Source organism: Oncorhynchus mykiss, chromosome 9 (assembly GCF_013265735.2).
Source record: "Oncorhynchus mykiss isolate Arlee chromosome 9, USDA_OmykA_1.1, whole genome shotgun sequence".
Taxonomy (NCBI): domain Eukaryota; kingdom Metazoa; phylum Chordata; class Actinopteri; order Salmoniformes; family Salmonidae; genus Oncorhynchus; species Oncorhynchus mykiss.
Window position 1 is genome coordinate 37,779,526 of NC_048573.1, and position 288,358 is coordinate 38,067,883.

General features: G+C 43.6%; 6 protein-coding genes and 2 pseudogenes across 20 annotated transcripts in view; 4 read left to right on the forward strand and 4 right to left on the reverse strand.

Moving 5' to 3' along the window:
• The first annotated feature begins 84,154 nt into the window (after positions 1 to 84,154).
• On the forward strand, positions 84,155 to 126,405 carry LOC110532006 (cadherin-like protein 26). Of its 2 annotated transcripts, XM_021615577.2 has the most exons (19): positions 84,160 to 84,406; positions 93,113 to 93,184; positions 93,281 to 93,373; positions 93,559 to 93,717; positions 93,804 to 93,951; positions 94,210 to 94,382; positions 94,537 to 94,665; positions 94,795 to 94,980; positions 95,300 to 95,580; positions 95,878 to 96,023; positions 97,770 to 97,997; positions 98,302 to 98,523; positions 98,903 to 99,033; positions 100,073 to 100,165; positions 103,541 to 103,609; positions 108,924 to 109,031; positions 124,899 to 124,937; positions 125,077 to 125,148; positions 125,703 to 126,405. In XM_021615577.2, the coding sequence occupies exons 1-19, from the start codon at positions 84,377 to 84,379 to the stop codon at positions 125,886 to 125,888; spliced, it is 2,565 nt and encodes an 854-aa protein (XP_021471252.1). In that variant the 5' UTR covers positions 84,160 to 84,376; the 3' UTR covers positions 125,889 to 126,405. The 2 variants fall into 2 exon arrangements, with proteins under 2 accessions (XP_021471253.1, XP_021471252.1); XM_021615578.2 differs by lacking the exon at positions 103,541 to 103,609 and having other exon boundaries at positions 84,155 to 84,406.
• A 17,941-nt stretch (positions 126,406 to 144,346) lies between these two features.
• On the forward strand, positions 144,347 to 169,437 carry LOC110532007 (cadherin-13). The gene is made up of 17 exons (XM_021615579.2): positions 144,347 to 144,493; positions 147,374 to 147,496; positions 147,703 to 147,852; positions 158,597 to 158,741; positions 159,457 to 159,632; positions 159,717 to 159,848; positions 159,990 to 160,175; positions 160,475 to 160,794; positions 161,143 to 161,285; positions 161,413 to 161,640; positions 166,231 to 166,452; positions 166,610 to 166,731; positions 166,812 to 166,889; positions 167,001 to 167,117; positions 167,226 to 167,267; positions 167,385 to 167,489; positions 167,693 to 169,437. Exons 1-17 carry the CDS (start codon positions 144,464 to 144,466, stop codon positions 167,900 to 167,902), a joined length of 2,529 nt encoding a protein of 842 aa, XP_021471254.1. The 5' UTR covers positions 144,347 to 144,463; the 3' UTR covers positions 167,903 to 169,437.
• Positions 169,215 to 173,685, reverse strand: LOC110531162 (annotated as a pseudogene).
• A 399-nt stretch (positions 173,686 to 174,084) lies between these two features.
• Positions 174,085 to 181,862, reverse strand: LOC110531163 (annotated as a pseudogene).
• On the reverse strand, positions 181,614 to 197,824 carry LOC110532008 (calcium-responsive transactivator). Of its 11 annotated transcripts, none has more exons than XM_036987926.1 (11): positions 197,640 to 197,824; positions 196,402 to 196,478; positions 196,131 to 196,215; positions 195,805 to 195,952; positions 194,903 to 195,133; positions 186,443 to 186,616; positions 184,918 to 185,019; positions 184,230 to 184,322; positions 183,865 to 183,984; positions 183,423 to 183,612; positions 181,614 to 183,268 (listed from the first exon to the last, which is right to left on the reverse strand). In XM_036987926.1, exons 1-11 carry the CDS (start codon positions 197,706 to 197,708, stop codon positions 183,142 to 183,144), a joined length of 1,416 nt encoding a protein of 471 aa, XP_036843821.1. In that variant the 5' UTR covers positions 197,709 to 197,824; the 3' UTR covers positions 181,614 to 183,141. The 11 variants fall into 11 exon arrangements, with proteins under 11 accessions (XP_036843821.1, XP_036843824.1, XP_036843826.1 ...); XM_036987929.1 differs by having other exon boundaries at positions 196,355 to 196,478; positions 197,640 to 197,657; XM_036987931.1 differs by lacking the exon at positions 197,640 to 197,824 and adding an exon at positions 197,509 to 197,632.
• Positions 197,825 to 197,898: 74 nt separating this feature from the next.
• On the forward strand, positions 197,899 to 200,304 carry LOC110532009 (proteasome subunit alpha type-7). Its single transcript, XM_021615591.2, has 7 exons — positions 197,899 to 198,365; positions 198,522 to 198,648; positions 198,941 to 199,065; positions 199,154 to 199,276; positions 199,430 to 199,549; positions 199,674 to 199,736; positions 199,842 to 200,304. Exons 1-7 carry the CDS (start codon positions 198,270 to 198,272, stop codon positions 199,926 to 199,928), a joined length of 741 nt encoding a protein of 246 aa, XP_021471266.1. The 5' UTR covers positions 197,899 to 198,269; the 3' UTR covers positions 199,929 to 200,304.
• A 41,851-nt stretch (positions 200,305 to 242,155) lies between these two features.
• Positions 242,156 to 253,698, forward strand: LOC110532011 (transcription initiation factor TFIID subunit 4). 3 transcript variants are annotated; one of them, XM_036987920.1, is made up of 16 exons: positions 242,157 to 242,412; positions 242,586 to 243,317; positions 244,103 to 244,251; positions 245,211 to 245,318; positions 245,440 to 245,577; positions 245,684 to 245,806; positions 245,908 to 245,997; positions 246,126 to 246,371; positions 246,667 to 246,802; positions 249,707 to 249,821; positions 249,945 to 250,114; positions 250,221 to 250,351; positions 251,010 to 251,135; positions 251,333 to 251,389; positions 251,536 to 251,655; positions 251,814 to 253,698. In XM_036987920.1, exons 1-16 carry the CDS (start codon positions 242,181 to 242,183, stop codon positions 251,976 to 251,978), a joined length of 2,838 nt encoding a protein of 945 aa, XP_036843815.1. In that variant the 5' UTR covers positions 242,157 to 242,180; the 3' UTR covers positions 251,979 to 253,698. The 3 variants fall into 3 exon arrangements, with proteins under 3 accessions (XP_036843816.1, XP_036843815.1, XP_036843818.1); XM_036987923.1 differs by lacking the exon at positions 242,157 to 242,412 and having other exon boundaries at positions 242,780 to 243,317; positions 244,122 to 244,251; XM_036987921.1 differs by lacking the exons at positions 251,010 to 251,135; positions 251,333 to 251,389; positions 251,536 to 251,655; positions 251,814 to 253,698 and adding an exon at positions 250,464 to 250,896 and having other exon boundaries at positions 242,156 to 242,412.
• A 19,491-nt stretch (positions 253,699 to 273,189) lies between these two features.
• Positions 273,190 to 288,358, reverse strand: part of LOC110532012 (cadherin-4) — a 388,116-nt gene continuing 372,947 nt past the window's right edge. For both annotated transcript variants that reach the window (XM_021615593.2, XM_036987924.1), the window contains 5 exons: positions 282,948 to 283,184; positions 279,064 to 279,297; positions 277,319 to 277,458; positions 276,884 to 277,048; positions 273,190 to 275,937 (listed from right to left, as the gene is read on the reverse strand). In XM_021615593.2, the coding sequence (XP_021471268.2) occupies positions 275,731 to 275,937; positions 276,884 to 277,048; positions 277,319 to 277,458; positions 279,064 to 279,297; positions 282,948 to 283,184 (983 nt within the window). In that variant the 3' untranslated portion in view covers positions 273,190 to 275,730. The remainder of the gene's footprint in view (positions 275,938 to 276,883; positions 277,049 to 277,318; positions 277,459 to 279,063; positions 279,298 to 282,947; positions 283,185 to 288,358) is intronic.

Below are 288,358 nucleotides of genomic sequence, written 5' to 3' on the forward strand. Positions count from 1 at the left end.
GTGGTTTGGTGGGCACCTAACATAATCGATTGTAGTGCTTTCGCTGAAAAGCATATTTGAAGTCGGAGACTTTGGTGGGATTAAAAACAAGATTACCTTTAAAATTATATAAGACACATGTATGTTTTAGGAATTGTAATTATGAGATTTCTGTGGTTTGAATTTGGCGTCCTCTATTTTCACTGGTAGTTGTCATATCGATCCCGTTAGCGGGATTGCAGCCATAACAAGTTTTTAAGGTAACATTTAGGAATTAACTCTGAATTTTAAGGTTAGGGTTAAGTTTAGGCATTAACGCCGAAATCTTACGGTTAGGCATTAACTCTGAAAGGTTAAATGGTTCAAAACAAAATCTCAAAAATAACTTTCTATCACTTGATTCTAACATGCAACCTTACATCCCAGATGTAGATGCTTATGCCAATCTGTCATCCCCTTCCACAACACCCTAGCAAAATTGAAACATACTTGAAGGTAACAGCGCTCTCTGTTGCCCCTAGTGGTCGGCTTCCATGCCATCTCCGGATGTCTTCAGACACGTAGAGCCGTCTAATACTGACTTGTAGCACAGGTGAACTGGCTGCATTTGCTACAAGCAGACTGGTACAGAGGTTACAGAGAAGAGATAGATGATCATTATCACACGCAGGCACTGCAATATTTTTCTTTAATGCAGGATACACAGCCCATTCAAATAAATGCAACCCTGGAGGGAGAGAGAGCGTGTCTTTATCTCTGAATATCTGTGTTTGTGGGGCACTCACTGAATGAGTGAGGCTTGAGAAATCCCCACGCTGCACTGCCAGAGAGTGAGAGAGCAAGAGGGAAAAATAGATACACTTCCTCCTCACCACAAAGTTTCCTGCACCTATGATTCATTCACTCTGCTCTTTGATACAGTGTGTGTGTGTGTGTGTGTGTGTGTGTGTGTGTGTGCATGCATACATTTGGGAGCTTGTTTTCGTTCATATTTAGTAATATTATTTTAAACTCTGCAAAAAAAGAAGCGTCCCTTATTCAGGACCCTGTCTTTCAAAGATAATTTGTAAAATCCCAAATAACTTCACAAATCTTCATTGTAAAAGGTTTAAACACTGTTTCCCATGATTGTTCAATGAACCATAAACAATTACTGAACATGGACCTGTGGAAGAGTCGTTAAGACACTAACAGCTTAGCCTACAGACGGTAGGCAATTAAGGTCATAGTTATGAAAACTTAGGACACTAAGAGGCCTTTCTACTGACTCTGAAAAACACCAAAAGAAAGATGCCCAGGGTCCCTGCTCATCTGCGTGAACGTGCCTTAGGCATGCTGCAATGAGGCATGAGGAGGGCAATAAATTGCCATGTCTGTACTGTGAAAGTGCTTTTCACTGACGAGTGATGGTTTTGTTTCACCAGGGGTGACAATCAGATTTTTGTTTATGGTCGAAGGAATGAGTGTTACACCGAGAGTTGTACTCTGGAGCGGGATCGATTTGGAGGTGGAGGGTCCGTCATGGTCTGGGGCGGTGTGTCACAGCATCATCGGACTGAGCTTGTTGTCATCCTGACATGACCCTCCAGCATAACAATGCCATCAGCCATACTGCTCGTTCTGTGCGTGATTTCCTGCACGACAGGAATGTCAGTGTTCTGTCATGGCCATCGAAGAGCCCAGATCTCAATCCAATTCAGCACGTCTGGGACCTGTTGGATCGGAGGGTGAGGGCTAGGGCCATTCCCCCCAGAAATTTCCAGGAACTTGCAGGTGCCTTGGTGGAAGAGTGGGATAACATCTCACAGCAAGAACGGGTAAATCTGGTGCAGTCCATGAGGAGGAGATGCACTGGTGGCTACACCAGATACTGACTGTTACTTTTGATTTTGAACCCCCCCTTTGTTCAGGGACACATTATTTCATTTCTGTTAGTCACATGTCCGTGGAACTTGTTCAGTTTATGTCTCAGTTGTTGAATCTTGTTATGTTCATACAAATATTTACACATGTTAAGTTTGCTGAAAATAAACGCAAATGACAGTGTGAAGACTTCTTTGTTTTCTGAGTTTATGTGTCTGCTCTGTCCTGAAATGTTGTGTGTGTGACATTTCTGTGAAAATGCTGAATGTGGAGAAGTGTATTCTGGTTTCAGAGCACTCTGAAAACCCACTGATTACTAGGCTGATTAGGAGATCAACATCAGTTAGAAGATCATACCCAGTTTCAGTATGACTGTGTTTGAGAACTAGTAAAGGGTAAACACCAAGATTACAAAGGTGAACCACGGTGAACCAGAAGTAATTCGTTTTTTTAAAGGCTAGGGGGCAGCATCCTGAATTCTCGATGACTGATGTGCCCAAAGTAAACTGCCTGTTACTCAGGTGAAGGAGCTAGGATATGCATATAATTGGTAGCATTGGATAGAAAAGACTCTGAAGTTTCGAAAACTGTTAAAATAACGTCTTTGAATATAACAAAACTGATATGGCAGGCAAAAACGCGAGGAGAATCCATCCAGATTTTTTTGTTTTGAGGTCACAGGCCATATCAATAGTAGCCTATGGGATATTCAAAATAATTCCTCCTAGATTGCAGTTCCTATGGCTTCCACTAGAAAGGGTTTTAGGCTTGTTTTTTGAAAAAATAACGAGTAGTTGTAGTTTTTCCATGGTGTCTCTCATTAGAAAAGTGGTGAATGAGGTGCGCGCTTTTTGTTATTTATCTTCCCTATTGAACATACTATTCGCCGTCTTAAATTTGATCATTTATTTAAATATTAGAGCACCTGAGGATTAATTAGAAACATTGTTTGACTTGTTTGGACGAACTGTACTGGTAACTTTCTGGATTTGTTTCTATGCATATTTAACGAGTGGATTACTGAATCAAGCGCGCAAAATAAACTGATGTTTTTGGAATATAAAAAAGGACTTTATCGAACAAAACAACCATTTGCTGGGACCCTTGGTATTGCAAACAGAGGATGATCTTCAAAGGTAAGTGATTTATTTTATCGCTACTTGGGATTTTGTGATGCCTGTGCTGGTTTGGAAAAGTATTTTGGTGTGGGGCGCTGTCCTCAGATAATCGCATGGTATGCTTTCGCCGTAAAGCCTTTTTGAAAACTGACAACACGGTTGGATTAACAAGAAGTTAAGCTTTTAAACGATGTAAGATATTTGTATTTTGAATTTCGCGCACTGCAATTTCACCGGATGATTTTCACTTTGGATGAATTGCGTGCCCATAGTGAACTGCATCCTACTCTGTCCTAGATTGCTAATATATGCATATTATTATTACTATTGGATAGAAAACACTCTGAAGTTTCTAAAACTGTTTAAATTGTGTCTATAACAGAACTCATAGGGCAGGCAATCTTCCAAACAAGAAGTGAAATTCTGAATGCGGGTCAACTTTGACGTCATCGCCCCCTCCTTTCCCAACACGATATGGATCTGGTAGCACTTCCTACGCCTTCCAATAGATGTACTCATTTAGTAGAAAGTGGAATGGAGCTTTTACTGTGAACTTTGACCGAATGGGAGGGGAAATAGTCACTGTCCCGACAGAATGCCATTTTCCTGTGGCGCATTTCTCTGTGGGTGCCACCGCCGTTCCATTTGGCTGCAGCTGAAAACGTATGATCCGGTTGGAACGTTATTGGATATATATGAAAATAACATCCTGAAGATTGATTCTCTACTTAGAAAGTCCAGTTTATTCGACCTGGAATATATCTTTTTGAAGTTTTTGTGCGAGTTGTCCTGGACCAGCAGTCAGTTTTTGGGCATGTGAGCTGAAAGTGGTAGCAAATTGCAGCTAATTGGACACTAGTATTGGACATTATGGAACAAAACAACGATTTATTGTGGAACTAGGACTCCTTGCACTACATTCTGATGAAAGATCATCAAAGGTAAGGGAATATTTATGATGTAATTTCGTATTTCTGTTGACTCCAACATGGCGGAGAAATACTTTTACGTCTGAGCGCTGTCTCAGATTATTGCATGGTAGGCTTTTTCCGTAGCTTTTAAAATAAATCTGACAGCGGTTGCATTAAGAACTAGTGTATCTTTAATTTTATGTAGAACATGTATCTTTAGTCAAAGTTTATGATGAGTATTTCTGTTATCTGGCGTAGCTTTCTATAATTCCTCCGGATATTTTGGAGTCAGTTCTGAACATGGCGTCAATGTAAACCGAGATTTGTAGATATAAATATGCATATTATCGAACAAAACATAAATGTATTGTGTAACATGTCATATGAGTGTCATCTGATGAAGATTTTCAAAAGGTCAGTGATTCATTTTATCTCTAATCCTGCTTTTGTGACTCTATCTTTGGCTGGAAAAAATGGCTGCGTTTTCCCTTTGATTTGGTGGTGGTCTAACATAAATATATGTTGTGTTTTCACTGTAAAACATTTTAAAAATCGGACATGATGGGTTGTTTATCAACAAGATGTTTATCTTTCATTTGAGGTATTGGACTTCTTAACCAGTTGCATCTCTAGGGGCGCTATTTCATTTTTGGATAAAAAACGTTCCCGTTTTAAGCGCGATATTTTGTCACGAAAAGATGCTCGACTATGCATATTCTTGACAGTTTTGGAAAGAAAACACTCTGAAGTTTCAGAATCTGCAAAGATTTTGTCTGTAAGTGCCCCAGAACTCATTCTACAGGCGAAACCAAGATGATACGTTAAACAGGAAATGAGCAGAATTTCTGAAGCTCTGTTTTCTAATGTCTCCTTATATGGCTGTGAATGCGACAGGAATAAGCTTAGACCTTCTGCCGTTTCCCCAAGATTTCGGCAGCATTGTGACGTATTTGTAGGCATATCATTGGAAGATTGGCCATAAGAGACTACATTTTCCAGGGGTCCGCCCGGTGTCCTTTGTCTAAATTTGTGAGTAATCTTCAGGTGCGGGCATTTTCTCCTGGGATTCAGGAGAGAAAGCACACTTCCACGAACGATATATCATCGAAGAGATATGTGAAAAACACCTTGAGGATTGATTCTAAACAACGTTTGCCATGTTTTCAGTCGATATTATGGAGTTAATTTGGAAAAAAGTTTGCGTTTTGAGGACTGAATTTTCGTTTTTTTTTGGTAGCCAAATGTGATGTACAAAACGGAGCTATTTCTAATACACAAAGAATCTTTTTGGAAAAACTGAGCATCTGCTATCTAACTGAGAGTCTCCTCATTGAAAACATCTGAAGTTCTTCAAAGGTAAATGATTTTATTTGAAGGCTTTTATGTTTTTGTTGAAATGTTGCGTGCTGGATGCTAACGCTAATGCTAACGCTAAATGCTAACGCTAAATGCTAACGCTAGCTAGCTACTTTTACACAAATGATTGTTTTCCTATGGTTGAGAAGCATATTTTGAAAATCTGAGATGACAGTGTTGTTTACAAAAGGCTAAGCTTGAGAGATGGCATATTTATTTCATTTCATTTGCGATTTTCATGAATAGTTAACGTTGTGTTATGCTAATGAGCTTGCTGATAGATTTACACAATCCTGGATACAGGGGTTTTTTCATAGCTAAACGTGACGCAGAAAACGGAGCGATTTGTCCTAAACAAATAATCTTTCAAGAAAAACTGAACATTTGCTATCTGAGAGTCTCCTCATTGAAAACATCTGAAGTTCTTCAAAGGTAAATTATTTTATTTGAATGCTTTTCTGTTTTTTTGTGTAAATGTTGCCAGCTGAATGCTAATGCTAAATGCTACGCTAAATGCTACGTTAGCCATCAATACTGTTACACAAATGCTTGTTTTGCAATGGTTGAGAAGCATATTTTGAAAATCTGAGATGACAGTGTTGTTAACAAAAGGCTAAGCTTGAGAGCTAGCATATTTATTTCATTTCATTTGCGATTTTCATGAATAGTTAACGTTGCGTTATGGTAATGAGCTTGAGTCTGTATTCACGATCCCGGATCCGGGATGGGGAGATCAGAAAGGTTAATAATGTGTGAAAGTTAAATATTTCTAAATAACATTTTTGAATTCCCGGCGCCACCTTTTCAGCTGAATGGGGGGGTGGAGTTCCCCTTAGGCACATTTGGGCACTCTTGACACAACATTTTTAACAGATATGCAATGGTTCATTGGATCAGTCTAAAACTTTGCACATATATTGCTGCCATCTAGCGGCCAAAATCTATATTGCTTCTGGGCTGGAATAATACACTGTGGCCTTTCTCTTGCATTTCAAAGATGATGGTAAAAAAAAATCATGTTTTTTCTTTGTATTATCTTTTACCAGATCTAATGTGTTATATTCTCCTGCATTAATTTCACATTTCCACAACCTTCAAAGTGTTTCCATTCAAATGGTATCACGAGTATGCATATCCTTGCTTCAGATCCTGAGCTACAGGCAGTTAGATTTTAGGCGAAAATTGAAAAAGGGTCCGATAATTTGTAACCATTTTGATTTTGTACATGCTCATACCTAGTTGTAACCAGTTATGCTAAATAACAAAAAATGTAAAACCATATATAATAGCAATATTCGAGTACATAAGGTGTACCATCTTTGCCGGAGAACTGTCTATCAGGTCAAGATCACTCCAACAGGTTCCCCTCCATCCTCTAAGGTTATATAACTTCATATTATGTCTCCTGAGAAACCTGGAATAAAATATATACTTTTTTAGATTTGCCCTACACTAATTTTCGGAGAATACATAGCTCCCCATCTGGTCAGAATCACTGACACAGGTCCTCCTCCACTGTCACGCCCTGACCTTAGTGAGCCGTTTTGTTTCTCTATTTGGTTAGGTGTAATTTGGGGTGGGCATTCTATGTTGTCTATTTCTTTGTTTTGGCCCGAGTATGGTTCCCAATCAGAGGCAGCTTTCTATCGTTGTCTCTGATTGGGAATCAAACTTAGGTAGCCTTTTTTCCACCTGTGTTTGTGGGTAGTTATTTTCTGTTTAGTCTCTGTTACCTGACAGAACTGTTCGCTTTCGTTTTGTTACTTTGTTCAAGTGTTTTTTTGATAATAAAATAAATCATGAACACTTTTCACGCTGTGCTTTAGTCCACTCCTTCTGACGACAGGCGAGACAGAACTACCCACCAAAATAGGACCAAGCAGCATGGCCAGGAGGAGCAGGGATCCTGGGCCCGGGAGAAAAGGGAGTAGAGGATATCCTGGACCTGGGAGGAGGTAATGGCAGGGGACAAGACCCTGCCATGGAAGCAGGCGGAGGCAGCGAAAGAGAAACCGCGATGATACGAGGAGTCAAGGCAATGACGGAAGCACGAGAGGCAGCCCCCCCAAAATGTTGGAGGAGGGGCACACGGGGAGATTGGCGGAGGTAGGGTTTAGACCTGAGCCAACTCCCCATGCTTACCGTGGGGAGTGTGTGACTGGTCAGGCACCGTGGGCATTCAGCCAGGACGGATTGTGCTGGCCCAGCGCTCCTGGTCTCCGGTGCGTCTCTTCGGTCCAGGATATCCTGCGCCAGCTCTACGCACGGTATCCCCAGTTCGCCAGCACAGCCCAGTGCGGCCTGTTCCATCTCCCCGCACTTGTCATGCTACAGGGGGGATTCAGCCAGGACGCGTAATCTGCGCTCCAGACCTCCAGTGCGCCTCCACGGCCCAGCATATCCTGCGCTGGCTCTACGCGCTATGCCTCCAGTGCGCCGTCATAGCCCAGTGCATCCTGTGCCAGCTCTCCACACTCACCGAGCTAGAGTGGGTATCCAGCGAGGATGTGTTGTGGCAGCTCCACTCACTAGGCCATTTTGTTTCTCTATTCGGTTAAGTCAGGGTGTGATTTGGGGTTGGCATTCTATGTTGTTTATTTCTTTGTTTTGGCCGAGTATGGTTCCCAATCAGAGGCAGCTGTCTATCGTTGTCTCTGATTGGGAATCACACGTAGGTAGCCTTCCACCTGTGTTTGTGGGTAATTATTTTCTGTTTAGTCTCTGTTACCTGACAGAACTGTTCGCTTTCGTTTATTATTTTTTTGATAATAAATAAATCATGAACACTTTTCAAGCTGCGCTTTGGTCCACTCCTTCCGACGACAGGCGTAACATCCACCCTCTGGTCGTATGGATAACTTATTATTATGTTTCCATAGAAACTATAGATTAAAATATAGGTCCTATCTATCAAAATACTCTAAGCAGCATTAGGTGTTTTTGGCTGGGGTCAAAACGACCCCAAAGGACTTATTGTTGAGATTTATTAAGTGACAAGTTGATTGACAAAGTCATGAAAAATGTAATGAATTGAATTAACCTTTGGGCTATGATCAAAAACATGAATGTGGTCAAAATGAACCCAGTCGGCAGTTTGAGGGTTTTTAAAGTTGTAATATTGTATAATATTACTAAGTCTAAAGCAGGGGTGTCAAAGTCAAATGGACGGAGGGCCAAATAAAAAAATCAGCTACAAGACGAGGGCCGGACTGTTCGAATGTTCATTGAAACATTTTTAAATGACGCATATAGTCTAGTGAACCTAATTGAACCTACTGAAAACCTAACAAATATATTACAATATGATCAGATAAATAAAGCAATATTTTCTTATGGCTCTGTCAGTAATCTTTAATTTTCAACAGACACAAAAGACAAATTTCCTTTATATAAATATCCCCATAACATGAACATTAAATGAAAGAAACCGGTATTCAAGGCACCATCAGTAGACTATATTTTCTATTTTAGCAAAAGTGGGCTAAATTTACTTCAAAGAAAAAACAATAATAGCAATTTTCTATCATCCACTCAACTGAAATATTTTTAAAATATAATTGGATTGAAATACAAAAAAATAAAGTGCAAAAATCTATTAATCAAAAACAACACTTTGTTTAAGGAGAAGTAACATGCAGTGAAAACAAATATTACATTTTAACTTTTAAACTTGAACTGAGTAAAAACTCTAAATATGTGATTGCACAGTAATGTTCACTTGTTTGAGGTTGAGGGTGATACTTGGTGGTGTCCCATCTTTTCCACAAGTTCATCAATGTTCGGGGTAAGGCTCTGAGCTGAAGAAATCCTCAGAATTGAGTGGAGGTGTTCAGCAGTAAGTCGACTTCTGTGTGATGTTTTGTTCAGGTTCATCAAAGAAAACAGTTGTTCACACAGGTATGTGCTGCCAAACATAGACAACGTTTGAGCAGCCTGGATGCGCAGCTGGGGCATTGTGCCGGGGAGGAAACGGGCGAACTCCGCAGCACCCACTGCCGCATATTTTGCCCTCAGTGCATCATTGCATTGGAGGTCAATCAACTCCATTTGGAGGTTTGGTGGTGAGCTTTCCACGTCAACAGCAAATGGGTTACCGAGCAGTTCCAACCTGCTTTTTTGTGCTTCAAAGTCAGCAAATCGGCGTCGAAAGTCAGCGGCAAGCATACCTATTTTATCAGCCAACTGTGTGCTCGGGAACGCACTGGTAGAGAGCTTCTCTTTCATGGTCTGGCAGCTGGGAAAGTGGCTCAAATTTTCTTTCCGCATCTGCGTCTCCCACAGAGTCAGTTTGGTTTTAAATGCCTTCACTGTACTGTACATATCAGAGATGACACGATCCCGACCCTGCAGCTGCAAGTTTATTGCATTCAGATGACTCGTAATGTCACACAGAAAAGCCATTTCACACAGAAACATTTCGTCTCGGAGTTGTGTTGTGTCTTTCCCTTTGCTGTCCAAGAACAGACAAATCTCCTCACGAAGCTCGAAACATCTTTGAAGCACCTTTCCCTGGCTTAGCCATCGCACCTCTGTGTGATAAGGCAAATCACCATGCTCCGTTTCTAACTCCGTCAGAAATGCCTTGAACTGGCGGTGATTCAAACCTTTGGCTCTGATAAAGTTAACTGTGCGCGTGATGATGCTCATTACATGCTCCATTTTCAAGGCTTTACCGCACAACGCTTCCTGGTGTATGATACAATGATAAGCTGTCAGCTCACCTGTCGCGTTTTCCTCTTGCATCTTTTCCCGTATCTTCGCCACCAGTCCGCTCCTGTGTCCACACATCGCAGGTGCTCCGTCGGTTGTCAAACCCACGAGTTTTTCCCAAGGCAGCTCCATCTCATTTACACATCTTGACACCTCTTCATACAAATCATGCCCCGTAGTTGTGCCATGCATAGGACGTAAAGCCAAAAACTCCTCTGTCACGCTTAGGTTGGAGTCCACTCCGCGGATGAAAATTGACAACTGGGCAATGTCAGAAATGTCGGTGCTCTCATCCACAGCCAAGGAATATGCAATAAAATCTTTTCCCTTTTTCACAAGCTGCTCTTTTAGATTGATGGACAACTGGTCTACTCTCTCGGCAATGGTGTTTCTGCTCAGACTCACATTTAAAAAGAGTTGCCTTTTTTCTGGGCAAACTTCGTCACAAACTTTAATCATGCAGTTTTTGATGAAATCCCCCTCCGTAAATGGCCGGGCTGATTTAGCGATCTCTTCTGCCAAAATAAAACTGGCCTTGACAGCAGCCTGGCCTTGTGATTTGGCTTTTTTGAACAGAGCCTGTCGAGATTTGAGGCCTCGTTTTAATTCCTCTGCCTTTTGTAGCCTTTGTTCCATGTCCATATTCTTGTTTTTGTCCGCGTGTTTCGTTTCATAATGTCGTCTCAGATTATACTCTTTCAGTACCGCCACACTTTCTCCACACAGAAGACACACAGGTTTTCCAGCTACCTTCGTGAACATATACTCCGACTCCCACCTTGTTTGAAACCCCCGGTTCTCAGTATCCACCTTCCGTTTTGCCATTTTTGATGGGTATCTGAAAGTTAATTTTACTGTGATGCTGACGACTGCTGTGCCAATAAATATTGAAATGAAGCAGCCTACTGCTCGGTGCGTCACCTTTGCATTGTGGGAAATGTAGTATTGGTGCGTGTAAAAGATCTGCGGGCTGCCGGCTTGCTGCGGGCCGGTTCTAATAATAAATCAAGATCATCCCAGGGGCCGTAAAAAACCTTCTTGCGGGCCGGATGTGGCCCGCGGGCCTTGACTCTGACATATGTGGTCTAAAGGAATTCATCTAAACTATTCAAATGTCAGCCATCATGTTATAACCACCTCCTGGTTTATTTCAAGCTATTACTGTCTAAGAGGAAAAACTCATATAGAGTAATATGTGCGTGTGTGCGTAAGTACGTGCGTGTGTGTACAGTCGATTTTTGTGTAGAGAGAAGAAGTGTGGTGCATGAATGTGGCTGTATAAGAGCAGTATTAAAGGCGTGTTTAACGCTGTGCTGGTTTCCCTTGGCTCAGTGCATGTTGTTTCTGTGTGGGCCTGTGTGTGCGTGTGAACACTGTTCTTTAAATGCTGCTGTAATATTCACTGACATGCTAAAACACTGCTGCGCACCGGGTGGGTTCTCCCTGTCACATCGCCTCATCCTCCTCCATCTTCCCCCTTTCTCTCTCTCTTTCTTTCTCACCCTCCCCTCTCCTTCTCTTCTCCCTCTTTCTCAATCGGTCTCACAGACACTCCCCCCTCTCTTTCTTTCTTTCTCTTTCTTTCTTTCTTTCTTTCTTTCTTTCTCCACCCACTGTCTCTCTCTCACCCCCCTCTTCTCTCTTCCTGCCCTCTCTCTCAACCCCCCCCCCTTCTCTCTGCCTGCCCTCTCTCTCATCTATAATTGAGCATTCCCACAGTACCAACTTAATTTGCTGCCTGTGAATAATGAATGAGACACTTTTTACCCTCCGCTAGTTTGATAACTGATTAGTAGTTTATCTGTGTTATCTGTGACCAGGCCTCGCGGTGCGGATATCACCCAGGCCTCGCGGTGCGGACATCACCCAGGTTTGGGGGTGCGGGCATCACCCACCATGTGCCACCAAGGGAGGGAGACTACCAGGCAGATTACGTGGATGGAATCGCCTTGGGAAAAAACAAAACGGGCCAAAAACGCATGTCTCCCTCTTTAACAGCATTATTAGGAAGACGAGACAGATTTACAGTACTCACATAGAAGCCCATCATATTGCTACGTTATACTGTATGTTATATTGCTTTGATTAATATTTAGTTAGGAGGCAGGGCAGAGAGCAGACATTCACTGTACGGAGTTCGAGATGGTGCACTCTTTATGAAGAGTGCATCTGACAAGGGCAATGAATACGTTAGTGCAGGTGAACTCTATAACTTTACAGCAGTTTTAAACCCTAGTCACCTTATTACCTTTGGCCTACCTTAATGCTGTTATACAGTATGAACATTGCACACACACATATACACACACACACACACACTCATACACACTCAGTCATAGCACACTACTGTGGAATTCTATTGAGGCAAAAACAACAAAAACAACAAAACCTTTTAGGCTTTAACACCTCTGATCTGCTCAATGGACTTTCAAGCTGTGCTCTACACACACGTTTGCACACACACACACACACACACACACACACACACACACACACACACACACACACACACACACACACACACACACACACACACACACACACACACACACACACACACACACACACACACACACACACTCACTCACTCACTCACTCACTCTCGCACAGGCACCATGCTTATTAATAGCATGTTTCAGCTCCACAACGCCACGGAGAAGTGCAAGCGAGGCGGTTTAGAGCCGGGGGACCATAGATGACGTTACTCCTCTTGGGGTAAAGTTACGTAAAGTAACAGCTGATCACCGCCCCTTCATTCGCAGAAGGCAAGTTGACATAAAGTGTAGTCAACTTTGTTCTGAGGGAAGAAAGAATCTGATTGGTTTACGGCAGCACAAATTGGTTTCTAAAAGGTCAATGGGCGGTGTTTAACAGATAGGGGTGGCAGGTAGCCTAGTGGTTAGAGCGTTGGGCCAGTAACCGAAAGCAACATGCTTAACTAATCAGAGCAAGCTATTGAGCTCAGCATTTAGCAACCTCTTAGCTACTCATGATAAATAAATAAATAAATATAGTTAGCTAGCTAGCTAGGTGTAAAATATAAAACCAAGTGAGCTAACAGTTCGTTTATTGAAATGTTAAGTTGAATAAGCCAATTGAATGTAAAAAACAAAACAAACAGGGCTTGACAGTTATGCTGCCCCAGGGACCGCAACGTATATTTCTACACTGAACACAAATTTAAATGCAACATGCAACAATTTCAAAGATGTTACTGATTTGTAGTTCATAAAAGGAAATTAGTCCATTTAAATAAATTTGCTGGGCCATCTAATCTATGGATTTCACATGACTGGGAATACAGATATGCATCAGAAAACCAGTCAGTGTCTACTGTGACCACCAGTGCAGCGCGACACATTTCCTTCACATAAGGTTGATCAGGCTGTTGATTGTGGCCTGTGGAATGTTGTCCCACTCCTCTTCAATAGGTGTGCGAAGTGGCCAAATATTGGCTGGAACTGGAACATATTGTCATACATGTCGATCCAGAGCATCCCAAACATGCTCAATGGGTGACATGTCTGGTGAGTATGCAGGCCATGGAATAATTGGGACATTTTCAGCTTCCAGGAATTGTGTACAGATCATTGTGACATGGGGCAGTGCATTATCATCCTGAAACAGGAGGTGATAGCAATGGATGAATGGCATGACAATGGGCCTCAGGATCTCGTCACGGTATCTCTTCGCATTCAAATTGCTATCGATGAAATGCAATTGTGTTCGTTGTCCCCAGCTTACCTTGCCCTGAGATTGTCGACTTTATTGTCCAGGGACTGAACATTAGCAAGTAATATATCCGGAAATGGTAGATGGTGTGCAGTCCTCCTGAGTCGGACTAAATGTCCACTCCAAATAGCTCTTCTCTGCAGGTGTCTTGGAGCAGCCTCTTGGATAAGTTTTAATCACCTTGGGGGGTACGAACAAAGGATCCAATTCAGAAAAGTCGTATTCCTGGTTGAAATGCTGGTGAGTTACCACCGCTCTTATATCCAAAAGTCCTTCCCTGCTGTTTGCAATAATGCAAACAACAAAAAATACTGTAAAGTTGCTTAGGAGCCAGAAACATAGCGGTCATGTCTATCAGCACCATTTTTACTATGTTAGATGGGTCAAATTAATCATATCTGATATTGAATATCCCATTGAGCACGGTGAAGTTATTAATTGCACTTTGGATGGCATCACCACAATGATACTGGGGAGTTAAGGACTGGGGTGTTTTTCAGGATAAAAATGTACGTAATGGAACTAAGCACAGCCAAAATCATAGAGGAAAACCTGGTTCCGTCTGCTTCCAACTCACACTCTCAAACACGTAGATCCCCTGAATGCAGCTCACTTTCCAGCCCACTTTCCAGCTCACAGGCTCAAACACATAGATCCCCTGAACGCAGCTCACTCTCAGGATCCCAATCAACTGAATTCTGATCACCTGTTCACACACCTGTATGTCATTATCACACACTATTTAGTTCAGTTCTTTGCACGCCATCATTGTGAGGTGTTGCTTGGTTTGTAACACATGGCTAGTCGGAGTGATGGGTTTCCTGTAATGTCATCATACCGTGTATGATAGTTTTGGCCTGCCTCACTAATGATGCCTTTTGCCTATTCCCTGCCTGTACTTTAGCCTATTGGATTTCCTGTTATCAACCTATTGCCTGATCTCCCGGATGACGTTACTAGTCTTTTCCCTGCCTGTACTGTTGCCTTTTTGGACCCCCTGTGTATGACCTTCTGCCTGCCCCTGGACCCAGCTACCTGCTTCCTCCGGTGTATGACCTTCTGCCTGCCCCTGGACCCAGCTACCTGCCTCTTCCGGTGGGCCTTAACAAATTAACACCTGCTGCTCCCTGCGCTTGAAACCAGCTCTCTGTCTCCCATCGGGTTCATTACACCACCAGGCACTGGGAGATGAATTCACCTTTCAGCAGGACAATAACCTAAAACACAAGTCCAAATCTACACTGCAGTTGTTTACCAAGTATATAGTGAATGTTTTGGAGTGGCCGAGTTATTTAAAAAAAAAAAAAAATCTACTTATAAAATATATGGCAAGACTTAAAAATGGTTGTCGAGCAAATGATCAACAACCAATTTAACAGAGATTGAAGAATTTGGAAAAGAATAATGGGCAAATGTTGCACAAACCAGGTGTGGAAAGATCTAAGAGACTTACTCAGAAAGACTCACAGCTGTAATCACTGCCAAAGGTGCTTCTACAAGGTATTGACTCAGTGGTATGAATGCTTATGTAAATGAGACATTTCTGTATTTCATTTTCAATAAATCTGCAAAAATGTAAAAAATTGTAGCAAACACACACGCGGGCACACACACACACATGTAGGCAGACACATGCACACAGACGCAGACACACACACACACACACCAGCAAAATAGCCACCACTCCCCACCACACTTGTCTGACAGCCTGGCCATTAAGGCCCAATATGGTGAGTCACTGTATAATGACACAGCAGCTGATCATCTCACTGGCTGTTGATGGATTGCCTGTCATTCTGTTTGTTTGCCTTTGTGTGTGTGTGCGCTAGATTGTGAGCGTGCTTGTGAGAATGTGAGCGTGCTTGTGTGTTTGCGCTTGCTTCCATTGTTGCATGTGTACATGATTAGCGCAATTATGGTGGGGATGATGATGGTGGTTATTGTTATTGCTCCCAGAAATGCACCGATGACTGCTCAATTCTTCCTTTACATTTTTTGTCCAGGGTAATCTTAAAATATACATATAGTTACGGAACAATTTCTATTGAGTGGAGCCCTCACAACCGTTTTTCAGGGTAAAACCTAAGTTATGTTGAACATAATGTATCCCTGAAAACCATAAATATCCCCTTTCTGCTGAACCCACGGCGAGTGCACCTCCAGAGACCTAGAGACGCACCCGAATCAATCCAATACAGCATGTCTGACAATGTCAGCAAACATTCACACAAAAACATTTTCTCTCTCTCTCTCTCTCTCTCGCTCTCTCTTTGTGTGTATCTCTCTATCAAATCCATTCTACCTCTGTTTCCCTTTATCTCTTTCTCTCTCTCCCTCAAAAACACACACACACACACACACACACACACACACACACACACCAAACCACACACACACACTTTATTTCTGAATCTAATATCCAATGTCAAGTCTGAGTCTGAATAAGTCTAAAGCTGCGGGGGCAGAGAGAGAGAGAGATAGAGGTGGAGGGAGAGATGGAGGGAGGGTGAGAGAGAGAGAGAGAGAGAGAGGAATAATAGAGAACATGCCTGCTGCTGCTGTTGAGTTCAGCGGGTTTACTAGTGGAGAAGAGAGCAGTGAGTGGAGAGAGAGGATGAGAGAGATGGGCATCAGAACTGAAAACCCAGCGGGAAAGACTTGGTGCGTGACTTACACGCACACACACACACACACACACACACACACACACACACACACACACACACACACACACACACACAAATAAGTTCAGGAGTAAAAACGTGCTTAACAAGTGACATAATAAATTGCATGGACTCAATCTGTGTGCAATAATAGTGTATAATGTGATTTTTGAATTACTACCTCATCTCTGTAACACAAACATACAATTATCTGTAAGATCACTCAGAGCATTGAAATTTAAACAGATTGCAACCACAAAGACCAGGGAGGTTTTCCAAAGCCTCGCAAAGAAGGGAACCTATTGGTAGATGACAAAAAAGCAGACATTCAATATCCCTTTGAGCATGGTGACGTCACTACAAAGATACAGGAGTCCTTCCTAACTCAGTGGCCGGAGAGAAAGGAAACTTTAAAACAGTTACCGAGTTTAACATTTTAGGGATAGGGGGCAGCATTTTCACTTTGGATGAATTGCGTGCCCATAGTGAACTGCCTCCTACGCTGTCCCAGATGCTAATATATGCATATTATTGTTACTATTAGATAGCAAACACTCTGAAGTTTCTAAAACTACTTGAATTATGTCTGTGAGTATAACAGAACTCATATGGCAGGCAAACTTCCAAACAGGAAGTGGAAATTCTGGGGCTGGTTGATTTTCAACTCATCGCCTATTCACATCCCAGTAAGACATGGATCTGTTCGCACTTCCTATGCCTTCCACTAGATGTCAACAGTCAGTAGAACGTGGACTGAAGCCTCTAGTGTGATGTGGGACCGGATGGCAGCTATTTGAGTCAGTGGTCTGGCAGAATGCCAGATCCTGGTCAGGCGCATTTCTCACGATATCGCCATGCGTTCCATTACTCAGTAGACAAAAACGAATGCTCCGGTTGGAACGTTATTGGATATATATGATAATAACATCCTGAAGATTGATTCTCTACTTAGTTTGACCAGTTTATTCGACCTGGAATATAACTTTTTGAAGTTTTCGTCCGAGTTCGCCTGGACCGGTGCCAGCTTTTGGACATGTGAACTAAACGTGCTAGCAAAAGTAGCTAATTGGACACTAGTAATGGACATTATCGAACAAAACAACGATTTATTGCGGAACTAGGATTCCTGGCACTGCATTCTGATGAAAGATCATCAAAGGTAAGGGAGTATTTATGATGTAATTTCGTATTTCTGTTGACTCCAACATGGCGGAAAAATGTTGTGTATTTCTGAGCGCGTCTCAGATTATTTCATGGTATGCTTTAAAAAAAATCTGACACAGCGGTTGCATTAAGAACAAGTGTATCTTTAATTATATGTAAAACATGTATCTTTCATCAAAGTTTATGATGAGGAATTTCTGAACGTGGCGCCAATGTAAACCGACATTTGTGGATATAAATATGCATATTATCGAACAAAACATAAATGTATTGTGTAACATGATGTCCTATGAGTGTCATCTGATGAAGATTATCAAAGGTTAGTGATTAATTTTATCTCTATTTCTGCTTTTGTGACTCTATCTTTGGCTGGGAAAAATGGCTGTGTGTTTTATTTTTATTTTTGTGGTGATCTAACATAAATATATGTTGTGTTTTCGTTGTAAAACATTTAAAAAATCGGACATGAAGGGTAGATTAACAAGATGTTTATCTTTAATTTGCTGTATTGGACTTGTTAATGTATGGAAGTTAAATATTTCCCCAAAATATTTTTGAATTTCCCGCACTGCCTTTTCAGCAGAATGTTGGGGGGGGGGGGGGGGGGGGGGGGGCTGTGTTAATGGCTGTGATAGAAAACTGAGGAGGGATGAACAACATTGTAGTTACTCCACAATACTAACCTAAATAGCAGAGTGAAAAGAAGGAATATTTTTCAAAACATGCATCCTGTTTGCAATAAGTATAACATCTGAAGTATACAATTTGGCAAAAATATGTACTTTATGTCCTGTATTCAAAGTGTTATGTTTGGGGCAAATCCACCACAACACCTTATTGAGTACCACTCTTCATATTTTAATGCATGGTGGTGGCTGGATCATGTTATGGGTATACTTGACATCGGCAAGGGCTAGGGAGTTATTCAGGATAAAAATAAACAGAATAGCGCTGATCACAGACAAAATAATTTTCAATTAATGTCAATTAATTAACATGTCTAAAAACATGTTTCAACTTTGTGGTCATAAGAAATTGTGTGTAGTTGGGTGAGATTTTTTATTTATTTAATCACTTTTGTTTTCAGGCTGTAACACAACAACATGTGGAATAAGTCAAGGGGTATGAATACATTCTGAAGGTACTGTACATGCACGCACTCTTACACTGCACACATGCACCTACACTACTGGTCAAACGTTTTAGAACACCTACTCATTCAAGAGTTTTTATTTATTTTTACTATTTTCTACATTGTGGAATAATAGTGAAGGCATCAAACCTATGAAATAACACATAACACACTCTCAACGATCTTCGTCTAGAATGCTTTTCCAACCGCCTTAAAGGAGTTCCCACATATGCCAAGCATTTGTTGGCTGCTTTTCCTTCACTCTGCGGTCTGACTCATCCCAAACCATCTCAATTTGGCTGAGGTCGGGGGATTGTGGAGGCCAGGTAATCTGATGCAGCACTCCATCTCTCTCCTTCTTTGTAAAATAGCCCTTACACAGCCTGAAGGTGTGTTGGGTCATTATCCTGTTGAAAAACAAATGATAGTCCCACTAAGCCTAAACCAGATGGGATGGTGTATTGTTGCAGAATGATGTGGTAGCCAGGCTGGTTAAGTGTGCCTTGTATTCTAAATAAATCACAGACAGTGTCACCAGCAAAGCACCCCCACACCATCACACCTCCTCCTCCATGCTTCACAGTGGGAAATACACATGCAGAGATCATCTGTTCACCCACAATGCTTCTCACAAAGACATGGCAGTTGGAATCAAAAATCTCAATTTTGGACTCCAGACCAAAGGACACATTTCCACCGGTCTCATGTCCATTGCTCGTGTTTCTTCGCCCAAGCAAGTATCTTCTTCTTATTGGTGTCCTTTAGTAGTGGTTTCTTTGCAGCAATTTGAGCATGAAGGCCTGATTCACACAGTCTCCTCTGAACATCTCCAATCCAAAGTTAAATCTAGAATTGGCTTCCTATTTCGCAACAAAGCATCCTTCACTTATGCTGCCAAACATACCAATGTAAAACTGACCATCCTACAGATCCTCGACTTTGGCGATGTCATTTACAAAATAGCCTCCAATACCCTAGTCAATAAATTGGATGCAGTCTATCACAGTGCCATCCATTTTGTCACCAAAGCCCCATATACTACCCACCACTGCGACCTGTACGCTCTCGTTGGCTGGCCCTCGCTTCATACTCGTCGCCAAACCCACTGGCTCCAGGTCATCTACAAGTCCCTGCTAGATAATGTCCCCTCTTATCTCAGCTCGCTGGTCACCATAGTAGCCCCCACCTGAAGCACGCGCTTCAGCAGGTATATCTCTCTGGTCACCCCCAAAACCAATTCTTCCTTTGGCCGCCTCTCCTTCCAGTTCTCAGCTGCCAATGACTGGCACAAACTACAAAAATCTCTGAAACTGGAAACACTTATATCCCTCACTAGCTTTAAGCACCAGCTGTCAGAGCAGCTCACAGATTACTGAACCTGTACATAGCCCATCTATAATTTAGCACAAACAACTACCTCGCCCCCTACTGTATTTATTTATTTATTTTGCTCCTTTGCACCCCATTATTTCTATCTCTACCTTGCACATTCTTCCACTGCAAATCTACCATCCCAGTGTTTCACTTGCTATATTGTATTTACTTCACCACCATGGCCTTTTTTGCCTTTACCTCCCTTCTCTCACCTCATTTGCTCACATTGTATATAGACTTGTTTTTCTACTATATTATTGACTGTATGTTTGTTTTACTCCATGTGTAACTCTGTGTTGTTGCATGTGTCGAACTGCTTTGCTTTATCTTGGCCAGGTCGCAATTGTAAATGAGAACTTGTTCTCAACTTGCCTACCTGGTTAAATAAAGGTGAAATAAATAAATAAATAAAAACAGTTGATGTTGAGATGTGTCTGTTGCTTGAACTCTGTTGAGCATTTATTTGGGCTGCAACTTCTGAGGCTGGTAACTCTAATGAACTTGTCCTCTGCGGCAGAGGTAACTCTGGGTCATACATTCCTGTGGCAGTCCTCATGAGAGCCAGTTTCATCATAGCGCTTGATGGTTTTTCAAACTGCACTTGAAGACACATTCAAAGTTCTTGAAATTGTATGGATCAACTGACCTTCATGTCTTAAAGTAATGATGGATTGTCATTTCTATTTTCTTATTTGAGCTGTTCTTGCCATAATATGGACTTTTAACAAATAGGACTATCTTCTGTATACCACCCCTACCATGTTACAACACAACTGATTGGCTCAAACGCATTAAGAAGGAAAGAAATTCCACAAATTAACTTTTAACAAGGCACACCTGTTAACTGAAATGCATTCCAGGTGACTACCTCATGAAGCTGGTTGAGAGAATGCCAAGAGTGTGCAAAGCTGTCATCAAGGCAAAGGGTGGCCACTTGAAGAATCTCAAATAAAAAATACATTTTGATTTGTTTAACACTTTTTTTTACATGATTACATATGTGTTATTTCGTAGTTTTAATGTCTTCACTATTATTCTACAATGTAAAAAATTATGAAAAACCCTTGAATGAGTAAGTGTTCTAAAACTTTTGACCGGTGGTGTATGTAAATACATACAAACACATAAAGTACACAGACTGTACACACATGAACAAATACAGTGTGGCAATACTGTGTTCCAATTCTTCTTGTACTTTCTTAAGTAATGCAGACATGACACAACTTATTTTCTGACTGAAAGATCAGAGCACATTACAACATTTCCCTCTTTAATCATATACGATTCTTAGCAAAGAATAGTCACACAGAAATCTACAGTTCTACACAATAAGAATCATCCTATTGTTATGCCTTCCATTGACAATTTCAACATGTTTTTTGGCAAATATGTTCTCCTACTGCATTTATTCTACTACAATGGGTGCTTTGACTCCATACCACTACTGTTTATCACAATTGCCAAGGACTAATTTCACTCACTGCGCTCATTGTGAGTAAATGTGACTCAGAATGCCCTCTAATTTCACTGAATTAAACCCTCACACACATGGGATAGATATAGTGAGACAAAGAGAAAGTAGGGTAGGGTAAGAATGAGAGACAGAGACAGAGACAAACCTTGGCCGCTGTAAGTTGTGTGTGTTTGTGACTGATATCTTTCACAGAAGAATATGAAGGTCGTTCGACTCTGCCCTGTTCGACAGGCAGAGTCAAACTGATACTGTTAGTCAGCCGGCCTCAACAGCTTGCACTCTCTCAATGACTCACCAACCCTCATTTAGACACAGGACACTGCCCGCCTTGCCAAATATCACCATCCCCGTCACAACACCTAGTTAACAGAGACAACCTAACCAGGGCCCTTAAAAATAAAGCTTGTCAGAGTAGCAGAGCTGATTTAGGATCAGTTTGGCCTTTTAGGTCACATGGGCAGGTGTGACCTGATCCTAGATCAGCACTAGTACTCTGAGATGCATGATACATACTGCCCCAGATCTCATACGACCACAGTGCCTTAGATACATACCGCCACAATGCATTATGTCAACCCTACAGAGACATAACCCTACAGATATATATTAGAAAACACTGGAGACCTGAACACAGATCCATCACACCTAACACAGTGGTCTCACCAGATCTCACTAGCCACGACAGAGAAGATTGTGATCACACAGAAGCCCAGACGCTCACAGAAGTGCACAGACAGACACAAATCTGACTTGCTTTGGTTAATTTGATGGCAGACCAAGCTATGGTTTCCTTGGAGAAAGTGTCAAATGGATGTTCAACCAGTTTCACGTGACGTGACAGGCTTTACTTACTTACTTACTTACAAGTAGTCTTTAGCCAACATATAAAAGGACAAGGAATACCTCTCTCTGCATTTTTCTCTCTCACTTCTTTCTCACTCCCACAGTAGGGAAGGTGAGGAATGTGCAGTGTCTTTTCACCATTCAGCAAGCACAATCCTCTCGACCTTCCAGCAACACAACAGCTAATTATCACCTTCTACAGAGCTGTAAGAGCCCTCTATAGAAACAAAGACAGCTAGGGCTGCTCTCACCTCACAGTCCTCACAGACCTAGCAGACAGGAATGAACAGATGTCTGTTACCGTGGTAACATCAAGAAGCATTTATTTTTTATTTTTTTTAAAGAGAAAGAGAAGAAATATATATACAGTACCAGTCAAAAGTTTGGACACACCTACTCATTCAAAGGTTTTTCTTTATTTATACTTTTTCTACATTGTAGAATAACAGTGAAGACATCAAAACTATCAAATAACACAGGGAATCATGTAGTAACCAAAAAAGTGTTGAACAAATCTAAATATATTTTAGATTCTTCAAAGTAGCTACCCTTTGCCATGATGATAGCTTGCACACTCTTGCCATTCTCTAAACCAGCTCCATGAGGAATGGTTTTCCAACAGTCTTGAAGGAGTTCCCACATATGCTGAGCACTTGTTGGCTGCTTTTCCTTCACTCTGCGGTCCAACTCATCCCAGTTGAGGTCAGGTGATTGTGGAGGACAGGTCATCTGATGCAGCACTCCATCACTCTCCTTGGTCAAAAAGCCTTTACTACATGATTCCACATGTGTTGTTTCACAGTTTTGATGGCTTCACTATTATTCTACAATGTAGAAAATAGTCCAAATGACGATAATCTCTTGAGTGAATAGGTGTGTCCAGACTTTTGATTGGCACTGTATATTGACTCTCAAAAGTCATGCAATAAAACAGAACTTCTGCCGTACTTGAAAAACAGCTGTCAGCAGGCTTGTGTTGTCTGATGTATTTACTGAAGTCCACTGTATTTATGTAGTGGTAGGAAGCCTAGCGGTTAAGATCAATAAGCCAGCAATCCCCGCTGGTTCGAATCCCAGAGCCGACTAGGTGAAAAATCTGTTGATATGCCCTTGAGCAAGCCACTTAAGTCTAATTGCTCCTATAAGTTACTCTGGATAAGAGCGTCTGCTAAATGACTCAAATGTGTATGTTTACCACAACATGACTCACAAGCCACATCTGAGATTATGTTGCAGCACATTGAGACAACTCCACAGTTTCATACAGGAAGCCAGCACTGATAGAGCCCAACAAGCACACACACACAATAGTGTGTGGAGCATGCATTTTGATTCTGATCATGGTGCAGTAAAAAAAATAAAAATCCCCCCAAAATATTATTTAGAACCTTTTTCAAATTGTATCAATTTATTAACACTTACAAAGTAATACCGGTTGTTATTCTCAGGAATGTGTTTTTGTTTGTGAATATGCAGGCCTAGCTTGAGAATTATCAGCAGGTAGCAGGTAGCCTAGCGCTTAAGACATAACCAAAAGGTTGCTGGATCAAATTCCCGAATAAACTAGGTGAAAAATCTGCGATGTGCCCTTGAGCAAGGCACGTAACCCTAATTGCTCTTGTAAGTCGATCTGGATAAGAGCATCTGCTGAATGACTAAAATGTAAATGTGGAATTGTTTCTGATGTGTAATACAAAATGACCACCACTAGGTGCCAATATACACCAGCAAAAACAACCAAAAGCTAAGGCAATCTGTAAGGTTGTAAAGTGAGTACAAGGATTCCAATAGTGTCAATGTGACATTGTGGTTGCTGGTACAGTCTCTGTGTATCACAACTGCAAACTGACTGGTTCATTTCGGATGCCATTGTAATGTAAACCAGTTTAATTCAGTGTTGACCAATCTGTCATCTCCTTAGCTTGGTACAGTATTTCTGTAACTCTCCCTGTGACTCTTTCTAAGCTTGTAACGGCTCTAGTTAATCATGGTGTGGACCTGTCTTAGTATGACTCCCTCTGGTGATTTCTCAGTTCCACCAGCTTCATCTGTGGCTGTTGTAAATGAGATTATTACATCTGATTAAAAACACTCTTTCACCCCACTGTCTCCTGCAATTCATTTTGCCACTGTCATTTCCCCCTCGCTCCTGATTCTCTATCGCTTCATCTCTTCTTCCCCCATGTCAGTATCCCTGCCCCTCTTTTCACTCTCTTCCCCTACTGTCCTTGTCTTATCAGACATACAGTATGTTATCCCAGTAGAAGGTACTCTAGTCTGTTAGATGATGTGTGAGTAGGCAGCTGGGAGAATACCATCCCCAGAACAGACATCACAGTAAAGATGAGACTGTGTCATACATCATAGCCCTATTCCCCTGTATAATTAGGATTGTACACAGTGCGCTACACAGTGAGTGGAAGTTTTAAGTGTTGGCGGTTCGCTGTAGAGCTGCCTCGTAATTTCCAGCTGCACATGTGTGATGTAATTGGCTGTTAGTAGCCCCTTATTACAGAGAGGGGAGTGAGGCCCTGTCAGAACCCCTCAGGCTCAACTTATTATCAACTCCCCAAGTGACCGTGTGTGTGTGTGTGTGTGTTTGTGCAACTCTTTATTTCAATTGTCTAAGGTGCAGCAGTCAAACTCACAATTACCATACAATGGAGCAGGCCACTTACAGTAAGAAACATGCTGTTTTAAAGACATACGTTGGATATTATGCACAGCATTGGACCCTTACATCATGCCCACTTCTGCTTTGCGCTGAGCCAGGCTGCTCAAGATCCACTTCAAAATCTGACGTCTGTCCAGGTACCCAGGATGTTGGGAAATGCCTTCAAATCCGGCCACTAAATGCAACGGTGAGCGCTATTACCATCAAGTAGGCTTGGGTTTTGCTAGGGCGTTGTGGACAGTGGTGTCGAATGGGCGTAAGCCCCAAGCTCTGGCTCCCAGGGTCGCATGATCAATCCCAATAATAGTAGTGCTGTGATGATACCAATATCGCAATATTTTTTCCATGTCAAAAATGAAAACACGAAGCAGACCAAACTCTTTGGTCCTTTAAAAACCTTCTGCATGTAAAATATTGTGTGCTATAAGCTTGAAAAATAAATGTGACTGGGTGACAACAGAATGATGTTTGTTTCCAGCATGCGGGCCTTTTTTCTAATTGAGTGAGATCCTCTTTGTGTTTTGTTGCTAAATATACTGTAGGAAACAATGTCAGCCGCAAACTCCCAGTCCCTGGGAGTCCCTGTTCGCAAGAAAGGCTACAGGAATGATGTATATTTCTGGAGGAATGGGCGGTGTGCAGAGATGCTGAATGTATTGGGTTAGAAGGTCAGAGCTGGTGACCGCTGAGTTCTGCCCATCCAGTCCTGTCCTGTCATTCACTGCCAGAACAGGAAAAATAAGTCAAAGGACATGGACAGAGGTGTAAACCAAATATGAGGATAATATAAAGCACTTCTTGGTAGAAAGTGTCTTTTTGGTTTTAACAATAGGAAAGACATTTTTAGGTCCATTTCCAATTTTCATTCACTACCATATTTTCCTTATCTATACTTTGTTAGATACACAACCTTCCATATTTTTCCCCCCACAATTGTCTCTTAGAAACATACAGACTTTTTTTCACACACAAAATACTTATATTTTCACACACTAACCCTGGAACATTCCTCCATATTATGTAAAAAGCACGGCTCAACCTTATCCTATCACATGCTGTCGCCCCTGTGGGTGTCAACTTGGTACAAGCCACAATGCCTTAACCCACACTCTCTCCCTCTGTCACTAAGCTGCAGCTCTGCACCGCTCTGCACTACCCTGTGAGTGAGTGAGTTAGTGAGTGAGTGAGTGAGTGAGAGAGAGAGCTGCTGAAAGAAATATTCAAAAAAGAACACAGAGAAAGGGAACTTCAGAAGCAAAGGAGGTGAGAGAGTAGAAAAGAGATGATAAACAAGAGGAGAAAAAGAAGAAGCGATTTTCTGAGGCATATCTTACATTTTCTTGGTTTTAACCGTTCTCAAAGGATCCGGAGAGGAGATGGACAGGCTTCACACACCCGTGTCCTGTCCTGGAGCTTTGACAGGAATGGACACAGGCACACACACACACTCTCATACACACACTCTCGCACACACAAACACTCTCTCTCTCACATACACACACTAAACTCAGCAAAAAAAGAAACGCCCTCTCATTGTCAACTGTGTTTATTTTCAGCAAATTTAACATGTGTAAATACTTGTATGAACATAACAAGATTCAACAACTGAGACATAAACTGAACAAGTTCCACAGACATGTGACTAACAGAAATTGAATAATGTGTCCCTGAACAAATTGGGGTCAAAATCAAAAGTAACAGTCAGTATCTGATGTGGCCACCAGCTGCATTAAGTACTGCATTACATCTCCTCCTCATGGATTACACCAGATTTGCCAGTTCTTGCTGTGAGATGTTAACCCACTCTTCCACCAAGGCACCTGCAAGTTCCGGGACATTTCTGGGGGGAATGGCGCTAGCCCTCACCCTCTGATCCAACAGGTCCCAGACGTGCTCAATGGGATTGAGATCCGGGATCTTCACTGGCCATGGTAGAACACTGACATTCCTGTGTTGCAGGAAATCATGCACAGAACGAGCAGTGTGGCTGGTGGCATTGTCATGCTGGAGGGTCATGTCAGGATGAGCCTGCAGGAAGGGTACCACATGAGGGAGGAGGATGTCTTCCCTATAACGTACAGTGTTACAGATTGCCTGCAATGACAATAAGCTCAGTCCGATGATGCTGCGACACATCGCCCCAGACCATGACGGACCCTCCACCTCGATCCCACTCCAGAGTACAGGCCTTAACATTAAAATACTCAATTACTTATATCTGATTACTTCCTTAGAACATATGCAAAAGTAATTGAGATATTTGAAATGGTATTTGAACACAGGTCTGGTAACCTACATACATAGAAAGGGGTTAACACTGTTACACAATTCTCTCACCAAGCCGGGAAGGACTGCCTAACAAACTCAGGTTAGACACTGTAGCGCGTGCAGTTGAAGTCGGAAGTTTACATACACCTTAGACAAATATATTTAATCTCAGTTTTTCATAATTCCTGACATTTAATCCTAGTAAAGACTCCCTGTTGTAGGTCAGTTAGGATCACCACTTAATGTTAAGAATGTGAAATGCCAGAATAATAGTAGAGAGAATGATTTATTTCAGCTTTTATTTCTTTCATCACATTCCCAGTGAGTCAGAAGTTTACATACACTCAATTAGTATTTGGTAGCATTGCCTTGAAATTGTTTAACCTGGGTCAAACATTTCGGGTAGCCTTCCACAAGCTTCACAGAATAAGTTGGCCCATTCCTCCTGACAGAACTGTTGGAGTCAGATTGCCCGCACACGCCTTTTCGGTTCTGCCCACAAATTCTCTATGGGATTGAGGTCAGGGCTTTATGATGGCCACTCCAATACCTTGACTTTGTTGTCCTTAAGCCATTTTGCAACAACTTTGGAAGTATGCTTGGGGTCATTGTCCATTTGGATGACCCATTTGCCACCAAGCTTTAACTTCCTGACTAATGTCTTGAGATGTTGCTTCAATATATCCACATAATTTTCCTGCCTCATGATGCCATGTATTTTGTGAAGTGCACCAGCTTGCAGCAAAGCACCCTCACAACATGATGCTGCCACCCCCATGCTACACGGTTGGGATGGTGTTCTTCGGCTTGCAAGCCGCCCCTTTTTCCTCCAAACATAACAATGGTCATTATGGCCAAACAGTTCTATTTTTGTTTCATCAGACCAGAGGACATTTCTCCAAAAAGTACGATCTTTGTCCCCATGTGAAGTTGTTGAGCGGCCTTTCAGGTTATGTCTGTCACGGCTGTTGAAAGGAGAGGACCAAGGTGCAGCGTGATGAGCATACATTTTTGTTTATTAATCAAAATGACACCGAACAAAACAAATAAAACCACAAAAACAAACCGTGAAGCACAAAGGCTATGTGCCCTAAACAAAGTCAACTTCCCACAAACACAGGTGGGAAAAAGGGCAGTCTAAGTCTGGTTCTCTATCAGAGACAACGATAGACAGCTGTCCCTGATTGAGAACCCTCTCCGGCCAAAACATAAACCTACCCAACTCACGCCCTGACCAAACCAAAATAGAGATATAAAAAGGATCTCTAAGTTCAGGGCGTGACAATGTCGATATAGGACTCGTTTTACCGTGGATATCGATTATTATCAGCATCTTTTCAAGGTCTGTTGTTCTGGAATTGATGTGCACTTTTCGCAAAAAAGTAAGTTCATCTCTAGGAGAGACAGAATGTCTCCTTCCTGAGCGGAATGACGGCTGCGTGGCCCCATGGTGTTTATACTTGCATACTATTGTTTGTACAGATGAACGTGGTACCTTAAGACGCTTGGAAATTGCTCCCAAGAATGAACTTGACTTGTGGATGTCTACAATGACGTCCAGCAAAGAGGCACTGAGTTTAAAGTTAGGCCTTGAAATACATCCACAGGTACACCTCCAATTGACTCAAATGAGGTCAATTAGCCTATCAGAAGCTTCTAAAGCCATAACATAATTTTCTGGAATTTTCCAAGCTGTTTAAAGTCACATTCAACTTTGTGTATGTAAACTTATGACCCACTGGAATTGTGATACAGTGAATTATAAGTGAAATAATATGTCTGTAAAACAATTGTTGGAAAAATGACTTGTGTCATGCACAAAGTAGATGTCCAAACCTACTTGCCAAAGCTATAGTTCGTTAACAATACATTTGTGGAGTGGTTGAAAAACAGGTTTTAATAACTCCAACCTAAGTGTATGCAAACTTCCGATTTCATCTGTAGCTACCTCCATGTAAACTATAGAAAAATATGTCTGGTTTAGCCACAGTATTTGCATGCTAACAGTAATCTGGGAGGTGTCAAGTGGAGACAAATTGGTTAAACAAGCTAAGTCCTCTAAAAGAGTACTGTTTTTTTTGCGTCATGAAGACAATATGCTACTGTTAGCTAGCAAAATTCCTAAGATGTGTTTTTAATGTGTTTGTGTGTAGGGTGGGGGATGGGGGGGGATAACTGGAGCTAACTCCAGACCATTTAATCTCTGGAGTTTTACTATCTCTATGCTAAGTGTCTGTGAAGTCTATGGAGACAGAGTTAGAGTCATGCTCTAAATTGAATTAAATGGACAGCCGTGTGAAGGGCTGAAGCCTCCAACATGCATTTACCCCTCACTGAAGTGCTTTAACAGCTCTGGGAATACAGGACTACAGGATAGACCAACGGTTTGCGAGTTGACCTCCCTCTTCAGGTCCAGGGAGAATAGAGTCAGGCACAGGAATCTGTTTTCAATAACTTCTCCTTGGAGAAATGGAGGGATGAGAAAGATTGACATATGGTGCATTCGGAAAGTATTCAGACCCCTTGACTTTTTCCACATTTTGTTACGTTACATCCTTATTCTAAAAAGGTAATAAAAAAAATACAAAAATCCTCATCAATATTAAACACAATACCCCATAATGACAAAGTAAAAACAGGTATTTTAACATTTTTGCAAATTTTGAAAAAAACAACCTGAAATTTAACATTTACATAAGTGTTCAGACCCTTTCCTCAGTACTTTGTTGAAACACCTTTGGCAGCGATTACAGCCTCGAATCTTCTTGGGTATGATGCTACAAGCTTGGCACAGATGTATTTGGAGAGTTTTTCCCAATCTTCTCTGCAGATCCTTTCAAGCTCTGTCAGGTTGGATGGGGAGCGTCACTGCAAAACTATTTTCAGGTCTCTCCAGAGATGTTCGATCAGGTTCATGTCCGGGTTCTGGCTGGGAAACTGAAGAACATTCAGAGGCTTGTCCTGAAGCCACTCCTGCATTGTCTTGGCTGTGTGCTTAGGGTTGTTGTCCTGTTAGAAGCTGAACCTTCACCCCAGTCTGAGGTATTGAGCACTCAGGAGCCGGTTTTCATCATGGATCTCTCTGTACATTGTTACGTTCATCTTTCCCTTAATCCCGACTAGTCTCCCCGTCCCTGGAGCTGAAAAACATCCCCACAGCATAATGCTTCCACCACCATGCTTCACCATAGAGATGGTGCCAGGTTTCCTCCTGTCGTGACGCTTGGCATTCAGGACAAATAGTTAATTCTTTGTTTCATCAGACAAGAGAATCTTATTTCTCATGGTCTGAGAGTCCTTTAGATGCTTTTTGGCAAACTCCAAGCGAGCTATCATGTGCCTTTTACTGAGGACTGGCTTCCATCTGGCCACTCTACCATAATGGCCTGATTGGTAGAGTGCTGCAGAGATGGTTGTCCTTCTGCAAGGTTCTCAGATGAACTCTGGAGCTCAGTCAGCGTGACCATCTGGTTCTTGGTCACCTCCCTGATTGCTCAGTTTGGCCAGGTGGCCAGCTCTAGGAAAAGTCTTGGTGGTTCCAAACTTCTTCCATTTAAGAATGACGGAGGCCACTGTGTTCTTGGGAACTTCAATGTTATATGCTTTTTATTTTATTGTTACCCTTCTGTAGATGTGCCTCAACACAAACTCTAAGGACAACTCCTTCGACCTCATGTCTTGGTTTTTGCTCTGAGATGCATTGTTAACTGTGGGATCTCATATAGACAGGGGTGTGCCTTCCCAAATCATGCCCAATCAATTGAATTTACCACAGGTAGGTGGACTCCAATCAAGTTGTAGAAACATCTCAAAGATGATCAATGGAAACGGGATGCACCCGAGCTCAATTTTAAATAAGGTATTTCTGTTTACATTTTTATACATTTGTAAACATTTCCAGAAACCTATTTTCACTTTGTCATTACGGGGTATTGTGTGTAGATTGATGAGTGGAATTAAAAAAAATACATTTTAGAATAAGGCTGGAACGTAACAAAACGTGGAAAAAGTGAAGTGGCCTGTATTCTTTCCGAATGCACTGTAGATGGACAGAGAGTTGGCTAGACGGAGGATGAATGACCGATCTCGTACAGTACCCTATGACCACTAAGATATGCCTAAAGGTAGTCTTCATAGCCTCATGATATACTGTATATACAAGTATGTCTCACATAACAACTTGTGGCGGGAGGTTGGTGTATTTAAAGTGCCCTAATGGTGATGGTGGTTGGGGCAAGGGCAATAGCAGCACTGACCATTATCACTCTACTCCCCTGTGTGAGTGTTGTACTAATGATCTATTTTTCACTGACCCTATGCACACTCATTAGACTATATATACACACTCACAAACACTACATTGACCCTCCCACACAAAACCCACACACATTCACTACATACACACATGCACACATAACACACACACGCATACCGACACAACACAAACACACACACATTACACACACACACACACACACACACACACACACACACACACACACACACACACACACACACACACACAAACACTTTAACAGTCATCATTTTCTGCTCCTACTATCAGTTTTTTTTTATTTGACTCTTATTATTATCTATCCTGATGCCTAATCACTTTATTCTGCCTTCATGTACATACAGTATCTACCTCTAATCCCTTGTAACTCTGCACATTATTATATTCCTATTGTGTTACTATTTCATTTTTGATTTGCATTATCATTTTCAAGCTCTGCATCATTGGGAAGGGCTCGTAAGCCAGTATTTTATGGTCAAGTCTACATCAGTTGATTTGATTCAAATGTGTGAAGGAGTAGGTAGCAGGCTGTTGTGGTGCTGCAGTGAGCTCACACTAATACATGATTTATCACTTGCCAGACTGCTGTGACTGAGGGGAGAGGGAGAGAGAGGGATTGGGTCTGTAAATAATGGCAGAAATATGTAGAGATGGTCCAGCTAGAGACCGTAAAGAGGGTGGGGGAGACTATCGCTGCATCCTCAGGGGAAGAGGAGTGGGTGTGAGCCGGCCATCAACTATCAGAGTGATAGAGAATCTCTACACTCTCTATTTCTCTCACTCTCAAACAAACACACACGCATGGACAAACACAAACACACACACACAGAGACACACACATATACATGCAAAAAGGATGACGAAGGATTCATTTTTCAAACAAGGGAAGCCAAATAAAAGACCATGTGTACTGCTTGGCCCTCACGAGATATGGTCAGAGAGACAAGCCCATTGAGCAGGGGAAGCCTAAAGGTAGGCAGTTTAGAGCCAGAGTTAGAGTGGAGAGGAGGCAGACAGGTATGACCACAAATGGATAACCATGGGGATGAGGGGTAATCATGTGGTCAGTCTCCCCTATTGGCCCTGGGCCTTTTAACCTGTACTCCCTCCCTCATCCCCCTCTCCTCTATCTCCTCCTCCTCTCTCCTCTACATGCTGGGGGAAATTAATGGAGAGACTGATCTGCTACCCAGAGAGAAAGAGGCAGAAAGCTGATATACAAAGGGGATGGAGAGAAAAAGCTAACGGGATAGAGAGAAATGACATCAGTCAAAAAGAGAGGGAGGAAACATTTTGAGATTTGGATGCAGCTCTATGGGAAAACAATTTGTTTCATGGCCTGCAGAGTTTTGTGCAGCAATCAAAGTGTTTCATTGTGCAGAGCACTTAACCTGCAAGATTCATAAATCCAAACACTCACCTCCTGGTTTTCTATTGCATTCTATTCAGTTCTAGTTGGTTCTATTCGGTTTTAGTTTTTTTCTCAGATAAATACTGTAGATTCTCTTCTGTGCTGAAATAATGACAAATATGTTCCACTGTAAAACTGTAAGTACAACTAATTACTGACTTTCTAGCATTCTTTTGGTTGACCTCAATATACTCAACGGCATTAAAATACATGAGATCATATGTTCGCCTGAGTGCTATTGGGTTAAGCACTAAAACACAGCTCACAAAGCCTTACAACGAATCGGTCAAATTACTAAAACATCAGGCATAATGCACAATAAGGCACAGACGCTTGGGTTGAGTAAAGTCCCTTTTCTTTAACTGACATGCACATACACACACACACACACACACACACACACACACACACACACACACAAATAAATAAACAAGCTAAAACCTAGCGCAGAAGGATTGTCTGTGTGCTATGTAAGGGACTAAGGGCTTTAAGGTAATGATGGACCAGTATTGGGTGAGACAGGAAGGAGAGGATTGGAGGTGGCAGAGGTCTTGTGTTGGATCAAAAGTGTTGGAGAATGACTAACTAATGTTAGCTCTGCGGATGGCTAAAGTTCGACTAATGGCCTACTACTATGGGCCCAGTTTCCCAAAATAATCTTAAAGCTAAGATAGAACCTTCATGGGAACATCGTTAAATAGTCATTTAATAGCGATTACCAACTGCCTCAGACCATTTTTAGAACAGCTAAGGGTGTGGTTAGATGCTTTTTTTGTCCTTTCCCGTCACTTCATGCATTGAAAATCTCTACGAAACACACAATCAATATGTTTATCCGTCTCAGATAACTTCAGAGCAAAGTTAAATACAAATGCAAGGTTGTTACAATCCAGCGACGGATACAAATACGCTTCAAATATAAACAGAGATTATTGCATTAATATACAGTGCCTTGCGAAAGTATTCGGCCCCCTTGAACTTTGCGACCTTTTGCCACATTTCAGGCTTCAAACATAAAGATATAAAACTGTATTTTTTTGTGAAGAATCAACAACAAGTGGGACACAATCATGAAGTGGAACGACATTTATTGGATATTTCAAACTTTTTTAACAAATCAAAAACTGAAAAATTGGGCGTGCAAAATTATTCAGCCCCCTTAAGTTAATACTTTGTAGCGCCACCTTTTGCTGCGATTACAGCTGTAAGTCGCTTGGGGTATGTCTCTATCCGTTTTGCACATCGAGAGACTGAAATTTTTTCCCATTCCTCCTTGCAAAACAGCTCGAGCTCAGTGAGGTTGGATGGAGAGCATTTGTGAACAGCAGTTTTCAGTTCTTTCCACAGATTCTCGATTGGATTCAGGTCTGGACTTTGACTTGGCCATTCTAACACCTGGATATGTTTATTTTTGAACCATTCCATTGTAGATTTTGCTTTATGTTTTGGATCATTGTCTTGTTGGAAGACAAATCTCCGTCCCAGTCTCAGGTCTTTTGCAGACTCCATCAGGTTTTCTTCCAGAATGGTCCTGTATTTGGCTCCATCCATCTTCCCATCAATTTTAACCATCTTCCCTGTCCCTGCTGAAGAAAAGCAGGCCCAAACCATGATGCTGCCACCACCATGTTTGACAGTGGGGATGGTGTGTTCAGCTGTGTTGCTTTTACGCAAACATAACGTTTTGCATTGTTGCCAAAAAGTTCAATTTTGGTTTCATCTGACCAGAGCACCTTCTTCCACATGTTTGGTGTGTCTCCCAGGTGGCTTGTGGCAAACTTTAAACAACACTTTTTATAGATATCTTTAAGAAATGGCTTTCTTCTTGCCACTCTTCCATAAAGGCCAGATTTGTGCAATATACAACTGATTGTTGTCCTATGGACAGAGTCTCCCACCTCAGCTGTAGATCTCTGCAGTTCATCCAGAGTGATCATGGGCCTCTTGGCTGCATCTCTGATCAGTCTTCTCCTTGTATGAGCTGAAAGTTTAGAGGGACGGCCAGGTCTTGGTAGATTTGCAGTGGTCTGATACTCCTTCCATTTCAATATTATCGCCTGCACAGTGCTCCTTGGGATGTTTAAAGCTTGGGAAATATTTTTGTATCCAAATCCGGCTTTAAACTTCTTCACAACAGTATCTCGGACTTGCCTGGTGTGTTCCTTGTTCTTCATGATGCTCTCTGCTCTTTTAACGGACCTCTGAGACTATCACAGTGCAGGTGCATTTATACGGAGACTTGATTACACACAGGTGGATTGTATTTATCATCATTAGTCATTTAGGTCAACATTGGATCATTCAGAGATCCTCACTGAACTTCTGGAGAGAGTTTGCTGCACTGAAAGTAAAGGGGCTGAATCATTTTGCACGCCCAATTTTTCAGTTTTTGATTTGTTAAAAAAGTTTGAAATATCCAATAAATGTCGTTCCACTTCATGATTGTGTCCCACTTGTTGTTGATTCTTCACAAAAAAAATACAGTATTATATCTCTATGTTTGAAGCCTGAAATGTGGCAAAAGGTCGCAAAGTTCAAGGGGGCCGAATACTTTCGCAAGGCACTGTATGTCAAAACCATCAATTATTAATTATTACCTCATCAGTCTCATTCTGAACGTAGCACAATTCGTGGATATCTGCACAAACACTAACCTAAGTGATGAATCAGTGATACACAAATTGGCTTAATTATTTATTTACTAACTAAATCATCACACAGAATATGTAAACACACACAACCTCTGTTATTGATTACATACATAATACAGTGAAAATAGGTCCTAGTGGACTAACAAAAGCATGACCGTTTGGTCACACAATGGAAGGGAGGGGTATGTAATGAGAGGGGAGACAAAGTGAGTCAACTTATCGTACATATATTTGGAAGCTACACTCATGGAAATATGAATAATCTGCACATGATCGACCACTCTTTCGGAAAATAAATGCAATGCACACTACCATTCAAAAGTTTGGGGTCACTTAGAAATGTCCTTGTTTTTGAAAGAAAAGCAAATTGTTTGTCCATTAAAATAGCATCAAATTGATCAGAAATACAGTTGTAAAGTATTTCAGTTGTAGACATTGTTAATGTTGTAAATGACTATTGTAGCTGGAAACTGCTGATTTTAAATGGAATACTTCTACACCTGCATTGCTTGCTGTTTGGGGTTTTAGGCTGGGTTTCTGTACAGCACTTTGAGATATCAGCTGATGTACGAAGGGCTATATAAATAAATTTGATTTGAATACATAGGCCCATTATCAATAACCATCACGCCTGTGTTCCAATTGCACATTGTGTTAGCTAATCCAAGTTTATTAGAAAACCCTTTTGCAATTATGTTAGCACAGCTGAAAACTGTTGTTCTGATTAAAGAAGAAATACAACTGACCTTCTTTAGACTAGTTGAGTCCACCAGCATTTGTGGGTTTGATTACAGGCTCAAAATGGCCAGAAACAAATACATCTTAGTGGCGCAGTGGTCTAATACACTGCATCTCAGTTTAAGATGTGTCACTACAGTCCCTGGTTCAAAGCCAGGCTATATCACATCTGGCTGTGATTGGGTGTTGCAAAATTGGCCCAGCGTCATCCGGGGTAGGCCGTCATTGTAATAAAGAATTTGTTCTTAACTCACATGCCTCGTTAAATATTTTGTACATTTTTTAAATCCCACCAGGACTTAATGTATAACCAAAATCAAATCAAATCAAATGTATTTAAATAGCCCTTCGTACATCAGCTGATATCTCAAAGTGCTGTACAGAAACCCAGCCTAAAACCCCAAACAGCAAGAAATGCAGGTGTAGAAGCACGGTGGCTAGGAAAAACTCCCTAGAAAGGCCAAAACCTAGGAATAAACCTAGAGAGGAACCAGGCTATGAGGGGTGGCCAGTCCTCTTCTGGCTGTGCCGGGTGGAGATTATAACAGAACATGGCCAAGATGTTCAAATGTTCATAAATGACCAGCATGGTCCAATAATAATAAGGCAGAACAGTTGAAACTGGAGCAGCAGCACGGCCAGGTGGACTGGGGACAGCAAGGAGTCATCATGTCAGGTAGTCCTGAGGCATGGTCCTAGGGCTCAGGTCCTCCGAGAGAGAAAGAAAGAGAGAAAGAGAGAATTAGAGAGAGCACACTTAAATTCACACAGGACACCGAATAGGACAGGAGAAGTACTCCAAATATAACAAACTGACCCTAGCCCCCCGACACATAAACTACTGCAGCATAAATACTGGAGGCTGAGACAGGAGGGGTCAGGGGCCATTGTGGCCCCATCCGAGGACACCCCCGGACAGGGCCAAACAGGAAGGATATAACCCCACCCACTTTGCCAAAGCACAGCTCCCACACCACTAGAGGGATATCTTCAACCACCAACTTACCATCCTGAGACAAGGCTGAGTATAGCCCACAAAGATCTCCGCCACGGCACAACCCAAGGGGGGGGGCGCCAACCCAGACAGGATGACCACATCAGTGACTCAACCCACTCAGGTGACGCACCCCTCCTAGGGACGGTATGAGAGAGCCCCAGTAAGCCAGTGACTCAGCCCCTGTAATAGGGTTAGAGGCAGAGAATCCCAGTGCAAAGAGGGGTACCGGCCAGGCAGAGACAGCAAGGGCGGTTCGTTGCTCCAGAGCCTTTCCGTTCACCTTCCCACTCCTGGGCCAGACAACACTCAATCATATGACCCACTGAAGAGATGAGTTCAGTAAAAGACTTAAAGGTTGAGACCGAGTTTGTGTCTCTGACATGGGTAGGCAGACCGTTCCATAAGAATGGAGCTCTATAGGAGAAAGCCCTGCCTCCAGCTGTTTGCTTAGATATTCTAGGGACAATTAAGAGGCCTGCGTCTTGTGACCGTAGCGTACGTGTAGGTATGTACGGCAGGACCAAATCAGAGAGATAGGTAGGAGCAAGCCCATGTAATGCTTTGTAGGTTAGCAGTAAACCTTGAAATCAGCCCTTGCTCTGACAGGAAGCCAGTGTAGGGAGGCTAGCACTGGAGTAATATGATCAAATTTTTTGGTTCTAGTCAGGATTCTAGCAGCCGTATTTAGCACTAACTGAAGTTTATTTAGTGCTTTATCCGGGTAGCCGGAAAGTAGAGCACTGCAGTAGTCTAACCTAGAAGTGACAAAAGCATGGATACATTTTTCTGCATCAGTTTTGGACAGAAAGTTTCTGATTTTTGCAATGTTATGTAGATGGAAAAAAGCTGTTCTTGAAATGGTCTTGATATGTTCTTCAAAAGAGAGATCAGGGTCCAGAGTAACGCCGAGGTCCTTCACAGTTTTATTTGAGACGAAGAAGATCTCTTTGTTTCTTTGGACCTAGAACAAGCATCTCTGTTTTGTCCGAATTTAAAAGTAGAAAGTTTGCAGCCATCCACTTCCTTATGTCTGAAACACATGCTTCTAGCGAGGGCAATTTTGGGGCTTCACCATGTTTCATTGAAATGTACAGCTGTGTGTCATCCGCATAGCAGTGAAAGTTAACATTATGTTTTCGAATGACATCCCCAAGAGGTAAAATATATAGTGAAAACAATAGTGGTCCTAAAACGGAACCTTGAGGATCACCGAAATTTACAGTTGATTTGTCAGAGGACATACCATTCACAGAGACAAACTGATATCTTTCCGACAGATAAGATCTAAACCAGCCCAGAACTTGTCCGTGTAGACCAATTTGGGTTTCCAATCTCTCCAAAAGAATGTGGTGATCGATGGTATCAAAAGCAGCACTACGGTCTAGGAGCACGAGGACAGATGCAGAGCCTCGGTCTGATGCCATTAAAAGGTAATTTACCACCTTCACAAGTGCAGTCTCAGTGCTATGATGGGGTCTAAAACCAGACTGAAGCATTTCGTATACATTGTTTGTCTTCAGGAAGGCAGTGAGTTGCTGCGCAACAGCATTTTCTAAAATTTTTGAGAGGAATGGAAGATTCGATATAGGCCGATAGTTTTTTATATTATCTGGGTCAAGGTTTGGCTTTTTCAAGAGAGGCTTTATTACTGCCACTTTTAGTGAGTTTGGTACACATCCGGTGGATAGAGAGCCATTTATTATTTTCAACATAGGAGGGCCAAGCACAGGAAACAGCTCTTTCAGTAGTTTAGTTGAAACAGGTTCCAGTATGCAGCTTGAAGGTTTAGAGGCCATGATTATTTTCATCATTGTGTCAAGAGATATAGTACTAAAACACTTGAGCGTCTCTCTTGATCCTAGGTCCTGGCAGAGTTGTGCAGACTCAGGACAACTGAGCTTTGAAGGAATACGCAGATTTAAAGAGGAGTCCGTAATTTGCTTTCTAATAATCATGATCTTTTCCTCAAAGAAGTTAATGAATTTATCACTGCTAAAGTGAAAGCCATCCTCTCTTGGGGAATGCTGCTTTTTAGTTAGCATTGCGACAATATCAAAAAGGAATTTCGGATTGTTCTTATTTTCCTCAATTAAGTTAGAAAAATAGGATGATCGAGCAGCAGTAAGGGCTCTTCGGTACTGCACGGTACTGTCTTTCCAAGCTAGTCGGAAGACTTCCAGTTTGGTGTGGCACCATTTCCGTTCCAATTTTCTGGAAGCTTGCTTCAGAGCTTGGGTATTTTCTGTGTACCAGGGAGCTAGTTTCTTATGAGAAATGATTTTAGTTTTTAGGGGTGCAACTGCATCTAGGGTATTGCGCAAGGTTAAATTGAGTTCCTCAGTTAGGTGGTTAACTGATTTTTGTCCTCTGGCGTCCTTGGGTAGACAGAGGGAATCTGGAAGGACATCAAGGAATCTTTGTGTTGTCTGTGAATTTATAGCACGACTTTTGATGTTCCTTGGTTGGGGTCTGAGCAGATTATTTGTTGAAATTGCAAACGTAATAAATTGGTGGTCCAATAGTCCAGGATTATGAGGAAAAACATTAAGATCCACAACATTTATTCCATGGGACAAAACTAGGTCCAGAGTATGACTGTGACAGTGAGTGGGTCCAGAGACATGTTGGACAAAACCCACTGAGTCGATGATGGCTCCGAAAGCCTTTTGGAGTGGGTCTGTGGACTTTTCCATGTGAATATTAGTCACCAAATATTAGAATATTATCAACTATGACTACAAGGTCCGATAGGAATTCAGGGAACTCAATGAGGAACGCTGTAAATGGCCCAGGAGGCCTGCTATATAAAGTGATTGAGTAGGCTGCATAGATTTCATGACTAGAAGCTCAAAAGACGAAAACTGCATTTTTTTTTTTGTAAATTGAAATTTGCTATCGTAAATGTTAGCAACATCTCCGCCTTTGCGGGATGCACGGGGGATATGGTCACTAGTGTAGCCAGAAGGTGAGGCCTCATTTAACACAGTAAATTCATCAGGCTTAAGCCATGTTTCAGTCAGGCCAATCACATCAAGATTATGATCAGTGATTAGTTCATTGACTATAATTGCCTTTGAAGTAAGGGATCTAACATTAAGTAGCCCTATTTTGAGATGTGAGGTATCATGATCTCCTACAATAATGACAGGAATGGAGGCGGTCTTTATCCTAGTGAGATTGCTAAGACGACTACCGCCATGTTTAGTTTTGCCCAACCTAGGTCGAGGCACAGACACGCTCTCAATGGTGATAGCTGAGCTGACTACACTGACTGTGCTAGTGGCAGACTCCACTATGCTGGCAGGCTGGCTAACAGCCTGCTGCCTGGCCTGCACCCTATTTCATTGTGTAGCTAGAGGAGTTAGAGCCCTGTCTATGTTGGTAGATAAGATGAGAGCACCCCTCCAGCTAGGATGGAGTCCGTCACTCCTCAGCAGGTCAGGCTTGGTCCTGTTTGTGGGTGAGCCCAAAAAGAGGGCCAATTATCTAAAAATTCTATCTTTTGGGAGGGGCAGAAAACAGTTTTCAACCAGCGATTGAGTTGTGAGACTCTGCTGTAGAGCTCATCACTCCCCCTAACTGGGAGGGGGCCATAGACAATTACTCGATGCCGACACATCTTTCTAGCTGATTTACACACAGAAGCTATGTTGCGCTTGGTGATCTCTGACTGTTTCATCCTAACATCGTTGGTGCCGACGTGTATAACAATATCTCTATACTCTCTACTCACCAGTTTTAGCTTTAGCCAGCACCATCTTCAGATTAGCCTTAACGTCGGTAGCCCTGCCCCCTGGTAAACAGTGTATGATCGCTGGATGATTCGTTTTAAGTCTAATACTGCGGGTAATGGAGTCGCCAATGACTAGAGTTTTCAATTTGTCAGAGCTAATGGTGGGAAGCTTCGGTGTCTCAGACCCCATAACGGGAGGAGTAGAAACAAGAGAAGGCTCGGCCTCTGACTCCAACTCGCTGTTTAATGGGGAAAACCGGTTGAAAGTTTCTGTTGGCTGAATGAGCGACACCGGTTGAGCATTCCTACAGCATTTCCTTCCAGAAACCATGAGAAAGTTGTCCGGCTGTGGGGACTGTGCCAGGGGATTTATACTACTATCTGTACTTACTGGTGGCACAGACGCTGTTTCATCCTTTCCTACACTGAAATTACCCTTGCCTAACGATTGCGTCTGAAGCTGGGCTTGTAGCACAGCTATCCTCGCCGTAAGGCGATCGTTCTCCTGTATATTATGAGTACAGCGACTGCAATTAGAAGGCATCATGTTAATGTTACTACTTAGCTTCGGCTGTTGGAGGTCCTGACGAACCATGTCCAGATAAAGCGCCCGGAGTGAAAAAGTTGAGGGAAAAAACAAAAATATAAACGGTAATTAAAAAGTAGAAGCCGTAAAGTTGTCAGGTAGCAAAATAGGTTGGCAACAAAACGCACAGCAACACGTAAACAAGTCTGCAAGTTGTCAGGCATGTGTTAGGGTTATTATTTTCGACAGTTGCATATGACAGCGAGTCAGAACTGCATCTCAGGACACGGATGCCGCGGGGCACTCCACCGCCACAAACAACCCACATCCTTCTTTCTCTCACTCTCTTTCTATTTTTTTCAACAGCCAATTGAAACCTGGTGTGTCAATTTAAGCTAGAGATGTCTGTTTTTTTGCATGAGCTGCGTCTCAATACACCGCATCCGCCTATGAGCTAGAGCGGTGTTTGTCAAACCATGAGACCATGTTTTCTGTTTTGCCCACTTGGAGTTTGCCAAAAGACACCTACAGACTCTCAGACCATCAGAAACAAGATTCTCTGGTCTAATGAAACAAATATTGAACTCTTTGGCCTGTATGCCAAGCATCACGTCTGGAGGAAACCTGGAACCATCCCTACAGGGGAAGCATGGTGGTGGCAGCATCATGCTGTGGGGATGTTTTTCAGCTCCAGGGATTGGGAGACTAGTCAGGATCAAGGGAAAGGTGAATGGATAAAAGTACAGAGAGATGCTTGATGAATACCTGCTCCAGAGAGCTCAGGTCCTCAGACTGGGGCGAAGGTGCGTCTTCCAAAAGGACAATGACCCTAAGCACACAGCCAAGACAATGCAGGAGTGGTTTCGGATCAAGTCTCTGAATGTCCTAGAGTGGCCCAGCCAGGGCCTGGACATGAACCCGATCAAACATCTCTGGAGAGACCTGAAAATAGCTGTTGAGCAACGCTCCCCATTCAACCTGACAGAGCTTGAGGATGATCTGCAGAGAAGAATGGGAAAAACACCCCAAATACAGGTATACCAAGCTTGTAGTGTCATACTTAAGAAGACTTGCCGCTGTAATCACTGCCAAAGGTGTTTCAACAAAGTATGGAGTTTAGGGTCTGAACACTTGTGTAAATGGGTTATTCCGTTTTTATGTTTTAATAAATTATCAAACTTTTTGCTTTGTCATTATGGGTTATTGTGTGTAGATGTAATGAGGGAAATGAGATTAGAATGAGGCTGTAACCTAACAAAATGGTGAAAAGGTCCAGGGGTCTGAATACTTTCCGAATGCACCGTATGTATGCAGTACCAGTCAAAAGTTTGGACTATTTATTTTATTTTAGTAATTTTTTATTTTACCTTTATTTAACCAGGTAGGCTAGTTGAGAACAAGTTTTAATTTGCAACTTCGACCTGGCCAAGATAAAGCAAAGCAATTCGACACATACAACACAGTTACACATGGAATAAACAAAACATACAGTCAAACACACAGTCAATAATACAGTTTTGTTCTACTAATACAGTAGAACAAAAGAAAACAGTTAAGGAGTTAAGGCAACAAATAGGCCATGGTGGCGAAGTAATTACAACATAGCAATTAAACACTGGAATGGTAGATGTGCAGAATATTAATGTGCAAGTAGGGATACTGGGGTGCAAAGGAGCAAGATAAATAAATAAATACAGTATGGGGATGAGGTAGGTAGATAGATGGGCTATTTACAGATGGGCTATGTACAGGTGCAAGTGATCCGTAAATTGCTCTGACAGCTGGTGCTTAAATCTAGTGAGGGAGATGTAAGTCTCCGGCTTCAAAGATTTTTGCAGTTCGTTCCAGTCATTGGCAACAGAGAACTGGAAGGAAAGACGACCAAAGGAGGAATTGGCTTTGGGGGTGACCAGTGAGATATACAGCAACAGTGTCTGAAAACCTTGTGAAGACTTACAGAAAACGTTTGACCTCTGTCATTGCCAACAAAGGGTATATAACAAAGTATTGAGATAAACTTTTGTTATTGACCAAATACTTATTTTCCACCATAATTTGCAAATAACTTCATTAAAAATCCTACAATGTGATTTTCTGGAATTTCTTTTCTCATTTTGTCTGTCATAGTTGAAGAGTACCTAAGATGAAAATTACAGGCCTCTCTAATCTTTTTAAGTGGGAGAACTTGCACAATTGGTGGCTGACTAAATACTTTTTTGCCCCACTGTACCCGCTGGAGCGTGTGCTACGAGTGGGTGCTGTTATGGTGACCAGTGAGCTGAGATAAGGTGGGGCTTTACCTAGCAGAGACTTGTAGATAACCTGTAGCCAGTGGGTTTGGCTACGAGTATGAAGCGAGGGCCAACCAACGAGAGCGTACAGGTCGCAGTGGTGGGTAATGTATGGGGCTTTGGTGACAAAACGGATGGCACTGTACCCACTTGAGAGAATGCCAAGTGTGCAAAGCTGTCATCAAGGCAAAGGGTGGCTACTAAGAATCTCAAATATACCATATTTCTGATTTGTTGAAAACTTTTTTGGTTACTACATGATTCCATATGTTGTATTTCATAGTTTTGATGTTTTCACTATTATTCTACAATGTAGAAAATAGTAATAAAATAAAGAAAACGCTGGAATGAGTAGGTGTGTCCAAACTGTTGACTGGTCCTGTATATAATCTGTTTCACCGGTCTTGTGCTTGTGTCCACCCCCCCCGCTAGGTGTCTCCCATTTCACCCCTTATCCTCTGTGTATTTATACCTGCGTTTTCTGTTTGTCTGTTGCCAGTTCGGTCTTGTTTTTGTCAGGTCTTACCTGCGTGTTTCCTGTTTTAAGTCGTTTTCTAGTCGTCCCAGTTCTGACCTTTCTGCCTGTCCTGACCCGGAGCCTGCCTGCAGTCCTGTACCTGCCTGATTCTGGCCTGGTTTACAAACCTCGGTCTGCCCTCTATCTGCCTTTTGCCTGCCCATTTGTTATATTAAATAGTCTGAGAGTCTAACTATCCGCCTCCTGCGTCTGCATCTCGGTCATATCCTGAGTCGTGATAATATATATTTCCGGAGCTTTCTTATATCTCAGAGATATAGGACAAGCACTTCAAAACCTTGTTCCTTGTGTTTTTTTTACTGTGTCTGATGAATGTGTTCTTCAATGTGTTTCTATGGGCTATAGTAGTAAAGGCCAAATTCAATATTTGATCAAATATTTTTTATATATTTTTGGGGGACACCTAAAGGGGTCGTAACATCCTAAATCAAATAGCTAAATGATCCATACTATAACCATCTTAAAACAATTCCATATGTCATTTTAGAACCCCCCCCCCCCCCCCCCCCATTGCTAATTAATCTTTCTCCCTCAATCTCATCCAGTCCTGCCCTTTTGAGGAGAGGCGTCAACAAACGCACATTGAAAACACATCTAAGAGCTTACATCGTTTAAAGCAGTTTCCCATACACTTCTGTGCATTACAAATCCCTGCGAAGTTGGGCACCGCATAGCTGATGAGTCTTAACATTTAATCATTGATGGTAAATTCAACAATTAGATCCCATACTAATGACTCAATCTAATTGCCCTGGAGTGAAATGTCCCTGAATATCAAGGCCAGGCTTTAAAGTTGCCCACATAGAGATTACACTGCGCTCATTATATGGGCCATTCCGCAGAATCGGTGCCTTTTCCACCCCCAGGACATTACATGCATAAATATGCATGAAATGTATATGTTTAGTACATTATATTTTCAAGCAAAGTGTCCTGCACTTTGTCCTAATTGCAATTTGAAGATACATCATATAAAACTGTCATGAAAACTACCTAGAACACTGAAAAATAGGATTTTAGCCCATCTCCACTCTCTACCACTACACTTCACCATGAAACATAATGATTAGAATCCTTCAGAAATCTTATTTTTTTGGTATTATTGTGTTTCCAATTAAGACATAAAATACATTTTCTCATTGGAAATTCATAATATGTTAGTTAAAATACACATTTTAGTCATGTCCCCAGGTTTTCACTCAACCCTGACACATTCCCCCCTCAAAAGATTTGGGACATTCCACAAGTCACATGATCAACAGGAAGTAGCATCATTTGAGTCTCCTAAAGGCGATGGGAAGACCAAAAGTAAGTTCTCTCACTTTTATTTTAATCCTATTGTAAGTATGACTGAAAGTCCATCTCAATGTACAGTCCTGTTACCTAAATTATTTCTTAGACGTTTTTTTTAAAGATAGTTTTGGTAAACCATTTGCAGGTGCTAAGTGTTCTCATGCTATTATTATCAAATCAAATTTATTTGATTTTATCAAATTTAATTTATTTACAATCCAAAATTCCTTTTTGATACTGTCGCAAAGCTAACTAAAAAGCAGCATTCCACAAGAGAGGATGACTTTCACTTTAGCAGTGATAAATTCATGAACTTCTTTGAGGAAAAGATTATGATTATTAGAAAGCAAATTTCGGACTCCTCCTTAAATCTGCATATTCCTTCAAAGCTCAGTTGTCCTGAATCTGCACAACTCTGCCAGGACCTAGGATCAAGAGAGACGCTCAAGTGTTTTAGTACTATATCTCTTGACACAATGATGAAAATAATCATGGCCTCTAAACCTTCAAGCTGCATACTGGACCCTATTCCAACTAAACTACTGAAAGAGCTGCTTCCTGTGCTTGGCCCTCCTATGTTGAACATAATAAACGGCTCTCTATCCACCGGATGTGTACCAAACTCACTAAAAGTGGCAGTAATAAAGCCTCTTGTAAGGGCGTTCGTCTGTAGGAGGAAGAGAAGCGGACCAAAGCGCAGCGTGGTGGTTATTCATGTTTTAATAAATCACTACACATGAACAAACTAACAAAAACAAGAAATGTGAAAACGCAAAACAGTCCTATCCTGTGACAACAAACACAGTGACAGGAACAATCACCCCCAAACACACAGTGAAACCCAGGCTACCTAAGTATGATTCTCAATCAGAGACAACTAATGACACCTGCCTCTGATTGAGAACCATACTAGGCCGAAAACATAGAAATGCCCCAAAACATAGAAAAACAAACATAGACTGCCCACCCAACTCACGCCCTGACCATACTAAATAAATACAAAACAACAGAAATAGAGGTCAGAACGTGACAGTACCCCCCCCCCAAAGGTGCGGACTCCGGCCGCAAAACCTTGACCTATAGGGGAGGGTCTGGGTGGGCGTCTGTCCGCGGTGGCGGCTCTGGCGCGGGACGCGGACCCCACTTCACCATTGTCTTAGTCCGCCTTATTGTCCGCCTCCCTGGCTTACTCACCATGACCACCCCTCTCAATGACCCCACTGGACAGAGGGGCTGCTCGGGACAGAGGGGCAGCTCGGGACAGAGGTGAAGCAGCTGCTCGGGACAGAGGGACAACTGCTCGGGACAGAGGGACAACTGCTCGGGACAGAGGGGCGATAGCAGCTCGGGACAGAGGGGCGATAGCAGCTCGGGACAGAGGGGCGATAGCAGCTCGGGACAGAGGGGCGATAGCAGCTCGGGACAGAGGGGCGATAGCAGCTCGGGACAGAGGGGCGATAGCAGCTCGGGACAGAGGGGCGGCAGCTGCTCGGGACAGAGGGGCGGCAGCAGCTTGGGACAGAGGGGCGACAGCTGCTCTGGACAGAGGGGCAGCTGCTCGGGCGGCCCCTGGCTGACTGACGGCACTGGCGGCCCCTGGCTTACTTGCGGCCCCTGGCTGACTGGCGGCACTGGCGGCCCCTGGCTTACTGGCGGCCCCTGGCTTACTGGCGGCACTGGCGGCCCCTGGCTGACTGGCGGCACTGGCGGCCCCTGGCTGACTGGCGGCACTGGCGGCCCCTGGCTGACTGGCGGCACTGGCGGCCCCTGGCTGACTGGCGGCACTGGCGGCCCCTGGCTGACTGGCGGCACTGGCGGCCCCTGGCTGACGGGCGGCACTGGCGGCCCCTGGCTGACGGGCGGCACTGGCGGCCCCTGGCTGACGGGCGGCACTGGCGGCTCCTGGCAGACGGGCGGCACTGGCGGCTCCGGGCAGACGGGCGGCGCTGGCGGCGCTGGGCAGACGGGCGGCGCTGGCGGCGCTGGGCAGACGGGCGGCGTTGGCGGCGCTGGGCAGACGGGAAGCTCAGCTGGCGCTGGGCAGACGGGAAGCTCAGCTGGCGCTGGGCAGACGGGAAGCTCAGCTGGCGCTGGGCAGACGGGAAGCTCCGGCAACGCTGGAGAAAAGGAAGGCCCTGGTAGCGCCGGAGAGGCGGGAGACTCCGGCAGCGGCGCCGGACAGGCGGGAGGCTCCGGCAGCGGCGCCGGACAGGCGGGAGGCTCCGGCAGCGGCGCCGGACAGGCGGGAGGCTCCGGCAGAGGCGCCGGACAGGCGGGAGGCTCCGGCAGAGGCGCCGGACAGGCGGGAGGCTCCGGCAGAGGCGCCGGACAGGCGGGAGGCTCCGGCAGCGGCGCCGGACAGGCGGGAGGCTCCGGCAGAGGCGCCGGACAGGCGGGAGGCTCCGGCAGAGGCGCCGGACAGGCGGGAGGCTCCGGCAGCGGCGCCGGACAGGCGGGAGGCTCCGGCAGAGGCGCCGGACAGGCGGGAGGCTCCGGCAGAGGCGCCGGACAGGCGGGAGGCTCCGACAGCGCTGGAGAGGAGGAAGCCCCTGTAAGGATGGGCCGGAGAGACAGCCTGGTACGGGGGGCTGCCACCGGAGGGCTGGTGCGTGGAGGTGGTGACGGATAGACCGGACCGTGAAGGCGTACTGGAGATCTTGAGGGCAGGGCTGGCACCAACCGCCCTGGCTGGATCTTCACCCTAGCCCGGCAGATGTGGGGAGCTGGGATGTAGCGCACTGGGCTAAGCACGCGTACTGGGGACACCGTGCGCACAACTGCATAACACGGTGCCTGACCAGCACCACGCCCGCCACAGTTAGCACTGCTAGGAGCACTGTAGTGCTGAGATGGCACAGGACGTGCAAGGCTAGGGAGATGCACAGGAGGCCTGGTGCGTGAGGCTGGCACAGTCTTCACCAGACCCCTCGCACGCACCTCAGGATGAGTATGGAGAGCTGACCCCGGTGCCATTAAATCCCTGACACGCTCCGTCGGGCGAATGTCGTGCCTCATGCACCAAACCAGCAAGTCCCTCATATCACTCTCCTCCAATTTCCCCATTAACTCCTTCACAGTCTCTGCTTCGCTCACCTCCAACACCAGCTCTGGTTCTGAGCTCCTCCCTGGCTCCTCACGATAAACGGGGGGAGTTGGCTCAGGTCTGACTCCTGACTCTGCCACACTCCCCCTGTGCCCCCCCCCAATAAATTTTTGGGGGTGACTCTCGGGCTTCCATCCGCTCTGCCGTGCTAGTTCCTCATAATGCCGCCTCTCTGCTTTTGCTGCCTCCAGCTCGGCCTTGGGGCGGCAATATTCTCCTGGCTCTGCCCAGGGTCCTTTCCCGTCTAGAATCTCCTCCCAAGTCCATCTCTCCAAGTAGTGCAGCCTCTCCCACTGCTGCTTCTGCTGCTGCTGCTGTTGCTCCTCCTGCTGCTGCCTTTGCTGCTGCTGCTGTTGCTCCTGCTGCACCAGTCGCTTCTCCTGCTGCTGCTGTTGCTCCTCCTGCTGCTGCCTTTGCTGCTGCTGCTGTTGCTCCTGCTGCACCAGTCGCTTCTCCTGCTGCTGCTGTTGCTGCAGCCTCTGTTTACCACGCCGCTTGGTCCTTTGGGGGGGGTGATTCTGTAAGGGCGTTCGTCTGTAGGAGGAAGAGAAGCGGACCAAAGCGCAGCGTGGTGGTTATTCATGTTTTAATAAATCACTACACATGAACAAACTAACAAAAACAAGAAATGTGAAAACGCAAAACAGTCCTATCCTGTGACAACAAACACAGTGACAGGAACAATCACCCCCAAACACACAGTGAAACCCAGGCTACCTAAGTATGATTCTCAATCAGAGACAACTAATGACACCTGCCTCTGATTGAGAACCATACTAGGCCGAAAACATAGAAATGCCCCAAAACATAGAAAAACAAACATAGACTGCCCACCCAACTCACGCCCTGACCATACTAAATAAATACAAAACAACAGAAATAGAGGTCAGAACGTGACACCTCTCTTGAAAAAGCCAAACCTTGACCCAGAAAATATAAAAAACTATCGGCCTATATCGAATCTTCCATTCCTCTCAAAAATGTTTGAAAAGGCTGTTGCGCAACAACTCACTGCCTTCCTGAAGACAAACAATGTATACGAAATGCTTCAGTCTGGTTTTAGACCCCATCATAGCACTGAGACGGCACTTGTGAAGGTGGTAAATTACATTTTAATGGCATCGGACCGAGGCTCTGCATCTGTCCTCGTGCTCCTAGACCTTAGTGCTGCTTTTGATACCATCGATCACCACATTCTTTTGGAGAGATTGGAAACCCAAATTGGTCTACATGGACAAGTTCTGGCCTGGTTTAGATCTTATCTGTCGGAAAGATATCAGTTTGTCTCTGTGAATGGTTTGTCCTCTGACAAATCAACTGTAAATTTCGGTGTTCCTCAAGGTTCCGTTTTAGGACCACTATTGTTTTCACTATATATTTTACCTCTTGGGGATGTTATTTGAAAACATAATGTTAACTTTCACTACTATGCGGATGACACACAGCTCTACATTTCAATGAAACATGGTGAAGCCCCAAAATTGCCCTTGCTAGAAGAATGTGTTTCAGACATAAGGAAGTGGATGGCTGCAAACTTTCTACTTTTAAACTCGGACAAAACAGAGATGCTTGTTCTAGGTCCCAAGAAACAAAGAGATCTTCTGTTGAATCTGACAATTAATCTTAATGGTTGTACAGTCGTCTCAAATAAAACTGTGAAGGACCTCGGCGTTACTCTGGACCCTGATCTCTCTTTTGAAGAACATATCAAGACCATTTCAAGGACAGCTTTTTTCCATCTACGTAACATTGCAAAAATCAGAAACTTTCTGTCCAAAAATGATGCAGAAAAATGTATCCATGCTTTTGTCACTTCTAGGTTAGACTACTGCAATGCTCTACTTTCCGGCTACCCGGATAAAGCACTAAATAAACTTCAGTTAGTGCTAAATACGGCTGCTAGAATCCTGACTAGAACCAAAACATTTGATCATATTACTCCAGTTCTAGCCTCTCTACACTGGCTTCCTGTCAAAGCAAGGGCTTATTTCAAGGTTTTACTGCTAACCTACAAAGCATTACATGGGCTTGCTCCTACCTATCTCTCTGATTTGGTCCTGCCGTACATACCTACACGTACGCTACGGTCACAAGACGCAGGCCTCCTAATTGTCCCTAGAATTTCTAAGCAAACAGCTGGAGGCAGGGCTTTCTCCTATAGAGCTCCATTTTTATGGAACGGTCTGCCTACCCATGTCAGAGACGCAAACTCGGTCTCAACCTTTAAGTCTCTACTGAAGACTCATCTCTTCAGTGGGTCATATGATTGAGTGTAGTCTGGCCCAGGAGTGGGAGGGTGAACGAAAAGACTCTGGAGCAACGAACCGCCCTTGCTGTCTCTGCCTGGCCGGTTCCCCTCTTTCCACTGGGATTCTCTGCCTCTAACATAGCCTGGTTCCTCTCTAGGTTTCTTCCTAGGTTTTGGCCTTTCTAGGGAGTTTTTCCTAGCCACCGTGCTTCTACACCTGCATTGCTTGCTGTTTGGGGTTTTAGGCTGGGTTTCTGTACAGCACTTTGAGATATCAGCTGATGTACGAAGGGCTATATAAATACATTTGATTTGATTTGATTTTGATTCGATTTCTAGAGTCTCAAACAGCGTTAACTACTTGCACTATGTACTTGAAATGTAATCTCAACTGCAATCCAGGTCATTTGGTTGTGCTATTAGAAGAAGCACAGTGATAACACATAAAGTCGTTAAATAAATACAAAATTGCTGACATTGTAATCCCATTTGAACTTTGTTGTGCTTTTAAATGGTTGAAAGTGCAGTAATAACACATTGGGAATTTAACAAACTTCTGTCTGTATTCTTGCGTGGGTGAATATAAGTTGAAATCTCATTAATCAGGGTCTCAACCAAATAGTACCTAAATGTCCACGTTGAAATGATGTTGTGTACCCTGTCGATATGGACTCTGAAGCAGGTAGAATTGACATTTTTGGCTGAACTGACAGCCAAATCCAAAGGTACAGCAAGAGACAGATATATCTGTGTGTTAACTGAATGTTTATGAACACAGGCTGTCTCCCTCTCCTTGTAAATCATCTCACATAATGATGATGACATGAGTCACAGTGTCAGGTCATTTGCATACATGTGGACACACAAACACACACACACACACACACACACACACACAGGGATGACATTGTAAGTATCAGCTCATTGAGCCCAGTGGAAGTTTGACTGGAGTGTGCTAAGGACAATCAAAACACAGCTGGTTAGACCAGGACAGGATAGGACAAGCCTAACTGGAGGTGTGCCTGGGGACATTCTTCCCATTCTCCTCGGTATAAATTATCATTTGTTAACTCAATTTCAGAATATCCCCAGAGAAATAGCTTACTGTATGTCCCTAAAATGCTATTTGTATTTTTCCTTCACGTCAGAAGTGCATTGTTATTGGTCTTCTCATTGTCATGAAATGACAAGAATCAGAGTATATCCAATGTGATTTAGATATATTGTTGCTAATGGATATTTATATAATCAATACATTCAAGACCAAATGCGTCCGATGGCATGGCTGAAAATGTTATTGTTTTATATCCCACTGTTGACCTGATGATGTACAGTGCCTTGCGAAAGTATTCGGCCTCCTTGAACTTTGCGACCTTTTGCCATATTTCAGGCTTCAAACATAAAGATATAAAACTGTATTTTTTTGTGAAGAATCAACAACAAGTGGGACACAATCATGAAGTGGAACGACATTTATTGGATATTTCAAACTTTTTTAACAAATAAAAAACTGAAAAATTGGGCGTGCAAAATTATTCAGCCCCTTTACTTTCAGTGCAGCAAACTCTCTCCAGAAGTTCAGTGAGGATCTCTGAATGATCCAATGTTGACCTAAATGACTAATGATGATAAATACAATCCACCTGTGTGTAATCAAGTCTCCGTATAAATGCACCTGCACTGTGATAGTCTCAGAGGTCCGTTAAAAGCGCAGAGAGCATCATGAAGAACAAGGAACACACCAGGCAGGTCCGAGATACTGTTGTGAAGAAGTTTAAAGCCGGATTTGGATACAAAAAGATTTCCCAAGCTTTAAACATCCCAAGGAGCACTGTGCAAGCGATAATATTGAAATGGAAGGAGTATCAGTCCACTGTAAATCTACCAAGACCTGGCCGTCCCTCTTAACTTTCAGCTCATACAAGGAGAAGACTGATCAGAGATGCAGCCAAGAGGCCCATGATCACTCTGGATGAACTGCAGAGATCTACAGCTGAGGTGGGAGACTCTGTCCATAGGACAACAATCAGTCGTATATTGCACAAATCTGGCCTTTATGGAAGAGTGGCAAGAAGAAAGCTATTTCTTAAAGATATCCATAAAAAGTGTTCTTTAAAGTTTGCCACAAGCCACCTGGGAGACACACCAAACATGTGGAAGAAGGTGCTCTGGTCAGATAAAACCAAAATTGAACTTTTTGGCAACAATACAAAACGTTGTTTGGCGTAAAAGCAACACAGCTCATCACCCTGAACACACCATACCCACTGTCAAACATGGTGGTGGCAGCATCATGGTTTGGGCCTGCTTTTCTTCAGCAGGGACAGGGAAGATGGTTAAAATTGATGGGAAGATGGATGGAGCCAAATACAGGACCATTCTGGAAGAAAACCTGATGGAGTCTGCAAAAGACCTGAGACTGGGACGGAGATTTGTCTTCCAACAAGACAATGATCCAAAACATAAAGCAAAATCTACAATGGAATGGTTCAAAAATAAACATATCCAGGTGTTAGAATGGCCAAGTCAAAGTCCAGACCTGAATCCAATCGAGAATCTGTGGAAAGAACTGAAAACTGCTGTTCACAAATGCTCTCCATCCAACCTCACTGAGCTCGAGCTGTTTTGCAAGGAGGAATGGGAAAAAATGTCAGTCTCTCGATGTGCAAAACTGATAGAGACATACCCCAAGCGACTTACAGCTGTAATCGCAGCAAAAGGTGGCGCTACAAAGTATTAACTTAAGGGGGCTGAATAATTTTGCACACCCAATTTTTCAGTTTTTGATTTGTTAAAAAAGTTTGAAATATCCAATAAATGTCGTTCCACTTCATGATTGTGTCCCACTTGTTGTTGATTCTTCACAAAAAAATACAGTTTTATATCTTTATGTTTGAAGCCTGAAATGTGGCAAAAGGTCGCAAAGTTCAAGGGGTCCGAATACTTTCGCAAGGCACTGTATGTTTGGTCCATCATTTAATAACTAAATAGAATCAATGTTGCTATCGAAGTCATTCCAAATGGGATTTTTAACAAAGCAAATGAAATGTAAGGATACTTCACATATCGTCAGTGATACTATTTAGGCCTATATAGCACTTGCGAAGTCATCAACAGCTGTTGTTTCAATTTGACCCAGGGTTTCAACTAAAAATAAACCAAGGCAGAAACTTTATTTAAAGTGCATTTAATGTTTGATATGATTTAGTCCTATTCTTTAGTGGACAAACACAATTAGTGGCACAAACACATTTAAAAAACAACCAAACACAATTCAATATCTATTTTTCAATATGGTAAATAGCCTATTAAACTATTAAGTTAACAAATTATTTGTTGGATTCACATCTCCAACTAAACATAAAATAAATGTTAAAGAATAGGATTAAGCCAGTGGCTCAAATGAAACTATCCAAGGATTAGATACAACTCATTTAAATGTTGATATTTGGTTGCAATCTAAACCAAACACAATTCAATAAGACTTTTGTAATATAGTAAATAGCCTAAAGTTAATTAAGGTTATCTTACAAATGAAGGTAACAGTTTTTATTCAACCTTAAAATGAATAACACATCCATGGCCACATTTAAGGTTACTGTAAATATAAATGTCTTCGTATGTATCCTAATCATAGATAGTGTACATGGTCAAGATAGCATGCATATTGTAATGTACCTTTATTTATCGAGGCAAGTCAGTTAAGAACAAATTCTTATTTACAATGGTGGCCTATACAATGGTGGCAAGTCCTGGACGACACTTGGCCAATTGTGCACCGCCCTATGGGACTCCCAATCACGGCCGGTTGTGATACAGCCTAGATTCAAACCAGGGTGTCTGTAGTGACGCCTCGAGCATTGAGATGCAGTGCCTTAGACCGCTGCACCACTCGGGAGCGGATGTCGGGGTCTGCGGAGATCTTTACAATTGCTAGACTCTGTGCAGAGTCTCAAACAGCGTTAACTACTTGCACTATGTACTTGAAATGTAATCTCAACTGCAATCCAGGTCATTTGGTTGTGCTATTAGAAGAAGCACAGTGATAACACATAAAGTCGTTAAATAAATACAAAATTGCTGACATTGTAATCCCATTTGAACTTTGTTGTGTTTTTAAATGGTTGAAAGTGCAGTAATAACACATTGGGAATTTAACAAACTTCTGTCTGTATTCTTGCGTGGGTGAATATAAGTTGAAATCTCATTAATCAGGGTCTCAACCAAATAGTACCTAAATGTCCACGTTGAAATTATGTTGTGTACCCTGTCGATATGGACTCTGAAGCAGGTAGAATTGACATTTTTGGCTGAACTGACAGCCAAATCCAAAAGGTACAGCAAGAGACAGATATATCTGTGTGTTGACTGAATGTTTATGAACACAGGCTGTCTCCCTCTCCTTGTAAATCATCTCACATAATGATGATGACATGAGTCACAGTGTCAGGTCATTTGCATACATGTGGACACACAAACACACACACACACACACACACACACACACACACACACACACACACAGGGATGACATTGTAAGTATCAGCTCATTGAGCCCAGTGGAAGTTTGACTGGAGTGTGCTAAGGACAACCAAAACACAGCTGGTTAGACCAGGACAGGATAGGACAAGCCTAACTGGAGGTGTGCCTGGGGACATTCTTCCCATTCTCCTCGGTATAAATTATCATTTGATAACTCAATTTCAGAATATCCCCAGAGAAATAGCTTACTGTATGTCCCTAAAATGCTATTTGTATTTTTCCTTCACGTCAGAAGTGCATTGTTATTGGTCTTCTCATTGTCATGAAATGACAAGAATCAGAGTATATCCAATGTGATTTAGATATATTGTTGCTAATGGATATTTATATAATCAATACATTCAAGACCAAATGCGTCCGATGGCATGGCTGAAAATGTTATTGTTTTATATCCCACTGTTGACCTGATGATGTACAGTGCCTTGCGAAAGTATTCGGCCTCCTTGAACTTTGCGACCTTTTGCCATATTTCAGGCTTCAAACATAAAGATATAAAACTGTATTTTTTTGTGAAGAATCAACAACAAGTGGGACACAATCATGAAGTGGAACGACATTTATTGGATATTTCAAACTTTTTTAACAAATAAAAAACTGAAAAATTGGGCGTGCAAAATTATTCAGCCCCTTTACTTTCAGTGCAGCAAACTCTCTCCAGAAGTTCAGTGAGGATCTCTGAATGATCCAATGTTGACCTAAATGACTAATGATGATAAATACAATCCACCTGTGTGTAATCAAGTCTCCGTATAAATGCACCTGCACTGTGATAGTCTCAGAGGTCCGTTAAAAGCGCAGAGAGCATCATGAAGAACAAGGAACACACCAGGCAGGTCCGAGATACTGCTGTGAAGAAGTTTAAAGCCGGATTTGGATACAAAAAGATTTCCCAAGCTTTAAACATCCCAAGGAGCACTGTGCAAGCAATAATATTGAAATGGAAGGAGTATCAGTCCACTGCAAATCTACCAAGACCTGGCCGTCCCTCTTAACTTTCAGCTCATACAAGGAGAAGACTGATCAGAGATGCAGCCAAGAGGCCCATGATCACTCTGGATGAACTGCAGAGATCTACAGCTGAGGTGGGAGACTCTGTCCATAGGACAACAATCAGTCGTATATTGCACAAATCTGGCCTTTATGGAAGAGTGGCAAGAAGAAAGCTATTTCTTAAAGATATCCATAAAAAGTGTTCTTTAAAGTTTGCCACAAGCCACCTGGGAGACACACCAAACATGTGGAAGAAGGTGCTCTGGTCAGATGAAACCAAAATTGAACTTTTTGGCAACAATACAAAACGTTGTTTGGCGTAAAAGCAACACAGCTCATCACCCTGAACACACCATACCCACTGTCAAACATGGTGGTGGCAGCATCATGGTTTGGGCCTGCTTTTCTTCAGCAGGGACAGGGAAGATGGTTAAAATTGATGGGAAGATGGATGGAGCCAAATACAGGACCATTCTGGAAGAAAACCTGATGGAGTCTGCAAAAGACCTGAGACTGGGACGGAGATTTGTCTTCCAACAAGACAATGATCCAAAACATAAAGCAAAATCTACAATGGAATGGTTCAAAAATAAACATATCCAGGTGTTAGAATGGCCAAGTCAAAGTCCAGACCTGAATCCAATCGAGAATCTGTGGAAAGAACTGAAAACTGCTGTTCACAAATGCTCTCCATCCAACCTCACTGAGCTCGAGCTGTTTTGCAAGGAGGAATGGGAAAAAATGTCAGTCTCTCGATGTGCAAAACTGATAGAGACATACCCCAAGCGACTTACAGCTGTAATCGCAGCAAAAGGTGGCGCTACAAAGTATTAACTTAAGGGGGCTGAATAATTTTGCACACCCAATTTTTCAGTTTTTGATTTGTTAAAAAAGTTTGAAATATCCAATAAATGTCGTTCCACTTCATGATTGTGTCCCACTTGTTGTTGATTCTTCACAAAAAAATACAGTTTTATATCTTTATGTTTGAAGCCTGAAATGTGGCAAAAGGTCGCAAAGTTCAAGGGGGCCGAATACTTTCGCAAGGCACTGTAAATGTCATCCTATACTACACATACAGTACAGAGAGAGGTCGTGAGGAGAAGACCCTGCCTCATGGCCACACAGTATAAGAGACAAAGGAATTTCTTCCACCTCACAGAACTTGAGGGCCAAACAAATTTCATGTTCCGGAGGAGGTATAAAAGATCGGTGAAGAATCCAGCTGCGAACTGGACCGTTTGTTACAACTTGGGGAAGCTCATGGGAGACGGTGTGGCCACATTAGCATAACGCTGTTTATATAATAACCTCAGATATGAGGTTTACATCTAATTGTTGTATAAGATGAATGAGTGAGTATCATACTGTTTGTAAAATTGTGTAGTGTGATTTTGGACTGTTTAATGAAGGAAACTCCAATTCCCTTTTGAGTTTAACTTAATCAGAGGACCGCCCATGAGACCAGTTAGGGTCAGGCATCCTGGGACACCCCCATTTCTGCAATTCCGAATAAAACCCAACTTTGAGAAATCCTCAAGCAAACCATGTTTCTCTCAATCACGGGAGTACAAAGGTTGCAGACCATTGCTGAATCTTTTAACCATACCACATGCTTAAACTCTTAGACTCTCGATACCGACAGAATAAGAACAAGTCTTTGATATTAATTACTAGTCTGCAGCTAGGAATTCGGTATCATTGAACGCGAAGAACGACAACCGCCGATACGTCCATTCCACAATGAAACGAATGAATGTCACTCTGAACGATCCTTACCACAGAGAGAGAGAGAGAGACGGACAATTCGACAAAAGAAGCAAACTTTTCAACAGAGATCAAGACGACACACTGAGCGTAACGATATATATATTGATTGCAATTGTTCCCGAATGAGTGAGTGTTCATGTGTAAAGGATTAGCATTTCAATTGTTATAATTATCCACTTTGTAGTTGACCCCCACTTCCCTTTTTGTCCACCAAGCCACGATACCGGTTTATCCCACTAGGGAAACTCCGTTATCATTTCCTTGTAACTATCTACTGTTTGTTTATGCATTTCTGTGAATTACTTAGTAAATAAATTATTTAAGACAATTGATGTATGGATGACTCATAGTGAAGACTAGGTTCGTGCAGAGACTAACTTAAGGTAAAGTAAATAATTCATTAATCAGAAGATTATTTGATCAGATATAAAATATCTGAAAAGTTATTTTAAGAAATGATAACTTTGTAATCTGAATATTTTCCTTGCTGCCCCGACTTCCTAGTTAATTACAGTTACATGATTAATCCATTTGATCGCGTAATACTAATTACAGAGAATCTTTGATAAAAACGAAGTATTCAATTTAATGATAGTAAAGACACGACACTGGCTAAGCACTTCTCTAAGCGAGAAAAGGGTATATTATATATTTCTATATAAGCTATTTGTGCTACCCTTTTATATCCTTGATCCTAATGATATAGGCCTAGGTGTAAAACAGCCGAGGTGATAGAGCAACGACTATGGAATAAAAAACAAAATTAGTATGGGTGGAGAGAGGATTGCTTTTACAGGTTTACTCACTCTGGATTGTCAGTACTGCATGTGTTCTTGGCTGTCGTGCCGTGGCTGTGTCGGAGTCGACTGTGAGTTGAACTTGGGTATGCCTTCCCATAGAGGGCTGCCTGGGTTTGGCTTGCAGTCGGTGCTGGAACAGCCACGGCACGATACAACAGGATATAATGTGAACCCTTAGACAAATCAAAATTTGACTTGCAGTCGTTAGCGGCCATTACAATCGATGTTCCTTTTTCCTTCTTTTTATACATATATTTGTTTTTTTCGGAATACAACAGGATATAATGAGGACTACATGAAATATGTCTTGCATGTAATGGATGATATATTTAGGTTGTTTTCTCTTCATTCTTTCAAAAATAATTAGAACAATTTAATCCAATGAAGTGAGCAGGCTGGGCTGACATGCTTATAGTCTTGCTAGGACTTTCTAATATGAGTATGCATTTATAGATTGTGTTGTTATTATTTATATTAATATTATCTATTATTGCTACTGTTTTTTTATTACATTTTTTTAATTGTTTTCCATGTTATTTAGTTAGTACTCTTAAGTATACTCATAGATATTTATGTTATCATGGGACTGCCCATATTTCCCTCTGTTTGTCGGCCAAGGGTTTGCCTTAGGACACAAAGGTGCGTCATTAGTCAGGGAGATGGTCTGATGGTCTTAGTGACAACAGACCTAGATACGGGGGGAGGTTTTAGTGGGTGGAATAGTAGGACAATTGGAGGTTTATAAAGTTGCAGCTTCAGTATGCTTAACAGTGCAAATTATTATGGTACAACTATATGGACACTTATTCATCATGGTGCTTTTTAATGGTAAGTTTACAAACTTTTGTTGTGGTAAGTATAATTGAAACTTGAGTATCATGGTAAGTGGGGAAATAAGTATAGCAAGTTATAATTGTAATGGCTTAGCAGATCATAAAAAAGAAGATTACATTTTTTACATGGCTAAAGTAATAGAATATCTATTGTTTACAGGAAACTCATTCTACAAATATAGATGAGGTTGGGTGGGAAAAAGGACGGAGGGAGAAATATATTTTTTTCATGGGCAAAGAAACTCAAAGGGGTTTTTATACTATTTAATACAAATGTTGATCTGATTGTGCAAACAGATCCAGAAGGAAGATGGATTATTTGAAATATGCTATTGGACCAAACACAGATTTGGATAATTAAATTATATGATCCACACTTTTTTGAAAATATATACAATAATCTATTGAGCTCACAAGCAATGACACAATCTATTATTATGGTGGAAGATTATAATACGGTACCTTAATGGATCGTAAAGGAAATCACTCTTCAAACTATCACCCTTAAGCACGTAAGGAGATCAAAGATCATGGATACATTAGAACTAGTGGATATATGGAGGTTGAAAAACCTTGGCCTTAGTGAGATATACACGGAGGAGGCTTAATCAAGCTAGCCGTCTTGACTACTTCCTAGTCTCGGTCTTGCTGGCATCAAAAGTATAACAAAAATATTAATTGGAGACCGAATGCGATCAGACCGCCATCTAATTGGCCTCCATAGAACTCTTACAGAATTCCCATGTGGACAAGGATAATGGAAATGTAACCAAAGCCTATTGGATGACAATTTGTTCTTAATTAACCAAGACAAAACAATTAATAATTTTTGTACAACATACAGCAGATCCCCTTATTGTACAGGACACTTTCAAATGTACTTTTAGAGGCCATTCAATACAATACTCAATCATTAAAACAAAAGCAGTTTAGGTCAAAAGAGATTAGACTAATAAAGGAAATAGAGGATGTCACATCTGCTCCTGCTATGTATGACCTCTGGTGGTCGTCCAGTGTCTCCTTGACCTACTGTTCTTTCCCTGTACTCTCTCTCTCCCTCTCTGTTTAATTGTGTGGTTGGAGACAGGTGTGCTGGAGTCGGAGCAAATCCCTACCAGCTGCAACTCATCCATAAATCAAGACCTCTACATATACCCATTCCTGTCACTTCCACTCTGTCAGATCGTAATCTCTGCTCAGTCAGTTATTATTCTAGCCTTTTGTCTTTTCTCAAGATCCTGTTGCTCTGCTGTGCTTGTTTCCCTGCCTTACACCATCTTTTGTCCTCTCCTTGCAGTACCGCTCTGTCTCTGGCTCCTGTTCCACATCTCACCACCAACCACCTTGCTCTTGATTTCACTCTTCGCTCCCTGTAACAGTACGATCTGGCCATACGATGAACTCAGCAGACTCTCCAACTCTTCACCAAATTCTTGTTGGTCAAGGCACCCTTCTGGCACCCTTGGCTGCATTTGGGGAGCAGCGCTCTCCTGGGCCATGTTTTTGCAAAAAAAAAAAAAAAAAAAAATATATATATATATATATATATATATATATATATTTCATAAAACGGCATTAGCACTTACCAGTCCAGAAGTACGTCCTGTCCTTGCAGAAACAGTTTGAATCATATCTGTGTTCACTCAAAGATTCCTCAAACAAAAAATCTGTCTCACTTTCCCGATCAGTCTCTTCTATAATCTGGTAAAAATCTGTATACTTAGACTTGGACTTTGCTTTTCCTGATTTATTTTTCATGATGTCTTCAATGAAATCGTTGAAAAAAACACTTTCCAAAATACTGCTTCCAAAATACTACTTTCCAAAACACTGCTGTGCGTAACAAGCATGACTGCAACTACGCGTGCGTTTACAAACAAGGGATGGTGGTCCAACCCATAACCATTACATACTGGCGTTTACCTCAGCTCATTGGCTATCTACCCAGCTAGATTTCAAGAAGACCAGTGATCATTGGGCAGAGATACAGTCAATCAATGAAGCTTCGCTAAAATTATTGGTGTCGTTGCTCGTTGTCTTCAAATCAGTTCACTTCGGTCAATACTCCCCGCAAAAAAAACAATCAACGTTTGGCTGTGTTGCAAGCATCCAGAGGATTGTAAAGAAACCAACTATGACTAGATAAACAATTGTTTAGTGTGTGTAATTACGTCGAATGCTCCGTAAAAGGTTGATAGAGATGGAATTCACGACACAAACGGTTTACAAAATGTTTCGTTTTAGGCTATAAAAATGGATTTTATCAAAGAAAACGGCACTTAATTTGATCACTGGGACCCTCAGGAAGAGAAAAAAGAGCAAAATATCAGAATGTAAGTCATAAATTTACGTTCAGATGTGAATGTGTCAAAACTGTCATGGCGGAAAATGTTTTTTGTTGTTGATCGCTCTTCTCAAACAAAAGCATGGTATTTGTTCTCTGTAATAGCTATTTTAAATTGGAAAACGTAGTTTGATTACCAAGATACTAATCTTTTGAAGGATGCAAGACACTTGCATTTTCAAGAATTTTTAAATTTTACGACGTTGTATTTCTAGTTAGTCACTCTGAAATTTCCCCCGATGTTGATCCCTGTACGGGGATCGCAGCCATAAGAGGTTTATAATTATTCAAGAACGATCAAGTGTAATGTATTACAAAAATTAAGCAAATTGAATCTTCAACATAGAAATTCTACCAAAAAGAATTTACAGAAACTCGTTACAAATGATGCAGTACCCGTGATTCACCAAAATATTTTAAGCATGTTTTCTTTCAGTCTCTTCCATTTCCACTGAATGATGTTAACGGTAAGGATTTCTTGCCTAATAATAATGTAAAATTAACACATTTACAGAAATACCTGTGTGAAGGCCAACTTACAGGAGAGAAACTTTGAGGCAATAAAATATTTTCAGTCTGGAAAAACACCAGGGCTTGACGGTATACCATCAGACCTTTTTTGATGTACTCACATATCCATTATTAGCATCTTTTAATTACTCTTATACAAATGGTAGTCTTTCAGGTACTCAACAAGGAGGTCTGATTTCATTACTGCTAAAACAGGACCCAGGTTTAAAAAACTGGAGGCCTCTAACACTTCAATGTTGCGATGGCGAAATGCATAGCACAGAATAAAGAAAGGTTTTACCAGATATTGTTCATCCTGATCAGGCATGTTTTTAACATGGATGACGTATTGGAGATATGAGAGCGAGATAGTAGCTGGTTGTGCCAGACAGCTATTTTTACCTGTCTGAGATTCGAGAGGGAAGGTATATGGCTAATTTAGCATGGAGGAATTTGTTAGGTACCTCTCGCCAAATGCCTCTTTGCCTAAGAGACATCAAAGTAAACCCTGATGAGTAGCATTTGGATTAATCCATTAATTCCCTCACTATCAAGACACTAAGAAGGTGGTCAGGTTAATTAACATTGAAAGTCAATATATATAAAAAAATATTGAAAAAAATAAAAAGAGTTCTTAACAGGGCGTGTTTTTTTTTACCCTCGCAGGTGTTCACTGTAGACCTACACTGTTATCTGTCCATGCAGGAAGTTGTAAATTAAACATTTATGTTAAATATTACATTGTAAATGGATGCCTTATCCGACAAGTGCACCTGGAAAAAAGCTATATGCCCCACCTATCACCAAGGGATTTAGCTCATCAGTTCATTCCACCTTTCCACCAGTTTATTTATTTAATTACAGCAACACTTTTAATCTCAAATGTCATGGCAGTGCAACTGAGGACATACTGTTGTTCACACAATACTGAGAAAATGATGAGGTACTGAGAAAGGATGGTAAACTCTAAATTATATTTCAATTGACCCCAACTAGGGCTGTCCGCTTGATACAAATTTCTATCAGTGGTAATTGTAGTCTTTTTCATTTTTACCTTGAACGTCACTGTCATGACGTTTGGTTCCTTTTTCTATTCCTTCCTACTCATCTCTCCTGTCTACTCCTCTCTTTCACATCAGAGGTAGACAATGAAGGGGGCGGAACCGACAATGTGGTCCAATCAGATGAAGAGGAGGTGCACGCCGACACCCTGCTGCTGGCCTCCGTGCCCCGAATGAAAGATGAAGAGACAGAAGAGAAAGAGAAGCCTGTCCACTCCATCTTAGAGACACAAGTCAATCAGCTGTTCTGACAAGGAAATGTAAACAGACTAACTCAGAGATCGATACATTTACAATGTATGTTCTGTATTGGTTTTATCATTCTGCAATAAATAAATACAAATCCCTGACATTTCAGATGACATTGTAGGGCTATCTATGCGTGAAACAAGAGTTGTGAGTACAAACAGAGCATCTTTCCTCCCTGTAGCCTCCTCCTGAGCTGAGTGTTGAGCATTGGATAATGTAAAGTATACACCAGCCACGTGGCTCACAAATTGGTTTACTCAGCTCTATGTTAATAAAAGGTGTGTATTATAGAAGGGAAAGGTTTGGGAATAATAATTGAAATGTAAATGTTTTTTAATAAACTTGTTAGGGCTAGGGTCCTTTTTTCTCAATTTCCGCCTGACTGACGTGCCCAAAGTAAACTGCCTGTTGCTCAGGACCTGAAGCAAGGATATGCATATAAATTGGTAAGATCATTTTTATGATTATTTCTTTGAGTTGTGCGCCCTCCAGTTTCACAGGAAGTTGTCCTAGCGGGACACCTAGCCTTTAAAGCCATGGAGTCGCTGAAAGAAGCACACAAGCATTCTACCAATTCGGCTCAAATATGGGAAGAATTGAGCAAACTGGATAATTTTGGGAGACATTTCCCTGCTGACGGAGAATTCAAATCAAATAAAGAATTCATGGAGACAATTATGACTTGGCACAATCACATAAAACCAGAATTAAAAGCTTAATATTCCAGTGTTTTGATGTCAGCATTCTATCAACAAAACATACAAACTGATAAACCCGGAAGTAGAATTACTCAGCCACAGAAAGACTGGGTATGAGATTGCCTTGATATAATTTGCACTTCTGCTTTGATGGCAGGTTTGAACCCTGTGATCAAAACTGTAATTAGGAGGGTAGTGGATGAAATAGAGCAGGATGTTTTGAGAGTGGAATATAACTCTGCTCACTTCGCAGACATGCGAGGGGTTAATAGGGCCACAGGGAAAGTCACTAATTATACTTTCAAGTGTTTTAGGTGTCGGGCTATTGATCATTGGAAAAGGGAGTGTATAAAGTGGGAATGGAACCTGCTGCATTCTAAGAAAATGCCGCTATAAATGTGTTTGCATCTTTTTCAAAAGAGCGGTAACGGAGAGGTAACGAGGAATTAGTAATGGGGTTACTAAACCTAAAATTAACTTTACATTTTTTTTTGTTAGTTCATGATCATTGTGGTGCGGTGGTTATAGAGAATAGTACATGCTAAATAAAAGATACATACATGTTGGTGGATTGAAACAATCATTTAATGATAGGAGAAAGGACAGTGGATTAGGTCAGTAAGTGATATTCAGCAGTTTTAAGTAAAAAAGTACCTGGATTAGGCCATAAACAGAGTTCCAGGTAAGTGAGGCCCGTTCATGTGTGTTCTGGACCTGTGGTTCACCAGCAGCAACACACAATTTACCGGTTACGTATAGGCGTTAGTGGTGTAGATACAGTGGGATTTATTTTTTCAATTCAGTTTTAAATTGGGTATGCAGAAGGATGGCATTTTTTGGAAAGTTTTGAAATGGTTTCTAAAGGACAGGGACTTTCCTTGTCAAAAGGGATAGGACATATTTAATGGTGTCAAATGCCCTGTATCCTGGCGAGGCCTGATCGATCTCACTAGAAATGATAGACACAGGTGGGAGTTATTTATAAAATGAATGAGAAACACCAGTCTCTATTCAAATTGTGCCATTACTTTATGAGATACTACTATTTCCTTAGGGAGTTATAAGGAGTTGTAAATTCTAAGTTGATTAGTTATTCAAATCTGTTTAGTTTTTGAATCATGTGGTAGAAGGGGAAAATTGCCTGTTCCCTGGGGTCATAGTCTTTGGGTGAATATGCTTTGTTCAGAAAAATATGTTAAATAAGGATGACAGTTACTCTAAATGCAGTGTGATATGTATTGCTGATTTCATTTTCATTTTTGTTTTGATTCAAATTGATCTGGTAACTCTTCCAAGAGGTCGCCAGTAAAATAAAAGGAGTATGAACTGATTTGGAAAATGGTTTTAGCAGTAACAATATGTTGTTATGCTCTTTGACTTTTGTCATAGAGATAATGCTATTAAGAAAAGGTCAATGTAATGATTTGTCATATAGTCAATGCTTGTCTGGATTTCCTGAAACAGAAATTAATTGAGCTAAACTGTTGTTCTGATCCGTGCTTTTTTGCGGTTATCATGGAATATGACGTCAGATCGTGTCTTAATGCATGGTAGGAACAAGTTGACCACAAACAGTGTATGTGAACCTCAGAACACTCCCTAACTGGCTGAAGAAAGAAGCAACAAAGGCGTTTAATGTGACAGTGACTTTTAGAGCTTCTATCTGAGTCTGAGACATTGAACTCCGGTATTTGGGAAATATTATTGACTGAATATTTCCACGACAGTAGTCATGGGGCTATAGCGGCGGGACAGCGCATCCGGCGTGACATTCTTGGATCCCGATTGGTACGAGAGGGAAAAGTTGAACCGTGTGAACAGCAGGGCCCACCCGGCTTGACTGGAGATGAGGCGCTTGGTGGTGCGGAGATACTCCAGGTTCTTGTGGTCAGTCAACCCAATGAACGGATGATTTGCATTCTCCAGCCAGTGTCTTCATTCCTCTAACGCCATCTTCACAGCGAGAAGCTCCCGTTTCCCCACATAGTAGTTCCTTTCCAAGGCGATGGGAGAAGAAGGTGCAGGGAAGTAGCTTGAGGTCAAGGACTTCCAAAGCATCGGCCTCAACCATGAACTGACGACACTCCCAGCAGAGATGATGGACACTCCCAGCAGAGATGATGTAACCCAGAAAGGGGATGGTGGAGCGATGGAACTCTAACTTCTCCGCCTTCACAAACAGCTGATTCTCCAAAAGGCATTGCTGGACATGGAGCACGTGTTCTTGAGGGGAGCAGGAGAAGACAAGGATGTCATCAATGTAGACGAAGACGAACCAGTTCAACATGTCAAAGAGAACATAATTTACAAGAGCCTGGAACACAGCAGGGGTGTTGGTGATGCCAAAGGTCATGACCAGATACTAGTAGTGGCCACTGGCCGTGTTGAAGGAGGTCTTCCATTGGTCCCCCTCTCGTATCCGCACCAGGTGGTAGGCGTTCCGTAGATCCAGCTTGGAAAACACAGTGGACCGCTGGAGCGGTCGAAGGCCGAGGTGATGAGTGGTAGCGGGTAACGGTTCAAAACCGTAATGAGTCCCCGGTAGTCAATGCACGGGCGCAGGGTCTTGTCCTTTTTCTCCATGAAGAAGAAGCCTGGGCCGGTGGGAGAGGAAGAGGGACGGATAAATCCAGCAGCTAGGGAGTCCTCATTGTATGTATCCATAGCCTTAGTCTCCAGGATCTGACAGAGAGTACAGACGTCCCCAGGGAGGCTTGGTGCTAGGGGGAAGGTCAATCCCGCAGTGATAGGGTCGTTGCAGTGGAAACGACGTGGCCCGAGCCTTGCTGAACACCTCCTGGAGGTCCTGGTACTCTGCGGGAATGGCAGAGAGGTCCGATGCACCTTCCGAGCCCCCAGGAAGACTTCCTGGGGCAGGTTATGCTGACTTCTGGGCGTGGAAGAACGGGCTCCAACCCCAATGGCACCAGTATACCAGTTAATGAGGGGATTGTATTGTTGGAACCAGGAGAATCTCAATACCACGGGAATCAGAGGGGACTTGTGAGCAGGAACTGGTTATAACCTCGCTGTGGTTCCCTGACACCAATAGGTGACTCGGCCTATAGAGCGCCCGTCCAGCGCTCTAACGTCCACGGGATTGGAGAGGGGCTAGGACGCCAGGGTAGCGTCCAAAAAACTCTCTTCGGCCCCAGAGTCAATGAGAACCTGGAGAGATTTGGACTGATCTCCCCACAGCAGAATGGCATGAAAGGGGGTGTGAGCAGGGGAAGCAGGAACATTGTCCATATTGCTCACCAGTGTCCTTTCTCCTACCTGTGAGCCTGGCTTCTTTAGGGGACAAGAGGACACGAAATGACCAAGAATCCCGTAATCCCATAAGACAGACAGCTCTTTGTGTTGACCCTGTATTGCTATTCCGCTGGCGACAGCCCAGCTTTGCCTAGTGGCATAGGCTCAGGAAGCGGTGATGTGGCCGTCTTCGGCAGCCCTCAGGGCAGGTCGGGAAGCCACGGGTCCTCTCGGCAAAGAGACCGTCGAAAGCTTCCGGGTTGACTTAGAGGCAAGGTGGGATCCCTGGGTGTGCGAGCAAAATCGAATTTCCTCTCTTTCTGTTGTTCCCGTAGTCGGCCATCGATTGATGAGCTTCTTTTGTTGGCACTCCAATATGTCCCATAAACATCACAAATGGTCCTTTTGTTCGATTAATTCCGTCGATATATATCCAAAATGTCCATTTATTTGGCAAGTTTGATCCAGAAAAACACAGCTTCCAATTTGCGCTACACAACAAAATATCTCAAAGGTTAGGTGTAAACTTCGCCAAAACATTTCAAACTACTTTTGTAATACAACTTTAGGTATTTTTAAATGTTAATAATCATTTAAATTGAAGACGGGACTATCTGTATTCAATACAGGAAGACAACAAACTGACGCTACTTTTCGTGTCATGCGCCTCGTTTCCCAATGAAAATCATTGAATAGACAGTGACCTCATAAAAAAAATCAGAATGGTTTGTCCTCGGGGTTTTGCCTGCTAAATAAGTTCTGTTATACTCACAGACATGATTCAAACGGTTTTAGAAACTTCAGAGTGTTTTATAATATGCAAATCTTATATTCTGGGGATGAGTAGCAGGAAGTTGAATTTGGGCACGCTATTTATCCAAAAGTGAAAATGCTGCCCCTATCCCGAAGAAGTTTTTAATGATAACAAACGTGGACTGAATACAAAAAAAGAGAAGCAACTAATAAGGAAACATAAACAATACTACCTGATGACTAACAGAAAAGAGTGCTAGATAAATGGTAAGTAATCAAGGTAGTAATGAAGTCCAGGTGTGACTGATGATGGGGTGCAGGTGTGCGTAATGATGGGTTGCCAGGACCAGTGGCTAGTAAACCAGCAATGTTGCACGCCGGAGCGGGAGTAGATGTGACATATTGACTCAAGACATTTTAGCTTTTAATTTTGTATTAATTTGTAAAATACTCTAAAAACATTATTCCACTTTGACATTATGGGATAGGCCAGTGACACACAACCTCAATTAATCCATTTTAAATTCAGGCTGTAACACAACAAAATGTGGAAAAAGTCATGGGTGTCAATACTGATCTACAAGAACCTGTGTACACAAAATAACCTGAGTACATTGAAAGACTACATCCTAGATACAATCCTATCCATTCGTTAACGCTGCTATTTAAACACTGAATTTAAACACTGAATTCTTATGTAATGTAATAATGGCGCCGGACAAGAAGGAAGACGTTTTTGTTCGTTGATTTGCATATTTTGTAACTTGTTTTTTTACTTATTTTGTACATAATGTTGCCGCTACCGTCTCTTATGTCCGAAAATAACTTCTGGACATCAGGACTGCGATTACTCACCATGGACTGGCAGAATCCTTTCTTTCCTTAAACGAATCTGATGAGCCCGACGCGAATTTCTCGGGAACAGGCCCAGATCCCCGTGATTTGCTTGAAGAGGAGCCGGAGAAAAAGGGGCCAAATGGCGGACTATCTTCTAAGGATTCGTAGGCGATCAAATAAACCCCTACTTCCTTCCATTCTGCAAGCAAACGTGCAATCTTTGGAGAATAAAATAGATGACCTACGCGCAAAATTAAACTCCCAATGGGACATTCAAAACTGTAATAACTTTTGCTTCACGGAGTCGTGGCTGAATGACGACACTATCAACATACAGCTGGCTGGTTATACGCTGTACCGGCAGGATAGAACAGCGGTGTCCGGTAAGACAAGGGGCGGTGGGCTATGTATTTTTGTAAATAACAACTGGTGCAAGATATCTAAGGAAGTCTCAAGCTATTGCTCGCCTGAGGTAGAGTATATCATGAAAAGCTGTAGTCCACACTATCTATCTAGTTTTCATCTGTATTTTTCATAGCTGTTTAACATACCACAACAGTCAAAGGCTGGCACTAAGAAAACATTGAATGAGCTGTATTTTTCCATAAGCAAACAAGAAAACGCTCACCCAGCCCCAAGTTCTATTTTACTATCCAGGTCTGTACCAAAACAATTTGAGCTGGAAATTCTTTAAAAGTGCCTTCCTCACCATCTTAAATAAGCATGCTCCATTCAAAAAAATTAGAACTAGGAATAGACATAGCCCTTGGTTCACTCCAGACTTGTCTGCCCTTGACCAGTACAAAACATCCTGTGGCATTCTGCACTAGCATCGAATAGCCCCTGTGATATGCAACTTTTCAGGGAAGTGAGGAACCAATATACACAGGCAGTTAGGAAAGCTTAGGCTAGCTTATTCAAACAGAAATGTGCATCCTGTAGTATAAACTAAAACGTTCTGGGACACTGTAAAGTCCATGGAGAATAAGAGCACCTCCTCCCAGCTGCCCACGGCACTGAGGCTAGGAAACACTGTCACTACCAATACATTTCAATAAGCATTTTTTACGGCTGGCCATGCTTTCCACCTGGCTACCCCTACACCGGTCAACAGCCCTAAGCTCCCCACAGCAACTCGCCCAAACCTCCACCACTTCTCCTTCACCCAAATCCAGATAGCTGATGTTCTGAAAGAGCTGCAAAATCTGGGCCCTTACAAATCAGCCGGGCTAGACAATCTGGACCCTCTCTTTCTACAATTATCTGCCGAAATTATTGCAACCCCTATTACTAGCCTGTTCAACCTCTCTTACATATTGTCTGAGATTCCCATAGATTGGAAAGCTGCCGCGGTCATCCCCCTCTTCAAAGGGGGAGACACACTAGACCCAAACTGCTACAGACCTATATCTATTCTACCCTGCCTTTCTAAGGTCTTTGAAAGCCAAGTTAACAAACAGATTACCGACCATTTAGAATCTCACCGTACCTTCTCCGCTATGCAATCTGGTTTCATAGCTGGTCATGGGTGCACCTCAGCCACGCTCAATGTCCTAAACGATATCATAACCGCCATCGATAAGAGACAATATTGTGCAGCCGTATTCATCGACCTGGCTAAGGCTTTCTACTCTGCCAATTACAACATTCTAATTGGCAGACTCAACAGCCTTGGTTTCTTAAATGATTGCCTCGCTTGGTTGACCAACTACTTCTCCGATATAGTTCATTATGTCAAATCACAGGGCCTGTTGTCCAGACCTCTGGCAGTCTCTATGGGGGTGCCACAGGGTTAAATTCTCGGTCCGACTCTCTTCTCTGTATAGATCAATGATGTCGCTCTCGCTGCTGGTGATTCTTTGATCCACCTCTACGCAGACGATACCATTCTGTATACCTCTGGCCCTTCGTTGGACACTGTGTTAACTAACCTCCAGATCAAATCAAATCAAATTTACTTATATAGCCCTTCGTACATCAGCTGATATCTCAAAGTGCTGTACAGAAACCCAGCCTAAAACCCTAAACAGCAAGCAATGCAGGTGTAGAAGCACGGTGGCTAGGAAAAACTCCCTAGAAAGGAACCAGGCTATGTGGGGTGGCCAGTCCTCTTCTGGCTGTGCCGGGTGGAGATTATAACAGAACATGGCCAAGATGTTCAAATGTTCATAAATTACCAGCATGGTCCAATAATAATAAGGCAGAACAGTTGAAATTGGAGCAGCAGCACGGCCAGGTGGACTGGGGACAGCAAGGAGTCATCATGTCAGGTAGTCCTGAGGCATGGTCCTAGGGCTCAGGTCCTCCGAGAGAGAGAAAGAAAGAGAGAAAGAGAGAATTAGAGAGAGCACACTCAAATTCACACAGGACACAGAATAGGACAGGAGAAGTACTCCAGATATAACAAACTGACCCTAGCCCCCCGACACATAAACTACTGCAGCATAAATACTGGAGGCTGAGACAGGAGGGGTCAGGAGACACTGTGACCCCATCCGAGGACACCCCCAGACAGGGCCAAACAGGAAGGATATAACCCCACCCACTTTGCCAAAGCACAGCCCTCACACCACTAGAGGCATATCTTTTACCACCAACTTACCATCCTGAGACAAGGCCGAGTATAGCCCACAAAGATCTCCGCCACGGCACAACCCAAAGGGGGGCGCCAACCCAGACAGGAAGATCACATCAGTGACTCAACCCACTCAAGTGACGCACCCCTCCTAGGGATGGTATGAAAGAGCCCCAGTAAGCCAGTGACTCAGCCCCTGTAATAGGGTTAGAGGCAGAGAATCCCAGTGGAAAGAGGGGAACCGGCCAGGCAGAGACAGCAAGGGCGGTTCGTTGCTCCAGAGCCTTTCCGTTCACCTTCCCACTCCTGGGCCAGACTACACTCAATCATATGACCCACTGAAGAGATGAGTCTTCAGTAAAGACTTAAAGGTTGAGACCGAGTTTGCGTCTCTTACATGGGTAGGCAGACCATTCCATAAAAATTGAGCTCTATAGGAGAAAGCCCAGATGAGCTTCAATGCCATACAACTCTCCTTCCGTGGCCTCCAACTGCTCTTATATGCAAGTAAAACTAAATGCATGCTCTTCAACTGATCGCTGCCTGCACCTGCCCTGTCCAGCATCACTACTCTGGACGGTTCTGACTTAGAATATGTGGACAACTACAAATACCTAGGTGTCTGGTTAGACTGTAAACTCTCCTTCCAGACGCACATTAAACATCTCCAATCCAAAATTAAATCTAGAATCGGCTTCCTATTTCGCAACAAAGCATCCTTCACTCATGCTGCCAAACATACCCTCGTAAAACTGACCATCCTACCGATCCTCGCCTTCGGCGATGTCATTTACAAAATAGCCTCCAACACTCTACTCAACAAATTGGATGCAGTCTATCACAGTGCCAACTGTTCTGTCACCAAAGCCCCATATACTACCCACCACTGCGACCTTCTGATCTCGTTGGCTGGCCCTCGCTTCATACTCGTCGCCAGACCCACTGACTCATGGGGGTCAAGTCTTTGCTAGGTAAAGCCTGCCTTATCTCAGCTCACTGGTCACCATAGCAGCACCCACCCGTAGCACACGCTCCATCAGGTATATCTCACTGGTCCTTCCAGTTCTCTGCTGCCAATGAAGTCATTCTAATTCTCCGGTTGGAAGTTTATTCAAGATATATGTAAACAACATTCTAAAGATTTATTCAGTACATCGTTTGACATGTTTCTACTGACTGTTACGGAACTTTTGGACATTTCATCACGTTATAGTGGACGCGCTTTGTGACTTTGGAATTAACCCAAAGTAGCTAATTGGACATAACTAACGGACATTTTCGAACAATACAAGCATTTATTGTGGACCTGGGATTTATTGGACTGCATTCTGATGAAGTTCATCAAAGGTAAGGAAACATTTATCATGTATTTTCTGGTTTCTGTTGACTCCAACACGGCGGCTAATTTGGTTAATGTTCTGAGCTCCGTCTCAGACTATTGCATGAGTTCCTTTTTCCGTAAACTTTTTTTGAAATCTGACACAGCGGTTGCAGCAAGGAGAGGTATATCTATAATTCCATGGGTGTAACTTTTATTATCATATACATTTATGATGAGTATTTCTGTTGAAATGATGTGGCTATGCAAAATCACTTGACGTTTTTGGAACTAGTGAATCTAACGCGCCAATGTAAACTCCGATTTTTTTTATATAGATATGAACTTCATCAAACAAAACATGCATGTATTGTGTAACATGAAGTCCTATGAGTGTCATCTGATGAAGATAATTCAAGGTTAGTGATTAATTTTATCTTTATTTCTGGTTTTTGTGGATGCTATATTTTGCTGGTAAATGGCTGTGCTTATTGTGGTTTGGTGGAGACCTAACATAATTGTTTGTAGTGCTTTCGCTGAAAAGCCTATTTGAAAATAGACACTTTGTTTGGATTAACAACGAGAATAGCTTTAAAATGATATAAGACACATGTATGTTTTAGGAATTGTCATTATGAGATTTCTGTGGTTTGAATTTGGCGCCCTCTATTTTCACTGGTAGTTGTCATATCGATCCCGATATCGGGATTGCAGCCATAACAGGTTAACTTCTTGGTAATTCAACCACGTTGTCAGATTTCAAAAAGGCTTCATCTGAGGACAGTGCCCCACACCAAAATACTTTTCCAACCCATATCAGGCGTCACAAATGTAACAAACAACGCTAAAATAATTAACTTACCTTTTGAAGATCTTCCTCTGTTTGCAATCCCAAGGGTCCCAGCTACACATGGAAATTGTTGTTTTGTTTGATAAAGTCCTTCTTTATATCCCAAAAAGATCAGTTTAGTTGGCGTGCTTGATTCAGTTATTCAGTCGTTCAACATGAATACAAACAAATCCAAAAAGTTAACAGTAAAGTTCGGCCAAACGATGTGTCTAATTAATCCTCAGGTACTCTAATATCTAAATAAATGATACAATTTAAGACGGAGAATGGTATGTTCAATAGTGAAGATAAATAACGAAGAGCGCGCACCACATTCACAAGCGGAACAACACTACATTTCTAATGAGAGACAGTGTTTTCTATCCAATGATAACAATTTTATGCACATCCTAGCTTCTGGGCCTGATTAACAGGCAGATTACTTTGTCATTCAGTCATTCATCCAAACTTCCCAACAATTCCCCCTAGCCCTGAGAGGTTAAAACTCATTTTTCAACCACCACAAATTTCTTTAGTAATTTTTCCAACAAGTAATTTTTCCAACAATTGTTTACAGAAATATTATTTCAGTGTATCAAAATTCCAGCGGGTCAGAAGTTTTGACTGACTTTAAACAGCTTGGAAAATTCCAGAAAATTATGTTATGGCTTTAGAAGCTTCTGATAGGCAAATTGACATAATTTGAGTCAATTGGAGGTGTACTTGTGGATGTATGTCAAGGCCTACCTTCAAACTCAGCGCCTCTTTGCTTGACATCATGCGAAAATCAAAAGAAATCAACCAAGACCTCAGAAACAAATTGTAGACCTCCACAAGTCTGGTTCATCCTTGCGAACAATTTCCAAATGCCTGAAGGTGCCACGTTCATCTGTACAAATAATAATACACAAGCTCAGGAAGGAGAAGCGTTGTCTCCTAGAGATGAACGTACTTTGGTGCGAAAAGTGCAAATCAATCCCAGAACAACAGCAAAGTATATTGTGAAGATGCTGGACGAAACAGGTACAAAAGCATCTATATCCACAGTAAAACGAGTCCTATATCAATATAACCTGAAAACCGCCATAAAAAAGCCAGACTACGGTTTAGAACTGCACATGGGGACAAGGAATTTACTTTTTGGAGAAATGTCCTCTGGCTGATGAAACAAAAATAGAACTGTTTGGCCATAATGACCATCGTTATGTTTTGAGGAAAAAGGGGGATGCTTGCAAGTCGAAGAACACCATCCAAACCGTGAAGCATGGGGGTGGCAGCATCATGTTGAGGGGGTGCTTTGCTGAAGTAGGGATGGGTGCACTTCAAAATAGATGGAAATTTATGTGGATATATTGAAGCAACATCTCAAGACATCAGTCAGGAAGTTAAAGCTTGGTCGCAAATGGGTCTTCCAAATGGACAATGACCCCAAGCATACATCCAAAGTTGTGGCAAAATGACTTAAGGACAATAAAGTCAAGGTATTGGATTGGCCATCACAAAGCCCTGACCTCAATCCCATAGAAAATGTGTGGGCAGAACTGAAAAAGCATATGCTAGCAAGGAGGCTTACTAATCTGACTCAGTTACACCAGCTCTGTTAGGAGGAATGGGAAGCTTGTCGTGGGAAGCTTGTGAAAGGCTACCCGAAACGTTTGACCCATGTTAAACAATTTAAAGGCAATCCTGCCAAATATTAATTGAGTGTATGTAAACTTCTGACACACTGGGAATGTGATGAAATAAATAAATGCTGAAATAAATAATTCTCTCTACTATTCTGACATTTCACATTCTTAAAATAAAGTGGTGATCCTAACTGACCTAAGACAGAGAATTTGTACTAGGATTAAATGGCAGGAATTGTGAAAAACTGAGTTTAAATGTATTTGGCTAAGGTGTATGTAAACATCCGACTTCAACTGTATGTGAGAATGCTGTTCATTGACTACAGCTCAGTGTTCAACACCACAGTGCCCTCGAAGCTCATCAATAAGCTAAGGGCCCTGGGAATAAACACTTTCCTTTGCAACTGGATCCTGGACTTCCTGACAGGCAACCCCCTGGTGGTAAGGGTAGGTAACAACACATCCGCCGCACTGATCCTCAACACAGGGGCCCTTCAGGGGTGCGTGCTCAGCCCCCACCTGTACTCCCTGTTCACTCATGACCGCACGGCCAGGAACAACTCCAACACTATCATTAAGTTTGCCGATGACACAACAGTGGGAGGCCTGATCACCGATAACGACGAGAAAGCCTAACAGGGAGGAGGTCAGAGACCTGGTAGTGTGGTACCAGGATAACAACATCTCCCTCAATGTGATCGAGACAAAGGAGATATTTGTGGAATACAGGAAAAAGAGGACTGTGCACGTCCCCATTCTCATCGACAGGGCTGCAGTGGAGCAGGTTGAGAGCTTCAAGTTCCTTGGATGTCCACATAACCAACAAACTAACATGGTCCAAGCACACCATGACAGTCGTGAAGAGGGCACGACAAAACCTTTTACCCCTCAGGAGACTAAAAAGATTTGGCATGGGTCCTCAGATCCTCAAAAGTTTCTACAGCTGCACCATCGAGAGCATCCTGAAAGGTATCATCACTGTCTGCTATGGCAACTTCTCATCCTCCGACCGCAAGGCACTACAGAGGACAGTGCAAACGACCTAGTAGATCACAGGGGCTAAGCTCCCTGCCATCCTGGACCTCTATAATTTTGCACGCCCAATTTTTCTGTTTTTGATTTGTTAAAAAAGTTTGAAATATCCAATAAATGTCGTTCCACTTCATGATTGTGTCCCACTTGTTGTTGATTCTTCACAAAAAAATACAGTTTTATATCTTTATGTTTGAAGCCTGAAATGTGGCAAAAGGTCGCAAAGTTCAAGGGGGCCGAATACTTTCGCAAGGCACTGTATTTCCTCAATTAACCGGTGCCCCCGCACATTGACTCTGTACCGGTACCCCCTTCTATATAGTCTTGCTATTGTTGTTTTACTGCTCCTCTTTAATTACTTGTTACTTTTTTTTCTTATTCTTTTTCTTGTTTATTCTTTTTTTAAACTGCATTGTTGGCTAGCGGCTCGTCAGTAAGCAGTTCACTGTAAGGTTGTATTCTTCGCATGTGACTGATAAAATTTGATTTGATTTGAATTCTAACACACTGATACATGATGAATCTCTTTGCTGCATGATTGGGATCAGTTAGTGGTAGTCATAAGCAGTTTGGTTTCATTTGTTCTCAGTCAAGTAATTTACTGTACCTCCCTTCATATGACAGTTGAAAGGGATCCAAAATGTAGCAACATAATACATCAGTCACTCACACTCTACATGTAGACTGGATTTTCTGATTTGGTTTCTGGTATTACTATTTCCTCCAGCTCAGCACACCTTAATCACACCAATTTTCTTTGAACTTGAGAGGGTGAGAAAGAGGGTGAGCAAGATCAAAGAGTGGTATTTCAACATTAAAAGAAACAACCCAGTGTGGCACTCTCCCAAGTAAATAGGCCTGAGTTAGGAATTCACCAAGTCAACACCTCACCAGAACAACACCTTGGTAAAGGCCTCTATATTGCTTTGATAATTCTGCAATGAAGTGCATCGTTTCCAGTGTTCTCCCGGATATTTCAGATTGCATTGTGGGCCAGGGTTTCCCAAACTTGTTCCTGCAACAAGGTTTCCCAAAACTCGGTCTGGGTTTTTGGTTTTTGCCTTAGCACTACACAGTTGGTTCAAACAATTAAAGCTTGATGATGAGTTAGTTATTTGAATCAGCTGTGTGGTGCTAGGGCTAAAACCCAAAACCCAGGACCGACTTTGGAAACCCAGTTGTAGGCTTATCTATGCATGAAACAAGAGTTGTGTGTACAAACGTGTTGGAACACTACCGTCATTCTTATCCACTAGGAAAATTGACTGATGTTGTTATAGGTTGAGGTTCATTCCATTGACTCCACATATGCCTCTGTTTGGTTAAGTTATCAAGTTTGGTTAAATTTGATGAAAACACCCATGGGGCCAGGGCAGTTTGAGGGTCCTCCTTCGAATACTGCTGCATGCATATAATGAAGATTACAGCCTAGGATTGTGCTTTCTCTGATCTCAAATCATTTCAACAGTCTGGGAATCACATTTGCCGCCCTGGATCCGGAGGTTCCTCCTTCGTCAATGGTGGCTTCCCAATCAAGATCGGATCCGGAGGTACCTGCGTCTTCGTCCTCGGCTCTGTCTCCCTCTCCGGTGGCTTCTACCTCAGGTTTAGATCCTCGGAGCTCCCAGCCTCACCAGACCGTGAGGCTGCATGAGAGACCGGCCCATTCAACATTAATCCAACACCTTCCCCATCTCTGCCATGAAATCCTCCAGATGACGACAAATGGCAAATTGTTGCACTCAAACTGCCGTAGCCCAGGAGAGCGCCCTTCCTGACATTAGTGTAATAATATACACTATCTTTGATAGGTCCGAAGGAAATGAAGATGGCTGTAGCTCAAAAATAAGGGAGCACTGAGAAAGAAAACCCCGGCAGGTACCAAGATCCCCAGAATATCGCTCCAGAGGTGGTAAGCAAGGTTCTCAGGGAGCCAGGGTAGCATGTACAAACTCACCGGTAAAAAGTTACTAGGTGGTTGGGGGTTCTCAGAGGTGGCAGGCTGCCTATGAGCTAACTCCCTGATTTGTTCCGTAATAGCAGCTCCTCATGCCTCCCAATGGTGGTTCCCGGCTTTGAAACAGTGTAGCTGAGCTGGTCCAAGTCTGCTGGGGCCGTCACACCCTGATCTGTTTCACCTGTCCTTGTTATTGTCTCCACCTCCTCCAGGTGTTGCTTGTTTTCCCCAGTGTATGTATCCTTGTGTTTCCTGTCTCTCTGTGCCAGTTTGTCTTGTACGTTTCCAAGTCAACCAGTGTTTTTTCCCATTCTCCTGCCTTTGCTATTCTCCTTTTACTAGTCCTCCCGGTTTTGACCTGTTTCTGGACTCTGTACCCGCCTGCCTGACCATTCTGCCTGCCTTGACCTTGAGACTGTCTGCCACTCTCTACCTACTGGACTCTGAACTGGTTTTGACCTTTGCCTGTCCACGAGTCTTGCCTACTCCTTTTGGATTATTAAACATCTTAAACTCCAACCATCTGCCTCCTGTGTCTGCATCTGGGTATCGCCTTGTGTCACGATAGTTCGCACTATAAGGGCACAAGGCGAGACCCAGATGCAGACATGGGAGGCAGATGGTTTGATTGGCAAATGTACTGCAAATTAAGAAATCATGTGACTAAACTAAATAAAAATAAGCTACACTATGAAACAAAGATAACTTATATAAAGAAGGATAGTAAAAAGCTTTGGGGCATCTTAAATTAAATTTTGGGAAAAAAGCCAGCTCGGCTCATTCATCACAAAGCCCACTAATATTGCAAACTACTTTAATGACTTTCATTGGCAAGATAAGGAAACTTAGGGATGACATGCCAGCAACAAACGCTGACACTACACATCCAAGTCTATCGGACCAAATTATGAAAGACAAGAATTGTACTTTTGAATTCTGAAAAGTCAATGTGGAAGAGGTGAATAAATTATTGTTGTCTATCAACTATGACAAGCCACCAGGTTCTGACAATCTAGATGGAAAATTACTGAGGATAATAACAGATGATATTGCCACTCTTCAATTTAAGTCTACTAGAGAGCGTGTGGTCTCAGGCCTGGAGGAAACTAAAGTTATTCCACTACCCAAGAATAGTAAAGCCCCCTTTACTGGCTCAAATAGCAGACCAATCAGCCTGTTACCAACCCTTAGTAAACATCTGGAAATTGTGTTTGACCAGATACAATGCTATTTTTTCAGTAAACAAATTGACAACAGAATTGGGAAGGACACTCAACAAGCATAGCACTTACACAAATGACTGATGATTGGCTGAGAGAAATTGATGAAACAATTATTGTGGGGGCTTTCTTGTTAGACTTTAGTGCAGCTTTTGATATTGTTGATCATAGTCTGCTGCTGGAAAAACATATGTGTTATTGCTTTACACCCCCTATAATGTGGATAAAGAGTTACTTGTCTAACAGAACACAGAGGGTGTTATTTAATGGAAGCCTATCAAATATAATCCAGATAGAATCAGGAATTACCCAGGGTAACGGTTTAGGCCCCTTGCTTTATTCCGTTTTTACTAACGGCATGCCAATGACTTTGAGTAAAGCCGGAGTGTCTATGTATGCGGATGACTCAACACAATACACATCAGCTACTACAGAGATTGAAATGACTGCAACACTCAACAAAGAGCTGCAGTTAGTTTCAGAGTGGGTGGCAAGGAATAAGTTAGCCCTAAATATTTCTAAAACTAAAAGCATTTGTATTTGGAGCAAAACACTCACCAAACCCAAAACCTCAACTAAATCTTGTAATAAATAAAGTGGAAATTGAGCGAGTTGAGATGACTAAACTGCTTGGAGTAACACTAGATTGTAAACTGTCATAGTCAAAACATATTGATGCAGAAGTAGCTAAGATGGGGAGAAGTATGTCTATAATAAAGTGATGCTCTGCCTTCTTAACAACACTAGGGTCCTACAGGCCCTAGTTTTTTCTCACCTTGACTACTGTTCAGTCGTGTGGTCAGGTGCCACAAAAAAAGGACTTTTGCAAGAAAATTGCAATTTGCTCAGAACAGGGCAGCACGGCTGGCCCTTGGATGTACATAGAGAGCTAATATTAATAATATGTATGTCAATCTCTCCTGGCTGAAAGTCCTTTTTTTTCAATACTTTTTTTTATGAGAGGTATTGACATGTTGAATGCTTAGAGCTGTCTGTCTAAACTACTGTCGCAGAGCTCGGACACCCATGCATACCCTACAGTGGGTAGAACAAGTTTTTGATAACCTGCAAAATCGGCAGTGTTTCCTACTTACAAAGCATGTAGAGGTCTGTAATTTTTAAATCCAGAAAATCACATTGTATGATTTTAAGTAATTAATTAGCATTTTATTGCATGACATAAGTATTTGATCACCTACCAACCAGTAAGAATTCCGGCTCTCACAGACCTGTTAGTTGTTCTTTAAGAAGCCCTCCTGTTCTCCACTCATTACCTGTATTAACTGCACCTGTTTGAACTCATTACCTGTATAAAAGACACCTGTCCACACACTCAATCAAACAGACTCCAACCTCTCCACAATGGCCAAGACCAGAGAGCTGTGTAAGGACATCAGGGTTAAAATTGTAGACCTGCACAAGGCTGGGGATGGGCTACGGGACAATAGGCAAGCAGCTTGGTGAGAAAGCAATAACTGTTGGCGCAATTATTAGAAAATGGAAGAAGTTCAAGATGACGATCAATCACCCTCGGTCTGGGGCTCCATGCAAGATCTCACCTCGTGGGGCATCAATGATCATGAGGAAGGTGAGGGTTCAGCCCAGAACTACACGGCAGGACCTGGTCAATGACCTGAAGAGAGCTGGGACCACAGTCTCAAAGAAAACCATTAGTAACACACTACGCCGTCATGGATTAAAATCCTGCAGCGCATGCAAGGTCGCCGTGCTCAAGCCAGCGCATGTCCAGGCCCATCTGAAGTTTGCCAATGACCATCTGGATGATCCAGAGGAGGAATAGAGCTTTTTGAAGACAAAAATAGAGCTTTTTGGTCTAAACTCCACTCACCGTGTTTGGAGGAAGAAGAAGGATGAGTACAACCCCGAGAACACCATCCCAACCAGACCTGAACCCAATAGAAAATCTTTGGAGGGAGCTGAAAGTCCATATTGCCCAGCGACAGCCCCGAAACCTGAAGGATCTGGAGAAGGTCTGTATGGAGGAGTGGGCCAAAATCCCTGCTGCAGTGTGTGCAAACCTGGTCAAGAACTACAGGAAACATATGATCTCTGTAATTGCAAACAAAGGTTTCTGTACCAAATATTAAGTTCTGCTTTTCTGATGTATCAAATACTTATGTCATGCAATAAAATGCTAATTAATTACTTAAAATCATACAATGTGATTTTCTAGATTTTTGTTTTAGATTCCGTCTCTCACAGTTGAAGTGTACCTATGATAAAAATTACAGACCTCTACATGCTTTGTAAGTAGGAAAACCTGCGAAATCAGCAGTGTATCAAATACTTGTTCTCCCCACTGTACGTGACATGCCACAAGAGTTCTCTTCACAGTCCCCAAGTCCAGAACAGACTATGGGAGGCACACAATATTACATAGAGACATGACTACATGGAACTCTATTCCACATCAAGTAACTGATGCAAGCAGTAAAATTAGATTTTTTTTAAACAGACTGGGACTGTGAAGCAACACAAACATTGGCACAGACACATGCATACACACAGACAGATACGATAACATACGCACTATACATACTGTACACATGGATTTAGTACTGTAGATATGTGGTAGTGGTGGCGTAGGGGCCTGAGGGCACACAGTGTGTTGTGAAATCTGTGAATGTATTGTAATGTTTTAAAATGTTATAAACTTCCTTAATTTTGCTGGACCCCAGGAAGAGTAGCCACTGCTTTGGCAGCAGCTAATTGGGATCCATGATAAATACAAACACATTCAAAAACAAAAAGAGCTATCCAGAGAACCAACCAATTTTCAGTTTGCATTCAACCTTCAGGAGTCTCTTCCTGGAATTGAGGTTGGGTGGAACATAGATTTGTTCATCACTGGTATGTTTTAAAGCCCAGAGGCACTAGTGGAGCTGATGATGAGAGCGAGATAGTAACTGGTTGTGCCAGACAGGTACTTTTACTCTCTCTTACATGGAAAAACAAGAAGGAAGGTTTTGGGGGAATTTAGCAGGGAGGAATGTGTTAAGTACCTCTCGCCAAATGACTCTTTGCCTAAGAGACGTCAAAGTAAACTTCATGAGTAGCATTTGGATTAATCCATTGATTCCCTCACTATCAAGACACTAAGAAGGTGGTCAGGTGTAAATGGATACCTTATCCGACAAGTGCTCCTGGAGAAAAAAGTATATGTCTCTGTCAGATGTAGTGCCAATGGAGATTCTAACAAGTGTGGTCTTGTCATCTAGCCATCTTAGTGTTGTCAGTCAACCATAGCAAAAAAATAAATGAAACATCTCTCTATGCCTAGAGCATAGAGCACTTTGTCGTAAATTCTGGCATCTTCTCACACCCCCAGGACACAAAGCAGATTACTGGGTTGTGTTCTGAGAAATTATTGCATTGCAAAGGGTTGGGGCATGAGGAGAGGGATAGGCTGGGATAATATTTGTTAGAATTGTGTTTATAATGTGCACTGTGTCAACCCTCTGCCATCTGCAATTCTGATTAAACCTGGACACACAACCTACTACACTTGATTGACCTAAACCTTGAATACAATACAAAATTCTTGTCTGCAGGCCTATAAAATCCTTCTGATTTAGACATAACCCTAGAAATCTGGGTAGTGCCGAGGATGAGTCATCTCGCCCTGTAGGACGAGCATCAATAAAATATGAGAACCTGAGACCGGCAGAGAGGGAGAGAGGGTCTTACTCTGACCTCGCAAACTACGCCCCTCACTAAAGCCCTGGGGACCTGAGATGTGTCACATAGCTGCAACAGGTTATTAGTGGCACACACAAACGCATGCACGCACACACAAACACACATGCACACACGTATATACTAAACAAAGTATAAACACCTACACTCACACACTCTCACACATACACAATCTCTCTTTCTCACGCACACACATACTTGGTGAGGACACATGTCTAGGACAAAGGAGGGGGGAAACGACTGTGTCAGATGCTCAGTGAGCCTAGAGGGATAGTGGGCCGTCCCTTACATGCTGCCTGTACCAAATGTCTCAAGTACCTCTGCCACATTTGAGTTCTTGACACTTACCCAAAGGATATCAAGAGGAACGGTCCAAAATGGCGAAGGTGTCCTGTCTTCTGCTGACGGTGAGTACAAAACCAGCCTCGGTAAACGGTAAACACACACATTTTTACCTTCTAGTAATTTAGCAGACGCTCTTATCTAGAGAATGTGAGTGCATACTTTAAAAAAAATACTTTGTCATACTATATGTTGTACTGAAATGTAGATCACGGAAGTGTCATGTGGGTGCAGTATATCATAATATTAGTATGACACTGAGTTTTTTTCTCTCTGAACACTGAAAGGTTATGAGTCCATCTAGCCTACCTTATAAACAATAGCACAAAATGGCTGCCAGGGGTTTTAATTATGTTTAGTCAGAAACGGTAGAGAAAGCTAAACAAGCCACTCCCTTTTTCTGATTGGGGCTGAGTCACTCTGGTCTTCTTAAGTATTGCCCCTGACCTGCAGAGGCATCTTAATGGCTATATTTTTTATTAAAGTAAAAAAATGAATTAAAGGGTGGCGCAGCAGTCTAAGGCACTGCATCGCAGTGCTTGAGGCGTCACTACAGACCCGGGTTCGATCCCAAACTGTGTCACAACTGGCCATGACCAGGAGTCCCACATTTGGCTCAGTGTTGTTAGGGTAGGGTTTGGCTGGGGGGGCTTTACTTGGCTCATCGGGCTCTTGTGGCAGGCCAGGCGCCTGCAGGCTGACTTCAGTCATCAGATGAACAATGTTTCCTCTGACACATTGATTCTGCTGGCTTCTGGGTTAAGCGGGCAGGTGTTAAGAAGTGTGGTTCGGCAGGTCATGTTTCGGAGGACGCATGACTCGACCTTTGCTTCTCCCGAGCATGTTGGGGAGTTGCAGTGATGAGACAAGAATATAATTGCATATCACGAAATTTGGGAGAAAAAAGTGGTAAAAATAAACTGGCTCATTTATTCAAAAATAATCCAATAATTATTAGCATTCCTTATAATTATTGCATCATTTATCGGGTATCATTGGTCTTCAAGCTTTTCTTCTTTTGTGGTCTCTAACAAATATATTTTTATGTATTATACATGTCAATTGGCTGCAGTGATCCCAACTCAATTGTTATAAACCTCACCTTGCGTTCAACAAAAACAGCTTTGGACTTAAATAAATGAATGATATGTACCCATTGATAACTTAACAATGTTGTACCCCATCTGAACTAAAAATATAAGCTTGTTTTACTCCAATGTTTGCAAACAAAGTAAGTGTAAAACAACCAAAACATAGTTAAAACTCTCATTTTTATATCATGGAGTCCTTGCATCCGTAGCTCTGTCTATGAATTTGAGAGTGGTTACATTTCTCCAGTCCCATCCCTCAGCTTTTTACCGAAACGGGCAGGAGAACGCTTTGTTATTTTTTTACTGCTGATAGCTGCTTTAAATCATCATAACACACACCCCATTGAGTTCTAAAGCCTGACTCTGAATAAACATACTTTAAGTTGTTCATTTGTGCTGCACATTTTCAATTTGACCATCCCTTTACCAAGTCTACCAACCCAAGGTGACTATCCCTTAGTGGGTCTTCAAGCTTTTATATATTTTTTTATTTGATGTCTATAAAAACATTTCTATGAAATGTTTGGTGTCCCATGACACATATGTATGGAATGCAGCTTTGCATGGCATATTTTCTGTGCTGTAAACAAAGTGAAGGTGTCTCGTGCCTTGTTGCTCTCTGTTTGCTGTGGTACACTGCCTGGAATCTAATAGGGTTCTTCGGCTGTCCCCATCGAAGAACCCTTTAAAGAACCCTTTTGGTTCCAGGTAGATCTCACAGAGGTTTCTACATGGAACCTAAAGTTGTTTTACCTGGAACCAAAAAGGGTTCTAATATTGAACCAAAAAGAGTTGTTGTATAGAGCCCCAAAGTTAAGGTATTATAATACCCATAAAAAAGGTTCCAATCGCTATATTCATTTTTCCCAAATTAGCTTTTAATTATTATTTTTTTTGGGGGGGGGGGGGTAAGTACAGGCAAATATATTGATAAAAGTCACCTTGTCCTAGAGCTAGTTACATGGTTATCAAAATGTCACGCCGGGGTAAGCCTACACGAAAACACATGTTTCTAAAAACTCCAATGGGAAAAATGTATGGTGGAAAAACAATTGGAACCATTTTCATGTTTGACTGCTAGGTTATATGGGTATTATGAATCATACTGTGGTACTCTATGGGGACAGCCAAAGAACCCTTTTGAAACCCTTTTATCCAAGAGTGTATAAGATAAAATGCATGTAGTTTCATTACCATTTGGCTGTTATGCCCTCACCCGTCTGTGTGGTCGGCTGTGAATAACCTCACCCACTATATACTTATAACTGATTGGTTTGGTTCTGCCCACTATAGTGCTGTCCGGTTAGAACATGATGTTGAGGCCCATACTGAACACTTGGTCAACACCACATGCTCACACACACACACACACACACACTCACACAGCTGTTTCTATTTGAGGATGTTTATATGATTGTGGTAATCTGAATGACTTGGAATCGTATTGCTGTTGTTCTGTAAGACAAAGATATGCACACATGTAAACAGTACTAGTTAAGGTTTATACAATATACATATACACTACCGTTCAAAAGTTTGGGTTCACTTAGGAATGTCCTTGTTTTTGAAAGAAAATCACATATTTTTGTCCATTAAAATAACATCAAATTGATCAGAAATACAGTGTAGACATTGTTAATACTGTATTTGGAAATGGCAGATTTTTTATGGAATATCTACATAGACGTACAGAGGCCCATTATCAGCAACCATCACTCATATGTTCCAATAACACGTTGTGTTAGCTAATCCAAGTTTGTCATTTTAAAAAGGCTAATTGATCATTGGAAAACCCAGCTGAAAACTGTTGTTCTGATTAAAGAAGCAATACAACTGGCCTTCTTTAGACTAGTTGAGTATCTGGAGCATCTATCAAGTATCCAAGGAAGACCCAAGTGCAGACCGTGTTGAAGTAACTATGTTTTTGCAGCAAACAAAGGCAAGGGTACAGGGCGGCAGGCAGGCTCAGGGTCAGGGGCAGGCAGAGTGGTCAGGAGGGCGGGTTCAGGGTCAGGACGGATAAGGGTAAAAAAAACAGGGGGACGAAAAAGAAAGGCTGGGAAAAGACAGGAGTTGACAGGACAAAGCACTGGTAAGCTTGACAAACAAGATGAACAGGCAACAGACAAACAAAAAACACAGGTGTCAGTACACAGGGGATAATGGGGAAGATGGGGGTGGTGGACACCTGGAGGTGGTGGACACAAGCACAAAGACCAGCGAAACAGATCAGGGCGTGACAGTACCCCCCCCCCCCCTTCCCCTCTAGGGGCGCCACCTGGCATCCTACCTGGGCGCATACCTGGTTGATAGGGGTTCCGGCAGAAGTCGGCGATGATGGCTGGGTCCAGGATGTACCTAGCGGGGACCCAGCACCTCTCCTCCTGGCCATAACCCTCCCAGTCAACCAGGTACTGAAAACCCCTGCCCTGTGGTCGAACCCTTAGGATGCGTCTCCGGATGGCCGGATGGCCACTGATGACACAGGGAGGAGGGGTGGGCCTGGAAATGGAAGACAAAGGACTGTGAGACACGGGCTTAATACAGGATACATGAAAGGTGGGGTATATACGAAGGTTACGGGGCAACAGAAGATGAACAGCAGAGGGACTAATAATTCTAGAGATGGGAAATGGGCCAATAAACCGGGTAGAGAGCTTGCGGGATTCCACCAGGAGGGGCAGATCTGCCCGTAACGATATGAGCCGAGATGTTACCGGCGATCCACTTGTCATCAATACCTGGAGGTGGTCTTGAGGAAGACTGACCAGGGCTCTCCTTCAGATATGACAACAGCGGCGGACAAACATCTGGGCAGAAGGTATGCCGACCTCCTCTTCCTGCTCAGGGAAGAGCGGGGGCTGATACACCAGGGAACACTCAAACAGTGATAGGCCCGTGGCAGAGCAGGAAAGGGTGTTGCGGGCGTATTCCACCGAGACCAGCTGCTGGCTCCAGATGGTGGGGTTGGCGGAGACCAGGCAGAGCAGGGAGGTTTCCAGGTCCTGGTCGGCTCACTCCGACTGGCCGTTGGACTGCTGGTGGAACCGAACTAGGGACCTTCTGCACACATCAACAGTCACCCTCAAAGCATCGTTACCCATCGCGCCACAAAAGCCGCGGCCCTTGCAGAGCAAGGGGAACTACTACTTCAAGGTCTCAGAACAAGTGACGTCACTGATTGAAACGCTATTTAGCGCCCACGCTAACTAAGCTAGCCGTTTCACATCCGTTACACTCACCCCCCTTTTGACCTTCCTCCTTTTTCCGCAGCAACCAGTAATCCGGGTCAACAGCATCAATGTAACAGTATAATTTTTAACCGTCCCCTCGCCCATACCCGGGCGCGAACCAGGGACCTTCTGCACACATCAACAACTGACGCCTACGAAGCGTCGTTACCCATCGCTCCACAAAAGCCGCGGCCCTTGCAGAGCAAGGGGAACTACTACTTCAAGGTCTCAGAACAAGTGACGTCACTGATTGAAACGCTATTTAGCGCCCACGCTAACTAAGCTAGCCGTTTCACATCCGTTACAGGTGCATAACTCCTTCCAGAACTGGTACGAGAACTGAGGACCCCGGTCGGAGACCATGTCCAGGGGCAGTCCATGGATCCGGAAGACGTGCTGCACCATGACCTGGGCCGTCTCCTTGGCAGAGGGTAGTTTGGGGAGAGGAATGAAGTGGGCGGCTTTTGAGAACTGATCCACCAAGGTCAGGATGGCGGTGTTGTCATCAGACGATGTTAGACCCGTGACAAAGTTCAGGGAGATGTGGGAACAGGGATGGTGGGGGACAAGCAGAGGTTGGAGGAGACCAGCCAGAGCTTGCCGATTAGTCTTGTTCTGTGCACAAACTGTGCAAGCGGCGACGAATGCAGAAACGTCCAGCATCATGGTAGGCCAGGGTCCAGGTCCGACGGGCGCCCAGGTGGCAGACCAGCCTGGAGGAGTGGGCCCACTCCAGGACCGCGGAGCGGACTGTGTCAGGAACCAACATCCGTTTTTTTACTGCGAATGCTGCGCCTCATGGACCTGCTTCCCTATTCCCCAGCTGAGTGCCGTCGCCAGGCAGGAGGTGGGAAGGATGGTCTCGGGTTCCGAGGTAGTAGTCTTGGGGCTGTAGCAGCGGAACAGGGTATCCGTCTTGACATTCTTGGATCCTGGCGGTACGAGAGGGAAAAGTTTAACCGTGTGAACAGCAGGGCTCATCTGGCTTGCCTGGAGTTGAGGCTCTTGGCAGTGCGGAGATACTCCAGGTACTTGTGGTCAGTCCACATGATGAACGGATGTTCTGCCCCCTCCAGCCAGTGCATCCATTCCTCCAACGCCATCTTTACCGTGAGAAGCTCCTCATTCCCCACATCGTAGTTTCTTTCCATGGAGTTGAGGCGATGGGAGAAGAAGGATCTTGAAGTCGAGGGCAGCCCCCACTCCGACGTCCGAAGCATCGGCTTCCACCAAGATGGGTCCGGATGAACCAGGATGGGAGATGTGGTGATGCGATGTTTGAGATCCCGGAATGCTGGAGACCACGTGAACGGAACATTGGGCGAGGTGGGTGCTGGCGGGGGAAGCCAGGGTGCTGTAACCCCACATAAAGCCTCGATAGAAATTAGCGAACCCCAGGAAACATTGCAGCTGCACCCTGGATGTAGGTTGAGGCCAATCCATCACAGCTCTTACCTTCCCGGGATCCATCTGGACACTCCCAGCCAAATTGATGTAACCCAGAAAGGAGATGGTGAAGCGATGGAACTCGCACTTCTCCCCTACACAAACAGCTGATTCTCCAGAAGGTGTTGAAGGACCTGCCGGACACGGAGCACGTGTTCTTGAGGGGAGCAGGAGAAGACAAGGACGTCATCAATGTAGATGAAGACGAACCAGTTCATCATGTCAAAGAGAACATCATTCACCAGAGCCTAGAAGACAGCAGGGTGTTGGTGAGGCCAAAGGGCATGACCAGATACTCGTAGTGGCCACTGGCCGTGTTGTCTTCCACTCATCCACCTCTCGTATCCACACCAGGTGGTAGGCATTCCGTAGATCCGAAGGCTAAGGAGATGAGTGGTAGAGGTACTAGCCTGTACCCCTGCACAATGACTCGGTACTGGTGCCCCCTGTTTATAGACTCGTCATTGTTATTCTTATTGTGTTAAGGGGATAATGGGAAAGATGGGTGACACCTGGAGGGGGGTGGAGACAAGCGCTGGCCTTCTAGGTAGAGTTGCAAAGAAAAGCCATATCTCAGACTGGCTAATAAAAATAAAATATTAAGATGGGCAAAATAACACAACCACTGGACACTGCCTAGAAGGCCAGCATCCCGGAGTCGCCGCTTCACTGTTGACGTTGAGACTGGTGTTTGCGGGTACTATTACATGAAGCTGCCAGTTGAGGACTTGTGAGGTGTCTGTCCTCTTTCTATTCTGGTTAGAGCCCATTTGTACTGTTCTGTGAAGGGAGTAGTACCCAGCGTTATACGAGATCCTCAGTTTCTTAGCAATTTCTCGAATGGAATAGCCTTCATGTCACGTTCGTCGTATTGATGAGACCAAGGCGCAGCGTTATATGAATACATACTTCTTTTAATAAAGAAGTAACACTAAACAAACTAACAAAACGACTGTTAAGCTATATAAACCGAGTGCTGACAGGCAACTACACGTAGACAATAATCCACAAAACCAAACTGGAAAATGGCAACCTAAATAGGATCCCCAATCAGAGACAACGATAAACAGCTGTCTCTGATTGGGAAGCAATTCAGGCCACCATAGACCTATAATAAACCTAGACTAACAAAAAAACCTAGACAGGACTAACAAGCATACCCACCCTCGTCACATCCTGACCTGACCAAAATAATACATAAAACATAGAAAACTAAGGTCAGGGCGTGACACTTCATTTCTCAGGACAAGAATAGACTGACGAGTCTCAGAAGGAAGTTCTTTGTTTCTGGCCATTTTGAGCCTGTAATAGAACCCACGAATGCTGATGCTCCAGATACTCAACTAGTCTTAACAAGGCCAGTTTTATTGCTTCTTTAATCAGAACAACAGTTTTCAGCTGTGCTAACATAATTGCAAAAGGGTTTTCTGATGATCAATTAGCCTTTTAAAATTCTAAACTTGGATTAGCTAACACAATGTGCCATCGGAACACAGGAGTGACGGTTGCTGATAATGGGCCTCTGTATGCATATGTAGATATTCCATTTAAAAAATCAGCTGTTTCCAGCTTCAATAGTCATTTACAACATTAACAATGTCTACACCGTATTTCTGATCAGTTTGATGTTATTTTAACGGACATAAATGTTGCTTTTCTTTAAAAAACAAGGACATTTCTAAGTGACCCCAAACTTTTGAACGATAGTGTATGTGCATGTATAAATGGCAAATGGCATTATATGTAAAACATGTCTTTAAAGGGTTATAAACATTAGCAACAATATAAACATACACTTAAACATTCAGTTCTTGGAGGGAGAGCGAAACTAATTACTTAGATTGACAAAGGGTCAAGATTTATTGCACCCTCTTCTCCAGCCTTGTGTGAGAATCTGCCAGGCTGAGACCATATCCGATCTGGCCTGGCGCCACAAGGTCGTAAATTAATCTGTGCATGCTAAAGAGCTGTCTGGGATGACTCTAGAAGCTTACGCATGGCAGCGCAATAAAACACCTTAATAAGGCCACTATGGAAAACGCTGTGTTAGCGTTTGCATGCAATACATCATTTACCAATACATCTAAATAAAAAATAAAACCACTTCTGCAAAAGTACTTGTGCAACCAATGCAATAATAACACTTATGTCAGTACGGAATAATACTACATACGATAAACAGTACGCAAAGCAGTATTGGCAACTCCAACATCAAAGAATACTAACAGCCATACAGTAGGACATATGGCTGAAACTTATCAAAGTAACATGAAGTGAATGACTTATTATTACACAGCATGTAAAATCCCCAATAAAATTCAGATATTTGTGTTACTGTCGACAATATTAAGTCCTCCGAAACATGCTCCTTCTCCCTTCGGACTACGATAACACTCTGACCTGAGTGGGCCGGTGCAGTGGGCGGGTGCAGTGTCCAGATGAGAATTTCCAAGTGTTCTGATTGGTTGGGAATGGCAGGGCTATGATCGGTGAGGAATAACTTAGATAGGTTAAATAAAGGTGAAATAAAATTACATTTAAAAAAAAAGTAGGCTGAGCAGCCAAACTAACGGGACGGGACTTAAGAGAAACTGAAGGGACCTTGAGGGGAAGTTAGGTAGAGGAAACGAGCAGGGTGGCCTTTTTTTACAATAATAGTTACAGTGTTCAGTTAATCGCGCAATGTGTTTGTATTGCAACTTTCTGGCATGTGAGACTAATACAGACAATACACAGAATGGCAATGTCCTCTATCTTACACGGCTCCATACAATCATCCCCTGCTGCATATAATGTACTTCCCACCATCAACATTACTCATCATGCACGCACACACACACGCACGCCACTATACAGTACATCCAAACTCTCCCACTATCATGATGGCTTCCACAGGTCTGTCACCTGCAATGATTCATACCTTCATCTTTATGTATTTTTTACTACACACACCTGTGAATATATCCTCTCTAATTGCATATTTGCACCCTTCTATCATCAGGTCTCCATGACGGTTGCATTAGCACTGGCACATGACACTGGCAACTATACACTGAACAAGCGGGAAAAGAGGGTATGTCATGGGTATTTCCAGAAATTAAAATACATTTGAGTTTAAAAACACAGGTACAATGACCCTCTTCCCCTCACCTTCTCTGATTTCCTGAAGGAGCTGCTGCTGCGTTCCAAAAGAAGGTGGGTCCTATCCACAATTGAGCTAGTGGAGGAGGACCCTGGACCTTTCCCTAAATTCGCCACACAGGTAAAATCATTCATACAGCAACAAACAAGACAAATCTGTCTACACATGCTACCTCAGTAAAGGTAGAAAACCACTGGGCTCATAAGTAGTATATAATCATTCAAGAGAAGAACAGTTCCAACAGAACTCTGTAGTGAGCTTTACTGTGAACCCTCTACCGCCCTGAAAATTGATCATCTTTCCAGATGTTCAACGATAAAACGGCTCTTTTCAAAAGTCATCAGTTCCGTTTATCTGGAACTGGAGTGACCGAGGAACCGGTGGACGTGTTCTCCATCGACGACGAGGATGGAGTGGTGTACGTACACAAGCCTATCGACAGGGAGACATACCCCTTCTTTCATGTAAGCATCAAAAGACAAAGACAGACGGATGGACAGACAGACAAACGGAATACCTTAACATAGCCGTAATATATTATTTCCCACAGATTATGTTTGACATCATTAACAAGGAGACTGGTGAGCTTGTGGACAAGACTCTGACGTTCGACGTGGCGATTACGGACATCAATGACAACGCCCCTTACTTTGAGCACCCTGTCATGAAAGCCAGTGTAAAAGAGAACATGCCAGAGGGTCAGTACACACAAAGGCTGTAAATCATGTGCCTGTATATAAGCCTCGTACAAAGTATTATTTAACTAGACTGCTCGCCCAAGAACCAAGCAGTTGTTGCGTTCGGCTGAGAAATCAAGTGGCAAGTGGCTGCTCTTTCTTGATCATAGAGAACATGTAAAGGGGAACTCATTTCCCCTCTTCTCCTCCTCCTATTCCTGTTTTTCCTTCTCACCTTTCACTCTCCTCCTTCCTTCCCTCCCCCCCTCCCTGTATCAGGGTATCTGCCAGTGCCTCTGACAGCCAGGGACATGGATCAGGTGAACACACAGAACTCCAACATCAGTGTAAGGGTGTTGTCTCAGGAGCCAGCCGAGCCCAAGATCAACCTGAAGCAGGTTGAGGGCACCAAGATGAGCCAGCTCACCTTCACCGGCTGCTTTGACTATGACGTAAGGCTCCACTATGACACACACATCATTACATACAGCATGTGCAAACACACACAATTGACGCACAAACTCTCTCACACACACACACACACACAGTCAATAACTTTATGTAAAATTGTGGATCAATATTTCATTTATGTTGTTGTTCACATAGAAAGTAAAGATGTATAAAGTGGTTGTTGAAGCTCGGGATCATGGGATACCAGCCCTGTCCTCAACTGCAGTGGTCAACCTCCACATAATGGACTCCAACACTCACCAGCCAGTGTTCAAAGACAAGACCGTAAGTTCCAAGTTGATTGATTGATTGACTGGTTGTTTGATTGGTTCATTGATTTGTTGATCGATTGATTGAAAAAGTCTTTATTGATTTTTGAAGCACAAATACTTACTTTACCGTCTTTCTTTGCAGTACAATACTCACATGATGGAGATGGAATCCAATAAAGAGATACTCCGAGTGGCTGTGACTGATGCAGACACCCCCAACACCCCCGCATGGCGAGCCGTTTACTCCATTGTGAAGGGGAACGAGGAAGGAAACTATAAGATTGAGACCGACCCCAAGACCAACGAGGGTATACTGACTGTCATCAAGGTGAGTCTGTTTGACCTTATGCCCTTACATGAGTAGGCCAACAATGTCCTGAGCATGAACATTACTTAGTCGGTCCCTCCAGGATTTCGCTTCGTTTTTTGTGATACGGAGTTGCATTCCAAAATGCTTGATTTTGCTGCTGCAATACATTTGAAAAAGGCCCGAAAATGTGCTGACAAGGGAAAACATTTTTGTTACTTGATTGATCCATTTTATATAACAAAAGCTCAGTAATTGGTTAGAATTGCGAGCCCTCTTTTTGTAGTGTTGTGATTGAACAGTTATTGTGATGATTTGACTGTTTGTGCATTTCTCTCAGGGGAAGGATTTTGAGAAGACAACGTTGACCAATGTGCAGATCGCCGTGGAGAACGAGGAGCCTTTGTTTGTGTGTAGCTCCGGCGGGGCCGTGTCCCATGGTAAAACCCTGACTGTGCCCCCCCAGACAGTCAACGTGACTGTGAAGGTGATTGACGTGAACGACCCCCCGGTGTTTGACAATAAAGTGACAAACGTGTATGGAATGGAAGAGCAGGAGGTGGGAAAGGTGCTGTACAAACCCAAAGTCACCGACGTTGACTCAGATGTGGAAAAAATCAGGTGGGTGGCATAACATGTTATGCCTCAGAAACATCATAATGATTCTTCATTCACCTAGGTTGTGATATTGATTCCCGCAACTTACAATATATATACAAAAGTTTGAGGACTTATTACTTAAAGTTTCACCATTATTACTTATGGCAGTAAGGAAAAGCCATGTGTTGACCTGTCTGCCTGTCTGCCTGCCTGCCTGTCTGTCTGTCTGTCTGTCCGTCCGTCCGTCCGTCCGTCCGTCCGTCCGTCCGTCCGTCCGTCTGTCTGTCTGTCTGTCTGTCCTCTCCATGTCCTGATCAGGTATGAGTTAGTTGAGGACCCAGCAGGCTGGTTCACCATAGACCCCAAGACCGGAGAGGTTACTACAGTGAAGAAGATGGACCGGGAGTCACCTTACGTCGACAAAGACAACATCTACACTATTCTAATCCAAGCCATAGACGACGGTTAGTGTGTAGTGTGTATGTGTGCATGTGTTTGTGTGTGTGCTTGCATGCAGCTGTGTGTATGTACAGTTGAAGTCGGAAGTTGACATACACTTAGGTTGGAGTCATTAAAACTCGTTTTTCAACCACTCTCTCGTTTTTCAACCACACAAACTATAGTTTTGGCAAGTCGGTTAGAACATCTACTTTGTGCTTGACACAAGTCATTTTTCCAACAATTGTTTACAGATCAGATTATTTCACTTATAAATCACTGTATCACAATTCTAGTGGGTCAGAAGTTTACATACACTAAGTTGACTGTGCCTTTAAACAGCTTGGAAGATTCCAGAAAATGATGTCATGGCTTTAGAAGATTCTGATAGGCTAATTGACATTATTTCAGTCAATTGGAGGTGTACCTGTGGATGTATTTCAAGGTCTACCTTCAAACTCAGTGCCTCTTTGCTTGACATCATGGGAAAATCAAAAGAAATCAGCCAAGACCTCAGATTGTAGACCTCTACAACTCTGGTTAATCCTTGGAAGCAATTTCCAAATGCCTGAAGGTACCACGTTCATCTGTACAAACAATAGTACGCAAGTGTAAAGAACATTTGACCACGCAGCCGTCATACCGCTCATGAAGAAGACGCGTTCTGTCTCCTAGAGATGAATGTACTTTGGAGCAAAAAGTGCAAAATCAATCCCAGAACAACAGCAAAGGTCCATGTGAATATGCTGGAGGAAACAGGTACAAAAGTATCTATATCCACAGTAAAATGAATCCTATATTGACATAACCTGAAAGGCCGCTCAGCAAGAAAGAAGCCACTGCTCCAAAACAGCCATAAAGAAGCCAGACTACGGTTTGCAACTGCACTTATGGACAAAGAAAGTACTTTTTGGAGAAATTTCCTCTGGTCTGATGAAACAGAAATAGAACTGTTTGGCCATAATGACCATCGTTATGTTTGGAGGAAAAAGAGGGGAGGCTTGCAAGCCGAAGAACTCCATCCCAACCGTAAAGCACGGGGGTGGCAGCATCATGTTGTGGGGGTGATTTTCTGCAGGAGGGACTAGTGCACTTCACAAAATAGATGGCATCATGAAGCAGGAAAATTGAAGCAGGAAAAACATCTCAAGACATCAGTCAGGAAGTGAAAGCTTGGTCGCAAATGGGTCTGCCAAATGGACAATGACCCCAAGCATACTTCCAAAGTTGTGGCAAAATTTCTTAAGGACAACAAAGTCAAGGTATTGGAGTGGCCATCACAAAGCCCTGACCTCAATCCCATAGAAAATGTGTGGGCAGAACTGAAGAAGCATGTGCAAGCAAGGAGGCCTACAAACCTGACTCAGTTACACCAGCTCTGTCAGGAGGAATGGGCCAAAATTCACACAATTTATTGTGGGAAGCTTGTGGAAGGCTACCTGAAATGTTTGACCCAAGTTAAACAATTTAAAGGAAATGCTACCAAATACTAATTGAGTGTATGTAAACTTCTGACCCACTGGGAATGTGATGAAAGAAATAAAAGCTGAAATAAATAATTCTCTGTACTATTATTCTGACATTTCACATTCTTAAAATAAAGTGGTGATCCTAACTGACCTTAAACAGGGAATTTTTACTAGGATTAAATGTCAGGAATTGTGGAAAAACTAAGTTTAAATATATTTTGCTAAACATCCCACTTCAACTGTGCATATGTGTATGGTATTGAGCATAATAAAGTATTCAAAGTCTCTGACTTCATTTCTCAGGGGAGCCCCCTGCCACGGCTACAGGCACCATTCTGGTCCACCTGGGGGATATCAATGACAACACGCCCTATGTGGTGGAGAAGAAGCTAGTGATGTGTGGTAACAAGGTTATTGTGCCGGTATCAGACAAGGACAACCATCCCTTTGGATGTCCCTGTTTCCTCTCCCTGGGAGCGGACAACGGAGACAAAGCACTGAAGAGCCGCTGGAAACTGGACCCTGCCACTGGTTAGCAGAATCACACACATCCATATACACACACACCAAAGCTCTGCATTTATCCTGATATATATTAATCTACTATTTCCGTACAGAGCTGAAGGGTTGTATAGCTGTCATAGACCTCTTACAAAGTCTATAAATACACATGGACATTTCAGCCAATCTCAACACAACCTGCTCACCTGGAAAAATACAAAAAAATACTGAGATGTCAGGTCCTTCAACGCTGCACAGCACTGAGTATAATTAACCCCCTACCTTCTTTTCCTCTCCTTCCACCCCTCTCTCTCTCTTTCTCCCTGGTGGTCAGGTGTGGAGGCGGGTCTGGTCAGTCTCAAGAGTCTGCCGTACGGTAACTACACAGTACCTCTGGTGATCCAGGACCAGCAAGGGATGGTTGTAAATGACACTGTCGAGGTTATGGTGTGTGACTGTGGGGGAGGGGACAAGTGTAGGGCCTCTCTACCCCGGACCTCCAGCCTGGGCTTGGCCGCTATAGGACTACTGCTGGCTGGACTGCTTCTCCTCTTACGTGAGTTCAAAGGGAATAGGTATGGAGTACTGTAGATAGAGATAAGGCATAGTTAGAGAGTAGGCGGACAATCAGTAAAGTCAGTTACTCAGACAGTCTTAGAACTAACCGTAGTGCTTATAGCCTGAAATCTGGAGTGGAGAAAGATTTGAAAGACACCAATTCAGTCTAATCCAAATCACATCTATCGAATTGAGATCAAACTTGTGATGCAATATTGCTAGAACATGTTGATCGGTAGCAGTAATATAGCAGTGACATGCTATGAAGTGTTATGCAACCATGACTTTAAACACCCGTGAGTTGTTTGTACTGTAAAATGCTATGTTATACGTTCGACTGTTAGCAGTGACACTGTGGTTGTGTGTCCCTCTTCCAGTGCTGCTGCTTTTCCTCCTGCTGTGTGAGTGTGGCGGTAAGACGTTCACACACCTCCCCCTCAATCTGCAAGACGAGGGAAACCAGACTCTTATCAACTACAATGAGGAGGGAGGGGGCTCCGCATGCAAGGTGTGTGGGGGTGTGTGCATGTGGGTTACGCGTGCAAGTGTGTGCGCGTGTGTGTGTGTGTGTGTGTGTGTGTGTGTGTGCAGTAATAATATAGGTTTATTAGCTATTTATTTGTACACAATGTGCAATGTTTGGGGTGTTCAGCACACAGACAGGAGCGTACAATACTATCCCTTACCGGGCTGTGATGTGCTTACATCATTGTGGTCATTGAGTCTGCGTGTGGCAGGTCTGGTACGTACTCATGGCAAGACAGGTGTTCTCCCTCTGTTTGTAATCTGACATGTTTCATGTTGTAATAACTTTTAATTGTTCTTGTCATTTCCTCTTTTAATGTTATCTTCTCTCCTCACCCCTTTTCTCCTTCTCGTTCCTCTACTGCTGTCCTATAAACTCCTCTTCTTTTCCAATCCAATCTGTTTACCTCTCCTGCCTCCACTCCTCCTCTCTCCTGCCTCCACTCCTCCTCTCTCCTGCCACCACTCCTCCTCTCTCCTGCCTCCACTCCTCCTCTCTCCTGCCTCCACTCCTCTCTCCTGCCTCCACTCCTCCTCTCTCCTGCCACCACTCCTCCTCTCTCCTGCCTCCACTCCTCCTCTCTCCTGCCTCCACTCCTCCTCTCTCCTGCCACCACTCCTCCTCTCTCCTGCCTCCACTCCTCCTCTCTCCTGCCTCCACTCCTCCTATCTCCTGCCTCCACTCCTCCTCTCTCCTGCCTCCACTCCTCCTCTCTCCGGCCTCCACTCCTCCTCTCTCCGGCCTCCACTCCTCCTCTCTCCGGCCTCCACTCCTCTCTCCGGCCTCCACTCCTCCTCTCTCCTGCCTCCACTCCTCCTCTCTCCTGCCTCCACTCCTCCTCTCTCCTGCCTCCACTCCTCCTCTCTCCTGCCTCCACTCCTCCTCTCTCCTGGCTCCACTCCTCCTCTCTTCTGCCACCACTCCTCTCTCCTGCGACCATTCCTCCTCTCCTCATCTCTCATGCCCCTATCCTCCTTATTTTCCCTCCTTCTCTCTCTCGCCTCCTGTCCCTCTCTCTTAGGGTGAGCCCATGTTGATCTTGGCTCGCACCACTTCCAACCATGTAGCCGTGGACGTGGTAGATGGAATGAAGCAGGCCACCACAGGCATAAAGGTAAACTGGCCACTATCCTTACTTTCCTCTCTTCTTCTTAATTTTGTCTTTAACATCTCTTTCTGCTTCACAACCCTTATTTATAAATGGTCTATGGTCACAACAGGGTTTGAGGTTTTTCAATGCTGTGTGTGTGTATGTGTGTGTGTGTGTGTGTGTGTGTGTGTGTGTGTGTGTGTGTGTGTGTGTGTGTGTGTGTGTGTGTGTGTGTGTTCTGCACGGTTAGGTGGAGTTGTGTGTGTGTGAGAGAGTGTATGAGATGTATCGTGATGGAGGAACAGAGTTAAGAGAAGTCATTAATGCAATGACAGTTACAGGTGACTCTGTGTAGGGTGTGTGTTTCCCTCTAATATGTACTATATAAGTATGGAAAGCACGAACTGAAGCAGGTTCTGTCACCACAAGCATCATTTATTTTCTATTGTACCAATAAAATAGCAGTAAAATAGCTCACATACATGATTTGGGTGTGACTTGTGACTCATGAGCACATGTGCCACATGCAAAGTGAGTAAGCCTACAACACTGACCACATTCTCCAAACCACACTTCCATGTCTAGTTTGACTGTGCAGGGAAGATGAACCAGTCTGCTAAAAGAATGTGTTGGTGGCCCCGGAAAAGGTGGCAGTTACACTTGCTTGTAAATACCTGTAGGCCTAGTTGATCGGCTTGGATGACTTGTCTTTTGTATTAAGTATAGAATACAGTACAGACAACGGCCTCCCGAGTGGCACAGCAGTCTAAGGCACTGCATCATGACCTGGAAACCCATGAAGCGGTGCACAATTGGCCCAGCGACTTCCAGGTTAGGGGAGGGTTTGGCCGGCTGGGATTTCCTTGTCGTGCTCTAGCGACTCCTTGTGGCAGGCCGGGAGCCTGCAAGCTGACCACGGTTGCCGGTTGGACGGTGTTGCGACTGACACATTGGTGCGTCTGGCTTCCGGGTTAAGCGAGCATTATATCAAGAAGCAGCGCGGCTTGGCAGGATCGTCTTTCAGGGGACGCATGGCTCTCAACCTTTGCCACTCCCAAGTCCGTCGGGGAGTTTCAGCGATGGGACAAGACTGTAACTACCAATTGGATATCACAAAATTGGGAAGAAAAAGGGGTAAAGTACAAAAAAAAGTAATATCATAGTAGTGTGTACTAGAGATGTATGGAGTGTACGGAATAAAATAGAGTGAAGTAATGTGAACTAAGATATTTAAAATAGTGGATTGTGTAGGGCACAGTGTGCACTAGAGGGCATAGTAAAGTATGATGGTGGGAGAACATTAGTGAGATTTAGAAGATTTATGAGGTGCGCTAAGTTATATAGTGCATAATCTTTTATGATGGTTTCCTAAACAGGATGGACTTGTTGGTACAAGCATGCCATCAGCTTGTCAAAGGAGATTGAGTTAGAGCCAAGTCTCTAAACTGTAAGATAGCCCTACTGTTGAACAGAGCTAGCTACTATCTACCTTTACCGCTCTATCTGCTACGCTACACCTCTTCATATAATCATGTTATTAACTCTTTCAACAACAACAAGAAGACTAGTCACTACATACAGATGTAGTAGCTAGCTTAATCTGAGCCAGTTTGCTTCTGCAGGGAAATAATCCTGCACCAACAGGAAATGTGAATTATTATGTGGATTATAATTCATGGACATTTTTGTAGGCGTTGATACATTTTCAGGTAGCACTTTATAAAAACGTCACATAATTCTAATTCTAATAAATCGTTTATTCACAAGTTAATAATCATTACTCACACATTTGTAAATGTTAGTAACCTCGTTACTCACACATTTGTAAACAACGTTTAACGTATTTAATAATGATTCGTAAGATCATTTATAAGACGTGTAATATAGATCCTTATAAACCATTAAATAATCATTACTTGTCTTTTTGCATGGCCTTGTCTAAAGTGTGGGCTATTTTTACTTTAGAAATACTTTAGAAATGTTTTGTGTGACCAGTGTAATTTGGACATGCCATTGGTAGACATTCTATCTGTTAAACCTGTACCGGGACGGTTGAGCTAACGCGCACTAATGTGACTAGCATGACATTGTAAGTAACAGCAAACTTTCCAGGACATAGACATGTCTTATTTCGGCAGAAAGGATACATTCTTGTTAATCTAACTGCACTGTCCAATTTACAGTAGCTATTACAGAGCATTTACAGTCTGTCCACGAGAGATTAAGAGCAGCCCATAGACTGCTTACGAGGTAAGGAAAGGAATATGGGAATATTTATTTTTGCTGAGCTATCCTATTACGTTTAAATAGTTACTACCTGCCCTTTAAAGGTCCAGCCAAGCAAAGCCTTGTGTGAAAAATTGTCTGCTGTTTAAAGAATGAAGCAATGGAAGCACATATCAGTAGCAAGGAAAGAATACAAACCCACTAGACAAAAACTGTCTGGTCCTGCCAGCTGTTGTGTGTAGAATGCCTTTCCCTGTTTTATGGTTAGTTCGCATTTGAAAGGTTGCAAAACATTAGCAAAAAAAACATTCCCATTACTCTTCCTCAAATCCTTGCAACATTTGTTTCACAATGTCACTCAAAACATTTATAAAGTATTTATAAAGTAGAAATAGCCCACACTTTAGATGAGGCCACGCAAAAAGACTTAACTAATGATTAGTAAATGGTTTATAAGGACCTATATTAAACATCTCATGACTGGAGTAACGATTCATAAATTCTGAATAAACTATTTACTATTCCATTATAAATAAATGCTTTGTAATTTGGAGGTATTATAAAGTGCTATCAGTTTTCGTAAGGGAAAATTAAGTCTGAAATGTAAAAGTGGAAATGACAAACTTCAGAAGCCTTTTTATACCTCAAATGCACTAAAAGTTTTACATTTCTTGCATTTCTACTGCAAAAGGGTGATCAAATTAAGATCCTACATCTATACTCCATCTTCCACCATTTCACTACAACACCGTGATCACGGTCTAAATCCCTGTTGTTTAAAGGAAATGCCTGAAACTAGATTCTTGTTCTGGAGAGCTACTGTCCTGTAGGTTTTCAATCCAACCGTAATCTAGCACACCTGATTCTAATTAGCTGGTTGATAAACTGAACCAGGTTAGTTAAATTTGGCGTTGGAGCAAAAATCTACAGGAAGGTAGCTCTCCAGGAACAGGGTTGGAGACCCTTGCTCTACATACTGGTCTTGACGAGAAGAAAAAAAAACTGTTGGGGGACGTTCTCTTCTGCACTGTTCAACAAATCCAGTAAAGTTAAGAGTGTCACCTTGGTTCAAAAGCTCTCTTTCGATATCCTCTGAAAACCGAAACATCCGGTTTTTGGGTACTCGGCAGAGGCTATTTATGCTGTGCTTGACTCTCTTCTCTGATCGGATAGCTTACTCAGGAGACCAATGAGATGACCCAAGAGACCAATGAGACATACAGAACCACAGGGAGGACCGTGGTAAGTGACAGCCTTGCTGACAAACCTGATTTTTCAAGCGTTGAAGTTCCAGCCTAAATTCAGCGAAACGGAAACAAGTATATGTTTTAAAACCTGTTGTGTTTTAAAATATCTTTGAACTACTTTTCCCTGGAGAGCTACTGTCCTGTTGGTTTTCACTCCAACCCAAAACAAGTGCACGTGATTATAACAATAAGCACGTTGATCAGCTGAATCAAGTCAGTTACAACTGGGGTTGGAGTGAAAACCTACAGGAGGGTAGTTATCCAAGAGCAGGGTTGAAGAGCCGTGCTCTAGCTCATTCTGAAGTTTGGGGAACTTTGTAAATTGCCAATGTTTTATCTACTACAGCTTGGACCAGTTGTACTATCCCCGACGGTTCGATTGCACTGAATAGCATTGTCTTTAACCCGTGTCATCTATTTATGAGAGATGTAATCAAAGAGCATTGCATGTTCCTTCTACCTGTCTCAGTGGTATACGTCTCATAGTTCTATGTTGAGTGGTCCTACATCACAGTGTGCAAAACACAATTTAACTCTTTATGGTCCTCAATTATAGTGTCATTTAGCACTTTGTGCATTTACACTATCACCCTGTCATTATCTAACATGTGCATCATGGCATTACTGTCTAAATCGCCGTGACCCCCAACCAACCTCTCCACTCACTGGACCCTTTTGATCACCCGACTGAGCATGCCTCTCCTTAATGTCAATATGCCTTGTCCATTGCTGTTCTGGTTAGTGTTTATTGGCTTATTTCACTCTAGAGCCTCTAGTCCTGCTCATTATACCTTTTCCAACCTATTAGTTCCACCACCCACACATGCAATGACATCTCCTGGTTTCAATGATGTTTCTAGAGACAATATCTCTCTCTTCATCACTCAATACCTAGGTTTACCTCCACTGTATTCACATCCTACCTTACCTTTGTCTGTACATTATACCTTGATGCTATTTTATCGCCCCCAGAAACCTCCTTTTACTCTCTGTTCCAGACGTTCTAAACGACCAATACTTATTGCTTTTAGCCGCACCCTTATTCTACTCCTACTCTGTTCCTCTGGCGATGTAGAGGTGAATCCAGGCCCTGCAGTGCCTAGCTCCACTCCTATTCCCCAGGCGCTCTCTTTTGACGACTTCTGTAACCGTAATAGCCTTGGTTTCATGCATGTTAACATTAGAAGCCTCCTCCCTAAGTTTGTTCTATTCACTGCTTTAGCACACTCTGCCAACCTGGATGTTCTAGCTGTGTCTGAATCCTGGCTTAGGAAGACCACCAAAAATTCAGACATTTTAATTCCAAACTACAACATTTTCAGACAAGATAGAACTGCCAAAGGGGGCGGTGTTGCAATCTACTGCAAAGATAGCCTACAGAGTTCTGTCCTACTATCCAGGTCTGTACCCAAACAATTTGAACTTCTACTTTTAAAAATCCACCTCTCTAAAAACAAGTCTCTCACCGTTGCCGCCTGCTGTAGACCACCCTCTGCCCCCAGCTGTGCTCTGGACACCATATGTGAACTGATTGCCCCCCATCTATCTTCAGAGCTTGTGCTGCTAGGCGACCTAAACTGGAACATGCTTAACACCCCAGCCATCCTACAATCTAAACTTGATGCCCTCAACCTCACACAAATTATCAATGAACCTACCAGGTACCTCCCCAAAGCCTTAAACACGGGCACCCTCATAGATATCATCCTAACCAACTTGCCCTCTAAATACACCTCTGCTGTTTTCAACCAAGATCTCAGCGATCACTGCCTCATTGCCTGCATCCGTAATGGGTCAGCGGTCAAACAACCTCCACTCATCACTGTAAAACGCTCCCTGAAACACTTCAGCGAGCAGGCCTTTCTAATCGACCTGGCCGGGGTATCCTGGAAGGATATTGATCTCATCCCGTCAGTAGAGGATGCCTGGATATTTTTTTTAAATGCCTTCCTAACCATCTTAAATAAACATGCCCCATTCAAGAAATGTAGAACCAGGAACAGATATAGCCCTTGGTTCTCCCCAGACCTGACTGCCCTTAACCAACACAAAAACATCCTATGGCGTTCTGCATTAGCATCGAACAGCCCCCGTGATATGCAGATGTTCAGGGAAGCTAGAAACCATTATACACAGGCAGTTAGAAAATCCAAGGCTAGCTTTTTCAAGCAGAAATTTGCTTCCTGCAACACTAACTCAAAAAAGTTCTGGGACACTGTAAAGTCCATGGAGAATAAGAACACCTCCTCCCAGCTGCCCACTGCACTGAAGATAGGAAACACTGTCACCACTGATAAATCCACCATAATTGAGAATTTCAATAAGCATTTTTCTACGGCTGGCCATGCTTTCCACCTGGCTACTCCTACCCCGGTCAACAGCACTGCACCCCCCACAACAACTCGCTCAAGCCTTCCCCATTTCTCCTTCTCCCAAATCTGCTCAGCTGATGTTCTGAATGAGCTGCAAAATCTGGACCCCTACAAATCAGCTGGGCTAGACAATCTGGACCCTTTCTTTCTAAAATTATCTGCCAAAATTGTTGCCACCCCTATTACTAGCCTGTTCAACCTCTCTTTCGTGTCGTCTGAGATTCCCAAAGATTGGAAAGCAGCTGTGGTCATCCCCCTCTTCAAAGGGGGTGACACTCTTGACCCAAACTGCTACAGACCTATATCTATCCTACCATGCCTTTCTAAGGTCTTCGAAAGCCAAGTCAACAAACAGATTACCGACCATTTCGAATCTCACCATACCTTCTCTGCTATGCAATCTGGTTTCAGAGCTGGTCATGGGTGCACCTCAGCCACGCTCAAGGTCCTAAATGATATCTTAACCGCCATCGATAACAAACATTACTGTGCAGCCGTATTCATTGATCTGGCCAAGGCTTTCGACTCTGTCAATCACCACATCCTCATCGGCAGACTCGACAGCCTTGGTTTCTCAAATGATTGCCTCGCCTGGTTCACCAACTACTTCTCTGATAGAGTTCAGTGTGTCAAATCGGAGGGTCTGCTGTCCGGACCTCTGGCAGTCTCTATGGGGGTGCCACAGGGTTCAATTCTTGGACCGACTCTCTTCTCTGTATACATCAATGAGGTCGCTCTTGCTGCTGGTGAGTCTCTGATCCACCTCTACGCAGACGACACCATTCTGTATACTTCTGGCCCTTCTTTGGACACTGTGTTAACAACCCCCCAGGCAAGCTTCAATGCCATACAACTCTCCTTCCGTGGCCTCCAATTGCTCTTAAATACAAGTAAAACTAAATGCATGCTCTTCAACCGATCGCTACCTGTACCTACCCGCCTGTCCAACATTACTACTCTGGACGGCTCTGACTTAGAATACGTGGACAACTACAAATACTTAGGTGTCTGGTTAGACTGTAAACTCTCCTTCCAGACCCATATCAAACATCTCCAATCCAAAGTTAAATCTAGAATTGGCTTCCTATTTCGCAACAAAGCATCCTTCACTCATGCTGCCAAACATACCCTTGTAAAACTGACCATCCTACCAATCCTCGACTTTGGCGATGTCATTTACAAAATAGCCTCCAATACCCTACTCAACAAATTGGATGCAGTCTATCACAGTGCAATCCGTTTTGTCACCAAAGCCCCATATACTACCCACCATTGCGACCTGTACGCTCTCGTTGGCTGGCCCTCGCTTCATACTCGTCGCCAAACCCACTGGCTCCATGTCATCTACAAGACCCTGCTAGGTAAAGTCCCCCCTTATCTCAGCTCGCTGGTCACCATTGCATCTCCCACCTGTAGCACACATTCCAGCAGGTATATCTCTCTAGTCACCCCCAAAACCAATTCTTTCTTTGGCCGCCTCTCCTTCCAGTTCTCAGCTGCCAATGACTGGAACGAACAACAAAAATCTCTGAAACTGGAAACACTTATCTCCCTCACTAGCTTTAAGCACCAACTGTCAGAGCAGCTCACAGATTACTGCACCTGTACATAGCCCACCTATAATTTAGCCCAAACAACTACCTCTTTCCCTACTGTATTTTATTTATTTATTTATTTTGCTCCTTTGCACCCCATTATTTTTATTTCTACTTTGCACATTCTCCCATTGCAAATCTACCATTCCAGTGTTTTACTTGCTATATTGTATTTACTTTGCCACCATGGCCTTTTTGCCTTTACCTCCCTTATCTCACCTCATTTGCTCACATCGTATATAGACTTGTTTATACTGTATTATTGACTGTATGTTTGTTTTACTCCATGTGTAACTCTGTGTCGTTGTATGTGTCGAACTGCTTTGCTTTATCTTGGCCAGGTCGCAATTGTAAATGAGAACTTGTTCTCAACTTGCCTACCTGGTTAAATAAAGGTGAAATAAAATAAAAAAATTACTTAGCTCAACAAAATAGTGGTGACAACAGTGGTACACAATTCTGATGGAGGATACACCAAGCTGATGGAGTAGGGCATCAGTGTACACTACATGACCAAAAGTATGTGGACGCCTGCTTGTCGAACATCTCATTTCAAGATCATGGCATGAATATGGAGTTGGTCCCCCCCATCTGCTACTATAACAGCCTCCACTCTTCTGGGAAGGCTTTCCACTAGATGTTCGAACATTGCTGCGGGGACTTGCTTCCATTCAGCCACGAGAGCATTAGTGACGTCAGGCTTTGGGCGATTAGGCCTGGCTCGCAGTCGGTGTTCCAATTCAGCCCAACGGTGTTTGACGGGGTTGAGGTCAGGGCTCTGTGCTGGCCGGTCATGGACCTCGCTTTGTGCAAGGGGGGATTGTCATTCTGAAACAGGAAAGGGCCTTCCCCAAACTGTTGCCACAATGTTGGAAGTACTACAGCATCGTCTAGAATGTTATTCATTATATACTGTAGCGTTAAGATTTCCCTTTACTGGAACTAAGGGGCTCCAGACCATTATTCTTCCAACACAGTTTACAGTTGGCACAATGCATTCGGGCAGGTAGCGTTATCCTGGCATCCACCAAACCCAGATTCGTCCGTCAGACTGCCAGATGGTGAAGTGTGATTCATCACTCCAGAGAACGTGAGGTGGCATCCTATAATGTCGCCATGATGAAAGTCACTGACCTCTTCAGTATGGCCATTCTACTGCCAATGTTTGTCTACGGAGATTGCATGGCTGTGTGCTTGATTTTATACACCTGTCAGCAACGGGTGTGGCTGAAATAGGCTAATCCAAATACTTTTGTGTATATATAGTGTACATTATAAGGTATATCATGTATAATGGCAGTTGTGCCCATTGTCTCAGTACTCATCCTCCATCTCTCCCCAGGTCACCAAGCTATCCTCCTCAGGAGGGGAAGGGATCTCAGGATGGGGAACATTCCAGAGAATGAGCGAAGCCAACGGAACTCTGAGAAGCCAGGATGGGCAAGGCAAGGTAAGTGACATCTGCTCCAGGCAGCCACAAGGGGGCAACATAACCCTCCTTTTTCTACCTTAGCGCTGCATACAGTGCCTTCTGAAAGTGTTCACACGTCACACCCCTTGACTTTTTCCACATTTGTTGTGTTACTACCGGAAATGATAATATTGACATTTTGTGTCACTGGCCTACACACAAAACCCCATAATGTCAAAGTGGAATTATGTTTGCAGAAATAATGTACAAGCTAATAAAAAAGGAAAAGCTGAAATGTCTTGAGCCAATACGTATTCAACTTATTGGTTCTCCTAATACTGTAAAGAAAGATAGCAGATCGGAAGGGACGGTGGTATGGCAAGTGCTGCTTCTCCTCCATATTCTGTTATTTTATCTAAAAGAGCAGGTGTATGCCAACCTGGTCTCAGAGCATTCCGTATTATTCTCTACGTAAATCTATCAGGTATGAAGGTAAGACCCAGATACAGCCCACATCGAATAAACAATAGTTTAATATTGGTTTAATAATAGACAGGTCAAGGCAGGCAGGGGTCAGTAAACCAGAGGTGGGGCAACGGTACCGGGTGGCAGGCAGGATCAGGATCAGGGAAAGGCAAAGTTTGGTAATCCAGAGGGGGGCAAAGGTACAGGTCGGCAGGCAGATTCAGGGTCGGGGGAAGGCAGAGTGGTCAGGCAGGTGGGCCCGGAGTCAGTACAGCCAATGGTCAAAACCAGGAGGGCGAGAAACTGGAAAAAGCAGGAGCTTGGACAAAACGCTGGTTGACTTGAACAAACAAGATGAACTGGCAACAGACAAACAGAGCACACAGGTATAAATACACAGGGGATAATGGGGAAGATGGGCGACACCTGGAGGGGGGGTGAAACAGATCAGGGTGTGACAAAATAGAAGACAAGCTTTTAGTTTGATACGAAACGTATGATATGTATTCATTTGTGGATGTTTATCACCCATTTTGTCTGATATATTACGAATTATAAATCATATTATATGTTGTGAATTTGCAAACCTACAAAATGTAAAGTCGCAAAACGTAATTACGAATTTGCTAAATATATGATATTTTAAGAATTATAGCTAGGTAGCTAATGTTAGATACAGTGCCTTGCGAAAGTATTCGGCCCCCTTGAACTTTGCGACCTTTTGCCACATTTCAGGCTTCAAACATAAAGATATAAAACTGTATTTTTTTGTGAAGAATCAACAACAAGTGGGACACAATCATGAAGTGGAACGACATTTATTGGATATTTCAAACCTTTTTAACAAATCAAAAACTGAAAAATTGGGCGTGCAAAATTATTCAGACCCCTTAAGTTAATACTTTTGTAGCGCCACCTTTTGCTGCGATTACAGCTGTAAGTCGCTTGGGGTATGTCTCTATCAGTTTTGCACATCGAGAGACTGACATTTTTCCCATTCCTCCTTGCAAAACAGCTCGAGCTCAGTGAGGTTGGATGGAGAGCATTTGTGAACAGCAGTTTTCAGTTCTTTCCACAGATTCTCGATTGGATTCAGGTCTGGACTTTGACTTATCCATTCTGACACCTAGATATGTTTATTTTTGAACCATTCCATTGTAGATTTTGCTTTATGTTTTGGATCATTGTCTTGTTGGAAGAGAAATCTCCGTCCCAGTCTCAGGTCTTTTGCAGACTCCATCAGGTTTTCTTCCAGAATGGTCCTGTATTTGGCTCCATCCATCTTCCCATCAATTGTAACCATCTTCCCTGTCCCTGCTGAAGAAAAGCAGGCCCAAACCATGATGCTGCCACCACCATGTTTGACAGTGGGGATGGTGTGTTCAGCAGTTTTGCTTTTACGCCAAACATAACGTTTTGCATTGTTGCCAAAAAGTTCAATTTTGGTTTCATCTGACCAGAGCACCTTCTTCCACATGTTTGGTGTGTCTCCCAGGTGGCTAGTGGCAAACTTTAAACAACACTTTTTATGGATATCTTTAAGAAATGGCTTTCTTCTTGCCACTCTTCCATAAAGGCCAGATTTGTGCAATATACGACTGATTGTTGTCCTATGGACAGAGTCTCCCACCTCAGCTGTAGATCTCTGCAGTTCATCCAGAGTGATCATGGGCCTCTTGGCTGCATCTCTGATCAGTCTTCTCCTTGTATGAGCTGAAAGTTTAGAGGGACGGCCAGGTGTTGGTAGATTTGCAGTGGTCTGATACTCCTTGCATTTCAATATTATCGCTTGCACAGTGCTCCTTGGGATGTTTAAAGCTTGAGAAATCTTTTTGTATCCAAATCCGGCTTTAAACTTCTTCACAACAGTATCTCGGACCTGCCTGGTGTGTTCCTTGTTCTTCATGATGCTCTCTGCGCTTTTAACGGACCTCTGAGACTATCACAGTGCAGGTGCATTTATACGGAGACTTGATTACACACAGGTGGATTGTATTTATCATCATTAGTCATTTAGGTCAACATTGGATCATTCAGAGATCCTCACTGAACTTCTGGAGAAAGTTTGCTGCACTGAAAGTAAAGGGGCTGAATAATTTTGCACGCCCAATTTTTCAGTTTTTGATTTGTTAAAAAAGTTTGAAATATCCAATAAATGTCGTTCCACTTCATGATTGTGTCCCACTTGTTGTTGATTCTTCACAAAAAAAATACAGTTTTATATCTTTATGTTTGAAGCCTGAAATATGGCAAAAAGTCGCAAAGTTCAAGGGGGCCGAATACTTTCGCAAGGCACTGTAGCTCACTAACATTAGCAAGGCTACGGGTTAGGGTTAGGGTTAAGTTTAGGAGTTCGGTTAAATGATTACGGTTCAGGGAAGGGTTAGCTAAAAGGGATAAGTAGTTGCAAAGTAGCTAAAAGTAGTAAGTAGTTGAAAAGTTGTTAATTACGCCCACTCCGACCAACTATCCACTCTAACCACAGTAGAGTGTCTCGGCTTTAGATACAGAATAATATGAAATACTCTGAGACCAGGTTGTGTACGCCGACCATAGCTAAATAACTCACAAAGATTTAAAGCGCAATTATGCGTTATAACTCTAGTAAAATTGTCAGCTATGTAGCTGTGTTCTCTTGATAATTTCAGTGCATCCTTGCTGAGATGACACAATGAATCTACTGTCGGGGAATGCCATCTCCGGACAGGACACAGCATGATGTCCTGATTAATGGCCAAGTCTACCTAACTTCCTACTCTACTGAAACACTTGGGAGTAACAAACAAGTCCTTCAACACCTATCGGAAACTGCTAAACTACCTGTTGACTACCCTCCTGCTCTCCAGGGACGGACACTTCAACCCTGGGCCTAACACCACCAAGCTATAAAAACTCACCAGAGTGGAAAGCAGTGGAGGGCAGTGGAGTGCTATGGTTCCATGATTTCTCTTGAGTCGTCCGTCTCCAAGACGAACTTTGACTGTCCAGACATAGTGTAAACAAGTCCCAATACGCGATTACCGACTCTGCTTCTGGCACGCAAGCTGTTTTAATTAGTTCCTTGCATCCAGTGCAAGCACGAGGGATAGTTAATTTCACTACCAAACTACCCCCAATCAAAACTAAACTGCCTAAACCCAGCAGTCAGAAAACACTGAAAATATATATTTCACTCTCGAGTCATCTGGGACCCACAAGCTAAACCCAAGGGATTACTAGAGGGGTACTTGAACATTTGCAGTGTCATTCCAAAAAGTTCTCGAATTCAACATCTATCCGGTGAAGTCCACAAAGCATATTGTGTGTAACAAACAGTTACATGACCTATAGCAAATCAAAATATATTTTAGAATCTTCAGATTAGCCACCCATTGCCTTGATGACAGCTTTGAACACTCTTGGCATTTTCTCAACCAACTTCACCTCAAATGCTTTTTCAACAGTCTTGAAGGAGTTCCCACATATGCTGAGCACTTGTTGGCTGCGTTTCCTTCACTTTGTGGTCCAAATCATCCCAAACCATCTCAACTGGGTTGAGGTCAGGTGATTGTGGAGGCCAGGTCATCTGATGCAGCACGCCATCACTCTCCTTCTTGGTAAAATAGCTCTTACACAGCCTGGAAGTGTGTTGGGTCATTGTCCTGTTGAAAAACAAATGATAGTCCCACTAAGCGCAAACCAGATGGGATGGCGTATCGCTGCAGAATGCTGTGGTAGCCATGCTGGTTAAGTGTGCCTTGAACTCTAAATAAATCACAGAAAGTGTCACTAGCAAAGCACCTCCACACCATCACACCTCCTCCTTGCTTCACGGTGGGAACCACACTTGCGAGATCATCCGTTCACTGACTCTGCGTCTCACAAAGACACAGTGGTTGGAACCAAAAATCTCAAATTTGGACTCATCAGACCAATGGACAGATTTCCACCAGTCTAATGTCCGTTGCTCGTGTTTCTTGGCCCAATCAAGTCTCTTCTTATTGGTGCTCTTTAGTAGTGGTTTCTTTGCAGCAATTCGACCATGAAGGCCTGATTCACACGGTCTCCTCTGAACAGTTGATGTTGAGATGTGTCTGTTACTTGAACTCGGTGAAGCATTTATTTGGGCTGCATTTTCTGAGGCTGGTAACTCTACTGAACTTATTGTCTGCTGCCTTGCCTAGTTAAATAAAGGTTACATAAAAGATAGACAAAAAAAAGAGGTAACTCTAGGTCTTCCTTTCCTGTGGCGGTCCTCATGATAGCCAATTTCATCATAGATCTTGAGGGTTTTTGCGACTGCACTTGGAAGTTCTTGACATTTTCAAATATTGACTGAGCTTCATGTCTTAAAGTAACGTGTCGTGGAAATGTCCTGTATTTACCAAATCATGAGAGCAAACCACACACAAGTCAGAGTTAGTTATCACAAAGTCCATCTTAAATTATATGAGCTCCATCACAACCCTGTGACTCTCAGATCAATTCAGTGTCTATAAATGAATTCTCTGAGAGTCCCTTATACATTGTAACTGAGATGCTTTATAGCAAAGACACACATAGCCAGACAGCATTAGCATAATTTATTGTTCAGCTTTGTCTCCTAAACTATGTTCTTTTCTCAAACTCAGAACCTAAACAAATCCTCCATATCAACAGGCATATATCAAATCCATCCTATCTTGACAAGATCACAGAGACACATTGACTGGCACACAGACATTGTGGAGCCAAGAGATACACGCTTGACCTCTCCCCTCTCTGCGGCCCAAGCAACTTAGTCTTGACAGAGAACAGATACTGCAACCCCGCCACAGTATTATACAAAAATAAACATTCTGATGAGAAGTAACTTACAAACATATGATGAATATAAAACATCTTACCTATGTTACCAACTAATTCTGATTATTCCCCAACAAACGACGGATTGTTTATCTTTGTTTACAGTGGCTTGCGAAAGTATTCACACCCCTTGGCATTTTTCTTATTTTGTGGCCTTACAACCTGGAATTAAAATAGATTTTTTTGGAGGGTATGTCTCATTTGATTTACACAGCATGCCTACGTCTTTGAAGATACAAAATATTTTGTATTGTGAAACAAACAAACAAACAAAAAATAGAACTTGCATAACATGCATAACTATTCCCCCCCCCCCCATTCCCCCCCCCCCAAAAGTCAATACTTTGTAGAGTCACCTTTTGCAGCAATTACAGCTGATGTCAGTCTCGTGGGGTATGTCGCTACAAGCTTGGCACATCTAGCAACTGGGCTTGTTGCCCATTCTTCAAGGAAAAACTGCTCCAGCTCCTTCAAGTTGGATGGGTTCTGCTGGTGTACATCAATCTTTAACTCACACCACAATCTTTAACTCACACCACAATCTTTAACTCACACCACAATCTTTAAACTTTCAATTGCATTGAGGTCTGGGCTTTGAGTAGGCTATTCCAAGACATTTAAATGTTTCCCCTTAAACCACTCTAGTGTTGATTTAGCAGTATGCTTAGGGTCATTGTCCTGCTGGAAGGTGAACCTCCATCCCAGTCTCAAATCTCTGGAAGACTGAAACAGGTTTCCCTCAAGAATTTCCGTGTATTTAGCACCATCCATCATTCCTTCAATTCTGACCAGTTTCCCAGTCCCTGCTGATTAAAAACATCCCCACAGCATGATGCTGCCACCACCATGCTTCACTGTGGGAATGGTATTCTCGGGTGATGAGGTGTCGGGTTGCGCCAGACATTGCATTTTCCTTGATGGCAAAAAAGTTCAAGTTTAGTCTTATCTGACCAGATTACCTTCTTCCATATGTTTGGGGAGACTCCCACATGCCTTTTTGCAAACACCAAACGTGTTTGCTTATTTTTTTTCTTTAAGCAATGCCTTTTTTCTGGCCACTCTTCACTCTGTGGAGTGTACGGCTTAAAGTGGTCCTATGAACAGATACTCCAATCTCCGCTGTGGAGCTTTGCAGCTCCTTCAGGGTTATCTTTGGTCTCTTTGTTGCCTCTGATTAATGCCCTCCTTGCCTGGTCCGTGAGTTTTGGTGGGCAGCCCTCTCTTGGCAGGTTTGTTGTGGTGCCATATTCTTTCCATTTAAAAATATATATTTATTGGTGCTGCGTAGGATGTTCAAAGTTTCAAATATTTTTTATAAACAAACCCTGATCTGTACTTCTCCAGAACTTTGTTTCTGACCCGTTTGGAGAGCTCCTTGGTCTTCATGGTGCCGCTTGCTTGGTGGTGCCCCTTGCTTTGTGGTGTTGCAGACTCTGGGGCCTTTCAGAACAGGTGTGATCATGTGACAGATCATATGACACTTAGATTGCATACAGGTGTACTTTATTTAACTAATTATGTGACTTCTGATTGTAATTGGTTGCACCAGATCTTATTTAGGGGTTTCATTGAAAAAGGGGTGAATATATATGCACACACCACTTTTCCATTTTTTGAATTTTTTAAACAAGTACTTTTTTTTTCATTTCACTTCACCAATTTAGACAATGTTGTGCATTTCCATTACATTAATTTAAATTACAGGTTGTAATGCAACAAAATAAAAAATAAATGCCAAAGGGGGTTGAATACCTTTGCAAGGCACCGCAAGCCTGATCAGCTCAGAATACCTAAGGGTGAGTTAAATGATTTTGAAAAAGCAATTACAGAAATTAACTGGAATCTTCTGTCCTGTAAAAATGTGGAAGCTGACAGTCAGGTTTTTCTATCCACAATCCAGCCCACAAATAGCTACAAGGAAATCAAAACCTGGCCAAAAGAGCCACTCAGCACTGAAAATGTTATAGTTTTTTATTTCACCAGGTAGGCCAGTTGAGAACAACTTCTCATTTACAACTGCGACCTGGCCAAGATAAAGCAAAGCAATGCGACCAAAAACAACACAGAGTTAAACATAGGATAAACAAAAGTACAGTCAATAACACAATAGAATAATCTATATACAGTGTGTGCAAACGGAGTAAGGAGGTAAGGCAATAAATAGGCCATAGTAGCAAAGAATTACAATTTAGCAAATCAACACTGAAGTGATAGATGTGCAGAGGATGATGTGCAAGTAGAAATACTGGTGTGCAAAAGAGCAAAAAAAGTAAATAAAAACAATATGGGGATGAGGTAGGTAATTGGGTGGGCTATTTACAGGTGGGCTATGTACAGCTGCAGCGATCGCTAAGCAGCTCAGACAGCTGATGTTAGTTAGCTGAAGTTAGTGAGGGAGATATGTCTCCAACTTCAGAGATTCGTTCCAGCAGAGAACTGGAAGGAAAGGCGGCCAAAGTGGATGTTAGCTTTGGGTATAACCAGTGAGATATACCTGCTGGAGTGCGTGACACGGGTGGGTGTTGTTATGGTGAACACGAGCTGAGATAAGGTGGAGCTTTACCTAGCAAAGAATTATAGATGACCTGGAGCCAGAGGGTCTGGCGACGAATATGTAGCGAGGGCCAGCCGACGAGAGCATACAGGTCACAGTGGTGGGTGGTATATGGGGCATCCAGTTTGCTGAGTAGAGTGTTGGAGGTTATTTTGTAAATGACATCGCCGAAGTCGAGGATCAGTAGGATAGTCAGTTTTACGAGGGTATGTTTGGCAGCGTGAGTGAAGGAGACTGTTGCGAAATAGGAAGCCGATTCTAGATTTAATTTTGGACTGGAGATGCTTAACATGAGACTGGAAGGAGAGTTTACAGTCTAGCCAGACACCTAGGTATTTGTAGTTGTCCACATGTTCTAAGTCAGAAGCGTCCAGAGTAGTGATGCTAGTCGGGCGGGCGGGTGCGTGCAGCGATCGGTTGAAGAGCATGCATTTAGTTTTAATAGCGTTTAAGAGCAGTTGGAGGCCGCGGAAGGAGTGTTGTATGGCATTGAAGCTCATTTGGAAGTTTGTTAACACAGTGTACAAAAACGGGCCAGATGTATACAGAATGGTGTCGTCTGCGTAGAGGTGGATCAAGGAATCACCTGCAGCGAGAGCGACATCATTGACATATACAGAGAAAAGAGTCAGCCTGAGAATTGAACCCTGTGGCACCCCCATAGAGACTGCCAGAGATCTGGACAACAGGCCCCCCGATGTGACACACTGAACTCTATCTGAGATGTAGTTGGTGAACCAGACGAGGCAGTCATTTGAGAAACTAAGGCTGTTGAGTCTGCCGATAAGAATAGTGTGATTGACAAAGTTGAAAGCCTTGGCCAGGTCGATGGAAACGGCTGCACAGTACTGTCTTTTATCGATGGTGGTTATGATATTGTTAGTACCTTGAGCGTGGCTGAGGTGCACCCGTGAACAGCTCAGAAACTGGATTGCACAGCGGAGAAGGTACGGTGGGATTCGAAATGGTCAGTGATCTGTTTGTTACCTTGGCTTTAGAAGACTTTAGAAAGGCAGGGCAGGATGGATATAGGTCTGTAACAGTTTGGGTCTAGAGTGTCACCCCCTTTGAAGAGGAGGATGACCGCGGCAGCTTTCCAATCTTTAGCAATCTCAGACGATACAAAAGAGAGTTGTAATAGGGGTTGCAACAACAAAATTGCGGCGGAAAACTTTAGAAAGAGAGGGTCCAGATTGTCTAGCCGAGCTGATTCATACGGGTCCAGGTTTTGCAGCTCTTTCAGAACATCTGCGATCTGGATTTGGGTGAAGGAGAAGCTGGGGAACCTTGGGCAAGTAGCTGTGGGGGGTGTGGAGCTGTTGGCTGGGGTTGGGGTAGCCAGTAGGAAAGAATGGCCAGCCGTAGAGAAATGCTTCTTGAAATTCTCGATTATCGTGGATTTATCGGTGGAGACAGTGTTTCCTAGCCTCAGTGCAGTGAGCAGCTGGGAGGAGGTGCTCTTATTCTCCATGGACTTTACAGTGTCCTAGAACTTTTTGGAGTTAGAGCTACAGGATGCAAATTTATTTTTGAAAAAGCTATCCTTTGCTTTCCTAACTGACTGTGTGTATTGGTTTCTGACTGCCCTGAAAAGTTGCATATCCCGAGGACTATTCGATGCTAGTGCAGTACGCCACAGGATGTTTTTGTGCTGGTCGAGGGCAGTCAGGTCTGGAGTGAACCAAGGGCTATATCTGCTCTTAGTTCTACATTTTTTGAAAGGGGCATGCTTATTTAAGATGGTGAGGAAATTACGTTTAAAGAACAACCAGGCATCCTCAACTGATGGGATGAGATCAATATCCTTACAGGATACCCGGGCCAGGTCAATTAGAAAAACCTGCTCGCAGAAGTGTTTTAGGGAGCGTTTGACAGTGATGAGGGGTGATCGTTTGACCGCGTGCCCATTACTGATGCAGGCAATGAAGCAGTGATCGCTGAGATCCTGATTGAAAACAGCAGAGGTGTATTTGGAGGGAAAGTTGGTCAGGATAATATCTATGAGGGTGCCCATGTTTACGGATTTAGGGTTGTACCTGGTGGGTTCCTTGATAATTTGTGTGAAAGAACGAGATCATGCACCAAAAACAGCCCTGAAGTCCAAATTAGAACATGATGGATGTAGGTTTACCATGTTGAGAGAAATAAGACAATGAAAGAAATCAGACAGGCCAGGGCAAACTTTTTTTATTAACATAATTGGTGAAGCTAAGGAAAATTCTAAATTGATCTGGGAGAATCTAATGAAGCTGACAGGGAAAGACAATAGTAACACTGTAAAAATACTAGAAATAAACGTGAATGTCAGTCTATCACAGGATGCAGTCAAAATAGCAACAGCCTTCAACTCATACTTTGTTGTCTCTGGCAAGGTACTCACACTTCTCCTCCACTGGTTTCTTGGGCTCAGTGCCAGTGAATGAGACTCAAGCTGTCTTCACCATAAAGGAGGTTTCTGAGTCAGAGGTGAACAAGGTGATTAGCTCCCTAAATAAATTTAATGATTTATGTGTTTTGGCTGGACTCTACCTTTCTTAAAACTACAAAAATTACTCACTGGCCCCATTACTCACTGGCCCCCCAACACATGTATTGGTCAGGGGGTGTTTGCAAGTGTCTGGAAGTCGGCCATAATAGCATCTTTAAATCAGGTGACTCTGCTGACGTGAGTAACTACAGGCCCATTAGTATACTACCTGTGGTGTTGAAGGTTACTGAAAAGTGTGTAGCAGAGCAACTGATTGCCCACCTCAACAAAATCCCCTTCACATTACACTCCATGCAGTTTGGCTTCAGAGCAAACCACTCCACAGAAACAGACAACTGTTTTCTTCTGCAAAATGTGAAGTCCAAGATGGACAAAGGGGGCGTTGCTGGGATTGTGTTCCTAGACCTAAGGAAAGCCTTTGATACTGTTATCCATGAGGTTCTCATCACAAAACTGTCCAAGTTCAACTTTTCCCCTGATGCCTTGAGAAGGATGAAATCTTACTGTACCTTGAAGGCTGAACTAAGCAATGAGATGTCGCCTTCCCTCAGCTATGATGTGGGTGTGCCCCAAGGGTCAATACTGAGGTCCCTCCTGTTCAGCCTGTAAATTAATGATCGGCCTTCTGTCTGTTCTGGGTCTGAAGTACAAATGAAGTACAAATGTATGGAGATTATACAGTGATATATGTGCATGCAAAGAGCAAACAACAAGCTTCAAAATAACTACTGTAATGGTCCAGTGACTCATGTTTGCATCTCAATGTGAAAAAACTGTCTGCATGTTCTTCACAAATAGGGCAACTGAAGCTACTGGGCCAGATGTATGTGTGTCAGGGGAGAAACTCCCGGTGGAAGCTTGGTATCATACTTGATTCCAATCTCTTTTAAAAAGCAGGTGAAAAGGTTTACTCAAATTACCAAATTCAACCTAGCTAATGTCCAAAACATTTTTAGAAATTGACCACGGAGGCAGAAAAACTGTAATTCAATGCTATGATACTCCCTACCTTAAACTGCTTGACAAGTTGGGCCCAAGCTTGCAGTACAACATTAAAAACCCATTCAGTCTGTAAACAGGCTCTCAAAATGCTTGGTCGAAAGCCCAATAGACATCACTGTCACATCCTCAGAAAGCATGAGCTCCTAATTTGGGAAAATCTTGAAGATCCTAAATGGCCTGGTCTGCCATGAAAGGTGACTGTATAGTCCCGTTAAGGAAAAGCACCAATATTCAAACTGCTTTCTCTGTAAGAGCTTCCCTTGTCTGGAACACACTGCCATCAGACATACATAACTGCACCACCTATTGCACCTTCACAAAGTAAAACATAAAGACATGGCTAAAGGACAATCAGACTTGTGAACAAAATCCCTAGTTGTGTATTGCCACTTACATGTTATCTGTTGTCTGTAGCTTGTGTGGTGTAGAAAACACTTTGTTGCTTCTATATATTTTGTATCAGGACTCAGGCGGATAATACAAGTCTGAGTTTATTATAGTACAAGGGGCAGGCAAAATGTAAGTCAAGGCAGGCAAAGAGTCGTAATCCAAATCCGAGTCAGGCAGGTACAGGACAGCGGGCAGGATCAGGGTCAGGACAGGCAGAAAGGTCAGAACTGGGAAGACTAAGAAAAATAAAAAGTAGAGCACAGGAAACATGGGAACATGCTGGTGGGACGTCACAGGACAAGAAGAAATGGCAACAAACAGAAAATACACCGGAGATAATGGGGACAAATGGGAGACACCTGGTGGGGGTGGAGACGAGCACAAGACAGGTGAAACAGAGCAGGGTCTGACATTTTGTTTTGTTGCTTTGCGTGTGCTCACTGCTCACTGTCTATCTGCACTGCTGTTGAAAATTAGCCAGGTTGCTAAAACCGGGCACTTTTACTGAAACGTTGATTAATATGCACTATCCCTTTAAAAATAAACCCTCTTTGATAAGACAAGCCTAAATAAGTTCAGGAGTAAAAATGTGCTTAAGTCAAATAATAAGTTGCGTTGACTCACTCTTTTTGCAATAATAGTGTTTAACATAATTTCTGAATGACAACGTCATCTCTGTACAGCACATACAATTAGCTGTAAATTGTTCTTGTCGCATACAAATATTGTGCAGATGTTATTGCGACATGCTTGTGTTCCTAGTTCCAACAGTGAAGTAGTATCGAACAATTCACAACAATACACATAAATCTAAAAGTAAAATAATGTAATTAAGAAATATATAAATATTAGGACAAGCAATGTCGGAGACCGGAGTGTGTATACGTACAGTTGAAGTTGGAAGTTTACATACACTTAGGTTGAAGTCATTAAAACTCGTTTTTCAACCACTCCACAAATTTCTGGTTAACAAACTATAGTTTTGGCAAGTCAGTTCGGACATCTACTTTGTGCATGACACACGTAATTTTCCAACAATTGTTTACAGACAGATTATTTCACTTATAATTCACTGCATCACAATTCCATTGAGTCAGAAGTTTACATACACTAAGTTGACTCTGCCTTTAAACAGCTTGAACAATTCCAGAAAATTATGTCATGGCTTTAGAAGCTTCTGATAGGCTAGTTGGCATAATTTGAGTCAATTGGAGGTGTACATCTGGATCTATTTCAAGGCCTACCTTCAAACTCAGTGCCTCTTTGTTTGACATCATGGGAAAATCAAAAGAAATCAGCCAAGACCTCAGAAAGAGGAGACCTCAGCCTGGTTCATCCTTGGGAGCATTTTCCAAATGCCTGAAGGTACCACGTTCATCTGTACAAACAATAGTACGTAAGTGTAAAGACCATTTTACCACGCAGCCGTCATACCGCTCATGAAGGAGATGCATACTGTCTCCTAAAGATGAACGTACTTTGGTGTGAAAAGTGCAAGTCAATCCCAGAACAACAGCAAAGGACCTTGTGAAGATGCCGGGGGAAACAGGCACAAAAGGGGGAGGGCTTGCAAGCAGAAGAACACCATCCCAACCGTGAAGCATGGGGGTGGCAGCATCATGTTGTGGGGGTGCTTTGCTGCAGGAGGGACTGGTGCACGTCATAAAATACATGGCATCATGAGGTAGGAAAATTATGCTGATATATTGAAGCAACATCTCTGGACATCAGTCAGGAAGTTAAAGCTTGGTCGCAAATGGGTCTTCCAAATGGACAATGACCCCAAGCATACTTCCAAAGTTGTGGCAGACCTGAAAAAGCGTGTGCAAGCAAGGAGGCTGACAAATCTGACTCAGTTACACCAGCTCTGTCAGGAGGAATGGGCCAAAATTCACCCAACCTATTGTGGGAAGCTTGTGGAAGGCTACCCAAAACGTTTCTCCAATCTTAAACAATTTAAAGTCAATGCTACCAAATACTAATTGACTGTATGTAAACTTCTGACCCGCTGGGAATGTGATGAAAGAAATAGAAGCTGAAATAAATCATTCTCTCTATTATTCTGACATTTCCCATTCTTAAAATAAAGTGGTGATTCTAACTGACCTAAGACAGGGAATTTGTACTAGGATTAAATGTCAGGAATTGTGAAAAACTGAGTTTAAATGTATTTGACTAAGGTGTATGTAAACTTCCGACTTCAATTGTATATACAGTACCAGTCAAATGTTTGGACACAGCTACTCATTCAAGGGTTTATCTTTATTTTTACTATTTTGTACATTATAGAATAACAGTGAAGATTTTAAAACTATGAAATCACACATTTGGAATCATGTAGTAACCAAAAAAGTTAATAAATCAAAATATATTTTATATTTGAGTCTTCAAAGTAGCCAGTCTTTGCCTTGATGACAGCTTTGTACACTCTTTGCAGTTTCTCAACCAGCTTCATGAGGTAGTCACCTGGAATGCGTTTCAATTATTAACAGGTGTGCTTTGTTAAAAATTAATTTGTGGAATTTCTTTCCTTCTTACTGAGTTTGAGCCAATCAGTTGTGTTGTGACAAGGTAGGGTTGGTATACAGAAGATAGACCTATTTGTAATATGCAGTATATACAGTACATATGAAATTAGTAAAACATTATGTAAAAAATTATTAAAGTGACTAGAGTTCCATTGCTAAAGTAACCAGTGATTCCATGTCTATGTACATAGGACAGCATCCTCTCAGGTGCAGGGTTGAGTAACTTGGGTGGTAGCTGGCTATTGATGACTATTTAACAGTCTGATGGCCTTTTTCAGTGTCTCAGTCCAAGCGTGGATGCACCTGTACTGACATCGCTTTCTGGACGATAGCGGGGTGGCTCGGGTAGTTGATGTCCTTAATTATCTTTTTGTCCTTCCTGTGACGTTCCTGTGAAGTCAGGTGCTATAGGTGTCCTGGAGGGCAGGCAGTGTTCCTTTGGTGAAGCGTTGGGCAGACTGCACCACCTTCTGGAGAGCCCTGCTCTCAATTGTGCATCTGTGAAGGTTTGTGAGGATCTTAAGGGCCTAGCCAAATTTCTTTAGCCTCCTAAAGAGGTGTTGTTGCACCTTCTTCACCACGCTGTCTGTGTGGATTGATCACTTCAGATTATTATTGATATGTACGAAGAGGAATTTGAAGCTTTTCACCTTCTCCAGTATGGTCCCGTCAATGTCGATGGGGGCGTGCTCCCTCTGCTCTCAGTCCACGATCAGCTCCTTTGTTTTGTTGATGTTGAGGGTGAGGTTATTTTCCTGGCTTCACACCGCCAGGGTCCTCACCTCCTCCCTGTAGGCTATCTCGTCATTGCTGTTAATCAGGCCTACTACTGTTGTGTCATCTGCAAACTTGATGACTGAGTTGGAGGCGTGTGTGGCCACGCAGTCATGGGTGGACAGGGAGTACAGGAGGAGGCTGAGCACGCACCCCTGTGTTGAGGAACAGCGTAGTGGAAGGGTTGTTTCCCACCTTCACCACCTGGGGGCGGCCCATCAAGAAGTCCAGGATCCAGTTGCACAGGGCAGGCTTCCGACCCAGGGCTCAGAGCTTAATGATGAGCTTGGAGTTTTCTATCAAGACGACATCGAATGTTCCTGAGTGGCCTAGTTACAGTTTTGACTTTAGTCTCCTTGAAGATCTATGGCAAGATTTGAAAATGGCTGTCTAGCAATGATCCACAACCAACTTGGTTGTTGGTTGTGCAAATATTATACAATCTAGGTGTGAAAGCTTAGAGACCCACAAAGACTCTCAGCTGTGATCGCTGCCAAAGGTGATTCTAGCATGGATTGACTCAGGGTGTGGATACTAATGTAATTGATATATTTCTGTATTTGATTTTCAATACATTTGCAAGAAATTCTAGATATGTTTTCACTTTGTCATTATGGGGTATTGACTGGTGAGAATGATATGTATATATTTGTAATCCGTTTTAAATTCAGGCTTGAACACAACAAAATGTGGAACATGTCAAGAGGTGTGAATACTTTCTGGAGGCCCTGTATGTGATTTGACAGTTGTATAGATGCAATTTATGACAGGTTATTACATATTAACTACAGGTTATCAAGGATTTATACAGTGAAGTGGGTGCGTTAATGCAGTCAATAATTCTCATATCAACAATGTGAATATGAATTTTCCAATTGCAGTACCAGGCGTGGACTGCAAGCAGGAACAATACCATGAGGGTAAGTGTTGCTGTGCACTAACTATCAGAATCGTGTCTACTTGACACCACACACTCCATTGATACATACACACTGCATGAAATTGTTGCCTTCATGTTTGTTTTCCTGTGTTTTCACGGCTCCTCTGCTCTCTCCTTAGAGTAACTCTTCGAAGTACTCACGCTCCTTCGGCATGCTGTCGGACCAGCACATTTCAGAGCACATAGACCGGGTAAGATACCTGTCCCCAAGCAACACAGCCATTACAGAACCGGTTGTGTGTACACTGGCCCAAGGGCATCAGAGAGGGATCTGTGGGTCCCAGAGGGGGAACCACCTCAGGCCAGCCCCTGTGTAATCACACAATGAGACCCGTAATCCTCACTAAGAGGCATTTTAGCACAACTCCTTTGTATTAGCGTGGTAGAGTACTGTGTAACACCAGGTGTTTGTACAGTACCAGGGTTTAAAACATCCGACCTGACACGTATGTGACATGTAGAAAATGTCACAAATAGCCTGTGCTGTGAAAACAAAGACGGACAATTATTTTGAGATGTGAATGATGCACCATGTGGTCTTGAAAACAGTAACTAACTATGGTGGTGATATTTGTCTTTTCGCTACTACATATATTCTTTATTGTAAGAAATATCCCTCAGTTGGATATATTATAAGTACTTCATTAGTTACTAGTATTGAGAGTTTTTTAAGATCTTGTAGAAATGTAATTATTGAAAAGTTTAATAGTTAACATCCTCTAACGTTGGCGTATTGGTTCCCCAGAGGCTGTATATGATTGGAGATGAGGTGGACTACCAACCCTACGAGTACAGATACGAGGGGAGAGGCAGCAAGTGCCAGTCGCTGGATGAGCTGTCGCTAAGTAACCAGGGGGATGACTTGAAGTTCCTAGGGGACCTGGGGTCAAAGTTCAACACCCTGGGGGGCATCTGTCGCCAGGACATGTAGGAGAGGAAAATTAGGGTGTAGACACACACACCTGGCTGGACTGGGAAATGGTGCTTCTTAGACATGTCTGTCATCGTCCCCTGTTTGAGGTGAATGGGGGGGGGTGACCTATCAGTTGAAGAAGACACAGCTACACCAAACTTCCTCCATTGTGATTTTGGATCAAGCTTTGCATTATCAACATCAGTGGGGCATTTTCTTACAGACCGAAACTGTTGTGGATTGGCTTTTATCCAGAAGAAGGACTGGGAGAGACTGCTGATATTTTTGTCTGACACAATGAATGATGAACTTACTGTACTGAATAAACCGTATCATGCTCGGATGGCTTTATGGACTTCGGTTTTGACAGGGCTGGGGTGTGTTTGTATGGCGTTTTGTTATGTTATGTGTTTTTTTATCATCGCCACGCTTCACAGTATTTTCAACAGAATCGTATAATCACTTGATCTACTGGTTATGCCGGAATGAGATTTACTTCAATGCTATGACTTCGATAGAAATTTCGAAATGTCAACACCACTTCTGTGGGAACATGAGAATTGTGTGAATCATACTTTTTATGGCCTTTTTTCTGCTTAGGATATGGATATGGATTTACCCAAGTTGCTTAAAATGTTTATTAAAAAAAGAACCTGGAATTAATGTGTACATTTGCCATCATGACAACCTTAACCTCCTTGCCATCCAAGTGAGAGGATAAACCCACCACAGAGTAGATGTAATATCTACATAAGTACAATGTAATTACTAGGTGTTACACAGGATTTAGCTAGTTAAAATGAAGTGTATCTTGAGGGGTACTTACTTGTACTTAATGTGTACTTATATAGTACATTACCCATCCTGACAACCTGGCCCTCAATTTAAAGCTTCCGGAGCGAGAAGTGAGAAAATAAACACATTAGTATACCACAGAGTACATGTAATGTCTGCATAAGTACTATGAATTAATAGGCGTTGCACAGGATTTAGCTAGTTTAAGTTAAGTGTATTTCAATGTAATTATCACGCCCTGGCCATAGAGAGGCTTTTTATTCTCTATTTTGGTTAGGTCAGGGTGTGACTAGGGTGGGCGTTCTATGTTATTTTTTCTATGTTTTTGTTCTACGTTTTGTATTTCTGGTTTTGGCCTGGTATGGTTCCCAATCATAGGCAGCTGTCAATCGTTGTCTCTGATTGAGAAACATATTTAGGCAGCCTGTTTTCCCACTATGGGTTGTGGGTAGTTATTTTCTGTTTAGTGTGTGTTGCACCTGACGGAGCTGTTTCGGTTGTGCCTTTTGTTACTTTGTATTTAGTGTTCAGTTATATTTAATAAAATGCTGAACACGTACCACGCTGCACCTTGGTCCTCACCTTCTTCCACCAACGACAATCATTACAGTAATTATTAATTAATTATTACTTACTACTCATTACGGAGTGAAACATAACATAAGATGAGCTTCTACTTTAGTCAACTTTATTGCAACATCTAAAAATATCTTACATTTCTTACCAAAAATTAAGGGTTTATATGGTTAATATATTGATTAATTAGATTAAACAAACATATAAGCCTCCTCAATAACATAAATATGTAGCCTACAGTTTGGTGAGTAGCTTAGATCATTGTTTTCCAACTCCAGTCCTGGACTATCCCCAACATTAAACATTTGTTGTAGCCCTGGACAAACCTGATTCAACTCATAAAGGGCTTGACGATTAGTTGACAAGTTGAATCAGGTTGTGTTTGCCTGGGGCTTCAATAAAAATGTGTACTGTTTGGGATACCCGAGGACTGGAGTTGGGTAACACTGACCTAGATAGTTAATTTCAAATCAAATCAAATCAAATTTAATTTGTCACATACACATGGTTAGCAGATGTTAATGCGAGTGTAGCGAAATGCTTGTGCCTCTAGTTCCGACAATGCAGTAATAACAAGTAATCTAACTAACAATTCCAAAACTACTGTCTTGTACACAGTGTAAGGGGATAAAGAATATGTACATAAGGATATATGAATGAGTGATGGTACAGAGCAGCATAGGCAAGATGAGTATGTAAACAAAGTGGCATAGTTTAAAGTGGCTAGTGATACATGTATTACATAAGGATACAGTCGATGACATAGAGTACAGTATATACGTATGCATATGAGATTAATAATGTAGGGTAAGTAACATTATATAAGGTAGCATTGTTTAAAGTGGCTAGTGATATATTTACATCATTTCCCATCAATTCCCATTATTAAAGTGGCTGGAGTTGAGTCAGTGTCAGTGTGAAGGGCAGCAGCCACTCAGTGTTAGTGGTGGCTGTTTAACAGTCTGATGGCCTTGAGATAGAAGCTGTTTTTCAGTCTCTCGGTCCCAGCTTTGATGCACCTGTACTGACCTCGCCTTCTGGATGATAGCGGGGTGAACAGGCAGTGGCTCGGGTGGTTGATGTCCTTGATGATCTTTATGGCCTTCCTGTGACATCGGGTGGTGTAGGTGTCCTGGAGGGCAGGTAGTTTGCCCCCGGTGATGCGTTGTGCAGACCTCACTACCCTCTGGAGAGCCTTACGGTTGAGGGCGGTGCAGTTGCCATACCAGGCGGTGATACAGCCCGCCAGGATGCTCTCGATTGTGCATCTGTAGAAGTTTGTGAGTGCTTTTGGTGACAAGCCAAATTTCTTCAGCCTCCTGAGGTTGAAGAGGCGCTGCTGCGCCTTCTTCACGATGCTGTCTGTGTGAGTGGACCAATTCAGTTTGTCTGTGATGTGTATGCCGAGGAACTTAAAACTTGCTACCCTCTCCACTACTGTTCCATCGATGTGGATAGGGGGGTGTTCCCTCTGCTGTTTCCTGAAGTCCACAATCATCTCCTTAGTTTTGTTGACGTTGAGTGTGAGGTTATTTTCCTGACAACACACTCCGAGGGCCCTCACCTCCTCCCTGTAGGCCGTCTCGTCGTTGTTGGTAATCAAGCCTACCACTGTTGTGTCGTCCGCAAACTTGATGATTGAGTTGGAGGCGTGGGTGGCCACGCAGTCGTGGGTGAACAGGGAGTACAGGAGAGGGCTCAGAACGCACCCTTGTGGGGCCCCAGTGTTGAGGATCAGCGGGGAGGAGATGTTGTTGCCTACCCTCACCACCTGAGGGCGGCCCGTCAGGAAATCCAGTACCCAGTTGCACAGGGCGGGGTCGAGACCCAGGGTCTCGAGCTTGATGACGAGCTTGGAGGGTACTATGGTGTTGAATGCCGAGCTGTAGTCGATGAACAGCATTCTCACATAGGTATTCCTCTTGTCCAGATGGGTTAGGGCAGTGTGCAGTGTGGTTGAGATTGCATCGTCTGTGGACCTATTTGGGCGGTAAGCAAATTGGAGTGGGTCTAGGGTGTCAGGTAGGGTGGAGGTGATATGGTCCTTGACTAGTCTCTCAAAGCACTTCATGATGACGGATGTGAGTGCTACGGGGCGGTAGTCGTTTAGCTCAGTTACCTTAGCTTTCTTGGGAACAGGAACAACGGTGGCCCTCTTGAAGCATGTGGGAACAGCAGACTGGTATAGGGATTGATTGAATATGTCCGTAAACACACCGGCCAGCTGGTCTGCGCATGCTCTGAGGGCGCGGCTGGGGATGCCGTCTGGGCCTGCAGCCTTGCGAGGGTTAACACGTTTAAATGTCTTACTCACCTCGGCTGCAGTGAAGGAGAGACCGCATGTTTTCGTTGCAGGCCGTGTCAGTGGCACTGTATTGTCCTCAAAGCGGGCAAAAAAGTTATTTAGTCTGCCTGGGAGCAAGACATCCTGGTCCGTGACTGGGCTGGATTTCTTCCTGTAGTCCGTGATTGACTGTAGACCCTGCCACATGCCTCTTGTGTCTGAGCCGTTGAATTGAGATTCTACTTTGTCTCTGTACTGGCGCTTAGCTTGTTTGATAGCCTTGCGGAGGGAATAGCTGCACTGTTTGTATTCGGTCATGTTACCAGACACCTTGCCCTGATTAAAAGCAATGGTTCGTGCTTTCAGTTTCACACGAATGCTGCCATCAATCCACGGTTTCTGGTTAGGGAATGTTTTGATCGTTGCTATGGGAACGACATCTTCAACGAACGTTCTAATGAACTCGCACACAGAATCAGCGTATTCGTCAATGTTGTTATCTGACGCAATACGAAACATCTCCCAGTCCACGTGATGGAAGCAGTCTTGGAGTGTGGAGTCAGCTTGCTCGGACCAGCGTTGGACAGACCTCAGCGTGGGAGCCTCTTGTTTTAGTTTCTGTCTGTAGGCAGGGATCAACAAAATGGAGTCGTGGTCAGCTTTTCCGAAAGGGGGGCGGGGTAGGGCCTTATATGCGTCGCGGAAGTTAGAGTAACAATGATCCAAGGTCTTTCCACCCCTGGTTGCGCAATCGATATGCTGATAAAATTTAGGGAGTCTTGTTTTCAGATTAGCCTTGTTAAAATCCCCAGCTACAATGAATGCAGCCTCCGGATAAATCGTTTCCAGTTTGCAGAGAGTTAAATAAAGTTTGTTCAGAGCCATCGATGTGTCTGCTTGGGGGGGGATATATACGGCTGTGATTATAATCGAAGAGAATTCTCTTGGTAGATAATGCGGTCTACATTTGATTGTGAGGAATTCTAAATCAGGTGAACAGAAGGATTTGAGTTCCTGTATGTTTCTTTCATCACACCATGTCACGTTGGCCATGAGGCATACGCCCCCGCCCCTCTTCTTACCAGAAAGATGTTTGTTTCTGTCAGCGCGATGCGTGGAGAAACCCGTTGGCTGCATCACTTCGGATAGAGTCTCTCCAGTGAGCCATGTTTCAGTGAAGCAAAGGACGTTACAGTCTCTGATGTCCCTCTGGAATGCTACCCTTGCTCGGATTTCATCAACCTTGTTGTCAAGAGACTGGACATTGGCAAGAAGAATGCTAGGGAGTGGTGCACGGTGTGCCCGTCTCCGGAGTCTGACCAGAAGACCGCCTCGTTTCCCTCTCTTTCGGAGTCGTTTTTTTGGGTCGCTGCATAGGATCCACTCCGTTGTCCTGTTTGTAAGGCAGAACACAGGGTCCGCGTCGCGAAAAACATATTCTTGGTCGTACTGATGGTGAGTTGACGCTGATCTTATATTCAGTAGTTCTTCTCGACTGTATGTAATGAAACCTAAGATGACCTGGGGTACTAATGTAAGAAATAACACGTAAAAAAACAAAAAACTGCATAGTTTCCTAGGAACGCGAAGCGAGGCGGCCATCTCTGTCGGCGCCGGAAGTGTACTTTAGAACAACATGCTTGTGTTTTTCTTAGCTTTTTAATAAGCCTTAAGAGTCTAAGGGGGGATGTCATACCAAGGATCATTTACGTAGTTATTTGATTTTGAATTTTAAGACCCCTTGATGTACCTGTAAATATAAATAAATACATTATTCCTTATTCCCATTGTGCTATCAGCCCATGCAAACTAATTGAATAGCAGATTCACTACATGGAACAACAGCTAGTCCCCCCCAAAAAAAAATCTAAATGATGTTTGTTCTGAAGTCTCTGTTCTATATCTGAGAATGATCAGGAAACATGAGTTATTTTTTTGTATCCAAGCAGTCTCCATATACAATATACTGTACTTCCCATTCATTTTTTTCAACTGGTACTGGGGAACCTTCAGACGAGTCTTGTTAGGCCTGTGGGCATCATAGAGCAAAGCATGTAAGTGTTTGTGAGAGTCTCACCTTTAAATAGATGGGTCATATTATTGTGTTGCCCAAACTGTTTCGGACGCTACAGACAGAAGTTGGCAGATTGACTTCAGAGTCCCAAGACGCCTGTGGAGGTGACCCTGTTCTTTGTGCACTGTCACATAGTGCAAAACGGAGGACACCGTCGCGTCTTATCTTCCCATAGAGGGGTAGTAATAGTTTGCAGACGCTACAGACGATTTGGGAGAAGACTGATTTTCGGGATGTCTCGTGGTCTAACAGACACTGCTTTAGCTTTGTTTCGCCGCAGACGAGGAAGTGTTACATAGGTGGGTGCGGTGGATTAAGACGCATCCCATGCAAATTTGAAATATCTTTAGGTTAAACTGACAGATATTTATGGGGATTTTTGCATTATGCAAATTCAATTTCAGCAGAAATTGATCTTACAAAATGGAAATCTACAACTGTTTCTGTCTTCATCTGTTTCTTTCTTGAATTTCCCCATCCTGGAGTCTGAGATCTTGTCGAAATCTGTGGTAGAGAAAAATTATATTTGACCATTTTTTCAGACACTCATCATCGTGATTTCTATAGTTTAGGCATACCTAGCTACCTAGCTAGTTGTTGTGTTATCCCACTAGCAATGATAGTGCTTACCTAGTGTTTAGCTACATTGAAAAGGAATGTTATGCATAGTGTGTTGACACAAGTAGCTAGCTAATGTTAACATGCTGGGTGTGTCTCACGTATAACCCTTGGGGTACAGATACCCTGTTAACAAGGTTCAGGGAAGATAAGACCATCGGGCCCAGTTAACGTTAGCTAGCTAGGCAGCTAGCTAGTAGTGACCATAGCATAATTGCCAGCATTAGGTAGCTTGTTAGCTAATCCCAAACAACTCAACAGATTGCATGGAAAGTATATTCTGTGGTTAGTAAACTAAACTAGCCTAGTTGGTAGGCAGATCAAAAATGCCAGCTAAAGTTTGCTAGCTAGCCACAGTTAACTGGCTAGCCAACACAGTAGGCTAGCTAGCTAGCAAATGCTAGCTAGCTAACTACCTATGCTAAATTGTCCAGCAGATGTATCCAAAAAAGCTCATCAAATTGCATGAAAAACATACTTTCTCTCTACTGTGTTGGCGTTTTTGACCTACAACACTTTGCACACTGATGTTCACAACCTTGTTCTTTGTGCACTGTCACATGACGTTAGTGTTAAGACTTGGGCACATTCGAGGTCGTCCTTATTTAGAGGGTGTTGTGCAGATCTTGACAAGATGCCTTACTTCCTGCTACAAGTAAATAATTGCCCCCAATGCATCCCATCCAAAAGTACAAATCTTCCTCAACAGTTAAAGCCTTCCAAGGTTACATGATGGAATAAGAGTTTGTCTCATCATTTTAAACCATTACTTAACCAAGCTTAATAGGCTGACAATTTGGCAAGCAGGAATGATTATCTCACAATTTTAACCATAACTGTTTATTAATGTGTAAAAAAATGTGTATTGCCGGTTAAAGTCATTGACCAATTGTCAAATGCACCGTTAAAATGTTTTTAACAATTGAAAGTATTTGTTTAAGTGAGCCGTTTGTAAACCCGTCTTTGCCATTAGACCTGTGCATCAGACTCCAGAGGCCTTTTTTGCAGAGTTATGTCAGTGAGGTGGTCAGTTTTCAATTGGCTAACACTAATCACAGTGGTTTGTGCAGTTTGAAATATGTTGTGGTCCGTGCTATTCAGATCCTAGAGACGTCCCTACCCCATTGAAGTTGACATTTTTAAATGGTTAATGTAAGAGTAAGGTTAGGGTTAGGTTGAGGTTAGGGTTAAGTTAGATAAGGGGTTAAGATTAGGGTTAGAATAGATTAGATAAGGGTTAGGTGAGGACATCCCAAGGATACCGAATAGCACTGACCAATAGCACTGGTGAGTTGTTGAGATCAGTGCCATTTAAGATGAGGGAGGATGATCACTATTTTTATGAACATGGCCTTATTTCTATTACAGCATATTGGATGACTGTCATTCATATTCCATTCATCCAGCTCAATGTAACATGGATATGTTTAGGCTCCTACATGATACTAACATTTTCCCTGTTCCCATCATGAGGTTGCTACAACCTAGCCTATGAAAGAAAGTTTACAATGTAGTTGCACAGGTCGAGAGACTTTTGAATAGTCAAGGTGACAGACAATGACACATTCAATACTCAATGCCGCCTTGCAGACTCTCACCTGCATCTAGCTAATCATAAAGCCAACATTTGCAAATGAGAGTTTCTATTGGACAAATTTAGGTATGTTCGTTCCCGTTTCGTTTGCTTTCGTTTAAGAAAATTTTTAACAGAATCGGCATAATGAATCCATGATCCATGAGCCTCCTAAGTCAATGTACCCAGAGGAGGACAGAAGCTAGCTGTCCTCCGGCTACACCATAGTGCCACTCTACAGAGTGCTGCTGAAGCTACTGTAGACCTGCATTGCAAAACAGAGTGTTTTAATCAATTATTTGGTGACATGAATATATTTAGTATAGTTTTTTTTATGTTTCACTATTTTTATTTGAATGAAATTCACTGAGGAGGATGGTTGACCTCTTCCTCTTCTGAGGAGCCTCCACTGGATGGGATGCTATTGTGAACTTTAACATTTGTAACAAGCATGGTATCAAGCATTCGTTGTAACATCTTTGTAATTACAGAATTAGGACCCCTTCAAATTAAGTGTTACCAAATTGCCTTTCCTTTTCAGCATCAGACCATCCTAATTCTCACTTGAAACATATTGTTTTGTGTTTAATAGGCCAAATTACACACTCTGTAAAAAAAAATGACCCCAGAAGGATTTGTTCTTGCAATTTGTAGTCTATGACATTTCAGATTTAGATATGATACGTTTTCACGAAGTACAGTAGCTTGGATGTAGTGAACTACTTTTTCAAAGTAGCTTTAGTTAAATAAACTGTATTTTTCTGAAGGTTAGATTTAGTGTAGCTTAACTTCTTCCAGTGTCAAGTAATTAGTAGTTTGGTAAACTGATTTCAGAGTAGCTTCCCCAACACTTGTATCCACCATCTACTGTAAATGACATGGGAGATGAATTCGCCTCCCATACAGTCAACAACCTTGTTGGTTTTGTTCATGAATGGAGAATGTGATTAAACTGATTGACTGAGGGGTGGGTCCTTCACTCCTTTTGTTAATAATGGATTAGAGCAATTGTACTGACATATACACTTTTTCCCATGTTATGGCAAGCTATGCAGTATAAAAAATGTTTAACTGCAGCGATAGAGACAAACAGCATGGGCTTAGCTTGGGCATTTATCACATCTTTCATTGTCTCCTTAGGGGCGTGGTAAAGAAGGAGGTTATGCTACTGTAACAGATTGGAATAGGGTTTCAGTACAGAAGATGATAGGGGTTAATGCTGGACATTTGAGACTGAAAGAGTTACGGATAAATAGGCAACAGGTAATTATAGACAAGATAACAGGAAATGCTTTACGTCAGTCAGTAACAACCAGCAAACTGCCATAGCTGCACCTGCTATGCTTCACTGCAAAATCAGAAGAGGTCCTCCCTCTCCAAAAATGCTGCTGTGTAACTTTGTTCATTTTGACCATTTCCAGTCTTACCCTCCCACATTTTCTGTTAGTAGCACCAACTTGGCATACTGTAGTATCTATCTATATTTGTTTTGTTCTTGAATGCTTGAACACAAGGATTTTGATTTGTTTTCTGGTTACTACATGATTCCATGTGTGTTATTTCATAGTTTTGATGTCTTTTAACTATTTAGAAAATAATAAAATAAAGAAAAATCCTGGAATGAGTAGGTGTGTCCAAACGTTTGACTTGTACTGTATATGGTAGTAGAGTAGTGGCCTGAGGGCACACAATGGGTTGTGAAATCTGTTGTAGATGGATTGTATTTTTTATTTTTTTATTGTACAACTGCCTTCATTTTGCTCCATTACCGAAATCTGTGATGTTTATTATTTTTTGACCTGTCAGGGTGTCACGACTTGCGCCGAAGTTGGTCCCTCTCCTTGTTCGTACTGCGGTCGACGTCACCGGTTTTCTAGTCACCACCGATCCACGTTTCATTTTCAATTTGTTTTGTCTTCATTGCACACACCTGGTTTCCATTCCATAATCATTGTTCCCTATTTAACCCTCTGGTTTCCCCCTTGGTTTTGTGCTTGTTTGTTATTGTCAAGTCGTCTCGTTTTGATACCTGGATTATTTGTCTCCTTCATGGAATATTGTTTTTGAGTAAAGTTACGGTTATTACTCATCTCTGTGTCCTGCGCCTGACTCCGCCTTACCCACACCACCTAGACTTTTGACACACGGACAGATAGTAACAAGACACTGCAATGACTACCCTTGTGTTTGCGTATCAGATCACCACTGATAAGCCCTGTAAATATGCAAATTATTCTCCACGGACACCTGCAGTGGAACACACGCTCACAGCCTGCTCTGGCCTTCTCGTTAAGCGTATGTCGACAGACGATGTTATACCGGTATACAAAAAAAGAGAGTGTGGATGTTGGATGGAGCAATGTGATTTGATCAACCGAACAACAGGACCGCATGTTAAAATGTTGTCCCAATCACTGCAATGAAAAGGGAGCCTTTTATGATGCATGTGTAGCGTTGTAGTCATAACCATTCTACGATCTGAATCCCATTTTGACGATTGTCCCAAAAAAAGTGTATCGCTTACTTAGTTAGTTGTCTTCATCCCGGGTGCAACATAAGGTCGCAACAATCTTCAGACACTGGAGTCTGTCTTTGGCATAGGCTTGTGCCCTGAGAGACCACGCCACCACTGTTTGTCACCATGCTGTTTTTGGCCTGCCTCGATGATGCATCTTCAGGACAGAACATGAGTGTATAAAAAAAAAAAGTGTATCGTTGTGTAAAATATGTGTTACTCTATGCCTTCTTAAATGGACAGCGCCTGTCTTGTCTTCCCAATCAAATATTATACCATCATATCCTCACCCTCCCTATCCAACCCACACATAATCATAGCACAATGGCTGAAATCAAAATCATGTCAAATGTTACAACCCTCTGGGTTCGAGGAAGTTCCTTTGTCATAACACGTCTGTTTTCTGATCTGATACTGACTTACAGTCGCTTTCTGTCTTAGTATTTGTTTAACAGATTGATGCTTCCTGTGTGATGGGAATGGGTATAGGTGGAGAAAGGTGTTGAAATTACTCCTGGCAAAGTATCAGACATATGCTCTGTATTGGCTCACATGGCTTTCATCGGAATACATTTGCAACGGTCATCAAAGATACTCCAAACTTTTAGATTTGTTATAATTGATCCAATATCGACTGAATTACAGCACAGAAAACATTTGACTGATATATTGACACATAAATTAAGAAAGATCCAGGTATTCAATTTCTTGTCAAATGTATCTTCTTAGAATGCACTCATATACCACTGAACAAAAATATAAACGCAACATGCAACACTTTCAAAGATTTTACTGAGTTACAGTTCATATGAGGAAATCAGTCAATTTAAATAAATTCATAAGGACATCATTTATGGATTTCACATGACTCGGAATACAGATGTGCATCTGTTGGTAAGGGGCCTGGATCAGAAAACCATTCAGCATCCGATGTGACCGCAATTTGCCTCAGGCAGCCTGACACATTTCCTTTGCACAGTGTTGATCAGGCTGTTGATTGTAGCCTGGGAATTTAGTTCCACTCCTCTTCAATGGCTGTGCAAACATGCTCAATGTGGGACATGTCTAGTGAGTATGCAGGCCAGCTCCTAGGAATGACTGTGTGTACAGATCCTTGCGACATGGGGCAGTACATTATCATGCTGAAACATGAGGTGTGAATGACGGATGAATGGTACGACAATGGGCCTCAGGATCTCGTCATGGTATCTCTCTGTGCATATTGCCATCGATAAAATGCAATTGTGTTCGTAGTCCATAGCTTATACCTGCCCATACCATAACCCCACCGCCACCATGAGACACGCTGATCACATCAACAAACTGCACACGCTGTCTGCCATCTGCCCGGTACAGTTGAAACCAGGATTCACACTTCTCCAGCGTGCCAGTGGCCATCGAAGGTCAGCCTTTGCCTACTGAAGTTGATTACGACGCTGAACTGCAGTCAGGTCAAGACCCTGGTGAGGACAATGAGCACACAGATGAATTTCTCTGAGACGGTTTCTGACATTTTCTTCAGAAATTCTTCAGTTGTGCAAACCCACAGTTTCATCAGCTGTCCGGGTGGTAGGTCTCAGACAATCCCGTAGGTGAAGAAGCCGGATGCAGAGGTCCTGGGCTGGCATGGTTAGACGTGGTCTGTGGTTCTGAGGCCGTTTGGATGTACTGGCAAATTCTCTAAAATGGCATTGGTAGAGAACATTAAATTCTCTGGCAACAGCTCTGTTGGACATTCCTACAGTCAACATGCAAATTGCATACTCCCTCAAAACATGAGACATCTGTGGCATTGTGTCGTGTTTAGAGTGGCATTTTAATGTCCCCAGCACAAGGTGCACCTGTGTAATGATCATGCTGTTTAATTAGCTTCTTGATATGCCACACCTGTCAGGTGGATGGATTATCTTTGCAAATGAGAAATGCTCACTAACAGGGATGTAAACAAATGTGTGCAAACATCTTTAGAGAAATAAGCTTTTCGTGCGTATGGCAAATTTCTGGGATCTTTTATTTCAGCTCATGAAACATGCAACCAATACTTCACATGTTGCGTTTGTGTTTTTTTTTTCAGTGTATGTGTTACAGTATTGTACGATTGTATTTTCTATCACCACACAGTCACAACAAGCATCCAGGCAGACACGTGGAATCTTTCTCAAGTCAACCAATATCCTTTTAATGTGTGTGGACCTTGCAGTAAAAAGCAGCAGACAGTCATTACACCATGCATTGTGCATGTTCACTGGTGTCTTACAGGAAAAACTTACATCACTGGGGATGAGCTCCCTGCCATCAAGGACCTCTATACCAGGCAGTGTCAGAGGGAGACCCCGACAATTGTCAAAGACTCCAGCCACCCAAGCCATAGACTGTTCTCTCTGCTACTGCAAGGAAAGTGATGCACTCTTCGGAAAAAAAAGGTTACAAAGGAGTTCTTTGCCTTATATATATATATATTATAAGCCTTATATTGTCATAAATAATTACATTTTAAATGCTAATAAGGCTGGTGGAACTGTGCATAGAGGGTTCTAGGACGAACCCTCCAAAGATAAAAGGGTTCTCGGTAAAACCCTTCATAGACGGTTCTAGGACGTTCTAGGAAGATCTTTCTAAAGATAAAAGGGTTCTCGGTAGAGCCCTTCATAGACGGTTCTAGGAAGGACCTATGGATGATAAAATGGTTCTTGGTAGAACCCTTCATGGATGGTTTTAGGCAGAACCATATACAGGGGGTTATTTGAAGAACCCTACATAGAGGGTTTTAGATAGAACCCTCTGCAAAGGGTTCTACCCAGCACCAAAAAGGGGTTCTGCTATAAGGACAAAGTGAAGAACCCTGGATGGTTTTACTTAACATCTTTTTTTCTAAGAGGGTACCAGTCCACCAAGTCTGGAACCAATAGGACCCTGAACAGTTTTTTCCCCCATAGCTACCTTAATTACTTTGTACCCCTGCACATCGACTCGCTACTGGTACTCCCTGTATATAGCCGTGTTATTACTGTGTGTGTCACTAGAGGCTCATTGTAATGTCTGGACTGGAATAAATGGAGTGGTATTGGAATGGAATGGAACACATCAAACATGTGTAAATGGTATGGAACACATCAAACATGTGTAAATGGTATGGAACACATCAAACATGTGTAAATGGTATGGAACACATCAAACATGTGTAAATGGTATGGAACACATCAAACATATGTAAACCACGTTTGACTCCGTTCCATTTAAGCAATTACAATGACCCCGTCTTCCTATAGCTCCTCCCACGAGCCTCACCTGGTGTGTGTGTGTGTGTGTGTGTGTGTGTGTGTGTGTGTGTGTGTGTGTGTGTGTGTGTGTGTGTGTGTGTGTGTGTGTGTGTGTGTGTGTGTGTGTGTGTGTTTATGCCCGTGCAGACGTACATGCAGTTGTAAGAGAAAGCAAGAGAGAGAGAGAAAGCAAGAGAGAGAGAGAAAGCAAGAGAGAGACAAAGCAAAAGAGAGAGAGAAAGCAAAAGTGAGTGATTGTATCAGAAATCCAAAAGCTTTTCGTGTAAACTAGCACACACGCAGCTGTCTTACCACACTTCTGAGGACCTTTTGGGGACCAACAATTTATTTCCATTCAAAATCATATTCTTCTTAACCCCTAAACCTAAACCTAAACCTGATACTTAACCTAACCCTAACCTTTAACCCCTAACCTGAAACCTAATCTTAATTATAACCCCAAGCCTAACCCCTAAGTCTAAAATATCCTTTTAACAAGTGAGTACTGACAAAATGTCCTCACTTCTCTGAATTTTAGTTGGTTTGTGAGGACTTCTGGACCTCACAAGTACAGTAAAATGTACACATGCAAGCACACACACACACACACACACACACACACACACACACACACACACAAACATACACTTTCTTGACATTCTCTCAACCATCTTCACCTTTTCCAACAGTCTTGAAGGAGTTCCCACATATGTTGAGTACTTGTTGGCTGCTTTTCCTTCACTTTGTGGTTCAACTCATCCCAAACCATCTCAATTGGCTTGAGGTTGGGTGATTCTGGAGGCCAGGTCATCTGATGCAGCAGTCCATCACTCTCCTTATTGGTCAAATAGCCCTTACACAGCCTGGAGGTGTGTTGGATCATTGTCCTGTTGAAAAACAAACGATAGTCCCACTAAGTGCAAACCAGATGTGTAACGGTTTTCTTGACTTGAAGGAGAGGCGGACCAAAATGCAGCGTGGTTTCTATTCATGGTTCTTTAATAAAGACTCTACACATGAACAGACTAACAAAACAAGAAATGTGAAAAAACCAAAACAGCCCTATCTGGTGCAAACACAGAGACAGGAACAATCACCCACAAACATACAGTGAAACCCAGGCTACCTAAGTATGATTCTCAATCAGAGACAACTAATGACACCTGCCTCTAATTGAGAACCATACTAGGCCGAAACATAGAAATACCCAAATCATAGAAAAACAAACATAGACTGCCCACCCCAACTCACACCCTGACCATACTAAATAATGACAAAACAAAGGAAATACAGGTCAGAACGTGACAGTACCCCCCCCCCCCCCCAAAGGTGCGGACTCCGGTCGCAAAACCTTAACCTATAGGGGAGGGTCTGGGTGGGCGTCTGTCCGCGGTGGCGGCTCTGGCGCGGGACGCGGACCCCACTTCCCCATCGTCTTAGTCCGCCTTATTGTCCGCCTCCGTGGCTTTCTAACCATGGCCACCCTTCTCAATGACCCCACTGGACAGAGGGGCAGCTCGGGACAGAGGGGCAGCTCGGGACAGAGGGGCAGCTCGGGACAGAGGGGCAGCTCGGGACAGAGGAGCAGCTCTGGCGCCTCTGGGCTGAGGGGCAGCTCTGGCACCTCTGGGCTGAGGGGCTCTGGCGCCTCTGGGCTGAGGGGCTCTGGCGGCCCCGGGCTGACTGGCGGCACTGGCGGCCCCTGGCTGACTGGCGGCACTGGCGGCCCCTGGCTGACTGGTGGCACTGGCGGCCCCTGGCTGACTGGCGGCACTGGCGGCCCCTGGCTGACTGGCGGCACTGGCGGCCCCTGGCTGACTGGCAGCACTGGGGGCCCTGGGCAGACTGGCGGCACTGGCGGCGCTGGGCAGACTGGCAGCACTGGCGGCTCCTTGCAGACTGGCAGAACTGGCGGCTCCTTGCAGACTGGCGGCACTGGCAGCTCCTTGCAGACTGGCGGCACTGGCAGCGCTGGGCAGACTGGCGGCACTGGCGGCGCTGGGCAGACGGGTGGCTCAGGCGGGGCTGGGCAGACTTGCGGCACTGGCGGCGCTGGGCAGACTGGCAGCACTGGCGGCTCCTTGCAGACTGGCAGAACTGGCGGCTCCTTGCAGACTGGCGGCACTGGCAGCTCCTTGCAGACTGGCGGCACTGGCAGCGCTGGGCAGACTGGCGGCACTGGCGGCGCTGGGCAGACGGGTGGCTCAGGCGGGGCTGGGCAGACTGGCGACTCTGATGGCGCTGGGCAGACGGGAAGCTCCGGCAATGCTGGAGAGGAAGGCTCTGGCAGCGCTGGACTGAGTAGCTCTGGCGCCTCTGGAATGAGGGGCGGGAGCTCTGGCAGCGCCGAACAGGCGGGAGACTCCAGCAGCGCTGGAGAGGAGGATGGCTCTAGCAGTGCTGGACAGGCGGGAGACTCCGACAGCGCTGGAGAGGAGGAAGGCTCCGGTAGCACTGGACAGGAGCACCTGTAGGGATGAGACGGAGAGACAGCCTGGTGCGGGGGGCTGCCACCGGAGGCGGACCGTGCAGGCGCACTGGAGCTCTTGAGCACCGAGCCTGCCCAACCTTACCCGGTTGAATGCTCCCGGTCGCCCTGCCAGTGCAGCGAGGTGGAATAGCCCGCACTGGGCTATGCAGGCGAACCGGGGACACCGTGCGCAAGGCTGGTGCCATGTAAGCCGGCCCAAGGAGACTGGGGACCAGATGCGTAGAGCCGGCTTCATGGCACTTGGCTCGATGCTCACTATAGCCCGGCCGATACGCAGAGCTGGTATGTACCGCACCGAGCTATGCACCCGCACTGGGGACACCGTGCGCTCCACCGCATAACACGGTTCCTGCCCAGTCCCTCTCGCCCCCCGGTAAGCACAGGAAGTTGGCGCAGGTCTCCTACCTGGCTTCGCCACACTTCCTGTGTGCCCCCCCCAAGAACATTTTTGGGGCTGACTCTCGAGCTTCCATCCACGCCGCCGTGCTGCCTCCTCATACCAGCGCCTCTCTGCCTTCGCCGCCTCCAGCTCTTCTTTGGGGCGCCGATATTCTCCAGGCTGTGCCTAGGGTCCTTTTCCGTCCAATTCGTCCTCCCATGTCCATTCCTCCTCGCGCTGCTTCTGCTGCCGCTTCTCCTGCTGCACCTTGGGGCGGCGACACTCCCCTGGTTTTGCCCAGGGTCCTCTCCCGTCGAGGATTTCTTCCCAAGTCCAGAAGTCTTAATTTCGCTGCTCCTGCTGCTGCCCGTTACCACGCCGCTTGGTCCTGTTGTGGTGGGTGATTCTGTAACGGTTTTCTTGACTTGAAGGAGAGACGGACCAAAATGCAGCGTGGTTTCTATTCATGGTTCTTTAATAAAGACTCTACACATGAACAGACTAACAAAACAAGAAATGTGAAAAAACCAAAACAGCCCTATCTGGCGCAAACACAGAGACAGGAACAATCACCCACGGACACACAGTGAAACCCAGGCTACCTAAGTATGATTTTCAATCAGAGACAACTAATGACACCTGCCTCTGATTGAGAACCATACTAGGCCGAAACATAGAAATACCCAAATCATAGAAAAACAAACATAGACTGCCCACCCCAACTCAGGCCCTGACCATACTAAATAATGACAAAACAAAGGAAATAAAGGTCAGAACGTGACAAGATGGGATGGCGTATCGCTGCAGAATGCTGTGGTAGCCATGCTGGTTAAGTGTGCCTTGAATTCTAAATAAATCACAGGCAGTGTCACCAGCAAAGCATCCCTACACCATCACACCTCCTCCTCCATGCATCACGGTGGGAACCACACATGCGGAGATCATCCGTTCACCTACTCTACGTCTTACAAAGACAGGGCGGTTTGAAACAAAAATCTCAAATTTTGTAGTTAATCATGTAGTTAGCCAGAAAACAAATCAACATTTATTTTACATTTGAGATTATTTTATGTAGCCAGCTCTCATCAAGGCAAAGGGTGGCTACATTGAAGAATCTCAAATATAAAATAAATGTTGATTTGTTTTCTGGTTAACTACATGATTCCATATGTGTTATTTCATCGTTTTGATTTCTTCACTATTATGTAGAAAATAGTCAAATAAAGAAAAACCCTGGAATGAGTAGGTGTGTCCAAACTTTTGACTAGTGCTGTCTGTGGTAGTAGAGTAGTGTCCTGAGGGCGCACACTTAATTTGTTGTGAAATCTGTTGTGAATGTATGGTAATGGTTTTAAAATTGAATAACTGCCTTCAGTTTGCTAGACCCCAGGAAGAGTAACTGTTGCCTTGGCAGCAGCTAATGGGGATCCATAATAAATGCAAATACAAATACAAATACAGACACACGGCAGGTAGGGCAGCAGGTAGTCTAGCTGTTAGAGCGTCGGGGCCAGTATCCGAAAGGTCACTAGTACGAATCCCTGAGCCGACAAGATAAAAACACTGTTGATGTGCCCTTGATCAAGGCACTTAGCCCTAAGTGCTGCAGGGTTGATGTTGATAATGGCTGGCCGTGACCCTACTCTCTGAGGGTGTCTCAGTTGGGAAATGCTAAAAAAAATGTATTTCCATTTCATACATGCGTACTGTATAGCACACATGAACATTTGTGAAATAGGACAATTATATGCACCCACTAAAATTCTTATTACACACATCTTTCTGCCTAAAACCATGTTTCAGCTTGCAACCACCTACTGCAGGTTTTTTGAATTGCTCAGCTGTGTATGACATCACCCATTTCAGCCTACGCTTGCCCTCCCGCCCATAAATACTGTAGCCGAAGCCAGGACAAGTCTCTTCAGCTGTGTTTTCACCTCAGGTGGACTGTGTCTGTACTGTATTTAGGGACAAGCCAACACTCTGTGGTATCGGAGTACCATATCAGCTCACACATCTGGATACAGTATGGGGACTAGAGGTCTGCTCATGACACTGGTAAGGTTATTGGAGAGGGTCGCAGTGGTTTATCATGCTCAACCATTTACTTGGATGTAGTTTGGGATGGGACTTTCTGTGTTCATTCAGACTAGGATTGGAATAGCATATTTAAATCAAATGTATCATACTGATTAAGTAACCAGAGTTTAAGCATTTTGTGTTGAAGATATAGTGCTTTAGATCTTTGGGTCTGGAAGGTGCGCGAAATCTGGAAGTGTGATATTTTTTTTTAGCAGTGTTTAGTAACCAGTATGCAGTCTTACATTCATGTGCTCCTTCTCTGGTTCAGGCTGTTGAAGAGCTCCAGACTGCTTTTCAGTCACCACAAGCCTCCGTTTATGGTCTCAAACTGGTCTTGAATGTTCAAAAAAACTAAATTCATAACCTTTACCACATCTGGTGGCTCATCCATTGAAAAAGTGTAATCCTATAAATACCTACAGGTTAAGTCGGAAGTCTACATAGACCTTAGCCAAATATATTTATATATTTGTATTTCACAATTCCTGACATTTAATCCTAGTAAAAATTCACTGTCTTAGGTCAGTTAGGATCACCACTTTGTTTTAAGAATGTGAAATGTCAGAATAATAGTAGAGAGAATGGTTTATTTCAGCTTCTATTTCTTTCATCACATTCCCAGGGGTTAAGAAGTTTACATACACTCAATTAGTATTTGGTAGCATTGCCTTTAAATTGTTTAACTTGGATCAAACATTTCGGGTAGCCTTCCACAAGCTTCCCACAATAAGTTGGGTGAATTTTGGCCCATTCCTCCTGACAGAGCTGGTGTAACTGAGTCAGGTTTGTAGGCCTCCTTGCTAGCACACGCTTTTTCAGTTCTGCCCACACATTTTATATGGGATTGAGGTCAGGGATTTGTGACGGCCACTCCAATACCTTGACTTTGTTGTCCTTAAGCCATTTTGCCACAACTTTGGAAGTATGTTTGGGGTCATTGTCCATTTGGAAGACCCATTTGCGACCAAGCTTTAACTTCCTGACTGATGTCTTGATATGTTGCTTCAATATATCCACACAATTTGCATTCCTCATGATGCCATCTATTTTGTGAAGTGCACCAGTCCCTCCTGCAGCAAAGCACCCCCACAACATGATGCTGCCAACCCCTTGCTTCACGGATGGGATGGAGTTCTTCTGCTTGCAAGCCTCCCCCTTTTTCCTCTGAACATAATGATGGTCATTATGGCCTAACAGTTCTATTTTTGATTCTTCAGACCAGAGGACATTTCTCCAAAAAGTACGATCTTTGTCCCCATGTGCAGTTGCAAACCGTAGTCTAGCTTTTTATGAAGGTTTTGGAGCAGTGGCTTCTTCCTTGCTGAGCGGCCTTTCAGGTTATGTCGATATGGGACTCAATTGCTGTGGATATAGATACTTTTGTACCTGTTTCCTCCAGCATCTTCACAAGGTCCTTTGCTGTTGTTCTGGGATTGATTTTCACTTTTCGCACCAAATTACGTTAATCTCCAAGAGACAGAACGCTTCTCCTTCCTGAGCGGTATGACGGCTGCGCGGTCCCGTGGTGCTTACACTTGTGTACTATTGTTTGTACAGATGAACGTGGTACCTTCAGGTGTTTGGAAATTGTTCCCAAGGACTGGACTCTATTTATCATGCATCCTTTTGCTTTATTACAAATGCCAAATAACTCACCCACCATTGCACCTTGGACCTCACTTTATATGCGCAGAAAGATACATTTGTACATGTTCATCTACAAAGGCCTTTCTGGTAAACTCCCTCTTTACCTCTGTAGTCGGGTCTCCTTCACACCAGTCTCAACGTCAACAGTGAAGAGGCGACTCTGGCATGCAAATTGCAAAATATAGACAACATTGCTGGATAATATAACGAAACAAAATATTTTTTGGTTCCCTTTTAAAAAAGCTACATTCAAGCTTGCAGGAATAAATTGCAAAGAAAAAGCCATATCTCAGACTGGCCAATAAAAATAAAAGATTAAGATGGGCAAAATAACACAGACACTGGACAGAGGAACTCTGCCTAGAAGGCCAGCATCCCGGAGTCCCCTCGTCACTGTTGACGTTGAGACTGGTGTATTGCTGCCAGTTGACGACTTGTGAGGCATCTGTTTCTCAAACTAGACACTCTAATGCACTTGTCCTCTTTCTCAGTTGTGCACCGGGGCCTCCCACTCCTCTTTCTATTCTGGTTAGAGCCAGTTTGCGCTGTTCTGTGAAGGGAGTAGTACATGGCGTTAGACTGACGAGTTTCAAAAGAAAGTTATTTGTTTCTGGCCATTTTGAGCCTGTAATCAAACCCACAAAACCCACAAATCTAAAGACCAGTTTTATTGCTTTTGTAACCAGCACAACAGTTTTCATATGTGCTGACATAATTACAAAAGGGTTTTCTAATGATCAATTAGCCTCTTAAAATTCTAAACTAACACAACGTGCCATTGGAACACAGGAGTGATGGTTACAGATAATGGGCCTTTGTACGCCTACGTAGATATTCCATTAACAATCAGCCGTTTCAAGCTACAACGATCATTTACAACATTAACAATGTCTGCAGTGTGTTTCTGATCAATTTGATGTTATTTTAATGGACAAACATATGTACTCTTCGTTCAAAAACACGGACATTTCTAAGTGACGCTAAACTTTTGAACAGTAGTTTATATAAATGTATATATAGAGAATGAGATGGTGGTGAGATGAGCTCAGCTAAATGTCTTTATGTTCCCATGGCTTTCAGTCCCATTCATTCTTATGTACACTTTAACCGTACCTTATTGAGCCCGTACTCACAATAGAGACAGGCTCACCTTTCAGGGAAATACCTTTTTTAACCAATGCATCTGTTCTTGTCTGGTTTGCTCTGTAGTGTCTGGGGATTGTCAGTGTGTCCTCTGAAGAGTTACTGCATCGACAGAAGAGAATCTGGATTGTAGACTCTTTTAAGATAGAAGAGGCGAGGCCCGGACCTTATCCTTATGTACTGGGGACCGTAAGTAAAGATCACCCACTCTTTTGTCGAGAGGGAAATGCCTCATTTTTCTATGTAATCACATGTGCATTGATACAAACACACACACACACACATCACACACATGGTCGAACAAGTAGGGGGACGGACGGACACGGGTGCACATGCACGCATACGCAAACACACACACACACAAATTCATGCACTGAATGGATGTTTTGTTTCAGGTTCAGATTGAGAAGGCGTTCCGTGTGGGTTTCCATCTACATGGTCAAGGGGTTGATCTGGAACCCAGAGGAAAACTGTCCATCAACACAGACACCGGAGATATCGTAGTTCATGGAGAACTAGACTACGAGCTTTACCAGAAACTTAAGGTGGGAGAGAATGGAACTCATTAACCATAAAAAAAATTCAATTAAAATATATTTTTTAATGACATTTAGAATTGGCCAAATAATTTATTTGAAACAATTCTAATTCTACAAATTTTAATTACACTGAACAGAATATAAACGCAACATTTAAGGTGTTAATCCCATGTTTCATGAGCTGCAATAGAAAATCCCAGAAATGTTTCATATGCACAAAAAGCTTATTTCTCTCAAATGTTGTGCACATCAAGAAGCTGATTAAACAGCATGATATTACACATTTGCACCTTGTGTCCATGTATACATTGTTTTTCTCAGAGGCTATCCATCATTTTTTATTTTACCTTTATTTAACTAGGTAGGTCAGTTAATTAAGAATAAATTCTTATTTTCAATGACGGCCTAAGAAGAGTGGGTTAACTACCTTGTTCAGGGGCAGAATGACAGATTTTTACCTTGTCAGCTTGGGGATTCGATCTTGAAACCTTTTGATTACTAGTCCAACGCTCTAACCACTAGGCTACCTGCCGCCACATTTCCCAGTCTGCGCGATCAAAACAATCTTGAAGCATGGATTCCGATAGGTTAGCCCAACGTTGAATCGACCTTAGCACCGGTACTTCCTGTTTGAGGTTCTGTCTATAGGAAGGGAGGAGAAAAAATGTAGTGATCTGATTTGCTGAAGGGAGGGCAGGGGAGGGCCTTGTAGCCATCTCAGAAGGGGGAGTAACAGTGCTTGAGTGTTTTTGCGGCAAGAGTCAAATGTGTCAATGTGTTAATAGAACTTCGGTAGAGTTTTCCTCAAATGTGCTTTGTTAAAATCCCCAGCTACAAAATATGCGGCCTCAGTACATGTGGTTTCCAGTTTGCACAGAGAGAATAGGGACTGTAACATACTCATAGAATCATGGCTCTCTCAGGATATACTGTCCCCGTCCATACAGCCAGCTAGGTTCTCAGTACATCGCGCAGACAGGAATAAAGAACTGTCCTGGAAGTAAAAAGACAGTGGTGTATGTTTAATGATTAACTACTCGTGGTGTTTCAACCCTCGCAAGGCTGCCGGCCCAGACAGCATTCCTAGCCACTCCTCAGAGTCTGCTGTCCCCACTTGCTTCAAGATGTCCACCATTGTTCCTGTACCTAAGAAAGCAAAGGTCACTGAACTAAATGACTATGCCCCACAGCACTCACTTCTGTCATTACGAAGTGCTTTGAGAGGCTAGTTAAGGATCATATCACCTCTACCTTCCCTGACAACCTAGACCCACTTTAATTTGCATACGGCCCCAATAGATGCAATCCCTATCGCATTGCACACTGCCCTATACCATCTGGACAAGAGAAATACCTATGTAAGAATGCTGTTTATTGACTATAGCTCAGCCTTCAACACCACAATACCCTCCAAGCTCATCATTAAGCTCGCGGCCCTAGGTCTGAACCCCTCCCTGTGCAACTGGTTCCTGGACTGCCTGACGGGCCTCCACCAGGTGTTGAACACCTCCACTACACTGATCCTCGTAAAAGCAGGGGAGCTGGTTCCACTCTGTTTGGCCATTTTCTGTTGCTTTGTCGTGAAAAACTGAGCGGGTCGAACACAACACGTCAAACCTGTAACACATAGATAGACAGGCTAGAAATGTTTTAACAACGGAATTTTGCATTCAATTGCCCCTCCCTGTTGCATACAACAAGCTTCCATTCCCCATCACAAAGTGATTAATGGACGAGTTAACTAGTAAATACCAGTTGGAGGGCCATTCAAGTGTTTTTTTTTTACACTTGGTTACGAACATACCACACCATAACACCGCTAACCATCCACTGTATAACAAATATTAATTTGAAGCACAAGACCTATACTTTGACATGTTGTGGAATGTTGTGCGGTGTACAGTTTTTGTTTCAATCGATAAAAATGTAAATAAAAATATAGAAAAACAGTGCCCAATCTCTCATTACTTCATTCAACTGATGAGAGACACTTGAAGAGTTGAATTCCAAAACACCAGCTGTGGAAAAGGTATTCAATTGTCATGATAGAGTAAAAGTACAGATACCTTAATTAATAGAAAATGACTCAAGTAAAAGTGAAAGACACCCAGTAAAATACTACGTGGTTTTAAATATACTTAAGTATCAAAAGTAAATGGAATTGCCTAAATGTACTTAAGTATCAAAAGTAAAAGTATAAATCATTTCAAATTCCTTATATTAAGCAAGCCAGGCGGCACAATTTTCTTTTCTTTTTTTCTTTTCGGATAGCCAGGGGCACACTCCCACACTCAGACATTTACAAACAAAGCATTTATGTTTAATGAGTCTGCCAGATCAGACGCAGTAGGGATGACCAGGGATGTTCTCTTGATAAGTGTGTGAATGGGACCATTTTCCTGTCAAAATGTGATGAGTACTTTGGGCTGTCAGGGAAAAAGTACGTTAATTGTCTTTAGGAATGTAGTGAAGTAAAACAAAAACATACTGTATATATCTCATAGTAAAGTAAAGTACAGATACCCCAGAAAACTACTTAATTAGTACTTTAAAATAGTTTTATTCAAGTCATTTACACCATTGCAAAACACTATATATCTATTTTCAGAAATGTTGGTAAATTTGCTTTAACTGTTTAAATAAATTCTGAAAGAAATTGGTGTCTTTTTCACTGTCTAATCATGACATGTGGTTGTTCTTTTCCACCTAGAGGAACATCTACCTATCTGAGAATGATGTTCATTGACTACATCTCAGCTTTCAAAATCATAGTGCCATCCAAGCTTATCACTACGCTCAGGACCCCGGGACTAAACACCTCCCTCTACAACTGGATCCTGGACTTCCTGACAGGCCACCCCCAGGTGTCGAGGCTAGGCAACAACCCATCCCCCATGCTGAACTTCAACACAGGGGCCCCTCATGGGTTCGCGCTTAGTCCCCTCCTGTACTCCCACGACTGCGTGGCCATACAAGACCCCAATAGTTTGCCGACGACACAAAGGCCGATAACACAGATGACATTGAGACAGCCTATACGGAGGAGGTCAGAGACCTGGCAGTGTGGTGCCAGGACAACAACCTCCACCTCAACTTCAGTAAGACAAAGGAGCTGATCGTAGACTTCAGGAAACTGAAATGGGGGCAAGCATCGACGGGCTGTAGTGGAGCGGGTCCTCGGTGTCCACATCACTAAGGACCTATCATGGTCTACACACGCCAACATAGTCTTGAAGAGGACACGACAACGCCTCGTCCCGCTCAGCAGGCTGAAAGATTTGGCTTGGGCCCGCAGATCCTCAAACATTTCTACAGCTGCTTCATTGAGAGCATCATGACTGGCTACATCACCGCTTGGTATGGAAACTGCTTGGCATCCGACCACAAGGGACTACATAGGGTAGTGTTTACGTCCCAGTAAATCACAGGGGCCGAGTTCCCTGCCATCCAGGACCTCTAACCCAAGCGGTGTCAGAGGAAGGTCCTAAAAATTGTCAAAGACTCCAGCCACCCACGTCACAGACTGTTCTCTTTGTTACCGCATGGCAAGTGGTACCGATGCACCATGTCTGAAACCAAAAGGACTCTGAACAGCTTCTACCCCCAAGCCATAACGATGCTAAATAGTTAGTTAAACATTTAATCAAATAGCTGTATTGACCCTTTTTACACTTTTTTGACTCATCATACAGTGGGGCAAAAAAGTATTTAGTCAGCCACCAATTGTGCAAGTTCTCCCACTTAAAAAGATGAGAGAGGCCTGTAAGTTTCATCAAATGTACACTTCAACTATGACAGACAAAATGTGAAAAACATCCAGAAAATCACATTGTAGGATTTTTAATGAATTTATTTGCAAATTATGGTGGAAAATAAGTATTTGGTCAATAACAAAAGTTTATCTCAATACTTTGTTATATACCCTTTGTTGGCAATCACAGAAGCCAAACGTTTTCTGTAAGTCTTCACAAGGTTTTCACACACTGTTGCTGGTATTTTGGCCCATTCCTCCATGCAGATCTCCTCTGGAGCAGTGATGTTTTGGGGCTGTTGCTGGGCAACACAGACTTTCAACTCCCTCCAAAGATTTTCTATGGGGTTGAGATCTGGAGACTGGCTAGGCCACTCCAGGACCTTGAAATGCTTCTTACGAAGCCACGAAGCCACCCTTGAAATGCTTCTTACGAAGCTTCTTACGAAGCCGTTGCCCGGGCGCTTTGTTTGGGATCATTGTCATGCTGAAATACCCAGCCACGTTTCATCTTCAATGCCCTTGCTGATGGAAGGAGGTTTTCACTCAAAATCTCACGATACATAGCCCCATTCATTCTTTCCTTTACACGGATCAGTTGTCCTGGTCCCTTTGCAGAAAAACAACCCCAAAGCATGATGTTTCCACCCCCATGCTTCACAGTAGGTATGGTGTTCTTTGGATGCAACTCAGCATTCTTTCTCCTCCAAACACGACGAGTTGAGTTTTTACCAAAAAGTTATATTTTGGTTTCATCTGACCATATGACATTCTCCCAATCTTCTTCTGGATCATCCAAATGCTCTCTAGCAAACTTCAGACGGGCCTGGACATGTACTGGCTTAAGCAGTCTGGCACTGCAGGATTTGAGTCCCTGGCGGCGTAGTGTGTTACTGATGGTAGGCTTTGTTACTTTGGTCCCAGCTCTCTGCAGGTCATTCACTGGGTCTGAGAACCCCCGTGTGGTTCTGGGATTTTTGCTCACCGTTCTTGTGATCATTTTGACCCCACAGGGTGAGATCTTGCGTGGAGCCCCAGATCGAGGGAGATTATCAGTGGTCTTGTATGTCTTCCATTTCCTAATAATTGCTCCCACAGTTGATTTCTTCAAACCAAGCTGCTTACCTATTGTAGATTCAGTCTTCCCAGCCTGGTGCAGGTCTACAATTTTGTTTCTGGTGTCCTTTGACCTTCTCATTTTGTCTGTCATAGTTGAAGTGTACCTATGATGAAAATTCCCTCTCTCCTCTTTTTAAGTGGGAGAACTTGCACAATTGGTGGCTGACTAAATTATTTTTTGCCCCACTGTATATGCTGCTGTTGGTGTTTAAAATCTGTCACTTTATTCCTAGTTATGTGTACATACAGTTGAAGTCGGAAGTTTACATACACCTTAGCCAAATACATTTAAACTCAGTTTCTCATAATTCCTGACATTTAATCTTAGTAAAAGTTAGGATCACCACTTTGTTTTAAGAATGTGAAATGTCAGAATAATAGTAGAGAGAATGATTTATTTCAGCTTCTATTACTTTCATCACATTCCCAGGGGGTCAGAAGTTTACATACACTCAATTAGTATTTGGTAGCATTGCCTTTAAATTGTTTAACTTGGGTCAAACATTTCGGGTAGCCTTCCACAAGCGTCCCACAATAAGTTGGGTGAAATTTGGCCCATACCTCCTGACAGAGCTCGTGTAACTGAGTCAGGTTTGTAGGCCTCCTTGCTAGCACACACTTTTTCAGTTCTGCCCACACATTTTCTACGGGATTGACTTCAGGGATTTGTGATGGCCACTCCAATACCTTGACTTTGTTGTCCTTAAGCCATTTTGCCACAACTTTGGAAGTATGTTTGGGGTCATTGTCCATTTGGAAGACCCATTTGCGACCAAGCTTTAACTTCCTGATTGATGTCTTATGATTTTGTTTCAATATATCCACACAATTTGCATTCCTCAATGATGCCATTTATTTTGTGAAGTGTACCAGTCCCTCCTACAGCAAAGCACTCCCACAACATGATGCTGCCACCCCCGTGCTTCACGGTTGGGATGGTGTTCTTCGGCTTGCAAGCATCCTCCTTTTTCCTTTTTTGTTACATTTCTCCAAACAGTACGATCTTTGTCCCCATGTGCAGTTGCAAACCGTAGTCTGGCTTTTTTATGGTGGTTTTGGAGCAGTGGCATCTTCCTTCCTGAGCGGCCTTTCAGGTTATGTCGATGTAGGACTCGTTTTACTGTGGATATAGATACTTTTGTACCTGTTTCCTCCAGATCTTCACAAGGTCCTTTGCTGTTGTTCAGGGATTGATTTGCACTTTTTGCACCAAAGATCATCCCAAAGATGAACCAGACTTGTGGCTGTCTACTATTTTTATATGAGGTCTTGGCTGATTTATTTTGATTATCCCATGATGTCAAGCAAAGAAGCACTGAGTTTGAAGGTAGGCCTTGAAATACGTCCACAGGTACAGCACCAATTTACTCAAATGACGTCAATTAGCCTCAGAAGCATTTTCTGGAATTTTCTGGAATTGTTCAAGCTGTTTAAAGGCAGAGTCAACTTAGTGTATGTAAACTTCTGACCCACTGGAATTGCAATACAGTGAATTATAAGTGAGATAATCTGTCTGTAAACCATTGTTGGAAAAATTACTTGTGTCAAAGTAGAAGTCCTAACTGACTTGCCAAAACTGTAGTTTGTTAACAAGAAATTTGTGGAGGGGTTGAAAAACGAGTTTTAATGACTCCAACCTAAGTGTATGTAAACTTACGGCTTCAACTGTATCTAGCTTATGACCTCATACCCCTGCACAATGACTCAGCACTTGGTACCCCATGTATATACCAAGTTAAAGGTGCTGCATAGCCAATTCGACGTCTGAATTCATACTTCTTGCAGTTCACGGAGCAGCGCAGCGCTGTTGTGAAAGATGTTGTCAAGGAAATGAGTTTGTGTTACACAGGACCTCCTGCCCCCACCTACCGTCAACCAATCATGTCAATGCGAAACTAGTCGGAGCCTTCCGCATTGTAAAAAAAAAAAGTGGGAGCTACACGGTGATGCAGTACGCAGCTAAACTTAGCCTATGCATGCCTCCGGAGGCTCCTTATTTGCGCCACACCTACGGATCTTCCGACCACAATTTCGGATCACGCATAAATGTCTCTTACTCATTGTGTATTTATCATTACATTTATTATTCCATGTTTTACTTTTCAATTATTTCTCGATATTATATATCTCTGCATTGTTGGCAAGGGCACATAAGTAAGCATTTCACCGTTAGTATACACCTGTTATTTACAAAGCATGTGACAAATAACATAATATTCCTCTGACACCACCTTGTATATAGGTCCTGAATGGCAGGAAGCTTGGCCCCAGGGATGTACTGGACCGTACACACAACCCTCTGTAGTGCCTGGGGACCCATGACAAATCTTTTCAGTCTCCTGAGGGGGAAAATGTGTTGTCGTTACCTCTTCACAACTGTCTTTGGACCATGATAGTTCGTTGGTGATTTGGACACCAAGGAACTTGAAACTCTTGACCCGCTCCACTACAGCCCCATCGATGTTAATGGGGGCCTGTTCAGCCCTCCTTTTCCTATAGTCCACGATCAGCTCCTTTGTCTTGCTCACATTGAGGGAGAGGTTGTTGTCCTGGCACCACACTGCCAGGTCTCTGACCTCCTCCCTATAGGCTGTCTCATCATTGTCGGTGAAGGCCTACCACTTTTGTGTCGTCAGCAAACTTAATGATGGTGTAGAAGTCGTGCTTGGCCATGCAGCTGTGGGTGAACAGGGTGTAGAGGAGGGGACTAAGCACGCACCCCTGAGGGGCCCAGGTGTTGACGATCAGTGTGGCAGATGTGTTGCTGCCTACACTTACCACCTGGTGGCGGCCTGTCAGGAAGTCCAGGATGCAGTTGCAGAGGGAGGTGTTTAGTTCCTTAGCTTAGTGATGAGCTTTGTTGGATGCTGAGCTGTAGTCAATGAAAAGCATTCTCACATAGGTGTTCCTTTTGTCCAGTGGGGAAATGGGATGTGTGGAGTGTGATTGAGATTGCATCATCTGTGGATCTGTTGAGGCGGTATGCGACTTGGAATGGGTCTAGGGTTTCCGGCATGATGGTGTTGATGTGAGCCATGACCAGCCTTTCAAAGCACTTCATGGCTACCGACGTGAGTGCTACGGGGAGGTAATCATTTACCTTCCCTAACTTGGGCACAGGGACTATGGTGGTCTGTTTGAAACATGTAGGTATTACAGACTTGGTCAGGGAGAGGTTGAAAATGTCAGTGAAGACACTTGCTAGTTGATCACGCATGCTTTGAGTACATGTCCTGGAAATCCGTCTGGCCGCACGGCTTTGTGAATGTTGAACTGTTTAAAGGTCTTGCTCACATCAGAGAGCATGATCGCACAGTCGTCCGAAACAGCTGGTGCTCTAATGCGTGCTTCAGTGTTGCTTGCCTCAAAGTGAGCAACAAAGGCATTTAGCTCGTCTAGTAGGCTCGCGTTACTGGCCATCTTGTGACTGGGTTTCCCTTTGTAGTCCCTACTAGTTTCCAAGCCCTGTCACCTCCGACGAGCATCAGTTCCAGTGTAGTAGGATTCAATCTTAATCCTGTATTGATGCTTTGCCTGTTTGATGGTTTGTCTGACGGCATAGCGGGATTTCTAATAAGCGTCCGGATTAGTATCCAGCTCCTTGAAAGCGGCAGCTCTAGCCTTTAGCTCCGTGCGAATTTTGCCTGTAATCTATGGCTTCTGGTTGGGATATGTACATACGGTCACTGTGGGGATGACGTCGTCAATGCACTTAATGATGAAGCCGGTGACTGAGGTGGTATACTCCTCAATGCCATTGGATGAATCCCAGAACATAATGGTCTGTGCTAGCAAAATTAGTCCTGTAGCGTAGTACTTCCTGCTTTAGTTTTTGCTTTTAAGCAGCAATCAGGAGGATAGAATTATGGTCAGATTTGCCAAATGGAGAGTGAGGGAGAGTTTTGTATGCGTCTCTGTATGTGGAGTAAAGGTGGTCTAGAGTTTGTTTTCCTCTGGTTGTACATGTTACATGCTGGTATAAATGAGGTAAAACGGATTTAAATTTGCCTGCATTAAAGTCCCCTGCCAATAGGAGTGCCGCTGCTGGATGAGCATTTGATTTTTGCTTATGGCCCAAATGTATCTACATGTATTGGAACTACATTTTACATGACATTAAATACACTGCTCAAAAAAATTAAGGGAACACTAAAATAACACATCCTAGATCTGAATGAATGAAATATTCTTATTAAATACTTTTTTCTTTACATAGTTGAATGTGCTGACAACAAAATCACACAAAAATTATCAATGGAAATCAAATTTATCAACCCATGGAGGTCTGGATTTGGAGTCACACTCAAAATGAAAGTGGAAAACCACACTACAGGCTGATCCAACTTTGATGTCCTTAAAACAAGTCAAAATGAGGCTTAGTAGTGTGTGTGGCTTCCACGTGCCTGTATGACCTCCCTACAACACCTGGGCATGCTCCTGATGAGGTGGCGGATGGTCTCCTGAGGGATCTCCTCCCAGACCTGAACTAAAGCATCCGCCAACTCCTGGACAGTCTGTGGTGCAACGCCACGTTGGTGGATGGAGCGAGACATGATGTCCCAGATGTGCTCAATTGGATTCAGGTCTGGGGAATGGGCGGGCCAGTCCATAGCATCAATGCCTTCCTCTTGCAGGAACTGCTGACACACTCCAGACACATGAGGTCTAGCATTGTCTTGTATTAGGAGGAACCCAGGGCCAACCGCACCAGCATATGGTCTCACAAGGGGTCTGAGGATCTCATCTCGGTACCTAATGGCAGTCAGGCTACCTCTGGCGAGCACATTGAGGGCTGTGCGGACCCCCAAAGAAATGCCACCCCACACCATGACTGACCCACCGCCAAACCGGTCATGCTGGAGGATGTTGCAGGCAGCAGAACGTTCTCCACGGCGTCTCCAGACTGTCACGTCTGTCACATGTGCTCAGTGTGAACCTGCTTTCATCTGTGAAGAGCACAGGGCGCCAGTGGCGAATTTGTCAATCTTGGTGTTCTCTGGCTAATGACAAACGTCCTGCACGGTGTTGGTCTGTAAGCACAACCCCCACCTGTGGACGTCGGGCCCTCATACCACCCTCATGGAGTCTGTTTCTGACAGTTTGAGCAGACACATGCACATTTGTGGCCTGCTGGAGGTAATTTTGCAGGGTTCTGGCAGTGCTCCTCCTGCTCCTCCTTGCACAAAGGCGGAGGTAGCGGTCCTGCTGCTGGGTTGTTGCCCTCCTACGGCCTCCTCCACGTCTCCTGATGTACTGGGCTGTCTCCTGGTAGCGCCTCCATGCTCTGGACACTACGCTGACAGACACAGCAAACCTTCTTGCCACAGCTCGCATTGATGTGCCATCCTGGATGAGCTGCACTACCTGAGCCACTTGTGTGGGTTGTAGACTCCATCTCATGCTACCACTAGAGTGAAAGCACCGCCAGCATTCAAAAGTGACCAACACATCAGCCAGGAAGCATAGGAACTGAGAAGTGGTCTGTGGTCACCACCTGCAGAACCATTCCTTTATTGGGGGTGTCTTGCTAATTGCATATCATTTCCACCTGTTGTCTATTCCATTTGCACAACAGCATGTGACATTTATTGTCAATCAGTGTTGCTTCCTAAGTGGACAGTTTGATTTCACAGAAGTGTGATTGACTTGGAGTTACGTTATGTTGTTTAAGTGTTCCCTTTATTTTTTTGAGCAGTGTATATTGAAATGTATTTTTTTCTGTATGGGTATTGCGTTGTGTTATTTTAGTTTGGTTTAGTTCTTATTAAATGTATTGCTTGATAGCTCGATAGTTTGCTTGATTGGTTGATGTATTGATTGGTTGGTTGGTTGAATGACTGGTAGATTGATTCACATCTTCCTTATCACATGGGACTACAGCTGACATTTGAGGCCCGAGATACATCCAATAATGCATTGGACACCCGGCTGGGAGTGGAGGTGGAGATTCTAGACATCAATGACAACCCCCCAGTTTTCCAGAGTAACACTTACACCATCAACCTGAAAGAGTCTACTTCACAGGGTAAAATATTCTATTTGTTTGTGTCTTTCTTTCTTTCTTTCTTTCTTTTTTATTTTATTCTCGCTGCCTTCATTTTATTTATTGCGGATAAAAGAAAACCACACTGTGAGTTCCCTCAGAATGTTTAGGATGCATTGTTAATGTAACTGTTAAGTGTTTCCAGTTCTTCTTTGAAATATTAACTATAATTATTTACAATATGAGTGAAATAGTTTTCATTTTTTTAAGTATGTTAAAACGCAACTGTTCTGTGTTGTAATGGTGTGGACGTACCCCAACAACAAAATGGTGTGGGCGTATACTGGTCATTAAAAATATTAAATGGAGTAGACCACAGATTGGCCAGCTAATCCTCATCTGGAGGATGACATCAACCTCTATGAGGAAATAGCAAGCATTTTTGAAGCAGTCTGTTTTTAGATGTTTTTTTAAGTGTTTCATTCTCCAATTTATTATTTGGCCACACATATGAGTATAGGCTGAGTCAACAACACAATTTGAGTATGAGTTAACAGAATAGACACTTTTAAAAGTGAGATTTTCAACGGACGGTTACTTTAAAATCGACACAAATTGCAGACATTGACAAACGGATTTTGCTGCGAAACACACAGAGTAAGTATTTTGAGTGAACCTGCAATGTGGTTGTCCTTTATCTATGATTGGTTGAATTGGAGCCTCTGAAACCATGACTCTCTGTTTCCTCTCACATCAGGAGATTTTGTGACAGCTGTAGTTGCAACAGATAAAGATCAAAGCAACACAAACAATGGCACCTTTGACCTGAAGATTGTCTCCATCACCCCTACGCCCCCAGACAACCTGGAGTTCTTCCTTGAGCAAAGTGGTCCAACTGGAATCATCAAATTCAAAGGGTGTCTGGAGCACGAGGTAAGAGGTGCCTCTATTTATGTCTATAATCTTTCATTCATTCACTTTCAACTATAGTGTGATTGTTTCAATCTTCCACTTCAGAAATCAAAGAAATACACCATCCTGGTGGAGGCTAAAGATCGTGGAGAGGTGGTTCAGCTCTCCAGCACCTGTACAAACATCATCACTATAGAGGATGGAAACAACCATCTGCCTGTCTTCACTGGGCAAACGGTGGGCAAAATGATTCTATCCTCTTCACTTTATCACAAGATGTGGTGGAGGTATTTGTTCAAATATATTAATGATTCTCCGGAACCACAACTATATCCCTCTTATAATGTACCATCCTCCTGGGATATTATATTATTTCAGGGTGCAGGAAGCATCAAGGAGAGAGACAGAGGTGATGTACCAATTCTTCGGCTCCAGGTTTCAGACCAAGATACCAAAGGTACTGTAGCCTGGAAGGCCAAATACACTATCCACGGAGACAAGGACCAGAACTTCAGAATCACCACTGATCCAGACACCAACGAAGGAGTCTTGTTTGTTGAAAAGGTCTGTTCCCTTTCAAATAAGTTAATGCCTCCTAAATAAGATAATGTATGTCATGTGAGACTTTCAGATATTCTGCAATTTACATTTTTAAAGTTGTGGTTCTATTAATCATATTTTTGTTGTTGTTGTTGTTGTTGTTGCAATCAAACTAATAGCAGACCTGTAGTATTAGTTGTAGTAGAATCTGATGAACTGTGCTCATAGATGTGGTTGCAATAATCATATCCCTGTATCCATTTGTTTGACTAAACACTAAATCATCTTTCCGTAAACCACATTCTCCCTCTGTCTCCTGGTAGCCTCTGGACTACGAGGATGGCTCTCAGAGGAACCTGTCAGTCAGTGTAGAGAACGAGGCGCCCTACTTCTCTTGTAAGGTCAAAGGTCGTCCTGCCATGGGCCTGTGGAATGTGGTCACCACAGGGGGGGTAACTTTGACAGGTGAACAGCCCCTGCTGTCCACCCGCCAGGTGACGGTCACGGTGGAGGACATCAACGACCCGCCCATCTTCACCCCCACCATCAAAAATGTGACGGTGGAGGAGAATGTGGAGGTTGGTTGGTACCTGGAGACGTTCACTGCCATCGATCTGGACAGGAACCATGCCAACACCTTCAAGTAAGACTGGGGATGCATTTAACCCACCCTTCAGTGGGACTTCTGTTCTATCTCCTACTGTACAGTTCTGCAGCACCTCCTACTGGTTTATCAAGCTAGACTGGGAATCTAGGCCAGTTCTCCATGACATTTTCTTTTTACAGTTCATTACCAATTTATTACTATAATTAATTTGACCTCAAACCACAGATCATTCTTGATTTTTATAAAAATTCTACTAAAAGTGTCATACCTAGATCATATGTTGTGATGATGCACACTCTTGAAGCCAATCAGGCCAACCAAGCCAACATTTTGCTAGACCTGTAGTCGAAAACACATCTTACATGCCCAAACCATGTCTTGTAGGTACGTGAAAGAAAAGGACCCTTCTGACTGTGTGGCAGTAGACACAAAGACCGGCAAAATAACCACAACTAAGATCTTAGACCGAGAGTCACCTTATGTGAAGAACAATGTCTATCAAGTGACAGTGATTGCTATTGATGATGGTAAGAACTATAAAAAGTAATATTCCAATACAGTAAATTATACCAAAATCAGTCAAATAACACTGTATCGGTATATCATCCACGGTGCCACCAGCATGTGTCAATTGAGAGTTTCTCTGATTGACAGGCCAGCCTCCCATGACCGGAACTGGAACGCTCAACATCCACCTGAAGGACCAGAATGACAACCTTCCGGAGCTTGAGATGGCCACCATGGACATGTGTCTTTCAGATGAGCACACCGAGGTCAACATCACAGCCTACGACCTGGATGAAGAACCCTACAGCGGACCCTTCTACTTCCAGCTCCAAGGGGACGATGTCAAGGGCAAGTGGAGGATTGACCCCGACAATGGTGTGGTTTTCCTCCTCATAAATGTCTCATACACTCTATCTGACCTCTCATTCATAATACGTTATTCCATATGGGCTCTTTTCCTCTCTACATACCTACAGTTGAAGTCGGAAATTTACATACACCTTAGCCAAATACATTTAAACAGTTGTTCACAATTCCTGCAATTTAATCCTAGTACAAATTCCCTGTCTTAGGTCAGTTAGGATCACCACTTTGTTTTAAGAATGTGAAACTAACTTCCGGCGCCGACAGAGATGGCCGCACCGCTTCGCGTTCCTGGGAAACTGCAGTATTTCGTTTTTTTTACATGTTATTTCTTACATTAGTACCCCAGGTAATCTTAGGTTTTATTACATACAGTCGGGAGGCACTACTGGATATAAGAACAACTCACCATCATTACGACCAGGAATACGACTTTCCCGAAGTGGATCCAGTATTTTGCCCACCACCCAGGACAATGGATCAGATCCCAGCCGGCGAACCAAAACAACATCGCCGTAAAAGGGGCCGACAAAGCGGTCTTCTGGTCAGGCTCGGGAGACGGGCACATCGCGCACCGCTCCCGAGCATACTACTCGCCAATGTCCAGTCTCTTGACAACAAGGTTGATGAAATCCGAGCAAGGGTAACATTCCAGAGAGACATAAGAGACTGTAACGTTCTTTGCTTCACGGAAACATGGCTCACTCGAGACACGCTATCGGAGTCGGTACAGCCAGCTGGTTTCTTCACGCATCGTGCCGACAGAAACAAGCATCTTTCTGGTATGCCTTATGATTAACGAGACGTGGTGTGATCATAACAACATACAGGAACTCAAAGTCCTTCTGTTCACCTGACTTAGAATTCCTCCCAATCAAATGTCGACCGCATTATCTAAGAGAATTCTCTTTGATTATAATCACATCTGCATATATTCCCCCCCAAGCAGACACATCTAACTTTATTTGACTCTATGTAAACTGGAAACCACATATCCTGAGGCTGCATTCATTGTAGCTGGAGATTTTAACAAGGCTAATCTGAAAACAAGACTCCCTAAAATGTATCAGCATATCGATTGTGCTATCAGGGCTGATAAAACCCTGCATCACTGTTATTCTAACTTCCGCAGCGCATATAACACCCTCCCCCGCCCTCCTTTTGGAAAAGCTGACCACGACTCCATTTTGTTGCTCCCAGCCTATAGACAGAGACTAAAACAGGAAGCTCCCGCGCTCAGGTCTGTTCAACGCTGGTCTGACCAATCCGATTCCACGCTTCAAGATTGCTTCGATCACGTGGATTGGGATATGTTCTGCATTGCGTGTCAAACAACAACATTGACGAATACGCTGATTTGGTGAGCGAGTTTATTAGCAAGTGCACAAGTCCATAGAAACTATTAAAACATTCCCAAACCAGAAACCTTGGATTGATGGCAACATTTGTGCGAAACTGAAAGCGCAAACCACTGCTTTTAACCAGGGCAAGGTGACCGGAAACATGACCGAATACAAACAGTGTAGCTATTCCCTCCGCAAGGCAATCAAACAAGCTAAGCGTCAGTATAGAGACAAAGTAGAGTCGCAATTCAACTGCTCAGACACGAGGTATGTGGCAGGGTCTACAGTTAATCACGGATTACAAAAAGAAAACCAGCCCTGTCGCGGACCAGGATGTCTTGCTCCCAGACAGACTAAACAACTTCTTTGCTCGCTTTGAGGACAATACAGTGCCACTGACACGGCCCGCTACCCAAACCTGTGGACTCTGCTTCACTGAAGCCGACGTGAGTAAAACATTTAAACGTGTTAACCCTCACAAGGCTGCAGGCCCAGACAGCATCCCCAGCCGCGTCCTCAGAGCATGCGCAGACCAGCCTGCTGGTGTGTTTACGGACATATTCAATCAATCCTTATCCCAGTCTGCTGTTCCCACATGCTTCAAGAGGGCCACCATTGTTCCTGTTCCCAAGAAAGCTAAGGCAACTGAGCTAAACGACTACCTTCAGTCATCATGAAGTGCTTTGAGAGGCTAGTCAAGGACCATATCACCTCCACTCTACCTGACACCCTAGAACGACTCCAATTTGCTTACCACCCTAATAGGTCCACAGACGACGCAATCGCAACCACACTGCACACTGCCCTAACCCATCTGGACAAGAGGAATACCTATGTGAGAATGCTGTTCATCGACTACAGCTCAGCATTTAACACCATAGTAACCTCCAGTCTCGTCATCAAGCTCGAGACCTGGGTCTCGACCCCGCCCGTACTGGACTTCCTGACGGGCCGCCCCCACCCAGGTGGTGAGGGTAGCTAACAACATCTCCACCCCACTGATCCTCAACACTGGGGCCCCACAAGGGTGCGTTCTGAGCCCTCTCCTGTACTCCCTGTTCACCCACGACTGCTTGGCCATACACGCCAGGACACCTGGCGGAAAAATGTACGGAAAAATGTATCACTAGCCACTTTAATGCCACTTAATATAATGTTTACATACCCTACTCATCTCGTATGTACATACTGTACTCTATACCATCTACTGCATCTTGCCATCTTTATGTAATACATGTATCACTAGCCACTTTAAACAATGCCACTTTTATATGTTTACATACCCTACATTACTCATCTCATATGTATATACTGTACTCTATACCATTTACTGCATCTTGCCTATGCCGTTCTGTACCATCACTCATTCATATATTTTTATGTACATATTCTTCATCTCTTTACACTTGTGTGTAGAAGGTAGTTGTGAAATTGATAGGTTAGATTACTCGTTGGTTATTACTGCATTGTTGGAACTAGAAGCACAAGCATTTCACTACACTCGCATTAACATCTGCAAACCATGTGTATGTGACAAATACATTTTTATTTTATTTTATTTTTTATTTGAAATGTCAGAATAATAGTACAGATACTTATTTTTTCAGCTTTTATTTCTTTCATCACATTCCCAGTGGGTCAGAAGTTTACATACACTCAATTAGTATTTGGTAGCATTGCCTTGAAATTGTTTAACTTGTTTAGCTTCTCACAATATGTTGGGTGAATTTTGGCACATTCCTCCTGACAGAGCTGGTGTAACGGAGTCAGGTTTGTAGGCCTCCTTGCTCACACACACTTTTTCAGTTCTGCCAACAAATTTTCTATAGGATTGAGGTCAGAGCTTTGTGATGGCCACTCCAATACCTTGACTTTGTTGTCTTTAAGCCATTTTGTCACAACTTTGGAAGTGTGCTTGGGGTCATTGTCCATTTGGAAGATCCATTTGCAACCAAGCTTTAACTTCCTGACTGATCTCTTGAGATGTTGCTTCAATATATCCACATAATTTTCCCTCCTCTTGATATTTTGTGAAGTGCACCAGTCCCTCCTGCAGCAAAGCACCCCCACAAAATGATGCTGCCACCGCCATGCTCCACGGTTGGTATTGTGTTCTTCGGTTTGCAAGCCTAACACAGACTGCATTTCTCCAAAAAGTACAATCTTTGTCCCCATGTGCAGTTGCAAACCGTAGTCTGGCTTAGTTTGGTTTTGGAGCACTGGCTTCTTCCTTGCTGAGCGGCCTTTCAGGTTATGTCGATATATGACTTGTTTTACTGTGGATATAAATACTTTTGTACCTGTTTCCTCCAGATCTTCAGAAGGTTCTTTGCTGTTGTTGTGGGATTGATTTGCACTTTTCGCACCAAAGTACGTTCATCTCTAGGAGACAGAACGCGTCTCCTTCAAGGGGTATGACGGCTGTGTTGTCCCATGGTGTTTATACTTGCGTTCTATTGTTTGTACCAATGAACGTGGTACCTTCAGGCGTTTGGAAATTGCTCACAAGGATGAACCAGACTTGTGGAGGTCTACCATTTGTTTTCTGAGGTCTTGGCTGATTTATTTTGATTTTCCCATGATATCAAGCAAAGATGCACTGAGTTTGAAGGTATGCCTTGAAATACATCCACAGGTACAGCTTCAATTTACTCAAATGATGTCAATTAGCCTCAGAAAAGCCATGACATAATTTTCTGGAATTTTCCAAGCTGTTTTAAGGCACAGTCAACTTAGTGTGTGTAAACCTCTGACCCACTGGAATTGTGATACAGTGAAACAAGTGAAATAATCTGTCTGTAAATAATTGTTGGAAAAATTACTTGTGTCATGCCTAAAGTAGACGTCCTAACCAACTTGCCAAAACTATAGTTTGTTAACAAGACATTTGTAGAGTGGTTGAAAAAATGAGTTTTAATGCCTCCAACCTAAGTGTATGTAAACTTCCAACTTCAACTGTAGCTTTTGCACAAGAAGGCCTCATGCCACATTCACATGCTCGTAACCTCAGAGTTCAAATCAATGTAGGTTATTTGCATAGAGCCTCCTATTGGTTGATTCTGATACTTCCCAAGTGGGACACTCGGAATCATCTTTCTACAACGAGTTAGCAAGTCAGAAATTTCAGAGTTTTCTATTTCCGACTAGCATGTGAATGTGGCATAAGTCTCTCAATACTATAGGCCTATACTTCATGCAGTTCTCAACTAGCTAAACTAATGCTATTGCTATCTCTCTTTCTCACTACACATCCCTCCAGGCTACACAGTGAACCTGGTGAAGGAGAACACAGTGTACGCAGGTCACCACGAGCTGCTGCTGAAGGTGTTTGACCTGCAGGGTCAGGGTGCCCTCCACAACCTGTCTGTTACCGTGTGTGACTGCTCCAGGGTGGCCAGCTGCCGCATGCGCAGGGCCACTGGATCCAAGATTGGAGAGAGTGCTGTAGGGATTGTCATTGCTGCCATGTTGCTACTACTAGGTATATAGTCTTTTGAGTCTTGTGTTTGGTGGAAAAGACAAACTGGCCTACATCACCACCTAGTGTTTATTTGGCAAAATGGCCCCCACTAAATACATTTAGAACAGGTTAGTGTGAATGAAGATTTGTATCTAATCAAAATGTGTGTCCCTCCTAGGTTTTCTACTGTTGGCTCTCCTGATGACTTCTAAGAGAGATCTGAAGCTGATCCCTCTCGATGAAATCTCTGGAGAACATCTGCTCAAATCTAACATTGAGATCCCAGGAACTGATTGCAAGGTAACCACAGACAACATTACTATCACTACAATCACATGTTCTTCTCTGGAAATGATACGATATGCTGTTTTTGATCCCAGGTGCCTACGGCTACCATACTCCAAGTGGACAGCCAGGTGGAAACGAAAGCTGCTTTTCAACCCACCAAGAAGATGTTGGTTAGGAAACCTGCAATGTTCAATCAATCAATTATTTTGGTTCATACTGGGCATATTTGACAAATGGAAAACTGTGTAACCATGACAAGTCAATATTATATATTTTCCCAGGCTGTACAGAAGTCAGCCAGTATGCGAGCACAGGTACGTTCAGGATATTCCAAGTATTCCTCCTCCTACCAAGAGCAACAACAGGGAGAGTTTCAACGAGGAACCACCCTGCGCAAGGTAGGTTATATAGCAATCAAATAAATCTACTACCTTTATACATTTTTGCCCTGTCCATTCAATTCTCAGTGGCACTGTGTTACAGCAACGTTTAACATTTTGTTTCAGAGTGCGCCCACAAAATTACGCTCCAACGGTTATTATGAACAGGTATTTCAAAATGGCATATTTCAATTAACCTTATGTAAGCAATTTTTTCTGAGACTTTCATTTTTACTAATGTTGCATTGTGTTCTGTGTAGTGATATTGTGTTTCTCATCACTCAGGTGTCAATGGTGAGCAGATCAATGAAGACAAGAACAAGATACTCCTCATGGGAAGAAGATAATTGTCTCGACAAATCCGGGCACTTGATGACCCAACTGAATCAGGTAACAATGTGCAACAGTCACAAACAGTCATTGCTGTAATCAATGAAAAAAAAAAACTTTCTAATTGTGATTTTTTTTTATGTACTAGTTGAACTGTTTTCTTGTTTGTCGATTAACCTTATTGTGACCACAACTCTCCTCCATTCACTTCAATCTCTCCCTCCCTCCTGCCCTCCTTCCATCCATCTCTCCACCTTCTCCAGAGGATGTACACCCTGCAAGTTCAAGGAGAAGAGCTGGGGGACTATGCCCCGCACCCCTACGTTGAAGAGGGGGACCTAGAGACAGACCTCCAGCTGGATGCTATTTCCATCCCTGAGACCCTCTTCGACCAGGACACGCTCCTCTACCTGGGCCCCAGGTTCAACACCCTGGCCTCCATCTGCAACACCGCAGACCTCAGCGCATCCTAAGCCCATCTTGCCCTCACCCTCTGGGGCAAAAGGCTCTGCCAGGACTGGCTAGATAGCATTGGCATAGCAGGCTAGGTCACCGGCCACATTCCTGGATTATAAACTGGACTGGATCACTCATTCTTCAAATGAGGTAGAACAGCAAACTTGCTCTTGCAAAATCTGGAAGCAGTGTCATTTTTTTTTTTTTTTTACAAAAACCATCAAATGCACACAGGACTATGAAGATCAGTGATCAATCAATACAAAGACCAAGATGGAACTCAGTGTTGAAAGGAGAACAATGAAATCGACCACTGAGAACACACACAGAGAGAGACATGTAGTGGGAAAATACTTGCATGGCATTGACTTGGCTCTGTGCTTTTATGAATGCGATGGCTGCAATTTAGAGGTGAATTAACAGTGAACATACCACACCATCGCTTACCTCTTTATTCTTCAGAAAATACATTGAGTCAGAATAGTGTAATATTGTTTTCTACGATGGTTATGATGATGATTCCCAAATCAAATTGTATTTTTCACACGCTTCGTAAACAACAGGTGTAGACTAACAGTGAACTGCTTACTTACGGGCCCTTCCCAACAATGCAGTGAAACAATATATACATAGTAGAAAAAAATTGAACAAAAAGTATAAAAACAATAACACAAGGAATAAATAGACAAGTAATTAAAGCTTGGCTATATACACGGATTACCAGTACCGAGTCAATGTGCAGGGGTACGAAGTAATTGAGGTAGATATGTACATACAGGTAGGGATATAGTGACTAGGCAACAGGATAGATAATAAACAGTAACTAACAGCAGTGTATGGGGTGAGTCAAAAGAGATTAGCGCAAAAATAATCAATGCAGATATTCCGGGTAGCTATTGGTTAACTGTTTAACTATTTAGAGGTCTTTTAGCTTGGGGGTAGAAGCTGTTCAGGGTCCTGTTGGTTCCAGACTTGCCGTGCGGTAGCAGAGAGAACAGTCTATGATTTGGGTGGCTGGAGTCTTTGACATTTCTTAGGGTATTCCTCTGACACCGCCTGGTATAGAGGTCCTGGATGGCAGGGAGCTCGGCCCCAGTGATGTGCTGGTCCGTACACACTACCCTCTGTAGCGCTTTGTGGTCGGATGCCAAACAGTTGCCAAACCAAGTGGTGATGCACCCCGTCAAGATATTCTCAATGGTGCAGCTGTAGACATTTTTGAGGATCTGAGAGCCTATGCCATGCCAAATCTTTTCAGCCTCCTGAGGAGGAAGAGGTGTTGTCGGCCCTCTTCACAGCTGTGTTGATGTGTGTGGACCATGATAGTTCCTAAGTGATGTGGACTCCGAGGAACTTGAAGCCCTCAACCTGTTCCACAACAGCCCCATCTATATACATGGGGGCATGCTTGAATTACCAATGAAAGCTTGGGTTGAAAGTTTTGCGCTGAAGTCTGGTTGATTTATTTGTTTGTGTTGGTGTTGGCTTTGAATGTATATTCTATAAGTGTTTTTTGGTATCTAAATAAAGGTTTTACGTTCATTTCGTTTTACATACGTAGTAATGCAGAGTTCTGTGGTATATTTTCGATGCATCTCAAGTCACGGTTTCAATGAAACAAACATCTTTCCAAAATATACGTTTACTGTGATGTAATGTTTAATTCCCAACCATCCCGACTTATCAGCAGCATCAACATAGCAAAACGTAGGGACAAGTGTGAGTGCGTGGAAGTGTGTGCAGGCGTTCACGCATGGGCGTGTGTGTTGTGCATTGACTTGGGAATGTAGCCAGGAGCCATTGGTAGGCAGAGAGAGTCCTGGGTGTGATCTCCTGTTCCACCTGGAAAGCCTTTCTGTGGGTTGTCACGGATCCTCTCTAGAACACCTGGAATACACAAGCACAACGTGTAAACCTCACACATAGCATCATACACTCATGTCTGTTATTCCTACACTGCGTTAAGTAAGTGAAATGGTTGGCAACGGAAAAAAATACTGACTTTCAGAATATTTGATTCTGAATGCATTCATACACTCCTGCACTAGAAAGATGAGGCTTGCTGGCCTGTGAATAATTATAGACATATTTATCTTACTATCTTACATGGTCTAAAGTTCTATCGAAAACACACAAGTCTTGATATTGTGGACAGAGTACCTAGCATGCACGTGATGAGGTCTGTGGCAGTGCCCACAGTGGGGTGGGGGTAGGCAGAGATTCCCATCTGGCATGCGTGTGTTCCTCCTGGTCATGCCACTGGCGCAGGAAGGTAGTGAAAACCCTGCGCTCCGTAAAGGGCCGCTGGACCAGGATCACCTTGCTGGGAAAGACACATGACAAACACAATCACTAATGGGTAAATTACAAAAATACACATAGGCCTTCTGTATAAGCATAACAACACAATCCCGGCTTGGCTAAAATGTGTTTCAGTGATTCAGTTGTGCTCCTCTGCACCTTAGTTGTAGAATAATGCCACACTGATAACAGATGCCTTTCATGTAAAAGTGTTTTTTTTTTCCTCCATCGGTGTGTCTGTAATGAGGACAGTCTCACCTGGGATGTTATTCTCCTTAAGCAGCCTGTAGGAGATGTTCTCTCCAGTGTTGGTGGCCTCTGTCTCCAGCAGTATGTTCCCCCTGGGCACTCCCATCCTCAGAGCAGCATCCAAGAACACGTCAGCCTCTGGCCTCGTCCACACACCTGGAACACACAACACACACTAGAGACATTGGATAGTAACATACAAACACGGTATGTGTGCGTTGATGCGTGTGTGTGTGTGTTTTCTTGCATGGGCAGAAAGAGGGACAGAGAAAGACAGAAATAGCGGGAAAGATACCCAGTGTCTTGCTGACCTGCAGTCTGGTTGCCTAAGTAACAAGTGAAAAGCAGCCAAGGAGCCAATCCTTCCAGGAAGAGATCAGCTGACCTCTCCGCCACACGCACGTCATGGCAACCCAGGCCTATTATGACATCACTCTGAGAGAACATACATAATTATGACATAATTTGAACAGAGGAGACCGCATCGATTATTACAAAACACAGTGAGAAAATCTATGAGTATGACATGGAATTAGACATCATTGTAAGATAGGATAGTTCATTATGATGTTATTTTGGGTGAAGCCAGATGAGCTAATCATGACTTCCCAAAAGAGTGTAGCTTTACACAACTTAAAATTCAGTTTGAATCCCATTTGAAATGTATCCTGTCAAAATGTGAGTTGGAATCTCATCAGACAACTTTAGCATTTAAGCTAATTAGCAACTTTTCAACTACTAACTACTTTTTAGCTACTTTGCAACTACTGAGCATGTCAGCTAACCATTCCCCTAACCCTTTTAGCTAACCCTTAACCTAACAACTAAACTTAACCATAGCTTCACTAATGTTAGCCACCTCCATAGGATTCCTTAACATACCATACCTTTTGCCAATTTGTACCATATTGTACGTTTTGTAAATTCGTAACATACAGTGGGGCAAAAAAGTATTTAGTCAGCCACCAATTGTGCAAGTTTTCCCACTTAAAAAGATGAGAGAGGCCTGTAATTTTCATCAACTATGACAGACAAAATTAGAAAAAAAAATCCAGAAAATCGCATTGTAGGATTTTTAATGAATTTATTTGCAAATTATGGCGGAAAATTAGTATTTGGTCACCTACAAACAAGCAAGATTTCTGGCTCTCACAGACATGTAACTTCTTCTTTAAGAGGCTCCTCTGTCCTCCACTCGTTACCTTTATTAATAGCACCTGTTTGAACTTCTTATCAGTATGAAAGACACCTGTCCACAACCTCAAACAGTCACACTCCAAACTCCACTATGGCCAAGACCAAAGAGCTGTCAAAGGACACCAGAAACAAAATTGTAGACCTGCACCAGGCTGGGAAGACTGAATTTGCAATAGGTAAGCAGCTTGGTTTGAAGAAATCAACTGTGGGAGCAATTATTAGGAAATGGAAGACATACAAGATCACTGATAATCTCCCTCGATCTGGGGCTCCACGCAAGATCTCACCCCGTGGGGTCAAAATGATCACAAGAACGGTGAGCAAAAATCCCAAAACCACACGGGGGGACCTAGCGAATGACCTGCAGAGAGCTGGGACCAAAGTAACAAAGCCTACCATCAGTAACACACTACGCCGCTAGGGACTCAAATCCTGCAGTGTCAGACGTGTCCCCCTGCTTAAGCCAGTACATGTCCAGGCCCGTCTGAAGTTTGCTAGAGAGCATTTGGATGATCCAGAAGAAGATTGGGAGAATGTCATATGGTCAGATGAAACCAAATAATAACTTTTTGGTAAAAACTCAACTCGTCGTGTTTGGAGGACAAAGAATGCTGAGTTGCATCCAAAGAACACCATACCTACTGTGAAGCATGGGGGTGGAAACGTCATGCTTTGGGGCTGTTTTTCTGCAAAGGGACCAGGACGACTGATCCATGAAAAGGAAAGAATGAATGGGGCAATGTATCGTGAGATTTTGAGTGAAAACCTCCTTCCATCAGCAAGGGCATTGAAGATGAAACGTGGCTGGGTCTTTCAGCATGACAATGATCCCAAACACACCGCCCGGGCAACGAAGGAGTGGCTTCGTAAGAAGCATTTCAAGGTCCTGGAGTGGCCTAGCAAGTCTCCAGATCTCAACCCCATAGAAAATCTTTGGAGGGAGTTGAAAGTCCGTGTTGCCCAGCAACAGCCCCAAAACATCCCTGCTCTAGATGAGATCTGCATGGCGGAATGGGCCAAAATACCAGCAACAGTGTGGTGAAGTTGAGTTGTGAAGACTTACAGAAAACGTTTGACCTCTGTCATTGCCAACAAAGGGTATATAACAAAGTATTGAGATAAACTTTTGTTATTGACCAAATACTTATTTTCCACCATAATTTGCAAATAAATTCATAAAAAATCCTACAATGTGATTTTCTGGATTTTTTTTCTTCTCATGTTGTCTGTCATAGTTGAAGTGTACCTATGATTAAAATTACAGGCCTCTCTCATCTTTTTAAGTGGGAGAACTTGCACAATTGGTGGCTGACTAAATACTTTTTTGCCCCACTGTATAATATGAATTGTAATTCGTAACATTTAATACGAAATGGGTCAAGGACATCCACAAATTACTACATACCATATGAAGCGTAACATACTGTATCATACTTCGTGGTGTGTCTCGGGTTTACATACATAATAATACGAAATGCTCTAAGACCAGGTTGAGTTTCTGTCATATTGCTTTCATCTGCCCAGTTCTATTCGATCGGTGGAGGGGAGTAAATGAGGACAGAGGGAAGGAAAACGTTTTGTGGACTGAAACGCAGCTATGGTGTGCCAGCCCTGACTGCTCATCTAACTGCCTGACCTGACCCTGCTCGCTCTCACTGCCCTCTGGAAGTCCAGTCAGCAGCAGCACACAGTAAACATCCGCTAGTGTGTGTGACCCATGGTGTGGCCCCGGGCACAGAGGTCAAAAGTCAGCTCTAACACACTGTTGTTTTTTTCACAGAGAAATACATAAAAAAATCCTTTAGTGAGGGTGACAGACGTGTCACTGAGAATTCCTGAGATTCCGGCTCTGAAAATGTTGTTAAAATAGAAGTTGATAGCTGAGACCAAATGTCTAACGACAGATGCTAAGTGGAATCCTTGGGACGACCTTACCCTACCCTTACCTTTAACCGTTTTAAATGTCATCTTCAACGGGGACACGTCAGAGTTAGACGTCCCAAGGATTCCACTTAAGACTTGTCCAGTGTTTAACACATACCCGTACTTGCATTTTTGATTAGAGTTTCTAGTCATCCTAAAGGGTAAATGTGTGATTTTGATATTATAAGGGAAAACCCTGAACAAGTAAATATGACATCACAGTAACTATCTGATGACATCAGCACTGACCCCTGTACAGTTGTGATGAGTATGAGTATAGTATATTGTGTAAATAAAACAATGCAGAATCAAGTGTAATTAAACACATTCAATCATAAATAAATACCATATTTCAGTTATATAAATATTTCTTTAGTCCTATAATATGAACAAACTACATTTGGTAGGTGCTAAACAGTGAGGAAAAGGAAAAGGCATGGACGTCTTTCACTCCATTTCCCTGGCAGACCTACAACTTGGTGGGCTTTTCCTCTCCACTGCCCTGTCCCTGGGTCTGCAGGTAGACATCCTACACCTCCCTGAGGTGGATTATCAGCTCCTCTCTGTTCTGGCCTGTGAGGGCTGACACAGGGATCACCCTTTGGGCCATGTGGCCCCTGAGGGCGTCCATTTTCCCCCGAGCCCCAAGCAGGTCCATTTTGTTGGCCAAGATAACGTGGGGCCAGTGGGAGAGTCCGGCTCGTACTGGTTCAGCTCGAAACGCAGGTGCTGGAGCTGGGTCCAGGGTTCTGGGGAGGACAGGTGCAGGACAAAGAGCAGGAAGGGACAGCGCCCAACGTGGCGCAGGAAGAAGATCCCCAGGCCTCGGTTCAGATGGACCCCATGTATGATACCAGGGATGTCAGCCACCAGATATTGGGAAAGGGAGGGGTGGTAAACTGCATGATCAACCTTTGTGCCCAACATAATATACAACAGTAAGACAAACTCCATTATCTGCCACTTGCTCATGGTCCCTGTACTTAACAATTCCCACGTGGGGGTTGAGGGTTGTAAAGGAGTAGGCAGCCACAGCAGGCCTGGCATTGGAGATGGTCCATAGAAGAGAAGACTTCTCTGCATTAGGAAATCCAACCAGAAGTGGAAAAACACACACCAACATGTAAATCTAAGAAAATGTTATACATTTTTGTGGGATCAAGTAACATCCCATTTATACGTCCACAAAATTATTGTAACCAGCCCACATTATAATAACATAGACCTAGTCAGAGGAGAGTGAGCCCCACTCCCATGTCTCACCAGTCCAGCCATGGGCCATGGTACGCAGCTTCAGCTGGAGGACAACTCTCCTGGCCTCTCTCTCCCGGGGTGGCCGTCATTGGGGCACGGTTCTCATTGGACAGGAAGCGCGGTTCCTTTTTCCCCCCCAGCCACTCCAAACACAGCCATGTACTCCTGGCTATGCTGGGAGAGGTCTGCCATAGTCTCCCCTGCTCCCTCACCACCGTGCCCACTGGCACCTGCATGGTTCCAAAACACCACACACAACATTCAGTTTGGCCTTCACTTTATTATAGTCAGCATTTCGGTATTTACTTAGTAATTACATCGCAAAATGAAAGTAATTCAAATCTACGTTCGTACACGAGCCCCTAATTCAAAGCAACACCCCGGCCGTAGCCATGGGCACTAACTCACAGCGATGTAGATTGTGCTGGCGTTGCGTCCATAGCGGTTCTTACAGCCTCCTGAGTCGCCATCAACTCCTTTGTAAACGGGGGTGACCTGCGCCAGGGATTTCACCTGTCGTTCGTCTGGAGTCACGCAAGTAACAGATAGACGGAAATAGGACTTGATGTAAGCATCCGAAACCTTTCTCCACAACGTTGATCTGAAGAGGTGAACGAAAGCTTCTCAGAAGATCAAGACTTTTTTTTTTACCAGATTATAAACGATGTATAAACCAGGCCAGTTTGAGAATGGTGCAACACTGTTGAGAGTGTCAGTGTCTCTCACCCACTTTTGATGATGTTCCCACCATCTCCTCCATTCCCTCCGTCCGGTCCACCCCACTCTTTCCAGGGCTCACTATGGAAGGTGCAGGCCCCTTTCCCACCTGCTCCAGTCAGTAGCTTCACATTGCGGTGGTCCACTAAGTGGCGAGTCTAAACAAAGTGAGAGCTTAAAGATATCTACCTGCATTCTAAAATCATATCCCACTTGCACCCTCTTGAAAATGTAACTAAGCTAATATCATTGTCACATCTTATAGTCTAATCAATATTTCCTTATCCTTATTTGTGTCACGTTCTGACCTTAGTTCTGTTATTATATCTTTGTTTTAGTATGGTCAGGGCGTGAGTTGGGTGGGCAGTCTATGTTGGTTTTTGAGTTCGGCCTAGTATGGTTCTCAATCAGGGGCAGCTGTCAATTGTTGTCCCTGATTGAGAATCATACTTAGGTAGCCTGGGTTTCACTTTTGGGTTGTGGGTGTTTGTCTTCCGTGTCAGTGTTTGTCGCCACACGGGACTGTTTCGTTCATTTTCACGTTTATTGTTTTGTATTTCGTAGTGTTCAGTTTATGTTTTAAAATAAACATTATGGACACTTACCACGCTGCGTTTTGGTCCTTCGATCCTTCTCGCTTCTCCTCCTCAAAAGAAGAGGACGAGATCCCTTACAATTTGAGTCAGTGTTCACTTCGTCAACAATAATAGTGACCCAAATATTGATCACACACCTATTTTCAATGGCAATTGACGAGACTATAAATGACTAAATAGACCCAGAAACAAATATATTTCAGCTGACTAAAATCTCACTACTAAATGGACTGGACAAAGGTTTTTGGAGAGATTGAGAGCTTTGAGTGATAAGCACAATTAATATTGGCAGCACAGAATCACAGCGCATTTCTGTTAAGCAGTATGAAGGACCAGCCTAGCCTACATCAGCTTGTGAGCTGCGGGGGAGCAAGCGATGAGTGTGGGTGGTCAGACAGGCTGATAGGCTCCGCTCTGCCTCCAATCATACACATAATCAACGTAACTAACCAGTCACCACCAGCCTTCTAGTTAGATACCCTTTGCCTGGTTAAGAAACACAAGCTGCTTAACTAAATTTAAAAAAAACAGCAGCAGCATTAAGTTTAATAGTAAAACAACAGTCTAGCTATGTTTTTCTCTCCCTTGAGTATAAGAACGCTTTTGAATTTGTAGTCTCACTCAACCCTCACACTTTTCCCACGGCATTTCATAGACAGGTTCTGTAATTAACGTACTAGCCAAGTTTCCCTCTTTTCCTTAGAGAAAACGGCTTGATTCTAGGCATTACCATTCAAAAGATATTGTCCATAATACCAGCACTCACTTTTTTTTTTCTATCACGCATTTGTGGGCCACATTTTACATTCATAAAGCATATCACGGCCCTTGCCAAGAGTGTTCAAAGCTGTCATCAAGGTAAAGGGATGCTATTTGAAGAATCTGAAATATAAAATATATTTTGATTTGTTTAACACTTTTTTGGTTACTACATGATTCCATATGTGTTATTTCATAGTTTTGATGTCTTCACTATTATTCTACGTATGTGGAAAAGAGTAAAAATCAAAGAAAACCCTTGAATGAGTAGGTGTTCTAAAACTTTTACCGGTAAAAGCCGGTAGTGTATGTTTGTCATATTTCTACTGTTGGCAAGAGAATTGGATGTTATGAGGAAGAATATGTTGGTAGGACAAGTCTATGTATGTTTGTGCACATGGAAGACAGTGATTTATGTTTACTATAGGTTAATGAGGCAATACAAATGTGATGTGACTAAAATGAAATGGCATTTAGATGACCTAAATGGCCCACTGTTTCTCATTCTGACATTAAATAGACCAAATCATTATTCAAATGACAATAATGCAACTAAGACAATGATATTTTAGTCAAAATGAATAAGATGAGAATACATATTTTAAAATAATGCAAAAATGAACACTGATTTGAATGCATGAAGGAACAAGTAAGCCCTGTCCAGAATTCCCCAAAGTGCAGAAAAACTAGTGGATAGCCATTGTAAGCTATCTAGCTATAGTATATTCGGAAAGTATACTTTTTCACATTTTGTTACATTATAGCCTTATTCTAAAACAAATAAAATAGATTTTCCCCCCTCATGAATCTACACACAATACCCCATAACGATAAAGCAAAAACAGATTTTTAGAAATTGTAGCAAACTTAATAAAAATAAAACACTGAAATATGACATTTACATGCAGTACCAGTCAAAAGTTTGGAGACACCTATCCATTCCATTTGATTTATTTCTTTAACAATTTTCTACATTGTAGAACAATAGTGACGGTATCAAAAATATGAAATAACAGATATGGAATCATGTAGTAACCAAAAAAGTGTTAAACAAATCAAAATATTCTTCAACGTAGCCACCCATTGCCTTGATGACAGCTTTGCACACTCTTGGCATTCTCTCAACCAGCTTCACCTGGAATGCATGTCAATTAACAGGTGTGACTTCTTAAAAGTTAATTTGTGGAATTTATTTCCTTGGTAATGCGTTTCAGCCAATCAGTTGTGTTGTGACAAGGTAGTGGGTATACAGAAGATAGCCTCATTTGGTAAAAGACCAAGTCCATATTATGGCAAGAACAACTAAAATAATCAAAGAGAAACGAGTCCATCATTACATGAAGCTAAGTCAAGTGAAAAGTTCCTTCAAGTGCAGTCTCAAAAACCATCAAGAACTATGAAGAAATTGGCTCTCACGAGAACCGCCACAGGAAAGGAAGACCCAGAGTTACCTCTGCTGTAGAGGATAATTTCATTAGTTACCAGCCTCTGACTGCAGCCCAAATAAATGCTTCACAGAGTTCAAGTAACAGATACAGTGCCTTGCGAAAGTATTCGGCCCCCTTGAACTTTGCGACCTTTTGCCACATTTCAGGCTTCAAACATAAAGATATAAAACTGTATTTTTTTGTGAAGAATCAACAACAAGTGGGACACAATCATGAAGTGGAACGACATTTATTGGATATTTCAAACTTTTTTAACAAATCAAAAACTGAAAAATTGGGCGTGCAAAATTATTCAGCCCCTTTACTTTCAGTGCAGCAAACTCTCTCCAGAAGTTCAGTGAGGAGTGGCTTCTGTCTGGCCACTCTACAATAAAGGCCTGCTTGGTGGAGTGCTGCAGACATGGTTGTCCTTCTGGAAGGTTCTCCCATCTCCACAGAGGAACTCTAGACCTCTGTCAGAGTGACCATCGTTTTCGGCCCTTCTCCCCCAATTGCTCAGTTTGGCCGGGCAGCTAGCTCTAGTAAGTCTTAGTGGTTCCAAACTTCCCCCATTTAAGAATGATGAAGGCCACTGTGTTCTTGGGAACCTTCAATGCTGCAGCAATGTTTTGGTACCCTTCCATGATGTGACTCGAGACAATCCTGTCTCAGCGCTCTAAGGACAATTACTTGGACCTCATGGCTTGGTTTTTGCTCTGACATGCACTGTCAACTGTGGGACATTATATAGACAAGTGTGTGACTTTCCAAATCATGTCCAATCAATTTAATTTACCACAGATGGACTCAAATCAAGTTGTACAAACATCTGAAGGATGATCAATGGTAACAGGATGTACCTGAGATGAATTTCGAGTCTCATAGCAAAGGGTCTGAATACTAGGGTATTATTATTTTTTTGTAATTACAATCGCAAAAATAAAATAAAAACCTGTTGTCATTATGGGGTATTGTTTGTAGATTGATGAGGAAAATGTTTTATTTCATCAATTTTAGAATAAGCTATAACGTAACAAAAAGTGGTCAAGGAGTCTGAATACTTCCCGAAAGCACATAACTTGGCAATGTAAACCATGTTGTGCAGTGCATGGCTAACTTTTCTTAGTGGGTCGAGGACAGGGGGTAGCTAATCGAGCTAGTTAGCTTTATCACATTAAAACATACCAGCTTTTTTCTGACAAGTTATTTATTTTTGAAATTTGTGCACGGGACGTGGTGACTTTGATGATTGCAGTTGTTTTCCTGTGCTGCCAAGTGGCTTCTGAGCCCCGTCAACCAGCTGCCCTTCACCTCGTTCCTAAAGCAAACGTGTGCAAATATTCGGCTTATCTCTTGGACAAGCCATCTTCGGCTCTGAACCTTTGACAATATAGTTAACATTGCAAAATAATGAATGTCATGTCAAAGGGAGACCGCCAGAAGTGTCGCCCTGACCTCGTTAACTAGCTAACAGTAACGTTACTATAGCAGGATAATGTGTTTGTTAGCTAGCTAACGTAGCTCGCTGACTGTGGCTGAGCCAACAGTCAAGTCACTTTCGACAAGCCTACTAATGAAATCGGCCAAACAAAATGTCCATCTATCTCTAGATATTTTACAAAACCTCGCAATCTAACAACGCTAAACAAACATGAAGCTTTTATATCAATGCTAACTGTTTGGAACAACAACTTCACTTCAGCAGCATACTGCGAGCTAGCTACGGTAGCGCCGAGGTTCAAAAAGCATGTAAAGTCAAAGCATGGGTCGTGTAATGGAACATTGCTTCATACAAGACAGACACAAAACAAGGTGGAAGTAAATTTATTGTACATATTAAACCGTAACAAAAGAAGAAGATGAACAATCGATTAAACATTCATATGTGGTTATGCACAAACAAACCCTTTATTCTGTCACACACACGCAATGTATTGCATTATAAGCAAAACAGTACATATCCAATTCACAGGAAATGAATACAATTATATATTATGCAGTCTAAAGAAGCCTATGATTGTCACTGTAGAGTTGAGTTAACATACAGTTATTGAGCTGTTTGACAGCCAGGTACCTCAGATATCCCACTTTATTGACAACATAAAACATATCCCACTTTATTGGCAAGTGTAATGAGTTGTGCTGTCCCCTTTTCAGCATTTTATAGTAAAGTTCCAGTCTGACATTACTAGGATTATTACAGGGGATATACCTATACAACAAACCAAACCATGATTTTCATAAAATGATCAAATCGTTTGAGGTAAATAAAGACAACCACAACATATTGTACATTGTCATAGAAATTATAAGGCAAGTGTGTTTGTGGGACAAACTTGTCTTCTATAACACTCCTAAGGACTTACCAACCAACACTTGATCTAGGATCACTTTGAATAAAATAAATTGAATAAGACAAATGGCAAACTTGTTTTGTTTCTGTAAAACATACACCAAACATGTATGCCATATGCACTCACACACATAGGCTAAGACTACATCACATTGGTTAGAATGTAATACTTTACAAAACATCCCTCTATATGGGTTAAGACAGTTGAAGCAAACCCCAAACACAATTGGCAACAAAAAAAAAGTACTTTGGATTATGTACTCAACTAGATAGAAGGCTAAGACTTTTCATTTTTGTACCCTAATAGGCTATAGTGTATGGTAGCACACAGAAAGTCATTAAAGTCCATTATCAAGCCTAATGATAGTCTCATCCTCTGCTCCAGTGACTGACTGTATTGCACGTATTGAAAAAGTGTTGTGCGGATTGCTAAAAACATTCTAAAATCCTCTCCCTGTGTGTTACTTTACTTTGGCTGTTTGGAAATCATTTCTTAGAAACAACTACGATAAGTAAAAGTGCATAACAGAGAATGAGACATAGACAAATTAAAACATCTGATAAAAGAAATTGTACATTAATAAATAAATATACTGAACAACAATTTAAACGCAACATGTAAAATGTTGGTCCCATGTTTCATGAGCTGAAGTAAAAGATCCCAGAAATGTTCCATACACACAAAAAGCTCAAATTTTGTGCACACGTGTTTACATCCCTGTTAGTGAGCATTTCTCATTTGCCAAGATAATCCATCCATCTGACAGGTGTGGCATATTAAGAAGCTGATTAAACAGCATGATCATTACACAGGTGCACCTTGTGGTGGGGACAATAAAAGGCCACTAAAATGTGCAGTTGTCACACAACACAATGCCACAGATGTCTCAAGTTGAGAGAGCATGCAATGCTGACTACAGGAATGTCCACCAGAGCTGTTTGCAGAGTTTAAAGTTAATTTCTCTACCATAAGCCGCCTCCAACATCGTTTTAGAGAATTTGGCAGTACGTCCAACTGGCCTCTCAACCGCAGACCACATGTAACCACCCCAGCCCAGGACCTCCACATCCGGCTTCATCCCGGACTGTGGGTTTGCACACCCAAAGAATGTCCGCACAAACTGTCAGAAACGGTCTCAGAGAAGCTCATTAGTGTACTCAACGTCCTCACCTGGGTCTTGATCTGACTACATTTCGGCATCTTAACCGGCTTCGGTGGGCAAATGCTCACCTTTTGATGGCCACTGGCACGCTGGAGAAGTGTGCTCTTGATGGATGAATCCTGGTTTCAACTGTACAGGGCTGATGACAGAGAGCGTGAATGGGTTCGTGTAAGCAAGCAGTTTGCTGATGGCAGCATCGTGAACAGAGTGCCCCATGGTGGCGGTGGGGTTATGGTATGGGCAGGCATACGCTATGAACAATGAACATAATTGATCCACGCCCCTCCCTTTTTTTCAAAGTTATCTGTGACCAACAGAATCATATCTGTATTCCCAGTAATGTGAAATCCATAGACTAGGGACTAATGAATTCATTTCAATTGACTGTTCCTTATATGAACTGTAACTCATGAAAATCTTAGAAATTGTTGCATGTTGCGTTTATATTTTTGTTCAGTGTAAATGGAAAAAGTCCCAACATATAACAATCTACAAATAATTTTTCTTAATAAAAAAAAAAGCTTAGTTAAAAAAAAAATGCAATCAGACAAAATTAAAGAATTAACAAAAAGGATCGATCATGGAAATTAATTGTCCATATTAGTTGTAATATTATGATGGTTGTTGATAGTTGCACTCTCTTGTCAATCTACCATCTATTGTGCCTATAACCTTACTCAAACATTTGTTCTTCATACACAGAGTGGTAACACTGAACAGTCGGTAACACCACACGCCGATCTACACAACTTCACAGTTTCAAACACAACCTGAACACTTCAGGTTGAACACTACTGACAAGTCCCATTTTCACCTTAATCAAGTTAAGCTTTACACTGAATAAAAGATGCTGAATGTATGACCAAACGTTCTTTTTGTGACCTGTGCACATTTTAAATTGCAATCTTCGACAGAGGACAGCACTTGTATTGTGCACCCTGTGAAAGACAGACAGAAAAGTAGGGTGAGAGAACCAGACGGAGGTTGATAGCGAGGACAGAGACCAAAAAAGGAAGACATTTAAAGGCAAGGTTCGAATTAAACATATGAGTCTTTTCAACGCTTATGAGGCTTATAATATAGCTTATAATAATGTTATTGAGGGTTCCCCGATTTGTTACCAGATACCCCCATAATTCAAATAATCTTATTGGGTGAGCAAAAGAAGAGAAAGCAGAGATGAAAGGTGTTTCATGCAGGATCTCCTGAACCATTACTCAGTTAGAATCTAGTGAACCAGCAGAACATGAATCTGACTTAGTCTAGCCTGCTAATCTGTGTCTCAGCAAACTAAAAAGATTCAGAGATAAATCTAACTCATTTACTCAGAGACTGGTTTACACACGACTGTTGGGGGTTATTCACAGAACTGTTCCCTTGCCTAACTTGTCCACCAGTTTGCCCAGGAGGTGGTGCCTTATTGCTGGTAGTTTCCATATTGACCCTAAAAGAGAGGGAGTTAGAAAATAAACATCTTTAGTCATGTCAGGTCAGCATGAGATGGGGAATACTTTTGTTCATGAATACTTTCTCATGATTCAAAGCAACCCATGGGCATCGCCACTGTGGTCATTTGCGGTGTGAGTTGCCCAATTTACCCAATGTTTTGTTGGACAGCACGGTCCTCCTCAAAACGTGGGGTTGGGGGTAGCTGTAGTTGTACCTGTTCGTAGGCGTAGGGCCTCTGTGTCTGTGCCCCAGAGGAAGCCTGGGAGCGGTAGGAGCTGTACTGCTGGCCCTGACCCTGCTGGTACTGGGAGTACTGGGACTGCGCTCCCTGACCTGGACCTGGAGACCAAATCAGTCAATCAACTAAGTCTTGAATCACACTGACGGTTGTAACAGTGAAACAATCATCATCTTTAAAAAATAAATGTCCTGATATGAATGTTCAATTCCCAACCAGCCCAACAATCCCAACTATCAGCAGCATCAATATGCCCGTAGCAAAACATAGGCATGTGTATGTCTGCCACTGTATGTCTGTGCATTCATGCAAGCGTGTGTGTGTGTGTGTGTGTGTGTGTGTGTGTTCCTTACCGTAGCCCTGTGGCTGTCCGCTGTAGCCCTGCTGTGAGGGGTACTGTTGTTGGCTGAAGGGCTGCTGCTGGCCTGACCCCTGCTGGTACTGGGCCTGCTGCTGACTGTACTGGGAGTTGCCTGGGGATCAGGAGCAGCAATTTCACTACTTTCAAGACTTAACTTCATACTGTAATCTCTCGTGGACAGATGCATGTAACATTAATAGTAATCGAGCATCTGACACAATTACGCAAGATTTTAACTGTAGTTCAGCGTGTCTGAGATTGGGCCTACAGCGGCACATAGCTAGCAGCTACAATACTATCACAAGTTCACAACCTTTATGCTTATTAGGCATGAGTCTATGTGTTTTGGGAACATACCTCCTTCGTAGTAGTGCTGTGAGGACTCATCAAAGGACCTCTCATAGCCCTGTTCACCGTAGGATGATTGTTGGTAGGAGTACTCCCCATGACCTGGAGGGGGCAGGAATGAGCACGTGCCAAAACCAATCTACCAAAAACAATGTGGCTCCTCACACATTTAGAGTAGAGAGGTTGGTCCTTTCACAGTTTGTAAAAAGTTTACACACATAGGTGTGCACCCATAAGTTGACAAGAGCACAAACGGACATTTGCAGTGCCTCGGACACTTAAACACACAGAGCACACAAATACACGCTAAAATCAGTTGGCGCTCTGCCCTAAACGATTTTCAAAAATGGGAAATCTAAAATTTCCGCACACCAGAGGGGAACACTATTGACAGAGGCACACCGGGAGGAAACAGTTCTAAGACCAAACTCAGCACTTTGCCATCAAAATCATAATCCTTCCACAAAAATCCACCGTACAAAAGACTCCCATTGAACTCCCACACGAAGGGAAAGGAAAGACAAGAAGCCAGAGGATTGGAATATGGAGTTCAGCGCTGAAGTATAACTTGAAGACAGGGCAGTGGGATGACACTGAGACGAGATGGCATGTATGCGTGTGTGTGATTGAGATGTCTGAAAGGTGTGTATGTGTTGGAGGGGTTGTGTGTGTGAGGGTCAAGGCTCTAAATGATTACCATCAGAGTAATACTGCTGGTTTATGGGCTCGCTGGAGCTCTGAGTGTGTCCGTACTGCTCTCCGTAGAAATCGTCTTGTCCCATGTACTGCGGTGCAGATCCTGCAAGACAGGCGACACCAGGATTGGTTAATCAGCTGGTCGGACCAATGGGCCTCTGTGTTGGTGACTAAAGGGGTCTGGACCAGGGCGCTTTGGCAGTTGGAGGGGAGTGTGTGTGTGTGTGTGTGTGTGTGTGTGTGTGTGTGTGTGTGTGTGTGTGTGTGTGTGTGAGAGAGAAAGAGAAGTAGTGTCTTATGGGTTCTAATTACATAATGAGAAGTTTTTTTGTAGTTCAATGACTCAAGTTCAAGAGGTCCTATTAGTAGAATAAATTATTGTGTCGGAGGAGTTGTCTGAAATGTGAATTGATCATGGGAAGAAAATGCATCATTTTGGCATCCATTTTCATTTCAGAATGTTCAGCCCTATCCAAACCATGATCTGAAAAATTATAGAATCCTATGAGAATGAAATGAAATATGACTTTCTGAAAGGACCAATAAGAGTGGTTTTAGAAATCCCAGAAGGGCCAATCATATGGGAGACGCTGTGGTGGTGGTGTGCAAAAACTCCAGATGCCATTCCTTCACAAACGACTGAACCAGAAACCAAATATATTTATTTCCGTTGCCAGAAGTATTGCTAGAAATATCGCTGTATCTGCAAGACAGCAACTCACAGTCTCGCTAAATATTAATATTCTACAAAATATTGATCCAATAACGTAATGCAAAAAGGACCATTATCACAGCAGCCAACAGCTAGTGAACAAATTATCTTTCATGGCAAAAGAAAACGACTCAATTCCCCATTGACAAATATCCTTTGTCAGTGATGAACTATACACTGGAACAATAGAGTCCTTGTGGACAAGATCTAGTGATCGTACCTGGACAATCTGGGATAAGACCAAGGTAAGCCACAACAAACAACCCAGTTTCCCTGGAGACATTTTCTCAGACATCCTACAGACGAGCGACTGACGAGTCTCTGTGAGGTACATGCCTAGTCCACGTCCCACACCAAACACAAGGGGACGTTTCGGGACTAGTTTGAGGCTCATGCTGACTGACACCATGGGTAAAGGGATTTACAGAGACTGGGACTCCAAGTTACAACAGCCATAAATCTTCAGTCCGCCTCTTAAAGTCACAGGCAGGACATTACTATGGGTGAGATCTAGGCTACACACCTGCGATACCATGGTAACGTATGCGCATCCGTGACAGATTATATCCACCATAAATATCATAGTCTATTATTTAGGCTCACACCTCCTAAACACCTGCTAACCATTAACATCTCCACCTTTCAATCCAACGTCCATGTCGTCTGCATCCGCAGTTGCTACATCTTCAGGAGTTCCTCTAGAAATCATCTCCACCCTGAACCACACAGCCATTTCTTCCATATATAAACCACAGTGCATCTGCAGACCAAACCGCAGCAGCCTGGAGAAAGGCCGAAACCCATGGTCACCTACCTTGCTGTGTGGGTCGGTAGGTCCCCATCGGCCTCTGGCTCATCATGTTGTTGCCTTGTCCGCTCTGCCCCAACATGCCCATAGCGGCCTGCTGACCCTGGTACTGCTGCTGTCCGCCACCAGTCTGGGTTGAGGGGTAATGAGGTGTTGCTGACTGCTGGTGCATCATGGAGACTAAAAGGGGGGTGGGGGGGGGGGGGGGCATTATGGGGAGAGATCTTACACATTAACACACACAATGTCAACATCTTCATCATTGTCATCAACAACATACATAACCGGAACAGAAACAGGCAGAATCAAAAGAAGGAAAAAAATTAGGAGGGGTCATGACAGTCAGAGTAGCCAGAAAGGGAGGGGTATGTTTCAAATATTCAAAGAATCTGGGAGAGAGAGGGGCTTTAAAATGCTCTGGAGGAAATGGAAAAGAAGCCAAAGAGGGGTCAGTGCATAAAACAGAGATAAATACACATGGACAACCAGGCAGACGAGGGCGGGCTGCAGGGCTGCATGTCAGGGGTTAGAGGTCAGGAGAAGAGAGGAGAGCCTGAAGCAGGGAGGTGACTGGGGCTAGACTAGCAAATACTGGACTCCAGAGGAAGGATGGGGCTGCCTACCAGTCTGATGAACTGAATGTGTTTGGTTCTTCTTGTCGTTCATATAGGACAATGCAGACTTTGAGGTTTTGGAGTGTGAAGTTCAAGTGTATAAAGACTAGAGAAGGTTTTCTAACAGAGAGGGCAGAGGGGAGGTTATTGAGAATGATGTTGAAAAGCTGTGGAATACCTTCAGGGGTTCCTTGGGTCAGTGAATCATCCACCAATGTCCTGTCTCCTGTCTAAATCAATACAATCCTAATTTTCTAGAATCCTGGGAGGACATACCTCCCTCCCTATCTCTCCCTCGCTCTCTAGGCCCTACTGATACAGCGAACACTACAGTACATCCTAAATCCCAACCTCCAGACTACACATGTACAGTTGAAGTTGGAAGTTTACATACACTTAGATTGGAATCATTAAAACTTGTTTTTCAACCACTCCACAAATTTCTTGTTAACAAACTATAGTTTTGGCAAGTTGGTTAGGACATCTACTTTGTGCATGACACGAGTAATTTTTCCAACAATTGTTTACAGACAGATTATTTCACTACATCACAATTCCAGTGGGTCAGAAGTTTACATACACTAAGGTGACTGTGCCTTTAAACAGCTTGGAAAATTCCAGAAAATTATGTCATGGCTTTAGAAGCATCATTTGAGTCAATTGGAGGTGTATCCGTGGATGTATTTCAAGGCCTACCTTCAAACTCAGTGACTCTTTGCTTGACATCATGGGAAAATCAAAAGAAATCAGCCATGAAGGTAGACTTCCACAAGTCTGGTTCATTTCCAAACGCCTGAAGGTACCACGTTCATCTGTACAAACAGTACGCAAGTTTAAACACCATGGGACCACGCAGCTGTCATACTGCTTAGGAAGGAGACACGTTCTGTCTCCTAGAGATGACGTACTTTGGTGCGAAAAGTGCAAAATCAATCCCAGAACAACAGCAAAGGACCTTGTGAAGATGCCGGAGGAAAAAGGTACAAAAGTATTATATCCATAGTCCTATATCAACATAACCTGAAAGGCCGCTCAGCAAGGAAGAAGCCACTGCACCAAAACCTACATAAAAAAAAGGCAGACTATGGTTTGCAACTGCACATGGGGACAAATATCTTACTTTTTGGAGAAATGTCCTCTGGTCTGACGGAAAAAAATAGAACTATTTGGCCATAATGACCATCGTTATATTTGAGAAAAAAGGGGAGGCTTGCAAGCCGAAGAACACCATCCCAACCGTGAAGCATGGGGGTGGCAGCATCATGTTGTAGTGTTGCTTTGCTGCAGGAGGTACTGGTGCACTTCCCAAAATAGATGGCATCATGGGTAATGCACATTGAAGGGACTGGTGCACATTGAAGCAACATCTCAAGACATCAGTCAATGACCCCAAGAAAACTTCCAAAGTTGTGGCAAAATGTCTTAACGACAACAAAGTCAAGGTATTGGAGTGGCAATTCCTGCTTACAAGCAAAAATTAAAGCAGGAAGCACCAGTGACTCGGTCTATAAAAAAAGTGGCCAGATGAAGCAGATGCCAAACTATAGGACTGTTTTGCAATCACAGACTGGTACATGTTCCGGGATTCTTCCGATGACATTGAGGAATACACCACATCAGTCACTGGCTTCATCAATAAGTGCATTGAGGACGTCGTCCCCACAGTGACTGTACGGACATATCCCAACCAGAAGCCATGGATTACAGGCAACATTCGCACTGAGCTAAAGGGTAGAGCTGCCGCTTACAAGATGCGGGACTCTAACCCGGAAGCTTACAAGAAATCCTGCTATGCCCTGCGACGAACCATCAAACAGGCAAAGCGTCAATACAGGGCTAAGATTGAATCATACTACACCGGCTCCGATGCTCGTCTTATGTGGCAGGGCTTGCAAACTATTATAGACTACAAAGAAAAGCACTGCTACGAGCTGTTCCGGACGATTGTGTGATCACGCTCTCCGTAGCCGACGTGAGTAAGACCTTTAAACAGGTCAACATACACAAGGCTGCAGGGCCAGACGGATTACCAGGACGTGTGCTGTTGGGCATGTGCTGACCAACTGGCAGGTGTCTTCACTGACATTTTCAACAAGTCCCTGATTGAGAATGTAATACCAATATGTTTCAAGCAGACCACCATAGTCCCTGTGCCCAAGAATACAAAGGCAACCTGCCTAAATGACTACAGACCCGTAGCACTCACGTCCATAGCCATGAAGTGCTTTGAAAAGGTTGGTAATGGCTCACATCAACACCATTATCCCAGAAACCCTAGACCCACTCCAATTTGCATACAGCCCAAACAGATCCACAGATGATGCAATCTCTATTGCACTCCACACTGCCCTTTCCCACCTGGACAAAAGGAACACCTACGTGAGAATGGTATTCATTGACTACAGCTCAGCGTTCAACACCATAGTACCCTCAAAGCTCATCACTAAGCTAAGGATCCTGGGACTAAACACCCCCCTCTGCAACTGGATCCTGGACTTCCTGACGGGCCCCCCTCAGGTGAGGGTAGGTAGCAACACATCTGCCATGCTGATCCTCAACACTGGAGCTCCACAGGGGTGCGTGCTCAGTCCCCTCCTGTACTCCTTGTTCACCCACGACTGCATGGCCAGGCACGACTCCAACACCATTATTAAGTTTGCAGACGACACAGTGGTAGGCCTGATCACAGACAACGATGAGACAGCTTATAGGGAGGAGGTCAGAGACCTGGCCGTGTGGTGCCAGAATAACAACCTATCCCTCAACGTAGCCAAGACTAAGGAGATGATTGTGGACTACAGGAAAAGGAGGACCAAGCACGCCCCCATTCTCATCGACGGGGCTGTAGTGGACCAGGTTGAGAGCTTCAAGTTCCTCGGTGTCCACATCAACAACAAACTAGAATGGTCCAAACACACCAAGACAGCCGTGAAAAAGGCACGACAAAGCCTATTCCCCCTCAGGAAACTAAAACGATTTGGCATGGGTCCTGAGATCCTCAAAAGGTTCTACAGCTGCAACATCGAGAGCATCACTGCCTGGTACGGCAACTGCTCGGCCTCTGACCGCTAGTCACTCCAAAGTGTAGTGCGTACGGCCCAGTACATCACTGGGGCTAAGCTGCCTGCCATCCAGGACCTCCACACCAGGCGGTGTCAGAGGAAGGCCCTAAAAATTGTCAAAGACTCCAGCCACCCCAGTCATCGACGGTTCTCTCTACTACCACATGGCAAGCGGTACCGGAGTGCCAAGTCTAGGACAATAAGGCTTCTCAACAGTTTTTATCCCCAAGCCATAAGACTCCTGAACAGGTAATGAAATGGCTACCCGGACTATTTGCATTGTGTGCCACCCCCAAAACCCTCTTTTTACACTGCTGCTACTCTCTGTTCATCATATATGCATAGTCACTTTAACTATACATTCATGTACATACTACCTTAATTGGGCCGACCAACCAGTGCTCCCGCACATTGGCTAACCGACGCCATCTGTATTGTGTCCTGCCACACACTACCCGCCAACCCCTCTTTTACGCTACTGCTATTCTCTGTTCATCATATATGCATAGTCATTTTACCCATATCTACATGTACTGTACATACTACCTCAATCAGCCTGACTAACCGGTGTATGTATGTAGCCTCGCTACTTTTATAGCCTCGCTATTGTATATAGCCTGTCTTTTTACTGTTGTTTTATTTCTTTACTTACCAATTGTTCACTTAACACCTTTATTGCATTATTGGTTAGAGCCTGTAGGTAAGCATTTCACTGTAAGTGTCACGTTCTGACCTTAGTTCCTTTTTTATGTCTTTATTTTAGTTGGTCAGGGCGTGAGTTGGCGGAGGCATTCTGTTCTGTTCTCAATCAGAGGCAGGTGTCAGTCATTGTCTCTGATTGGGAGCCATATTTAGGTAGCCTGTTTTCTATTGTGTTTTGTGGGTGGTTGTATCCTGTGTTAGTGTTTTCACCATATGGGACTGTTTCGGTTGTTTGTTTGTACTTTTGTTATTTTGTTCAGTGTTGATTTATTAAATATATAATTATGGACACTTACCACGCTACACATTGGTCTGATCCTTGCTACTCCTTCTCTGAAGAAGAGGAATTACGTTACAGAACCACCCACCAAAAGAGGACCAAGCAGCGTGGTAACGAGCGGCAGAAATCTCAAGACTCCTGGACATGGGAGGAGATTCTGGACAGCAAGGGACCCTGGGCACAGGCTGGGGAATATCACCGCCCCAAAGCAGAGCTGGAGGCAGCGAGAGCTGAGCGGCGGTGGTATGAGGACGGCAGCACGGCTGGGACTAGAGGCAGCCCCATACATTTCTTGGGGGAGGCACACCTGGAGTGTGGCTAAGTCAGGTAGGAGACCTGAGCCAACTCTCCGTGCTTACCGTGGAGAGAGGTGGACCGGGCAGGCACCGTGTTATGCTGTGAGGCACTCGGTGTCCCCGGTGCGCAGGCATAGCCCGGTGCGTTACATAGCAGCGCCTCGTATCGGCCGGGCTAGAGTGGGCATCGAGCCAGGTGCCATGAACCCGGCTCAGCACATCTGGTCTCCAGTGCGTCTCCTCGGGCCGGGGTACATGGCACCAGCCCTACGCACGGTGTCCCCGGTTCTCCAGCACAGCCCAGTGCGGTCTATTCCACCTCGCCGCACAGGCCTGGGCCTGGGGAGTATCCAGCCAGGTAGGGTTGTGCAGGCTCGGTGCTCGAGACCTCCAGTGCGCCTCCACAGTCCGGTCTATCCGGTGCCTCCTCCACGCACCAGGCCTCCGGTGGCAGCCCCCCGCACCAGGCTGTCTCTCCGTCTCCTCCCTACAGGTGCTCCTGCCTGTCCAGCGCTGCCAGAGTCTCCCTCCTGTCCAGCGCTGCCAGAGTCTCCCGTCTGTCCTGAGCTGCCAGAGTCTCCCGTCTGTCCTGAGCTGCCAGAGTCTCCCGTCTGTCCTGAGCTGCCAGAGTCTCCCGTCTGTCCTGAGCTGCCAGAGTCTCCCGTCTGTCCTGAGCTGCCAGAGTCTCCCGTCTGTCCTGAGCTGCCAGAGTCTCCCGTCTGTCCTGAGCTGCCAGAGTCTCCCGTCTGTCCTGAGCTGCCAGAGTCTCCCGTCTGTCCTGAGCTGCCAGAGTCTCCCGTCTGTCCTGAGCTGCCAGTGTCGCCCGTCTGTCCTGAGCTGCCAGTGTCGCCCGTCTGTCCTGAGCAGCCAGAGTCGCCCGTCTGTCCTGAGCAGCCAGAGTCGCCCGTCTGTCCTGAGCAGCCAGAGTCGCCCGTCTGTCCTGAGCAGCCAGAGTCGCCCGTCTGTCCTGAGCAGCCAGAGTCGCCCGTCTGTCCTGAGCAGCCAGAGTCGCCCGTCTGTCCTGAGCAGCCAGAGTCGCCCGTCTGTCCTGAGCAGCCAGAGTCGCCCGTCTGTCCTGAGCAGCCAGAGTCGCCCGTCTGTCCTGAGCAGCCAGAGTCGCCCGTCTGTCCTGAGCAGCCAGAGTCGCCCGTCTGTCCTGAGCAGCCAGAGTCGCCCGTCTGTCCTGAGCAGCCAGAGTCGCCCGTCTGTCCTGAGCAGCCAGAGTCGCCAGTCTGTCCTGAGCAGCCAGAGTCGCCAGTCTGTCCTGAGCAGCCAGAGTCGCCAGTCTGTCCTGAGCAGCCAGAGTCTCCTGTCAGTCAGGAGCTGCCAGAGCCGCCGGTCAGTCAGGAGCCGCCTGTCAGTCAGGAGCTGCCAGAGCCGTCCGTTACTCTGGTGCTGCCGGAATCGCCCTTCTCTCCGTAGCTGCCGGAATCGCCCGTCACTCCGGCGCTGCCGGAATCGCCTTTCATTCCGGAGCTGTCGGAGTCTCCCGCCTGTCCGGTGCTGCCGGAATCTCCCGTCCATTCGGGACCCGTTGCTAGGGTCCCCAATCCAGGGTCGGTGGCAAGGGTCGCCACTCCTAAGGTGCCACATAAGTGGGCCGAGACTATGGTGGAGTGGGGTCCACGTCCCGCTCCAGAGCCGCCACCGCGGTAAATGCCCACCCAGACCCATCCTCTATAGGTTCAGGTTTTGCGGCCGGAGTCCGCACCTTTGGGGGGGGGGGGTACTGTCACGTTCTGACCTTAGTTATTTTTTATGTCTTCATTTTAGTTGGTCAGGGCATGAGTTGGGGTGGGCATTCTGTTGTTGTCTTTCTATGTTTTGTTCTGTTGTTATATTTCTTTGTGTTTGGCCTAGTATGGTTCTCAATCAGAGGCAGGTGTCAGTCATTGTCTCTGATTGGGAGCCATATTTAGGTAGCCTGTTTTCTATTGTGTTTTGTGGGTGGTTGTATCCTGTGTTAGTGTTTTCACCATACGGGACTGTTTCGGTTGTTTGTTTGTACTTTTGTTATTTTGTTCAGTGTTCTGTTGATTTATTAAATATATCATTATGGACACTTACCACACTGCACATTGGTCTGATCCTTGCTACTCCTCCTCTGAAGAAGGGGAATTCCGTTACAGTAAGGTCTACTACACCTGTTGTATTCGGCGCACGTGACAAATAAACTTTGATTTGATTTGAAACCGGGATTCATCCGGGATTCAGCGTGCAAGTGGCCATCGAAGGTGAGCATTTGCCCACTGAAGTCGGTTACGACACCTAACTGCAGTCAGGTCAAGAACCTGGTGCAGATGACGATCATAGAAAAGCGTTTCCCTGAGACGGTTTCTGACAGTTTGTGCAGAAATTATTCGGTTGTGCCACAGTTTAATCAACTGTCCGGGTGGTTCGTCTTAGACCATCCCGCAGGTGAAGAAGCCGGACGTGGAAGTCCTGGGCTGGCGTGGCTCTGCGGTTGTGAAGTCGGTTGGACATACTGCCAAATTCCTTAAAACGACATTGGAAGCGACTTAACATTAAATATTCATGCAACAGCACTGGTGGATATTCCTGCAGTCAAGTCAGCATGCCAATTGTACACATCAGTGGCATTGTGTTGTGTGACAATACTGCACATTTTAGTGGCATTTTATTGTCCCCAGAATCAGGTGCACCTGTGTAATGATCATGTTGTTTCATCAGCTTCTTGATATGCCACACCTGTCAGGTGGATGGATTATCTTGGCAAAGGAAAAATGCTCACTATTTAAACAAATTTGTGCATTAAATTTGAGAGAACCAAGTTTTTTGTGCATATAGAACATTTTTGGGATATTTTATTTCAGCTTATCAAACATGGGACCAACACTTTTATATTTTTGTTCAGTATCCAGAATATCGTTGTGTTTTTTTATTATTGTTTTTTGGGACAAAAAAATACTGTTAATTAAGACACCAGGAAATCATCTCCAGGTGATTTTCATTTTGGAAATCTGTTCAAGTATTGCCACTCATAATAGAGACACGTGATCGTATACAAATGTAAGCAAGGTTTAATATTATTATGTTTTAGTCAAATATTATATCTGTTTGGGCTTCTGGCGGTCTTGTTCCAGCCCCACGACCATCCGCTCAAGGAAACAAATCGCCAGAGGCTGACTCAAGATGATAATCCCTGCTCTATGATTCATCCTCTGATGTTCAACCTTTTTGCTTCTCTTCCTCCCTGATCATCCCCCCTTCCCTTCCAGAGCTCTGACATTTACTCTAGTGGGGGCTGGCCTCTCACACTCCCTGCTCACTTCTTGCCAATCACAATACGCTATGAGTGGACTCAACAATCGTTACCAATGCACTTAGCAACAAGACTTGCTGGAGAAAACTAAATAGAACAGCGGAATTAGCAATTATGTATCTCCAAAGGAATAGTGTTTCCAATAACGATTTCATATCATTGGCTTTGATGATGTATTCCTATGCCACTGATCCCTTGTCGCTGATTCCTCTACACCTGGCTGGCTCACCTGTGTTAGACTGCATGTTGAGGTTGCTGCGGGAGGAGGTAGAAGAGGAAGAGGAAGAACCGTAGTCTGGGCCAAGGCCCTGGATCATGCTGCCCTGGGAGGAGGGGGGCACGGGGTGGCTGTAGCCGGAGGCTGAGCCGTGGGTGCTGGCTGGCAGGCTGAGGGACGTGGATGAGGGCCCAGCCGACTGTGTCTGACCCGCCTGCTGCTGCATGGGAGCGTGGCTGGGGCCTGACGACACACAGAGCAGTCAGAGCAGCCAGCCACTCAGGCACACGCAGTGCCAGCATGGTCACAGGCACCACGAACACGAAACACATCCAGTTCATCGCTACACCACAGGAGGCTTGTGTAGGACTCAGTAGGCATGGAATGAAGTTTTGAATCAAGGGTGTGTATATTATGCGGAGAGACGACGAGAGAAGAATTAGTGGAGCGGCAAATGGACGAGAGGGTAAAGACCTGTATGGCTACAAAGAGGGTAAAGACCTGTATGGCTACAAAGAGGGTAAAGACCTGTATGGCTACAAAGAGGTGCATCTAAATACTCTGAAGTGGCTTCCTCTCCTCGTCTCCATTACTTAATGTGCAGTGATGTGAGAGAACTGGACAGACGGAAAGAAATGCCCAGTTAGCATCCACTTACAGTATCCTGTATTCAGGGATCAGTGTGGAAGAGGAAGCCACTTTAAAATATGGAGATGCACTCATAGAATGATGTCTGGACAGAGCAGAGGACGAGATCAAATATGCTGCCATAGGAGAGGTAGACAGACGACATACATGCAGCAGACAGTCAGTTTGGCAGAGAGGCGAGCATTCAGATAGTACACACATACAGTGGATAGCGTGTGTGTGTGTGTGTGTGTGTGTGTGTGTGTGTGTGGATACGGAGGTCTCACCATTGCTCATCTGACTCTGCAACATAGAGGTAGGGGGCAGGCCAGGGGTCATGGTGTCGTTGAGGTTACTCTGGGAGTGTAGGGGCCCTCTGCCTCCGCTCTGTCCCATTCCTCCAGCACCTATACTCCCCATGTTAGGTGTAGGAGGCTGAGAGAACAGGAGGAGAGGAGAGACATGTGAATTTACAGCTCTGGGAATTGTGTTACAGTTAAAGAACAGCTATTGAGGCCGGGTAAGGGAGAGAGAGAGAGCGAGAGCGAGAGTGAGAGCGAGAAGAAGACCAACATGGGGCTCTATTGTATTGCGTAACTCCACACAGACTTACTGCAGGTAACAATGACTGCATGTTCTGATTAGAATCTGCTATCGTGGCCAGATAGACTAGGTTTCTGTGAAGGATCTGCTGATACCTGTCAAAGCACAGAAAGACAGGTTAATCACCAATCACAAGAGCCTTCAACATGATGGCGATCATTAAACTGTGATATTCCATTCTTCACACTTAGAATCACATCTTCATACAATTACACATCTGCTATAGTAACCTACATAACATGCATCTGTGACAACACTATGAGGACAGGTGTAACTCCTACTGTGTGCATTCTGATGTTTTTCCTTTGCTCTGGTAATCCATTATGCATTGTATCAGATGGTGATTTTCATCCAGCATCTTGGGGAGATAAAAAAAAATCATGTTAGGCCACAGCTTATTATAACAGAGTTATGACACTGTAATAAAGTGTCCTGGATTCTCGGGACTTGCGCTCACGTAAGCCCCCCCCCCCCCCCCCCCCCCCCCCCCCCTCCTACTCTCTGAACAAAATTATCTGGGTCAGCTGTTTTTCTTGGAGTATATTTAACGTTGCCAGAAAGAGCCTAGGGCAGAAGAGACTGTTTAAGTCGGACGGAGCCATGGTCTTTTTTTCCTGCAACTTTTTTTTCCTGCAACAAAAGTCGCCCATTATTTTTCAGCCAATCACAACATTCTGACATCAGTGACAAAAAGCGAGGGTACAAGAAAGGGGAACCTGTCCTCTATAGGCTACGATCCAAAGAAGGCACTCTAACCGTAATATATATATATATATATATATATATATATACTCTCAACAATTTGACAAGCACCAATAAGAGTCCTCCCCGTTCCTTCGAGGATAAACAAAGGTCCAATGATGTTGCACGTAAGCCCACACCTTCCATCATCATCGCCCCTGTCAGACTATCCATTCATCCAGTGCACCTGCCTCTTACCACTGGCTGTCTAAAGAATTCTCGCTAGTCTTCTCACATCTTTGGCACGGCTGGCTATCAACTATTTTTTTGTAACAATAGCCTATCATATAGAGTATTTTGTAAAGGATAAAATGTTGCTAAAAGAAAAAGAACAAACAAAAAAATACTCAAATAACAGTTAACAAAAAAATCCCATGAAGTGCATGCACCAGAATAAGCAAAAATTCAGTCAGACTCGGGACAAACTAGATTTGTTTGGTCTCGGATGCTATAGTCTATTATTAGACAACATGTGTTGTTCTAACGCATAACATAGTAGCCGTTATGTCGGCTTCCGTTAAAAGCCACACTGTGCAGTGAAGAACACAACAGTAACGACGCAATAAAAAGTAGGCTTTGATGAATGTCAATTTGTTTTCATTGGCGTCTTAATATCGCGTCACTTTGTTTGGCTCGCTCTATTGTACCAGTTATGTGCCGATGTTGACTACTTTCCCACCGTTGGCACTGGCTGACTCTCTCCACGCTCTCAAATCGACCAGAATAAAATATTTCCTGTTAAGACGACGTAATAGAGAAAGACATGGCGTTAGCCTACCTTTTGTATCGTTTGCTGTGTCACCTCCCCTTTGCTCCTTGGGCGCGCCGATGAAAATGCCACCGACATTGTTATATAAGGAAACGGTAAGAAACGCTCCTTTTATTCTAATATTTTGCCTATTATCTTGCGTGCAGTATAACATAGTTAGGTTTTCCAAGTTCAGAAAATAATAGGGGTGTGTGAATCCCTGGATTGCTCCGAAATGAAAATACATTATAAGTACACCACTATTCCCCTGGATGCAAATTGATACTACATTTGATTCTGTTATTAAGATTGATGGTTGATCAGAATTCCATCATGTCTATGAAAATATCGTATTTTTCGAGACTCACTCAGTAATGTGTTGGTATAACCCATTCAGTCAGCTATAGGCTACAGTATAATTTCTCACAGTAGTAGGGGTGTTCTTTGATTCAGGACATCCAATGCGCTCGCTCTCCAACGTAAACCAACGATGGCCGCAATAAATCAAGGCTGTTGCATACTAAAGTCCGGATGAGGCGCTGTGTTCAATTTGAATGTGCTGTTTCATTCAAGTCTGATCACTTTCGCTTTTGTTAAAGAGCGAGGGCCAGTCGAGGAGACACAGAAATCGGTTTTCTTTACAGGTAAAGTGCTTGGAAGATGAGCTACGATCGTGCAATCACAGTGTTCTCACCTGATGGCCACTTATTCCAGGTGGAATACGCACAGGAGGCGGTCAAAAAAGGTTCAACCGCTGTAAGTAGGCCTTTCTCATTTCTGTCAATGTTGATTGAGGTCAAAACAATGGGTCAAGCACTGTGCCGATGCAAAATGTAACCTATCAACAGAAGCAGACCCAAATTGTGCTTACAACGGGCGCAACTGTATCACTTGGGCCTAATTCGTTTACAGGTTGGAGTGCGAGGAAAAAACGTTGTTGTGCTAGGAGTGGAGAAGAAAACTGTCGCCAAGCTCCAAGATGACAGAACAGTGCGCAAAATCTGTGCCTTGGATGACAACGTCTTCATGGCCTTTGCAGGTAACTTACTGTAGGACATGACCAATAAAGCAAGAAGACCAACATAGGACCAATAAGGCACAGTGCACACCCAAGCCACAGATGGTGTGAAGTGGTTGATTGCAAATATGTAATTAGCCTACCATGTGTATGGTATAATTGATGTCATCAACATTTGATCATGTAGGTCTACGTTGAATGATACATTTAATGTTTACTGCTGGAATGTAGCTATTTGATTGTTTGTTCACCTTGTTGGGTGAGGGGTTTAATTGGTGTAACATACTTTATCTCCTTATCCCATGGCCTGCAGGGTTGACGGCAGATGCCAGGATCGTTGTTAACAGGGCTAGGGTGGAGTGTCAGAGTCACAGGCTTACAGTGGAAGACCCTGTGACTGTGGAGTACATCACACGCTTCATTTCCAGCATCAAACAGGTACCCCCCCCCCCCCCCCCCCCCCACACACACACAACAGTATATACACATGTGCAGATATATAATTTCTACATATTCCCACTTTCAGCGCTACACCCAAAGCAATGGGCGAAGGCCCTTTGGCATCTCCTCCCTCATTGTGGGGTTTGATTTCGATGGAACACCCCATCTGTACCAAACTGACCCTTCAGGAACATATCATGCCTGGAAGGTAGGGGTGTAATTCTGACCCATACATCTGAATTATTTAAAAGGTGCTTTGACAGGTTTGTCATCACCCCAATGAATTACCCAATGTACCTCAAGTTGCAATGCGATTAAATATGAGCAAAATGGGAAAACCTAACTGTGGTTGTGTACATAGGCAAATGCCATTGGAAGATCTGCCAAGACTGTACGTGAGTTTCTAGAGAAGAACTATAAAGAGGAGCATATGGAATCCGATACAGACACCATTAAACTGGCCATCAGAGCGCTACTTGAGGTGAGGTTTTTGCCAGTCCAGATCCAAACTTTTGATTGGCAGCAACGATATTGCATGAGCACCCGCTATTAATGATTGAAATCTCAGATATTCCTGTCACAAGGTTTGCTCCATGTGTTCACAGGTTGTCCAGTCAGGGGGAAAGAACATTGAGCTGGCCATTATGAAGCGGGATGAATCAATGAAGGTCTGTTTGAAATCATGACACCTCCGCAAATCTGTCAGAGGATCTCACCTGTGTAATGATGCAACGTAATTGCTCCACTAACGACCTCTTTTCCACTGTAAATAGATTCTGGTCCAAGAGGAAATTGAGGAATATGTCACGGCTATTGAAAAGGAAAAGGAGGAAGCAGAGAAACAAAAGAAGAAAACATGAACACTCTCTGATTGAAGTCATGACCAAACATGCCTTCATCCATCTTCAATATTACATCACGATTCTCATTGTTTACATTAATTATCTCATCGTTTCTCTATCCAATGCTGGAGGGGCTCCTAAGGAGTGCATATTTTTGTTCCAGCACACTTCTTTTGACTAGTCACCGGGCTCTTGTTTGGCTGAATCAGGTAGGCTTTGGTAGTGCTGGGAGAGACTCTTCTGGTTGCCGAGACTAGTGTTGGGCTAAAACAAAACTACCATCCTGGGAGTCCCAATTAAATGGATTGAGAAACACTGCTGCCCTAATTGACCATATGACAACTTAAGACTGCCTTATTCTTGCAATGAATAAATATCTGTATTTAAACTACAACGTTCAGTTACTATCATTGAACAGAGAAAATGAATAAGAACAAGTGAATCAGCAATTTCCCATCTTTATTAGATTTGTAACAATGTAACATAAATTGTGCTCAAAATGATAGAAAACAAACACATACATGGAAATTCATTAGTTCTGGCAGACATTTGGTCTGTAATTAAGTTATTTATAATTATATTAATAAGTAATATTTACAATACCTGGAACACAAAAATTACCTAAAGATATGTTCGCCCCAGTTTCATCTTCAAATTGATCCCTTGAATAGTTTAGGAAGTGTGCATGTCATCTAGCTACTTATCAGAATACAGCAGAGGTTGAAAAGCACAGGCAAAAAATATACACTGCTCAAAAAAATAAAGGGAACACTAAAATAACACATCCTAGATCTGAATGAATGAAATATTCTTATTAAATACTTTTTTCTTTACATAGTTGAATGTGCCGACAACAAAATCACACAAAAATTATCAATGGAAATCTAATTGATCAACCCATGGAGGTCTGGATTTGGAGTCACACCCAAAATCAAAGTGGAAAACCACACTACAGGCTGATGCAACTTTGATGTAATGTCCTTAAAACAAGTCAAAATGAGGCTCAGTATTGTGTGTGGCCTCCACGTGCCTGTATGACCTCCCTACAACGCCTGGGCATGCTCCTGATGAGGTGGCGGATGGTCTCCTGAGGGATCTACTTCCAGACCTGGACTAAAGCATGAAATGATGTCCCAGATGTGCTGAATCGGATTGGGGAACGGGCGGGCCAGTCCATAGCATCAATGCCTTCCTCTTGCAGGAACTGCTGACACACTCCAGCCACATGAGGTCTAGCATTGTCTTGCATTAGGAGGAACCCAGGGCCAACCGCACCAGCATATGTTCTCACAAGGGGTCTGAGGATCTCATCTCGGTACCTAATGGCAGTCAGGCTACCTCTGGCGAGCACATGGAGGGCTGTGCGTCCCCCCAAAGAAATGCCACCCCACCTCCAAACCGGTCATGCTGGAGGATGTTGCAGGCAGAGGAACATTCTCCACGGCGTCTCCAGACTGTCACATGTGCTCAGTGTGAACCTGCTTTCATCTGTGAAGAGCACAGGGCGCCAGTGGCGAATTTGACAATCTTGGTGTTCTCTGGCAAATGCCAAACGTCCTGCACGGTGTTGGGCTGTAAGCACAACCCCATCCTGTGGACGTCGGGCCCTCATACCACCCTCATAGAGTCTGTTTCTGACCGTTTGAGCAGACACATGCACATTTGTGGCCTGCTGGAGGTCATTTTGCAGGGCTCTGGCAGTGCTCCTCCAGCTCCTCCTTGCACAAAGGCAGAGGTAGCGGTCCTGCTGCTGGGTTGTTGGCCTCCTACGTCCTCCTCCGCGTCTTCTGATGTACTGGCCTGTCTCCTGGTAGCGCCTCCATGGTCTGGACACTACGCTGACAGACACAGCAAACCTTCTTGCCACAGCTCGCATTGATGTGCCATCCTGGATGAGCTGCACTACCTGAGCCACTTGTGTGGGTTGTAGACTCCGCCTCATGCTACCACTAGAGTGAAAGCACCGCCAGCATTCAAAAGTGACCAAAACATTAGCCAGGAAGCATAGGAACTGAGAAGTGGTCTGTGGTTATCACCTGCAGAACCACTCCTTTATTGGGGGTGTCTTGCTAATTGCCTATAATTTGAAATAACACACATGGAATCATGTACTGTAGTAACCAAAAAAGTCTTAAACAAATCTAAATGTATTTATATTTGAGATTCTTCAAATAGCAGCCCTTTGCCTTGATGACGGCTTTGCCCACTCTTGGCATTCTCTCAACCAGCTTCACCTGGTATGCTTTTCCAACCGTCTTGAAGGAGTTCCCACAAATGCTGAGCACTTGTTGGCTGCTTTATCCCAAACCATCCCAATTGGGTTGAGGTCGGGGATTGTGGGGGCAAGGTCATCTGATGCATCCCTCTTCTTCTTGGTAAAATAGCCCTTACACAGCCTGGAGGTGTGTTCAGTCATTGTCCTGTTGCAAAGCAAATGATAGTCGCACTAAGCCCAAACCAGATGGGATGGCGTATTGCTGCAGAATGCTGTGGCAGCCATGCTGGTTAAGTGTTCCTTGAATTTTAAATAAATCACAGACAGTGTCACCAGCAAAGCATCCCCACACCATAACACCTCCTCCTCCATGCTTCACAGTGGGAAATACACACGTGGAGATCATCTGCTCACCTACACCGAGTCTCACAAAGACACATCGTTTGGAACCAAAAATCTCAAATTTGGACTCCAGACCAAAGGACAAATTTCCACCACTAATGTCCATTGCTTGTGTTTCTTGGCCCAAGCAAGTCTCTTCTTATTATTGGTGCCCTTCAGTAGTGGTTTCTTTGCAGCAACTCAACCTTGGCCTTATTCATGCTCCTCTGAACAGTTGATGTTGATGTTGAGATGTGTATGTTACTGGATGGAGAGACGTGGAACTGACCAATGACTGACCAATCAACAAACTCTTGTCATTTCCGATCACAACTTGCAGACTTGTTTTCGAGTTGCTGTGCGTTTTGTTGCCAACCTATTTTGCTACCTGACAACTTTACGGTTTTTACTTTTTAATTACCGTTTATATTTTAGTTTTTTTTCCCTCAACTTTTTCACTCCGGACGCTTTATCTGGACACGGTTCGTCAGGACCTCCAACAGCCGAAGCTAAGTAGTAACATTAACATGATGCCTTCTAATTGCAGTCGCTGTACTCATAATATACAGGAGAACGATCGCCTTACGGCGAGGATAGCTGTGCTACAAGCCCAGCTTCAGACGCAATCGTTAGGCAAGGGTAATTTCAGTGTAGGAAAGGATGAAACAGCGTCTGTGCCACCAGTAAGTACAGATAGTAGTATAAATCCCCTGGCACAGTCCCCGCAGCCGGACAACTTTCTCACGGTTTCTGGAAGGAAATGCTGTAGGAACGCTCAACGGTGTCGCTCATTCAGCCGACAGAAACTTTCAACCGGTTTTCCCCATTAAGCAGCGAGTCGGAGTCAGAGGCAGAGTCTTCTCTGGTTTCTACTCCTCCCGTTACGGGGTCTGAGACGCCGAAGCTTCCCACCATTAGCTCTGACAAATTGAAAACTCTAGTCATTGGCGACTCCATTACCCGCAGTATTAGACTTAAAACAAATCATCCAGCGATCATACACTGTTTACCAGGGGGCAGGGCTACCGGCGTTAAGGCTAATCTGAAGATGGTGCTGGCTAAAGCTAAAACTGGCGAGTGTAGAGAGTATAGAGATTTTGTTATCCACGTCGGCACCAACGATGTTAGGATGAAACAGTCAGAGCTCACCAAGCGCAACATAGCTTCTGCGTGTAAATCAGCTAGAAAGATGTGTCGGCATCGAATAATTGTCTCTGGCCCCTTCCCAGTTAGGGGGAGTGATGAGCTCTACAGCAGAGTCTCACAACTCAATCGCTGGTTGAAAACTGTTTTCTGCCCCTCCCAAAAGATAGAATTTGTAGATAATTGGCCCTCTTTCTGGGACTCACCCACAAACAGGACCAAGCCTGACCTGCTGAGGAGTGACGGACTCCATCCTAGCTGGAGGGGTGCTCTCATCTTATCTAGCAACATAGAAGGGCTCTAACTCCTCTAGCTCCACAATGAAATAGGGTGCAGGCCAGGCAGCAGGCTGTTAGCCAGCCTGCCAGCATAGTGGAGTCTGCCACTAGCACAGTCAGTGTAGTCAGCTCAGCTATCACCATTGAGAGCGTGTCTGTGCCTCGACCTAGGTTGGGCAAAACTAAACATGGCGGTGTTCGCCTTAGCAATCTCACTAGGATAAAGAACACCTCCATTCCTGTCATTATTGAAAGAGATCATGATACCTCACATCTCAAAATAGGGCTACTTAATGTTAGATCCCTTACTTCAAAGGCAATTATAGTCAATGAACTAATCACTGATCATAATCTTGATGTGATTGGCTTGACTGAAACATGGCTTAAGCCTGATGAATTTACTGTGTTAAATGAGGCCTCACCTCCTGGCTATACTAGTGACCATATCCCCCGTGCATCCCGCAAAGGCGGAGGTGTTGCTAACATTTACGATAGCAAATTTCAATTTACAAAAAACAAAATGACGTTTTCGTCTTTTGAGCTTCTAGTCATGAAATCTATGCAGCCTACTCAATCACTTTTTATAGCTTCTGTTTACAGGCCTCCAGGGCCATATACAGCGTTCCTCATTGTGTTCCCTGAATTCCTATCGGACCTTGTAGTCATAGCAGATAATATTCTAATCTTTGGTGACTTTAATATTCACATGGAAAAGTCCACAAACCCACTCCAAAAGGCTTTCGGAGCCATCATCGACTCAGTGGGTTTTGTCCAACATGTCTCTGGACCCACTCACTGTCACAGTCATACTCTGGACCTAGTTTTGTCCCATGGAATAAATGTTGTGGATCTTAATGTTTTTCCTCATAATCCTGGACTATCGGACCACCATTTTATTACGTTTGCAATTGCAACAAATAATCTGCTCAGACCCCAACCAAGGAACATCAAAAGTCGTGCTATAAATTCACAGACAACACAAAGATTCCTTGATGTCCTTCCAGATTCCCTCTGTCTACCCAAGGACGCCAGAGGACAAAAATCAGTTAACCACCTAACTGAGGAACTCATTTTAACCTTGCGCAATACCCTAGATGCAGTTGCACCCCTAAAAACTAAAAACATTTCTCATAAGAAACTAGCTCTCTGGTACACAGAAAATACCCGAGCTCTGAAGCAAGCTTCCAGAAAATTGGAACGGAAATGGCGCCACACCAACTGGAAGTCTTCCGACTAGCTTGGAAAGACAGTACCGTGCAGTACCGAAGAGCCCTTACTGCTGCTCGATCATCCTATTTTTCTAACTTAATTGAAGAAAATAAGAACCATCCGAAATTCCTTTTTGATACTGTCGCAAAGCTAACTAAAAAGCAGCATTCCCCGAGAGAGAATGACTTTCACTTTAGCAGTGATAAATTCATGAACTTCTGAGGAAAATATTATGATTATTAGAAAGCAAATTATGGACTCCTCTTTAAATCTGCGTATTCCTTCAAAGCTCAGTTGTCCTGAGTCTGCACAACTCTGCCAGGACCTAGGATCAAGAGAGACGCTCAAGTGTTTTAGTACTATATCTCTTGACACAATGATGAAAATAATCATGGCCTCTAAACCTTCAAGCTGCATACTGGACCCTATTCCAACTAAACTACTGAAAGAGCTGCTTCCTGTGCTTGGCCCTCCTATGTTGAACATAATAAACGGCTCTCTATCCACCGGATGTGTACCAAACTCACTAAAAGTGGCAGTAATAAAGCCTCTCTTGAAAAAGCCAAACCTTGACCCAAAAAATATAAAAAACTATCGGCCTATATCGAATCTTCCATTCCTCTCAAAAATTTTAGAAAAGGCTGTTGCGCAGCAACTCACTGCCTTCCTGAAGACAAACAATGTATACGAAATGCTTCAGTCTGGTTTTAGACCCCATCATAGCACTAAGACGGCACTTGTGAAGGTGGTAAATTACATTTTAATGGCATCGGACCGAGGCTCTGCATCTGTCCTCGTGCTCCTAGACCTTAGTGCTGCTTTTGATACCATCGATCACCACATTCTTTTGGAGAGATTGGAAACCCAAATTGGTCTACACGGACAAGTTCTGGCCTGGTTTAGATCTTATCTGTCGGATAGATATCAGTTTGTCTCTGTGAATGGTTTGTCCTCTGACAAATCAACTGTAAATTTCGGTGTTCCTCAAGGTTCCGTTTTAGGACCACTTTTGTTTTCACTATATATTTTACCTCTTGGGGATGTTATTCGAAAACATAATGTTAACTTTCACTGCTATGCGGATGACACACAGCTCTACATTTCAATGAAACATGGTGAAGCCCCAAAATTGCCCTTGCTAGAAGCATGTGTTTCAGACATAAGGAAGTGGATGGCTGCAAACTTTCTACTTTTAAACTCGGAGAAAACAGAGATGCTTGTTCTAGGTCCCAAGAAACAAAGAGATCTTCTGTTGAATCTGACAATTAATCTTAATGGTTATACAGTCGTCTCAAATAAAACTGTGAAGGACCTCGGCGTTACTCTGGACCCTGATTTCTCTTTTGAAGAACATATCAAGACCATTTCAAGGACAGCTTTTTTCCATCTACGTAACATTGCAAAAATCAGAAACTTTCTGTCTAAAAATGATGCAGAAAAATTAATCCATGTTTTTGTCACTTCTAGGTTAGACTACTGCAATGCTCTACTTTCCGGCTACCCGGATAGGGCACTAAATAAACTTCAGTTAGTGCTAAATATGGCTGCTAGAATCCTGACTAGAACCAAAAAATTTGATCATATTACTCCAGTGCTAACCTCCCTACACTGGCTTCCTGTCAAAGCAAGGGCTGATTTCAAGGTTTTACTGCTAACCTACAATGCATTACATGGGCTTGCTCCTACCTATCTCTCTGATTTGGTCCTGCCGTACATACCTACACGTACGCTACGGTCACAAGACACAGGCCTCCTAATTGTCCCTAGAATTTCTAAGCAAACAGCTGGAGGCAGGGCTTTCTCCTATAGAGCTCAATTTTTATGGAACGGTCTGCCTACCCATGTCAGAGACGCAAACTCGTTCTCAACCTTTAAGTCTTTACTAAAGACTCATCTCTTCAGTGGGTCATATGATTGAGTGTAGTCTGGCCCAGGAGTGTGAAGGTGAACAGAAAGGCTCTGGAGCAACGAACCGCCCTTGCTGTCTCTGCCTGGCCGGTTCCCCTCTTTCCACTGGGATTCTCTGCCTCTAACCCTATTACAGGGGCTGAGTCACTGGCTTACTGGGGCTCTTTCATGCCGTCCCTGGAAGGGGTGCGTCACCTGAGTGGGTTGATTCACTGATGTGGTCATCCTGTCTGGGTTGGCGCCCCCCCCCTTGGGTCGTGCCATGGCGGAGATCTTTGTGGGCTATACTCGGCCTTGTCTCAGGATGGTAAGTTGGTGGTTGAAGATATCCCTCTAGTGGTGTGGGGGCTGTGCTTTGGCAAAGTGGGTGGGGTTATATCCTTCCTGTTTGGCCCTGTCCGGGGGTGTCCTCGGATGGGGTCACAGTGTCTCCTGACCCCTCCTGTCTCAGCCTCCAGTATTTATGCTGCAGTAGTTTGTGTCGGGGGCTAGGGTCAATTTGTTATATCTGGAGTACTTCTCCTGTCCTATTCGCTGTCCTGTGTTTTCCTAAGTGTGCGTTCTCTAATTCTCTCCTTCTCTCTTTCTTTCTCTCTCTCGGAGGACCTGAGCCCTAGGACCATGCCCCAGGACTACCTGACATGATGACTCCTTGCTGTCCCCAGTCCACCTGGCCGTGCTGCTGCTTCAGTTTCAACTGACCTGAGCCCTAGGACCATGCCCCAGGACTACCTGACATGATGACTCCTTGCTGTCCCCAGTCCACCTGGCTGTGCTGCTGCTCCAGTTTCAACTGTTCTGCCTTATTATTATTCGACCATGCTGGTCATTTATGAATATTTGAACATCTTGGCCATGTTCTGTTATAATCTCCACCCGGCACAGCCAGAAGAGGACTGGCCATCCCACATATGCTCTCTCTAATTCTCTCTTTCTTTCTCTCTCTCGGAGGACCTGAGCCCTAGGACCATGCCCCAGGAATACCTGACATGATGACTCCTTGCTGTCCCCAGTCCACCTGACTGTGCTGCTGCTCCAGTTTCAACTGTTCTGCCTTATTATTATTCGACCATGCTGGTCATTTATGAACATTTGAACATCTTGGCCATGTTCTGTTATAATCTCCACCCGGCACAGCCAGAAGAGGACTGGCCACCCCACATAGCCTGGTTCCTCTCTAGGTTTCTTCCTAGGTTTTGGCCTTTCTAGGGAGTTTTTCCTAGCCACCGTGCTTCTACACCTGCAGTGCTTGCTGTTTGGGGTTTTAGGCTGGGTTTCTGTACAGCACTTTGAGATATCAGCTAATGTACGAAGGGCTATATAAATAAATTAGATTTGATTTGACTTGAACTCTATGAAGTATTTATTTCAGCTGCATTTTCTGAGGCTGGTAACTCTAATGAACTTATCCTCTGCAGCAGAGGTAACTCTGGGTCTTCCATTCCTGTGGCGGTCCTCATGAGAGCCAGTTTCATCATAGTGCTTGATGGTTTTTGCGACTGCACTTGAAGAAGCTTTCAAAGTTCTTCATGTCTTAAAGTAATGATGGACTGTAGTTCCTCTTTGCTTATTTGAGCTGTTCTTGCCATAATATGGACTTGGTGTTTAACCAAATAGGACTATATTTTGTAAACTACTCCTACCTTGCCACAACACAACTGATTGACTCAAACGCCTTTATTTTTTCAATGTAGAAAATAGTAAAATAAAGAAAAACCCTTGTTCTAAAACGTTTGACAGGTAGTGTACATAACAAGTTAGCCCAAGATCCAAATGAGGCCTGCAGGGTAAAAAGAAAGGCCTGTATTTTAGACTCACAATCACAAGTTATATATACCCACGCTTTTGAATAAACACGCACACACCAGTACTCACCTGACCCTTGACCCTCAAAGCCTCCCTCTCCCGACTGTCTGGGAGGGCCGGCGCTGTGCTAACCCCCACCCTCTCCAACCAGTGGTAGCCCCCACGGCCCATCAGGAGGCGGCCATGAAACCCGAAGGTCTCAACATTCAGCGTCCTCTCTGCCAAGATAGTGTGTCTGGGTTAGAGAGCTACAAAATGTGATCAGACAAGCATGTAGTCAGATCTTTGAAAAAATGTGACAGTCATGAAATTGACTCAGGCAGCATAACAGATGGAGCACATTCAGACGTTTAGAGCACATTTAAACAAATGAATGTAAACAAGCGTGAATTAAACATAAATTCACCCGGATTCATGGTCTGATGAGATATCAAAGGAGGATTTGACCTTGTCATAGTAGCACTTAGGCCCAAATTAATTTCCACCGTCTTCTCACTCAAATCAAATGTATTTATATAGCCCTTCTTACATCAGCTGATATCTCAAAGTACTGTACAGAAACCCAGCCTAAAACCCCAAACAGCAAGCAATGCAGGTGTAGAAGCCCGGTGGCTAGGAAAAACTCCCTAGAAAGGCCAAAACCTAGGAAGACACCTAGAGAGGAACCAGGCTATAAGGGGTGGCCAGTCCTCTTCTGGCTGTGCCGGGTGGAGATTATAACAGAACATGGCCAAGATGTTCAAATGTTCATAAATGACCAGCATGGTCAAATAATAATAATCACAGTAGTTGTCGAGGGTGCAGCAAGTCAGCACCTCAGGAGTAAATGTCAGTTGGCTTTTCATAGCCGATCATTAAGAGTATCTCTACCGCTCCTGCTGTCTCTAGAGAGTTGAAAACAGCAGGTCTGGGACAGGTAGCACGTCCGGTGAACAGGTCAGGGTTCCATAGCCGCAGGCAGAACAGTTGAAACTGGAGCAGCAGCATGGCCAGGTGTACTGGGGACAGCAAGGAGTCATCATGCCAGGTAGTCCTGAGGCATGGTCCTAGGGCTCAGGTCCTCCGAGTGAGAGAAAGAAAGAGAGAGAATTAGAGAGAGCATACTTAAATTCACACAGGACACCGGATAAGACAGGAGTACTCCAGATATAACAAACTGACCCTAGCCCCCCGACACAAACTACTGCAGCATAAATAATGGAGGCTGAGACAGGAGGGGTCAGGAGACACTGTGGCCCCATCCGATGATACCCCCGGACAGGGCCAAACAGGAATTCTCACTTCTGTCTACTCCTGGTTTCTACTTCATTGGCTTCTAGAGATGGTGAAGAGGCTAGAATTGATGAAAAGCTTGCAGATGATACTAAAGACAAAAATGAGAGGAACCATTTTTGTCAGAGATAGAAAAGTCCCCATTTTGTAATAATTTCACCAATCAGCGATAGCCAAATCATGAGCTATTGTGTTCTTAATGAATGATCACAGTCATGGTCGAATTGCCATGTTCCTGCAACTACAGTACAAAGCCCATATGTCGATGGATATGTGGTGAGTATAATGCAACTAACCTTTGATGTTCAACTTGTCCTGCATCTCCCTCTCCAGCGCTTCCTTGTCGAACATTGGATTTTGCAGAATCAAGGTCAAAGTCCGACTCAAACTTGAGGGTGAAGGGCTTCGAGCCCTCCACAAGGAGCTCGGCCTACGGGCTCCTACAGGACAAAATGGAAAGAGTTTGATAAGTCCTTCCTTCTAGGTATGAGAAATTCTACATCAAAGGGTTAATACTACAAATGAAGGGTGCCAATTTGGTTTCCTCTATATCAAATTTCAGCCAGACCAACTAGCCAGCCTGAGCCACCTGCCCACCTGACACCTACCAGTCTAGTCAATAACTCAACTCTCCCAATACAATTTCCTTCCCAGTTCCCGCCTTACATTTTTTTCATTTCCAAGGGAAAGTTTTGGAAGCAAACACCTCATACATTAACTATAACGTTTCAGGTAAGACCCATATGCAGTCTGCATTTCAAGAACGAGGGAGCACTGGGAGAGAAAGGCCCGGCAGGTTCTGCAATCTCCATCATAGTGCTCCGGGGGAGGTAGGCGGGGTTCCCAGGAAACCGGGGTGACGGCGCTGCTACCAGCCGAGTTACTGAGGGGCTGGGAGGTTACCGCCGTGGTAGACTGCTTGGTAGGCAACCCACGGAATTGCTCCCGCAATGTGTCCAATGCTAGGTCGTGATGTTAGGCCATATCCTGGATCCCTTCCACCAGAACGTGGAAGCAACTCCTCGTGTCTACCAATGGTGGCTCCTTGGGAGAAGATGGTGTTGCGGAGCTGGTCCAAGTCTGCTGTAAATTTACAGCAAGAATGACCTATTCTGTAAATTTACAGCAGGGAGGCTGTAATATCTTTTACAGTAAGGAAAATCATGCTGTAAACTATATTACAGCATCACTGCTGTGAAGCAAAATTGCAGTACTACACTGGCAACTGTGTTGCAGTAATATACAATTAATTTACAGTACTAAGCAGCATTGCAGGTTGTCTTTAAAATAAAGCTCACTGAAATGTAATATTGTAAGAAAAACAATACGTTTACAAATATATATATATTTATTCATATTCATAACATGAATTTCACATGAATTGCACTTGAACCACAAAGAACAACATTTGAAAAGAGCAACATTACAACTCCAGATAGTAGGGGAGAGAGAGAGACAGAGAGAGATACAGTGATAAGAACATTGACAAATACAGGCCAATAATGTACATCACCATACACAAACCAAGACATCAGAATAGGTCATTCTTGAAAACACAGGATTATGTAAGAAATAAATAACATCTAAACAGATCAATGAAAAATAGGAAAACAACAGGTGAACAGGGAGAATTTTTACAAAAAACTATAACAAGAACTGCTTGCCTGCATGTGTTTGAGGGAGAAACAAGAGAGGGAGAGATCGAGAGAGAAAGGGGCTGAGAGAGAACGATGGATAGAGAGGAGCGAGCAGGGCTAGACTGGAGCCAGAGTAGCACGCTACCGCAAGCCACTCGCATGGCAGGATATCTGAGAGAATGAGAGATGCAAACAAGTCTCGAATAAATCTTGGTGGCATGCAGATCATCACCCCAATCTTTGATACTATGATCCTCCTTAGCTCTGATACGTCAACTAGGACAAACATGGACATAGAAAGAATAGAGAGAGATTGCTATTACTATCACTACTACTACTATTGCTGTCACTACTATTGCTATCACTACTACTACTACTATTACTATCACTACTACTACTATTACTATCACTACTACTACTATCACTACTATTACTATCACTATCACTGCTACTACTATTGATAGCACTACTACTACTACTATTGATATCACTACTAATACTATTACTATCACTACTACTACTATTACTATCACTACTAATACTATTACTATCACTATCACTACTATTACTATCACTACTACTACTATTGATATCACTACTACTACTATTACTATCACCACTACTAGTATTACTATCACTACTACTACTATTACTCGCTGGGTAAAAAGGAAGATGACAACTGACAAATAAAGTTTGTGGTCATCAGGTGTGTGTATTTGTGTACTTACATGTTGGAGTTTTTCCACTCAAACTCCTTCAGGTCTGCGAGAAAGCGTTAGGGGTCAATTGGCAATGCCTTCCTCTGAACGACCTTTCCGGTGTTGCGGCTCACTCCTGCTTTCGCTGTGCATTTGGTTCCTTCAGGGTTTATTCGAACCAGGAACCTGCACAACCCAACATAGAATATATTAAATCAGTTGAGACATTGAATAAAATAACACTCCTTGAAGTAGGAGTGCTTGCTCTCAAACCTCGGTGTCCACAAACGAATGAGTCGCTCAAATTGCAGGATGAGTTCGGGGTAATGTAACAAGTAGTGATGCTTTGGTGCAACGGCACTCTACCCCACAAGAAAAACTGTAGTTCGCCACGTTTCAATGTTTTTTTTTACATGATTAACGAATGCTTTAATATTTAGGAAACAGAAATTGCAGGATTTACACCCGTACATTCCCAATAAAGCTACTTCCAGCTAACAGCCAGCCTGCAATATGAAAATTACACTACCCCCAGCCATCAAATTGCATGCACACACCAAAAGAGCTATCAAGCTATACATTACCATGCAACTCATGCCAACCACACAATCAATTATTCTTTTTATTACAGACTACAAGGCTAAATAAAATATCAGTCTGTGCTTGATGTTTCAAAAATCATTCATTTAAACGTTGCCTAATTAATGGTTGGATAAGGATCACTTCTGAAAGATTAGCAAAAGCACGGGGAAAATTCCACTCACGCGGGAAAATGCCACGACCATCGCCCTGAGTAATGAGGCAAGCTGACCACACAATCTGAAGAAAATAAAAGATAACTTTTAATATCCTGCAGGCTAAAATGTCAGTCCGTGCCTGTTGTTGCTGAATTAATTAATTAAATGGACTAATAAATATAACAAGAGCACAGGGGGAATATTCCACCAGACTTTGACTAAAGCACACAAACCCCGGGACTGAATAGAGCTAACGTTAACCAGAGCTATTTAGAGAAGGTGTCCAATGGAGTTCGCCATCTCTGAGCTGTAGCTAACGTTAGCAAGCACCATTCCCCTTTCACCTGAGAGCTTCCAATCATCTCATTCCAACTACAGAATCACCCAAAAAGTACACATCCCAAGGCAAAATGTCAGTCCGTGCCTGCTGACAAACTAAAGGTGTATTCGACATAGCTAAACTCTTGCTCCCTCCCTAGACAAACTGTATTTTTGTCCGGTGGAGTCTACGACCACTTTGCCACTAATACCATAGCGTTAGTACGTCACCCATGTCATACACCCACCGGTTAAGTAGCCTATCCAAAGAAACACACATATGGATTTCTGCACGTTGTTAATACTAAAATGATTTGCTGTATAGCTACAATATCACTGATTATTTTACCAGCAAGAAAGATCAACGCAACAGACCGACATGTCAACCTGGCTATACTGTTAGCTAACACAATCCAAACAAGCTAACGTTAGTTCTAATTTTCAGAGTAAATAACTCGAAAAGCTTAACCAAGTTGGATTCAGACATCACATGTTTCCACCACCACATGTCTATATACTCCAATTTAGACACTCCTTCTCTCCAATCCTTACATCTTTTATGGTCCGACAGGAAGACGAAGTGATAGGATAATAAACCATTGTTTCTCCCTTAAGGGAAACTGACCTGACCTCAACCCCCTTGAGGCCCAATCTGAAGATCTCCACCCGTCTCCCCTAACACATTCCACAGCCATCCGTCTCCTACAGATACTATTAGCTTCTCATGTGAAAACCAGTCTCTTTCACTCCTTTATATACTATGCTTCTGAGTATAACAATGTTCAAAGTTTCACCCCGAATCCAACACTAGTTAGTAGTTTAGTTAAGAAAACCTGCGGTGGGTATATAGAAGTACATAGTATATGGAATTAGTACATACCTAGTAGCTGCTCAAACATATTTAGGTGACTTTTCCACGAAAATACAAAATAAAATACAGTGCCTTGCGAAAGTATTCGGCCCCCTTGAACTTTGCGACCTTTTGCCACATTTCAGGCTTCAAACATAAAGATATAAAACTGTATTTTTTTGTGAAGAATCAACAACAAGTGGGACACAATCATGAAGTGGAACGACATTTATTGGATATTTCAAACTTTTTTAACAAATCAAAAACTGAAAAATTGGGCGTGCAAAATTATTCAGCCCCCTTAAGTTAATACTTTGTAGCGCCACCTTTTGCTGCGATTACAGCTGTAAGTCGCTTGGGGTATGTCTCTATCAGTTTTGCACATCGAGAGACTGAAATTTTTTCCCATTCCTCCTTGCAAAACAGCTCGAGCTCAGTGAGGTTGGATGGAGAGCATTTGTGAACAGCAGTTTTCAGTTCTTTCCACAGATTCTCGATTGGATTCAGGTCTGGACTTTGACTTGGCCATTCTAACACCTGGATATGTTTATTTTTGAACCATTCCATTGTAGATTTTGCTTTATGTTTTGGATCATTGTCTTGTTGGAAGACAAATCTCCGTCCCAGTCTCAGGTCTTTTGCATCAGGTTTTCTTCCAGAATGGTCCTGTATTTGGCTCCATCCATCTTCCCATTAATTTTAACCATCTTCCCTGTCCCCGCTGAAGAAAAGCAGGCCCAAACCATGCTGCCACCACCATGTTTGACAGTGGGGATGGTGTGTTCAGCTGTGTTGCATTTACGCCAAACATAACGTTTTGCATTGTTGCCAAAAAGTTAAATTTTGGTTTCATCTGACCAGAGCACCTTCTTCCACATGTTTGGTGTGTCTCCCAGGTGGCTGGTGGCAAACTTTAAACAACACTTTTTATGGATATCTTTAAGAAATGGCTTTCTTCTTGCCACTCTTCCATAAAGGCCAGATTTGTGCAATATACGACTGATTGTTGTCCTATGGACAGAGTCTCCCACCTCATCTGTAGATCTCTGCAGTTCATCCAGAGTGATCATGGGCCTCTTGGCTGCATCTCTGATCAGTCTTCTCCTTGTATGAGCTGAAAGTTTAGAGGGACGGCCAGGTCTTGGTAGATTTGCAGTGGTCTGATACTCCTTCCATTTCAATATTATCGCTTGCACAGTGCTCCTTGGGATGTTTAAAGCTTGGGAAATCTTTTTGTATCCAAATCCGGCTTTAAACTTCTTCACAACAGTATCTCGGACCTGCCTGGTGTGTTCCTTGTGTAACAGTATAATTTTAGACCGTCCCCTCGCCCATACCCGGGCGCGAACTAGGGACCTTCTGCACACATCAACAACTGACACCCATGAAGCATCGTTACCCATCGCTCCACAAACGCCGCGGCCCTTGCAGAGCAAGGGGAACTACTACTTCAAGGTCTCAGAGCAAGTGACGTCACTGATTGAAACGCTATTTAGCGCCCACGCTAACCGTTTCACATCCGTTACACTCACCCCCCTTTTGACCTTCCTCCTTTTTCCGCAGCAACCAGTAATCCGGGTCAACAGCATCAATGTAACAGTATAAATTTAAACCGTCCCCTCGCCCATACCCGGGCGCGAACCAGGGACCTTCTGCACACATCAACAACTGACACCTACGAAGCGTCGTTACCCATCGCTCCACAAAAACCGCGGCCCTTGCAGAGCAAGGGGAACTACTACTTCAAGGTCTCAGAGCAAGTGACGTCACTGATTGAAACGCTATTTAGCGCCCACGCTAACTAAGCTAGCCGTTTCACATCCGTTACACTTGTTCTTCACGATGCTCTCTGCGCTTTTAACGGACCTCTGAGACTATCACAGTGCAGGTGCATTTATACGGAGACTTGATTACACACAGGTGGATTGTATTTATCATCAATTGTCATTTAGGTCAACATTGGATCATTCAGAGATCCTCACTGAACTTCTGGAGAGAGTTTGCTGCACTGAAAGTAAAGGGGCTGAATAATTTTGCACGCCCAATTTTTCAGTTTTTGATTTGTTAAAAAAGTTTGAAATATCCAATAAATGTCGTTCCACTTCATGATTGTGTCCCACTTGTTGTTGATTCTTCACAAAAAAATACAGTTTTATATCTTTATGTTTGAAGCCTGAAATGTGGCAAAAGGTCGCAAAGTTCAAGGGGGCCGAATACTTTCGCAAGGCACTGTAGCTTGAGTAAAACAGAAAGCTTATTTTTTCAGTCTTCCCTCACAGACCGTTTGGCGGGGAGCATCCCATTAGTGGAAATCAAGTCTGTTCTCAGCGCAGGCCTGGTTGTAGATAGGTTTGAGTTGCGTCGGGGACATTGTTAGAATTTTAGCTTTAATTAATTATCCTAACCTGCTGCGTTAATTCTTGTAACCTGCTAAGAAAAGCAACTTCTGATAGTCAAAATGGCAGACCTGCCCTGAGAACAGTCTTGGTTTCAACTATGAAATACAGCTCTCTTTCTCTCTCTCTCGCACACACACCACAGACGATTGGCGCCACCAAATACAGCAGTGTTCGGGTACTACTGTAAAGAAATGTAGTAAGTTAGAATAATTTTTACAGGAGGCTTACAATTACAGTTAATAACAGTATTTTTCAGCATTTTACCAATAATGCAGTGCAATCTACATCTACATTTAAGGTATTTTACTGTGTTTTACTGTTGAAAATGACAGAGAAGTCTTACAGTGTAGCTTTAAGCTTAAACTGCTGTCCTGAAGCTACCTTAGGTTTACCCATCAAGTCAAGATGGAACTTTATATCAAATCAAATCTATTTATATAGCCCTTCGTACATCAGCTGATATCTCAAAGTGCTGTACAGAAACCCAGCCTAAAACCCCAAACAGCAAGCAATGCAGGTGTAGAAGCACCTGCATATCATTTATCATTTATCATTTACTAATATTGTTAATATACTGCAAAATTCACCAGAGCTCTGTAGACTGGTCTTCCCTGGATGTCTGACACTGCTGGGACCCCTGTCACCATCTGATCCTGCTAAGAAATGATGAGCACTGTTGTGTACTAACTATGCACTAGAGGGTTGCATTCCCCCGGGATGCCTGCAGGACCTGCGGGTCCCAACATAGATCATTGCGGCGCTGTCTGCATTGTTCATGCTGCAGTCGGTCAGACAACTTTGGAATGAAAATATTTTTGTTGTCCCACAGATTATTTGGAAACGGTACTCTTTCTGCTTTGTATGAGTTAGCCTACCCACTGTATTAAAATCACATATTTTCCACATTATTCACACTCAGAAATAGCCTACCTCTCCTAGTTGGGCGTGAGAGTTCAAGTGCACCTAGTATGTGTGGCCTCATTGAAATAGAGTAGGCTACATTTCCGGTGTATTCTGAAAGTATTTAGACCACTTGACTGTTCCACATTTTGTTACATTATACAGCATTATTCTAGAATTGATTTAAATAGTTTTTTCCCCCTCATCAATCTACACACAGTAACCCATAATGACAAAGCAAAAGGCTAGGGCTGACCTGGCTATGGTAGCTACTAGCTAGCGTAGCTAATTCATTCACATCTCTAGCATTGATGGTCCCCAAGTTTGTAACCACCAGGGCTCTTCCTAGAGCTGGCCGCCCTGCCAAACTGAGCAATCAGGGAGGTGACCAAGAAACCGATGGTCAACTCTGACAGAGCTCCAGAGTTCCTCTGTGGAGATGGGAGAACCTTCCAGAAGGACAACCATGTCTGCAGCACTCCACCAATCAGGACTTTATGGTAGAGTGACCAGACGGAAGCCACTCCTCAGTAAGAGGCACATGACAGCTCACTTGGAGTTTGCCAAAAGGCTCCTAAAAAACTCTCAGACCATGAGAAACAAGATTCTCTTGTCTGATGAAACCAAGATTGAACTCTTTAGGCTGAATGCCAAGCATCACGTCTAGAGGAAACTTGGCACCATCCCTACGGGGAAGCATGGAGGTGGAAGCATCATGCTGTGGGGATGTTTTTCAGCGGCACGGACTGGGAGATGAGTCAGGATTGAGGGAAAGATAAACGGAGGAAAGTACAGAGAGATCCTTGATGAAAACCTGCTTCGGAGAGCTCAGGACCTCAGACTGGGGTGAAGGTTCAACTTCCAACAGGACAACGACTCTAAGCACACAGCCACGACAAACAGGAGTGGCTTCGGGACAAGTCTCTGAATGGCCTTGAGTGGCCTAGCCAGAGCCTGGACTTGAACCCGATCTAACATCTCTGGAGAGACCTGAAAATAGCTGTGCAGCAACACTCACCATTCAACCTGAGAGAGCTCGAGAGGATCTGCATAAAAGAATAGGAGAAACTCCCCAAATACAGGTGTGCCAAGCTTGTAGCGTCATACCCAAGAAGACTCGAGGCTGTAATCGCTGCCAAAGGTGCTTCAACAAAGTTGTCACCTGTCATCTGTTTCACCTGTCTTTGTGCTTTTCCCCACCCCCTCCAGGGGTCATCCATCTTCCTGTTATCACCTGTGTATTCTCTGTTTGTCTGTTGCAGGTTTGTCTTGTCGTGTCAGGCCTCACCAGCATTCTCTCCCACCTTCCTGTTTGTCTCGTTCTGTTCTCTCCCGGTTCTGACCATTCTGCCTGCCCTGACCTCGAGTCTGCCTGCCATCCTGTACCTGCCTAACTCTGACCTGATTACAAACTTCTGCCTGCCCTGACCCAGAGCCTGCCTGACGTCCTGTACCTGCCTGACTCTGACCTGATCACGAACCTCTGCCTGCCCTCAACCTGCCCTTTGCCTGCCGCATATTTCTAATAAATCATCTGACAACTGTACCATCCGCCTCCTGTGTCTGCATCTGGGTCATATCCTGAGTCGTGATAGCACAATCTGGCCATGACTGAGCCAGCAGACTCGGACCAGCTCCGCAACGCTGTCTCCTCCCAAGGGAACCACCATTGGAAAAAACAAGGAGTTACTTCAAAGGTCTTATGGAAGGATTCCAGACCTTAGTGTAACACCAGGACCGTGCCTTCAACACATTGAGGGCGCAATTCCACAGATTGTCTGTGAGGCAGACCGCCACTAGAGTAACCCCCCAGACTGTCAATTACCCCGCTGGTACGGTGTTTCTCCCCAATCTACCCCGGCTTCCCAAGAACCCCACTTACCTCCTCCGGAGCGCTACACTGGACAACCCGGATCCTGCCGGGCGTTTCTCTTCCAGTGTTCTCTCATCTTTGAGCTGCAGCCCTCTTAATTTTCCTCGGTTCGCTCAAAGATAGCGAACATGATAACGCTGATGTCCGGGAGGGCTCTTGAATGGGCTACGGCGGTGTGGGAGCAACAATCCACCATTTGCCTTAGATTGGAGGAGTTTGCGGTGGAGGTACGGAAAGTGTTTGATTCCCCATTGTCCGGGAGAGAGGCAGCAAGTAAGCTGCTTCAACTACGTCAGGATTCCCGTAGTGTGGCAGACTACGCGGTGGAATTTCGCACGTTGGCGGCTGAGAGTGCCTAGAACCCGGAAGCATGGTTCAATGTGTTCCTTCACAGATTGTCGGAGGTGATTTAAAGACGAGCTCGCAGCCCGGGAGCTGCCCCTGGACCTCAACTCCCTCATAGCCTTGACCATCCAGATCGATGGGCGGCTACGGAAACATAGGAGGGAGAGGGAGTCTTTTCCCTGTCGCCGACGCTCATCCTCAATTTCTACCATGCCTCCAAGGAATCCCGGAAAACCCCGAAGCACACATTTCAGAGTGGATCCGACATCGGCCAAAGTCTCTCGGAGGTCACAGAGGGCAGGCGAGTCATCTCCACCGGAGCGCATGCAACTGGGCAGGGCTAGATTGTCTCCTGCTGAGCTCTTACGCAGACTTAACACCCAGAGCTGTCTGTATTGTGGAGCTACAAGAAATGTTTTATCTACCTGTCCATTAAAGAACCAGGCTCATCAAGGAGGTACTAGTATGAGTACCCTGGTGAGCCTTACGGGTAGTTTTCCCATCTTCCATTGCTCGTACCCCTCTCCATGCTACCCTGTTGTGGGGTGACCAGTCCAAATCTCTCTGGACCCTGGCTCCCCGTTATTGTCTCGGGCAGATCCGGTCTACTCGGGATCTACCCCTCCGGGTAGTCCTGCAAACTGTTCCCCCGTTTTATCGACCCTTACCCCATATCAAAGAATTCTACTGTAAATACAGGTGAAAAAAAGCAAATTAAATATGGTCTCCTTCTCCTTCCACAGAAATCACAATTTATAGTCAATATTCAGCGTGAATTCTTCCAAAACATGCCCTTTCCAAATGAGGCCAATGATGAGAACAGGCCACCACCAAGGAGAAGACAAGGTGACCCTCCTCGGTCACAATTGAGGAGTGTCTGTTGAGCGGTTGGATTTGAGAACATGTAATTTGCTTTGGGGATGCAATTATAGCAGGAGCGCAACTTTCACTGGGGATAGGGGGGTCATGTCCACCGTACATTCTGAAATTGTATTTTTGTCCTCCCCAGTTTTATCATACAAAAGCGGTGAGGTGTGCTTTAGGACCATGCAATGGATGTGGAAATGGCATTTTACATCGTAGAACCAGTTTATTGGTTGTAATTGTCAATTGGGTAATGGCCTCTGAGCGGGTAGGCTGTTTGGAGAGTTCTGGGTCAGGATATGATATGACCCAGATGCAGACACTGGAGGCGGATAGTACAGTTCTCACACCCTGATCTGTTTCACCTGTCTTTGTGCTTGTCTCCACCCCCCTCCAGGTGTCGCCCAACTTCCCATTATCCCCTGTGTATTTATACCTGTGTTCTCTGTTTGTCTGTTGCCCATTTGTCTTGTCTTCTCTCCCGCCTTCCTGTTTCTCTAGCTCTGTTTTATAGTTTTTCCCGGTTCTGACCATTCTGCCTGCCCTGACCCCGAGCCTGCCTGCCGTCCTGTACCTGGCTGACTCTGACCTGATCACGAACCTCTGCCTGGCCTCGACCTGCCCTTTGCCTGCCCCGTGTTTCTAATAAATCATCTGAGAACTGTACTATCCGCCTCCAGTGTCTGCATCTGGGTCATATCATATCCTGACATTGAACTTCATTGCGAAACGTGTTGCCTAAACCTATGATGGCATTGCTGTAATGGAATCTATCTGCTATTTGTATTTACAGCTAAGTCCCCTGCTGTTCCCCGATTAAGACGGGATGACCACTTCATTCCAATACCATTGTCAACTCTCCCCTGACATGAACTGAAGCCACATCTCTTGTGCCCACTCCAATGGCACATTGAATTTTTCCTCTCCAAGCACAGTGAGAGGACCTGTAAAGTTTCTCTCATTACTGTATATAGAGTCAATCACATAAACAAACACAATCACATTATTACACGTCAACGATTTTACTCCTTGCTCAGACTAACTTCTTTGCAGTCATAGGAGCATGAAATCAGCAGAAGGCAAGGCAAGTTGATGTACTCAGAGTGTAGATTTATTTACAGGTCTCGGTGATCCAATGGTGAAAGCACCATATCATACAAAATATACAAGTAGATTGACCAAATATACACGGGCAATTGCCCAAAAGAAATAGCCTCTGTATCAGGCTATGTACAGTACCTGTCCTATCTGAGAAACCAAATCAAATCAGTCTAACAGGAGCTCAAACAAGTAGGCCTACATAATAAGCACTTGGCGCCCAGGACCATTACCCAATTGACAATTACAACCAATAAACTGGTTCTACGATGTAAAATGCCATTTCCACATCCATTGTTACATTGGTACAATTGTATCAATGATTATTAATAAAATTCCAACACCATGCATACATTATCTTATTCAACGTTCTGACTCCAAAGCTTGGAGAGCTGGCCATGTAGCCTATTTCTATGCGCACTAATAGGCCACGTAGCCTGTTTCTATAATAGACCACGTAGCCCGTTTCTATGCAGCAGCCTTTATACTTGTTCATATGAATTATATTTAGACTAGACTAACAGAGACAACCACTGATAGGCAATAGAACTCACAGGGGTGAGCTTTCTTTATGCATGTTTGCATCATGCAGGCCTATGCAACTGTAGGCCTAATTAAAAATGAAATCACAGTCTATTCCATCACTATTTTGTTGATTCATTCCAGCTAATACTTTTGGATTTTCTAAAGGTATAGCCAGCCCAAGTTAGATTATCAACCAAATGTAATCACATTGACGTTTCTCCTGACAAACATATGGACAATAAATACTGTACATAACGTTACCAATTTGTTTACTCTGACCAGATGGACAGGGAGCGTAGGCTGTATGCAGCTGCTAACACACACACACACACACACACACCTCACTCCCCTTCTTGGCTTCCATGGCAACCCCCACAGGAACCTTTCCCCAATAGAATCTTTCCCCCTTGGGAACCACACCTGTTGGCATTCTCACAAACAATTGCAACATTGTTTCAATAATATATAGAACTTTTCTCAGCTCTGGTATGTAAAAGCATTTTTGAGGCCTTTCTCACAATTCAATCTGTGGCAGCTCAATGACCAAACGATATACTGTATGTGAGGCTCTTCATCATATCTTTGATCATGACACTGGTGAGGAGGAGAGTCCTTGTTAAACTTTGACATTAAGTTGTCTGTAATAAATAATGTTTAATCTGAGTATTTGTTATTGTCAAAATAATCCATACATTGTTTTTTTAAACTCCAAAACGAGTTGTATGAGCTCAGGTCAATGAGGCCTACAGGCCATAAATAGCAAATAGACGTTCGAAACTTGTAATGTTCACAGGAACTGAAGTTGATAAAAAGATCTAACACAACATTAGGTGATAATATATGTATTATTATGGATTTATAATCAGCTATAATGGGGTGGTCATTTTGGACCGGGAACACAGAATTAATTAACATGAAACGAACACAACAGGAGGGTTAAGATAGCTAAATTATCCTTGGCATGACTATTTGATTTAGAATTTTAGGACCCCTGTAAGTAGGCTATCAAAAAAATGTATACACATTTTATTTGATGAAACATTGAAGTTAGCCTCAATCCTATTAGACCATAGAAACGCATTTAATAACAAATTCATACATGGAGAAACAGATATTTTTCAGATATATACTGTACATTTAAATAGCCAAACTGTTTTGAAGTGTCTGTCCACTTAATTTTGAACAATTTTACAACACGGAAGCCGGACACAGAAACTATGGATACAACGTCCTCCTTCATATGTGTGCCACTAGAAAATCATTAGCATGTTTCTATTAGCTGATACACCATTACAAAATACACCATATTACTTACCTACTAAGGTGCCTGGACCTTGTAGGCAAAACTGCCAAGAAAAAAACTGATCCAAATAGTTGCTCAATCAGGTAGGCAAGATGCAGTTGTTTAGTCCCAACAGTAGAGCGTTCTTTTCAGCACCATGGAGTGAATCCTTACCACTGCTACACCTGGCTCTCAGTGGAGCCTTGTCTGGCAGTGAAACAGTTCATTCGGCCTAATTTACTTTCTTTAAAAAAAAACATAGCTGATATGGCTGACTTACTTAAACAAAATGTGGTTTCTACTGACAATTGATATGTACAAACCATAACATAAGGGGACAACGAGTGGATAAAAGGCAATCCGTCCTTTCGATTAAGACATTAATGAGCGAGTTAGGACGGACATAGTCAATATCACTATTTGTTCAGCACTTTTGAAATATACAGTGACAGAATTCAAAACATGGGCAATTCTTACAATATTCTCCCTGTACACCTAGTCAGAACTGTAGGATAAATAAAGGGGGCATATAAGCAGACAATGAACACCCTTACAATAATCAAATTTCTCTTAAACAGGCTATATGCTAAATGTGCACCACCAAGTCAGAACAGTAGGCTAAGTTATGAGGGGGAAAGGGACCAAATTATTAGGGTGAGGCTCATGGGCTACTAACAGGTTACTTCACAATATACACTTCGTATTACTTTCTTAGCTACAGTATACATATCTCCCTGGCATATTACATCATTTATGCAGCAGCATACAATACATTTTTGGACTCACCTTGTTGTGCTCACTTGAACAGGAAGGTGGCACAGCAGTCCTTGTGGGCAAATTTTGTCATCAAACTTTGTCATCAAAGTCTGGCATTCTCTGGATTTATGGTGCTTTCAAGACAACTAGGAACTCGGAAAAAAAACAGGGCCAAATCATGATGTCAGTGATCTTCAGGTTGGACCTCTAGAAAGAGGCCAGAGTTCCCGACTTACAATTCCGAGTTGGATGACCATTCAAAACTTCTTTTCCCAGGCGGAGCTCGAGTTCTCAGTTGTCTTGAACTCACTGAAGTCTGAGATTTCCTAGTTCAGAGTTTCCAATTGTTCTGAACGCGGCAGAAGTCATGCTGGATTGACAGCATGCCCAATGTTTTAAACCTCTGGCCCATGGTGTTGAATGTTAATCCTTTTAAGCTTGGAACATTAGACCCTTAAACCCAGACTTGGACCACACACCCACTCCACAGAATAGCAAGCTAGTGATTGCTTTGCAACGCTTGCAGTGAGACACTGATTCTTTCCAAAACACTCATTGTTGAATTTTGGATTTCCAACGTTTATGTCCAATGGCCGATCAGCACCAATAGGCTTTACCTATAATTTCTCTTCATATAACAAGGATTGAAAAGGATTTGCCAGTAGTTTGTCGACAGGATTCATGATGACGACTGCTTGTCCAGCTTGCTAGCTAAGATTTTGAAAGTAGGATGTTGACACAGTCCAATCAAACGGTAGATACAACGTGATTTGACATCATTTTATCCGTGGCCAATGGCCTTGAGCCTTCTTGGATGCACTTCTAATGTAATTCTATGGCAGCACCCAAGGGACTTGAATTTTCGAGCTCTTCCCATAGATTTTGCATTGACATAGTGTCCCCATGAGTGAGAGAACACTGAGCCAATCACAGAACAACTAGAGAACATTACCAAACCCTACTGCACTCTATATTTTCCGCTGGCTGCCACACCAACACAGAAAACACTGAGCAAGGCTGAAACACCTGCATTTTTGAGCTGCCTTACTCAAGACAGAAAAAAGAGACCATCTTTGATTGTGGCTTTATTTACATTGTTTGCAAACTGAAATGTGACACCTATTAATGCCAAAATAACAAGCAAAACAGGCAACAACAAACACAAAAAAGTTTGTGTTTGTACAATCATATCAACGCGGAGCTATACTAAGCCCTCTACATTGTTACACAATTTTAGAGGCGCACTGTGTTGTGGTACAGAGCTCTATTTGGCCTCTGTGTGCCTCCGGAGGCTTCGCAATTGCATCACACCATCCAAATGGCTCCTCCGACCACATTTTAGATCAAGCATTAATTGGTTCGTAGGCAGCATGCACTGGGATGTGTTGATCAGTTGATTGACAGGTGTAGGACTGTAGAACGATAAACTTTCCTCTAATGTGGATGCTCAACAACGTTATGTAGCCTATAGTTTGTCATTATAGTTGGCCTTAACTCTGACACCACACAACTAACGTTATTATGACAACAGAATTAGCCTACTTGTAAGTCTAGCTAATGTTAGCGAACTTGAATGAAATAAATATACAATTACATTTATACACTTACATTTAAAGCCTACTTGTTTACTTGACTTTTACACTCTGTAAATTGACTCTCAAATAATTGACTCTGCCAAGTTTGCCACCGCTGCAGTAGGGAGGTAAAGTGGAAGTTGAATCATCACTACAGTTGTTTGGCAGTGCCCATAGAAACGCTTGAAAATGAGGTGGATATGTGATAGACATAAGTAAGCTGTCAGAGTTTACTAGGAGTGGTGGGTTGTAGTCAGGCGCAGAGAGCAGAGGGTTGGTAAATTGTAATTTATTCTCCGGCACAAAACGGTCACGCAGGGCGCATAAAACAGACCAGCCCAAACACAGGACCAAACAGTCCGGAGAAAACAAACACGACAACACATCTACAACCAACAGAGTAACAATCCCGTACAAATCTAGGTGGACCTAACAGACTTAAATAGACATAAATCAAGAAACGAAACAGGGAACAGGTGCAACCAAGAAGACCAAACGAAACAAAACGGAAAAAGGGATTGGTGGCGGCTAGTTGACCGGCGACGACGACCGCCAAGCGCCGCCCGAACAGGCAGGGGAGCCAAAATGTCCCCCACCGGTACCCAGCACCTCTCCTCCGGACCATACCCCTCCCAGTCCACGAGGTTCTGTAGGCCCCTCACCCAGCGTCAGAGTCCAGAATAGCACATACTGTGTACGCCGGAGACCCCTCGATGTCCAGAGGGGGCGGAGGGACCTCCGGCACCTCACCTTCCTGCAGGGGACCAGCCACCACTGGCCTGAGGAGAGACACATGAAACGAGGGGTTAATGCGATAGTAAGGAGGAAGCTGTAACCTATAACACACCTCGTTTATCCTCCTCAGGACTTTAAATGGCCCCACACACTGCGGCCCCAGCTTCCTGCAGGGCAGGCAGAGGGGCAGGTTTCGGGTCGAGAGCCAAAACCTATCCCCCGGTGCGAACACGGGGGCCTCACTGCGGTGCTGGTCAGCGCTCCTCTTCTGCCGTCCACTAGCTTGTTTTAATGATTCCTGGACGGCTCTTCAGGTGTCCTTCGAGCGATGCACCCATTCCTCCACCGCAGGAGCCTCGGTCTGGCTCTGATGCAATGGAGCCAGGACCGGCTGGTAGCCCAACATGCACTGGAACGGTGACATGTTAGTCAAGGAGTGGCGGAGGGAGTTCTGAGCCACCTCCGCCCATGGGACGTACCTCGCCCATTCACCAGGCCGGTCCCGGCAATACGACCGCAAAAACCTACCCACATCCTGGTTTACTCTCTCCACCTGCCCATTACTCTCGGGGTGGAAACCCGAGGTCAGGCTGACCGAGACCCCCAGCCATTCCATGAACGCCCTCCAAACTCTGGACGTGAACTGGGGACCCCGATCAGAAACAAGGAGACATAAAACCTCACATCCTTAACCAAAGTGGGCCACCAGTACCTCCCCCTAAGACTCCGCACTGTCCTCTCGATCCCAGGATGACCCGAAGAGGGTAGTGTATGGGCCCATCGAATCAACCCATCACGAACACCAAGCGGCACGTACTGAACACCTGCTGGACACTGAGGGGGTGCAGGTTCCAACCGTAAAGCCCACTCGATCTCCGCGTCCACCTCCCATACCACCGGTGCTACCAGACATGAAGCTGGGAGGATGGGAGTCGGATCGATGGGCCGCTCCTCTGTGTCATATATGCGGGACAGCGCGTCGGCCTTCGTATTAAGTGAGCCTGGCCGATAGGAAATTGTCAAACGAAATCGGGTAAAGAACATGGCCCACCTGGCCTGACGCAGATTCAATCTCCTTGCTGCCCGGATGTTCTCGAGATTACGATGGTCAGTCCAGATAAGGAAAGGGTGCTTCAAGGGTGCCCCCTCAAGCCAATGTCTCCTCACCTTCAGAGCCTTGACTACAGCTAACAACTGGAGCTTTAGTGGCGCGCCCGAGTGCTGTGATAGCACGGCTCCCACCCCATTCTCAGACGTGTCCACCTCCACTATAAACGCCAAAGAGGGGTCCGGATGAGCCAGCACAGGAGCGTCAGTGAACAGCCCCTTCAGACGACTGAAAGCTCTGCACGCCTCTGCTGACCAGCGCAAGCACGCCCCCCCCCCTTCAGCAGTGAGGTAATGGGAGCAGCCACCTGACCAAAACCCCGGATAAACCTCCGGTAGTAATTGGCAAACCCTAAAAACAGCTGCACCTCCTTTACCGTGGTCGGAGTCTGCCAATTACGCACGGCTGTAACATGGTCACACTCCATCACCACCCCAGAGGTGGAAATGCGATAACCCAGGATGGAAACGGCTTGTTTGGAGAACACACATTTCTCAGCCTTGACGTACAGGTCATGCTCCAGCAGTCGCCCAAGTACCCTACGCACCAGAGACACGTACGTCTGGACTCTCCACCGTCGTCGCACCGATGGAAACTCCTATGCACCTGCCTGAACACTCCTCTGACCACCCTCTGAGAGCCCCCTTTATCCATGAAATCTCAGGATTGTGATTAGCCAGCCAGAGAATACCCAGCACCACCGGAAACGCAGGCGAATCAATAAGGAAGAGACTGATCCACTCCTTACGATCCCCCTGCGTTACCATGTCCAGTGGCACCGTGGCCTCCCTGACCAGCCCTGACCCTAATTGTCAGCTATCTAAGGAGTGCACGAGGAAAGGTTGGTCTAACGACACCAGGGGAATCCCTAGCCTTAACGCGAGCCCATGATCCATAAAGTTCCCAGCTGTGCCTGAATCGACTAGCGCCTTATGCTGTAGAGAGGGAGAAAAGTCAGAAAAATAAATGAGTAAAAACATATGGCCAACAGGGAGCTCTGGGTGAGTCTGATGCTGACTCACCTGGTATGAACGAGGAGTGCTCTGCCTGCCATCCCGACTCCCAGACAAGCTCCTCCAGCACCGATCGGCAGTCCCCCTCGATGTGGCCCCCCCTAACTCCGTGGGGGTAGGTGCGGGAGGGCCTGGAGGTGGAACCAACAGGGCCTGTTCTGGACGCCCGCGGAAAGCCAGCAGATTGTCCAGTCGGATGGACATGTCGATAAGTTCGTCGAGGGAGAGGGTGGTGTCCCGACAAGCTAGCTCCCTGCGGAAGTCCTCCCGGAGGCTACAGGAATAGTGGTCCATCAGGGCCCTGTCGTTCCACCCCGCCCCAAGGTCCGTAACTCCAGTGCAAAGTCCTGCACGCTCCTAGTCTACTGTCGCAGGTGAAACAGCCGTTCACCCGCCGCTCGGCCCTCCGGTGGGTGGTCGAACACGGCCCGGAACCGGAGGGTGAACTCGGGGTAGTGATCCCTCGCCGAGTCTGTGCCATTCCACACTGCGTTGGCCCACTCCAGGGCTCGATCCGTCAGACAGGAGAGGAGTACGCTCACGCTCTCCTCCCCCGAGGGAGTTGGACGAACGGTAGCCAGGTACAACTCCAACTGTAGCAGGAATCCCTGGCACCCAGCCGCCGTTCCATCGTACTCCCTGGGGAGAGCAAGACGCAGGGCACCGGATCCGGACGCCGGAGGAGGGGTAGGTGGTGCTGGGGGAAGAGGAGCTGGAGGTGAGGTAGGGGGGCCACTCCTCTCCCATCGGTCCATCCTCTCCATCATCTGGTCCATTGCCAACCCAATCCGGTGGAGAATGGCCGTATGATGAAGGACTCGCTCCTCCATCGATGGGAGAGGAGGTGCGGCTGCTACTTCTGACTCCATTCAAAAGGTGCGGGATTCTGTCAGAGTTTACTGGGAGTGGTGGGTTGGAGTCAGGCGCAGAGAGCAGAGGGTTCGGTAAATCGTAATTTATTCTCCGGCACAAAACGGTCACGCCAAAATACAGGGCGCATAAAACAGACCAGCCCAAACACAGGACCAAACAGTCCGGAGAAAACAAACACGACAACACATCTACAACCAACAGAGTAACAATCCCGCACAAACCTAGGTGGACCAAACAGGCTTAAATAGACATAAATCAAGAAACGAAACAGGGAAGAGGTGCAACCAATAAGACAAAACGAAACGGAAAAAGGGATCAGTGGCGGCTAGTAGACCAGCGACGACAACCGCCGAGTGCCGCCCGAACAGGTAGGGGAGCAACCTTCGGTGGGAGTCGTGACATAATCTCAGAAAAATAAAATATATTGAAAATACCCTTACCTTACCTTTTATGTTGAAATGCCCAATTCACCTCAGTTGTTTTTTTTCCCGTCCCGGTACTGGGTTACCTTCAGACAAGTCTTGTGATACAAGTAGGCCTATTTGTGTTTCTATTTATTATGGATTCCCATTGGCTGATGCCAAGTCAGCAGCTACTCTTCCTGGGGACTAGCAGAATGAAGGTACTGTAGTTATATAAAAAAAATGTAAACATTACAATACATGTCACAACACATTAAGTGTATGCCCTCAGCCCACTACTCTACTATCACATATGTACTGTATAACAAAATCCATGTGCACGTGTGTATAGTGAATATGTTATGTCTCAGCCTCCAGTATCTATGCTGCAATAGTCTATGTGCCAGGAGAGCTAGGGTCCGTCTGTTATATATAGTGTAATTATCCTGTCTTATCTGGTATCCTGTGTAAATGTAAGTATGCTCCCTTTAATTCTCTCACTCTCCTTCCCCTCCCCTCCCCTCCCTGCTTGTGGCTATGGAACCCTGACCTGTTCACCGGAAGTGCTACCTTGTCCCGGACCTGCTGTTTTCGACTTGCTCTCCCTCCCTCTCTCTCTACCGCACCTGCTGTCTTGACCACTGAATGTTCGGCTGTGAAAAGCCATCTGACATTTACTCCTGAGGTACTGACCTGTTGCACCCTCTACAATCACTGTGATTATTATTTGACCCTGCTGGTCATCTATGAACGTTTGAACATCTTGAAGAACAATCTGGCCTTAATGGCCATGTAATCTAATAATCTCCACCTGGCCCCACAGCTAGAAGAGGAGTGGCCACCCCTCAGAGCCTGGTTCCTCTCTAGGTCTCTTCTAGAGGTCGACCAATTATGATTTTTCAACACCGATACTGATTTTTGGAGGACCAAAAAAAGCCGATACCGATTATTCTGCCGATTTTCTTTATTTTTGTAATAATATTTGTAATAATGACAATTACAACAATGCTGAATGAACACTTTTGTTTTACCTTAATATAATACATCAATAAAATCAATTTAGCCTCAAATAAATAGTGAAATATGTTCAATTTGGTTTAAATAATGCAAAAACAAAGTGTTGGAGAAGAAAGTAAAAGTGCAATATGTGCCATGTAAAAAAGCTAACGTTTCAGTTCCTTGCTCAGAACATGAGAACATATGAAAGCTGGTGGTTCCTTTTAACATGAGTCTTCAATATTCCCAGGTAAGAAGTTTTAGGTTGTAGTTATTATAAGAATTATAGGACTATTTATCTCTATACCATTTGTATTTCATATACCTCTGACTATTGGATGTTCTTATAGGCACTTTAGTATTGCCAGTGTAACAGTATACCTTCCGTCCCTCTCCTCACCCCTACCTGGGCTTGAACAAGGAACACATCGACAACAGCCACCCTCGAAGCATCCTTACCCATCGCTCCACAAAAGCCTCGCGGCCCTTGCAGAGCAGGGGAACAACTACTCCAAGTCTCAGAGGGAATGACGTCACCGATTGAAACACTATTAGCGTGCACCCCGCTAACTAGCTAGCCATTTCACATCGGTTACACCAGCCTAATCTCGGGAGTTGATAGGCTTGAAGTCATAAACAGCTCAATGCTTGAAACATTGCGAAGAGCTGCTGGCAAATGCACGAAAGTGCTGTTTGAATGAATGCTTACGAGCCTGCTGCTGCCTACCATCGCTCAGTCAGACTTCTCTATCAAATATCAAATCATAGACTTAATTATAACATAATAACACACAGAAATACGAGCCTTTGGTCATTGATATGGTCGAATCTGGAGACTATCAATTCGAAAACAAAACGTTTATTCTTTCAGTGAAATACGGAACCGTTCCGTATTTTATCTAACGGGTGGCATCCCTAAGTCCCTATATCCCTAAATATTGCTGTTACATTGTACAACCTTCAATGTTATGTCATAATTATGTACAATTCTGGCAAATTCATTACGGTTTTTGTTAGGAATAAATGGACTTCACACAGTTCACAACGAGCAAGGTGGCCCAAACTGCTGCATATACCTTGACTGCTTGACACAATTTCTCTAATTATAAGAAATTCATGTTAGCAGGCAATGTTAACTAAATAGGTTTAAAATATATACTTGTGTATTGATTTTAAAGAAAGGCATTGATTTTTATGGTTAGGTTTGGTGCAACGACAGTGCTAAATTATCACCCATTTGGCGAAGTAGGCTGTGATATCGATAAGAAATGAACAGGCACTGCATCGATTATATGCAACGCAGGACATACTAGATAAACTAGTAATATCAACCACGTGTAGTTAACTAGTGATTATGTTAAGATTTATTGTTTTTTATAAGATGAGTTTAATGCTAGCGAGCAACTTACCTTGGCTTCTTGCTGCTCTCGTGTAACAGGTAGTCAGCCTGCCATGCAGGCTCCTCATGGAGTGCAATGTAAGGCAGGTGGTTAGAGCGTTGGACTAGTAACCGGAAGGTTGCAAAAATGAATCCCCAAGCTGACAAAGTAAAAATATGTCATTCTGCCCCTGAACAAGGCAGTTAACTTCATGTGGCTTTATGGGCAGTATTGAGTAGCTTGGATGAAAAGGTGCCCATTGTAAATGGCCAGCTCCTCAGTCTCAGTTGCTAATATATGCATATTACTACTAGTATTTGATAGAAAACACTCTAAAGTTTCCAAAACTGTCAAAATATTGTCTGAGTATAACAGAACTGGTATTGCAGGTGAAACCCTGAGGAAAATCAAAACAGGAAGTGGCTTCTATTTTGAAAACTTCATGTTCCATAGCCTCCCTTTGCTGGATTTAAAGGGATATGAACCAGATTACTTTTCCTATAGCTTCCTCAAGGTGTCAGTCTTCAGACATAGTTTCAGGCTTTTATTTTGAAAAATGAGCCAGAACGATAACATCGCGTCAAGTGGTCACATGAGTTTCGCTTGCGCAACAGAATTTGGACCGCCATTGTTTTCCCCTCTCCTACTGTGAAAGACCATTTGCGGTTGATATATTATCGATTATATATTTTAAAAACATCCTGAGGATTGATTATGAAAAACGTTTGACATGTTTCTGTGGACATAATGGAAACTATTTGGAATTTTCGTCTGCGTTGTCGTGACCGCTCTTTCCTGTGGATTTCTGAACATAACGCGACAAACAAACTGAGGTATTTTGGATATAAAAATCAACTTTATGGAACAAACGGAACATTTGTTGTGTAACTGGGAGTCTCGTGAGTGAAAACATCCGAAGATCAAAGGTCAACTATTAATTTGATTGCTTTTCTGATTTTCATGACCGAGCTACCTGATGCTAAGTGCACATAATATTTTATCGTGCGATATATAAACTCACACAAACGCTTGGATTGCTTACACTGTAAAGCATAATTTCAAAATCTGACACAACAGGTGGATTAACAAAAGGCTAAACTGTGTTTTCCTATATTGCACTTGTGATTTCATGAGTATAAATATTTATAGTAATATTTATTGTATGTAGCGCTATGCTATTCAGCGGTTGTTGATGACACTTATCCCGATAGGGGGATTGCAGCAATAACAAGTTAACCCACCGTTCCTAGGCCTTCATTAAAAATAAGAATGTGTTCTTAACTGACTTGCCTAGTTAAATAAAGGTGCAAAAAATTATATAAATAAAATTTTTTTTAAAAATCGCCCCAATACCGATTGTTATGAAAACTTGAAATCGGCCCTAATTAATCGGTCTTTCCGATTAATCGGTCAAACTCTAGTTTCTTCCTCGGTTCCTGCCTTTCTAGGGAATTTTTCCTAGCCAAAGGGCTTTATAAATACATTTGATTTGATGCATGTGTCTGTGCCTGTGTGTGTCTCACATTCCCTGCTGTTCGAGAAGGTGTGTTTTTTTTATTTTTTTATTTTTTTTATCTGATTCTACTGCTTGCATGAGTTACCTCTCTGGGATAGGTGGGACGCTTTTGTCCCACCTGGCCAAAATCCAGGGAAAATGCAGAGCGCCAAATTCAAATAAATTACTATAAAAATCAAACTTTCATTAAATCACACATGCAAGATATCAAATTAAAGCTACACTCGTTGTGAATCAAAAAGGCTGATATTATCTGATGGTAGCACAACAGTAAACAATGAGAGAGAAGCATATTTCAATCATGTAGGCGCGACACAAAACGCAGAAATAAAACATAATTCAACGCTTACCTTTAATGAGCTTCTTTTGTTGGCACTCCAATATGTCCCATAAACATCACAAATGGTCCTTTTGTTCGATTAATTCCGGCGATATATATCCAAAATGTCAATTTATTTGGCGCGTTTGATCCAGAAAAACACTGGTTCCATCTTGACCAACATCACTACAAAATATCTCAAAAGTTACCTGTAAACTTTGTCAAAACATTTCAAACTACTTTTGTAATACAACTTTAGGTATTTTTAAACGTAAATAATCGATCAAATTAAAGACGGGATGATCTGTGTTCAATACAAAAAGAAAACAAACTGATGCTACTTTTCTGGTCACGCGCCTCTCTCAAACAATCCACTTCAAGTGACTCTCACTCAAGATGGCTGTACTTCATTACACAAAGAAACAACCTCAACCAATTTCTAAAGACTGGTGACATCCAGTTGAAGCGGTAGAAACTGCAAGCAAGTCCCTTAGAAATCTGGTTTCCCAATGAAAATTCATTGAAAAAGACTGACCTCAAAAACAAACAAGAAATCTGAATGGTTTGTCCTCGGGGTGTTTTGCATGCTACATAAGTTCTGTTATACTCACAGACATGATTCAAACAGTTTTAGAAACTTGTGTTTTCTATCAAAATCTACTAATAATATGCATATCTTATATTCTGGGGATGGGTAGCAGGCAGTTGAATTTGGGCATGCTATTCATCCAAAAGTGAAAATGCTGCCCCCTATCCCAAAGAAGTTTGTGGAATAGACTTCCATGTAGTCACGGGTCTATGTAGTACTGTGCACCTCCCATAGTCTGTTCTGGACTTGGGGACTGAAGAGACCTCTGGTGGCATGTCTTGTGTGGTATGCATGGGTGTCTGAGCTGTGTGCTAGTAGTTTAAACAGACAGCTCTGTGCATTCAACATATCAATAATTCTCACAAACACAAGTAGTGATGAAGTAAATCTCTCCTCTACTAGCCAGGAGAGATTGACATGCACATTATTAATGTTAGCTCTCCGTGTACATTTAAGGGCCAGTCTTGCTGCCCTGTTCTGGGCCACTTGTAATTTTCCTAAGTCCCTCTGTAGCACATGACCACACGACTGGACAGTAGTCCAGGTGCGACAAAACTGGGGCCTGCAGGACCTGACTTGATAAGGTAGTTCTACTCTTTAATATGGACAGACCTCTCCCCATCTTAGCTACTGTTGCATCAATATGTTTTTACAGTGAAAGTTTATAATCCAGGGTTACTCCAAGCAGTTTAGTCTCCTAAACTTTCTCAATTTACACATTCATTACAAGATTTAGTTGAGGTTTTATGAATAATTTGTCCCAATTTCTTTTAGAAATATTTTGGACTAAATAATTTCTTGCCACCCATTCTGAAACAGACAGCTCTTTGTTAAGTGTTGCAGTGATTTAACTTGCTGTGTTAGCTGACGTGTAGTGTTGAGTCATCGGTATACATAGACATACAGGCTTTACTCAGAGCCAGTGAAGAGGACCAAAGCGCAACGTGGTGAGCGTACATATTCCTTTTTATTAGGACGCCGCCGACAAAAACGCCACGCCACGCCACGCCACGCCACGCCACGCCACGCCACGCCACGCCACGCCAAAGGGCTATGTGCCACAAACAAAGTTAACTACCCACAACCACAGGTGGGACAAAGGGCTGCCTAAGTATGGTTCCCAATCAGAGACAACGATAGACAGCTGTCCCTGATTGAGAACCATACCCGGCCAAAACAAATAAATACAAAAACATAGAAAATGGAACATAGAATGCCCACCCAAATCACACCCTGACCAAACCAAAATAGAGATATAAATAGCTATCTACAATGCTTGTCTTTCATAATTTGATCAGTTATTCATGGATGTGTAGGTTCAGAATTTGTTGTTGGCATGTCATACTTAATTTTGCTAATATTGCCAATGAACAAATCATTAAAGTAGTTAGCAATAAATCAAATCAAATTTTATTTGTCACATACACATGGTTAGCAGATGTTAATGCGAGTGTAGTGAAATGCTTGTGCTTCTAGTTCCGACCATGCAGTAATAACTAACAAGTAATCTAACCTAACAATTTCACAACAACTACCTTATAAACACAGGTGTAAAGGAATGAATAAGAATATGTACATAAAAATATATGAATGAGCGATGGCCGAACGGCATAGGCAAGATGCAGTAGATGGTATAGAGTACAGTGTATACATATGAGATGAGTCATGTAGGGTATTAAACATTATATAAAGTGGCATTGTTTAAAGTGGCTAGTGATACATTTATTACATCAATTTTTAATTATTAAAGTGGCTAGAGATGAGTCAGTATGTTGGCAGCAGCCACTCAATGTTAGTGACGTGTCACACCCTGACCATAGAGAGCCTTTTTATTTCTCTATTTGGTTAGGTCAGGGTGTGATTTGGGTGGGCATTCTAGTTTTTCTATTTCTTTGTTGGCCGGGTATGGTTCCCAATCAGAGGCAACTGTCTATCGTTGTCTCTGATTGGGGATCACAATTAGGCAGCCTTTTTCCCCACCTTAGTTTGTGGGATCTTGTTATTGTGTAGTGCCTGTGAGCACTCCAGTCGTGACGGCTCATTTGCTGTTTATTATTGGTAAGTTTAATTTTAATAAACATGTGGAACTCTATGTACGCTGCACCTTGGTCCGCTCATTTCAACGAATCTGACATGATGGCTGTTTAACAGTCTGAAGCTGTTTTTCAATTAGCAGTATCAGTGGGTTTCGTGATGAATGCGCCAACAGATTCAATTAATGATGGAGCCTATTTTGCACAACATTTCATTCGTTTAAATTTTTTTTTTTTTACTATCATTCTTTTATATAATTTATGTGTTTAATAGTACAGTTTCTTCTTCTTTTTGTTTAGTCACATGATTTCTCAATTTACAGTAGATTTGCCATTCGGCTGTGCAGCCAGACTTATTTGCCATTCCTTTTGCCTCATTGCTCTCAACCATACTATTTGTTTTATTCCTCTTCAATCCAGAGATTTTACAGTTTTTGCAGTCATTTTCTTAATGCTTATTAGTAACTGGAATAAGCCATTTCATAAATGTGTCAAGTGCAGCTTCTGGTTGCTCTTCATTACACACCACATACCAGCAAATATGAATTACATCTTAGTAATCACTACAAAACGTATTGTATGACCTTGTATACACTTTATTAGGCCCAGCCTTTGGAACTTTGGTTTTCTTAGATATGGCTAGCATATTATGATCACTACATCAGATGGCTTTGTATACGCATTAGAGTAGATTTATGCAGCATTAGTAAAGATGTTTTCAATACAATTGGATGAAACATTCTATACTGTTTACTGAAAACCTGAACCAGGTTGTAGGCACTGGTCACACTTTTAAGCTTTTTCTTGAGTGGGCAGCTTGATGAAAGCTAGTCAATATTTAGGTCACTCTTGAAATATAGTGTATTTGGAAAATATTCAGACCCTTTTCACTTATTCTAAATTGATGAAATTGTTTTTTTTCCCCCCTCATCAACCTAAGCACAATACCCAACAACGACAAAGCAAAAACAGGTTTTTATACATTTTTGCAAATGTATAATTGTGTGCTGACAGGGTCCAGGAGCCAAGATGATATGGGACTTGTTGGGGTCACAGAGCAAAATGGGGAGTCTCATATTTTCATAGAGAGGTATATTAGTGTGTAGCCCAAACCATTTGGACAATACAGATGTTTTCAAGAGAAGACTGATTTTCGGAATGTCCCCTGGTCTGACAAGCACCATTGTAGCTCGGCCACCTTCCACCGCAGATGCGAAAGGACGATATTGGCGGATTAAACAGATGGATGTTAATGAAGATGTTTTTTATTATTTATTTATTTATTTATTATGCCTCGAGCGGAGTATGAGGGGGCTTCAAGCACAGAAATTATTGTAATTTTGTTTTAATGTATTTTTTTTATGCCCAGCTCATGAGGCCCCTTGATGATTTGAAGTAATTGTGTCTTGTGCCTAATGGTAAATCCACCAGTGTAGTTAGGCTCATCACATATTACTATTATTACAAACAGAAGATCACTTCTCACAATGGTGCTCCTTTAGTTAAGTTAAGTCAAAGCTGAATCAATGTCTAACAAGATCACAATGATTCATTTGCATTTTACATAACGGAACCGAATATAATAGCATAGTAGGCCTATACTGTTACACCAAAAACACCTCATTTCTAAAGAGACTTTACGATTAGATGAAGCTGAAAAGTAAAAAAAAAAATATATATATATATATATATACTACAACTAGGCAGGATATATGCTTTGATTCAAACAAAAAACAAAGTCTAATAGTTTTTTAACATCATCAGATCTAATTCACTCACAAAATAGTAATTCAAGAATACCTAAATGCATACAGTGGGGCAAAAAAGTATTTAGTCAGCCACCAATTATGCAAGTTCTCCCACTTAAGATGAGAGGCCTGTAATTTTCATCATAGGTACTCTTCAACTCTCTTTAAAAAAAATCCAGAAAATCACATTGTAGGATTTTTAATGAATTTATTTGCAAATTATGGTGGAAAATAAGTATTTGGTCACCTACAAACAAGCAAGATTTCTGGCTCTCACAGACCTGTAACTTCTTCTTTAAGAGGCTCCTCTGTCCTCCACTCGTTACCTGTATTAATGGCACCTGTTTGAACTTGTTATCAGTATAAAAGACACCTGTCCACAACTTCAAACAGTCACACTCCAAACTCCACTATGGCCAAGACCAAAGAGCTGTCAAAGGACACCAGAAACAAAATTGTAGACCTGCACCAGGCTGGGAAGACTGAATCTGCAATAGGTAAGCAGCTTGGTTTGAAGAAATCAACTGTGGGAGAAATTATTAGGAAATGGAAGACATACAAGACCACTGATAATCTCCCTCGATCTGGGGCTCCACGCAAGATCTCACCCCGTGGGGTCAAAATGATCAAAAGAACGGTGAGCAAAAATCTCAGAACCACACGGGGGGACCTAGTGAATGACCTGCAGAGAGCTGGGACCAAAGTAACAAAGCCTACCATCAGTAACACACTACCCCGCCAGGGACTCAAATCCTGCAGTGCCAGACGTGCCCCCCTGCTTAAGCCAGTACATGTCCAGGCCCGTCTGAAGTTTGCTAGAGAGCATTTGGATGATCCAGAAGAAGATTGGGAGAATGTCATATGGTCAGACGAAACCAAAATATAACTTTTTGGTAAAAACTCAACTCGTCGTGTTTGGAGGACAAAGAATGCTGAGTTGCATCCAAAGAACACCATACCTACTGTGAAGCATTGGGGTGGAAACATCATGCTTTGGGGCTGTTTTTCTGCAAAGGGACCAGGACAACTGATCCGTGAAAAGGAAAGAATGAATGGGGCCATGTATCGTGAGATTTTGAGTGAAAACAAGGGCATTGAAGATGAAACGTGGCTGGGTCTTTCAGCATGACAATGATCCCAAACACACCGCCCGGGCAACGAAGGAGTGGCTTCGTAAGAAGCATTTCAAGGTCCTGGAGTGGCCTAGCCAGTCTCCAGATCTCAACCCCATAGAAAATCTTTGGAGGGAGTTGAAAGTCCGTGTTGCCCAGCAACAGCCCCAAAACATCACTGCTCTAGAGGAGAGCTGCATGGAGGAATGGGCCAAAATACCAGCAACAGTGTGTGAAATCCTTGTGAACACTTACAGAAAACGTTTGACCTCTGTCATTGCCAACAAAGGGTACATAACAAAGTATTGAGAAACTTTTGTTATTGACCAAATACTTATTTTCCACCATAATTTGTAAATAAATTCATTAAAAATCCCACAATGTGATTTTCTGGATTTTTTTTGCACAATTGGTGGCTGACTAAATACTTTTTTGCCCCACTGTATGAGAATGTTATTCATTGACTACAGCTCAGCGTTCAACACCATAGTGCCCTCAAAGCTCACTAAGCTAAGGACCCTGGTACTAAACACCACCCCCTGCAACTGGATCCTGGACTTCCTGATGGGCCACCCCTGGTGGTAAGGGTAGGTAACAACACATCCGCCACGCTGATCCTCAAGACAGGGGCCCCTCAGGGGTGCGTGCTCAGCCCCCTCCTGTACTCCCTGTTTACTCATGACTACACGGCCAGGCACGACTCCAACACCATCATTACATTTGCAGATGACACAACAGTGGTAGGCCTGATCACCGACAACAATGCGACAGGTTATAGGGAGGAGGTCAGAGACCTGGCCGTATGGTGCCAGGACAACAACCTCTCCCTCAACGTGATCAAGAGAAAGGAGATGATTGTGGACTACAGGAAAAAGAGGACCGAGCACGCCCCCATTCTCATCGACAGGGCTGCAGTGGAGCAGGTTGAAAGCTTTAAGTTCCTTTGTGTCCACATCACGAACAAACTAACATGGTCCAAACACACCATGACAGTCGTGAAGTGGGCATGACAAAACCTATTCCCCTTCAGGAGATTGAAAATATTTGGTATGGGTCCTCAGATCCTCAAAAGGTTCTACAGCTGCACCATTGAGAGCATCCTGAATGGTTGCATCACTGCCTGGTATGGCAACTGCTCAGCCTCCGACTGCAAGGCACTATAGAGGGTAGTGTTAACGGCCCAGTACATCACTGGGGCCAAGCTTCCTGCCATCCAGGACCTCTATACCAGGCGGTGTCAGAGGAAGGCCCTAAAAATTGTCAAAGACTCCAGCCACCCTATTCATCGACTGTTCACTCTGCTACCACACGGCAAGCGGTAACGGAGCGCTAAGTCTAGTTCCAAGAGGCTTCTAAACAGCTTCTACCCTCAAGCCATAACAGTCCTGAACATCTGGTCAAATGGCTACCCCTCCACTGCCACTCTCTGTTGTTACCTATGCATAGGCACTTTAATTAACTCTACCTACATGTACATACTTTCTCAACTAACCGGTGCCCCTGCCCATTGACTCTGTACCAACACCTTTAATTACATTTGACTTTTATCTCTTATTCTTATCCGTATTTTTTTATCCATATTTTTTTAAACTCTCAGGGGCTTGTAAGCAAGCATTTCACTGTAAGGTGAATTCAGTGCATGTTGTATTCGGTGCATGTGACTAATAAAATTTTATTTGGAGGATGCGTTTTAATGAATAGTCTATAATGATAGGCTATTCCCGTTGGCTTCATCTGTCGGTACAAACGTTGATTTGGGAAATCATGACATCATTTATATTTTTGGGCACTCCCTCCATTAATAATTAAAAAAAGAGCAATGATGTCCCACTTTCTGAATTCACCCTATGCCTATAGCACAACTTTAATCTCTAAAGCATGAACACAGAAATGTAAAACAAATGACATGATGTCTTTGTCCTCCATAGCTCAGCGACGGACAGAGGGGCAAGCAGCAGGCTGCCTAGTTCTATTTGACAGTCAGCAGCGAGCGCACGATATGCGCCCTCGTGCGTGTGGTAACAGCAGTTGTCTGACAGAACTGAAAAAAAAAGAGAAAACTACGCAGCCATTTTGAGTCGAGAATAAAAACTCAAAAGAGCAAAGAAATCACATTATTTCCTCTAGAATGATTCCAAATAAGTACAACCGGTAACATCTCGTGTGGTTCGTTTCCATTTGGCAATCCTATCTGTACTGTCGTACCAATTTTTTCCGTCCGTGCTTTCTCATCCGGCTGGCATTCCGAAATGCAAGATAAAGCCGTTTATCCCAACCTTTAAATCTAGCAATAACCAATCAGAGCACCCGGAATCCGATGTCAGTGACGGAGTATCCAATCGGCGCATGCGTCTCGCGATCGAGTGTAGTAGGGTAAAAGATGGCGGCGGGCTCGGATTTGCTGGATGATGCCTTTTTCAACACTGAGGTGGACGAGAAAGTAGTTAGTGATCTAGTTGGATCTTTGGAGTCTGAGCTCACGGGATCGGGTCGCGGAAACTCTGCAGTCAGGGTCCAGGCTGCCGCAAATCACATTGGCAACCCCGCTGTATGTGGCAAATCCAATGTCCAGGACAGCAAAATGGGACTTTCACAAGAGCTTGCTAAACCAGGTAACGTAAGATAATAGCTTTAGCGGCTGACTCTGGTTAGCACATTTCACGTTGTTTTGACTGTTTTCGTATCTTTTTAAGCCACACCAATTGACTAAATTCTTGCTAATACATATGTTCAATTTATATATATATTTGATATTTCCCTTTCTCTCATGTTTCCTCTGCTGTAGGGACTAGCGTCCAAGCGGGTGTCATTAATAGTACGAGGTCCACCATGGATACAGCGGCCGGGACGACGGCGGCGGCGGGCTCAGGCATGACAGCGGGACACAGTCAGAGTAAGACCGGGGCAGCCGGTTGTGTGGTAACAGTGGTTCCCGATCACGGGGAAGGGATCGGGAAAACCGGGTCGGCTTGTGTACAAACTTTAAATGGAAGTAGCGTTGTAATAAACTCTCATAATTTGGTGAGTTCGGCAAGCAGCACAGTGCCCGCAGTCACAGTTGTCAACAACGGACCAGGCTCCGTGGTCGAAGGAAACGTAATCTTACCCTCAACTTCCATTCAAACCTCTCTAATGGACAATGCTGTCACTTCAACTGTAGTATCGTCTCAGCCGTCTGTTCTAAACAGTGTGCCCACTGTCACGCTCGTGAGGCCGCCTATGCACACCACCGGAGCAGTCACCTCGCCGAGCGGGAGCAATACCTTTCTGACATCATCTGTCAACGTCGCTCACCCTGCATGTTCAGGAGCACAAATCAACAAGTCGGAGTCGCCAAAAACGGCAATACAAAAGACCGCACAGGTGACGGGGACGGCAGCAGCTGTAGCGAAAAGCCCATCGACTATTGCAATCAGTCCTGGTGGGATAAGGGCGATCGCTCCTCAGGTATTGGCCCCAAGACTTCCGCAGCCCCAACAGAATGCTCCAAACATCCAAAACATTCAGCTCCCCCCAGGTAACTTTTCCATTCTCAGTTGATATTGTATAGCTGATTTATTGAAGCATGATTTGATGTGTTAGAGTAGCCAATTATGTCAGTGAGCCACAGTGAGTGGAGAGGGGATACAATGCATCTTGCTGGCAGCGTTTCAAGGCTCTATCAATGTGATAAACAAACTTTATTGCAAACTTATGGCTAGCATTCTCAACTACACTTGTCATCGCTGTGGCACACAGACAAGTCTTTTGTTTGTTTATCAGACAAACTGTCCAGTTGCTATACTGTACTCTATCCGTGTGTATGTGGTGTGTGCGCGCGCGCGCTTTTCTGTCCATTGTTCATGCTCCTCTAGCATACTGTGACCTGTGGGAACATTCTATTGATTCTGTCTACTTGTTTTGCTTGTAAAAGCAGATTAGTGTTGGCTGTTCTCTGTCGTGTGGTCCTGATAACACACATACCATGGACCAACCCAGTGTCAAGGGGCACACTGACACTGTAGTGCATCATGTAACCTAGTTGCAAGCATGTGTCAATTTTTTTGTTGGATCTACATGTCTCACTGGTTCTGTCTAACAATGCTATCCACCATTAAGCTCGCCACTGAAAATTGAGTTTTCATGATAATTACTTTTTACTGTACTACTTTTCAGCCAAGAGTGGCCAAATAATATATTTTCTAAGCAAACAATGCTTTAGAAGTTATTCAATTGTGGTGTATTTAGCGATTCTGTCTGTCTGATCTATGACCCCTGTTTGACCTCACCTCTGACCCCCTCCATGCCCTCTGCCCTGTGCAGGGATGGTGTTGGTGCGCAGTGAGAGTGGGCAGCTGTTAATGATCCACCAGCAGACCCTGGCCCAGATGCAGGCTCAGTCCCAGAGCCCCATGACCCCACGGCCAGCCACCCCCACCAGCACGCCCCCTGTCCAGATCACCTCTGTACAGGTACAAACACGCACTGAAACTGTAATCATCTCTTAGCTCCAGTGATGGAGAGATCACAGTGTGATTGAATAAAGAGAGGGATGAAAGAGCGACACAGGTGAGCAGAGGTGACACAGAGCCGGTTCATTTACACCTGTCGCACCAACCAAAAACTAGACTACTGCGACATATACAACGCACTTTCATGAGATGTGATGCTTCATAATGATGGTTGCTAGGCAGCGCCCAGTGGCAGTTCTAAACATTGCGAGGCATGTCCCATCACTTCGCAAAGCCCACCGCCATGCACGTTTTCTCAACCACAGCTGGATGGATCAATCAATAATTGCTTTGGGAATGAGTATCACTGAATGAGAATAAAGTTAATGCTGTTGAAGGCATTTATCATGTTGTTGCTTACTGAAACTCCCAAAGTCGTCCAACTGTTTTAAATACTTTAAAGCAATAGCCGAATGTGGTCAACCGTCATTTCAGCACCGTTATGATTGGGCCAGTGTTATCGGCGCTGCTTTAAGACAAGCGTGGGGACTTATCTTGATTCATTCATCAATGTCCGATTTTTGTTTTCACCGAATATCTGTTTTGGATATTTGGTTACAATTAGGCTGGGAAAATGTTAGCCAAATTGAGGTGATCAGACACATTTAGCATGCTATAATGTAGCATAAATCAAGTGTATTATGTAGCTATTGACTTGCGCATAGGCAACATGAAAAGCCTGCGTCGGTTGTGAAATTTGAATACGAGACTCGCATCCCTTTGAAAACAGAGGTTGCTATTATATTCTGTGCATATCATGAAAGAATACGCCTGCTCCCTACAAGGCGTAGATTCTACTCCCAGACATAGCTCATAGAAGGGTTATGCCCAGACCGTGCAATAGGTCTAATTTTAAGGTGTGACGTAGAGTTACCACCCATTGGTGCAACCGTCCCCAGAACCCTTGTCCTATCCTGTAGGCTCCAGGGATGCCCCTCATTGCCCGTCAGGTGACCCCCACCACCATCATCAAGCAGGGCACCCCGGCCCAGACCACTGTCCCCCAGAGGCCTCCTGTGCTACAGCAGGTAGGTACACCAACCCCCCCCCCCCCCCCCCCCCCCCCCTTCTCTCTTCTCTTTAATTATCTCACCCTCTCCCCTTAGTCTCATTTCATCCCCTACTCCCTTTGTCCCTTTTCTCCTGCAGAACACCATTGTGCTAGGTGGGGCGGCTGCCACCCCAGGTCAGGCCCCAGTGCAGCCTGGCTCGGCGGCAACAGCAGTCAACCAGCGAGCAGGGACCCCCGGAGCTACCGGGACACCAGGCAATCCCACTACCACTATGGTGAGACGACACTCCTCTACTCCCTCCTGCATTTGTCTACTCCTAAATGGTCATGCTATGGTTTTTGTGTGTGTGCGTGGGTGTGTGTGTGTGTGTGTGTGTGTAGGAGACCCTGGAGAATGTGAAGAAATGCAAGAACTTCCTTTCCACGCTGATCAAGCTGGCATCCAGCGGGAAGCAGTCGTCAGAGACCACGGCCAGCGTCAAGGACCTGGTCAAGAGCCTGTTGGTACGTCTGTCTGTCTGTGTCCATTTCATTCTTTCTCTCTCTTACTCTTTTTCCTCACTCTGTCTTTCTACATTGATGTCTGTGTTTTTCTACCACTGTAGGAAGGTAAGATCGAAGCGGAGGAGTTCACCAGTCGGTTATACCGGGAGCTCAACTCCTCTCCTCAGCCATATCTTGTGCCTTTCCTCAAGGTGAGACCAATGGCTTTTCCGTTCTTTAATGTAGCTAGCTATTCACTCGCTACCCAAACAAATGCAAGTGGACCGGAAGATGCAATATCGATGAGGGAATGACCTGTGCTCTCCCTCCCCATCTCCAGAGGAGTCTCCCTGCACTGCGTCAGATGACCCCAGACTCGACAGCCTTCATCCAGCAGAGCCAGCTTCCCCAGGCCAGCGTCCAGCCTGTCGCCTCCTCCACAGCCCTGACTACAGTGGCGCTGGGGGGCACGGCCGCCGCACAGAGACTCCCTCTTAACAGAACCACCAGCCCTGGGGCCAAGGGGACCATGCACCAGTCCCCTGTCATCAGCCCGGCCCTGACACCTCACAGCAAGCCTGGCCTGGTATACTATATCCTAATGATACTCCACTCAGTGTTTCCATGTATTGTATAGGGGGGTTGCCTTGTTGTTCTTCGTGTCACATGAAGTCTATATGACTATGTTATGTTGAGGGACCCAAAGTATATCTACATGGCAAAGCCGAGTTGCACTGGGCCGGCCAGGTTATGCATCCACCGTAATTGCTGGAACCATGCTAGAAAGGACAATGTTAAAAATATATACCCGAGCCTGAACAGTAAAGTGTGCTCTATTGTGTGAATCATGTTTTATCCCTCTCTCTCCTCTCTCTGTGTAGATGGTGCCCCAGCAGCAGGGGGCGTTGGCGAGTACTCAGGTATCTCTGGCCCAGTCGCCCATGGTTACTTTCCGAGGCCAGTCCCACAGTCGCATCATCATGGGACATCCGCAGGTGGTCAAACAGCTGCAAACAGGTGTGCGTTTGTATTGTCTGCGTCCCATCCTCTTAACTGCGTCATGCCTTTGTGTTTGATGTTTGTGTACATATTCTACAGTCGTGGCCAAAAGTTTTGAGAATGACACAAATATTAATTTTCACAGTGTGCTGCCTCAGTTTGTATGATGGCAATTTGCATGTACTCCAGAATGTTATGATAAGTCATCAGATGAATTGCAATTAATTGCAGTCCCTCTCAAATTAACTGAATCCCCCAAAAAACATTTCCACTGCATTTCAGCCCTGCCACAAAAGGACCAGCTGACATCATGTCAGTGATTCTCTCGTTAACACAGGTGTGAGTGTTGACGAGGACAAGGCTGGAGATCACTCTGTCATGCTGATTGAGTTCGAATAACAGACTGCTTCAAAAGGAGGGTGGTGCTTTGAATCATTCCTCTGTCAATCATGGTTACCTGCAAGGAAACGGGTGCCGTCATCAATGCTTTGCACAAAAAGGGCTTCACAGGCAAGGATATTGCTGCCAGTAAGATTGCACCTAAATCAAGCATTTATCTAATCATCAAGAGCTTCAAGGAGAGTGGCTCAATTGTTGTGAAGAAGGCTTCAGGGCACCCAAGAAAGTCCAGCAAGCGCCAGGACCGTCTCCTAAAGTTGATTCAGCTGTGGGATCGGGGCACCACCAGTATAGAGCTTGTTCAGGAATGGCAGCAGGCATCTGCACGCACAGTGAGGCAAAGACTTTTGGAGGATGGCCTGGTGTCAAGAAGGGCAGCAAAGAAGCCACATCTCTCCACTTCTCTCCAGGAAAAACATCAGGGACAGACTGATATTCTGCAAAAGTTACAGGGATTGGACTGCTGAGGACTGGGTTTAAGTAATTATCTCTTATGGATCCCCTTTCCAATTGTTTGGGGCATCTGGAGAAAAGCTTGTCCGGAGAAGACAAGGTGAGCGCTACCATCAGTCCTGTGTCATGCCAACAGTAAAGCATCCTGAGCCCGTTCATGTGTCGGGTTGCTTCTCAGCCAAGGGAGTGGGCTCACTCACAATTTTGCCTAAGAACACAGCCACGAATAAAAAATGGTACCAACACAACTTCTCCTAACCATCCAGGAACAGTTTGGTGACGGACAATGCCTTTTCCAGCATGATGGAGCACCTTATCATAAGGCAAAAGTGATAACTAAGTGGCTCGGGGAACAAAACATCATATTTTGGGTCCATGGCCAGGAAACTCCCAAGACCCTAATCCCATTGAGAACTTGTGGTCAATCCTCAAGAGGCGGGTGGACAAACAAAAACCCACAAATTCTGACAAACTCCAAGCATTGATCATGCAAGAATGGGCTGCCATCGGTCCGGTTGTGGCCCAGAAGTTAATTGACAGCATGCCAGGGCTGCAAATATCTTTGTATCAACTTCATGTAATTGTCAATAAAAGCCTTTGACACTTATGAAATGCTTGTAATTAATTATACTTCAGTATTCCATAGTAACATCTGACAAAATATCCAAAGACACTGAAGCAGCAAACTTTGTGGAAATTAATATTTGTGTCATTCTCAACTTTTGGCCACGACTGTACATGAAAATGTCAGCTATTTCTCAAACAGAAATATAATTTATACAAAGGATAACGTATTAGTTATCTTTCACATACCATCGCTGTATAATACTGCTCCTGTGCAGGATAGGAGCTTTTCTGTGTTGGCTATTTTTCCACGTCTCTGGGACAAACGCGCTCAGTGTGAACAATGGCAGTGTCAATGATAGAAAGCGTCAGACCGACGTTTTCGGTCTGGCCGGCTGCTATTAGCTAATGGAGACGGGCAGTAGTGTGTGTGTGTGTGTGTGTGTGTGTGTGGGCTTGTATTACTACTATTACTATTACTACCGGAAATCTCAGTCCCCACAAGGAAAATTCTCCCTCGTGGGGGACATTTCTCAGGTCTCCACGAGGACAAAGGCTATTTTAGGCTTAGGGGTTAGGGTTAGGGGTTAGGGTTAGAATTCGGGTTAGGGTTTGGGTTAAGGTAGTGGCGTTATGCCCATAGGGGGCATAGGGACACGTGCCCCCTCAAATTTGTCCTGTTAACATTTTATTAAAATAAAGAGATTTCTGTAATGCTATCCCAAATAGATTACCAATCTTCCAACCTCCTATATCTAGCTACCAAGAAACCATTTCAGTCCATCAATCAAGTTAGAGTAACTAGCATGCCTAACTATCTTAGCTGGCATGCCTGCTGGTAAGGTTGGTAGACTTCAGAAAAGCAAGCAATAACTAAATGTACTCACATCCTTTCAATCTTTTACCCAGATTTGAGCAGAGAAGCATATTTAGTTTCTTTAAAAAATGTTACCACCAGTCAGTGAGAAACGGACAGCTCAAGAAGTTTGCTTAGATATGCCGGAAAATAAACACATTTCTGATCAAATGAAGCATAATGATTATGGCTCTAGATTACAGGAGTTAAAAAAAAAAGCTAAATACTCAACTTCTACCTCTGAGCCATCCTCACATACTTTGTGCCTCCTCACATTTCTGTGCATGATGCACCTGGGTTAAAATTAGGGTAAGGGAAAGTAGAATTTTGAATGGAAATACACTTTACATGTGTTCCCTGGACTGTATGGAAACACTGCCCCCTTGTGAGAGATGCATGTAACTGCATGCAATATTGCTCAAGAAAGCGCTCATCTGTGACATGTTCTTCTTCCATCTCTCTTCCTCTTGATCTCGGCTCCTCTCTTCTGCTCACAGCAGATGTACCAAGAAGAAGATGATTACTTATTGATGTGTAAATGATACATTATACAATGTGAAAGGTTGAGGAGCCTGTGTGAAGGTCGAGTGTCTGTTATGTAACAGTTCCTCCCCCATCTTGCGCTCTCTGTCTCCCTGTCTGTGTCTCAGTTCCTGTAGTGAAACAAGCTCTATCACCAGGGGCCAAGGTAACACTGGGGTGCCAGTCTTTGCTCTCTGTTGCACAGAAGAACAAGCTGAAGGAGGCAAGCGGAGGAACCTTCAAGTAATCCACGCACACGCGCGCACAAGTCGGATGATTTCAGAATTCTTAAAGTGAAAAAGAGAGGCCTTGAGAAATAGTTATCTTTCTCTTCTTTCCCCCTCTTTCCCTGTCTCCTTCATCCAGAGATGATGATGATATCAATGACGTGGCCTCCATGGCTGGAGTCAACCTGTCAGAGGAGAGCGCCCGTATCCTGGCAACCAACTCTGAGCTGGTGGGCGCGGTGACTCGCTCCTGTAAGGACGAGGTCTTCCTCCACACCACCTCACTAACCCGGAGAGTACAGGAGATCGGTGAGACGCACACCACATAAACGCACGCACGCATGCACACACACACACACACACACTCTGTACCTAAAATCTAAATCTCTTAACATCTCCTGTCCCTTTGTAACAGGTAGGAGGTTTGGGGTGATTGACCTGGGGCCAGAGGTTATCAACTACGTTTCCCATGCAACACAGCAGCGGCTGCAGAACCTGCTGGAGAAAGTGACGGAGGTGGCGCAGCAGAAAAACATCACCTTCAAGGTGAGAGAACACAGCTTCTGTGGGTGTTGGCGTGAAGGAGGTTCACGCGTTCTTTAATGAGCAATTAAGTTCTGTTTTCTGTCTACTGGGTTGTCATCCTTATTGTTGCTAGCCTTTCATCTTCAAAAAGTGCTGAAGGGGACTCCCGAGTGGCGCAGCGGTCTAAGGCATTGCATCGCAGCGCTAGAGGTGTCACTACAGACCCGGGTTCGAGCCCAAGCTGTGTCGCAACCGGGAGACCCATGAGGGGGCGCACAATTGGCCCAGCGTCGTCCGTGTTAGGGGAGGGTTTGGCCTGCCGGAATGCCCTTATCCTATCGCGCTCTAGCGACTCCTTGTGGCGGGCCGGGGGAGTGTGCACGCTGACTTCGTTTGCCAGCTGGACGGCGTTTCCTCTGACACATTGGTGCGGCTGGCTTCCGGGTTAAGGCGAGCAGTGTTTCAAGAAGCGGTGCGGCTTGTCGGGGTCGTGTTTCGGAGGATGCATGGCTTTCGACCTTCGCCTCTCCCGAGTCCATACGGGAGTTGCAGCGAAGGGACAAGACTGTAACTACCACTTGGATATCACAAAATTGGGGAGAAAAGAGGGTAAAAACTACAACAACAAAAAGTAATCAATTTTTACCCTTATAAACCATTATATCTCTCTCTCCTTCAGGAGGATGATAAGTATGAACAGGTGAGTGACGTGCGAGCCCAGCTGAAGTTCTATGAGCAGCTGGATCAGATGGAGAAACAGAGGAAGGAGGAGCAGGAGAGGGAGATCCTGATGAAGGCTGCCAAGGTAACTCACCGTGACCACAGGCATTGATGCACTAACCTTAGAAATGTGGAAGTTGCTTAGAAATGTGGAAGTGCAACTTCAACCATGTTTACATAGCCTTTTTGCACCATCTAGTGGTCTTATACTGTAAGTGCCAGTAGTGTTGATAGTGAATTCCGTGCCTCTTCCCCCCCCCCCCCCCCCCCCCCCCCCCCCAGTCTCGATCGCGGCAAGAGGACCCAGAGCAGCTTCGGCTCAAGCAGAAGGCCAAAGAGGTGAGAGGAGAGCGTTTGTGTGGCTGTATGCAGAGTCGTACGCTAATGATTGGTAGTGTTTCTCATACTCTGTGTGTCACTTGTCTCAGTCTCCAAGCACAGGAGCGTTGTGTGTGTCATGCCTGTTCCCTCTGTGTGTTGTCTAGATGCAGCAGCAGGAGCTGAATCAGATCAGGCAGAAGGAGGCCAACATGACGGCCCTGGCAGCCATCGGCCCCAGGAAGAAACGGAAAATGGAGTCCCCCGTCAACGGCGCCGGGGCTGAGGTGGAGTATCATGACCACTACTCTAGGCTCGATCATTGCCTATATATTGCGCTTAACAAGGATCCAAACGTGTGGATTGATAGCGGTTTATGCATACACATGTTTTTGAAGATCAACATGAATGTTCCTTTCTCTTGTCTCCCCCTCCCTCTCCGCAGGGTTCTGGCTCTGGTCCCTCGTCATCGGGTGGGGCCAATAGCGGAGGCTCCAGACCTCAGCGCCAGCGCATCACCAGGGTCAACCTCAGGGACCTGCTCTTCTGTCTGGAGAATGAGAGAGAAACCAGTAGCTCACATCTGCTCTACAAAGGCTTCCTCAAATAACACACAGGGAGACGAGACACTAATGAGAGAAACCAGTCACTGGGATGCACGTGACTCAGTCTCCAATAACACCCCCCCCCCCCCCCCGACAGATCAGAGGCCAGACGCTCCCTTATAGAGCTACACGTGACGGCACCTCCTCCTCTTCTGTGCTCTCCTACAATCATGACCTGGAGGGAAGGCAGACCAGCGGCGCCTGGAATATGAATCATCAGCTGTGCCCTACACGCCCTCCTCAAAGGTGAGGTGGTGGGTCTTCTGGACCCTCCTTTACCCCCGTGCCTCTCACAGTTCTCTAGGGACCAGCTACTGGCAACCTGGTCCCCTCCCATACACTGCCCTCTGGTGCCCTGGACAGGGAAATGCTCTTATTTGTGAGGTCTCCTTTGGGTCTGGATACATCCTCATTCACAGTAGGTGCATAGCTTTGCCAACCTTTAACCTCATGCAAGAGGCTTCTATGATTAGACTTTTTTATAAAGAACCCCAGCGAGGACCCTTTTAACACGGTTAACGAACAAATGTACTAAACTGCATTCGTAACGTTAAGTCCCTGACCAAACAGGAACTCTGGGCCTTTTGTTGGGCGATAGAGGTGGGGTTAGAGACTATTTTATAGTCATTCATTCTAGTGCTATTACCTGTGGAATTGTTTTTTTTTTTTTTTTTTTTACTTGACTGATACAAGTCTTCTGCTGAGTTGCCTTTTTGCCAAAATAAAGCCATATGAATGATACATGTCTAACTCTCTAGAACTCTGATAACATTACAGGACCCCTACTTGTTATTCAGTCAGTTTTTAGGCATTGTTTGATTTCTGTTTTAGTGTAACTTCCCGTGTGCTTTTGTGTTTGCCTATTTTGTTTTTGGATCCGTTTATTATGATTATGTCAACATGTCTGTTGTAAAGGTTATGGAAATAGACGCGAGCTTGTGTGCGTTGCTCATTTCTGGTGCACATGTGACTTCCTAAGGAGACAGTCTGTCAATCACAGTTCATACAAATCATATGTTTCTACCGGTAGACTGTGTGTGTGTGTGTGTGTGTGGGGGGGAGGATAAACATGAACAGGTTTATGAATATTTCTTTTTTCAAAAGAGTCATGTAAATAATAATTAACAATAATGAATTGTTGATGCAACAATGCAAAGTGAGACTGAGACGTTGATGCAACGTTGGCAATAAATAGCCTATTTATATTTGGAGGTAGGCCCATTGCTGGCTGCCATGGTGATGTGTGATGGAATGCAGAATATGGACTCCACCTCCCCCAGAGGTATACACCCACTTTCTATATCATTTAAATATTTTGTTGGGTGCACATACTAATTGGTTGTTTCTGACGGTTTTGGATGGTAGTGTATGAAAAATGTATATTGATTAAACTTTTCTAGCTGTACATACTTCAGTTGGCCTTTTTGTAAGGTCTGTCAATAGAAGATTCATTTTCTTTTCTCAACCATTTTCTTTTTCTCTCTGCTAGTCAATCAGTATTGATATGTTTTTATACCATCGCCCCTGGCAACTGTTACATACATTTCCCTCTGTCCATTTTCTATCGGCCAACACAGTTTTCAATGAAAAACGGAAGTCTATTATGTAAATATAAGTTTTGCACAGCCATTTGTTAATATGTAAATACTCTAAATGAAAGGTTTTTAATGGTGATTGTTTATAGAGGATTGAGAGAGAATAATCTCCTTCATTAAAAAAATGACATAAGTTGTTGTGCTGTGTCTTTCTGCCTGGGGCGTATCTAGCTTAAACCCCTCTCAATGCCTGCATTTATAGTTTGTCTTATACAGTGGCTACCTACTGTATTACCAGAGACAGATGGGCTGCAATGACACCAGGGATTTTTTTGAAACTGTTCCTTGAGTTCAAGTGCAGTACATAGTTCTTTCAGCGGAGGGCACTATTGTATCACTAAATCTCCACATCCCTCAAACAGTGGTCAATCTCATCAAAATAAATCCATTTGCTTGGTGTCTTTGGGAGTAAGAGCGATCTCATCTGCATCTATTGCCGCGTTCATGTACTACTAGTCGGAACTAGGAAACTCTCGTTTCCGACTTGCTAACTGGTTGTAGTTATACATGTGTCGCGTTCAACCAGTTAGCAAGTCAGGCATTTCCCAGTTTCCTAGTTCCAGCTAGCACGTGAACACGGCATATGTGGACATGGTCCACGTCAATAGAGCCAAAATCACACTCGCATTTGAATGGAGTTCGGTTCACAAAATAAAAATCCCAGGTGCAGCATTTTGAGCTGAGACTAACATGTCTATAAGCTGAATGCCTGTGGATATGACAGTGGTAAATTCCTAGAGTGATTATTAGTATTTTTGCTCACCCTATTCCACCCATGCATATGCCTCTATCGGCACAGTAGCCTTCGGGGCGTACCGTCAGTTTCCCAACCCTCCCCAACAGCAAGAAATATGTGCTTAAGCTACCAGACTGATAGGAGATTTTATGAGCAAGGCAAGCAGCACCAGGAGTCATGTCTCCTGGCTGTACTGCGGCTCCAGTGACTTGAGAATGCAGGCTGTTGATCTGTTAGGTACACACCGCTGGATTACACCCACGCACACACTCCGAGTTGGGCAGCTCAGCGGTGGCTTGCCGGGAAAAGCACACCCAGCCATGTCCCTGTTTCAAACCGTGTGGATATGAGGTTTATGGAGTTGTTTGTTTCCGTTCACTCTGCAGACAGTAGGTGCTTGTGAAACCCTGTGACTTCATCCAGTCTATAACCCTTACAAGGACAGCATGGCATTGAAGTCTACCCCAATACAAATATGTTCATCCTTTCTGAGTAATCATACATATTGTCTTTCACGTATCTGACCTCATCGGCCAGGACTTCTCAATGAATGCTGGGTGAGACATATGGGAGAGAGCATCCTGACTGACAGAAATACATTAGCAGGTTGAATCACCAAGGATCCAAATCCCTCTGAGCAGCGGGGCTGAGCAAGAGACAGACAAGTTTGTTTGGATAGATCCCTACTGATGACTCTCATCCACAGAGCAGTTCTTTATCAGTGGGAGAGGATTAGACGGCGATACTCTTTAGTGTGTAACACACACACACACACACACACACACACACACACACACACACACACACACACACACACACACACACACACACACACACACACACACACACACACACACACACACACACACACACACACACACACACACACACACACACACACCCCCCCCCCCCCCCCCCCCCCCCCCCCCCTCCTGTGAGATTAGCACTAGCACTATGAAATTGATATATCATACATACTGATCACAGCCAAGGGATTTAGAGAGAGAGGGCTCAGAGCTTCAATGTCGCAGGCTTTGATGTTCATCATTGCCCGGAAGGGAGGGAACACCTGCTCATACAGTCTGCATTCCAAGAACACGCACACACCAACTTTATGCTTCGCCACACAGACAACCAATAAAGACACTTGCCTTATCTCAAATAAACTATACATGGTTTTGACATCAGGTAAGACAAACAAGTCATCTAGGGATTTCTATTCATGGTGTCCTTTTATCAACACAGTTGCACAGCAAGAAGATACATATGTCATGTTGATTGTTGCTCAACCGGAGTTACCATCGTAGAGGGTCATCACCAGGGCCTTCCCTTGCTGCTGCTTGCATGTATGGATTTTCTCTCTGTTCGTTCTCGGAAAGAGAGAGCGAGAGCGAGGGAAGAAAGAAAGAACATCTAGGAGGAGTGGAGGTCCCTTAGGGCCCAGAAACAACCTCCGCGCGTAATTGAACAAATTAGCCATGAACAGCTGTTACCTGTTAAAATGACCCGCTTTCATTTTATCGCCGTGGACAAGAGGTCTGATAGCATCTGCACGCTACAGCTGTCAGGTATTCTGATTAGCTCACCCATTCCTGCTTTCAATATATCATGACAAACATAATTACCTCGACATCTCTTTTTATGGATTGGACAAATCGCCAGGCGCACCGAGCATGCCAAGTGTCCATCAATTACAGTCTGCCCGGTAGGCTCGCCGCTCCGATCCGCCGGGTTGACTTTGTTAAGCAGTTTCCATTAAGGGAAAAGAAGGCCTGAAATGTTAGACATATTAGGACCTCATGTTGCCTCCTACGTTGCTTGTCTGAGAGAAGACAGAGAGAGGAGAATGGTCCAGCATTTAACGTTAAACTGTGACACGTGTGTATGGTATAGTAGGTGGGAAACCAGGAGGGCATGATGGCTGGCCGAATACAACAGGTGTAGACCTCACAGTGAAGTACTTACTTGCAAAGCCCTTAACCAACAATGCCGTTTTAAGAAAGAACGTGTAAAATAAACTGAAGTAAAAAATGTAAATAATTTAAGAGCAACAATAAAATAACAGTAGCAAAGCTATTTACAGGGGTTGCTGGTACAGAGTGCTGTTGAATCACTCATAGCTCAGAAGATGAACGACACTGTATATCTGTGATGGACTACTTGGCAGCAGAAAATACAATTACATTATCTGCTAATCAAAAATACAAAGTGAAAAATATAAAGAAAAAGTTGAATCCGCCACTCATGGTTGTCTGTCCAGCCACTGATTGATTTTGGCCTTCCAGTAATCTCTGTCAGCTGAATATTACATTTTTGTTTTTGAAGAAGAATTTCCTCAGCCAGAGATATAGCCACAAAATGCTATATGCTATTTTTAACATGGACACATACAGTGCATTCAGAAAGTATTCATGCCTCTTGAATTATTACACATTTTGTTGTGTTTACAGCCTAAATTCAAAAACATTTTCGGCCATCTACACACAATACCCCATTATGACAAAGTTAAAACATGTTATTCATCATTTTTGCTAAACTATTGAAAATCAAATACAGAAAAATCACATTTACATACACTGACCAAAGGTATGTGGACACCTGCTCGTCGAACATCTCATTCCAAAACCATAGGCATTAATATGGAGTTGGTGCCCCCTTTACTGCTATAACCGCCTCCACTCTTCTAGGAAGGCTGTCCGCTAGATGTTGAGCATTGCTGCGGGTACTTGCTTCCATTCAGCCACAGGTCGGGGACTGATGTTGGGCGATTAGGCCAATTCATCCCAGAGGCGTTCGATGGGGTTGAGGTCAGGGCTCTGTCCAGGCCAGTCAAAATCTTCCACACCGATCTTGACAAACCATTTCTGTATGGACCTCACTTTGTGCATGGGGGCATTGTCATGCTGAAACAGGAAAGGGCATTCCTCAAACTGTTGCCACAAAGTTGGAAGCACAGAATCGCCTAGAATGTCATTGTGCGCTGTAGCATTAAGATACCCCCTTCTCTGGAACTAAGGGGCCTAGCCCGAACCATGAAAAACAGACCCAGACCATGATTCCTCCTTCAACATACTTTACAGTTGGTGCAGGTAGCGGTCTCCTGGCATCCGCCAAGCCCAGATTAATCCGTCGGACTGCCAGATGGTAAAGCGTGTTTCATCACACCAGAGAACGCTTTTCCACTGCTCCAGAGACCAATGGCGGCAAGCTTTACATCACTCCAGCCGACGCCTGTGTGCGGCTACTCGGCCATAGAAACCCATTTCATGAAGCTCCCGAAGCCACAGTTCTTGTGCTGACGTTGCTTCCAGAGGCAGTTTGGAACCCGGTAATGAGTGTTGCAACCGAGGACAGGCAATTTTTCAGCACTCAGCGGTCCTGTTCTGTGAGCTTGTGTGGCCTACCACTTCGCGGCTGAGCTGTGGTTGTGGCTGAATTAGCCAAATCCACTAATTTGAAGGGGTGTTCACTGTCCATATATTTGTGTGTATATAGTGTAAATATTCACTCCCCTGAGTCAATACTTTGCAGAAGTACCTTTGGCAGTGATCACAGCTGTGAGTCTTTCTGGGTACGTTTCTAAGAGCTTTGCTCACCTGGATTGTACAATATTTGCACATTATTCTGTGAAAAATTATTCAAACTGTCAAGTTGGTTGTTGATCATTGCTAAACAGACTTTATCAAGTCTTGCCATAGATTTTCAAGACGATTTAAGTCAAAACGGTACCTAAGGCCTCTCTGGAACATTCAATGTCATCTTGTTAAGCAACTCCAGTGTATATTTGGCCTTGTGTTTTAGGTTATTGTCCTGTTGAAAGGTGAATGTGTCTCCCAGTGTCTGTTGGAAAGCAGACTGAACCAGGTTTTCCTCTAGGATCGCGCCTGTCCTTAGCTCTAATTCCATTTATTTTTTATCCTAAAAAACCATGTAGTCCTTGTTAATGACAAGCATACCTATAACATGATGCAGCCACCACCATGCTTGAAAATATGAAGAGTGGTACTCAGTGATGTGTTGGATTTGCCCCAAACATAACACTTTGTGTTCAGGACATGAAGTTAATTTCACTGCCATATTTTTTGCATTTTACTTTAGTGCTGTATTGCAAACAGGAATCATGTTTTGGAAAAAAAAATTGTGTGTAAAGTCTTCCTTCTTTTCACTCTGTCAATTAGGTTAATATTGGGGAGTAATTACAATGTTGTTGATCTATCCTCAGTTTTTTTTTATCACAGCCATTAAACTCAATAAAGTCACCGTTTGCCTCATGGTGAAATCCCTGAGCGATTTCTTTCCTCTCCGGCAACTGAGTCAGGAAGGACGTCTGTATCTTTGTAGTGACTGGGTGTATTGATACACCGTTCAAAGTGTAATGAATAACTTCACCATGCTCAATGGGATATTCAAATATCAGTGGACCAAATATATTTCCAACATCGCCACTTTGGCAAAAAAAAAAGGATGTATTATTAAGAACAGTATCTTGCGGGATTCAATAGTTTGAAATGTTGTCTTGTTGTCCTCTCCCTTTCTCTGTGATTGTCATTCCAATGAAATCCAGAAAGAACAAAACCCCGTAAAACATTTACATCAAAAGATGCAAAGTTATGGGCAAAGATACAAAACATCCACATCAAATAAAATAGTTTCCTTGATCAAATAATATGGAAAACAACCACTTTTTTTGTGTAGTATTAGTTTATCATCCTTCCAAACCACTTAATGTACATTATTGTATTGTACATAGGCTGGTCATCTAAGTTTGTACCTGTAGACTTTCCATCACCGTGAAGAAAAACAATGTACAACACAGTAACTGAGTCCATTGTGATATCAAGTGATTTGTGATGATGTGGCTCAGTTGGTAGAGCACGGTGCTTGCAATGCTACGGTTGTGGGTTCAGTTCTGTCGAGGGACCATTTCAGTTTTCACATAGAAATAAGTATTTCAAGAAACTGGAAAACAACTATTTTTTTACAAGTACTGTATTATCTTAACTGTTGTACAGATAATTATCAGACTCAAGTTACAAATGCTGGTAACCACTCAAATACACCTAGTTAAAAATAATTCTCACAAAATGTGGGCCTTTACTAGTCCTGTATTAGCGACCGATATACACTACTTCAGCACGGTCATTCTTTTTTTTAAAGTAGACTAAAATCATTCCAATCCAGATTAAAATGCAAAGTCTTTTTCCCACTGTAGCTGGCTTTAGGACCATGCGGAGCATTGCTCGGAGAGCAGCTGCCAGCATGTGCAACAAATTTAATGTTTGCATTTGAATTTGACCTTCTAAATGTAGTTATAATCAGATTGCCAGGGATTGATTTAATTGGGAGTTGGGGAGCCCTCCTTTTTGGTGACCATTCGAAACCAAAAGTTGTTTTATTGCTATTAAAATATAGCTGTAATAGCTGTAAGCCTAATTGCTATTTTAATTTATTCGCCCAATAGGCTAGGTCAATTCTGGTTTCATGTAGGCCTACTGATATGAAAATAAACAAATGAACAACTTGGTATTTAGTGCATTTCCCCCAAAAGACAATAACAATTGTAGGCTATAACAAATAGGCATTGTCATGTAGTGACAGAATAATAATTGAGATAATGCAAATAATTCATGATTACCTAGTTGGGCTAACTTCTTTAACTTTTTGCTGTAGGCCTACATCATCATCCTCTACCTGTAGCCCACCTGCGTCTGGTACATGTAATGCATTTCCACTTCTCACTCTATCAGTCTTTGCTAGTCCATCTTCCAGAATGAAAATGTGATATTCTAACAGATCAATCTTGCTGGCAAAACATCATTAAGTTATTTACCTATAGTGTTGAAGTAGGGCTGCTTGTTTGTATATGATGAGCACCCAGATGCTGTGTAGGCAGCACAATCATATCAGACAGAGACAGGCTGGCCAGGGTAACATTTTTCGAGGCCCGTCTCCGCGTTGGCTATTTTGCAATATTAATATTCTCGGAGCACTCTTATTGATACAACTGTTTTCAATATTCTCAGAGCCGACTCGTTCGTTGATGCAACGCTTCAATATTCGCAGAAAGTTTCCGTTCCCTGGCGAATAATGCAGACAGGCAAATACAAAAACGAGCTGGGCGCACACGTTACATGGAACATCTCTGAACGCAGAGCAACTATTTTGGTGGGAAGCGCACGATACATCGACACTGTCAGAGTACACTGAATGCGCCGTTCCACAAGGGTGACTTCATATTGCAAGCTTTTTCCTATGAGCGACAATTTGCAGTTGATCCTACAATTTCTCAAGATCTTTGTTCCAGTTATTATTTTCATATAGGCATTGTAGGCTATCTCAACTGTACCTAGAAAATGTCTAACTGCCCGCAAACTGAATAGCCGAATTCCAGCTGTCTACTAGACAGAGATGCTGTCCATTCAGCCACACCCTACGGAGCGTTTTCTTAATTCCTTGGTCGAGTTTGTTGTTCTTTATGCATCCTTATCGATTGTAGGCTTAAGTAATTCCTTTGATGTATGCCTTCTTTTTCAATGCAATGCACTTCAATTTGAAGTTGGCCTTGACAGCATGTTTTATATATCTATTTCATGTTGCACTGTGTGCAGTGTTCCACAAGTAGGCTAAAATAATCAATGTAGTATGTATGATGAGCTTGAGTAGTTAGTACATTGTACACACCATTCCACATTGTGAACGTCAAACCTAATAAACTCAGCAAAAAAATAAATGTCCCTTTTTCAGGACCCTGTCTTTCAAAGATAATTTGTAAAAAAAAAAATGTTTTAAAAGATTTACATTGTAAAGGGTTTAAACACTGTTTCCCATGCTTGGTCAATGAACCATAAACAATTAATGAACATGTACCTGTGGAACGGTCGTTAAGACACTTACAGCTTACAGACGGTAGGCAATTGAGGTCACAGTTCTGAAAACTTAGGACACTAAAGAGGCCTTTCTACTGACTGAAAAACACCAGAAGAAAGATACCCAGGGTCCCTGCTCATCTGCGTGAATGTGCCTTAGGCATGCTGCAAGGAGGCATGAGTACTGCAGATGTGGCCAGGGCAATAAATTGCAATGTCCGTACTGTGAGACGCCTAAGACAGCACTACAGAGAAACAGGACAGACAATTGATCGTCCTCACAATGGCAGACCACGTGTAATAACACCTGCACAGGATTGGTACATCCGAACATCACACCTGCGGGACAGGTACAGGATGGCAACTACAACTGCCCGAGTTACACCAGGAACGCACAATCCCGCAAACCAGTGCTCAGACTGTCCGCAATAGGCTGAGAGAGACTGGACTGGGGGCTTGTAGGCCTGTTGTAAGGCAGGTCCTCACCAGACATCACCAGTAAAAACATTGCCTATGGGCACAAACCCACCGTTGCACACCAGACAGGACTGGCAAAATGTGCTCTTCTCTGATGAGTCGCGGTTTTGTCTCACCAGGGGTGATGGTCAGATTCGTGTTTATCATCAAAGGAATGAGCGTTACACAGAGGACTGTACTCTGGAGCGGGATCGATTTGGAGGTGGAGGGTCCGTCATGGTCTGGGTCGGTGTGTCACAGCATCATCGGACTGAGCTTGTTGTCATTGCAGGCAATCTCAACTCTGTGCGTTACAGGGAAGACATCCTCCTCCCTCATGTGGTACCCTTCCTGCAGGCTCAATGACAATGCCACCAGCCATACTGATCGTTCTGTGTGTGATTTCCTGCAAGACAGGAATGTCAGTGTTCTGCCATGGCCAGCGAAGATCCCGGATCTCAATTCCATTGAGCACGTTTGGGACCTGTTGGATCAGAGGGTGAGGGCTAGGGCCATTCCCCCCAGAAGTGTCCAGGAACTTGCAGGTGCCTTGGTGGGAGAGTGGGGTAACATCTCACAGCAAGAACTGGCAAATCTCTTGCAGTCCATGAGGAGGAGATACACTGCAGTACTTAATGCAGCTGGCGGCCAAACCAGATACTGACTGTTACTTTTGATTTTGACCCCCCACCTTTGATCAGGGACACATTATTCAATTTCTGTTAGTCACATGTCTGTGGAACTTGTTCAGTTTATGTGTCAGTTGTTGAATCTTGTTGTGTTCATACAAATATTTACACATGTTACATGTTTGCTGAAAATAAACGCAGTTGACAGTGAGAGGACGTTTCTTTTGTTGCTGAGTTTATGTGTGGGGTACAAAGATGAGGTAGTCATTCAAAAATCATGTTAAACACTAGTATTACACACAGTGAGTCCATTCAACTTACTACTGTGTGTGACTTGTTAAGCACATTTTTACTCTTAACTTATTTCACTTATTTAGGCTTGCCATAACATAGGTGTTGAATTCATTTTTTTATTAATTTGTAAACATTTTGTGAAAGATTTTAACTCAACAAAAAGTGGAAAAAGTACAGGGGTGTGAATACTTTCTGAAGCCACTGTACATACTTACCCCCTCTGTCCAGTCCACTGTCATCCTTCCATCATCGCCAGTAGTCCTGCTCTCCACCATCACCAGTAGTCCTGCTCTCCACCATCACCAGTAGTCCTGCTCTCCACCATCCACCACCATTTTGCACAAAAAAATACAGTTTTATATCTTTATGTTTGAAGCCTGAAATGTGGCAAAAGGTCGCAAAGTTCAAGGGGGCCGAATACTTTCGCAAGGCACTGTATATACTGTACTCGATACCATCTACTGCATCTTTCCTATGCCGTTCTGTACCATCACCCATTCATATATCTTTATGTACATATACTTTATCCCTTTACACTTGTGTGTATAAGGTAGCAGTTGTGGAATTGTTAGGTTAGATTACTCGTTGGTTACTACCGCATTGTCGGAACTAGAAGCCCAAGCATTTCGCTACACTCACATTAACATCTGCTAACCATGTGTATGTGACAAATACAATTTGATTTGATTTGAAGACTATCCCATCAATGGGACCTGAAGAACTGTAATATCCTATATGTTTCTTGGAATCGTCGCTGAACAAGGACATGGATAATATACCTCAAGCTGGTTTTTCTCTTCATCGTCAAGACCGAACGGCAGCTTCGGGTAAGGGTAAGGGGGGGAAGTGTGTGTCTCTTTGTTAACAACAGCTGGTATGCAATCTTTAATGTTAAGGAAGCCTCAATGTTTTGCTTACGTGAATTAGAATATCTCATGATAAGTTGCAGACCATACTATTTACCAAGAGAGTTTTCATCTATACTTTTCATAGCTGCCTATTTACTATCACAAACCGAAGCTGGCACTAAATCTGCACTCAACAAGCTGTGTAGAGCCATAAGCAAAAAAGAAAGAATGCCTCCGGATTCGCCGCTCCTAGTGGCTGGTGATTTTAATGCAAGGAAACTGAAATCAGTATTACCTCATTTCTACTAGAATGTCACCTGTGCAACTAGAGGCAAAAAAAACTCAAGATCACCTTTACTCCACACACAGAAACGCATGCAAAGCTCTCTCTCGCCCTCCATTTGACAAATCTGACTATATCATTATGATTCCTGCTTACAAGCAAAAACTCAAACATAAAGTACCATTGACGCGCTCAATACGGAAGTGGGCAGATGAAGAGCATGCTAACCTACAGGACTGTTTGGCCAGCACAGATTCATCCGATAACGTTGAGGAGTTTACCACATCAGTCTCCGGCTTCATTAGTAAGTGCACCAACGATGTCGTCGACACAGTGACCATATGTACATATCCCAACCAGAAGCCATGGATTACAGGCAACATCCACACTGAGCTAAAGGCTAGAAATGCCGTTTCAAGGAGTGGGACATTAATCTGGATGCTTATAAAATATCTCGATTCAACCTCCAATGAGCCATCAAACAGTCAAAACATCAACACAGGACTAAGATTGAATCCTACTACGCCGGCTCTGACGCTCGTCGGATGTGGCAGGGCTTGCAAACTTTCACGGATTACAAAGGGAAACCCAGTCGCGAGCTGCCCAGTGATGCGAGCCTACCAGATGAGCTAAATTCCTTCAATGCTCACTTCGAGGCAAGCAACACTGAACCATGCATGAGAGCACCAGCTGTTCTGGACTACTGTGCGCTCTTGCACTCTGTAGATAAGACCTTTAAACAGGTTAACATTCAAAAGGTTGCGGGACCAGACGGATTACCAAGACGCATACTCAGAGCATGCGCTGACCAGCTGACAAGTGTGTTCACTGACATTTCCAACCGCTCCCTGATCCAGTCTGTAATACCTACATGTTTCAAGCAGACCACCATAGTCCCTGTGCCCAGGAACACCAAGGTAACCTGTCTAAATGACTATCTCTCCATAGCACTCACATCTGTAGCCATGAAATGCTTTAAAAGGTCCCCTTTTAAGGAATTATCATGGTTCACACATACCAACATAGTCGTGAAGAAGGCACGACAATGCCTCTTCCCCCTCAGAAGGCTGAAAAGATTCAGCATGGTCTTTCCAGTACATCACTGGGGCCAAGCTCCCTGCCATCCAGGACCTCTATACCAAGCAGTGTCAGAGGAAGGCCCTAAAAATGGTCAAAGTCACCAGCCATCCATCATAAACTGTTCTCTTTGCTACCACACGGCAAAAGGTACTGGTGCACCGAGTCTGGAACCTACAGGACCCTGAACATTTTCTACCCCTAATACCCGGACTATCTGCATTGACCCTTTTTGCACTAATCTCTTTTGACTCATCACGTATGGTGCTGCTACTGCTCATTATCTATCCGTTTGCCTAGTCACTTGATCCGTATCCTATGTACATATCTACGTCAATGACCTCGTGCCCCTGCATATCGACTCGGTCCTGGTACCCCGTGTGTATAGCCAAGTCATTGATACTCATTTAGAATTTATTCCTTGTGTTAATTATTATAATATTTTTTCTCTCTGCAATGTTTGGACGGGCCCGTAAGTAAGCATTTCACTGTTAGTCTACTACACCTGTTGTTTGCGAAGCATGTGACGAATAAAATTAGATTTGATCATTTCGATGTTAACCTGGAGTGTGATCATTCAAATGTTACCCTGCAGTGTCATCATTTCAGGGTAAAACTGAAATTACCTGTCTGGAATATATCCATGTGTGATTTAACCTGCAGCGTGATCATTTCAATGTTAACCTGCAGTGTGATCATGTCAGTGTTAACCTGCAGTGTGATCATTTCAGTGTTAATTTGCAGGGTGAAAATTTCATTGTAAACCTGCAAGTGTACATGTTAAACTGCAGTGTGATCATCTCAGTGTTATCTTGCAATGTGAACATTTCAGTGCTAACCTGCAGTGTGCTAATTTCAGTTTAAATTACCAGCAGTGTGATCACTTCACTGTTACAGTGTGATCATTCCAATGTTAATAACCTGCACTATGATCATTTCAGTGTTAACTTGAAGCGTGCTAATTTCAGTGTTAACCTACAGTGTGATCATTTTTGTTTTAACCTGCAGTGTGATAATTTTTGTGTTAACCTGCAAAATGATAATTTCAGTGTTAACCTGCCATGTGATCATTTCAGTGTTAATAACCTGCAGTGTGATCATTTTTGTGTTAACCTGCAAAATGATAATTTCAGTGTTAACCTGCCATGGGATCATTTCAGTGTTAATAACCTGCAGTGTGATCATTTTTGTGTTAACCTGCAAAATGATAATTTCAGTGTTAACCTGCCATGCGATCATTTCAGTGTTATTAACCTGCTGTGTGATCATTTTAGTGTTAATAACCTGCACTGTGATCCTTTCAGTGTTAACCTCCAGTGTGATAGTTGCGGTGTTAGTAACCTGTAGTGTGATCATTTCAATGTTGACCCGCAGTCGATCATTTCGGTGTTAACCTGCAGCGAGATTATTTCCTGTGATAACCTGCTGACCTTAGTGCAGGTACAGCCCACAGACGTCATGGCTGGTCATCATTAAATCTGCAGGAGACAGAATTAAAGGAGAGGTGTCTGGTGGCTCCATGCTAGCTGAGAGGTCTCCTTAAACTCCTGAATATAAACATTAAGCAGGTCATAGGTCAGCTTTCCACTGGCCCCATGATCATTTACAATGGGCATTTTTAATCAGGCCTTCTAAGGAAAACACCGTTACTGTTTCTGCCCTCTGAAACAAAATCTGATATCTCAATTGCTAATTTTATGAATATAGATAAGAGGGTGAGCACTTTAAAAGTTGGTGACTTCTTAGTAGTCTTTGGTTAGGAGAATTTTGACCTGCTCAGTGTATAAATTATCTGTAATGATATAGTATAGACCTACCACAGACTAGCAATATTTTAAACTTCAGTTTGGCAATTGATTCAGAATATTGGTGAGGATGTGGCTGCTGGCTGCAGCTAGTGTTTTGCAGTTGTGCGACTGAGTGATAAATAGCATGTCTGTGAATAGATGTGGAGACTAATGTGATTTGGATGCTGCTGGGAGTGGAAGGTAAATCTCATTTTAGCCAGTAGAATGGACCCGGCGCCCCACTCTACTCCATCTCCATCCTCAGCATCCTTAATGTGGTCAGCTCCCAGCCGGGCGGCTATCTACCCTGGGGCATGGTCCTGACGACCTGGGAGAGGATACATTATCCTATCTATCCTATCATCCCACAGCAAGAGGTCCACAGCTCTAGGTACTTCTCAAAAGCACCTGCATCATATCCAGTACCCAAATATCATCTGTCATCAAAATGTCCCGCCAACTGTAATTTTTGGGAAGGTGCATATAGATGGAAGATGTCTCATTCTACGCGCCGTTTGAGGTCAGTTTGACTGTTTGAGTCCTCTCCTCACTCTCCTCTGTGAGAGGATATTTATTTACCCAGAGTGCATCACTCCCACATAGGATGGAGATGGAATTCGTGATGCAGCAGCTATTTGCATATAGCCCACCACCCCGGCTGAGTAAAGGAACGCATATAGAAGACAATAAAGGCACAGCGTTTGTGTTGTCCCTATTACCCAGAGTGACACGTCTGCCTCTGAGCAAACACATTACTATGAGACCACATAGCACAGACCCCCACTGGTTTTTACACCGCTAACACACCCATCAGCAGCACAACAGAGGGGAAAACAGTTATCTAGTTATCCTCTCTTCTCTTTGTCTATTTCTAAGGCGAATAGGATTCAAATTGTCTTGAGACAGAGCTCTTGAAGTCAAACGCATATCTGACCTTATGCTTCAAAACCAAATCTAAAAGTATCTCTCTCTCAACGGGGTGGCTGAGCAATAGATAATGGCATTCATTTTCGTCATCATGATGTTTTCTTATATTGCAATGTCAAAATGAACAAAAATGAACAAAATGTTGTGGCAAACAGTGTGTGCTTGATGGTGATCATTCTGCGTGCTCTCCACGGTGATGATATTGCACATAGCCTCCTCCACACACGTACACTTGCCCCTGACGACATCTAGCTCCCCTGGCAACCTTCTCTACCAGAGGCCACCTGTGTGCCTGTGTGTGCTTGTGTTCCAGCCTGTAATTCTCTACTTCCTGCTACCCATTGATTCAGGCTCCATAGGTCAATGTGACCCTCTCTGGAAAGACCATAGAAAAAACAAATGTTGTTTCAAACGACACCTGCTTGTGCAGCATGATAGTGGAGTATAATGAGCGTTTCTCTGTGGACTGACTCAATTATAAAGTATTTCCTACTTGAAAGTACAGTATTTTCAAACACACTAGCGTATTGGAATATTCTCCATTTGAAGGAATGAACTAGTTTTGAGTTATTGTTTTTCTCATACACACACATGGAATGTAACAAATGATTGCTGTAGTATACACATTGTATTGTTGAAATAGCTACGCAGTGTTTTTTGTGTATATTTATAAGTCACTGGAGTGAAGCTGTGGTGATGCAGTGGCCTTGCCGGTAGGAGAAAAACGCTGCTTCATTTGATCAATACAATCCCAAACTACCTACCTCTATAAATCCATAATGGGTCAGAATGCAGCAGCATGGTTTAGTCCAGATAACCATAGGCTTCCTGGCTGGGTTAATCTATAATGACTCATCCTGTCAACCTTGACGTTTTACTGCTGAGCATAACACGTTTTTACCTGTAACCCCCCCCCCCCCCCCGTTTTCCGTTCTCTCCTTAGCAAACCTCCTCCGCCCTCTGTCTCAACATGTCCTTTCTTTCCGACGAACATGATTGTGTCAGAGAGCAGGTGAACTGATTTGACTAGATCAGGCTTCCTGCAGACTCACTATGGGTGGCTATTGAAGGAGGGCATTGTGAGGATGTGCGTGCGCACATTTTGTATTCGAATGAACCTTTATTTAACTAGGCAAGTCACTTGCGGGGTTGGCGGTCCTGCATGCTAGTGGTACTTGCCCTGGCTCAGAGAATGCGCCCACTGAGTCAAATGGTGGGGGGATATTCTGTCTGCATGCATTGACATCCAGTGACAGGCCAATCAATGGGGAGGAGCTGCCGCCTGGCCTGTTGCTGTTCCATTGACCCGCCTGGTCCCTGTTAACAGTTCAACCTAAGAGCCCGTTGTCTCACTCATCTGGGTGGGGCTTTTGCTCTCTCTACATTTTACATTGAGCAGACGCTCTTATCCAGAGCTTTTAAGGTTAAGTGCCTTGCTCAAGTGCACATTGACAGATTTTCCACCTAGTCTGCTCGGGGGTTCTGAACTCTATTTTCTCTCAAAACTGTTTGTTTGTCCATACTTTTGCTAGTGTGTTACTTGTACAGGTGAAGACACATTTTCATATTTTTTATTTTTATTTCACCTTTATTTAACCAGGTAGGCTAGTTGAGAACAAGTTCTCATTTACAACTGCGACCTGGCCAAGATAAAGCATAGCAGTGTGAACAGACAACAGAGTTACACATGGAGTAAACAATCAAATCTGTACAGTAGTAGCTAGCTATCGATGATTGCACTTGAGTAGCGAGGAGGTCGTCATGGTAACACCATCTTAAGTGGCAGCGTATAAATGTATAAATCAAGCGTTGAGGAGTACAGAAAATCCAATCTGCACCTGCCTTAGCTTTGTATTATCATATTAACTTTATTCCTATTTGCTTGGCATCCGCTGCAGCTGGCACTGACTTCATTCCCACACCTTGTAAAAGCTCAGGGAGAGAGAGAAGGCAACTGCAGTGACTTAATTGCGTTGATCATTTGTGTCCCTGTCTTCGTGACTGCAACTTAACTAAGGTGAAGCTCAATCATGTGTGTGGAATCATCACATATACTAACAGTCTGTCTAGTAGTCTTGCAAATGAGTCCCAAACGCAGAAAGACTTCAGTTGTGCAAAAGTACATTTTGTTCATTGTTTAAACTTTCCACTTTAAAGACGCACTGTCTTTAGTGTGTCACCAATAATGTTTTATTGTACCATAGAAGTGGATCCATGGTAGAAATTCACTACTGTACCGGATGTGTGTGTGTGCGTGCACGCTGGAACGTGGTATGTGTTTGCATGAGCGTTTGAGTGAGTGTTTTTTTTCTCCCAGTGAGCCTCGAAATCAGTCCTCTGCCTGAAAACATGAGGATTGATAGCATTTTGATCAAGGTCGATGAAAATCCATGCCATACAGACACACACGCACACACCATCCCCCTGACAAGACGCCCCCCCCCAGTCTGGGTCTTGGCTGATGGGTTCTTGTAATCCAGTTATCATGCAGTTTGCACGCTCGCTCTATCAAGGTGAGTGTTACGCTATACGAGGCTGGGGGGCCTCCCATCAAATTGCATTCTGCCTTTCCAGGGCCATAATCAAATGCAGTTACAAAATCACATATAACTACCCTCAGGTTCAATATGTGCTTTCCCTGCTGCTAAAGGCTGGGAGACGGAGACACATCTCAGCAACTTGATAGACTGGCTCAAACGTGTCTGACTTCACTAGAATTTTAAACAGCGGAAATGTTCCTTGCAACTTGGAATATGTTTATCCAATGCAGCTTGAGCACGCATGATGTTTATTGGGCTAGGGTTTGTTTTTTCAACAAAAAAAAAAACACAGAGACCGCAATGTTCAAAACATTTTAATTGCATTTGTGTTGTTTGGAGAGTGAACTTTGACATGGATGCTGTGATTGTTGATTCCTTTACTAAACACACGGGTGAGAGAAAAAAAAAGGAGATAAAAACACATTTTAGAATTGAAAATAGCCATTCAAACTTGTGGCGGCATCCGCGTCGTTTGGTACGAACGAAGAAACGTTTTAACAAACGTATTAAACATTAGTTTTTATAGAAATATGACCTTAGATCAACGTTTGAATAATTGACTTTTCGGGAAACGTGTTGTTTTGGTTGAAAGCAATTCAGCAACACATGTATGAAGCAAATAGGAAGGTGCACAAGCGTCATCCGCAACTACACTTGTGTCAAATACAGATTGAAAGAATTAGAAAAGAGTGTCAGAGCCTCTGTCTTTGTTCGTGGAATAATCCATGATCGTCATTATCACATTTGAAACAAGAAGAAAATGAGGAGACAGGAAGCAGTGTTTGCATAAGGAGGGGAAACTTTATTTATAACACAGGGGGCGCTGACGTGGAGTCGCCAACTCAGCATCTATATTACAAGGTTTATCTGCAAGGCTGCGTATGTACTGTACTGTATTTGGAAACCAAGATCGCAGTGGCACTAGAAACACACGCTTAAAACAACACACTCTTTCCCTTTTTTTTGTTCAAGTTTTTTTCCTCCCTTTTTTCATACAAAATGGTACAAACAACAATACAAAATAGTTGTGCTGTTGACAGTTTACAAAAAAAAGTATCTTACCTTGATAACTGTGCAATTATTCTTTCGGGTTTTTTTTTATTTTTTTAAGCATTTTAGATTGTTTTCAATTTCATTTTTTTGTTCTCCATTTGAGTTTATGTGAGTATGGTACACACCAGAAGATCTTCTGGACCGCAACCTCGGTCATGCGGGCTGCTACACGCGTTAAAATGATCTTTATGATAACTGTTATACAATTCTTCTTCTGCCCATTATAAAAAGACACATGCAAAAAAAGCTCAAATTGTACAGTTATATGTTGCCTAACTTGATCCGATTAGCTTCAAGCAAATTACTACATTATGTACACTCAGACGTGAGCAACATCGGGGGCGACTCCAATGCGACATTAGCTGCGTCTCAAATCATATCCTGTCCCTTATAGTGCATTACTTTCAACCACGGCAGTGTACTATATGGAGAACAAGGGGCCATTTGAGACTCAGACATTGTCATGTTTCTGTGCGTTCCTGGTGAAAGTGAAGGCTACGTCTAGCACTGTAACTAACTTGTTGGGAGTCTCCTGCAGTTGGATCGAGTGCAGAACACGCCATGGATTGGGGAGAGCTTTCCGGATCTATGTTCCTCCGGCGAGGGTAACCGTTCAAAGGCTAACAGAAGATGACCACTTCTATCTAGGGGACAAACGGACACGGACAGACAGACTTGACTGCTTTGTGTGCAGGCCTTATGGTAAAGGGAGTGTATGCTGTAGAGTAGGGCCAAGCCGTACACACAGATACTAAATGGCTGGTCTAAAATACATCTGCAGAAGTGAAACATACTGCATTCCTCCCACTATAGCATTCTTCCTAAGATTTTGTCTCAAGGAATTTATTTGTATACTTTAGCCTCCCGCGAGCTCCTGCTTCAATATGCCAAACTAAGACGTGGATGCGCAAATCCATACATCCATCCATACAACAGCATCCATTCACCCCAACCACAACCACCGTTGCATATTCACAAGTACAACCTTCAAACCTCCAATTCAAGCCTTCGTTTATCCAAAACCTTAATTTCACCCCTCCCTGGCTTCCCTCTCATCCCCTCATAGCGTTGGAATGGCACGGCTTCATTTGTCTCACTAATAACTCCTGGATAATGGCACATTCACTATGACAGGCAGCAGCCTATTCACGTGATGATGCTATGTAGTGCTTATGACAGCAGCCTTATGTAAAGTGGGAACATGAAGTGCCTGGGTCTCCTCTCTGTTCACTGCCACCCATGCAGGTGTATATTTGACAGACTTGAGGGACCATCAGGCAGTCATAAAACATGTCTTTCTGAATGCTCTCTGGCCTTCAGCCAGGCTGGACTCTCTCGGGTGGGGCATAGCAAGGAGGCCTTATCGGTATGGGTTGACATGCAGGGTGATGCCCAGAGAGAGTGAGTGCAAATATATATAGGAGGACGTCGTGTGATGTAATAATGACGCCAACCTTGAACAGCGACACCCACATAAACAAGTATGGCTGTGAGCGTATGAGTCTCTTTGAATCTTCAGTGAACGCAAATGGCCTTTGCGGCGATCTGAAGCTTGCGAGCAGGCTCGGTAGGCTACTCGTCAAACAACAAACAAAACAAAACACAGGGTGAAGAATATAAAGAGAACAAATGTACAAAACAACAGAATGTGTAAAAAAGAAAAGTTTATGTACAACATTTATATGTCGGAGATAATCATGAATCATGAACAGCAACAGCTGTGCAATGTGTGTGTGTGTGTGTGTGTGTGTGTGTGTGTGTGTGTGTGTGTGTGTGCGTGCGTGCGTGCGTGCATTGAGCTAAGCTTTAGTGAAGAGAGGAGCACTAATCCTACTTTGCGATGGCGAGTGGTAAGGTGGAAACCCTAAATACCGCTTCCTGTTTCTGTGTATGTCACCATCCAAAGGCATTGTCGGTACACAGCAGGACCAGAGGGTCAAAGTTCATACCCACTGATGCCCTGTCACTCTACATCAGGTGGGTTTGGGGTCCAACTCACTGTTATTCAACAGCCCATATATGTCCTACTCCCCCTTTCAGTGCCCTTCCTATCATTTTGCTTCCTCCCACCTCTCTGCCCCTACCCCCCCCCCCCCCCCCCCCCCCCTCCCTCCCTCCATTCCCCTCCCCTCCCCTCTCTGTAAGGCATACTGTACATATCTTTTTTCTCCAGAGGAAGATGTGACGAAGAGATGCTGGATGTAGTGTGTAAAGACCTGATAGAGAAGGGAATGCTGGGAGGAAGTGCATGGGACGCTGAGAGTCCTCCTCTCTCCTATCTTATCTAGGAGTTTAAAGGCTCTCTCTCTCTCTCGCTCTCTGTCAAGGAGACTACCTGGAAGGATCCATCATCCTCTTTATTACGAAGGGTAACTGGAGGATGAATTAAATATATAACCCTGCCCAATTTCTATCAAAGCCACCATTAGAGAGAAAGAGCTTAGGGAGAGAGAAGTATCTCTACATATAGAAACCACATTTCTCTCAAGTGTAAATCTCAGCTGAAATTACATTGAACTCAGCTGACATTTTTGAAAGAGCAAAACATTCCGATGGACTCGGTTAAACTGCCGAGAGAAGGAGTGGACGGTGTGAACGGGCAGTGTGAGAGAAGCTGTGTTGATTTCTTCAGCATCTCCTCAACTGGGAACATGGGAACACTATGTGAACGCTCATTTACAAAAGGACTTCTGCCTGTGTGTGAGTGAGAAACAAGTGTATAACTTGTATAACCGGGGGAAATGTACTGTATATCATAGGAATGTTGGGTAGGGGTGTTTTCACAAAAGACAATAAAATGTATGTTCCTCATAGCACCTTCTTCTCTAAAAAGTGAAATGTTTAGCACTATTAAACCCTGCTTTGGTAAAGTGCAGTTCTTCTCCATCGCTCTTTCCCCCCCAAAAAGTTTGCAACAGACACATTTTCTCCTACATGTTTTCAAAACCTCTTGCATTTCAAATGAATGAAAGTGTCTGAGGAGAGACAGATTGTGGTGCTTGCTAAGTCCCCGACAGAATCTCAGCTCTCTCTCGCTCTCTCTGTTGCTGCGACGGGGACCAGTATCGGAGATGGTATATCAAAAGTGTGTCAAGACACAACAGTGAATCAGCACACGAAAGTCGAAGCTTGAAACTTTGGGTCTCACAATTTGTCTTCTCTGCCAGCAATGCCAGCAGAAATGGAGCACAAACGGTTTATACTAATACTTTAAAAAATATCTACTTTTACACCCCTTTTTCTCATCTTTTTACAGTTTATATAGTTTCCCTCAACACATTGACCAACAAGACCACAAGACAACTAGTGCCAAGTTGACAACATTTGGAAACGGGGGACAGAACCATGCAACCCACCCATATCCTTCACCTAAGAATAGAGACTAGGAAAAGAAAAACAACCCTCCTATGGATGAATATCTTTCACGTTAAAAATGACTCGTCATCCCTCTATCCCTAGCTCACACAGCCTCACTAAGTCAAAAGTGCAAAGTAATGCGAACTCAAAACCACAAAGTCACAAAACCATCCAAACTCAACTGCTCTCAGAGGGCACACACTGTTTCGAATACAGTAAATACATGTTGTCTAACGACACAGTCCCATTCTGTGTCAGTGGGATGATTCCTATTGTCACACAGGCGATGGCTGTGCATTAGAAGCTCAGATGTACCAGATTGTAAAGGAAAGATTTGTCCTTCACCTAAGGAGATATACTGTCTGTCTTTGTACAGAGCACTCCCTCTCCGAAATTCACACCAATGACACCCCCTCACCCCCAAAGGCAAATCCCCTCTGCAACTTATACTGCATCTGCCCGTGTTCCATTGCAGGGTGATGGACATGACACAGGAAAAGGGACGGGAATGTCACAATTGAAAGGTGAGGGGTAATTAGGGGACAGGAGGAGGACGGGGTGCACGTTAGCCCAGAAAATGGCCACCAATCCTGAGTTAGCGGGAGTCAGCAAAAAATATGCACCACTGAAGGCACTTCTTAAACAACAGTGCTTCTGTTCTATGGAATTCAAGTTCAGAGAGATTAAACCAGGGCCTTCCACGCAGAGGAAGGAGTTGACTTTCTGTGTTTCCTTGTTCTTTTCTTCCCCGTCACGCAATATGCACCTCAATCTATCTGCAAAGGGACAAGCTGGGGGGCTGATGGGGGAAATAGAAAGCCAATGGCCTCCAAACACCAGGAAATAGCTTGGATTTAAGGACAGTGAGGACACCATGAGATAATCAAACATTTTTCTAAATAACATAAAACAAAAGTAGCCAACCCCAAAAATCTACCCCCTTCCCCCCCACACACCTTGGAGCAGGAGAGGGCTCAGTACAGTACAATACAGTACAGAAGGACAAAGCTGCCTCACTGCACAGTTCACTATGGCGGTTGCTTGATTGATTGGTCAGTTGCTAGGTCAGTTCAGTTGGTTTGTGTGTGTGTGTGTGGTGTGTATTGTCGGGGTGTGGTGTGTATTGTCGTGTGTAATGTGTACTGTCGTGTGTGGTGTATATTGTTGTGTGTGTTAGTGTGTGTGGTGTGCGTTGGTGTGTGTGTGTGTGTGCGTGTCTCCAAGGTTGGAGAGACAGAGAGAGCATGGCAGACCAGCGGAGGGGGGTCCAGCTGGGTGTGTGGATCTTTAACGAGGCCCCCCTGTGGCCCTATTCGTCGTCCCCTCCCCCGTACATGTCGGCTAGCTTCTTGAAGCGGGGGCCCCAGTCGTTGAGGTAGTCGTAGTCCTGGTCCCCTGTGCTGGAGGAGTTGAGGGAGCTGACGGAGCCGACCGTAGAGCCGCTGCCCTCGTAGTCAAACACCAGGAGGGAGTCATAGGGAGGGGCCGTGGGGTCATTGTCTGCCGCCCGCAGACCCTGGAGGGAGGTAGAAGAGAGTAGTATTGGCGTACAGGCCAAAATGATTGGAAAGGTTAGTGTATAGTACTATATAGAGACAGAGAAGGGTAGGCTTTTTGTAGGATAACAGCTAAGAAAGCACCATAGAGAAAATTGTACGTATTGGCATTCAGGCAATATATTGTGAGTGACAGAGTGATGTCATTGGCAGGGATGTAGAATCCCCAAGGAGGATACAGTGGGCAGCCGAGCCACAATGTGTTTGTGTTTTGCCAGGCTGCTGGAGCGAGATCAGTGTGTGTGTGTGTGTGTGTGTGTGTGTGTGTGTGTGTGTGTGTGTGTGTGTGTGTGTGTAGTCAGGACGGATCAAAGCTGAACAGCTGCCAACACCTCTCAAGTGTGAACGTGTTGTCACGGCGCCTGTCAATCAAAGCCTTCTTGCATGAGTGTGTTGAGATTGGGGTTACGTACGCGCAAGTGAGTGTGTGCATGTGTGTGTGCGAGTACACTATGTGCGTGTTTGTGTGTGCGTGTGTGTGTGTGTGTGTGTGTGTGTGTGTTTGTGTGATAACAGCTGTCAGGTAATCTCCATCTCCATTGTTGCCAAAGTTAAGAGCATTGAAACCTGTGAATAAACAACATCCAGAAAATGCCTACATTTATGCAATATTACCCTCACGTCTCACACATGTACCTAGAACTGAAAGTACATCAAAATACTTAGAAATAACAGTACATAGTACGTACATACACCTCCATCTTATTTACTGATCTGAATGTTCTGTGTTTGTGTAGTCTTGTAGTGTAACTTTGTCATTATACCTTGAGTCGTGTTTGGAGTACCTTGTGCGTGGAATTGTGTGTGTGTGTTTGTGTCAGATCTCAAGTAGAAAAGTCCCAACGGACTAAATTATATCTTGATGAAGGAATAAACAAAACTATGACCCCTGGTTGCCCCCCTCACCTCATTGATGAAGTCCCCGATGTCCCCAGGGTGGGGGACCACCGGTCGAATGGGGTACTGGGACTCAGGGATGATGGGGCGCTCATCCACCCTCCGTACCCCCGGGGGCTTACTGATGATGTGCTCCAAGGAGTCAGGCTGCTGCAGCTGGCTCAGGTCATAGTCCTGCCCAGAGACACACACAGATAAGACAGTCAACCTCAAGACAGACCTGACAGGCTGTCAGTGTTTGTGGGTGTATGTGATATATGCTGTATATATATACACATACACGTATGTATGTAGTTGTTTATAGGTCTGTATCTCTGTTAGTGTGTGTGTCTGTCTGTCTGAGTGTGTGTCTCTCTCTCTGTGTGTGTATGTGTGTCTGTCTATCTGAGTGTTTGTCTCTGTGTGTGTGTGTGTGTGTGTGTGTGTGTGTGTGTGTGTACGTACCTGGTCCTCCTCTCCCCCTCCCTCCTCATCGTATTTCAGGATGTTATCTCTGACATCGTCCTCCGGGTCAATCAGCAGCTGTTTGGTCTGTCTCTCCTTCTCTCTGCGCTTCATCCACAATACAAACACTAGCACCATACCTGCAACACACACAACACACCTTAAATAACACAATAATACTGCAAAAACACCTTAAACAACATATATTGGCTTACTGCAAAATACAATGCCACAGAAAAAGCTCTACATATTTGTGGAGGATAGGACTGTACCTCCATAGAAAAGACCGAAAACCGGAAAATAATGGCATTTTTAGAAGAATAGAACCAGAACCGAGAACGAAAGTGATCTATACTGTTCAGGAGCAGAACCGTTATTTTTAATTGCATGGGAACCGGTTAATAATGTTATTTTAATTTCCAGGGATTTTTTTTCCAGTTCCACAAAAAGTGTAACAAATAAATGTATTCCAGTGTCTGCCTGCCAGCTGCAATTTTTTTGCCAGTGTATATGAGTGTAGGCTACCTGCCCCTCCCTCCGTAGCATGCAAAGTCTACTGTAGCTTCTGATGTTACAGACGTAATTCAGAAATTAGGGAGAAAGATTTTTAATTAGAGAACAATGGATTCACTTTTTCAATGCTAGTTAAGGATACTATAGTTATCACGCTTCAAATTGGATTTATTAACTAAAAAAGGTAAGATGCTTTTTTCATTTTAAATCTGGTGTCGCTCTGCACATACAAGCTTATTAGCTAGCTAGCTTGTTAGCTAGCTCTGGTCCAGCTTTAAAAACTCTAGGCGGTATTATGTGTAATGTAATGGAACTGAGAGGCCTGATCACAGGCTAGCTCCGGTCCAACATTGGTTAAGCCAACTCTCTGAAGTTCAAAGACATTCATAGTTCCTTCATAAATGCCTCTCCTCTGTAGGTATAATTTTGTGGGCCTAATTCAGATAATGCCTGTCATAACAACAAGATGCCCAGCGCTTCATGTCCAGCACTCTCCTCACCCGCGAAATTCGCATATCATATCATACCCTACACTACACTTTGTCTGTCCAATGCATGTACATAGCTTGCCTGCTCCATAGCAAGCTACCCCATAGGGTCACCAACTCAGAGACAGCACATTCTGATAGCCAGCTAAGAATTCATCTATAATACTGCCTTTATGTTATTGTGTTAACTGCATGATAAATGTTTGATGAATGTAAGGGCCAAACGGCACAGTGTGTGAAAGAGCAACAAATCACAACCTATTTCAGCATCTGGTAAGAAGGGCGGTTTAATATTACATCTGGTCAGAGGGATCGGATGTACAGTATGTATGGAGGAGGTGGTAGCTACAGGGGGAATGGGAGGGGGATATGTTTGTTTCTATTCTCTCTGATAGCGGTGAACACGATTGGTTGTTCATTAGAAAGTGATGGCTCTGAGTGAATCAGAGTGATGCGTCTGGAGGTAGGGCAGGTGTGTGTGTGTATTTTCTATGTGTTTCTGAGTACAAGATAAATCGTTTGTGTGCACAGATGTTAAAAAAAGCTTCTGAAGTTTGCAATTTCCACTTACATTTCAGACTAGATTTTCCCTTACGATACATGTATCAACCACTACAAAATGTCTATTAATTATAATCTACATAACAATTCACCATTCCTGTTGATGCAGGATTTCCTGCTGTAGCAATCTGGCTGAAATTAAGTTCCTACATATGTCTAAGATGTCCAGTCCACCATACTCACTGAGCAGTATGATGATACAGATGAGAATGGCTATGATGGCTCCAGTCCCAAGTCCAGCGGCAGCCACAGCCCCGACAAGGGTGCAGTCTCCGTTCTCATCACATGGACACACCTTGACCTTGATAATGGACCTGTTGGAGAGGGGAGGGTTCCCCGAATCGGTCACAATCACAGGCACCTCATACACCCCCGGCTCCAGATACTGGGTCCGTAAACTCAACCGGGCATAGTCACCTGGGGAGGGAGAGAGAGTAGAGACAGACAGAGGTTACTACCACTGATAGAGACATCTATAGGGGAGAGGCATTTCTTACAGGGAAATATAGTGTTCTTTCTAACAAAGATATCAACATATATTTCAGGATGTTGTGTATCCCTGGAAATACACAACAGAAACAAAAAGGATTCATGCAAACATAACAGTTTTGAAAACATAGCTAGTCCGGGTATGAGGTAAATTGAGCACAGGGACAGAGTTCAACACTTCATACTTTTTCGCTCTAAAAAGTACGTTTGTCCCTTTTGACTACCAGGAAGTTTGAAAAGACAAGATCTGTTGGCGAGGAGCTTATATTCATGAGCTCACCTTGATTGACAGCTCTTTGAAATGTAGTGAGCAGTATTGTAGTAAAATCATCTCAAGCTAATTTGGCAATACACAAAGCAAATAAAACATTGAAATTGCATATCAATGATATCTGAGTTTTGAACCACCCTTCCCCCCTTTTGTTCCATCCTGGCTGAAGAACTAGCTAGCCAGGAACTAGCTAACATCAGACACAGATGAAGAACTAGCTAGCCAGGAACTAGCTAACATCAGACACAGATGAAGAACTAGCTAGCCAGGAACTAGCTAACATCAGACACAGATGAAAGGGGAAGCATATACTGTACTTATCTTTGCCATAGATGAATAGGGTAAACTTTTAATTATATTTGCTGACACCCTACAGTCAAATGTTGGCTCCAGTAGAGTAGCAATCAAGCTATATAAACAATTTCCCTCTGCAAACACGTCTTCTCCAATGTTGGTTACAAGGCGGTACTTATTTAAATGAAGTAAGATAATATAATGTTATCATTGGTGTATTAAACTAAGAGTTTAATAATGAATCCACATTTTTGACATGGGGTAGCCAGTAACTTTTTGATCAAACTTTATCAATGTAGAAGCAACAGTCATTTTTAATACTTTGGTCATCATAAACTCAGCAAAAAAAGAAACATCCCTTTTTCAGGACCATGTCTTTCAAAGATCATTTGTTAAAAATCCATATAACTTCACAGATCTTCATTGTAAAGGGTTTAAACACTGTTTCCCATGCTTGGTCAATGAACCATAAACAATTAATGAACATGCACCTGTGGAACAGTCGTTAAGACACTAACAGCTTACAGACGGTAGGCAATTAAGGTCACAGTTCTGAAAACTTAGGACACTAAAGAGGCCTTTAGACTGACTCTGAAAAACACCAAAAGAAAGATGTCCAGGGTCCCTGCTCATCTGCGTGAACGTGCCTTAGGCATGCTGCAAGGAGGCATGAGGACCGCAAATGTGGCCAGGGCAATAAATTGCAATGTCCGTACTGTGAGACACCTAAGACAGCGTTGCAGGGAGACAAGATGGACAGCTGATCATCCTCGCAGTGGCAGATCACATGTAACAACACCTGCACAGGATCAGTACATCCGAACATCACACCTGTGGGACAGGTACGGGATGGAAACAACAACTGCCCGAGTTACACCAGGAAGCCACAATCCCTCCATCAGTGCTCAGACTGTCTGCAATAGGCTGGACTGAGGGCTTGTAGGCCTGTTATAAGGCCTGGCAAAAAGTGCTCTTCTCTGATGAGTCACGGATTTGTCTCACCAGGGGTGATGGTCGGATTCGCGTTTATCGTCAAAGGAATGAGCCTTACACCGAGGCCTGTACTCTGGAGCGGGATCGATTTGGAGGTGGAGGGTCTGGGGTGGTGTGTCACAGCATCATCAGACTGAGCTTGTTGTCATTGCAGGCAATGTTAACGCTGTGAGTTACAGGGAAGACATCCTCCTCCCTCATGTGTTACCCTTCCTGCAGGCTCATCCTGACATGACCCTCCAGCATGACAATGCCACCAGCCATACTGATCGTTCAGTGCATGATTTCCTGCAAGACAGGAATGTCAGTGTTCTGCCATGGCCAGCAAAAAGCCCGGATCTCAATCCCATTGAGCACATCTGGGACCTGTTGTATCAGAGGGTGAGGGCTAGGGCCATTCCCCCCAGAAATGTCCGGGAACTTGCAGGTGCCTTGGTGGAAGAGTGGGGTAACATCTCACAACAAGAACTGGCAAATCTGGTGCAGTCCATGAGGAGGAGATGCACTGCAGTACTTAATGCAGCTGGTGGCCACACCAGATACTGACTGTTACTTTTGATTTTGACCCCCCCTTTGTTCAAGGACACATTATTCAATTTCTGTTAGTCACATGTGTGTGGAACTTGTTCAATTTATGTCTTAGTTGTTGAATCTTGTTGTGTTCATACAAATATTTACACATGTTACATGTTTGCTGAAAATAAACGCAGTTGACAGTGAGAGGGCGTTTCTTTTTTTGCTGAGTTGACTTTGATCTGGTTTCCTTCAAATATTATCAAATGATTTTGACTGTTCACCTTTACAACTTTTAACACAGTTTCAGGCCCTGGTGTAACCTCATATCCCAGTGATAATGCCTTGCATAATGCCTGGGAAGAAAACACTTCAATTGGGGGCCTAAATGAGGGCCAATCCAACTAAGGAAGGCAATTTTCATCATTGACTAATCACACGAATGTACTATGCATATTATGCATAACACTGACAAAATGTCATCATTATTTGTATGGGTATATATATATATATGATTGATTGTCCCTGGCCAGAATAGAACAATTTACCACAAAGCAATCATTTGGATTATTTCTCACACAGCTACAAGGACGCATGTTCATGTTAGGTTTAGGACCTCATTTTGTAGCTTAAAAAGACCCCAAATGATGTACAAAAAATACATAAAAATACATACATATTCAAAACAAGCTGTTCAATTACTTGCTGGCAGTCACTGCCCCTCCGTGACTGCCAGCACTAGCAGCTCTGCCTCTGTGGGCTCATAGGACTTGTGAACTTTGCTTGGCTTATTTCGCTAGCTATTTGCTATGAGGGGGAACTGACCCAATGAAATCGCAGGATTTTCATAGCATAAATTATAACTGCCCAAAATAAACGGACCGTCCTGGGGTGCTCAAATGTGTGTCTGTTCAGTCAGAACTTCTGGGTCTGCTCTCGGCTCCATCCCGGGAAGTATGAAGTTATTTCAGAATGAATGTTACATGGCTAGCTATGTTTAGCTAGCTATCCCCAGTTAGTGTAGACCATGTGTTTTCACTGAATGCTTGTTGTGTTCTCCCTGGTTTCCACTAGTAACCGCTAGTAAATTGACCATACAAAATTTGCTTCTTGGTCTTAATTTAAGGTTAGGGTTAGGCATAAGGTTAGCAGTGTGGTTAATGTTAAGAATAGATTTTAAAATCACATTTTAAGAAGATAAACTGTAGAAATAGGTGGGCTTTATGACTTTGTAGGTGTGGTAACTAGTGACGACCATTCTCCGTGGCGCACTCGTTCGTTCGTATATAGTATATATGAATCGGTTGAAAACAGCGGCAGCATGTGCCGCAGTGGTCATTCGGTTTTAGACATGCAAAAGTAAAATATGTGTATATTACTTGTCAAAGAAACTTGCCATCATATTTCTGTCATTAACTTTGTTGATGACTAAAACCACCTTGAGCCCAGGGTATTCAGCCAAACATCGGCCAACCCCCGTCTACCCCTGCAAGTCCCGTCCCCTCACCGTTGAGACGTGACACTGTCCAGTTGCGTCGTATGCTAGCAGGGAACGTGGGCAGCTCGAAGACGAAAGGGCCTACGTTGGGGTCCGTGTCTGTGTCTGCAGCCGTGATGTTGATGCCGGCGTTACGGTTGATGCGCTCACAAATCTGAGACTCGCGGGGCAGCAGAGACGGAGCGTTGTCATTCACATCTATCAGATAGATTTGCAGGGTCCCTGTACCACTGGCCATGGGAGAGCCTGGGAGGGGGACAGGAGAGGAGGGAGGAGAGGGCGAAGAAGAAGAGGTAGGAGAGGGGGGAGTGGAGAAAAGGTGAGGAAGAGCATAGGGGGAGATGAGGTAAGGGAAGAGTTATTATTATTGTTAAGCAAACACTCACGGCCACACATGACCGCAAAGCCATACACACACACTGATAAGAGCACTCACAGCCCTTTTCAAACAATACCCAAACAGAACAATGACTTGGAGGGAGGGAGGGGGAGAGAGAGAGAGAGAGAGCGAGAGAGGGAGAGAGAGAGAGAGAGAGATGGGGTAGGAAGATGAATTGACAAAACTAGAGAAAAAGAAAGAGGAAGTGGAGATTGGGAGAAAGCAAATAAAGGGAGACTGCATGGATGAGATGGAGAGAAAGACCGACATGAGAGAGATAACTAGATAGCAAGATGTATCTCCTGTAATGAATGAGAGAGAGAGAGAGAGAGAGAGAGAGAGAGAGAGAGAGAGAGAGAGAGAGAGAGAGAGAGAGAGAGAGAGAGAGAGAGAGAGAGAGAGAGAGAGAGAGAGAGAGAGAACCCAGGCAGATATCTACACAGGGATTTTTGTTACAAGTAACAAAAAATATATACTTATTTTATTTATTTACTTAATAAAAACTTACAGTGCCTTCGGAAAGCATTCAGACCCCTTGACTTTTTCCACATTTTGTTTTGTAACAACAGCCTTATTCTAAAATTGATTCAATGTTTTTTTCCCCCTCATCAATCTACACAAAATACCGCATAATGACAAAGCAAAAACAGATATTTAGAAAGTTTAGCAAATTCATAAAAAAATATAACTGAAATGTCAAATTAACATAAGTGTTGAAGCACCTTTGGCAGTGATTACAGCCTTGATTCTTCTTAGGTATGACGCTACAAGCCTGGCACACCTGTATTTGGGGAGTTTCTCCCATTCTTCTCTGAAGATCATCTCAAGCTCTGTCAGATTGGATGGGGAGTGTCACTGCACAGCTATTTTCAGGTCTCACCAGAGATGTTCGATGGAATTCAAGTCCGGGCTCTGGCTGGGCCACTCAAGGACATTCGGAGACTTGTCCCGAAGCCACTCCTGTGTTGTCTTGGCTGTGTGTTTAGGGTCGTTGTCCTGTTGGAAGATGAAGATTTCATCAGACCAGAGAATCTTGTTTCCCATGGTCTGAGAGTCCTTTAGGTGCCTTTTTTTGCTAACTCTAAGTGGGCTGTCATTACTAAAGAGTGGCTTCAGTCTGGCCACTCTACCATAAAGGCCTGATTGCTGGAGTGCTGCAGAAATGATTGTCCTTCTGGAAGGTTCTCTAGACCTCTGTCAGTGTGACCATCGGGTTCTTTGGTCACCTCCCTGACCAAGGCCCTTCTCCCCCGATTACTCAGTTTGGCCGGGCGGCCAGCTCTTGGAAGAGTCTTGGTGGTTCCAAACTTCTTCCATTCGAGAATGATGGAGTTCACTGTGTTCTTTTTGTACCCTTCCCCAGATCTGTTCCTCGACACAATCCTGTCTCGTAGTTCTACGGACAATTTCTTCAACCTCATGGCTTGGCTTTTGCTCTGAGCTGCACTGTGAACTGTGGGACTGTAGACTGTAGACAGGTGTGCGCCTTTCCAAATCATGTCCAATCAATTGAATTTACCACAAGTGGAGTCCAATCAAATTGTAGAAACATCAAGGATGATCAATGGAAACAGGATCCACCTGGGCTCAACAAGTCTCATAGCAAAGGGTCGGCCCCCTTGAACTTTGCGACCTTTCGCCACATTTCAGGCTTCAAACATAAAGATATAAAACTGTATTTTTTTGTGAAGAATCAACAACAAGTGGGACACAATCATGAAGTGGAACGACATTTATTGGATATTTCAAACTTTTTTAACAAATCAAAAACTGAAAAATTGGGCGTGCAAAATGATTCAACCCCCTTAAGTTAATACTTTGTAGCGCCACCTTTTTCTGCGATTACAGCTGTAAGTCGCTTGGGGTATGTCTCTATCAGTTTTGCACATCGAGAGACTGAAATTTTTTCCCATTCCTCCTTGCAAAACAGCTCGAGCTCAGTGAGGTTGGATGGAGAGCATTTGTGAACAGCAGTTTTCAGTCCTTTCCACAGATTCTCGATTGGATTCAGGTCTGGACTTTGACTTGGCCATTCTAACACCTTGATATGTTTATTTTTGAACCATTCCATTGTAGATTTTGCTTTATGTTTTGGATCATTGTCTTGTTGGAAGACAAATCTCCGTCCCAGTCTCAGGTTTTAGGCTGGGTTTCTGTACAGCACTTTGAGATATCAGCTGATGTACGAAGGGCTATATAAATAGATTTGATTTGATATAAAGTTCCATCTTGACTTGATGGGTAAACCTAAGGTAGCTTCAGGACAGCAGTTTAAGCTTAAAGCTACACTGTAAGACTTCTCTGTCATTTTCAACAGTAAAACACAGTAAAATACCTTAAATGTAGATGTAGATTGCACTGCATTATTGGTAAAATGCTGAAAAATACTGTTATTAACTGTAATTGTAAGCCTCCTGTAAAAATTATTCTAACTTACTACATTTCTTTACAGTAGTACCCGAACACTGCTGTATTTGGTGGCGCCAATCGTCTGTGGTGTGTGTGCGAGAGAGAGAGAAAGAGAGCTGTATTTCATAGTTGAAACCAAGACTGTTCTCAGGGCAGGTCTGCCATTTTGACTATCAGAAGTTGCTTTTCTTAGCAGGTTACAAGAATTAACGCAGCAGGTTAGGATAATTAATTAAAGCTAAAATTCTAACAATGTCCCCGACGCAACTCAAACCTATCTACAACCAGGCCTGCGCTGAGAACAGACTTGATTTCCACTAATGGGATGCTCCCCGCCAAACGGTCTGTGAGGGAAGACTCTGAAAAAATAAGCTTTCTGTTTTACTCAAGCTACAGTGCCTTGCGAAAGTATTCGGCCCCCTTGAACTTTGCGACCTTTTGCCACATTTCAGGCTTCAAACATAAAGATATAAAACTGTATTTTTTTGTGAAGAATCAACAACAAGTGGGACACAATCATGAAGTGGAACGACATTTATTGGATATTTCAAACTTTTTTAACAAATCAAAAACTGAAAAATTGGGCGTGCAAAATTATTCAGCCCCTTTACTTTCAGTGCAGCAAACTCTCTCCAGAAGTTCAGTGAGGATCTCTGAATGATCCAATGTTGACCTAAATGACTAATGATGATAAATACAATCCACCTGTGTGTAATCAAGTCTCCGTATAAATGCACCTGCACTGTGATAGTCTCAGAGGTCCGTTAAAAGCGCAGAGAGCATCGTGAAGAACAAGTGTAACGGATGTGAAACGGCTAGCTTAGTTAGCGTGGGCGCTAAATAGCGTTTCAATCAGTGACGTCACTTGCTCTGAGACCTTGAAGTAGTAGTTCCCCTTGCTCTGCAAGGGCCGCGGTTTTTGTGGAGCGATGGGTAACGACGCTTCGTAGGTGTCAGTTGTTGATGTGTGCAGAAGGTCCCTGGTTCGCGCCCGGGTATGGGCGAGGGGACGGTTTAAATTTATACTGTTACATTGATGCTGTTGATCCGGATTACTGGTTGCTGCGGAAAAAGGAGGAAGGTCAAAAGGGGGGTGAGTGTAACGGATGTGAAACGGCTAGCTTAGTTAGCGTGGGCGCTAAATAGCGTTTCAATCAGTGACGTCACTTGCTCTGAGACCTTGAAGTAGTAGTTCCCCTTGCTCTGCAAGGGCCGCGGCTTTTGTGGAGCGATGGGTAACGATGCTTCATGGGTGTCAGTTGTTGATGTGTGCAGAAGGTCCCTAGTTCGCGCCCGGGTATGGGCGAGGGGACGGTCTAAAATTATACTGTTACACAAGGAACACACCAGGCAGGTCCGAGATACTGTTGTGAAGAAGTTTAAAGCCGGATTTGGATACAAAAAGATTTCCCAAGCTTTAAACATCCCAAGGAGCACTGTGCAAGCGATAATATTGAAATGGAAGGAGTATCAGACCACTGCAAATCTACCAAGACCTGGCCGTCCCTCTAAACTTTCAGCTCATACAAGGAGAAGACTGATCAGAGATGCAGCCAAGAGGCCCATGATCACTCTGGATGAACTGCAGAGATCTACAGATGAGGTGGGAGACTCTGTCCATAGGACAACAATCAGTCGTATATTGCACAAATCTGGCCTTTATGGAAGAGTGGCAAGAAGAAAGCCATTTCTTAAAGATATCCATAAAAAGTGTTGTTTAGAGTTTGCCACAAGCCACCTGGGAGACACACCAAACATGTGGAAGAAGGTGCTCTGGTCAGATGAAACCAACATTTAACTTTTTGGCAACAATGCAAAACGTTATGTTTGGCGTAAATGCAACACAGCTGAACACACCATCCCCACTGTCAAACATGGTGGTGGCAGCATCATGGTTTGGGCCTGCTTTTCTTCAGCGGGGACAGGGAAGATGGTTAAAATTAATGGGAAGATGGATGGAGCCAAATACAGGACCATTCTGGAAGAAAACCTGATGCAAAAGACCTGAGACTGGGACGGAGATTTGTCTTCCAACAAGACAATGATCCAAAACATAAAGCAAAATCTACAATGGAATGGTTCAAAAATAAACATATCAAGGTGTTAGAATGGCCAAGTCAAAGTCCAGACCTGAATCCAATCGAGAATCTGTGGAAAGAACTGAAAACTGCTGTTCACAAATGCTCTCCATCCAACCTCACTGAGCTCGAGCTGTTTTGCAAGGAGGAATGGGAAAAAATTTCAGTCTCTCGATGTGCAAAACTGATAGAGACATACCCCAAGCGACTTACAGCTGTAATCGCAGAAAAAGGTGGCGCTACAAAGTATTAACTTAAGGGGGTTGAATCATTTTGCACGCCCAATTTTTCAGTTTTTGATTTGTTAAAAAAGTTTGAAATATCCAATAAATGTCGTTCCACTTCATGATTGTGTCCCACTTGTTGTTGATTCTTCACAAAAAAATACAGTTTTATATCTTTATGTTTGAAGCCTGAAATGTGGCAAAAGGTCGCAAAGTTCAAGGGGGCCGAATACTTTCGCAAGGCACTGTATGTAAATAAGGTATTTCCGTTTCTTATTTCAAATACATTTTTAAACATTTCGAACAACGTGTTTTCGCTTTGTCATTATT

Coding starts and splice junctions, on each gene's coding strand:
- LOC110532006 (XM_021615577.2), top strand. CDS start 84,377: ATGGCGAAGGTGTCCTGTCTTCTGCTGACG. Junction 93,374..93,558: donor TCCCTAAATTCGCCACACAG/GTAAAATCATTC, acceptor TCATCTTTCCAG/ATGTTCAACGATAAAACGGC. Junction 98,524..98,902: donor TGGACTGCTTCTCCTCTTAC/GTGAGTTCAAAG, acceptor TCCCTCTTCCAG/TGCTGCTGCTTTTCCTCCTG.
- LOC110532007 (XM_021615579.2), top strand. CDS start 144,464: ATGGGGACTAGAGGTCTGCTCATGACACTG. Junction 147,853..158,596: donor AGCTTTACCAGAAACTTAAG/GTGGGAGAGAAT, acceptor ATGGGACTACAG/CTGACATTTGAGGCCCGAGA. Junction 166,453..166,609: donor TGCCATGTTGCTACTACTAG/GTATATAGTCTT, acceptor TGTCCCTCCTAG/GTTTTCTACTGTTGGCTCTC.
- LOC110532008 (XM_036987926.1), bottom strand. CDS start 197,708: ATGTCGGTGGCATTTTCATCGGCGCGCCCAAGGAGCAAAGGGGAGGTG. Junction 195,953..196,130: donor TGCAGTCATTGTTACCTGCA/GTAAGTCTGTGT, acceptor CTGTTCTCTCAG/CCTCCTACACCTAACATGGG. Junction 183,985..184,229: donor ACAGCACTACTACGAAGGAG/GTATGTTCCCAA, acceptor CCTGATCCCCAG/GCAACTCCCAGTACAGTCAG.
- LOC110532009 (XM_021615591.2), top strand. CDS start 198,270: ATGAGCTACGATCGTGCAATCACAGTGTTCTCACCTGATGGCCACTTA. Junction 199,277..199,429: donor GAACATATCATGCCTGGAAG/GTAGGGGTGTAA, acceptor TTGTGTACATAG/GCAAATGCCATTGGAAGATC. Junction 199,737..199,841: donor AGCGGGATGAATCAATGAAG/GTCTGTTTGAAA, acceptor CACTGTAAATAG/ATTCTGGTCCAAGAGGAAAT.
- LOC110532011 (XM_036987920.1), top strand. CDS start 242,181: ATGGCGGCGGGCTCGGATTTGCTGGATGATGCCTTTTTCAACACTGAG. Junction 249,822..249,944: donor GCAAGCGGAGGAACCTTCAA/GTAATCCACGCA, acceptor TCCTTCATCCAG/AGATGATGATGATATCAATG. Junction 251,390..251,535: donor TCAAGCAGAAGGCCAAAGAG/GTGAGAGGAGAG, acceptor TGTGTTGTCTAG/ATGCAGCAGCAGGAGCTGAA.